The sequence below is a fragment of the Desmodus rotundus genome, chromosome X, assembly GCF_022682495.2.
Source record: "Desmodus rotundus isolate HL8 chromosome X, HLdesRot8A.1, whole genome shotgun sequence".
Taxonomy (NCBI): domain Eukaryota; kingdom Metazoa; phylum Chordata; class Mammalia; order Chiroptera; family Phyllostomidae; genus Desmodus; species Desmodus rotundus.
The window spans coordinates 92794123-93082480 of record NC_071400.1 but is presented as its reverse complement, the minus strand read 5'-3'; the positions used below and the strand labels follow the sequence as shown (position 1 = coordinate 93082480).

Below are 288358 nucleotides of genomic sequence, written 5' to 3'. Positions count from 1 at the left end.
GGGGTCCTGAGTTTGTGTCATGGATGGTTGCCAGCAGGACAGGATGTGCCTATGAAACCAGCCCTCCCTGAAAGCCTCAGACCTTGACACTCAAATGGGTTTTCCCTGGGCACGCATCCCTGTCATTTGCTGCCAGAGAGAAAGCACATCCTGTGCAGCCCTGGACACAACTTTCACCAGACCTCCCTGGACTCCCTGATGCGTATCTTCTTCCTGCTGCTTCTGTTCTATATGTACTCTTTATTGTAACAAACTTTATTCATTAGTATAATTTGTCGTCAAGCCTTGTAAGTCCTCCTAGCAAAATCACCGGAACTGGGTGGTTGTGGGAGTATCAAAGTAAGGGAATGTATGATTGACTGGAGGGGAAAAACACAAGGAAATCAACAGCTTCCATTACAAAAACCCACTATTGCTCTGGCTGGTGTAGCTCACTGGATTGATCATGGGCCTGTGAACCAGAGGGTTGCCAGTTCGATTCCAGGTCAGGGCACATGCCTGGCCTGTGGGTGTGGTCCCCAGTTGGGGGCATGTGAGGCAACCACACATTGATGTTTATCTCCCGCTCTTTCTTCTTCCCTCTCCCTCTCTCGAGAAATAAATAAATCAATCTTTAAAAAACCCCACTATTAATTGATAAAACTGGTATATATGCCTCCTGAATTTATTCTATGCATGTATCAGTTACCCAATTTATCTTGGACACTTTTGCATACCAGTGTATACAGATTTATTGCATTCTTAGTAATTGCTGCACAATATTTCAAATAAACCATAATGTGTTCAACCAATTTCCTATGAACTACTATCTGGGTTGATCCTAATTTTTCTTTCTCTCCTGAAAATAATGCTACTGTGAAATCCTTGTGTACCTGTGGCAAGCAGTTCAGTAGGATAATGTCCTAGCAGTTAAATAACTGGGCCAAAAGAGATATCAGCATAAAGTTTTAGTAACATGTAATTAGAAAGAGGCAAAGTCCTTTAAGACACCAATACTGGAATGTATGGTATACCTACCACCTTTCTCACTGTCACAGTGGGAAGCATCAAACTGTGCATCATCATTCGGAATATGGACTCGAGCAACCACGAGATGATTCTGCTCATCAGATGTGTGAGTCCCCAGCACCAGCCAATGAAGGGCATAATCCTTTCCTTCCGGTCTGTTTGGAAAAGAAAGTAAGTCACACTAATCCTACAAGAAATCAGTTGCTAAGAAATTCAGTCCATTGCTGATCCCTGTATTCATAAATCATGATATGGCCTAAAAAATATCTTCCAGTTTAATACACTACATGTTTCTGATTTCCCAATAAGAAACAAGGTAGAATGGAAAGACTAAGGCACTGAGTCAGAAAAACTGTGTTTAAATCCTGGCTCAAACTAAAATTATCTACATACAATTTCTTCAATCACAACTTCCCTGTGGGCCTTCACTTAAAAAACAGGTTATAAATACAAATGGCATGATGTGACAACCCCCGATTTATGTTTATGGTGCTTAAAGTTCACAAAATGGGCGTTCTCAATTTTACGGGATGTGTGTCTGTCTGTCTGTCTTTGTTACCTACTTCTATGGAAACTGACTTTGAGGCTGCAGAACCCCTTGACACCCTGGTGCAAGCAGTAATTTTGCATCTGTGTCTATTTACAAATGCTTTCCCCTCTGTGTTATCTAGAATAGCAATTTTCTCCTGTGCCCCATGGTTCCACCTCAGTAAGGAGGGCAAAGAAGTAGGGCCTGGGCCCCAACACTACACAAATTAGGCTATTTATCCGTTTTTCAATTTCAGTTGTACAAAGGATTCAGTAATTTATTTTTTTTTAAAGGGTTTGAGGATTAATTCTAGGCATGTAATTTAGTAATAACTAAAAAACACAAGATGAAATTTTACCAAGATTTAGCTTAAGGTTTAAAAAGAAAAAACAATACACAAAAAACTCCAAGAACAGAGTAAGGCCACCATGGCCAAGTAAATAGCACCTTGTTGGAAAAAAAGATATGAGTCTTAGTTAATGTATGTTCAGTAGCCAAGAATATAATGTGGTTATCAAAAAAGGGTAATTAATTCCATCTTAGATGAACTTATATGGGGACAGGGAGGCAAGGCACATGGGCACTCGCCCACTTATTTTTAACCGGAAAACTACGCTTAGAAAATTAAGCTCTAGGCAATGTACTTCAGGAGGACTTAGACAAAATGAAACCTTCACAGGGAAAAGCGGCTCAACATGAAAGGGAACTTAAACATATTTCATGAGAGAACCATTTGAAAAGGAATAGGAATGCTTGAGAGAAAGGAGGCACCACAAAGCAATGTTAGGGCTGACATAAAAGGAAGGAAGTGACTTGTTTTTTATAGGTTTAAGCAGAGAAAACTAAGACCAACACATAAAAGTCACATTGCAGGAGCACACGCCCAACACGGACTGGAGGATCTGAAAAATTCCTCTCGACTCTAAAGCTCAGTGATTCTGGTTTCCTTAATCATACTAGGATTTTTGTTTTTACTACAAATCCTTTCATCTCCATCATTAAAATAGAAGCCTATTTTCCTGAATCAATCAATAGTATACTATTTTCCTCCAATACTGGATACACCTAAGGTTACAGAAGACTGATGATAAAAGACCTTGTCCATTTTCATTGCCAAAATCCATTGACCACTTTGACTCCACGACTAAGAAAACTACCCAACAAAAATCATAGATTATCACAAGGTTACTCACAGCAGCACTGTCTGAAGCAGCAAGACTGAAAACAACCTAAATATCCATTAATAGGGAACTGGTGACATAAATTATAGTATACCCACAAATGGAATTCTATGGAGCCTTTAAAACACATGAGCATATCTAAGCATGCCGAGAGGAAAAAGCCTCCAATATAAACTCTTAATTGAAGAGTCAACTGAACAACTTAATACCAGAAAAAAAAGATGGAGGGAAGATATATGTATGTACTTCATGCTGGCAGGATGCTTAAGAAATTGTAAACAATGGGTAAGAGAACTAGGAAAATAGGGAATGGGGAAGGAGGGCATTTTTCACTCTATGCACTTTAGTACCATCTGAATTTGAATGACTAGAAAGCTTTTCAGGTAGAGAGTAAGATAGTCGCAAATGTTTAAAAAGTTATTTAATAGTGGCCTGGGTGGTGTGGCTCAGTGGATTGAGCACCAGCCTGGGAACCAGAAGGTTGGCAGTCCCGGATTGGGGATATATGAGAGGCAACTGTTTCTCTCCCTATCTCCTTCCCTTCTTTCTGAAAATAAATAAATAAAATCTTTAAAAAAGTTATTTAATGAGAGATACAAAATAATGACCAACTAGCTTTAAAAAATTTAATAAAAGATTTTAAAAAGCCAAATCAATTACCCAGCTCAATTTAATGACAACAGCTCAGAAAGTGCAAATAATCATTCAGAAGCATGTTGAATGTAGGCAGAATGTCTTATGAGGTTGAGTAGGAAGTAGTTCCTCAAAGACCCAGGCAATTAAGAGCAGCCAACATTTCTACTGCTCTGCATAGTGACAAAACACAATCACACTCCCTTCATACCCCAAACAGAACCCTGCAAAGCACACACAGCCATCCTCACCATCCAAGAATGCAGGCTGGCTGACATTTTCTTACATTCCCAGAGGCAGTGCACGTCCCACAACCAGATCCCACTTCTTTGTATGCAAAGAACACCCTGGAGTACATTAATTTAAAGTATTTTCTGCTAAATTCTTAAGTATTCATATAAAAGCAATGTCTGGGCTGAGAACATATAATCTTTTTAAAAATCTTTGCACAGGACACATTATAGGTAACATTTATAAAAGACTGCAGTAAAGCAGCTTTCACTGAACTCCAAATGGAGAAACAGAGTTATTCCATTCTACCTAACAAACTATTTTGGAATAGAAAGGAGTGGGAGAATCAGTATCAGTCACTACTCACTGTATACTTACTCTGCATCAGCACCTTAACACGCATGATCCTATTTAATCCCCTCAAACGTAGGCAGCCAGCACTGTCAGCACCTTCATTTACAGACCAGATAACTAGGGCATAGAGACTAACCAACTTACCCCAATTCACAAAGCTACTAAGAAGCAGGGGACAGGATCCAAACTCAGGTTTGAATCCTTAAAGCCCCACCTCTTTTTCTACTTTCCCTGTGGGTCAAAAAGATATGAGAGAATGTAAACTAAGGTGTTAAAATTTTAAATCTGCTTAACAGGAAGGCACAAAAAGTCAAACGCACATGAATACCTTTAAGTAGTTGATGATCAAAGTTATTTTAAGGTCAGTGCTTAGAAATCTCCATTAGTTTTTGGCTACTCTTCCTACATCGATATATTTACGTTGAGATTTTTGGGAACCCCAATGGAAGCCCCTATGTGTATGGAAATCAGTGTTCTCATGTGGAGTATCTGGCCATTATATGAGTAATTTTATGTAAAATTTACTTACCCTTATTTTTATAACATCACAAAATCTCGTTCTAGATTAGAGTTTGATTAATCCTCATTAAATTATAGGCTCACAATATCGAAGGTTAATACACTTCTAAGTACACTTCTAAGTACACGTCCAAGTTCCTACTAGAAAAAGTCCAAGTATATGAGAAAGGTACTCTAATGCAGGGATTGCCTAAACTCTGGGGCTACCTGTTTGGGTTTGAAACCCCCTCTATCACTTGTCACCTGTGTGATCTTGGGCATTTTACTTAACATCTCAGTCCCCAACTCCACATCGATAAAAAAAAAGGATAAAAAAGTAATCAAAGTACTTGTTTTGAATATTAAAGCAAGTAATAGTACATAAAACTCCATAGATGTGCCAGGCCCTGTTGTAAGAGCTCAGTAAATGTCAGCAATTATTGCCAGAGGAATTTTAGAAATAGCTGAAAAGAACACTCTTATGAAGACAAACAGCAACCTCAAAGTGTGTTCTATATTCTAGGTCAATAACACTTTTTCTTCAGTGAACTGTTGCTAAATTCTTTTCCCTTTTGCCAATTAAACTGTATTCATGTTGGGGGCTGGTTACAAGGGTGTGTGGACTTCGTAAAAATTCATCAAGCCATATGCTTATGATTTGTGCACTTTTCTGTACATATGCTATTTGCCAAAAAAGCTGAAAGGAAATCCATTCGTCTGGGCTTGAAGAGATGCTGTTCTATATTTAAGCCCAAGAAATGTCAAATATATCTAGTTCTTCCTACAAATATTGCTAATCTCACGAGAGGTTCTTTCTCCCATTTCAAGGCCATACTTACACCTCACAAATCATTCCATAAATCACTTACTTTAGTTCTGAAAATAAGTCACCTGCCCCCTCATCCAAGGGCTAAGTTGATCACATGCTTACGTTCTATGTACAAAATGCCAAAGAAGAAAATTCAGGACAACAGTTAAGTTTGTGCAAAATAAGTTGCCAGGAACCCTTACTTAGTCACTTCAGGAAGCCACTGAACAGTAAGACTCGGCCACTGAAGAGCATGGGTCATAACCAGGTCATACAGAAACGGTGTGTTCTTCTTCCAGATTTTATATTCTTCATTGATGACACGCTCCTCCACAGTATCTTCAAACACTGAAATTTGGAGAAATTAAGTGGCTGAGAACAATCGAAGTCAGAATTTGGACATGTACCGGAGGTCACCTCGAGATAGCCACACCTAATCTACTCTTACCTTTACCTCTGATTTGGACACGAACAACTAACTGCTCTTCCAGAGCATGCAGAGGAAGGTGATTTTGTGCACTTTGAGATCAATACCACGGGCATATACAGAATTGGGTAATTAATTACACGAACACCAATACTGTTTTGCCGGTTACAGCTGTTCGCACCTGTTCTAAGATGACGACCTGTCTGTAGAGGGGCCCCACGACCCACCAAGGGAGGCGAATCCACGTGTAGCAGAAAGCCATCGACGTGCTCCCCGCATCCCCCAGTGAGAGGCCTCCACTGCCAAGAAGCCAGCGTAGGCAGCTATAAGCTGGCGGGTTCTAGAATACCCCGGACAAGGGCCGCGACCCCGAGGCGGTCGGCGCGCGCGTGCGCGCGCCTGAAGGGAGCCGCCGTGCCCGCTTTCCGGCGGCGAAGGCCGCCTCCGCTCGGGGCCGAGGGCGCCTAAGGGAGCGCAGCCGCCGGAGGGAGGGGGGGCGGGAGGGGAAAGGGGGGCTCAACCCGCGGCCCCGCGCCCGGTTCCGGAAGTGCTTGGAGCCCTGAGCGCCTCAGCCGCGTCCCGCGTAGGCCCCTCAAGGCGCGCGCCCAGCCTCGCGCCCGGCCCCGCCCCCTGCCCCGCACGCCAATTCGCGCCTTTCTCCGGCGCGTGCCGCGGCCTCGCGCGCCCGCCGCCCCCCGCGGCCCCGGCGCGCGCCGCTCCGCAGGGCCTCTTACTCTCTTTACTCGCCATCTTGCGTCGGGTCGTTCGCCCCTCGCCGCCTCCTGACTCCCCTCGCTAGTCAAGAGCAGTCCAGCCGCAGGCGCTCCTGCCTTTCCCAGGCGCGCCACACGCTTCTAGTTCTCGAAGCCTGAGCCCCGTCTAATGGCCTAGGTGCTCCCCAGACGCCGCGTCCTTCTCGCCCGCCTCCTCCCCGATCGCGGGTACCGACGACTGAGACGCTCTTCTCTCTCTCTCCAAACTTGGAACGAGACTTTTCAACCCGCGCCTCCCAGCCCGCCCAGGCAGCTGAGCGCAGGCGCACCCGCTCTGGGAAAAGTGAGAGGCGGTGGAGGGACGGGTCTGGGAGCCGACGGCAACGTAGTCTCGACCAATGACGTGCGGCAGGCAGGTTTCACGGGGCGTTCGTAGGCGGGCTTCTGGGTGTGGGCGGGGCGTTCTACGGCAGGAAGTTGGCGAGGCGCAGGCGCGAGGACTCGCCCGACGCTCCCAGGGCTGGGCGCGAGGGCGGATGGGGGTGCGCGGGGGTGAGCGGGGGTGGGGCGAATGGTGGCGCGGCTTGCTTGCTGCGCCCGGGCCGAGATCCCCCGGAGGCGAGCCCTGGGGCCGCGGGGCGTGGTTGCTTGCAGCGGCTGGGGGTTGGGGGATGGGAAGGGGACAGTGAGACTCCGCCGCTTAGCCAAGCGAAATGTCCGAGAAAAGAAAATGGTTCTGGTCTGGACAGATTATTGTGCCCTCAAAGTCTACACGATAACCACGGGCATGCAATTTTGTGCACCCCGTAAGGTTTCTCTCTGCGGGACTGGCCTTTCCTGGGACTCAGTCGAGCTGAAGTGGGGTTGGTCGGAGGCAAAGAGGTCCTTTTGCAGAGGCCCTGGGCGTTTTCTGACTGCAGAAGACTACCGATCTCTCTGTTAGGCGAAACCTGCGGCCTGTGCTGGCACAGGCCGTCAACTCCCCGGAGCTGACTTAAATTACATTTTCGTGTGTTCATGCATTTGGGTCCTTAAGATGATGATTTGTGGTCTCTCTTACTCAGGAGATTTTGTCTCTGCACTGGCATTCTTGTCTCTGTCCCAACCCGGCCCCCTGCTGAGTCATTCTTATCAACTACGGGGGGCTCAGCGGGAACCCACCCCAAGCTGGCGATGCTGGGGAGAGCTGCTCTAAGCTAACCAGGGCTGGCTTGCTGAGCCTTGCTCTGCCCGGGAACTTGATAGCCCCTGAGGAGAGCGTTGGGGTGAGGAGAAAGCGGGCTGCAAGGCCAAAAGGGCCAGGAGCAGAGGGGATGGGGTGGGGGACGTGGTCGAGGTGCCACGTGCAAAGACAACCTCAACCTCAGTCTACATCCAGACTCCGATAGAGGCTCTCCCTGCAAAAGCGCCCCGTGGAACACTTAATGCTTTTAATATTTTCCAAGTGTCTTCGTGCAAGTGACCACGGTGATTCTCAAACGAAATCGTGCAGTTGCCGCTGTGATGTCCACTTTTCTGATTGGGAAACATACCCAGATATTACCCTATTCGGTGGCAGAACCACTCATATTACTTTATATAGAAATTTACCGCATGGTGACCCTGGTTTTCTATACCATACAATTCATTTTAATGCTCTCCCTGCCTTCCTGTGGGGCCCAGTATTGTTAGAGACCAAAGCTGAGGAGGGGCGGAGCTGGAGAGGGAAGAGAGTTGAAAGGGTGTTTAAACTAGTCAGCCCTCATGTTCTAGGACACTAGTTAGCAAACATTTTTCTAAAAGGAGCCAGATCAGAAACATTTCACGCTTTGGAGGGCAAGTACTCAACTCTGGCTCTTTATAGTGAGAAAGCAGCCCTATACAATATGAATGAACCTGGCTGTGTTCCAGCAAAACGTTACAGAAACTGAAATTTGAACTTCATATAATTTTCGCATATCACAAAATATTCTTTTGAATTTTTTCAACCCCTTGAAAATGGAAAAATCATTCTTGGATCACGGGCCATACAAAACAGATAGAGGGTTGGATTTAGCCAGAGATCTCAGTTTGCCCACCTTGTTCTGGAATAATTGTGTATCACAGCTCTGATTCAATGGTAACCTCCTCATGTGCACAGCAGAAGAGGGTTTGGCAGATGTTATCCAGTCTTCCTTCAATATAGAGGGTCCAGCAGAAGTAAAACAACTGAGTGTGGTTGGTAGGGTACGTGAATGTATCGCATGAGATTTGAACATTTCACCTAAAATGTTATATGGTGTGCTTGAGTGTGATATGTTACAGAATTACATGCTTATGATTTTGTAATAAAAGATTTTTATGTCATAAAAGAGGGGCATTATTTGTGCTGGACCCCTTATTTTTACTTATTTCTGTTGGGTAGGCATGATTTCCAAAAACTATTAAATGTTTAAAGGATTGAAAGAAATCTTCCCAGATGATACGGCTTTAAAATCTTTAACTCTCCACCTCACTGAGGGTAAGAGAAGGGAGGATGGAGCAGATATTTGGGAGTTTCTGAAAATATTCAGGCACTATCATACACTTAATCTGAAAGTATCATGGATAGCATGGAATCACCGACTTTGGGTTTTGTTTTTGTTGTCATTAAATTGAATCTGTCGATTCTGTTTCTCTAAAATTTTTTGGTTTTTTTCCGGTCAGGTACTTTTTTTGCACCAAAAATGTAACACCAGTTTTCTCTCTTGAATTGCTTAACTGTTCAGTTTTGTTTTTGCCTTTTGTTCCAACTTCTTAGCTCCGGTCCTAATCTTTTCTCCCAGTTTCTCTGATTGTCTTTTTGTCTCTTGTAATTCAGCCTATGCTACTGCTTGAATAAGGCACCAATAGGTTCACACAGAAGGTGTAGGCTGCTTTAACTGAGAGAGGCCCTGTTTAGGTATCTCTTTAAGACCACTTACCTCAAAGTTACTGTAGTGTTAACCACCATTTCCCCATGCTGCTGGCGTTTTACAGACGAGTATACTTGTATTTAAACCATATAAACTGAAGCAAGTTACACCAAACAGTACTGACCTTAAATACATGAGATGCGCTCTGGTATTTTATTTCAATTTTAAAAATATGCAAAGGACCCTCTACATCGATTTGTGATCGCACTTAGTCACAACTTGAAGTTTGAAAAAAACGGGGACATTCAGATTGTTTTTTAATCCTCACCTGAGGATGTTTTTGATTTTAGAGAAAGGAAGGGAGAGAGAGAAAGAGAGACATCAGTGTGAGGGAGAAACATTGATTGGTTACCTCCCGTATGTGCCCTGACCTGGGATTGAAATTGAACCTGCAGCAGTAACTGAGGTTCTGTGCATCTGCACCCTGACCAGGGATCAAACCAGCATGCAACCTTTTCGTGTACAGGATGTTGCTCCAACCAACTGAGCTACCCAGCCAGAGCTAAGATATTTTTGAAACCTCTAGCCAGTCCCTTGAGCACCCTTTACAAAATAGCAATTCGCCCTTGTCCGCCCCCACAGGTATTCACTCACTGCCCCCTTTACTCCGTGTTCTTTTTTCTCATAGCACGTATCACCACTGACCCATTCGTTCATAGGCTTTTTCCTCTAAGGCAGATTATGAGCTGATGTCAGGATCTTTTTGTTGTATCCCCAGAACCTGGGCCAGAACTTACCAGATGAGGAAGTTCAGGCATAGAGTAGTGAAGTTTCTTGTCAAGATCACATAGCTCCTGTGTTGGAGTTGGAATTTGAAATCAATTGGTCTCAGGCTAAGACAGCAAAAGTGATTGTATGTGATAGAATAAATTGTTTACCAAAAGGAATGAGAGAGGGGACTAATTTCCAGACATGGCTGCTGGGTGATTCTGTGTTCATTAGCAATGCTGTCTCTCTAGTTTTCGGTGGAAATCTCAATCATTCCAAAAAAATATTTGGAATATGCACATGTGACAAGCAGTGTTCTGGGAACTGGAGATACCTGGAATGAACAAGACATATGGAGCACCTGCTCTTTTATACATTTCTTTATTGTTCGTTTTTCTTATTACAAAGCCAAGCTTGTTACAGAAAATCTTAAAATTACACAAAAATAAGAGGAGCATAAAGAATACCAATTTTGTTTCTGGCTATATCATTTTCATCCAAATCATTAGGAGTGGAAGAAAATACACAAAAATATTAATAGCCATTGTCTCTTGGTTGCTGGTATTATGGATGATGGTTTTTATTCTTCATATATTGCTCTATTTAAAATTTTTCTCCAATGGACAGGCATTACTCTTATAGCCAGAAAAAAAGGCCCACATATTTTAGGGAAAAATCCATATGTAGAAGGAATGGTAGAAGAGTAATGCAGACAAATGAGAAGAGTTGTTTTAGTGTGATAGGATTCTAAGTAATTTCTTTTAAAATATTTTTTAATGCAATTGTACGATGGGACCACAAGGAAAATTAGTTTTTAAAAATAGGTTACACACTGTGCTTGCTTGAACTTGTACTTTCATTTGCTTTTGTGATATTTCATTAGGCAAAGTGAAGTAATTGTTTTATACTTATCAATGAGTTAATATTTTACTTTTGTGGGGTGTCCCTGTGCATTTCTGAAAGGCCAGCTTACCCCATTGTGCTAGCTATTAATGTTAAGCAGCTTGGGCTTCTCTTTGGTGACAATGAGTAAAGGAAATGACCTAGACCAGAATCCCTGGGGCTTAGACTTAGAATCACTGGGGCATAGTGAATAAATATTTGTCAAATGAAAAATATTGAATAAGAAACTCCTCCTGGCCTTGTCCCAGTCCATAAGTAGTGATGAGAAGCCTTCACGTGTAGAACCTACTTTTAGAAACATTGCTCTGAGCTTTCCACCCCAAGCACATTGTTCTTTTATTCAAAGTTTTAATATACAATGCATTGTAATTAACAACTGAAGTGAAGACCTCAGCCGCAGTTTATTGTGGTGAATATCTGTTGTGATTGCTGCCCATCCTCCGTTCTTTTTTCTCTGGGAGACAGCATGCTAGATTTCTTTTGGGTGAGCTCTTCAAATTTCTTACAGTTTGGTAGGACTGCCCCTCAGGATATGCTGCTCTCCCCCAGCAAAAGGTTAGGCACTTAACCGCAGTGGGGCAAGTCAGCTAAGCCCTTTCTGGAATGTGGATTCCATAGATTCCTGCTGCATGTTGCCTCCATTGGTTTCCGTTCTCTAGAACTCTGGAATGGCTCTAGTTCTCACTCTTTCCAAATCTGCTCCTTTGATTCTGTGAGTTCCTCATATCCTTCCATATATTCCCTTTATGCCTAAGTTAGCTTGAGTCCATTTGTTGCTCACTACCAAAGAATATCTCATGTTCTTCCCCTTCCCCTTTCCCCCTCCAAGTCCTGAATTCAACCACAGATTCTCCTGAGGGCCATGACCTAGTAGTTGGAAAGGAAATAGATGTTACTAAAAAGTTGCCAAATTTTGTTTGCAATTGTATACAAGCTACAGGAAAACAAAGCCATGCAAAATGTTTCCAGGAGAGCGGATTCACTAGAGAACGTGGGGTACGTGGGTATTAGAAGACTGAAAGAGGGGACAATGAGGTAGACCGGATATTTGTCACTGCTTTCTGTACCCCTAAGGCTGATATTAGTAACTATGGGAAGCAGCTAACACACTTAGGGCTGAGGCAATAAAAGGAAAGAAATGAGGTTCCTGGAACCTGGGTGCTTGGAGGAGAGTTCCTACACTGGCAGGCACACGGACTTCTGGTGGAGGACTCCACACAGCCCCTGCTCCGACCACGACCACCACCGGGGAAGGGTTAGGGTTAGCATGGCTGGCGGGAGGTAGTGACTCTGTGTGGACCTGGTGGTGTAGTGAAGCTGGGGAGGTTGAAAGAAGTTGGAGGCTGAAGTCAGGGGGTGGTGGGGCAGGGGTGGAGGGAAGTAAGGCTGTTGGTGGAAGCTGACAACCAGAAGTCCCTTCTCCTGCGTTATAATTTCCCATGAGAACCTCCCGTTGACAGAATCCACCAGGAAGGCAAGTGGCTTCAGAGTTTGGTAAAAGCAATTCACAGAGTCTCAGCCCTGGCATCACAGAGCAGAGCACAAAAGGGTTACCTTAGAGTTAAGAGATGACAGGTAAATAACCATGACAAAAGCATGCTTTGCTTTTAAAAGGATCAGTAATGGTTTTGAAAATAGGAGAATTCCCTGGTAAATTGGAAATTTTCGATATTATCTGTGACCGAATGTAAATTACACCATTATTGTACTTTATGCTGAAAGACCTGAGGCCACAACTTTCAAACCTGTAACATGTTCTCTGGCCCATAGTGATGGCATATGTATGTATCAGTTAGAAAATTTGTCTCCTAATACATATTTATGAGGTGCAGGAGGTACAGCAAGATTATTTTGTTTGATTAAAAATGATGTCAGGTCCAGCTCAATGGTTCTCAACCACGGGCGACTTTTCCTCTCAGGGGACATTTGGCAAGGTTGGGAAACATTTTGGATTGTCACAACTGAGGGAGGGGAATGCCACTGGCATCAGTGGGTGGAGGTCAGGGATGCTTCTAAACATCCTACAGTGCATAGGACAGCCCCCGCCACAAACAGTAATCCCCAAATATCAATAGTGCTTTGGTTGGAAACTCTAGTCTAGCTAAATGACTATATGTATGTGGAAGCTTTAGCTCCTTCTTCATATCCGTAATCTTTTTGGTAGCATTTTCTCTCTCTTTCTCTCTCATACCGGGAATACAGTGATATCCATACCTTATTTCTCTTCCTAGATAGAAAGCTCCTTTTTACAGATAGGATATATGCCTGATTCATCTTGGTATAACCAGCAACCAGACTTCCTTATGTCTTGTGACTATTTAACACATATTTGTTGAATTATTACAGGGGAAAAAAATCATGACACTCTGTAATTGTAGAAATGGAAAGGTGTCCACGATATATTTAACTAGGGGAAAAGCAGGTTATAAAATAGCATGTGGGGTCTATAGATTTAGTGCAGTCCCCATCACATTCTTAGCTAGCTTCTCTGCAGAAACCGATAAGCTGATCCCAATCTTGAACAAAATTGGGGGATTCACACCATAGAACTCTCAGAACGAAGTATAGGAGTAAATGTTAGTAACCTTGGGTTACTATGGCAATGATTTGTTCGACATGACGCCAAAAGCACAAGTGACAAAAAGGATAACTGGACTTCATCGAAATGAAAACTGTGCTGCTAATAATACCATCAAGAACATGAAATGAGAACCCGCAGAAGAGGAGAAAAATTTTGGAAATCATATATCTGATAGGGAATTTGTATTTAGAATATATAAAGAACTCTTACAACAATAATAAGAGACAAATGACCCAATTTAAAAATGGGCAAAGGATCTGAACAGACATTTCTTCAATGGAAATATACAAATGACTAATGTAGGGGAGGAAAAACATTTTCCCTCTCCCCTTCCAAATTCTTGGCTGGGGGCCCTGTAACAAAAGACAGATTAACAGGGGGAAAGCATACAAATTTATTTAATATAAGTTTACATGACACAGGAGCCTTTATAAGGAAGTGAAGACCTGAACAAGCAGTTAAACCTGAGTGCTTTTATGCTAAGTTTGATAAAGAGTAGGCAGTCATAGAAAAATGTAATAAAGACAAAAAGGGAATGAGCTAAGAATAGTAAACAGGGGTAGTGTGTCCTGAACCCTGTGACCCACAAGCACATTAAGAGGGAAGTGCAAATAACTACAAGACACCACTTCATAACCACAAGATGGGCTATAATAAAAAGACATAATAAGAAAGTGTTGGCAAGGATATGGAGAAACTGGACACCTCAAACATTGGTGGTTGGGATGTAAAATGGTGCAGCCACTTTGGAAAACACTTTGGCAGTTCCTCAAAAAAAAATTAAACAGATATATCACAGGACCCCACAATTCCACTCCTGTATGTGCACAAGAGAAATGAAAACACTTGTACAGGAAAAAAGCTGTACAGGAATGTCCATAGCAGCATTAGTCATGATAGCCAAAAAGTGGAAATAACCAATTGATGAGTGGGTAAATTGGGGTCTATCCACACAGTGGAATATTATTTGGTAATAGAAAGAAATGAAGTGCTCATACACACTACAACATGGATGAACCTTGAAAATATTATGCTGAATAAAAGAAGCCAAACATAAAAAGCCACATATTGTATGATTTGATTTGTTTTATGTGAAATGTTCAGCATAAACTGAAATGTTCAGAATCCAGTGTTGGGAGGTTTGGGAAAAAATGGGGAGTGACTGCTAATGGGTCCATGTTTCTTTTAGGGAGGATGAACTGTTCTAAGATTAGATTGTGGTGATAGTTGCACAAGCCTGTGAATATACTAAAACTTAGTCAATTGTATATTTTTAATAGACAAATTGTACAGAATGTGAATTGTATCTCAAAGCTATTTTTAAAAAAGCAAAGAAAAAGCAACACTAAGTGTATTTGCTCCCTAGACTGTATCGAGCTAAGATAAATGTAGACTTTTTGCTGCACAGCTTGTACCTCGTTTTCAAAAACATTCTTTGTGAAACCCCTGATTGATAAGTTGCAGCTACAGTAGGGGAATGTGACTTGGCACGTACTGTTAGAGACAATGCACCAACCATAGTGTGCATGTTGGTGCTGAATCCAAGGGGTGGGTTCTCTGACTTCAAGTGCTGTGCACTGGGTTCAACCCAAAACTTACAACTGAGCATGCTCCCTGTGGTGCAGGAGCACTGAAGCTGCTCCTGACCTCTTGTCCAGACCCCAGGAGGCAGCTGCGATTTGGAACTGTGCATTAGGTACTGCATATCTTTTAAAGTTAAGTAAATGATCGTGTGTGTGAGTGTGTGTGGTGAGGAGGGGAATACCACACTGTGTACTGTGACCTTACATTTAGCTATATTAGTAAGTGATTTAGCTATATTTGGGTGACAGGATTCTGGATGATCTTTTCTTCCTTTAAAAAATTTTGGTTTTCAATGATAGTTTACATTCAATATGATTTTGTATTAGTTTCAGGTGTATAGCATGGTGGTTAGACATACTTTACAAAGTGATCCCCTGATATTTCAAGCACCCAGCTGGCGCCATAAATATGGCGTTATTGACTATATTTCCTATGCTGTACTTTACATCCCAATGACTATTCTGTGACTACCAATCTGTACTTCTCAATCCCTTCACCTTTTCCACCCAGTTCTCCAACCCCCTCTTCCCTCTGGCAGCCATCAGTATGTTCTCTGTATGGATCTGTTTCTGTTTTGTTTGTTCGTTTACAGTGTTCTTTACATTCCACATATCAGTGAAATCATATGGTATTTGTCTTTCTTGGACTGGCATATCGCTTAGCATAATACTCTCTAGGTCCATTGGATGATCTATTTTTAAATACTTCTCTGTGTTTTCTGATTGTTTTAATCTGTAAGATTTTATTTTATTTCTTTTTAAATAAAATGTTCTGAAAAACCAAAAGTCTTTGCATTCCTGGGCTAAATTGTACTTGGTCATGGTGAATAATTCTATTAGTGTGTCAAATTATGTTTATTATTATTTTATTTACAGGTTTTCATCTAGCGCCTTGCTTTTCTGTTCTCTCTCTTCCACTATATTCTTTAAGATTGGATTGCAGGGCAGGGTTGTATTGTTCTTATAAAATGAATTAGAGTGTTTTCCGTGTTTTTGTATAATCTGGAACTGATAGTTGACTATTGGAATAATCTGTTACAGATTATTGGTTTATTATAAAAAGAGAAAACTCAGGAACAGTGAGATGGAATAAATGCATAGGGCAAGGTGTGGGGAAAGGGGCCTGGAGCTTCCATGCCGTCTCCCAAAGGGAAACCTTCCCAGCATTTCTACCTGTTCACCAACCCAGAGGCTCTCTGACTTTTTGGGGGTGGGGTTGAACTGCTACATTAATGTTGTCTTCAGGAAAAGTAAATCTTTACAAAGAGTTTAATCTTTTTCTTTTCCACACCAGGAGTGTCAGCGGTGAGGCCAAAACCTTGGGCAGAAGGGTCAGTGGCTGCCCTGTTCCCCACGGTTTGTGCATCCAGCGGAGAGGGTGCTTGGGCAAGGCTGCTGAATTCTGGCGTCGACTGCTCCAGGGAGGCCCCATCCACCGCCACTGGTCTCCAGTTTTATTGTGCAACGGTGAGAATTGCGTGGCGTGATAAAAGGAGAGATGGGGAATACACTTTTGGGATCCGGCACTAAGCAGGCTGAGCTTAGGTGCCAGCTGTGTAGGGCAGTGCTGGAAAGGGCCACCTGTCTGGCACCCAGAACCAGGCGCCCCAGTGGGAAGTTTTGCCTCAGTTTAGTGGGTGCCGTACACTCCCCCTATCCATACTCGGGGAGCCACAGGTTCCAGCTTATGTGTTGCTGGCTGTCACTGAGAGCGCCTGGAATCATTCATCAAATCATCCTGGTTGTCTGTCCTCCCTTTGAAACCATTATGTCGTGTTGTCCTTTGTTTAAACAGGGAGTGTCTCGCAAATGTGGGTGGTTCAAAAAATACTGAGATTCAGGAATAATATGATTACGCTATCAGACCTTCTCAAAAAGATTTTCCGTAGTAGTCTTTAGATAATTCAAAATGCATGTACGTGCGCTATATGTTACTTTTTCTAGCCGTCAGGTTACTAAAGATTTCTGAAATATCCCTTTTATAAACTGAGCCACTTCCCGTCGTACACAGACTAGTTTCCATCTGTAGCCACAGGAGGGCGCACAAATACGTTCATCAAGAGAAGTTTGGGACGGTCCTTCCTTGGGTTTGAGAAGAAAACGCATGAGCAGTATTGTGCTCTTGTTACCGTAGAGCAGTGCCGTCTCATAGAACTTGGTGCGACGGTGGAAGTGTTCTGTACCAATGCCGTCCACCTAGGTAGCCACAAGTGGATGTTGAACCCTGGAAATGTGGCTAATGTCACTGAGGAAATTAATTTTCAATTTTAATTTAATTATAAATTTCAATAGCCACATGTGGCTGGTGGCTGCCATACTGGACTGGGCACTAGAATATAGGAATATAGGTTTTTCTGAATGGCTTTATGACGTTGGCATTTAAGCAACTTTGAATCTTGCAACAATAACTTAAGAGATAAAGGAAACTAACATTACTATTGGCCAGCTACTTTGCCAGGTATAGTTATATATTCATTGCACATGACCCTCACTGGCACCTGAGAAATGGATATTAGCGTGTCTATTTTGTGAATGAAGAAGCAGACTCCAGAGCACTGAAGAAACTATTGGCCCAACGTCATCGAGATAGATGTTGAGTAAGATACACTCATGTAACATTTTTTGAGAACCTACAATATGCTAATATATATATATATATCTAGGCATTGGATGGAGCAAAAAGGAAAAAGGACTCATGGGCACGGAAAACAGTGTGGTGATTGCTGGGGGAGGGAGGTGTAAGGGGGATAAATGGTAGTCAAAAGTACAATAAAATAAAATTAAAAATATATATCTAGGCACTCTTATAGCTGCTGGAAATCTGTAATGGGAACCAATGCCTGATATGGTGGCCTTTCAAGTAAATGCAATCATTCTGTTGTATATAGCATTTTCTGATTCATCTGAGGGTGATCATACATTTGCACATATCATCTTCTCAGAGGTGAAAGGAACCTCCAGGCTAACTCTGAGCATAATTTCTGCTGTATGGTATGACATTCTCTATCACTGTGAGCTCCGATCCAGGGAGGGGGATAACTGGGTTCCAATTCTGTCACTACTAGGCCTGTGACCTTAAGTATTGTAGATGGTTTGCCCTTCTAGAACTAGAATCTCATTGCTCAAACGATGCTTTCAGTCTAGGAGATCTCCAAGGGCTATTTCATATTTCACTGATTCTGATACTCACATTTTTCAGATTTTTAACTTCAGCTTTCTTCTGATGGTCAATGACATTTCAGAGTACAGTTGGAAGCATTTTTCTTCGTTTTTAAAATATATTTTATTGATTATGCTATTACAGTTGTCCCTTTTTTTTCTCCCCTTTATTCCCTCCTGCCCTGTACTCCTCTCCCACCAGCATTCTCCCCCCTTAGTTCATGTCCATGGGTCGGACACACAAGTTCTTTGGCTTCTCCATTTCCTGTACTATTCTTAACCTCCCCCTCTCTGTTTTCTACTTACCATTTATGCTTCTTATTCCCTGTACCTTTCCCCCCATTCTCCCCACTCCCTCTCCACACTGCTAACCCTCCATGTGATGTGCATTTCTGTGAACCTGTTCCTGTTCTAGTTTGCTTAGTTTGTTTTGTTTTTATTTTTGTTATTTTAGGTTCAATTGTTGGTTGTTGTTAGTTTGTTGTCATTTTACTGTTCATAGTTTTGATCATCTTCTTTGTCTTAGGTAAGTCCCTTTAACATTTCATGTAATAAGGGCTTGGTGATGATGAACTCCTTTAATTGGACCTTATCTGGGAAGCACTTTTTCTGCCCTTCCATTCTAAATGACAGCTTGGCTGGATAGAGTCATCTTGGATGGAGGTCCTTGCCTTTCATGACTTCAAATACTTCTTTCCAGCCCCTTCTGGCCTGCAAGGTTTCTTTTGAGAAATCAGCTGATAGTCTTATGGGGACTCCTTTGTAGGTAACTGTCTCCTTTTCTCTTGCTGCTTTTCAGATGTTCTCATCTTTTATCTTGGCTAATGTAATTATGATGTGCCTTGGTGTGTTCCTCTTTGGGTCCAACTTCTTTCGGACTCTCTGAGCTTCCTGGACTTCCTGGAAGTCTATTTCCTTTGCCAAATTAGGGAAATTCTCCTTTATTATTTTTCCAAATAAGTTTTCCATTTCTTGATCTTCCTCTTCTCCTTCTGGCACCCCTATGATTCAGATGTTGGAATGTTTAAAGTTGGTCCTGGAGGTTCCTAAGCCTCTCCTCATTTTTTTTTGAATTCTTATTTCTTCATTCTGTTCTGTTTCAATGTTTATTTCTTCCTTCTGGTCCAAATTGTTGATTTGAATCCTGGTTTCCCTCCCATCACTGTTGGTTCCTTGTACATTTTTGTTTATTTCACTTAGCACAGCCTTCATTTTTTCCTCCATTTTGTGACCATACTCAACCATTTCTGTGAGTATCCTGATTACCAGTGTTTTGAACTCTGCATCTGATAGGTTGGCTTAGTTCTCTTCATTGCTTAGTTCTTTTTTTGGAGCTTTGATCTGTTCTTTCATTTGGGCCTTTCTTTCTTTCTTTTTTGTCTCTGCATGCCTATTATGTTGTAAGGGGCAGATCCATAGGTATTCACTGGGGTGGGGCAACCCATGTCACAGCGTTGTGGCACTGAATGTGGGGGAGGGGCCCGAGAGGGAACAGTGCCACTTGCTGGGCTCTCAGCGGGCTTTCAGTTACTTCCTCCACTACCCACAAGCAAATTGGGTCCTTCTGGTGCTGATTCCAGGGTGGGTGGGTTTGTGTACGTTCCAGGAACCTGTGGGTCTCTGCAGTGATCTCTCCTGTGAGGCTGGGAGTTTCTCCCACTGCCTCAACCCCCACAGGTGTTTTCAGTCAGTGGTTTTGAGGCTTTATTTCCCTGCTCTGGAACCCTGGGTTGCACAGTCTGTCTCGCTCCCTAGTTGTTCCTCTTGGTTTATCCACACACCAATGTGGGATCACCTGCTCCACCAGCCGCTGCCTTGCCATGAGTCGTCTCCACCCCAGCTGCCGGTCTCTGCCCCTCCTACCAGTCTGGTGGAATGTTTCTTCTTTAACTCCTTGATTGTCAGAGTTCCATACAGTTTGATTTTCTGGCAGTTCTGGTTGTTTATTGTTTTTAAATTTGTTGTTGTCCTTCTTTTGGTTGTGCAAGGAGGCAAAGTGTATCTATCTACGCCTCCATCTTGGCTGGAAGTCCTCTTAGTTTTTCATATATAAAATAATGGTGTATCTTATAATCATGCTCCTTAGTCTAGATAAAGTATGTACTGTTTAACTTTAGACTATCAGTGAAAATATTTATATTTATATCTGTTTTAATATACACTTTGAAGTCCCCTCAGAGGCAAAGACAATGACCTTCTATAGTGAATCTAAATGCACTTTAGAATATTAAATAGAATATGTCATAATTGGTGCTTCCTTAAGTGGCCAAGTCATGGCATACTCAAAAACACACAAACTCAAAAATCTCTGATATGTAAAATTGTGGATCAGCAGGATTAGTCTTAGGCAAAGTTGGAGGGTCCATGCGGTTTTGTTTGTCTTGAGAGTTTCCCATCCATTTTCTTATTTCTGTTCTTCAGGTTCTCAATGCTTTTTAAGCATCATCTCCTCTGTGATGCCCTTTATCCTTTCTCCCCTCCCTAATCCCCATCTCTATCAGCTACACTTGAGATAAATTAATTATGGGCATGTTTTTTCATGATGATTTATGACCAAGGAAATCATGTGGTACCGGTGGTATGTTGATATATGGTTAACAGCTGGCTCTCTGGGGATGGAGATGGAGGAAGGCCTGATTTATAGCAGTTGCCAATTTCTGTGGTATAAATGCTCCCATGGTGGCTGATTTTAAACTACCAATATGACATCAACCACTTTGTAAAATTCCTGAAAATTTGACAGCTCACAGGCCAATGTAACCCTGCTCAGGTCTCCCACAATCTTGTGTGGTCCCTGACTGCCTCTAGGATAAAAGCCAACTTCTCCAGCTTGATATTTAAGGGCAGGGGATGACCCAAGTATCATGGGGTGCAATGCTTATGCAGTTTGTGTGCCCTCTTTAAGAATAATCATGCCCACTTAATAATACATTAGGTACAAAAATAATGATTATTTGGAATGAGAAAAGAAATCTTAACAATTCTGGCTGGTATGGCTCAGTGGGTTGGATGTTGGCCTGCGGGGGGGTGGGGGGGGAAGTGTCCGAGGTTTGATTCCCAGTCAGGGCACGTGTTTGGGTTGTAGGTTTGGTCATTGGTCTGGGTGCATATGAGAGGCAACTGATGGATCTTTCTCTCCCTCTCTTTCTTTCTCTTTCTTTCCTTCTCTCCCTTCCCTTCTCTCTAAATTATATATAAATAAAATCTTTAAACAAAGAAATCATAACAAATTATAAATGTTAAAAAGCTGACCAATACCAGAAACAGAAAATTTGGAAAACAAAAACCTCACATAATGTGATTGGAAGAACTTTCCATAGACTTACTTCTGGCTCTGTGTGCTTTCAACCTTGTTTTCTGTCCACTACCCACATACTTCTGGTGTCAGATGTCCTAAGACATGATCATATTGCCATATTCCTGCTGGCAGTGGGCCAAAGGCACATTCCTGGGAGCCATTGCTACTTGGGATCTCTGTCAGTGACTTAACCATTCATGGTAGTGATTATAAACCATGTAGGGATATCTGAATCCTAGTGAAATGCATCTCCAATTCACCCTCCCCTTAGCTGGTCCCCCCAAATGCCTATGGCCACTCCAGTACCAGTGAGCATGAGAAGTATATCAGTCAGGGTTCATCAGAGAAGCAGAACTGCCATGTGTGGTGTAGAGTAAGGGACTCAATATAGGGTTAGATCTTTGGCAGCTGTGGGCGCTGGTGAACAAGTCTGTGGGCTGTTGCCTCTGTGTCTGTTGTTGAGCAGGATTTGCTATAGGTCATCTGGGCCAGCATTTGGGAAGGCGAGCTGGATGTGGGAGATCTGGTGGCAGCTGTAGGAGCTGTGGGCCTGAGTGATGCCCAGTGCCATCCAAGCGGGGGGTCAGATCAGTGACACTACTATGTACAAGTTGCCACAGTGCTTGGTACCCTGGACTAACCTTCAGAACTTCAAAACTAGGACTGTTGGTTCATATCTGCCTGCCATGGAATGTCTCCAGTGGCCCACACTAACCTAGAACCACACAGAAAAAGAACATAGTTCTAGCTGAGCTAAGTTGATGCAGGACAAAACCACTACAGGAAGTGGGAGGAAGGGGACAATGGAATGAAAAGAGATGATGGCAGCTTAAGCATTTTTCTTTTGGAAATTTAAACATATGGCCATGTAAATATGTTGCTAGGACCTTTCCTTAAGCTTCATTAATTTCATGATAAATCCATCGTGTTAGTCAATAGCATCAAGTTCCATCCCTCCTCTCAAGTTTATCTGATTTTTCCCTCCGCCATTGTGTGTCTATGTCTGTCTTTCTCTTTTTCACACACACACACACACACACACACACACACACACACACACACACACACACACACAAATACTTACTGACCTCTATATACCAGACTTGTTCTCAAAGGCCCTGGGGGTCCAGAAGTGAACAAAACTGACAAAAATCCCTCTTCAATAGAGCCTGCATTCTAGTGGGGGTGGAGTACGTAAAACAAAGAAACACATTTGTAACGGTTATAAGTGCTCCGGATGTAAGTAAAGCACAGAAGGGAGCTAGGGAGTGGGAGGGCACATGCAGGAATTTTGGAGGTGGTCAGAGGTCTCACTGAGGTCACTGAGCACTAACCTGCAGGAGGCCAGGGAAGGAGCCACAAAGCTGTCTGGAACACAATGTCCAAGGCCAGGGAATTAATTGGCACAAAGTCCTCCAGCCAGGTGGGTCGAGCTTGCTTTGTTCTAGCAGAACAGCTCAGTAATCTACGGTAAATGGTGGGAGAAAAAGGCACAAAGGTGGGTGGAGGCTTCACTTGGAGACCAGACAAGTGACATGATGGGGGACAGAGATGGCCTTAGGAGGTTCAGTTAAGAGACCTGCACAGTAATCCTGACCTAAATAAACCCTATGCTCCATGCACCAGTGACATTTTACCCAACACACCCTTTCCCATTTGCTTTGCTTTTGTTGTTTTTATCCTCATCCACCCAAATTGCGCTTCCTCCTTCCTCTTCTCATTTAGATTAAATTTGATGTAAGATTTGACTTCAATTTTGTTGTTCAAATTTGATAACATAATTTTCAACTTGCAACAACATTGCCTCCTGAACCTGATAAGAGGCGGCAGATAAATTGCTTATGTCACAAGGTGTTTTAAAAGGGACTAATATCTCCTTATCAGGGGCTAGACTAGCATTTGCCTGCCCCTGAGTGTTCTTACATTTTGTGCCCTAAGCACCTTGCTTACCTCATTTTAGTCCTGGCCCTATAAGCCCCCACAATGATATTACAAAAGCAGTAATTAGTAACTTCACAGTGCAGAAACCTGGCAGACACCAGGCCCCACCTTAACTACTTTTCCAAGTTCGCCTCACTAGGAGTGGGAAAAGCTGACTTCATGGTCCTCCTAATATGGTACCCTGAGAAGCACCCAAGATCTTGTGTGGTATCCCCATCCACAAATGGCAAAACTCAATCTAATCATTAGAAAACATCAGACAAACCCAGACTGATGGACCTTCCATAATGTAACTGGCCTGTACTTCTCACAACTGTCAATGTCAATCAGGAAAGGCAAAGAAGGCTGAGGAACTGTTTCAGATGAAAAACCACTGGAGAGACATGACAGCTAAATGCTGTGTGTAGTGTTCTGGGTTTGGGTCCTGAACCGGAAAAAATGCTAGAAAGGACATTATTGGGACAGTGGGAAAAATTTGAATATGAACCGTAGGTTGGATAATAGTATTATATCAACATTAGATTTCCTGACTCTTGTGATTGAACTGTGGTTATGTAAAATAATGTTTTTATTCTTGGGAAATATATTCTGAAGTATTTAGGTGGTGGTAAAGAGGTATGCTAAACTTACTCTCTAAAAAATAGATAAAATCTTAAAAAAATAAACTTACTCTCATAAGGTTCAAAACTATATCTGCATCTCTCTCTCTCTTCCTCTCTCTCTATCTAGCAATCAAGAGAATGATAAAGCAAATGTAAAATGTTAACAATTGGTGAATTGGGTGAAGGGGTTATGTGGAATTATTTTGTGTTATTTTTGCAACTTTTCTATAAGTTTGAAATTATTTCACAATAAAACATTTTTTTAAAAGGCAGCTACAATTTTAGACTTCTAGGTGAAGGGAGTGCAGATTGGAATCATTCCTCATAGCAGGCATCTTCCTGCAACAACAGGGAGGGTAAATCATTAACTTTCGAGGCTTTGAGCTCACAGTCCATTTGCATCTTAACTCCACTAGTTCTGTTAGAGTGGGCAATTAATAAAGTACAAATAGTTATGAGTTAAAATGACTAACCTGTTTATCTTTAATTGCTTGAACACATAGAAATGCACAAGGAAAATTACTTTATAAAAATAGTGTGTTATTAAAAAGCAAAGTGCTGTGCCAGGTGGGTACTGGAAATATCAGGGGAACACTTTGTAAAGTGCGCGATTGTCTAATCACTAAGCCGTACACCTGAAAGCAGTACAAAATAATATTGAAAGTAAACTATAATTTTTAAAAGTAAATAAATAAAGTTAAAATAAATGCAAAAATAAAAAAGAGAGGTGCCTCCATATACAGGCATTTTATATACCGTCCATACAGCACTGCATAGAATTTAGTATAGCGTTTTCTTTATTTTCGATAGTGCTTTCAGTGTTCATTCCAAGCTTTTTAAAAAAATTTATTTTTTAAACTGGATTTATTGGGGTGACATTTGTTCACAAAACCATACAGGTTTCAAGTGTACAACTCAACAAAACACCATTTGCACATCATGTGCTCATCACCCCAAGCAAAGTCTCTTTCCATCCTCATTTCCTCCCCTTTGCCCACCTCCACATACCCCCACCCCCCTTTCCCTCTGGCTATCACCACACTGCTGTCTGTGTCTGTGTGTTATATGTACATGTTTTTTGCTTAATCCCTTCACCTTCTTTCATCTGGTCCCCCAACCTCCCTCCCCTCTGACAGCTGTCAGTCTGTTCCAGTATCCACGCCTCTGTTTCTATTGTGTTCATCAAGTTGATGTTGTTCATTAGATTCCACATATAAGTGAGATCATATGGTATTTGTCTTTCTCTGACTGGTTTATTTCACTTAGCATAATATTCTCCAGGTCCATCCATGCTTTATAATTTAGCTGTAAATCCAGTTTGTTGCCAGGAGCAGGTGAATACAGCCTCCGCCTACTCCGCAGCCATCTTGGAATCCTTAGCCTAGGGTTTTGGATACAATAATAGTCTGTCAATTCTCAACCTTGGTTGCATATTGGAATAAAAATTCTGGGGAATTTTTACAATGCTGATCTCACCCCAAATTTTGACATAATTGGTCGATGGTACAGTCTGAGATGTTTAAAAGAATCCCAGATGAAGAACTGATCTAGAGTCCTTTTCTTTTCAGATTAATCATAGTAACATCTTAACAGATGCTACAGAGCAGAGGTGACTCAGCCTGGGAAGGCAGTGTCCTGGGACCGGGACATGGACAGTAGAAATCATCTTTCTTTCCTCTCAGCTCCCATAGAACTTTCCTTTCAGGTCACTTCATATTTTTTACCTCGAATTATGTTTATTTTTATTCATATTTTCTTCCCCGCTAGACTTCAGACTCCTGGAGTACAGGATTCATGGGAAAATGACTGTATTATTGTTAAGTTGAGATAACACGACCATTGTGCTGTGCTCTTAGAAGGCCAGAGACTGGCCTTTAGTCCTTTCCCTAGTGCTTACTAGCAGATGGTATTGTTCACATTCGTGTTGAAGAAATGCTAAAATATTTGGAATCTAGTACAGTCTCGCCCAGTAAAACCATATGTGTAGAAAAAGGACTGGAAGGGAACAAACCAAATGTTAACAGTGGTTGCCTCTGGTATGTATGATTATAAATGACTCCTTTCCCCCCCCTGTATTTTACATGCATATATACTAATTTGAAAGCTATGAAGAAAAGAAATTAAACACATCAAATATTAATTAATCAATGAATTCATCATGATTATTTAAAAAAACACTAAAAATTAATTGATCTCCTTTGGTAACTATTAGAAAATCAAATGAAAGGAAAAAACAATAATTTATCTAGCTTTCCGCAATGAACTTCACCTCAGAATACTGCATTTTGTCTATCCATTCACTGGTTGGTGGATATTTGGGTTATTTCCAATTTTTGACTATTATGAATAATGCTGCTATGAACTTTTGAATATAAGTCTTGGTATAGACATATTTTCATTTCTCTTGGGTACACACCTAGGAACAGAATTGCTAGCTCATATGGCAAGTTTATGTTTAACTTTTTAATAAACTGCCAAAGTGTTTTGCAAAGCACCTGCACCATTTTACTTTCCCACCAGCAATCTATGAGGGTTCCAGTTTCTTCACGTTCTGGCCAACACTTTTTAATTTTAACTTAATTTAATTTCATTTTAAAGATTTTATTTATTTTTATTTCTTATTTTTTAATATATTTTATTGATTATACTATTACAGTTGTCCCATTTTTTTCTCCCCTTTATTCCCTTCCACCCTGTACCCCGCTCCCACCAGCATTCCCCCATATTAGTTCATGTCCATGGGTCGTACATATAAGTTCTTTGGCTTCTCCATTTCCCATAGTATCCTTAACATCCCTCTGTCTATTTTGTACCTATCATTTATGCTTCTTATTTCCTGTACCTTTTCCTCCATTCTCCCCTCCTCCCCACTGATAACCCTCCATGTGATCTCCATTTCTTTGAATCTGTTCCTGTTCTAGTTGTTTGCTTAGTTCATTTTGTTTTTGTTTTTGTGGTTTTGGGTTTGGTTGTTGATAGTTGTGAGTTTGTTGTCATTTTACTGTTCATGGTTTTGATCTTCTTTTTCTTAGACAAGTCTTTAACATTTCATATAATAATGGCTTGGTGTTGACGAACTCCTTTAACTCTCCCTTATCTGGAAAGCACTTTATCTGCCTTTCCATTCTAAACGAAAACTTTGCTGGATAGAGTCATCTTGGATGTAGGTCCTTGCTTTTCATTATAGCCATTCTTATGGGTGTGAAGTGCTTTGTGCATTTGCTTAATGGTGTTGAGCATCTTTTCATGTGCTTATTGGTCATTCATTTATCTCCTTTGGTGCAATGTCCATTGAGATCTTCTGACCATTTTTTGATTGGGTTATTTGACTTACTGTTGAGCTGTAGGAATTTTGTATTCTAGATACGAAATTCTTTATCTGATATATTATCTAGTAGCATTTTCTCCCAATCTTGTGGCTTGTTCCTGACTGTGTGTCTTGCATATAGGCAATGCTCCATAAGAATATATTAAATTAGTGATTTAGCTAACTAGGCCTATTCCCCCAGGATGGTCCATTTCCAGGCTGTGCCTTTGTTTTGCTTCTGACTTTACTACAATTTTATTTAGGATTTAGTATGTGTATTCATAAGTGACGTTGGCTGGTAATTTTCATTTTTCAGGCCTGCATCAACCAGGAACAGTTAGGAGACAGAAACTACATCATATATTTAGACAAAAGACAAATACTGCATGATCTCACCCATGAAATCTAAAATAGTCAAAAACACGTAGAAGCAGAGAATGGAATGGTGATTGCCAGCGGCTGTAGGGAGGGGGAGCAGGGGGAGGTGTTGGTCAAAGGGCACAAAGTTTCAGTTACACAAAATGAGTAAGTTCTGGAGGAAAATAAAGGTCACCTGGAAAAGGGCTCTCTTTGCGTATGAAATCCAAAATGAGTTGTATTATATAATTGTGCAAAAGAAAACTTTTATACAATGAATTTTCTTGAGAAATTGCAATTATCCCTTTAGCTTCAAGATAACCTGGGGAAATCATTATTAAAGGGACATCTTATAATTCTGAATTGAGTTCTAAAATAAATAACAGATTATAATATAAAAAGAATTTTATATAAAGAATCATTAACTACGAAAGAATAAAAAGAACTGTAAGATGTCATGGCTGAGTGAACAAAAGGAAGAGGTTGGAATTATTAAAACTTAGAAACTTAGATGAGAGGACTGGGACCTAGACCTCAGGGGAGGGGTGCTGCTACCTGGGGCTGCTATCTTTGGGGTTGAGGTGCGGTCACAGTGAAGCTGGAATGTTGGAAAAGCTGCCAGCTGGATTTAGATGCTGCTGTGGGAAGGAACTGCTGCTGTCAAGGTGTAGGAATCCGACAGCATGGACTCTTCTTATTTCTCCCTCTGGCTCCCCCTACTGGCAGAGATGTGGTTTGCAGCATTCCATCAGAGTATACGTTTACTGATTTTTAAAGAGAGAGAGAGAGAGCGAAACACTGATGTGAAAGAGAAACATCAATCAGGTAGTTGCCTTGCCTCCCGAATGTGCCCTGACCAACTGGAGATTGAACCTGAAACTAGGTGTGTGCCCTCACCAGGAATCTAACCCATGGCCTTTCGGTTTGTAGATGACGCCCAACCAACTTAGCCACACCAGCCAGGGCTTGGAGCCATTCTTGATTCTACCTTCTATATCTAATCCAATCAGCAATTTCTTTTAAAATATTTTATTTTATTATTTTATTGATTTTAGAGAGAGAGGAAGGAAGAAAGGGAGAAACATTGATATGTTGGTCCACTTATTTATGCATTTATTTATTTTAAAATTTTAAAATCCTCATGTGAGGATATGTTTATTGATGAGAGAGAGAAAGGGGGGGAGAGAGAGAGAGAGAGAGAGGGACTTGAATGAGGAACATCAATTGGTTGCCCCGACTGAGGGTCAAACCCATAACCTAAGTATGTGCCCTGACCTGGAATTGAACCGACAACCTGTTGGTGTATGGGACAACACTGGGACAATCAACTGAGCCACCAGCCATGGCATTTATGCATTTATTGGTTGATTCTTGTATGTGGATTCTTGTATGTTGGTTGATTGGTTGATTCTTGTACCTGGGATTGAAACCACAACCTTGGTATATGAGGAGGATGCTCTAACCACCTGAGCTACCTGGCTAGGGGAAAAATATTTTGTTTTAAAAAGATTTTATTTATTATTTATTTTTAGAGAGAGGGGAAGGGAGGGAGAGAAACACCAATGTGTGGTTGCCTCTCACATGCTCCCTACTGGGGACCTGGCCTGCAATTCAGGTATCATGTGCCCTGACTGGGAATCAAACCAGCGATCCTAGATTCTCAGGCTGGCACTCAACCACTGAGCTACAGCAACCAGGGAAGAAAAACCATTTTAAATGAGTAAACATTTTGTGAGCCATCAATCATCCAATTATAACTGCCTGAATATAACTTTTTTTCCATTTTAGGTGAATTAGAATGATGTGTTTTCCCAAATCTGATGGCACTTATGTAATACAACAGTTCATGTAGATTTTAAATACCATCTTTCATTTAAGTCCTTCACAATAATTTCTTTAAATCTAAATCAAAAATGGCAATATATTTTTTCTTTCTAGAATACTATTTACATTTCTTTTGCCATTTTGATCTAGGGAATATTTAATGTTTTTTATTACTAATGAAACAAGTGAGTCTATTAATATTTGGTGAGAGTAGATTTTTTAAAGCAATTTCTTTGGTTCTAACTCCAAAATATATCTTTAGATCCCTCTAGTTCTTTCCATATTCATGGCCATTAGCCCAGTTCCAACCTCCATTATCCCCCACCTAACTAGAACCACAGTTTCCTACATGGTCTTCCCACTGTCACCCTTAACCATTCCAACTCATTTCTAAGAAACCATCAAGAGATATTTGATTATTTCCCTTTCTTAATTAACTCTTCAATACCTTCTCATTGTATCTTGAATAAAACCCAACTCCTTACCGTAGTCTGTAAGATTGTATGTAATTGGATTCCTGACTACCTCTCAGGCAAATTTTATGCAATTCAGGCATCATGTGCCACTATGTCCCAAGAACATTCTGGTTTTCTTTCAGTTTATTGAACTTGCCAATTTTTGCTTCACCTCAGGGCCTTTAAACTTATTAGTCACTTTCTGCCTCCCCACATCCCAAACCCATCCTTCCTTCTCTTTGAGTCTCAGCTTAAATGTCATTTTCCCAGGGAAACCTTTGCCAACCACCCAGTCTAAGGCAGCCCTCTCTCTATTGTTTTCTAATCTAATGTAGCATTCTGCTTTCTTCCTAGTGCTTAACTCACTATGTAAACTTTCTCTTCATTTATTTACTTGGTTTTTCAGTGTCCTTTGCTAAAATGTACTAGTCCAAAATACTAGTACCAATTGTATCTTTTTCACTGTCCTGTCCCTAGTAAATAAGATAGCACCTGTTTCGTAGCAGATACTGAAGATTTATGGAAAGAAGACCAAAATGGAGGTTTTTTCCCCTCCATCTAGTAGGCTGGGAATTGAGCGAGGAGAATGAGGGAGACTGTTTAAGGTGGCTGAGACAATGGTCAGCCTGTCTTTCTCATCCAGCCACGGGCAAGGCCCAAGTCCTGTAGATGGAGAATGGGTCAACTTGGGCTCACACACTTTCAGTTCTTTATTCCCTTGAGGGGGAAGAGGAAAGAGTTGTGAGAGGATGCTGACCAGAATATGCAAGTTTCCTTGTCTGTCAAATGAATAAAAGGAACATGAAGATTATAAAATATTTAGGAGACATGTGGAACTGTAGAGGAGCATGGGTGGGGTTGGGGGAGCTACCTAACTGACTACTGTGGTAGTGCTGGCGAGATGATTGTGGTTTGGACTGCGGTGGTAGCAGTACAGATGTGAGAAGTGATTGTGTCTGAGCTATACGAGAAAGATCTTGTAATGACGTATTATACTTGTTGCTACTTCACTTTAGTTTTGTTCTATGAACTGAGGAATCCCATCCACCCTGCCCTGACACTCTATTTACATTCTGTGATGTTTGTATATCCATGGGACTCTTCAGCAAGTTTCTTAAGATCTCCAAAGTTTAGGGTACTTATCGGTAAATTGCAACAATATTGTGGTGTGAATTCCCCAGTGATGCTGATAGAGTCTTTGCTTGAACAGACTTTAGACAGGTTCCTGAGCCTTCTCCTAGGCCCATCTGTGCATTTCCTTGTAAAACCCAGGATTAGCAAGAACCTTGCTAAGTTATTTTAACTAGAACCTCCCATCCTCCACATTGGATCCCTCTCAATATCTAATCAGGTTCCCATCCTTCACCATCCCCTAGGTAGATATCTGATCACCCTGGCTTGTCTTCAGCAAGGAATCCCATTAGGTCAGTTTAACCAGAATCCTCTTTACTCCTGAGTGTCCTCTTAGTAATTTTCCATCCACTGTCCCCAGGCCTGCTCTTTGGCTATAGATTCCCACTTGCCCATGCTATATTCAGAATTGAGCCCCATTCTATATTGAGGTCTCCTTTCTCTATTGCAGTAGTCTTAAATAAAATCTACTTTTGCCACTTTTACTGCTATTCGGCTCTGATTGTTCTTTAACAATGCCAACGGGTAGTATGAGGGGAAGTTTAGGCCTCCCACCAATCACCCTCAAATGGGTAGGCCCATTACTAGATATGAACAACTGACATCTTCTCAGTGTCTGTAAGTTGCTGTGGAAACACAGATTCAAAGAGATAGCTATTTCTAGATTCTTTCCTTTATAGGAATTTGTAAGCAACCATTATGTGGATTATAATAACAAAGTCATTTTGAGAAGTCAGCTACCCCAGTGCTGTGAAAGGCACTGAGAAATGTGACTTTCCAACTCTTCAATTTTATTAATTATTGAAGAAATAATTAACATAGAAATCAGAATTCATTTCTCACCCAAATTAACAAAGTTGAAAAACAAAATAAAATCAACAACAGAACTCCATGGGGCCTTTGAGGCTTTGGTGAAATGGATATTCAGATAGTGTTGATGGGTATGTAAATTGGTATGAAATCCTTTGCCAGAGTTGTTAATATGTATAGGTTCTAAAAGATATTCATACCCTCTGATCCCATTACTTAATGTGAATATTCTAAGGGAATAATAAAAAGAGCTTTGTGCTCATGGCCATTAGCATATACAGCATATACCTAATTGCCCAACAACAGTTAAGAAATTGTGGTTCAGCCCTGGCATGGTAGCTCAGTTGGTTAGAGCATCCTCCTAATATGCCAAGGTTGCGGGTTCAATCACCATTCAGGGCACATATAAGAATGAGCCAATGAATGCAAAAATAAGTGGAACAACAAATTGATGTTTCTCCCTTCCTCTCTCTCAAATCAATAAAAAATAAAATAAAATGTATCACCATGATCTTATTATTTTAAAAAAGAAAGAAATCGTGGTTCATTCACTGGATGAACTATCATCCAGCTATTAAAGTTGGAAGTTTTTAAGAGTAAAAAAATGAAAAAACATACTTTCAAAATACAATTTAAGAAGCACAGTGCAAAATTGTCCATATAGAATTATCATGTTATAGAAAAGAAATCTGTGCAGAGAAAAAGATTGGAAATGAAGATCCTTTTAAAAAGGTTATAATGGTTATATTTAGATAGTACAACTATGGGTGACATGTTTCTCTTTTTTATCTTTCTGATTTTCGTTAATGAGTATGTATTAAGAGAAACTACTGGTTTTAGGTCTAGCATGGTATCATTCACATATCTGGAGTGGGTGCTGGTGTTGGCTGGGGCAATGAGGGTGACCGATCATCTGCCTCCAACAGGCTAGTGGACTTGTTCACATAGTGATTGGCTGCATGGTTCCCAGGAAGAGCTCCAAAGTACAAACATTTTCCAAGGCTCATATTTGTTATTGTCCCATTTTCCAAAGCAAGTCACATGGCCAAGCCCAGAGTCAGAGTGGGAGGGGACTACGTAAGGCATAGATGCAGAGAAGAGAATGACGGCAACCATTTTGCTAACAGTAATCTATCACAGTAATCATTAACTTTAATAGCCACTATGAATCTGGATGATCTAGGCTAGGACATAAATATAAATGACTAGAGCATGGCTTATGATTCCCTGTGAGAAAAAGTTCAGAGTCCTCATCTCTGACATATGAGTACCCGCTCCAGTTATCTCACTCTACCCTTCCCCCCACCTTAATACCAGGCAACTGAGCTTTTTATAGTTATCTGAACACACCTTACTATTTCTCACCTTATATCATTGCTTCTGCTGCTTCAAGTGGAATGTAGTCACCCACTCTGAGTCCCACACACTAATCTACCATTGATTTTTTAAACATCTTTCAAGACAGGAAAGGGTGTACATCCTTGAGAAAGCCTGTCCTGCCTGTTGGGTAGAATCAAACATTTCCTTCTTTGGAACCTGTAGAACCACATACAGATTTCTAATTTTGCACCTATATAACTTTAGCATTAATTTGTTTAAATGCCAGAGGTGTTTTTTTGTTTGTTTGTTTTTTAGACTCTAAGATCCTCAAAGGTAAGAACTGTATCTTTCTTATATTTATACAAGGTCTGTCCAGAATGTATCCAGCCATGTAATATGGAAAATGGAGACATTTATTAAGGAAGATATAAGAACATTGTACACAAGACAATGACACCTCAGTCCTCTTCAAAGCACGCACCTTGGGACCTCACACAGTTCTCCCAGTTGCCATCAGCTGCTCCATCATATTTTCCTGAATCTCATCGACAGTCTGAAATCTCTTCCCTTTCAAAGGTGATTTTAGTTTTGGGAAAAGCCAGAAGTCACAGGACACCAAATCTGGGCTGTAGGGGGCTGAGTCACCTGGGGGATGTCATGTTTCACCAAAAAACTGTGCACGAGATGTGATGCATGAGCGGGTGCACTGTCATGATGAAGCTGCCAATCACCAGTTGCCCACAGCTGTGGCCTTCTGAGTCCTCTCAATAGTTTCCATGGAGGAATGTTCAAGCTTAACACAAAATTTGATGCAGATTTGTTGCTCTACTCACTGAGTCATTTTGAATGTGATGGCCACACAATACGCATGCTCATGCAATGGCGTCTATACCCTGACTAGTACAGTGAAGTCATCACTGTTCACGCATGTGCATTCCAGTCCACTCTCCTTGGCTGCCAGGTTACATCGATGTTGCACAAAATGTTCTTGTTATATTAACAATGGCTGGACTTTTTCTGGACAAACCTTGTGTCTCTAGAGTCTCTTAGCTGACAATTATTGGATGATGGGTGTTTGGGTAAATTTTTTAATGTACATTTTAAAAGACATACACATGGCCAATAAGTAGATAAAAAGGTGCTCAACATCACTGATCAACAAGGAAATGCAAATCAAAACCACAATGCAATATCACCTCACACTTGTCAGAATGACTATCATCAAAAGGACAAGAGATAGCAGTGTTGGCGAGGATGTGGAGAGAAGGGAGCCCTTGTACACTGTTGGAAATACAAATTGGTGCAGCTACCATAGCTGCTATGGAAAATACTATGGAGATTATTCAAGAAATTAAAAACAGAACTGCCCTTGATCTAGCAATCCCATTTCTGGGTATTTATCCAAAGGAAATAAAAACAAGATATAGAAGAGATATCTGTGCCCACATGTTCATTGCGGCATTATTCACAATAGAGAAGGTTTGGAAACAACCTAAGTTTCCATCAGCGAATGAATGGATAAAGAAGGTTTGGTAAATACATGCAGTGGAATATTATTCACCCACGAGAAAGAAGGAAATCCTGCCATTTGTGACAACATAGGACTTAGGAGCATTATACTAAGTGAAGTAAGCCAGACAGAGAGACAAATACTTTATGGTATCACACATGTGGAATGTAAAAAGAAAAAGTCAAAGTCATACAAACATAGAGTAAACAGGTGGTTGCCAGGAGCTTGGGGTGGGGGAAATAGGGAGAGGTTGGTAAAGGGTACAAAAAGAAAAAATGTACATTTTAAGATCACTAGTAAAATCAGGCGTTTTTCATATACATATCACTTGCACATTTTTCCTCATGAGATAATTTAATTACCGGTAAAATTTGTCATGTACATATTTACATTTTTCTCATGGAATAAAAGTTTACTTTTATTTAAGTGAGTTATATACAATTGTAGGATTGAATATATTAAGAGACTGACAAACATGCTTTCAAATCATACATACTTTGTTTTATTTACTTTGTCAAACAATAAGCTTGAAATTCTGAAAACTTCATAGCAAACTTTATGGGGAAAATCTGATATTACTTATACTGAAAGCAGAAATACATAGTTCTGTAGTCCTAACAAAAACAAAATAGCTTGACATGAGATACTAAATATAAAAAAATTAGGTGAAAAAATTAAAACTCTATTTTCTTTAGAGTGGGTACCTGTTAAGAGTTATAACAACACTTAAATTCAGAAAATCAGTCATCTCAAAAAGTTTTAACAGGTTAAATATTTTTCATACTTCTGTTCCTGAAAGCAATGAAAAGGAGAAACTCAGGCAACAGGGTGTTACTATTTACTAGTTATAATTTCTATTTTTTAAAAGATTTTATTTATTTATTTTTAGAGACAGGGAAGGGAAGGAGAGAGAGAGGGGGAGAAACATCAATGTGTGGATGCCTCTCGCACAGCCCCCACTGAGGACCTAACCTCACACCCCCCGCCCCCCACTGAGGACCTGGCCCCGCAACCCAGGCCTGTGCCCTGACCAGGAATTGAACCAGTCACCTTTTGGTTCACATCCTGTGCTCAATTCACTGAGCTACACCAGCCAGTGCTATAATTTCTTTTTTTTTTTCCCTCCTTTATCTCTTTTATTTAAAACTTCCACATTTTATACCCATGGTGAAAAAGCATATTAACTCACGGTTAGGGTGATGATTTTTTATGTAACTACAGGTAGAGTTCCACCTTAGTTTCTTTCTTTTTTTTTCCTCTTAAATGTTTATTTTTATTTATTTATTTTAAAAATTTATTTATTTATTTTTATTCAATTACAATTGTCTGCATTTTCTCCCCATCCCTCCTATTTTTAATACCCTGAGTTAACTTCTCTCCTCCTCTTTGCCTCTCCCTCTCCTTCTCCCTCTCCCTCTTTCTCTCTGCATTTCAGCTTGTGGTTGGTTTTGCAAGGCTAACATTTTCTTTGGGGACAGTTTTTGAAACATAAAACAGAAGAATTTGGTCAGTAACTTCCTTATTCCATAGAACATTTAAGAACCTTTTAAAAAGTCATTTAAATTGGACAGAGAAGGTAAAGCAAAGTGATGATTTGTTAGGAAGTTGTTTGTTATATTGTTTCTTTCTTTGCTTTTAATAGCTAGACCCACACTAATGGTTTCCAGCATCTTTAGAACACCTGCAGGTGTTCTTTTTTAAAATATCCTTTTGTAACAGAACAAGTTATAGACTTGTCAATTTCTGATTTGTATCATCCGGTTTTTATGCTGTGCACTCTCATCAGAAAGTTAACTGCTCAGACAGCCTTCTCCTCGCCTCTGTTACCACCAGTCTGTCCCTGCGTTCGGAGTTTCAGTCGCTAGATCCCAAAAGGAGGTAAGAGCTTCTATTTTCATTCTTGTTGCTAGAGGGACAGGGAGTGGAAGGAAGAATTTTGATGGATTTGTCCAAACCCAGTGGGTAGCTGGCTTTTTGGAGACTAGGAAGCAGGGCAGCTTCATGAGCGAGTGACCTGTATAGTTAGTTGCATAGGGCTCTGTGCTTAGTTTAATGCTCTGCTGTTACTCTCTAGAAATTCTTCATAATTTCTAAACAAGGGGTCCTGTATTTTCACTTTGTACTCTGTCCCACAAATTATATAGGCAGACCTGCTGGGGCTGGGAACCTTCCCCTTCTCTGACAGGGAGGCCACAGGAATACTTGAAGACAGATCATGTATCTTAGGAGTCACTGTGAGGTTCCCTGAAGCTGAGATTGGCAAGGAATAAGTGGATCTACCAGAAACCCCGGCTGCTTTCATAGAGGCATAGGAGCTTGGATAGTAACTGTTGTAGATGAAAAGAAGCCCTTTCCCTAATGTCCTGGATTTCATAAGCTCCAGAGTTCCTCTGAGATAAAGGAGGGTCTCCCTCCAAAGAGATAAATTACACCTGTATAGTGGGTTGAATGTGGTCCCCCCAAAAGATGTGTCTTCCTGGAACTTTAAAATGTAACCTTAGCCCTGGCTGGTGTGGCTCAGTGGATTGAGTGCCAGAGTATGAAGCAAAGGGTTGCAGGTTTGATTCCCAGTCAGGGCACATGCCTGGGTTGTGGGCCAGGTTCCCAGTAGGGGGTACATGAGAGGCAAGCACACACTGATGTTTCTCTTCCTCTCTTTCTCCCTCCCTTCCCCCTCTCTAAAAATAAATAAATAAAATCTTTAAAAAAATGTAACCTTATTTGGATTAAGGGCCTTTTGAGATGTAATTAAGGTAAGGATCTCAAAATGAGATCATTCTGGATTATGGTAGGTTCTAAATCCAATGACAGGTCTGCTTATAAAAGATGGAAAAGGAGAAGGTATACAGACAGATACAGAGAAAGGCATATGAAGTTGCAGGTAGAGATTGGAGTGATGCATCTTTAAGTCAAGGAATGCCAAGGATTGCCTGCATCCAGCAGAAGCTAGGAGAGAGGGACCTACCCTGATAACATGTTGATTTTGGACCTCAGGCCTCTAGGACTATTAGAGAATAAGTTTCTGTTGTTTTGAGCTGCCACATTTTTTTCAATTATACTTTACTTTCAATGTTATTATTTTTATTTATTTTTTCTCTCATTGATTCTAGACAGAGGGGAAGGGAGGGAGAAAGTGTGAGAGAGAATCACTGGTGTGAGAGAGAAACACCGATCGGAATCTTGCATGCCCCGAATGGGAACTGAACCTGCAACCCAAGTATATGCCCTGACTGGGAGTTGAAACTGTGACCATTTGGCTTGCGGGACAATGCCCAACTGAGTCATACCAAGTAAGGCTACTTTCAATGTTATTTTGTAATGGTTTCAAGTATACAGCATAGTGGTTAGACAATCATGTACTTTATAGAGTGTTCCCTGATATTTCCAGTACCCACCTGGCACTGTACATAGTTATTGCACTATTACTAACTATATTCCCTGTGCTGTACTTGACATCCCTATGACTATTTTGTAACTACCAATTTGTACTTCTCAATCCCTTCACCTCTTTCACCCAGTCTCCCAATTCCCTCCCCTATGGCAGCCATCAGTTCACTCAGTGTCTGTGAGTTTGTTTCAGTTTTGTTTGTTCATTTATGTTGTTTTCTAGATTCCACAAATAAGTGAAATAATACGGTATTTATCTTTCTGTGGCTGACTTATTGCACTTAGCACAATACCCTCTAGGTCCATCTATGCTGTTGCAAAAGGTAAGATTTCCTTCTTTTTAATGATTGAGTAGTATTCCATTGTGTAAATGCACCATAACGTTTTATCCACTGCTTGTCTATTGATGGGCATTTGGGTTGCTTCCATATCTTGGCTGTTTAAATAACTCTGCAATGAACATAGGGGTGCATATATTGTTTTGAATTAGTGTTCTATTGGATAAACTCCAAGACGTGGAATAGCTGGGTCATAAGGCAGTTCCATTTTTAATTTTTTGAGGAACCTATGTTTTCCATAGTAAGCCACCACATTTTTGATAATTTGTTATGACAGCCCCAGGAAAACAAGATAGCCTGTGACATCAAAGTGTTTGGCTATTGAGATTTAATTTGATTTTGAGGGGGAAAATATTACTTGCATCACAGTTTGTTTTAGCAGGAAAATAAAAGCTTTCCCAGAATCCTCCCAGGAGACTGCTTCCTTCCATCTCATTGGCCAGTGTTGGGCCACATGGCCACCTTTACATGCAAGGGGCCCTTGGGAAATGGATATTGAGTAAAGGGAGCAAAATAACCAAGGTTGGATTGCTGCCCTAAATAAAATGGGAGTTCTTTTAACAAACAGAAGGTTCATAGGTTTGGAGGACAAATGGGCAGCTAAAGGACATTATCTGCCATAATGTAGTATTTGTATAGTTAAAAATATGTAATGGTAAATTACATTTGAATATCAACACAGACAAGATTATGATTATTCTTCACCCCTAGCTACTAAAATGAGATCCTTGGGCTAACAGAAAAGGCAGCACCTGGGAGCTGATTAGAAATGTAGAAACTTGGACTCCATCCCAGACCTAATGAATTAAAATCTGCATTTTTAACAAGATCTCCAGTTGATTCCTATGCACATGAAGATTTGAGAAGTATTGGTTTAGGTGATTCAGTATAATATGACTAAACTATTGAAGATAAAGCAAGTTGCTATTGTGAGACAAGAACAAATTGGCATCAATATGCAAGAAAATACCAAGTCCAAACATAAGAACAGTAGGCAAAAATCAGAAACCTTTGAAATGTTGTAATGTGAGTGTAATGCAATATACACACAGGAAGAAAAAAGATTTTTTTTGGTCAATTTCAAGTGGAGTGAAACATACCAGATGACCTTTGTAAGACACCCTACCATCACATTTATGATAAATTTCAGTAATATTGAAATCCTTAAAGCACATAAAAGTACCAATTAATAAGTCTTCACCAGCAAACAAGGAATGATCAAGCATTCGAACTGATTAATCCTTACGTCCAAAGACAGATCTGGTATCACTAGTGATATCCAACATTAAAATTAGATGAATTGCTGTAAACCTACCTCAGAAATCCAATACTTACTTTCTGTAAGATTTTGATTCTTTATTGAAACACTTTGTAATGGATGGAAAACAACTTTTCTTTTTACCCTTTAATGAGACCCTACGGTTTATTTTATGCTAACCATTCTAAAAGCCTTTTAAGAACAATTAATATATGTGTGTGTTTGTATATATATTATATATATATACATATACACACATGCCTTTGAAATGTAATGTGGGCATATATGCAGACATCAGACATACACACATATCTATGTGTTACATATGCTTGTTGCTTCAGCCTCGTTTTGAGGGAACAGAGATACTTACGATTTGCAATGTTGCCTTAGGCTAGGGTTCATTTAAAAGCAAATACATTGGTTTTTAAAAACATAATTTATTTATAATAGACCATAGCCTCCAGTTGTTGTGCCTGTGCCAAAACTGTTTATTTAGCATGCATTCATAAACCCCAGCATTGGAAATAAAATAGTACAGTCAGCATTTTACTTTGGGGATGTCATACCAATTTATTTGAGCAAGGGAATTTGCTTTTTAACAGTGGAATGTATCAGTATAAAAATATTAGCTAAATATACTACTTGAATTGATCTATTTTATCACAGAGCTCTTTCAGGTACCAAACTTGGATAACTGCTTCTTTTAAGGGGGATAAAACAGACTGTAAAAAAAGGGCAGGCAGATTGAAGACATTAAAATCAGACGGTTCACAAAAGAAGTTACAGGAATGCCCAATGAACCCATGAAAAGGTGCTCAACATGATTGATTATCACAGAAGTGGAATTGAAACCCAACTGAGGTAGCACTACAGTGACTGAAATTAAAAAGACTGATGACACCAACTATTGGCAAGGATGTGGAGCAACTGGAAGTTTTTTGAATTGCCAGTAGGAATATAAAATGATATAACAACTTTGCAACCTTTTTGTCAGTTCCTTATAAAGTTAAACATACTCTAGGACCCAAGAATCCCACTATTAGGCATTTTTCTCATGAGTCAGGAAAACATTTGTCCTCCAAAACATTATTTTAAAATGTTTGTTAGCAACTTTATTTATAAAACCCCCAACCTGGAAACAATTCAAATATCTATCAGCAGAATGGATTATCAAATAGTGGTATATTTATACAGTGGAATACTACTGAGTAATAAAAAGGAAGTAAGTAAATAGGACATGGGTAGCAACACAGATGAATCTCAAAAACATTATGTTGAATGAAAGACATCATTCTGTTGGATCCTATGTAAATGAAATTCTAGAGCAAGCAAAACTAACGTGTGGTGATAAAAATCAAACTGATTGGAGGGAATTGGGGATTGGATGGGAATTGGCTATAAAGAGGCACAAGAAGACTTTCAGGGAAGAAGGATATATTCTGTCTTGATTAAGGTGGTGGCTACATGAGTGTATAATTGTCAAAACCCATTGAACTGTATACTTAATGTCTATGTGTTTATTTCATGCCAATTACATTTAAATTAAAAAAATAAGAGTCCCTCCTACTTCCACTCCATCCAAGAAAATGTCTGCCCAAACAACCTATAGTGCAAAAGATTCTCTTTTAGGCTAAGGCCTCCTAGGTCATACTTTGCCAATCCATACTGCAGCTCTAAGCTGGTTCCTCTGCATGAGTTGCCTATCACAGGTGGCAAACACAAGGCCCATGGGCCGAATCCGGCCCTCCACCTTGTTTTATCAGGCCCGGCACCTTGTTTCTACCCGGCGGCAGTGCTGAGCTCCTTGCCCCTAGTTAAGGAGTAGTTACATATATACAGTCCTAAGATGATATTCGGCCCTTTGAAAGCAACTGCGAGGCTGATGTGGCCCCCAGTGAAAATGAGTTTGACACCTCTGGATCTGAACCTGATGATCCTGGTGTTTTTTTTAATTTATTTTTATTTTTTTAAATTTTTATTGTTATTTAATTACAGTTGTATGCCTTTTCCTGGTGTTTTAACTCCAATGTCACTTTGGTGTTTCAGTAAAGGCTGCTTATCCTACATCAAGTTTTATTTTTATTTCCTGTTTTATCTTTTCCTTCATCCTTTGACTACAAGCAATTGTTGGTAGGGCTCAATATATATGAAAAAAAAAGAAAAAATATTGTCTCTTTTGAGTATTATTCCCTCTCTGTTTTTTAAAAAAGACAGTTTAATGGTGTGTTTGGCTTTTCTAACTGCCAAATCTGATGCAATGTAATTACTTAATTAGATTAGATTACTATTTCTATTAAACTCAAATAATGATTAAATTGGAAAATTTATGGCAACAGCTCACAGGTAAAATCAGCCGAAAACAAGCAGTGCTTGTCTTAACTCACCCTTTGTGTATCCTGCATCCGTCACCAGGAGGTCTACAAGGCTGAGCTGACAGATGAATGGCCCGTTAATGGAATACATCTAGGTCACAGTTAAACTCACATATGAAGCCAGACATGGGCAGCGACAGTTCCAAAGCTCTCTTTCTGCACTGCCATATGGCAGGAACTCAGGTGGTGCCCTCAAGTGTGCTCTCTCTCTCTGATGCTCAGTCTCCCCAGTATACAACCTACCTCCAGCTCCAGAGTTTACAGCATCTCCAAATGACGACTTAAAAAACCTTCTTAAATTGAGGTATAACATATAAACAGTTGTGGCAGCTAGTCTTCATGCTCTGGTATTCCCCTCCCGCATTGAATCTGGCTGGTCTATGAGTTGAGTTAAACAATAGAATGTGTCATAAAAGGCCCAGGGCCAGTTCTGGGTCCAGCTTTAGAAGCATTTACATTTTCTTTTCTCTTGGAGCACTTGTTTTTAAACACTTGTCGGTTTAGATCCTCCAAGAAGCAAACACTGAAACCAAGTTATATATGCAAGAGACTTATTAGGAGACATGCTAGTGAAGGATGAAGGGAGGGAGAGCAGGAGTACCCTGAAAAAGTCATCAGATAGTGTTGCTGGTCTGACACTCTCTAACTCAGCAAGTTTAATAAATCCAGGTTTGTGTGATTAAGGGGCGGCCCTGGTGGTCTCTGTACACTTTGTATTACTGTATAGAAAGTGAAGAGTGGGAGAAAAAGACAAAACCAGAACATCCCCAAATACAACTTGAAGCAAGATTCTATTAGTGTATACTTATTGGAATTAGTCATAAACAGAACTATCTACCATTCTTGGTTTGAGAACAGGCCTCCTCCTGCATTTATAGTCAATGCCAAACCATGGTTAAATAGTGGAAACTGCTGGAGAAGGGGAAGTTGGAGGAAGTATTGAGTCCCAAGTGGCTGCAGTCTCTCTTCAAACAAATTACCCCCTACTTGCCCAAAATCATGTGATGATATTTTTTGGTCCTATCTCTCTGCAGTATTTGACAATTTGATCACTGCAGCCTCCTTAAAATTCTTCTGTAGACCTTTATAATACTGTGCTTTCTGGATTATCTTTTGTCCTCTCTGATAATTCCTTCTCAGTTCTAGATGGGCAGGGAGCTGAAGTGAGATAAGGAATAAGAAATGACCACTGAGTTGGTAGTTACGATGTCATCCACACTTTTAGTAAAAGCAGTGCAGTGGAGGAGACAGAAGACAGGTCCCGAGGGACGGGGAAAGAGTAGTAAGTGACTGTGGGTCTCTATTTCACAAAGCTTGGAGGTTGCTATTGTTTTTGTTTGTTTGGGTTTTTTGTTTGCTTTTTGGTCTCTTCTCTATTTAAAAAAAATTATTTATTTATTTTTAGAGAGAGGGGAAGGGAAGGAGAAACAGAGGGAGAGAAACACCAATGTGTGGTTGCCTTTCGCGCATCCCCCACTGGGGACTTGGCCTGCAACCGAAACATGGGCCCTGACTGGGAATTGAACCAGTGACCCTTTGATTCAAAGACTGGTGCTCAATCCACTGAGCCAAACCAGCCAGGGTCTTCTCTACTTTATTATGCAGTTCTCCAACAGTAGCTATTCCTGGAGCTGCTGGGTTGGAGAGATGGCAAGGACCCTCTCTGTCCTCCAAGAGCAGGTTTCTGATTGTGACCAGAAACCACATACAGTAGGAATCACAGGAAATGATGAATACCACATGAGCATCCAGGTTACCTGGAGAGATTTGTTTTAAATTCAAGAGGGTTGAACATATTTATGTAGGAAGAGAAAAGATATACATATGGTAATCAACCAATGAATGTGTAAATAAGTGGAACAACACATCAGTGCCTCTCTTCTCCTCTCCTCTCCCCCTTCCCTCCTCCTTTCCTTTCCTCCCTTCTCTCTAAAATCAATAAAACATAAAGTAAGTTAAAAAAATGGAAGTCCCTTGTCACTGGAGCACGTTGCTAGGGAACGAAGGTGCCTGTGTTGGTGGGCGAGCATGTTAGCTGCTTGGAAGGTTATCACTCCAGGGACTGAGGCAGGAACACATGTCCCTTCTCTTCCGGAGACTGCTGCCCTGTGTAGCACCGCTGCCCACTGAAGCATTACCTCACGCAGACTGAATAGTCCTCAGGAACACTCAGTGTTTGTTGTCTCAATGTCCTCTTGCCATAGCTGCTTCTCCACATGCTCTGACCGATAGGCCCCCAGCTGAGCTGGGGACTGCTTCTCAGTGACAGTGGAGATGATGACATCCTGACACAACTTACTTCATCTTTATGCTGAGACAACTTCACTTCTAAAAACAAACTTTTTGTCTTTGTCATAAATAAGTGGGTTTGAAATATATCAAATCAATACACCACAATGGTATTAGGATTGCCTTGGTTTCAGAGATGGGCAGGCTGAGGTTTGAGGAGGGAGAAAAAAGAAGCAAGAGAGAAGCCAGTGGGATTTTCAGGACCTAGAAGTGTATGCAGAGAAAACATTCTGGAGGGCTATTTATTTAGGCAGAGCCGGGGAGCTTCATGAACACAGTGGTTGTCTTGTTTGAGTCTCTTGACCCTGTCCAGGCAATGAGAAAACCCATTTCTACTTTGTGACTCTGCACCTGTTACGTTTATTTACTAGGGCATGTTTTCTTAAAATATGGTCAGATTCTCTGGCGGGCCTGATTCTGCCCTCTTTAAACACAAACACCACAGAAAACAGTATGGAATTTCCTCAGAAAACTAAAAATGGAACTGCCCATAGACCCGGCAATTCCACTGCTGGGATTATACCCTAAGAATCCTGAAACACCAATCCAAAAGAACCTATGCACCCCAGTGTTCATAGCAGCACAATTCACAATAGCCAAGTGCTGGAAGCAACCTACGTGCCCATCAGTAAATGAATGGATCAAAAAACTCTGGTACATTTACACAATGGAATACTGTGCATCAGAAAGAAAGAAGAAACTCCTACCCTTTGCAACAGCATGGATGGAACTGGGGAGCATTATGCTAATAAGTGAAGTAAACCAGGCAGTGAAAGACAAATGCCATAGGATCTCACCTATAAGTGGAACCTAATCAATAACAGCAAAAAAAAAACAAGTGAGCAAAATACAACCAGAGACATTGAAATTAAGAACAAACTGACAGTAACCAGAGGGGTGGTGGGGGGTAATGGGGGGAAAAGGGGGGAGGGTTGTCAAGCAACATGTATAAAGGACACATGGACAAAGCCAAAGAGGGGTAGGAACGAGGGTGGGAGGTATGGATGGGAGGGTAGGGGGGGAATGATGGGGGGAAAATGGAGACAACTGTACTTGAATAGCAATAAACAAAGAGAAGAAACCCAAACACAATAGGTTATGTTTTACACAATTAGTTTTAAAAAACCAATATTCCAAGGGGAAGGAGCTGGCACAGTTGAAAAGGCTACAGTCATATGTGAGAGAATATTGTTGCTACTGTTATATGGAGGATGCTTGTAAGTTTTCAGATTATGGCTTTAAAAAAATTTTTTTTAATGTTATTCAATTACAGTTGTCTGCCTTTTCTTCCCATCCCTCCACCCCACCCCAGCCAAACCCCCACTTCCCCACCTCCACCCTCCCCCTTGATTTTGTCCATGTGTCCTTTATAGTAGTTCCTGTAATCCCCTCTCCCCATTGTCCCCTCCCCACTCACCCCTGGCTATTGTTAGATTGTTCTTAACTTCAATGGCTTTTTAAAAAGATGTCTGTTTCTCTTATTGAGAAAAATTATTCAAAACATAAAAACAAGGCAAAAGGGTGACCGAATGCCCTTTTGATACGGTGTTGCAGCACTGTGCAACAGGTCTGCCCAAGGATTATTTCATTCTCTGGACTCTGGATCTTTGATAGACACACTACTTTCTATTGATTAGGGTTCATACTCTGTAAACTTACATGTTAACTTGTGTATTTTTGTTCAACAGAGATGTCTAATAGAAACGCTACCTCCAACGGTTATAGTTTTATTGGCCTGTAGTATAGTAACAGCTTTTTGGTAAGTTAACAAACTTATGTCAGCATGTTTTTCCTGTTTCAATAGGTAAAAGCTTTCTTTATTATAAATGAAGTAAAATTGTTATACACATTCATTTTATATTAGGGGATGCACAGGGTTAGGATGAAGATCTGGGGTCTAGCTGTTCCTCTGAAAGAACTTTCAGCCACTCTGCTTTGGGCTCCACCCTGCATCCCACCTTCAGAGGGCCTTCCCTCAAGTTCCTGAGCTTTTCTGGGGGATCTGTGACAGGGATCATCTTACTTTTCACTGGATTTCTACCTCAGAGGCACTTGCTGTTTCTGCTTCATTATATCATATACCATGGGACCATCTACCTTCCAGCTTTCAAACTTTTGTTGTCATATCTTATCTGCTATCATCTTCTCTAGGGCTTTCTGTTTCCTTACAAGCCTGTGCCTTTAAAATTCTCCTTTCACTCTTTCCAATGTTGTTTCAAAAGGGACTATATACTATATATATATATATATATATATATGAGGTCAATCTACCTTGTTAATGTAAAATAGCATGTTACTCTAAAATGTACCCCCAAAATACAGCAGTCGTTTCTTTTCCCATCATGTGAAGGAACTCAATGAAGGCTGAGAGAGGGTTAAAAAGTCCTGGGGATTCAGTCACTTGTACCTCAGTCTGGCCTTCTCTAAAAAGTCCAATATCTTATTTTGAACATTAGAAATTATAGTATTTTGGATCTCTAATAATAAGTTCAAAATATCCAGTGTATTCAATGCATCACTGAATTGCAGTTCAGAAATCAGCAAACACTGGAATATGCAGAAGTAGTGTTTACAGGCACAATCAGTGGCATGCTTATATGAGCATCATTCTTCTTGATAGTTAATACGCTCCAGTATGGAAAAGCCATCTTGTATATGCTGCCTATTTCTTTTCACAGCATAGTGAAAAAACAGGCACCAGTGGTGGCAGTTTAGTCAGATTATTTCCACATTGAATGAAGAAGCAGGTTGCTGATCTCTGGCTGTCCTGAGTGAATAAAGAAGTGTGAAAAAGTGTCATTTTATTCACACACCATATCTGTTCTCTCTTATCATCCCCCTCTGTATCATTCATTCAACCGCTGCTTGATACAATTTCCTGGTTTTCCTTTGGAAGACCAGCCCCTCTTGTATCTCAGATTCTGTGCTTTGGTGAGATTTGAATTCATCCCCAGTTCCAGAGATGGATGGTGTAACTCAAGTGTGGCTAGTCAAAGCATAGCATTCCCTTGGCAAAAGAAGCTGATTCACGGATGGGCATGTGACCCAATTAGACTTAGCCAAGGAGAGTTAAGTAGATGTTAGCTGGGGCTATTGGAAGAATGGCCAGTGGGATTTCAAGCTGAGAGCATGTGCAAGTAGAGCATCTGGGAGACTCTCTATGGAGCTTGAAAATGAAGCTAAAAGAGGAGAAGGCAGAGAGGAAAACTGGAGACAAAACAGTTTGTGATGATATTGCTTGAGTGCTTGAATTAATTTACATGAGACAATAAACGATCAATGGCTTAAGGCAGTTTCAACTGTTTTTCTGTCACTTGTCACCAATCTGAGTCACCTAGCAAAGTCCTGCATTGCTGCATGCATAGTTGGTGCTTCAGCAGCCCTGGCTTCCACAATATCTTTACCTAAATGAAAAATTGCTGTGTAACACGGGTATTGAGAGATAAAAGAAAACACCAAGCACATTTCACTCATATATGATCATTTTATATGCCAAGAAGAAATTTATTGTAGCTGTAATGTGAAATATCTATTCACATAAACACCATAATAAGTGCTTGTTGATATAGAATCCCATTGATATTAGGGGACGTACAGCAACAGCATTTGATCAGAGAATTTTGGCAACTGGCCGTTCCATTTTCCTCCTTAGCATAACATTTCCATTAACTTTGTGAGTGGTTTTACAAACTTCTTGGCAGTAGTACAAGTTGAACCTTTAGCATCCTGGAAAGCACAATTTTTAGCTTATTCTGGAAGTTCTGTTGGTTTACCAGAAAGGTCATTGTGCTTTGTTTGTGAGCAGTATTCAAAGGCTTCAGTGGCTTCCTGCCACCATTTGACAGTTTCAGAGTAGGCAAAGCAGGGGATCTAGAGACAAAATCTAATTTGTATATAATTATTGTATTTTTTATTCCTATTCTTTTTTGTCTGCCCATCGCACTTAAGAGATTCTCCTGCCCAGCAATACAAAGTCAGCTCTATTTGCACACAGACTTCGTATGCACTTGTGCATTTATGAATTCATTCTGCAGTGCAGTATTTAGATAACTTTTTCTCAACTGCTTTCATACTTCAATGGACCGCTGACCCAGTTTTACAAATTGGGAATATGAGGAAGCACTTTGGGTACAACAAAAGTGAAAATTAGACAAATGTAAGTAATAATGTACAAGGACATAAAAATACATTAGCTGAGATCAAATGCACCCTAGCAACTGAATGTTAGCTGAAAGAAACTGATCAATTGAGTCTTTATGGGGAATGCACAAACTTTAGGAATGTAATGATAATTGAAGTTTTTGTGAAAATCATAATTTATTTTACATTTCAAATTTATTGAATGTATGTGGACACAATTGTTTTATGTTTCTTCTTGAGACTCCTGATCTGTATATCCCTTCTGAGGACTCCAGGCATTACCAGTGATCTGAGGACTGCACTCAGCCAACACTTCTCAGAGGATACTTGTTGGAAGGTAACCAAGAAAGCCTTGACAGTAGGAAGGAGAACCATTGGCATCAACAGTATGATTTACCAAAATATCAGTAGTATGGGGCTTTTAAGATCTTCTCTCTTACTAACTTTCAAATATACAATGCAGTATTGTTAACTATAGTCACCAGGCTGTACATTATATCCCAGAACTTACTTATCTTACAGCTGAAAATTTATACCCTCTGACCGACAACTCTCCATGTCCCCCACCCCTCAGCCTCTGGCAACCACCATTCTACTCTGTGTTTCTATGAGCTCAGTGTTTTTAGATTCTGTATATAAGTGAGATCATAGAGTATTTGTCTTTCTGTGTCTGATTTACTTATGGATGGCCTCAGCATCCATCCATATTGTAGCATATGTCACGATTTCCTTAATTTGTATAGGTGAATAATATTTTATTGTATGTATATACAACAGTTAGTTTATCCATTTATCTGTTGATGAAAATTTGGGCCAAATAATTATATTATTAAAAATTTAGTTATTTTACATATTTATACTCTACCTCCTTCTTATGTAAATTGATTTGAGGGAAAATGTTCATTTATTTAAAAGAAACAAAGAAAAATAAAACAACAAAACCCACTTAGAGTTTGCCTTACTGATTTACTAAATATGTTTTGGGTGTGTGGTTTGAAAGTTGCTAAAAAGTAAGTTTTAAATTAATTTCATTAAATTAAAGTTAAATCAATGATTTTCTGGGTTCAGGAAATTCTTCTGTGATGAATTATAGATACAAATATTCATATATGTATAAATGTATCTATAGTAAAGAATCTTTATGTGTCTTCTGTGCTTTAAGTCAGCTAGATCAGGGATCCCCAACCCCTGGACTACGGACCAGTACTGGTCAGGTCTGTGGCCTGTCAGGAACCTAGAAACCAGGTTGCACAGCAGGAGGTGAGTGGCAGGCAAGGTAGTGAAGCCTCATTGGTATTTACAGCCATACTCCATCGCTGGCATTACCACCTGAGCTCCGCCTCCTGTCAGATCAGTGGCATTAGATTCTCATAGCAGCACAAACTCTACTGTGAACTGTGCATGAGAGGGATCTAGGTTGCACACTCCTTATGAGATTCGAATGCCTGATGAACTGAGGTGGAGCTGAGGCGGTGATGCTCGTGCTGGGGAGCGGCCGCAAATACATCCGTGTATTTGCAGAGAGGTTTGACTGCACAAAGACCACAATAAATCAATTGCTTGTAGACTCATATCAAAACCCTATGAGTGAGTGGCAAGGAACCATTAAACTGCATCCAGTGGCAGGCTATAAAGCCATCCCCCACCGCCGTCCATGGAAAAATTGTCTTCCATGAATGAAACCAGTCCCCCAAAAGGCTGGGGACTGCTGAACCAGATACATGAAAATCAAAGATGACTCAACAAAGAAATAGAGGTAATTAACAAAATGATTCATAATGAAATTTACTTTTAAGCCTGTCCTGTATCTTTAAATTTCAGTTATCATTGTGAAAATGTGGTTTATACCGTTTCAGAAACCTATCTGAAACATGCCCACTGTGTCAAGCAAGACCCCACTGAACCATTAAAATGCTTTCCTCTACAGGGTGGGAAAGTCAGGAAGCCTGAGAAAAGTCTGGAGACCTGCCCTCTCCACCTGGACACCCAGATGGCACTGCCTCATGTGGTCCTACTCTCAGGAATCACTGGCTTCTGCTGAGGACTCTGATCCAGGGTAAGAAAGAGGCAGGGGGAGGCAAAATTTAAAAGGCCACCATTTGAGAAGGCTCAGTTTCACTGTTCTCCCTACCTAGTCTTTATGTTTGTTTTTAGCTGAAGTAGTCCAAGGTGATCATGGCATTTGCGTGATGTAATGAAGCAGCCAAGAGAGTCAACACCCCCGGGTGATGCATTGCTTGTTTGTATCAGTGTGGATTGGTATAGGCTGGGAGTTAAATTCCTAGCATAACTTAGGTACAGGAGAGGAATTAGATTGTTGTCCTACCCACAACACACCGTTCTTTCTTTGCTCTGACAAGGAAATAATGGAGAGATGATAGGGACATGCTATGTATTTTAAAAACATTAAAAAAATTGAGGCATAATTCACATGCCATAAAATTAACCCCTTTAAATTATATAATTCAGTGGGGTTTAGCATATTCACAAGGTTGTGCAGACATCCCTATTAATTCTAGGACATTTTCATCATGTCCCCAAAGAAACCCTGTACCCACTGGCAATCACTCTCCATTGTCCTCCAATCTGTGCCCACCCAGCCCTAGGTAACCACTTTTGTCTGTCTAGCTTTGCCTGTTGTGGTCATTTCATAGAAATAGAATCATATAATACGTGGTCCTTTGTGTCCAGACTGTTTCACTTAGCATAATGTTTTCCATGTTTGTCCATGTTGTAGCATATACCATTACTTCACTCCTTTTTTAAAATCAAGTAATATTTCATTGTATGGATAGGCCACATTTTATTTATCCATGCATCAGTTGGTGGACATTTGAGTTGTTCCACTTTATGGATAAATGAATCATACTGCTATGAACATATGTGTACAAGTTTTGTGTGGACATGTGTTTTCATTTCTAATTGCTGGGTCACATGGCAACTCTGCTTAATCTGTTGAGGAACTCAGACTGCTTTCCTAAGCAGCTTCACCATTTTATATTCCCAACAGCACTGTGTGAGGGTCCGATTTTCTCTGCATCCTCGCCAATACTTGTTATTATCTCTCTTTTTGCTTATAGTCATCCCAATGGGTCACGCTATATATTTGATGAACTCTCATACACTTGCCTAAATACGTATTTCAAGCCAGTTATCATCTCTGGGGACGTAACAAGCTTATAAAAGTTTTCTAATAGTGCTTTTAAATCCTCATTGTGCACTAAAGCCTTTTTCTGTCAGTGCAAGTACAGCACTCTGGTTCTAAAATGGAAATAATTACAGAGGTGATAAACTCTTCAATTTTTTAAATCCTGTGTTGTTATTTTCATCGTTACTGAGTTGGCGTGTATAGTAATATGGAAACTGTTTGCAAACACATATTTCCTCAAGAGGTTCTGAAGCTAAAAAAAGAAAAAAGTCCAGCTTATTAGTGGGTGCTCCTGTTCCTGGCTCCCATTTCAGTTAAGGGGTGGAGTTTTGTGAGGATAATCTGCCACATGTGAAATAAACATCCTTTTTCAAATGAACATACTCTTCTAATTTCTTTCAGTACAAAAGGAAGGCAGGCATTGTCGGCCAGATGTGCTGAACTTTCTCGTGAGGTCACATTCCTGAAAAAAAAAAACTTGAGTACTTGCCAGGTATGTCACTATTTTCAAAGAGAAAGGCATGACCTAATGTTGTTATTTTGTTTAATATTTCTGTCTAATGTTAAGGTTTGAAAACACTTAGATGTAGGAGTCCAGGTGAGAGCTTGCACATTGGAATTAAAAATGGGACTGCTAAGGGGTGTTCATAAAGATTGTATTTTATTTTAATATAAAATAAATAGCCCTGGCTGGTGTGGCTGCTCAGTAGTGGATTGAATGTCATCCTGCAAACTGAAAGGTCATGGCTTCGATTCCCAGTCAGGCCACATGCCTGGGTTGCAGGCCAGGACCCAGTTGGGGCCCATGCAAAAGGCAACCAACTGATGTCTTTTTCACATATCAATGTTTCTCTCCCTCTCTGCCCCTCTCTCTAGAAATACATAAATAAAAATCTTTAAATATTTTATGTTGGAAAACTTCAAACATAAAAAATTAGATTGATATAATTCTCCCCTTGTTCCCATCACTCAGCTAAAATAGTTGTCAACATTTTACAATTCTTGTTTCAAACTAATCCCTCCCTGCTTTTTTCTTTTGTGCCTGAGTTCTTTAATGCAAACTCAAGATAATATGTCATTTTGTCTGTAGATAATACAGAATGCATCTGTAAGTGTTGTTTTTCATAAACACTATGTCATTATGTCATTATCACATTTTAAAAATAAATATCACTTAACACCATCTAATACAGTCCATATTCAAATTTCCCTTTTGGTTGACTGAGTTTGTTTTTAAGGTTTTTTATTATGGGAAATTCAGACAAACACAACATAAAAAATAATAAAAATGAGCCCTCTCATGTATCTATCACCCACTTTCAACAATTATCAACTAACAGTTGTTTCATCTATAATCTCACATGCTCCCCCATCGTAGTTTCATTTTTCTTTCCAATATATTTCTTTTTGTATTGTGGTAACATTCATCTAACATAAAATTCACCACTTCCACCATTTAAAAGTGTACAATTAAGTGGCATTTAGTAATTCACATTCTTGTGCAATGATCAACATTACCTAATTTCAGAAGGGCTTTATCAGTGCAGAAGGAAACCCCATGCCCCTTAAGCAGTCACTCCCCGTTCCCCCTTCCTTCCAGTCCTAGTAAACACTAATTTTCTTTCACTTTCTAGAATATGCATATTCTAGGTATTTCATATAAATGTATATCCCTTGTAATTTTATTTTAAATTTTTTTATTGTTGTTCAATTACAGTTGTCCCCATTTTCCCCCCATTACTCTCCCCTGCCCTACCCACCCTCACCTTCCACTTTCAATCCTCCCCCACCATTGTCTTTGTCCATGGGTCCTTTATAAATGTTCCTTGACTTGACCCTTCCACACCTTTCCCCCGTTGTCCCTCACCCCACTCTGGTCACTGTCAGTTTGTTCCTTATTTCCATGTCTCTGGTTATATTTTGCTCACTTGTTTGTTTTGTTGATTAGGTTCCACTTATAGGTGAGATGATACGGTATTTGTCTTTCACCACCTGGCTTATTTCACTTAGCATAATGCTCTCCAGTTCCATCCAAGCTGTCGCGAAGGGTAGGAGTTCCTTTTTTCTTTTTGCCACATAGCATTCCACTGTGTAAATGTACCACAGTTCTTGTAACCACTCATTTACTAATGGGCACTTAGGCCATTTCCAGCACTTGGCTATTATAAATTGTGCTGCTATGAACATTGGGGTGCATAGGTTGTCTTGAATTGGTGATTCAGGATTCTTAGGGTATTGTCTTAGCAGTGGGATCACTGGATTGAAAGGCAATTCCATCTTTAGTTTTTTGAGGAAATTCCATACTATTTTCCACAGTGGCTGCCCCAGTCTGCATTCCCACCAACAGTGTACCAGGGTTCCCTTTTCTCCACTACCTCATCAGCACTTGTTGTTTGTTGATTTGTTTGTGATCGCTGTTTTGACTGGTGCGAAGTGGTATCTCATTGTGGTTTTAATTTGCATTTCTCTGAGGGCTAGTGATGCTGAGCATCCTTATATATGTCTCTGGGCCTTCTGTATGTCCTCCTTGGAAAAGTGTCTGTTTAAGTCCTTTGCCCACTTCAATTTTTATTTTATTTTTATTTTTATTTTTTTTCAATTTTTAAATTATTTTCTTGTTGTTCAGTTACAGTTGTCTGCATTTTCTCCCCACCCCTCTACCCGACCCCAGCCAAACCCACCTCCCTCCCCCGCCTCCACCCTCCCCCTTGGTTTAGTCCATGTGTCCTTTATAGTAGTTTCTGAAAACCCTTCTCTCCACTATCCATTTCCCCCCTCCCCTCTGGTTACTGTTAGATTGTTCTTAACTTCAATGTCTCTGGTTATTTGTTTGTCTTCCTGATGTGGAGCAGTGTGAGTTCTTTATATATTTTGGAGATGAAACCTTTCTCCATGGTATCATTGGCAAATATATTTTCCCATACAGTTGGTTCCCTTTTCATTTAGCTGATGTTTTCTTTAGCCGCGTAGAAGCTTTTTAGTTTGATGAAGTTCCATTGGTTTATTCTTTCCTTTATGTCCCTTTGCTGTAGGGGACATATCAGTGAAAATATTGCTGTGTGGAATATCTGAAATTTTCCTGCCTATGTTCTCCTCTAGGACTTTTATGGTGTCACGACTTGTATTTAAGTCTTTTATCCATCTTGAGTTTATTTTTGTGTATGGTGTAAGTTGGTGGTCGTGTTTCATTTTTTTGCATGTAGCTGTCCATATCTCCCAACACCATTTGTTGAAGAGGCTACTTTTACTCCATTTTATGCTACTGCCCCCTTTGTCGAATATTAATTGACCGTAGAGACTTGGGTTTATTTCTGGGCTCTCTATTCTGTTCCATTGGTCTATGTATCTGTTCTTATGCCAGTACCAGACTGTTTTGATTACAGTGGCATTTATAATATAGTTTGATATCAGGTATTGTGATCCCTCCTACTTTGTTCTTCTTTCACAAAATTGCTGAGGCTATTCAGGGTCATTTATGGCTCCATATAAATTTTTGAAATGTTTGTTGTATATCTGCGAAATATGTCATGGGTACTTTAATAGGGATTGCGTTGAATCTACAAATTGCTTTGGGTAGTATGGACATTTTGATGATGTCAATTCTTCCAATCAATGAACATGGTACATGTTTCCATTTACTTGTGTCTTCCTTAATTTCTTTCTTTACTGTTGTGTAGTTTTCTGAGTACAGGTCTTTAGCCTCCTTGGTTAGGTTTATTCCTAGGTACTTTATTTTTCTTGTTGCTATAGCAAATGGGGTTTTTTCTATATCTCTTGTAAGTTGAAATGAATCTGAAACACAATATAATTTCACTCATAAATACTTTACACTATGTCTTTATAAGGACGCTTCCTTTACACTTAACCAGAAGAGTGTTATCACAATAATTACTATCATGGAATATCTAGCCAGTGTTCAAACTTCCATTTGCATCATAAGTGCCATACATTTGTTTTAGTTTGTTTGAATGAGGACCCAAATAAGATCCACAGATTATGATTAAATTATTGCACCAAAAACCTCTTTCCATTGTAAAGATTCCTTGTCATTATCTTCTCTTCTTCCTTGGAATTTATTTGTTGAAGAAAAATTGTCTTGGAAACAGTCCCTCTGTCTGGTTTTGGCTGCTTGCTTCTCTGTGGTGGTGTCTAAAATGTTCTTCTGTCTTCTGCATTTCCTGCCCATTAATAGTTCTGTCTGCAGTTACACTGTCCTATATTGTGGCCACTGGCCATATGTGGTTGTTGAGCACTTGAGATGTGACTAATGGCAAAAACTCTCTCCTTGACTAAACTTGAGTCAATGTCCTCTGACTCTGAACCTTTCTGACTAGGTTCTGGCACTGTGCTTTGTCGTTGACTTGCTTAATTCCGTTATAGCAAGAATCCTTCTGCGTTAGTTTAGTGAAAATCTCCCACTCTTAATATCTGATCAAATTCCTCATCCCCTACCCTCAATGTCTTCTCCTCCTCCTGGCCTACCTTCAGCTGAGTTAATCCTAGAAAACTCCCTCTAGCCTTGATGTTTCATCTTAGTATTTTTTCATCCACCGATCCCCACTCTGCTCCTTGGGTATAAATCTCCACTTCTCCTTGTATTTGCAGTTGAGCCCAACCTGTCTCCCCTACTGCAAAACCCCAGAGTAGTAGTAATCCCTCTTGAATAAAGTCTACCTTACCATCTTTAACAAGTATATGAATAATTATTTTCTTTAATACTAGCTGAACTTGGGATGTGCTGTAAATATAAAATATGTACGAGATTTCTAAGACTTAGTACGAAAAGGAATGCAAACTATCCTATTTATAATTTTTCATGTTGACATGATAATATTTTAGATATATTGGGTAAATGTTAGTAAAATTGATTTCATATATTTATATTTAGTTGCTTTTACTGTGGCAAATAGAAGATACATAATTATATACTGCCTTGCTTGGACAGTGCTGATTGAGAGACTCGATAAAATTGAGGTTTGCTTTTTTGGCAATTGCACTTCACAGGTAGCATTGTATATGACTAGTCAGAAGCACATAATGTCTGACTCTTTGTTTTGGAAAAGAGTTTACTTATTTATTCTTAGGAAGAGGGGAAGGGAGGGAGAAAGAGAGGGAGAGAAACATCGATGTGAGAAAGAAACATCCATTGGTTGCCTCTTAGAGGCGCCCTGACCTGGGGATGGAACCTGAAACCCAGGCATGTGCCCTGACCAGGAATTGAACCAGCAACCATTCGCTTTGCAGGGTGATACCTAACCAACTGAACCACAGTAGCCAGGGCTATCTGACTCTCTTTGTATATTAGCAGCCATTGATGATCAATGTTTGGATTTATTTGTTCATTAGGGGCTGCAAAATGGTGATATTTTAATTCTGTCATTCCTATCATAATTCTATTTCATCTACTATTTGCTTCACTGGTGGTACAGCTTGATAAGGAAGGCAAGATCAATGTTTGATTTTTTCTCTTTATTAATTCTCAAAATTATAAGTTGGCTCACAAGCTATTGATAGACTTTAAAAATATTTGAGAGTGCTTATTTGTATGTGCTTGTCAGAATGATTTACAAAGCTTACATAGGAATGAAGATGCAGGTTTGTAAGCAAATTGGATACTATCTGCTCGAAAACTGAGATAATAAATGGCTCATAGTCTTTAAGAATGTCAAGGTCATGAGACAAAGAAAGACTGAGGAACTGCTTCAGATGAAAGGAGGGTAAAGAGAAGTGACAAATACATCTGTTCTTGAACTGGATCTGGATGAGGAAAAAAGTTTTTTCCTCCTTTTACTCTAAAGAATATTAATGGGACAATTAGTGACAATTGAATAAAATTTGTAGATTAGATGATAGTTACTTTCCTGATTTTGAAAATTATATACAGTGGTTATATAAGAGAATATCCTAAGTTTTAGTAAATGTACACTGAAATATTCAAGGGTAAAGGGATATTATGCTTACAACTTATTCATAAGAAAAATATATATAGGTAGAGAGTTGAGGGGAGGGGATATGGAGAAAGAGAGGAAGCAAACATGGAAACCTTTGGGTAGTCTAGGTGAAATGTATATAGGAATTCTTTGTACTAGGTTTGCTATTTTCTGTGAATCCAAAATTACTGGAATAAGTTAATAAACTAAAATAATGCTTGTGAATTTTAAAAACCCTGTCTGTTCTCATTATAAGGTTATAAATACAGGGTCCGGCAGAAGTAAAGCCTGCTTGAATGTGGTTGGTAGAGTAATAATATGGGTGTAATAATTTATAGTTTTAATTTGAACATTTTACCTAAAGCGTCATCTCATATGCTTGAGTGTGATATTGTTATGTTACAGAATTACATGCTTATGATTTGGTAATAAAAGACTATTAAAAAGGAGGTGTTATTTGTGCTGGACACTGTAGATAAGCATCAATTTGAACTTAAAACCAGTGCACTTTGCAAATTTGAGATTGAGTCTATGAAGAACAAGACCATAGTTGGGAACCAGTTCTGTGAAGAGTTATGTGGTGGTTTAAAATGTGTCCATAAATTCTTTAATATTCCTTTCAAGAACTGGAGGTCAAATCTCCTCCTCTTGAGTGTGAGTTGGGCTTAGTGACTTGCTCCTAACAAATAGAATGCGGCAGAAGTGGTGCGTCTCTTCTAAGACTCCATCATAAAAGACATAGTGTGTTTGTGGAAGCACTGTCTTGGATCACCAGTTCTGGGGAAAGTTAGCTACCTTGGCCAGAAGCCACTCAGGCAGCCTTGTGAGAAGCCTACATAAGGAGGACCTGGGGCCTTTTGTCAACAGCCCTGTGAATGTGCCATCTTGGAAATCTAGTGAGTAGCTGGACTCCTAGAAAAGAGAATAAAAGAAATGAGTGAAAATATAAAATAAGACATGAAGTTGAGATAAAATCACATCACGAAAGTAGGTTTAAACTAGGAGGAGATCTAGTGTCAAAGGCAAACATAAGCCTCTCATGAGAGATTTTGAAAGGATACTCTGCCCTTGTGTTTCTAGTACTTCTCAGGTAATTCTGATTCCTCCTTTAATTTAATCAATCATTTATTGAGCACCAGATGAGTAAGACGTTCTCCTTTTTCTCAAAATACTAGCTGGAAACATCCTTGACTGTGAAAAAAGTTTTTTCATGTGATTGTCCTTCTTTTGTGTCTATGGTTCTATATTTGAGAAGCAATTTTATTATTTAAAATTTATCTCCAACTCCAGGAATTTGTGGCAGAGTGGGCAAATAACTGCAGCCTTCCTAGCGCCCAGAGATTTGCACCATGCCAAGGCTCAAGCAGGTGAAACCACAACACATCAACCTGGAGAAAGACCGGGGAGAGCAAGAGCCACAGCAGCAAGCCCCAGAGTTTACAGATGTAGCCCCAGCAGCACCCATGGCAGGGGAGCTGGGTACTCCAATGAACCATGGTGGGACTGGCGATGACATGATTGGGGACCAAGTGATGGTAAAGAGGCCTCGTTGGGCGGGGACTTACATCTGTGAGAAATGCTGTGCAGAGTTCTTTAGCTTCTCTGAGTTCTTAGAACATAAGAAAAATTGCACTGAACATCTACCTGTCTTCATCGTGAAGGACAGTGAAGGACTGGTGCCTTTGGAAGACTTCTCTGGGGCTGTGCTGAGCTACCAGCCACAGAGTTCAAGCAGTAAGGACAGTCACAGGGAGGATGGTGGTAGCTCAGGGGGCATGAAGGACAAGCCAGGGATGAAGAAGGAGACTACCCTGCCCTCCCTACCCCAAGACTTAAGCTATTTACCCAAAGGCAAAGTGACCAGCACTAATGTGACTCTTCATGCACTGTGGGGCACCAAGGTGGCAGTGCATCAGCGGAGTGCGGATGCGCTGCCTGCCTCCCTGCCTGGTGCCAACAGCATCCCATCGGTCCTGGAGCAGATCTTCTGTCTGCAGCAGCAGCAGCTACAGCAGATCCAGCTCATCGAGCAGATCCGTATCCAGATGAACACATGGGCCACCCGTGTCGCCCACTCTGGTGCGGCCGGAGCTGACAACCTTAACACCTTAGGCAACCGTGTGTCCCAGCCGGTTTCTGCAGCAGTGGCTTCGCTGAGTCAGAAAGCTGGAAGACAAGGTCTGCCTCTGGACGCCTTGAAACAAGCCAGGCTACCTCACACAAACATCCTTTCTACCACCAGCTCTGTGTTCCCAGGACTGATGTCCTCTACCTTGAGGCCGGATGGGTCGAGGGTGCTCCCAAGCCACCTTCCAGGTGCTTTGCTACCTGAGACCCCGAGCTCTGTGCTCTTCCAGAGCCCTTGCTCCACTGTGCCATTAGATCTGTCCAAGAAAGGGAAAGAGAAGCCACCCAATGTGTCCCCGGTGGATGTCAAATCCAAAAATCTGGCTGCCTTCTATAAGCATGTGTGTAAGTACTGTAGCAAGGTTTTTGGGACTGATAGCTCCTTGCAGATCCACCTCTGTTCCCATACTGGAAAGAGACCCTTTGTATGTTCTATCTGTGGTCACTGGTTCACCACTGAAGGCAAACTCAAGGTGCACTTTTATCAACATCTCCAGGTGAAGGCAAACCCCCAGCCGTTTGCTGAGTTCCACAACAGAATGGCGACGGGCAGTGGTGCTCACTATGCATGCTCTGTACCTGTCCCTGTAGATGCATCTAGTTTCTCTTTAGGCAGCAGACCTGTCCTGGTACAAGGGACCCTCAGTGTAGGGCTACCTCAGAATCTCTCTTTGGGGACTAACCCCAAGGACCTAAAGAGTGGCCCACTGGCCAAAGACCAGCATCTCAGACCTTCTCCAGAAAGTGAGGATGGATCCATATACTCTGGGGTGGGGCCAAACCATAATTCCCTGAGGGCTGGTGGTTTCCAAGGGAGAGGGAGATGTGAGCCGGGGTCACAGACCCTGAAGTTGCAGCAGCTGGTGAAGAACATTGACAAGGCCACTACTGACCCCAATGAATGTCTCATTTGCCACCGTGCCTTAAGCTGCCAGAGCTCCCTCCAAATGCATTATCGCACCCACATTGGTGAGAAGCCATTCCAGTGTAGGATCTGTGACCGAGCCTTCTCCACCAAAGGCAGCCTGAAGACACACTTAGGGGCTCACGGAACCAACACATCTGTAAAGACGCAGTATTCGTGCCCCATCTGCCAGAAGAAGTTCACCAATGCCATTATGCTGCAGCAGCACATCCGGATGCACATGGGTGGTCAGATTCCCAACACGCCCCTGCTGGAGAATCCCTGTGACTTCTCGGGCCCCGAGCTGACGGTGGTCAGTGAGAGTAGCAGCACGAGCGCAGTCTGTCGCAATGACGTCGAAAGCATTAATGTAGACGAAGTTGGCTCCCAGGATGCCCCCAGGAGCTCCTCGAAGGTCCCTGTGCCTCTTCCCAGCATCCACTTGGCATCACCTACACTAGGATTCACCATGATGACCCCTTTTGTTGCCCCAGGAAAGGTGAGCCCTGCTCCTGTGGTCCTCCAGCGGCAGAGAAGCAGAGGAAAGGGTTCAGTGGAAAGTGGTGGCTTGATCAACAACTCGTTGTCCTCAGTGATGGGAGACCTGGAGTATAAGAGCCAAAGTCCAGGCATTCTGGAGACTGCATCTTCTCAGGATAGTCCAGCAGAAAGCATCAAGTTCAAGTCTCCTGATGCTGGTGGCAAAACAGAGAGGTTGGAGAGCAGCCTCACTGAGATGGAAGGTTGTAAAAGTCTTCCATTTGCCCGAGCCCAACCAGCCTATGTCAAAGTTGAAGTTAGTGGTGCATTTGGATCCTCAACTATGTCCCCAGGCATGACACCTTTGTTAATGGCCCAACCAGGCCAACAGGGCAAGCAATACGGCTGCACGTGGTACAGGGGGCACCACTCGTCAGCCAGCAGTCTTCAGATTCGTGAGCAGACCCACACTGGGAAGAAGCCTTTCGTGTGTAACATATGTGGACAAGCTTTCACCACCAAAGGCAAGTTGGAAGTCCACTATATGACTCATGTTGCTAACAATAGCTCTGCACACTGTGGGAGGAAGCTGGCAATTGAGAACACCACAGATCTGTTAGGAACAGATGGAAAGAAGCTCCCTGAGATGTTTCCCCAGGAAATCATGGCCCCTTCAGTGAGCATGGGTCCTGTTATGGGGAACCAGTACTCTAACGTGCCCAATGATGGTCTGGCCATGAAGACCAACAAGATCTCAGTGATCAAGACTGTAGGCGTTTCTACTCCCTCAGCTTCTCTGGGGGCCAGCTCCCTTGTCGATAACACCACTGTCTCCAAGATAGATTCACAGCATTCCGAAACACCAGTTCCCTCGCTTACTGGAGAAAAACAAGATAGTGGTCAGCTAAGCTAAAGGAGAGCCCATTCAGAAGGAGAAATGCAGAGTGACTGCTCTAGTACTGGACATTTTTTGAACCCATCTCCTCCTGCTTGTTTTTTTGCTGGTGTGCAAATGATGTTTACAGTTGTGACCACAATACACTGGTGTTTTGTTTTGTTTTGTTTTTTGAGAAGAAGTGGGTCTTGCAAAGTAGCTTTGTTACTTTTGACAAATCTATACATAAAACCTTTGTACAAGTTGAAGAAACTCACGGAAGGATGTGTTTCTTATTAGAGGTTCACATACTAATTTTAATAAAAATTTCCTTGGTGTAACTTATACCAAGTAATTATGAAGACCCCCTCTGCCCCACAACATGAGTATTGCATAAAGGCTACGAAGTTGGAGCAGGCAAGTCCTGTGTATGAAAATTTTAATTTCTCTACTTCATTTATTTTTGACTTTTATAGCCTTAATCTCTCTTTTCCTATTTTATGACCACCGAATTGTTCCTAGTCCCTGTCTTAAACCTAAGAGTTGATGTATTGGTGGGAGCAGTTGGACGTTTAACATGTTTTTGCTATTTTAATAACTGTGCGTGTGTGTAATATTAAGCAAATGATGACATATTGCTCTAATGGCTTAATGAAGGAGAAGAAGAAGAGGGAAAGACTCTAATGCCCTGGTGGAGGAGTCTTTCCCACTCCATGTGGAAATGTAGATCAAGGCTGTGCTCAAAAGTTTGTTTCCGAGTTATTGCACCTGACTTTTGTATCAAAAAAATTTTTTTCCCCAAGTTGTGCCTTTCCTTCTAGAATTGTAAGTGAACACAGTAATAGTACCTGTTCACACTGTGAAGTGGATATTGTTACAGAGGATACATCAGAGTAACAATATACAATAAATAAATAAATAAATACATACATAAATAAATAAAATTTATCTCCAGAGAAATTTTTTTTTCGGATTGCTGCTTTTAATGCATAAAGGTTTGCTTAAAAATCAACAACAACAAAACCACAACTCTAGTCACATAGCCAGTTGGCATGGTTTCTTTTTCTTTTAAAAAAATTTTATTTTTTAATTTTTATTCTGTTACAATTGTCTGCATTTTCTCCCCATCCCTCCACCCCATCCCAGCCAGTCCCACCTCCCTCCCCCACCTCTACCCTCCCCCTTGATTTTGTCCTTGTGTCCTTTATAGTAGCTCCTAAAGACCCCTCTCTTCACTATCCCCTCCCCTCTCCCCTCTGGCTATTGTTAGATTGTTCTTAACTTCAATGTCTCTGGTTATATTTTGTTTGCTTTTTTCTTCTGTTGATTATGTTCCAGTTAAAGGTGAGATCATATGGTATTTGTCCCTCACTGCCTGGCTTATTTCACTTAGCATAATGCTCTCCAGTTCCATCCATGCCATTGCAAAGGGTATAAGCTCCTTCTTTCTCTCTGTTGCATAGAATTCCATTGTGTAAATGTACCATAATTTTTGGATCCACTCATTTGCTGATGGGCACTTAGGTTGCTTCCAGTACTTGGCTATTGTAAATTGTGCTGCTATGAACATTGGGGTGCATAGGTTCTTTTGGATTGGTGTTTCAGGGTTCTTAGGGTATAATCCCAGCAGCGGAATTGCTGGTCAAAGGGCAGTTCCATTTTTAGTTTTCTGGATAAATTCCATACTGTTTTCCACAGTGGCTGCCCCAGTCTGCATTCCCACCAACAATGTACTAGGGTTCCCTTTTCTCTGCATCCTCTCCAACATTTGTTTGTGGATTTGTTTATGTTGGCCACTCTGACTGGTGTAAGATGGTACCTCACTGTGGTTTTAATTTGCATCTCTCTCATGGCTAGTGATGCTGAGCATCTTTTCATATGTCTTCTCCAGAGAAAATGTACACACCTGGGAGAGAAGTGCTATGTGCCTGAGAGTAACAGTTCACAGAACATACTGCTGTGGATGTAAATCAGTTAACTGGAATTGTGATTTATGTACCTGTACTCTTGTATAGGTTGCCATACCTCCAAAGAAGTGATAATACGTATTTCTGGCCTTGCAAGGTTGAGACTCAGATCCTAGATGACCCAGTAGCCACATCAACTTGGTCAAAGTGGAAAAGGGCAAAAAACAAAAATGAGGAATGAGCCCACAACCCACGTTCACCATAAAAGGATTCCGTTTGCAGTGCTGGGAAAGTAGCCTTTGTTTATTGAGTGTGAGACTATATATACTCTACTGAAATCACTTAAGTATTTACAGATCAACTTGTGCCACTCATGCTTTTTCTATGAGATGTGAGTCATATTACCCTCTGATGTAAAATCCTGGCTCAGGTTGGGTTCTCTGGGAGCAGAAATTGAAGTGGGGATTTATGTGTAAGTGCTGTGTTGAGGGACAGGTCTCAGGCAAAGGGAAGTGACAGACATCCAGTGGAGCTGAAGAAGGAGCTAAGTAAGGATGTAGTCTCAGCTGGAGCCTCAGCCTGATCCCACAGGGCTCTCTGGAGCAAGATTTGTACGGTAGAGCAAAGGATGACTTTTTCTACTTATTGTCAGCAAGCCATTGGCTATGGGCTGCTCTGTGGGGGGTTTGGAGGTATAACCTCGCTGAAGTGGCTCCAGGTTGGCTGAGAGGAAGTCTTTAAAGAAAGGAGCAGCTGTGAGCCATTAGCAGACAACACTCACTGATGGATGTGTTGCTTCATGACAGGAATCTTGGCAGTGAACTAACAGTGTCTACGATAGGTCTGAAATTTTTACGTGGTAATTATGTCAGAATCTGGATAGATGTTCCCCAGACCCATTTCTCCTTTCTGGATATAAAGCTTGACTACATTGCCCAGACTCCCTTGCAGTTTGGTACGACCACATGACTCAGCTCTAACCAATAGAAATTGGGAGAAGTGATATGTACCACTTCTGGCTCTGGCCCATAAACCCCCCTGTGAAAGCAGTTTTCCATGCACCCTTTCTTGCCAGCTCTGCTGAGCTCCCTTTTTATTTTTATGACTCTCAGGTGCAGAGCATCTAGTGGAGGACTTTGAGGTACCAGGGGATGGAGGAGCTCCTAGGTATTATCTCTGAATGAACAACCCCCTCCACGACCCTTGTTGGACTGTGCCATGAGCAAGAAACAAATCATTCTATGATTTCAGTAGTTAGCCTACTCTGACTCATTTAGTGAACCTCACATTTTTCAGAAACATGAATAGCTCCTGAAAATTTGATTTTCAGAATTTTATCAGTTTAATAAATAATTCTTGCTCAAATTTGTGATGACTGAGGTGCTGAATAACTAAAGATTTTTTTTTCTTATTCCCTAAAACAGAAAAAAGCTCTTAAGTATGGATGATTTTATGGGTGACTTAAAAAAGCACCATGAAAATATATGGCTAGGGTAATTATTATCCAAAATACTGTTCTGGGAAACAAAGCAGGAAGCTGCGTTCCCAAGGTTAGACAGCTTGCTATTGTTAACAAGTAGTGAGAATTGTTGGCTCCAGTTTGTCTGACATAACTGTTGGACTTTCCCAGTGCACAGAAAGCTTTTAACATTTCTGGTCAGCCATTTCCAGGGCTACCAAAGGTTTCATTCCATGGAGAGAGGTCAGCTGTTTGATAACTTACATAAGAGACCAGCAGGGCCACTGAGAACAAGCTGTTTGTTGCTTGAGAACAGCCACCTTGTCTATTTATCAAGCTTTTGCTTCAGGGGATGGAGTTGGTATAGGAAGGAAGAGGATACATTCTCTCCTTCCTTCACCCCCCCCCACATGGGTGGATACAGTATATGATTTCACCAATGTTCAAAACTGGTTTTATAGGAGACAGTAACTCTTGCCCCAGGCTGCTGTCCCTCACCCATCTCTTTCTTGCCACCAAGTCTCTGGGGCTCCTCCCTCTCCAGTGATCCTACCTCTTGGTGGTGTCCTTTGCCTCGGCAGTTCCACACATTCGTCAACATCCATCTTGGGCCCCCTTCACCAAACCTTTCTGGTTGAGCTTTGGCTCACGATTTTTTTCTCTTCTGTCTTCTCTAAATTCCCACAGCACTTAGTCCAGGTTACACAATTTAGCACTTAATTATATACCATCTTTTATTGTTTGTTTTTGTTTGTTGTGTTAGTTCTGTCTTTTCCAGTGAGGCTGCAGACTCCTTGAAAGCATCACATCTGTTAGAATGGTGGGCCATTCTTAGGGAAGCCTGAGTACAGTTGGGAAGGTAGGAAGAGAATAAACATGATCTCTTGGCTTCCAGTTTTCCTGAGAAGGTGTTGCAGTTGTGAAAAATACAATGGTGGTAAGATTTTGAAATGGAAATTCCCCAGCTAAGTTAGTCTTTACCGCTCCTAACTTACCTATCCTTCCTGTATGCTTGGCCCAAGCCTACTGCTGTCTTAATTCTCTCCTGGTATGTCTGAAGCAAAATGTCATGTAAGGAAAACTTAGTGAAGAGACAAAAACTTACTGCTTTTGGAGTGGATTCTGTCCTCTATTTTATTTCTTTAGATCCCTAAAGGGAAATATTACTTTGGCTATCATTTATAAATTTACATAATTTTCTTTCTCTTCTTATGGTATCTCCTCTCTCGACCATCTGCTGATGTCTTTTCTTTTCCTGTCCTTGGTCCTTATTTTAGTTGACCAAAATATGAAAGTATATATATATAATGGATGCTATTTCTTGAGATGTTGTTTGTTTTCTGTTTTTAATTAAAGCAAAACTATTTGGGATGAAAGTTTTACATATCTCTTAAATCAAATTCTGAAACATGGTTTTTATTAGTGCATAACCCTGGACATTTTTTTCTTTGGATTAGTGTTTCCCAGTGAGGCTTCATGCATACACATGTGCGGGTCTTCCCGGGGCCTTTTATACTCCTATTACTCTAGTATTTAACGAATGTCATTCTTTTTCAAGGCTCAACTCCAGGTTTGAGCCATCCCTCAGGAAGTGGCCTAACCCTGTTGCCAACCTGCACACTATGGGGAGACACTGGGACCCCATTCGTATGGAGATCTAGATCTTCCAGCTTTGCTGGAGTTAAGCAGTACTGCGGTGGAAAAAGGGAAGCCTAATTTCCCATGCGTCGTTTCTTTTCTGGGAAGGGCACGGCGTGCGTTTGGCAAAACACCTGCTCCGGCATCCTAGAGAGAACACACCACAGTCTTCCCTGTCTCCTGAAAAGCGCCATTCTCCATGTTGGTCCCCTTCCAAGCAACCAGGGCGGGGAGCCAGGGATGCCCCTCCTGCGCCGGGTGGGCGCGGAACGGCGCGGCCCCCCTGCCCTCTCGGGCGGGGCAGTGGGGCGGGGCAGGTGACCCTGCGCAGGGCTGGAGGAGCGCTGGAGGCGCGCTGGAGTTAGTGACCAGGTGAGGCGCGGGCGGGGCAGCGGGGCGGGGCTGGGGTGCGATCCCAGGCTTCGATTGGTTCTTGCCGCGCCTGTCTCCATGTGCCTCGCCGCAGAGGCACAACATTCAAGTCCGGGGGCGGGGCCGGCGGGCTCCGGGAGGAAGCGGCCCCGCGGCAGTTGCGGGGCGTGGGGGCGTGGGGGCGGTGGCGGTGGCGGCGGTGGCAGCGGCGGCAGCCAAGGCCGTGGCTCAGGCGGTGAAGGCTGTGCTGAAGGCTGCGACTCCCCAACCGGGGACAGTGCTCCACTGGGCCTCTTTCCAGGCCCCATGGAGGCGGCGGCGGGCGCGGGCTGCGGCCCCGGGTCGCCGCTACTGCTGAGTGACGGTGAGCAGCAGTGCTATTCCGAGCTCTTCGCGCGCTGCGCCGGCGCTGCCAGCGGGGGCCCCGGGTCCGGGCCCCCTGAGGCCGCCAGGGCCGCCCCGGGAGCAGCCACCGCAGCCGCGGGCCCGGTGACTGACCTGTTTCGGGCGTCGCAGCTGCCTGCCGAGACGCTGCACCAGGTAGGTCGTCGTGCCCCCGCCCCTGCGGGTCTGTGGGATACATCTCTATGGGGGCAAGGGGCGAGGTGGGACGACAAGGCTACCCACAGGGACCCGGAGGCCTCTGCCAAGTCGCAGAGAAGGGGCTTCGCAGCCGGGAATGGCGGCGACGCCCTTGTCCCCCGGGGGACACCAGCCTCTTTTGCAGCTCGGCAGTGCTGGGTGCGCTTCCCGTCTTCCTCCCCTGAGATGGACTGGTACTCCCTTCCCTCCTCTGGCCATTTCTGGGGCTCCGCAGCCGCTCAGACCCAAAGTTTGCCTTGTTCTGGAAGTGGTGTTTGTTTTGGCTGGTGTCTGGTTTAACCTCTGTTCGCTGCTCCTGCCCTTCCCTCTCCTGAGTGGGTGGGAAGAAGTGGGCGCTGGGGTGCCTTACTGGGATTTGAACTTGAATAATGTGTGTTGTATGTGTGTATAGGGCCGGGGCCCCAGGACTAAATGTTGTCCGCTCTGTATACATATCTACTATATATATTGCCCACTAACATAGTTCTGAATGTTAGTTTTAAACTGGAAAGCCGTATTGACAAGTTGCAGAGTCGGGACACACAGCTGCAAGAGGACGTCCGGCGGGGCAGAGCCAAGTCTCCTGTTTAGGGCTAGAGGTGGACCCCAGAGGTCCGCTGTCAGAGACAGCTGTATTGCCCATAGTATCATTACTTGGACTTGAAAATAATATTGGAAAGTAACGTGTGTTGAAGCTACCTGTCTCCTTTCGGCTGCTCCAAACCTGGAAAAGGAGGAGGGGTTGATCCACAGCAGATACTGTTTTTCTCTTGTGCTTTCCTTGAAGCTTGGAGAAAGACTGCTTGATAAGCACTTTGTCTTTTGCTGTTACCAGCACTTAAATGGTGATGAGATTCTTAATATCAGGCCCAAAACGTGAAATGAAGCTTATTCTTAAAAGCAACAGCCAGTATGAAATTTAACATCAATTGAATATTTAGAGTGGGGAGTGGTACTTTAAAATCTACTTCCAAAGGTGCACTGAGTGTTTTATGGTTCACGTGCAATATCATTGCTTGTGGATATTTTTTAAAATGTTGCTGGAGCATGCATATGCTTGCCTGTGAGCATAAGTTTAGCACTCTGTAATCTTTCTTTTTTTTTTTTTTTTTTTTTTTTTTTTTTTTTTTTTTTTTTTAAATATATTTATTGATTATGCTATTACAGTTGTCCCATTTCCCCCCCCCACTCCACTCCATCCTGCCCACCCCCCTCCCTCCCACATTCCCCCCCCATAGTTCATGTCCATGGGTCATACTTATAAGTTCTTTGGCTTCTACATTTCCTACACTATTTTTACCCTCCCCCTGCCTATTTTCCACCTATCATCTATGCTACTTATTCTCTGTACCTTTACCCCCCTCTCCCCCTCCCACTCCCTTATTGACAACCCTCATGTTCTAGTTGTTTGCCTAGTTTGCTCTCGTTTTTGTTTTATGTGTGGTCGTTAATAACTGTGAGTTTGCTGTCATTTTTACTGTTCCTATTTTTGATCTTTTTCTTAGGTAACTCCCTTTAACATTTCATATAATAAGGGCTTGGTGATGATGAGCCTCTTCAACTTGACCTTATCTGAGAAGCACTTTATCCTCCCTTCCATTCTAAATGATAGCTTTGCTGGATACAGTAATCTTGGACGTAGGTCCTTGCGTTTAATCTTGGGTAATGTAATTATGATGTGTCTTGTTGTGTTCCTCCTTGGGTCCAGCTTCTTTGGGACTCTCTGAGCTTCCTGGACTTCCCGGAAGTCTATTTCCTTTGCCAGATTGGGGAAGTTCTCCATTATTTGTTCAAATAAGTTTTCAATTTTTTGTTCTTCCTCTTCTCCTTCTGGCACCCCTATAATTCGGATGTTGGAACGTTTCAAGGTGTCCTGGAGGTTCCTAAGCCTCTCCTCATTTTTCCAAGTTCTTGTTTCTTCATTCTTTTCTGGTTGAATGTTTGTTTCTTCCTTCTGGTCCATACCATTGATTTGAGTCCCAGTTTCCTTCTCATCACTATTGGTTCCCTGTACATTTTCCTTTGTTTCTCTTAGCATAGGCTTCATTTTTTCATCTGTTTTTCGAATAGATTCAACCAAGTCTGTGAGCATATTGATAACCAGTGCTTTGAACTGTGCATCCGATAGGTTGGCTATCTCTTCGTCGCTTAGTTGTATTTTTTCTGGAGCTTTGAAGTGTTCTGTCATTTGGGCCATTTTTTTTGTTTGTTTGTCTTGGCGCGTCTGTTACTTTAAGGGGCGGAGCCTTAGGTGTTCACCGGGGCGGGGTAATGCTGGTCGCTGCGCTGTGATGCTGTACGTGGGGGCGGGGCCGAGAGGGAGCAATGGCGCCCGCTTCACTCTCCTCTGGATTTCAGTCTTTCACTCCGCTACCCACAATCAAACTGGGCCCCTCTGGTGCTGGTTCCCGAGTAAGTGGGCCTGTGCACACTCTAGGCCCCTGTGGGTCTCTTCAACAACCTCTCCTGTGAGGCTGGGAGTCTCTCCTGCCGCCCCAACCCCCAGGGGCGCTTTCAATCAGAGGTTTGAGGCTTTACTTCCCCGAGCTGGAGCCCTGGGTTGCGCAGCGGTCTGCTTCTCTGCCCGCCGTTCGTCCGGTTTATCTGTGGGCGAATGTGGGGCTGCGGTGTGCTATCCGCCACTCTGCCTGCCCCACTCTCCGCCACTCTGAGTCCGGCCCTCTGGGTTTATCTGTGCAAATGTGGGACCGCAGGGTCTGCTAGTGCTCAGACTGCCTGCGCCATTTGTCCCACACTCCGCCAGTCTCAGTCCCGCCACAGCCACGCGAGTCCTCTCCACCCCGGTGCCGTCTCCGCCCCTCCTACCAGTCTGGATGAATGATTATTTTCTGTTTCCTTGGTGTTGGTCCCCCTTGCTGTTCGATTTTCTGTCAGTTCTGGTTGTGCGAGGAGGCGCAGTGTGTCTACCTACGCCGCCATCTTGGTTCTCTGCACTCTGTAATCTTTCACCTTTTGGAATTCAGGATTTCTGAAAATATAATTAGCATTCACGGAATTTAGCATGGCTGATTGTCCTTTAAGAAGTCCTTGATATGTAGGCAGTTCTGCTACTGCTGCTGAGCAGTTGAGCTGGACGGAGTAGAGAAAAATCGGTGCACTAAAACACAAACCATGGTTACTACATCAGGCCCTCCGAAAATACTCTAGCATATTAAATTTATTAAATGCTGTCACTGCCTCTCAACTGAAAAGGAATAAATGAGGCCACATAGCAAGTGACAGCTGGGAACCTATTAAGGCTTATTTTGTTGTCAGTAATACGTGGAATGTGATAAGAAGCGCGTATATTAAATCTGAATATATTGGGTAATGACTCCTTAGGAGTCGGGGGGGCGGGGGCGGCTTTCCTGGTGTCAGAACCCATGCTTCCTTGAGGTATAGATAATTTAAAAAGAAACCAAGGCACAGTGCCTTTCCATGAATGAGATTCTGTTTTTCATGTTCAGTGGAAACCTGCTTGCAAGAAGACTGGCAAAAGGGGACCTCCCTAGAAGATGGCTTGTAGTAAATCTCAGAGCTTTAAGCTCCCCCTTTCAGCCCAGCAAAACACACCCTTCCCCATTAACTTAACACAATTGCAGTAATCCAATATTCTTCTTACAGGTGAAAATTAATAGGAAAGGCATCCTGGACAGGGAAATGTAATCAGAAGAGATTCAAACAAAGCCAGCAGCTGGCAGCCACTTAATTTTTACCAGTCTCTTTGGTGGTGTGTGGCGTGTCTGAGTGTGTGTGTGTGTGTGTGCATGCGTGCACACACATTTCCTTCACCTTGATTTGCACTCTCTCTATGAGTGTATTAGCCATTCTTTAAAACAAGTGCAGACTTTTTTAGCCTTTTCCTGTTAAACAGGAACCTATAAGTTCAGGATTAAGTGGCCCAACAGGTAAAACTGCTCAAATCATGGAGGCACTAACCAGCTCTGGTAGTTTCTATGGTAACAGCCAGATGTTCTTAATAAGCATACAATTAAGATTACGATAATGTTGTAGGATGGGTGAAAATCCTATCTGGGTTAAATATTCTATAAAAATACTTAATTTTATCTCCTCCTTGGAATAAAAATAAACCACTACCCCTGTTACTTGGTAATGGGAGTCAATTATCTTAGGGATTTTTTCAGTTGAAATATAAAAAATATATTTACTAAATATATACACATATTTTAGCCCTGGCTGGTGTGGCTGAGCGGATTGAGTGCTGGCCTGCGAAGCAAAGGGTCGCCCGTTCGATTCCCAGTCAGGGCACACGCCCGAGTTGTGGGCAGGTCCCTGGTGGGAGGGCACATGAGAGGCAACCACACGTTAATGTTTCTTTCCCTCTCTTTCTCCCTCCCTTCTCCTCTCTAACAATAAATAAGTAAAATCTTAAAAAAGTAAATATATACATGTATTTTAATAAACTATTTTTCAGAGCTTTTGAGGTTCACAGCAAAATTGAGAGGAAAGTACAGAGTTCCCATGTACCCCCTGCCTCTACACCTTCACAGCTGTCCCCATGATCAGCATCCCCCACCAAGGTGATAGCATTTGTTACAATTAATGAACCTACATGGGCACATCATAATCACCCAGAGCTCATGGTTTACAGTATGGTTCACTCTTGGTGATGTACTTCACTCTTGGTGATGTACAATCTATGAATTTGGATGAATGTATAATGACATGTATCCATCATTGTAATATCATGCAGAGTATTTTCACTGCCCTAAAAATCTTGTGCGCTGCACTTCTGTGCTTCATCCCTTCCTCTTACCCCCAAACCTTGGCAGGCGACTGATCTTTTTACTTTCTCCGTAAGTTTGCCTGTTTCAGATTCTCATATACTTGGAATCACACAGTATGAAATCTTTTCAGATTGGCTGCTTTCATTTAGTCATATGCATTTAAGATTCTTCTATGTCCATTCATAGCCTAATGGCTCATTTCTTTTTAGTGCAGAATAATATTCCATTGTCTGGATGGACCACAGTTAATTTATCCATTCACCAACTGGAGGACATCTTGGTTGCTTTTCAGTTTTGGCAATTATGGGTAAAATTACTCTAAACATCTGTGTGCACTTAGGTTTTCAACTCCTTTGGGTAAATAGCAAGGATCGAGATTGCTAAATAATATCATAAAATTATGTTTAGTTTTGTAAGAAGCTGCCAAACTGTCTCCCAAAATGGATGTACCATTTTGCAATCCCCCCAGCAGTGAATGAGAGTTCCTGCTGTTCCACATCCTTGTCGGCATTTGGTGGTGTCAGTGTTCCAGATTTTGGCTATTTTAATAGGTATGTAGTCAGTGGCATCTCTCTGTTCTTTTAATTTGCAATTCCCTAATGACATATGATTTTGAGCTTCTTTTCATGTGCTTGTATACCATCTTGAATAATTTTAAAGCATCATAATAGCCTATTTTAAAAGGCCTTTTAGACTCTATAAGAGTATTTCTCTTCATGTGTTGATTTATTTTAAAAGCAGGATTTTAGTATTAGGTAGAAAAATAGTAGAATGAAACACTTAAATTAGAAAAGGAAAATAATCGATGTCTGAGAAACATAAATAATTTTTGTTTAATACTTTAAGGTAAAGAACTAGAAATATTAGAGTGATGGGTTTCCCACTTTGGGAAGTATGTCATTGGTATTCAAAGGTTAGCGTTTTACTAGAAGGCATAGGGTATTGTGGGAATCAGGTTTGGGTTTGAAGGGTATTTGAGGCATTTCCGTTTCTATTTGTATCAGACAGACACTATTCTAGCTGCTAAGTTTATAGCAATGAATCAAACATAAGTCCCTGTCCTCATGGAGAGTACATTCAATGTCAGTGTTTTTATTCTTCAGAGTTTGAGTAAGAAAAGATTGGAAATATAACATCTAGAAATAAAATGTCTACCTTAAACTGGTAAGTTTTTTGTTTGATATAATGAATTAACAAATTGTATAGACTTCTTTATATCTGTCTTTTATCTGTATCTTAGTCTTTGGGAATGCTGTGCATATTTCAAGTTGTCATTATAATTGTTGTTATTTTTATTGATAGGTAACTTTTGAAATAGTGTCTTTATTTTTCATTGATATAATTGACACATATATTAGTTTCAGGTGTGCAACATAATGATTTGATATTTGTATATGTTGTGAAATGATCACCATAATAAGTCTAGTTAACATCCATCGCCATTGAAGTTAAGAACAATCTAACAATAGCCAGGGCGGGGGTGGGGGTGGGGGTGGCGGGGACAGTGGGAAGAGGGGATTACAGGAACTAATATAAAGGACACGTGGACAAAACCAGGGGGGAGGGTGGACGTGGGGGAGGGAGGTGGGTTCACCTGGGGTGGGATGGAGGGATGGGGAGAAAAGGCATACAACTGTAATTGAATAACAATAAAAATTAACAACAAACAAACAAACAAACAAAAAACATCCATCGCCACACAGAAATTTTTTTCTTGTGATGAGATTATTATGGTTTACTCTCTTTGCAACTTTCAGGCACACAATACAGTATTATTAACTATAGTCACCATGCTTTACATTACATCCCCATAACTTACTTATTTTATAACTGGCATTTTGTACCTTTTTGACCCCCTTTACCCATTCGCCCTGCTCCAGCAACCACCAATTTGTTCTCTCTATCAGTTGGGGATGGTTGGTTGGCTGGTTGACTGGTTTTTAGACTCCACATATAAATGAGATCATACGGTTTTTATCTTTCTGTGTCTGACTTGATGGTTAACTCTTAGACACTAAGGGGAATAGTTATGAAACTCTGTTGATTTCGTATTATCAGGGGAAATCACTGAATGGGAGAAAAGCCAATAAGTAATGTCTGATTGTTTAAGCAGCTTCGATTGAGATGAAGTAAAACAAAGCTGTGAGAAGTATGGAATATTCTAAAAATTCCTGCAATTCCTCTCCTTTGGGAAGAACTCATATTGAAAGGGTTTCTTGCAATTCTTTGAAGCAACCAACTGTTCAGTCACTAAAGAAAACTATAGGCAAAAGACAATATTCTTGTGAAATTTTTCCTGTTGTAGATTATTAGCCAGAACTATTTTTTAAAAAATGCAAATGAAACAGTTTTTTAATTTTTGCATCTTTATATCATATCACTTTGTGGCTTATACTTTAGGGAGTTAGAGGCTAGCATACTACAACAGTAGCTAGGAATACATGCTGTTTGAGATAGTGTTGGGGTTTTTTTTTGGTAAAGAGATTGAATGCTAACAGATATAGTAAGTTCCAGTGCCAAGCCATTGTCTGATTAAAAGGAGGGCATTTGCATAATTGTTACCTGTTGACTCTATTTTTATAAAAAAATACATTTCAGGTGTGCAGAACTGAAGCCTTACCCAATAAATAACGGTATATGCACCACTCAGGCATAAGAAGTAAAACAGCCCAGTTAGTGCGAAAGTTTCCTGTGACCCCTTTTTTGGTCCCATTTTCTTCCACCCCTATGCTAGAGATTACTGCTGTCCTGAATTCGGTGTGCATGATTTGAAAAAATTTCATTATTATATGTACATGTGTATATATTTGTGTGTATGTACATTGTGTGTATGTATATATACATGTATATGTAAAAAATTTTAATTCTTAGTGCATATATGTGTGTCACTAAAACAGTATGTTGTTTTGTATGGCTTTTCAACTTAAAATGAGGAGTATCATACTGTTCGTAACCTGCAAGTTGCTTTTCCTCTCATTATGTTTTCGAGATTCATCCTTGTTGACACATGTAGCTCTAGTTCATTTACTGTATGTTGCTGTGTATAATGCACACTCACGTTTTTGGCCCAAACTTTCAGGAAAAAAAATCTTTTAATTTTTTAATTCTATTTATTTATTTATTTATATTTAGAAACAAAACCACTGATCGTATTCCAGGGTATTATTTTGCATACACATATCGTTATTGTTTTCTAGAGTTACACTTCTAATACATAAGCATAAACAAAAGAATTAAAAACATTTACATAGATACGGAATTAGTACTACCCGTGTATAATGTGCATCCTTATTTTTCCCTCAGAAGTTTGGGCAAAAAAGTACACATTATACATGGCAAAATATGGTGTTTACTTTTTTTTTAAATTATTTTATTGTTGTTCAATTACAGTTGTCTGCATTTTTACCCCACCACTGCCCCCCAACCCAGCCAAAGCCACCTCCCTGCCTTGCTTCCACCCTCCCCCTTGGTTTTGTCCATGTGTCCTTTATAGTAGTTCCTGAAAACCCTTCCCCGCAATGTCCCTTTCCCTGTCTCCTCTGGTTATTGTTAGATTGTTCTTAATTTCAATGTCTCTGGTTATATTTTGTTTGCTTTTTTCTTTTGTTGATTATGTTCCAGTTAAAGGTGAGATCATATGGTATTTGTCCCTCACCGCCTGGCTTATTTCGCTTAGCATAATGCTCTCCAGTTCCATCCATGCTGTTGCAAAGGGTAGGAGCTCCTTTTTTCTCTCTGCTGCATAGAATTCCATTGTGTAAATGTACCATAATTTTTGGATCCACTCGTTCGCTGATGGGCACTTAGGTTGCTTCCAGTACTTGGCTATTGTAAATTGTGCTGCTATGAACATTGGGGTGCACAGGTTCTTTTGGATTGGTGTTTCAGGGTTCTTAGGATATAATCCCAGCAGCGGAATTGCCCGGTCAAAAGGCAGTTCCATTTTTAGTTTTCTGGATAAATTCCATACTGTTTTCCACAGTGGCTGCCCCAGTCTGCATTCCCACCAATAGTGCACTAGAGTTCCCTTTTCTCCACATCCTCTTCAGCACTTGTTTGCTGATTTGTTTATGATGGCCACTCTCACCAGTGTGAAGTGGTATCTCATTGTGGTTTTAATTTGCATTTCTCTGACGGCTAGTGATACTGAGCATCTTTTCATATGACTCTCATATAGATATGAGAATTTTTATATAGATATGGAATTACTACTACCCATGTATAATGTGCATCCTTATATTCCCTCAAAAATTTGGGCAAAAATTGTGCATTATACATGGCAAAATATGGTATGTTTCCTTTTTAAAAAATTAATTGATATTTGAGGGATTGGGGGAGAGAGAGGGAGGGGGAGGGAGAGAGAGAAACATTGATTTGTTGTTCTACTTATTTATGAATTTATTGGTTGATTCTTCTATGTACTAGGGATCGAGCCTGCAACCTTGGTGTGTTGGGATGACATTGTAACCAACTGAACTACCTGGCCAGGGCCTTATGTTTCCTTTTTAAAAATCATCATTACCTACACTTACAATGACTCGTCATTATGGTGCTGTAGAGACCTTTATGCCTAAGGAAAGTAGGTGGCATTTTTCTTTATATAGAATGTCACATGACTGGGGGACTGTTCTAAACATGTACGGATATTAAAAATGCCTTCATAGATAGCAAATTGCACATTGATATGTTTGAGAGTGTTAGAGGACCTTTGATTAGGCTTTCATAGGGTTATTATTTTCTCATCTTTTTAAAAATGGAAAATCTCAAAACAAACAAGTGGATAGGAAAACATTAAACTCCTCTGCACTTGCCACCCAGACTCAACAACTATTAATACGTGATCAATTCCTTTCCATTTCCATTCCCACCTTTGTTCCCTTCCCTTTCTGTTATCCTGAAGAACATCTCAGAGATATGATTCATAGGTTTTGTATTTAAGGAAGAAATCTGGGAATGGTTAGAGATGGGAACATGCAGGGATTTAATATGGACAGAAAACGTACCGTGGTTTATGGTCAAACGGCAAAACTGAGTGATGCTTCCATGCAATCAAGCCATTGGCACTCTTTAAGATAACAGTGTTTGAGAACTGATTTAGAATAATTAGGGAAACCAACAGGGAGATTGAAAAAGTAACAAAGCGAAGACTAGAAATACAAGATGGATTTGTACATTGTCCTAGTTTCATACTTATAACTAGGGACAGCCCTACTTTAAGGGTATAGAAAATTGGTTTTGAGGAAATCTTGAGTTATTTCATTAATTATTGGCAACTTTTGAAAGAGGGTTTGGTTCCCTTCCAAGTATTTTGGAACTTTCCATTAGTTTTGTAAAGGCTGGTATCTAGTATTTCGTATTTATATCATTATGTTCCCTGGTACATGTTTATTGGTGGGCAGCTGTCTTAGTCTGTTTGGGCTGCTATAACTAATTGCTACAGACTGGTAGCTTATAGACAACAGATATTTATTGCTCACAGTTCTGGAGGCTGGAAGTCCAAGATCAAGGCACTGACAGATTTGGGGTCTGGTGAGGGCCCCCTTCTTGGTTTATAGCTGGTACCTTTGCTCTCTGTCCTCACGTGGTAGAAAGGGCTAGAGAGCTTTCTGGCGTCTTATAACGGCACTAATCCCATTCATCAGGGCTCTACCATCCTGGCCTAAGCATTTCCCAAAGGCCCCTCCTTCTCATACAATTATATCGGGCATTAGGATTTCAACATAGGAATTTTGCAGGGAACAAAGGCATTCAGACTGCAGCAGCAACCAACAAACCTGGATTGCTCAGAACTGAGGGTTTCCTGGGATGCTGGGATTTCAGTTTTCAAACCAGGATAGACCTAGGTCAGCTAGGATTGTTGGTCACCCCCTCTATTGGTTACTGCATTAGATATCTATTGCTTTATAATGAATTTCCATAAATTTAAATTGCAGCTTAGAACAACACATATTATCTCATTGTTTCTGTGGGTTAGGAGTCCTGACATGGCTTAAATGGGTCTTCAGATCAGAGTTTTACCAGGCTGAATTGAAGGAGTTGGCTGAGCGGCATTCCTTTTTGGAGCTTGGAGACCTCTTCCGAGCTCATTTAATTGTCAGTAGAATTCAGTTTCTTGTGATTTTTAAGACTAAAACCCTCAGCTTCTAGAGGCCACTTGCCACATGGCCCTCTCCGTAGGTAGTTCATAACATGGCTGTTTGCCCCCCTAAGGTCAGCAGGAGATTCTCTCCAGTTGGCCTAGATGAGTGACATCCTATCACCTTTGCTGTATTCTCTTGGTTAGAAGCAAGTCACAGATTCTGTCTGTACTCCAGGGGAGACGATTTTGTAAAAGCACAGACACCAGGAGGTGAGAATTATTTGAGGTGAGGAGCACCTTAAGGTCTTTCCACCACAGTTGCCTTTTAGAGTTTTCTGAAGCAGAAAATTATTCTGATTAGCTTTTTGTGGCCAGAATATATTTTTGCTTCACCACTCATTTCAAATATCTTTATCTTCTTAAAAACATTCTCATGCATAATTCATTTTCTTATGCCAAGTAGAACAGGCAAATATATGACTTCTAAGGTATTACTTTCAATTTTAATGTTCTTTTTAAAGATGTTACTTATTTATTTTTAGAGAGAGGGGAAAGCAGGGAGAAAGGGAGGGAGAGAAACGTCAATGTGGGGTTGCCTCTCATGCTCCCCCTACTAGAGACCTGGCCCGCAACCCAGGCATGTGCCCTGACTAGGAATTGAACCGGCGACCCTTTGGTTTACAGGCTGGCACTCAATCCACTGAGCAACACCAGCTAGGGCTCAGTTTTAGTCTTTAGGCAGTTTTTTTTTCCTGTCAACTAGTAGGAGGAAGGAAAAAAGTACAAAAGCAGATATGAATGCCCTGCATGCCCACTCCTGCACCGAATACTGTAAAGAGGGGTCCAGTTCAGGAGTCTGTGACTTTAGATGTGGGGGAAATACATCTTCCTTTATACTAACCCCTAAATGAAATCAAGCATTTGTTTCTATTATGGATGTAGGCAACAAACCACGGTAGTATTAGCATGACCTCTGACTTTATCACCTGTAGAAATAGGATATTTTCAAAATCATACTACAATTGTCTCAGATATGTCAATGACAATTTACAATAGTTTAGACACATTGGCTGATTGTATTCATCGTGTTAATAAAGAAACAAATGTGTTACTACCATAAACTTGTTTTTTAAACTATTTTGAAAGCTGCATTTCAATATATTTCTTTTATAATCCTGTGTATTTTAAATGTTTAATTCTATGCATTTAAAAACAGTATTCTGAGAAGAGGTCCATGTAGACTGCCGAACAGGGCCACAGCACAAAAATGGTTAAGAAGTCCTGCTGGGAAGAGTTGCAAGGTGTCAGGACTAGAAATTTCAGTTCTTAAGGAGTCATTTTTTCCAAAGTCAGAATGACGGTGGCAGTGCTGGCCAGCCCCAGGGCAGGATTGTCCTGTCCTCTGTGGTTCCTCCCCCTCCAGTCCATCTTGCAAGGGGGAAGGAGGCCCAGAGTGAATGAGTACTCAGCTGCCTCCTCCAGGACTTCACCCTGTGGTTTCTGCAGTCCTGGCTCTGAGCTCTCTCTGCTCCAGACCTTTATATCTAGCCCTTTCTATCTCCGTCTCACTCCAGAGAGTCCCTCTGGAGCAGGTGCTCTCTGGCTGTTGGGCCTCTTTTATTTGCCACTATTATTTCTACTTATAAGACTGGCTAGAGCTAGACCATAGACTTGAAGGAAAAAGTGATTTTAACTGGCTGGAGAAATCCAGCTGTCTTTATAAGTTAATTTATGACCCGAAGTGGCTATTAACATTAGGCTAGTAGCAAATGTTTGTTTTGACTTAATTCATTTATAACACTTTGCCATTGGTTTGCAGAAAAATATCTTTTGTTCAGCCTCCTGAGGGTAATTACATGGTTTACCTGTGTTAATTTCCTGACTAATTGAAGTAAACTCCATAAATGCCAGCAATTAATTGTTTTTGTTTTTTTTAAAGCAGGCTTTCTTAAATGTGTAGTGTTTGTCTCTGATGCCTTCAAAAGAACATATTTAATACAACATTCTTTTTGTTTGTCCCTTAATTCAGGGTCAGCCTTGTGAAAAACAGATGATTATATGTGAACAGCTTTTTGTCCCTGGAGATGTTTGGTGTGCTTGCTTTTTGAAGCTTTTTTTTTTCCCTTTAGGATCTCTTTCAAATTAAAAATGTTTCAACTCCTCTCCTTGATGTACACTCTGGTACCTTTATAGTCCTGTTACTGTTTGGCAATGGTAGTAAAGCACATGCACTTTGACATGTAGATGTTTTAGATTCTTTTAATTTGTTCATTGTTCTGGATGAAGGGTTCTCCACCTCAGCACTATTGACACTTTGATCTGGGTCATTCTTTGTTGTGGGGTCTGTCCTGTGCATTGTAGGGTGTCTAGCAGCGTCCCTGGTCTCTACCCACTAGATGCAAGTATCTGTCCCTCCCACAGATGTTATAACCAAAAATGTTTTCAGACATCGCCAAGTGTCCCCCAGGGCAAAAACTACTCTGGTTTAGCAGCTATCATTTATTTACTGACTACCATGTACTTGGCCTTGGTCTCTTAATTTAACTTTTAGAAAGTTCATTTTATTTAATTCTGACAACCAAAACACTAGATAGTAATTATTATCTCCTGTTTGAAGAAAATGAAATGGAGGTGCAGAGGTTCAGTGACTTCACTAAGGTTACAGAGATAAGTGACTTCTGACAATACTTTTCATAATCATTTGGGTGGAAATTCAGTCTTTGTTGAAGAGACAGACTGAAAAAGAAAGGGAGGTTTCCTGATGTTGTCTTAATGGGAGAGGCTATTGTTTTCATAGCAGTTCTGTGTAAATGTTGGGATTCTTCCTTAAAGAGTGATTCTGGGGTGGGGCGTGTCTGAGTGAGGGTTTTGGGACATTTCTAAGGAGCTTCTGTGCTATGGTGAAGCAGAATATGGGACAGTCTAAGGTCATAGATGATCAGACCTTGAAGCAAAGGAAGCCATCAGAAGTTGGAGTAAGGCTATGGATCATTCAGGGCTCTGCAGGAAATAGCATGCCCAGAGGGTTTTACTGAAAGCAGAGCTGTTGAGACATGGAAAGACTAGCAGCAGCAGGAAGGCAGTACCGTCCCTAGCTCTGAAGTGGCTAGGGGAGGGAATGTTGTTGCCAGAGCTGTCAACGATTGTTCCTCAGTAGACACAGTAGTCTAGAAGCACTCAGCCATTGCCAGAGTTGTGACCAGGGAGGGGATGGTGCGCTGAAGGGCAGATATCCCACTCCGTCCCCTTCCCTCTGATGTGCTACAGTGCCTCTCACTGTTTTCACCCAACTGGAAGTCAGGGGCAAGGGTGCCTGGATTTTGAAGCTTACCGAGGTCAGCCTCCTGGAAGAGGGGATGAGTAATTGCTGGGAGTGGCTCTGGGGGACAAATAGAATAAAGGCCACATAGGCTACAACCGTGACTGGGAAAATGGCTGGTGTGGGGTGAGAGGGAAGTCCATTTTGTGCCAAGCAGGGTCTGGGTGTATGACCTCCAGGAGGGATAGGAGAGAGCTGGACAGGAATGACTAGCGCATCTGAGCTGCTTTTCACCCTTATCCAGGGAAGCCTTGAGGGCTATGGGATTGTCTCTCTCATTTGGATATGGAGGGTTGCTTTTTGATCAGAGTGGGGCATTTCATGAGTTTCGATGCTTGTTCTTGTTCAGGGCACTGGGGAAAATGTAGCAGTGGAGTGGCCATCCTAAAGATTCTGCCAGGAGTAAGCTGCACATGGTGGCAAAGGTGACCCTAGGACGGGAGATGAATTAGTTCAGGGGAGTAGAAAGCATATATAACATTTGGGGGTATGGCTTTGCATTAGCTTGGCTTTTTTATTTTCCCAAAGGATAGCGTTCCTGTACATGTATGTGTATCCACGTAGGATTTCTTTTTATGTTGCTCAGACTCACTAAGGCCCTACTCAGCAAACCAAGGCCTTAGAAAAACTTAGGCTTCTTCTCATATACTGTAAAGACAAATGCAAAGAAACAGCTTTGTTCTCTTTTGCATTCTTCATGGGCTAACGTATGTTCTGGAAAATTTGTTGCCATGGCAATGGGATATTATCTATCTCTGTAGGGTACTATGTAAAAATAGCCCTTTGTGTTCGAGGGTGATGTTGGTGACAGGTGGTTGGATGAATGTATAGCAGGGTGCTTTGTCAGCATTCTGTTATTTAAAGTTGTGAAATCAAAATGAGTGTTTATTTTTTTGTCTCAAAATGTAATTTTATCTGGAATAGGCCAGTAGTGCGCTCTGTTTAATTATGAATTATAAACCTTCCTTTGAAGGTGTAGTAAATATGATTATGATTAGTGGATTTTCTGCTCTTTCTATCAGTGCTATAGAGTGTGTAACACAACATTGGGTTGGGGGCAAGTAGTATGATTCTTTAATTCTCAAACAAATGGTTCTTCCTAAGAGCCTTGTACTTTCAGCCAAGAAGTAGCAAGTGGTTAGGTGGACTAGAGGAGTTCTGAGCTGTTTATCAAATATTAAATTCTTACAATTTCTTAGATGGAACATATCCTTGGCGAAAGTCAGTTCTCCTGCTGGTTTTAGCATTGGCCTCACACATGTAGTCAAGGATGGAATCTTGACCCTAATCCTAATTTTTCCTTTGAAAAATCCTTTGGGCACTTTCTTAGAGCAGTAACTCTCAAACATTTTGTCATACTCTCACCTGTCTTCTAGAAATTTGTCTTACATGGAAATAACAGCTTCCTGGTGCTGAACTGACATAAAATTTACTCTAGTTTTGAGATTTTTAGACTTTCTTGAGAAAATACCGTGGCTGGTCATTTTAGACCTAAAAGTAATCCCTCTAATTCTGATATACATTGTGCCACTGCAGAAATGGAATCATAGCCTCTGTCTTTTCTCTTGGAGTCAGTATGAATATCTTTTTTGCTAGTAATATCAGAAATATTTACTGAGTGGCTTGCTGGGTATCCACTACTACTCTTTGAACTTTTTGTGTACTCGCGAACTGAATTCCAATAAACATTCTTAATGATTTTCTCACTGTTTTCCAGATGAGGCCTACTGATTAATATGCCTTTCTTTTTTGGGTAACTATCATGGAGTTTTAAGACTTGGTTGCTCCTTCTTGCTTTTCTAGTTGTTGAAGAGTTTCTGATACTGAAAGCATTATTTTATCCAGGAATGGAAAAATACAGGGTGTGGGCCATCTCCATCCTGTTCCCTATTTTGGGGGACAGGGTATGGCCTGTGAGCTAAGAATGGTTTTTACATTTTTAAGTGGTTGGCAAAAAATAAAAGGAATGTTTCATGACGTGAAAATTATATGAAATTCAAATTTCAGTTTCCATAAACAAAGTGTTATTGGCGCACAGCCACACTTGTGTTTACATATTGTCTGGCTGCTTTCACACTGTAGCAGGCCGAGTTGAGTAGTTCTAACAGAGACTGTGTAGCCCACAGAACCTAAAGTATTTCCAGAGAAAGTTTGCCAACCCCTACCATATAATCTACATCTGGAATGGGAGACTGTACTGAATAATAAAAGCAGATTGGATTTATGTACAGGTTCATACATATTTGAATTCTCTTTTGGTAGGTATTATATTTTCCTTTCTTCCACTAAATGTTACTGTTTTTATAATCTTAGTTTTGTGTATTATGGCAGATCTCAAGTATACTCGACTTTAGCTATCTTTCTATACTGAGATTCATTTTTATCATAACACATACTCATAACTTCTCAAAAGAGGGAGAGTAATGACTTTTATCATTTTACTAGTTAATGTGTTTCCTTTGCTAGGTCAGTAATTATATTTCTCCCAGTTCTATTTACGTTTAACTATATTAGGTCCTACTTTTTGGGCTTTCAACTAATACGTAAACATTAATACTTTAATAATCCTAACTAAGACACCTGTACTGATTTTTCTATTTTAATTTAATAAATTCAGTTTATGATAAATATTATATTTTCTACATTCATCCTATTGGATATAATATACTCAAAACAATCAACTTTAGAACATTCATACAATTATTTTTTTTAAATATGTTTTCTTGACTTCTGGCCAAGATGGAGATGTAGGTAGATACACTTTGCCTTCTCACACAACCAAAAGAAGGACAACAAATTTAAAAACAAAAAAACAACCAGAACTGCCAGAAAATCGAATTGTATGGAAGTCTGACAATGAAGGAGTTAAAGCAGAAACATTCATCCAGACTGGTAGGAGAGGCAGAGATGGGCAGCTGGGGTGGAAAGGATGCACGGCAAGGTGGTGGCTGGAGGACTGGGCAGTCCCACACTTGCATGCAGATAAACTGGGAGGAATGACTGGAGAGAGAGATAGACTGCGCAACCCAGGGTTCCAGTGTGGGAAAAGAAAGCCTTAAAACCTCTAACTGTAAAAACCTGTGGTGGTTGTGGTGGCACAGAGAGCTCCCAGCCTCACAGAAGAATCCGCTGGAGAGACCCACAGGGTCTTAGAATGTACACAAAACCAGCCATGCAGGAATCAGCACCAGAAGGGTCCAATTTGCTTGTGGGTAGTGGGAGAAGTGACTGAAAGCTGGCCAAGAGCTGAGCAAGCAGCACTGTTCCCTCTCTGACTTCTCCCCCACATGCAGAGCCACAACTCAGTGAGGTGGGTTGCCCCACCCTGGTGAATACCTAAGGCTCTGCCACTTACAATGTAACAGATACTCCAAGACAAAGAAATATGGCCCAAATGAAAGAACAGATCAAAACTCCAGAAAAAGAACTAAACGATGAAGAGATAGATAACCTATCAGATGCAGAGTTCAAACCACTGGTAATCAGGATGCTCACAGTAATGATTGAGTGTGGTCACACAATAGAGGAAAAAGTAAACGCTATGCAAAGTGCAATAAAGAAAAATATACAGGGAATCAACAGTGAAGGGAAGGAAACTGGGACTCAAATCAATGATCTGGAGAAGAAGGAAGAAATAAACATTCAACCAGAGCAGAATGAAGAAACAAGAATTCCAAAAAAAAAAATGAGAGGCTGAGGAACTTCCAGGACATCTTTAAACGTTCCAACATCTGAATCATAGGGATGCCAGAAGGAGAAGAGGAAGAGCAAGAAACTGAAAACTTGTTTGAGAAAATAATGAAGGAGAACTTCCCCAATCTGGCAAAGCAAATAGACTTCCAGGAAGTTCAGGAAGCTCAGAGAGTCCCAAAGAAGCTGGACCCAAGGAGGAACACACCAAGGCACATCATCATTACATTCCCCAAGATGAAACAGAAGGAGAGAATCTTAGAAGCAGCAAGAGAAAAGGAGACAGTTACCTACAAAGGAGTCCCCATAAGACTGTCAGCTGATTTCTCCAAAGAGACCATACAGGCAAGAAGGGGCTGGCAAGAAGTATTCCAAGTCATGAAAGGCAAGGGCCTACATCCAAGATTACTGTGTCCAGCAAAGCTATCATTTAGAATGGAAGGGAAGATCAAGTGCTTCTCAGATAAGGTCAAGTTAAAGGAGTTCATCATCGCCAAGCCCTTATTATATGAAATGTTAAAGGGACTTATCTAAGAAATAGAAGATCAAAACTATGAACTGTAAAGTACCAAACAAATACAAATTTATCAACAATTGAATCTAAAAAACAAACTAAGCAAACATGAAGTACAGAGACAGAATCATGGATACAGAGAGTGTTTTCATGCTTATCAGATGGGAGGGGGTTGTGAGGGAATGGGTAAAGAGATGAGGGGATTAAACTGTATAAATAGGTAGTTACAGAATAGCCATGGGGATGTAAAGTACAGTATAGGAAATGGAGAAGCCAAAGAACTTACATGCAGGATCCATGGACATGAACAATGGTAGGGGGGATTGCCTGAGGGGATGGGGGATGCTGCGTGGAGGGGGGCAAAGGGGAAAAGTCAGGACAACTGTAATAGTATAATCAATAAAACATAACTTAAAAAATAATATATTCTGATCATTTGGTTAAAATATTGTCTAAGTCTGAAGTGTTTCTAGATCTGAAATATAAGAGTGATTGATACTGTGAAGCCTCTTAATTAGTCTTTAGATTGACAAATTGTGATTGGAAAGGTTTTGAAAACTGTCAGTTGACATATATGTAACATGAAATGTAAACTGTTTTAACTTTTCTTTCTTGAGTCATTTTCAACCAGTGAAATGTTTATGCATGATTTAGCCATGTGACTTATTTCCTTATGCAGGCATTTTTTCCTTAAATTTTTTGTTGTAGTAGGATATATATAATATTCACCATTTTTACCATTTTTAAATGTACAATTCAGTGACATTCAATACATTTACAGCGCTGTGCAGCCATCACCACTATGGATTTCCAGGATTTTTTAATCATCCCACACAGAAACTCTGTACCCACTAAACAGTAATTCTACATTCTCCCTCCCCCAGTTCCTGGTAACCTCATTTTATGTGCCATCACAATATTGTAGAATAAACTCTAGTTTCCTGCGTTATCTAGTATAAGGTCACTCAGCTTTTTCTCCCATGTCAGGACTATGATAAAAATATTATTTTCCATACACTACAGAGCAATTTCTGTTATTATGGCATAAACTATTATATAATCACTGTAAATCCTGGTAAAGGAAGCAGTTTTATTCTGAAAGGTGACAGAAAGAATCATTAATTTGGTAATTATTACCTCTGGGGGTGGGGTATTTTGGACAGGAGAATGGTAAGGAGAGGTGGAATTAGTCTTCTAGTGTGGCAGACCAGAGCTTAAATTCCCTGTTACATTTTCCATCGTGGCTGTGTAACCAGCTGTATAGTCATTCACATCATCCGTGCTTTTGTATATGGGTTGATGGATATAGATACATATAAATTGCACTAAATTCTAGCAGTGTTAGAGGCCTGGGGTTCATAAAGGCACTTTCTCACTGAAGTGTTTCTGTGTCCTTATTTGCTGGTCTGTAAAGTGAACATAACAGAAGTAACTTCTCTTTAAAGAGGACTTTGGGACAAAAGTGTAAAAACACTTTGCAGAGTAGAAAGGGCTCCTTATTTTTAGTAACGTTTCTCAGTGTTCTTCGGGGGCTTACCCACTCCCAGTCATTCATGTAACTATGTTAGGAATGTTAATTAGGACTAACTTTAACAACACCTACATGACTATAGATAGCATGGCCATACATCTTCATTTTCTGGAACTACAGAAACAAATATAGATTTTAAAATACTGAAATAATAAAATTGCCTGAATGACCCACCTAGTCCTTTGCTGTGTGGTACTGGGTGTGTCTGTTTTATTTCCTTGGTAAGTTTGACAAGACCTTGAGACTGTTAGCACATTCCTTGGTTCAGGTGGGTGGTAGCTGGAAGACAGACTGTAGGCTTATTCTGTCTTGCTCTTGAGAAATTAGCATATTGATAGATTGCATAACCCATTGATGATTAGGTATCTTCCAAACAGGTTACAGTATTTCTCGGGTTTACACAATTGGGGAGGATTCCTAGAGGCAAGAGGTCATTTATCTAGAGAGTCAGCAGTTACTTTAGGGTCCTACTCCAGGCTTTCTGCTGTTGGGAGACCTTATTTGAGTGAGGTAGCCTTTTACCATTAGTGCCCCTGGGGTTTAATGATTCTTGCTGGGATAAGTTGGCTAGAAGTCAGGTGCTGCATTTCTTGCTGCAACTAATTTCTGTCGGAGAATTAAGGATGGTGACTCTCAGGTCTGAGCCAGCTAGAAGGACCCTTGTTCATTTTTCAACTCTTGTCTGGACAATGGCCACGCAACCTCACAGTTCCTTTTCCGGTGGTACCAAAGCTTATGCAAGAGGCAGTGACTATTGTTTTTGTTCTCCATTGCTGTCTGAAAACCCATCCCAGGACTTAGTGGCGTATAGTAACAATTCTCATAGTTTTGTGGTCAGGGATTTCAAAAGGTCTCAGCTAGGCTGTATGCTCTAGATGGTGTTAGTTGGATGGCTGGGACTGGGGGTTCCACTTCCAAGATGACTTCTTTACTCTTAGGAATGGGTGCTCAGTGTTTGTGGCCAGTCTCTCCATGTGGTATCTCATGTTCTGGGGCCTCTTCACACAGCTTAGGCCTCTCACATCATGGTGATTCCTGGGTAGTTGGGCCTCTTAGAGGGTAGTGACAAAATGAAAACCTCTGTGTTAAATTCAGTTAAATGTTGGTGAATATATTTGGCATTGAGATTGTGGCATTTATCATTTTATTTTGTCATATTTATAGCCCAGTCAGGGTAGAACCTTGAAGGAAAGGAGAAGCACTTTATTTCTTCTGCCCTTTGTGTGGCTGTTCAAATAGCAGAAAGTTAATTTCTTGGCTTGATCTGGATTACTGAGCACCATCTTTCAGAAATGGTTTCCTAATGTTCTCCTGGCCATCTGGCATGAACACAGAAGACCTTTTACTCAATAAAAGTAAGCTGATAATAATAGCAAGTTGAAACATCTTGATAATAAATATATTTGCACAGCTTTTCTAATCCCAGGTTATTGAAACTCTGTCAGCCTTGGCTGGTATCCATGCTCTTTCTGTGCCCTTGTGTTTTTCTTTTCTTTTCTTTTTTTCCTGTCTTGAGCCACTCCTGCTGAGTGAGCTGTAGAGCACTAGAAGGAGGAGCAGCATCTCTGGGATGTGGAGTGGGTGAGGATAAGGCTTGGGTTCAATTGCAGTAATCCTAAATTTTTGGTAGAAGAGGGGCATGGCATCCTCATCCCTGTTTTACACAAGGAAGAAGAGGTATCAAAAGATAAAATGCTTTTCTTACTGGCAGCATCTGATTCTCTACTCTTTCACCCTAATATCAATGCATAACACAAAACAGATGTGCCTTGGACAAGAGAAAAATATGGAGCTGGATCTTTTTATGGGTTGACTTATTTGTAGCTCTGGATCTTTAAAGTGGGAAAAAGCAATGCTGATTCTAACTAGAAATTGATGGCCATTTAATAGCATGTGTAAAGGAAAGGTGAGAAACTGAGTGGCTCCCAGCTTCTAACACTGTATCTTCTATGGCATAAATTAGTAAATGGTCAGTTTTTAATTCAATAAAGGGAAATTTCTGATAAGCTTTGCCTAACTTGATAGTGCCGTTTATATTACAAACAAAATGCTAAATTTACCAAGCATTGCAAACACCTCTTAGTCAGGCTTTTGAATGCCCATAAGCAGTTCCTTAGAATTATTTTGAATGCTCAAATTACAGTTTTCCTTTGTATACCATATCTGTATTGCCTAGCACTGCAAGATTCATTATAGGGTGTAAAATATGTGGGAAGATTTAAACTAATTCTCTTAAATGTTTCATGGGATAAGAAGATCCAATGGGAGCTGAATGTTTTCAATTAGGGCGTTTCCATGGATACCATTAAAGGTGCCAAAATTCATAGCCACGGGAGATTTTACTTGCTTCAATATTGATTAAGAAATCTGAGAACAATCTTAAGAAATGTAGGAGGTAGGCAAAGGATAAATTCTGTGGGTAGTATAAATTTTGCTTTCTCTCCCATGGTTAAGGGCTAGTCCAGATAAAATTTCAGGGAATCAGCCAAGTCGAACAACGGAATTTATGTCAAGAGCATGTCCAGAATAAAAGTGAACATGGGTTACTTACTTCTTTTATCCCAAGTGTAGATGCCATTCATTTATTTGTTTGTTTATGTTCCCTTTCTTATGTGCTGGATACAAGACATTGGCAGTATTGAAAAAACACAAAAGTCACAACCCCTTATATTTATGTCGTTTATAAAGAAAACATTCTAAAAAAGAGAACAAAAGAAAACATTCTAAATGGTGTCTGCAGACTTCTGAAAACTTGCATCCCTGTGGGAAGGATTCACATCTTAGGTTATTACTCATTTTAAAACACGATTCTTTACCTGGTTTCTCAGATCTCCAAGGGATCTGTGAATAAAATTCAAGGTGACCCTGATCTTGGATGGAGAAAAAAGTACATCTTTATTTTAACTAACAACGAATGTTTAGCATTTCATCAGTTAATGAATGCAAGCAACTAATCACACCACTATTAGCCTCCCACTGATTTATTGACTTTGTCATCAATAAATCAGTTTCACACTGCATCACAGCTGTTGCAGATATTTTGAAAAATCATTTATGCTAATCACTACTTCAAAATTTTGGCAGTTATTAGGGTTTCCACTAGTTCTTCATCCTCAATGCCATAATAAGTATATATACAGGGTGGGGCAAAAGTCGGCTTACGGTTGCGAGTACTCAAAACACAGAGTTTATTCCTGTATTATTATTTATTAATTATTACATTATTTTCCATATGAACAACTGTAAATCAACTTTTGCCCTACCCTGTATTACATATCACAAATTAATGGAACACCTGAATTAATTAATTGGCTTCCTTTGTAATCCTGTTTTATTTTTTGCACTTAAAATCATCATTCGTAAAAGGGATCCCTAAAGCTTCATCAGGCTGCCAAAGGGTCCATGACACCAAAAATAAGGAACCTTTTTCCTGATGGAGTGAAGATTATAAGAATTATCATATCTTAATGATCAGATTACAATTTAAGAAAGCAGTGTCCTATTTAAGTGCCTTTTATGGAAAATCTTTAAAAAGAAAGGTTAAAAGGTAATTCTTTTCTGTTGACTCATGTGTGGGCCCTACAAAGTACTTTGCAGTCATCTTTGACTTTCATTTGAGATTTGTCTTCTGGGGATAAGTTATTACCATGGGTGGCCTTTCAAGAAGGAAAGGTTTTCGAGAGTCTTTGATGGGCTGCATTCAGTAGATCACTGTTAAATCCATGGGAGGAGAGAACAGTTTCCCATTCACTTTCTTGGAGATTGTGGTGTAGGGGTCATACTCTCCCAGAAGTTTCTCCATACAGTGTCTCTTGCTTCCTCCTTTCCTGTGCCACAGTCCTCTGTGGGGCAGAGGTGGGAGCTTGGATGCTCCATGGGAACTGGGAGTCTGGCTTTTTCTCATGGGGCTGTTCTCTCACCTTGGTGGAGAGTGATCAGAGCTTTAGCGATGAAACCATTTGATTTCATGGTTAGGACTATGAATGCAGAAAACACGGGCAAAATGACTAGAAGGAAGTTTTAATAAAATGCCATAATTGGCTTCTCCTCCAAGATACTATTTTGAAAAAGGTGGCAGAGTGAGTTTGCTGTGATGTGAAGCATCATTCTGGTCTGTTCCTTGATCATGGCCAGCTCCTGGTTCATTTATTGTAGTATTTATCAGTAGTCACACCTTTTTATGGCCAAATAATATTCTATTTTATGGTAGATATTTGGATTGTTTCCACTTTTTGGTTATTATGAATAATGCTGCTATGAACATTCATGCATAAGTTTGAATGTGGACGTATGGCTATTTGTTTGCTTTTCATATTTATTTTTTAAAAAAATTCAGAATGGACCAGAAAGATTAATCAATGCTACAGGTACTAGACAAAGGCCAGGAAGTAGCTAGAAAAGTATGCCTTAGAGAAATTAGGAAGCCTTATTACGTTGTTAAAAGTTGTACCTAACATAAATAGCTAACTTAGTCTTCCATTGATCTAGCTTCCATTGTTCTACCTCTGAAAATGTGGCACAGCTGGCTTCCTTGCTAGGCTTCAGTTGAAGGATCCCATGTACACACAGGCTGGTGCAGGAGTACTCAGCTAACGAGAAGTATCTCATCCCCATATGGTCTTATTCCAGGTCTGTGACTGACTACCTTCATTGTTGTGCGTGAATGGTTTCACCCCTTGAAAATATGACCACTTCAGCACAAAACAATTTTAAGTCTTTATAATGATCAATAAATCGTCTTTCTCCCTTTTATGTGCAGCTGAAAAAAATACTGATAGGCTAGGGACACATCATTATGAACTTTGTACTGTTAGATTTATCAATCATTAAATGATTGTTAGCTAATAGTCAATAAATTTACAGATTAAGGAAATTATATATAGAATACTACGAATACACAGTAAAAGTCTGAAGTTTATATGAACATGTTTTAAATTCTCTTGGCTATATACTTTAGAGTGGAATCAAATATATTAAAAATAATTGAAATTAAAAATTAAATTTTACAGAATCTCGGATGCACTTTTAGAAACTGTTCATTTCCATAGAGCGCTGTTTGCAGACCGCTGTTAAAGTGGAGAGAATATTGATTTTTTGTGTGTGTGTTTGTGTTGGGTAGATATGGATTGAATCTTGGTAAGCTGTGGTATGAGTTTTGTGAAGTTACCTGTGAATATTATTTTTCATGATTAAAATGTTCATACCTGTGGATGTTTTAGGGATCGATAGACTGCACAGTTGCTGACAGATATTCATTCACTGTCCCTTTCTTGATATCATCTTTGACCATGGATTTGCTTTGGCCAGTGGCCTGTGATGGCAGGTGATGTGGACCTTCTTCAAGGCAGAGGCTCTATGAGCTAGCAGGTGGTTTGCCATGTCTCTTTTCTTTTCTGCCGTGACTGGTGGTGTTCCAGATAGGCACTGCTCCATCAACTTGGGCATCAGAATGAAAATGATATTGGGCAGAGCTGCAGTACTCAACAGACTTTGTAGCCTGAGCAAAGAAAAATGTCAGTTTAAGCCATTACGATTTGGTGACTGTTTGATTCTAAATTAGCACAGTGGTCCTGAAGTGGAGGTGATTTTTGCACTCCCGGCCCAGAGACATTTGGTAGTGTCTGGACATATTTTTTGTTTATCACAAGTGGAGAAGGTGCTGTTAGCACACAGTGGGTAGATGCTGCTGAACGTTCTACAAAGTACAGGACAGCCCCCACAACAAAGAATTATCTGGCCCAAGACCTCAGTAGTTCCTATGTTGAGAAGTCCCGATTTAGTGTATCTTAGTTTACCCTGGTTAATGAAAGGTTATTGAGAAAGGTTATTCATGGAATAAATTATATAAAAACACTTAGCAGACAGGGTTGGCCCCCTTGTTTTTGTATTTATGTGGCAGACCTTGGCAACAGCTGAGGTCTTCCCTTGTGTCCATGGGAAAAGGAGTCTTTTCCAAATTTTCTAGGGTTCAGTACTTCAGTTTAGTTGTTCTGTTTATAAATTGCCTCAATTTTAGCAGAATCATTTACCCCTTAAAAAAGGGAAGGGACTAACAGTAAATGCTTATTTAGTACCAGGCTCTTTATATATCTATCTTAAATACTCTATAATTTTGATAGTCCCAATCTCTATTTTGCTTTAGATGAAGAAATTAAGGCATTGGAGTTAAGTAATTTGACCAAGAACACACAGCTTGTAGGTGGCGGGCCTAGGATTTGACCCAAATATGTTTTCCTGCAGAACCCTGTTGTTTCCACACTATTACACTACCCTTTAGCATTGGTTTCAACATAAAGACAGGCAGGCAGTGCCCGAGAGGTAACAATTATGTTGTATTGTTATCTATTGCTGCATAAAAAATCACCTCAAAACTTAGCACTTTAAAACAACAAACATTTATTCTCTTGCACAGTTTCTGAGAATCAGGAATCGGGGAGAAGCTAAGCTGGGTGGTTCTGTCTCACGTTCTCTCTTAAAGTTGCAGTCCAGTTGTCATCCAGGACTGCAGTCATCCAAATTGTCTAATTGGAAATGGAAGATCTGCCTCCAGGATGGCTCACTTACGTAGCTGTTGGCAGGAGGACTCAGTGCCTCACCACATGGGCCTCTACTTGAGTATCTTTATGACGTGGCAGCTCGCCTCCCCCAGAGTGAGGGATCTGAGAGAGAGAACGTGACAGAAGCCACATATCTTTTATGTCCCTGTCTCAGAAGTCACATATCACTTCTGCCATAATCTCTTGGTCACACAGACAACCCTGGTACAATGTGGGAAAGGGTTATACAAGGGTATCATGAACACTAGGAGGTGGAGATTATGGGGGCCATCTTGGAGGATGGCTACCACATGTGTTGTATCCTTATTTCTCATAGTTGCAAAATTACAAATTGCATTTCCTTTTCATATTCTAAAATTCCAAACCAGGATTTTACTCTTTAAAATGCCCAAATCATTCACAATGTAAATGAGAATATAAATTTGCTTTTGTAAACATTTAGTGAATTGACAAAATCAAATACTTAATATAAAAGCTATTTGCACATACTTCATTTGTGAGATTTGTATTTTAATGGGCTGAAATAGCAGAGGCCTCTTGAGTACTGAGAAGTTTGGACTGCAGGTGTTTTCTTTTTTTCCTGGAAAATCTCCCTGTACCAAACACTGAATTCTTCATTTTCCAAAGCCCTTCCAACTTCTTTACATTTTTATTGCTGATTCGATGTGCTTGAATGACAGCCAAAGTATAAGATAAACGGTAGATGCAAAGACTGGGTGGTTTCCATGGAGACTTATTGCAGGAGCCCTTTTTCTTCATCCAGCAATTGCTAGGAAACATCCCCTTCCATTTAATGTTTGGTGCCCATCAATCTGAGTAGCTCTTGGAAAGGGGATTTGTTTAAACAAATTCAGAACTGAGTTTTTATATGTCTTTAACTTTGAATTAAGTTTTCCTGAAATTGAGGATATTAACAGGTCTTCTTACTGAAAAAGTTTAACTATACTTTTGTTTATTACACTTGGTTTGAGCTTTGGGGAATAAAAGAAGGGCCTTGACTGGGTGCAGAGGTATATGGATTTACTCTTTCTAATCGTGCAACCATGAAATCAAAAACGTTTACACCTCAGGAATCAACTCATCACTTTAACCACTGTTGATTGCATTGGCTTAGAGCTTTTTGCTTCCTTTAAGTATTTCCCTTTTTCTTTCAAAATTGTGTTCAGTTGGATGTAACCAATTCTACATGGAGGCTGACACACTCACTTTCATTCTGGACTCCTACTATCTTAATGTCAAGCTTCATTTACACAGTAATAGCTTTTCTTGACTTTATCTGTTGACTTGACATCCTATACATCATATTTCCTTTCTTAGACACAGGAAGATTGAAAAAAATCAGGATTTAAAGTAAATTTACAAAATTTCCATTATGAAAGAGGCAGCTTTAATTTTAATTTTTACCGTAGCCAGAATAGGTGTCCACCTGATGGGCAGACCTGCCTTCTCATAGCACACTGCTCAGGGTAGGTGCCCTGGTCAGTCAAGGTCAAGCTGGTCACCAGTACTACTTTTGGTTTTATCTGTGTACAGAGGATCCTATCATAACTAATAGAGGTTATACTAAAAACAATGTATAGGTTCACAGTTGTCTGTATGGGTGGTGACATGGGGGTAGAGTAGTTGTCTAATATTTGAAAGCTGGGAAACTGGAGGGTTTTGTTTTTTTTTTAAGTTTTAAGGTATCCATTATCAGTTTAAAGTTTTTTGGTCATTACACATGCATGACTGATGCTATTTTCTGATCCTGAGGTTTTGAGGGCAATCATTTTAAAAGGGGGACAGAATGAGAAAAAAAATTAATTATGAAAATCTATTTGAAAGACTGATTATGTTGTGATTTGTTAAAAGACTTTTTACACAATTTATATGTTGTATTTTTGCCTTTGGGACTAGCATTCTTAAGAGCTGATTTTTACCTTGAACTTTCTAATGCGTGTCAGCTGTGTCATCTCATGAGCATGTTTTCATCTGTGCATCATGTTATATTGGGACTTGGATGGAATGTAAATCTTTTATTGGCCTCAATCTGAGTATAATCCTCTGCATGGCTTTGGTAGAAAATCAATTTCCTCTGCTCTGTCAAGATTTTTCAGGTCAGTGCTGTTTTGGAAGTTTCCCAATTCTCTTAGACTAAAATCTATTTTGTTTCTGTGCTACATATTGGTATCCTTTAGCAGGGGACTGGGACCTAGAAGGTGAGAAAACAACCTGATAAAATATCCATGATTTTTTCTTCTGTTTCAATTAACTTGTTGATACACTGCACTTTTGAAGAACTAAAAAGAGTTTACGTTCTTTCAAAGGCATCATTTGGAAAGCGATTAAGTGATCTCTGTAGGAGAGGCCCTATACTTGACTTTAATGAGTTCCACTTGGTCACCTGCTCACTAGGCTACTAGAATTGAATAGGAAAGAGAAGAACTTGTCATGCCACACTTAGTCCGTTTCACTTGTATGGGCTATTGGGGTTGGAAGTAGGGAGACCAATTTAGACTTTCTCAGATTTAGCTCTGAAAATCTTACATCCTGGGACCCACCTTAGTCCCAGGCAAACAGGATGCTTGGTCACCCTAGCAGTGAAAAGCATGGGGTTGGATGGTTCGGACCTGGTGAGTACCCTGATAGATATTTTAAGGAGGGATTTGTTATAGACTCATAGCATCTTGTTGCCCAATGATGCTAATGGGTAAGTGATTCTACTTTGATTTGACTGAAAAACAATGCAATGAGAAGAGATGGACGTTCTTGTACCTTCTACATATTCTACATAACCTAAGAGAATGCGTTCAGTGGATGTTTTGGTAAAAAAAAAATTATTGCTATTTATGTTTCTCTTTTTCCTGGACAATGCAGGATCTTTATTTAAGTCCACTTATCCCTTCTCCCAACTTAATTGTTTTTGTCTTATATTTTAGTACTGTAAAATTCTACAAGATGTTATTTTATGCAGACATTATTTATTTAGATCAGAGTTTAGTAAACTTGTTCTATAGAGGGTAAGATGGTAAATATTTTAACCTCTGTGGGCCATGTGTTCTCTGTCACAACTACTCAGCTCCACTGTTGTAACACCAAAACAGCCATTGGTAATATGTAAATGATTGTATATGCCCATATTTCAGTAAAACTTTATTTACAAAAACAGGCAGCAGGCCAAATTTGGCTTGCAGGACTTAGTTAGCCAACTCCTAATTTAGATTTATCTACATATTTACTACTTTATTTTCCCTTCATTTCTTGTTACATCTCTGAGGTTCTACCTTGGTTCATTTTCAAGGCAAGGATGTCTGCTCTATCTCAGTTTTTTTTTGACATTGTGCCAGAAGTTCTAGCTAGTGCAATAATTCAATAAAAGGCATACATTTCAGAAAGGAAAAAATAATACTGCCCCTCTTTGAGATGATAAGATTGCCTGTGTATAAATTTCAAGGCATGTACAAAGCAACTCCTAGAACTAATAAGTGACTTCATCAAGGTTGCAGGATACAAGATAAGCACACAGAAATCAACTGTATTTCTATATACTAGCAATGAATACGTGGACACTGAAATTAGAATGACATTTACTATTACTCAAAAAAATAGGTGTAAATCTAACAAAGCATGTCACAAGACCTGTGTACTGGAAACTACACAATGCTGATGAAAGAAATCAAAGAAGAGCTAAATAAATGGAGAGATATACCACGTTAATGGATTAGAAGACACAACGGCCCTGGCTGGTGTGGCTCAGTGGATAGAGTGCCGGACTGTCAACCAAAGTATCACCAGTTCAATTCCCAGTCAGGGCACATGTCTGGGTTGTGGGCCAGGTCTCAGGTAGGGGGTGTTCAAGAGGTAACCACACATCGATGCTTCTCTCCTCTCCCTTCCTTCTGTTCTCTAAAAATAAATAAATAAAAATCGTCAAAAAAAACACAAAAAACCACAACATAGAGAAGATGTCAGTTTTCCCCAAATTGATATGCAGGTTTAATATAATTCCTACAAAAATCCCAGCAAGATTTTTTTGTAGATAAAGATAAGATTATTCTAAAATTTATATGGAACTAGACTAGCTAAAACAGTTTTGAAAATGAATAAAGAAAGAATTCTTTTGCCCAATTTCAAGACTTATATAACTGTAGTAATTAAGACTGTGGTATTAGTGGAGGGATAGATATACAGATCAGTATAACAGCACAAAGAACCTAGAAATAGACCCATAGAAATATGCCCAATTGATTTTTGACAAAATTGCAAAAACCATTAAACAGACGAGGAAAGATAGCCTTTTCAACCCAGGATTCTGGATCAGTTGAACATAAGTAGGCAAATAAATAAATAAATAATATAAAGAGCCTGGACCTAAATTTTATACCTTACATAAAAAATAACTGAAAATGGATCACAAGCTTGAATGTAAAACATAAAACTATACCCTGGCCAGGTGGCTCAGGTGCTTGGAGCATTGTCCTGTACATGAAAAGGTGGTGGGTTCAGTTCCAGTCAGGGTACATGCCTAGGTTGCTTGTTTGATCCCTGTCAGTTGGGGAGCTATGGAAGGCTGCCAATCAACGTCTCTCCATCTCCCTCTCCCACCTCCCCCCTCTGAGATTAAAGATATGTCCTTGGGTAAGGATTAAAAAATAAAACTAAAATTTTCAAAAATAAAAAAATAGAAAATCATTGGTACCTAGGATCAGACACAGTTCTTAGACTTGACACCAAAAGTATGATCCATAAACAGAAAAATAATTAAATGAATTTTATCAAAATTAAAAACTCTTACTCTGAGACAGATCTTGTTAAGAGACAAGCTGCAGAATTGGAGAAAATATTTGCAAACCACGTATCTGGCAAAAAACTGTCTGCAGTATGTAAAAAAACCCCAAATAATTGAATAAGAAATTGGGCAGAAGACATGAGACATTTCAGTGAAGAGAATATGCAAATGACAAACACATGAAAAGATATTCATCATTAGCCATTAGGGAAATGCAAAGTAAAGCCAAATGAGATAACACTACATACCTATCAGAATAGCTAAAATAAAAAATAGTGACATCACCAGATGCTGCAGAAGAACGGGATGTATACATTGCCGATGGGAGTGTAAGATGATATAGCCCTCCGGAAAAGTTTGACAGTTTGTTAAAAACACTAAATATGCAACTACCATATGTGACCCAGCAATTTCACTCTTGGGCATTTATCCTAGAGAAATGAAGATTTATCTTCGTACAAAAAACAGTACATGAATGTTTATAGCAGCTTTATTCATAATAACCCACAAATGGAAAAGATATCGATGTTTTCCAGTGGGTGAATGGTTAAACAAACTGGTTCATCCATACCATGGAATACTATTCATCAATAAAAAGAAATGAACTATCAATGCAAACAACCACCTGAATTAATCTCCAGGGAATTACACTGAGTAAAAAAAGCCAATCCTGGGTGGTTACACACTATATGATTCCATTTGTAGAATGTTCTTTAAATGACAAAGTTATGGATAGGGAGAACAGATTAGTAGTTTCCAGAGGTTGAGGAGGCAGGGGCAGGAGGGAAGTGATTGGCTATAAAAAGGCAGCATGAAGGATCCTTGTGGTGATCGAAATGTTCTCTGTCTTGACTGTATCAAAGTCAGTGTCCTTGTGATACTGCACAATAGTTTTGCAAGATGTTGTCACTGGGAGAAACTCGGTGAAAGTTACACAGGCTCTCTGTATCATTTTGTACAACTGCATGTGAATCTACAATGAACTCAAAATAAAGTTTAATTGAAAAATATTTAAGGAAAACAGGATGTAAAGAGATCAGAGTCAGAAGAATCATAAACATCGAATACTAAATAAGGTAGAGCTTTTATATTTGGTGGTGTTCTGAGGTCCTGGGCCAGTTTTGTTCTGAAATGGAGCTATGTGGGTCCATGAGAGTCCCTGTATGAAGGTGTAAAATTGACTTTTCCCCTCAAATTCTAATTTGGGATGCTATTCACTGTGTGCCCTTTGAGTGCCTTTTGCCTCTGGCTTTCTGTTAGACACAAACAAGTTTCTTAATTTCAGTTCCAAGGTAATTTTTAAGCACCATTAACTTTTATGATCTTGTTTTTGCAGTGGGTCCTGACCTAAGGGCCACAGTATCTGGACACTGACTTATTTTTCCTGAGTGATTTCTCTGTTTGTCTATGTGATAAAGATTTCTAGTTGTCCCCAGATATTTATCCCCTTCTCTTTCACGGTAGAAATTCCAGTGTGAGCTGGGCTCACCGCCTCCCAGAGTAAAGGTTGCACTGCTCACAATTCATTGTAGCTAAGTGTGGCTATGTGACCAACTATGAACGTTCTATTTTGATTAAGCCACTAATTAAATGGAGCTCTAAATTTGCTTTAACAAACACTTAGTAAACAGGTAATATCAAATACTTTTTATAAATGCACTGTGCAATGGGTTGACTTGTGCCCGCCCCCAAAGATATATTAAAGTCCTAACCTTCAGTACCTTAGAATGTGACCTTATTTGGAGATGGGGTCTTTGCAGATGTAATCAATTAATATGAGGTTACAATGGAGTAGAGTGGGCCCCTAATCCAGTATGAGTGGTGTCCTTAAGAAGATGGTCATTTGAAGGCACACAGGGATAATGCTATATGAAGATTGGAGTGATGCATTTACATGCCAAGGAACCCCTGGGGCTAATGGAGGCTGGGAGAGAGTCATGAAACAGATTTCCCTTCAGAGTCCTTGAGAGGAACCAACTCTGCTGTACCAAGATTTTGGACTTCCAGCCTCCAGAACTATGAGACAATAAATTTCTGTTGTTTTAAGCCACTCAGTTTGTGCTACTTTGTCACAGCAGCCTTAGGTAGACCAGTGCACTGTATTTTAAATCTCTTTTTGAAGTATTTAAAAAATGGGCCAGGCATGAAGAAGCTTTTGAATTTGAGCCCTGAGACAGTTGGGCTGAATATGCTTTCTTTTCCTGGAAAATCTCACTGTACCAAACACAGACATTCCTTATTGCACCAAAGTCCTTCCAACTTCCGTATGTTTTTTTTTTTTTTTTTTCTGATTTGATGTAGTTGAATGCCAGCCAAAGTATAAGGTAAATGGTAGATTCGAGGACTGGGTGGTTTCCATGGAGATTTCTTAGAGGAGCCCTTCCTTTTTCAGTTCAACAGTTGTCAGGGAAACATCTCGTTTCAATTGGTGGGATCTGCCAATTTGAGTGGCTTTTGGAAGAGGATATGGTTAAACCTCTTTAAGATACTAATAACAAATTCGGAGCAGAGCTTTTATAGATTGCTTTAAAGTTATAGTAGGCTTTTCTGTAATTTAGGGATATTAACCAGTCCTCTGCCCGAAGTGATCTAACTACCCATTTGTTCACTGACAGAAAATGTTGATTTTGAGCTTCGGAGAAAAACTGAGGTTCAAAGAAGGCCCAAAGCTAGAGAGCTGGTGTCAGATGCCTCACAACTCTAGTCAGTGATCTTCAGCATGACCTATATAGTGTGAGAGATTGAAGAAGCCTGCTGCAATATTATGATTTATAAGAAAAAAATGTACTTGGCCATTCAGATGACCATATTTCTCACATATATTTGGTTTTTGTCCACAGTTCCTGCCTCACAGATCCAAAACGCTTGGAATTTCCCAAGTGTTGGGAGTAATAAAGGTGTCTTTTGTTACGTTAATGAGGTGACTTTTGGAAAGGACCTCAGGATGGGGGCTGATTGCCAGGGGAGCCAAACATGATTAAGAGGTTGAAAGTTTCAGTCCCAGTCCTCTAACCACTGAGTAGGGGAAAGGAGCTGGAGGTGGAGTTCCATATCAATGGCTAATGAATTAATCGATCATGCCTGTGTGATGCAGCCTCCATAAAAAAGCAAAAGGACTGGGTTTGGACAGCTTCCCGGTTGGCGAACCTGGAGGTTCTGGGAGAGTGGTGCAGCGGGCATAGAAGCTCCGTGCCCTGTTCCCACATCTTGCCCTCTCACCTCTTCCCTCTGGCTGTTCCTCAGTCCTGTCCTTTTGTTACAGAACAGGCAGGGGGTGGTTCACGATAAATTATTACAGAAAGGATCCCCCCTTTCTGTCTCTGGAGGTTCCCCCCCCACACCTACTAGGTTCGAAATGCCCGCCGCTAGAGGAAAAACGTCTCTTAATGCCAGAGACTGGTGAAAAGGAAAGAAATTATTTATTTAAAAGTTACACAGACTTAGAGTAATGACTTAATGTCTTCATTAAGATACTAAAGTCCTCTAGAATACCCACAGATGCACAGTCCTTCCCTCTCCCTCTGCCCAGTCCGGGGTACCGTATCTCAGGAAAAGAAGTAGAAGTCCGTGATTCAGGCTCCCGGCACCATCAGCTGTGTGGCTGCTGCAATCTCCAGTTAATCCAAAGCCATGTGGCACCTTCTCATGGCCCACCAGCAAGAGTCCTTCCTCCCCTTTCTTCCCGGCAAAGTCTCTCCTGCTGCCTAAGCAGCGTGGCAAAAAGAAGTACTTCAAAACCACGTGGTTCTCTTCTATTCACTTCAGAACCGCCTGGCCCTCTCTCCTTTCCTCCAGAACCACGTGGTCCTCCCTCTCTATGGCTGCCGCGCCTAAGTTTAAATCCCAGCGCCCATCTTCCTTTGCAGCCCCATTTCCGACTCCTCCTACAATCAGTTACACCTGCCAGCATCCCCATATTCTTCCAGCTTTACTGGGCTGCCATACTAAGTCCGGGCAGGTGTGGCCCCATGGCATGGAGCCAATCATCTCCAAGCTCTTACGCAGGCCCTGTAACCAGGGGGAGTTGCCTCCCAGCTACATCTTAGGTGGAATTCGCTCCCATCCCCCTGGCTCAAAGCTTGGGCACAGCTATTTAACATATCTATGAAACCAGTTAAAGGTTATAGATATGTTAAATGACCATGCCAGGGGCAAGATGCAAAGCTGTTGCTACCCAAAACAGCTCTGAATGGCCCTGCTCCATGTGTCCCATCCCCCCTGGCTCAGGCTTGTGGGGGTGAGGATATCCTATATATATTTTTCTAATATTTCCTGGACACCTTGAGTTCTGGACCCCATTACAAATCCCTTCTTGGGGCCCTCCTCTTGGCTGCACCCTGCTTCGCTTTGATAATAAACCGATGACCTGGTAAGTAAAAAGTTTCTCTGACTTCCTTGATCCGCTCTAGAAGATTAATTGAACCTGAGGAGGAGGTTGGTCATAAGCACAGGTAACAGCCTGGGCTTGCAAGTGGTGTCTCAAGTGGGGGCAGGACATTCTTGTAGGGCTGAGTCCTCAACCTGTGGAATCCGATGCTATCTCTGGGCAGATAGTGTCAGAGTTGAGTTGAATTCTCAATCACCTTGCTTGTTGTTGTGTGGGAATGCCCTCCCCCCTTGAAATTGGGTCTCAGAACACTTTTTACCTGTTCTGTACAAAACTGTTTACAGGCTAGAGAGTTGGCTGACTCAGCACTGTATATTTATTGCGTCTAGTTATTCTAGTTAGCTATTGTTGAATCAGTGGCTGGCATTTGTTTATGGTTAATGGAAATGGTGGAAAGCACAGATTCTATATATAAGCAGTTCTAATAAAGGGGAGTCCCTAAGGTTATCTTTATTGTGACCAGTTTCCCCACTCTACTCTTTACCAAACAGGTATGGTACATTGCAAAATTCCCCCAATACTGTGCAATTCCTCCCCTCAAGAGGTGGTGTCTGTGTCTCCATCCTTAGAGCCTTGGCTGGCCTTGTGGCATGGTTTGATCATAGCATACAACCTAATACAAGTTTTGAGCCTAGGCCTGAAGAAGCATTTCAGCTTTAGTTCTTGCTGCTTTGTGAACTCTGCCACCACTTGAAAAAGCTCAGGCTCACCTGCTGGAGTACGAGAGACCTTCTCCGTGTATAAGAGAATGGAGGCACCTTTTTGACCCAAGAGCTGATTGTGGAAGCCTAAGTGAGCCCCATTTGAGATCAGTGGAGTCTGGTCCAGGTCAATGTAATTACCCAGCTAGCACAGCCCAAATCGCTGAACCCCAGAATTATGAACTAAATAAAAGGTACTAAAGTTTTGGGGTGGTTTCTTATACAGCAATAGATAATTTGACACAGCCAAGTTTGGATGTTCTGGATCAGTCAAGGCTCACCTTTGACCTGTCCTCTATAACATCCAGGATTCTTAGTAACATGATCCCATTAACAGAAATTACCTATGGGTTATTTAAGCAGGAAAGGAATTTATTGGCAGGATATTGCCTAGCTCACTCTTTCTCTGGGAAAGCTGGGGGAAAAGCTTGAAAAATGTACAGTACTACCAAAGCTACAGCCATATTATACCATGGAGTTGATCTGGTGAGGAGGCTGGCACTGTATAGCTCCTGAATAGTGGGGTGCCTCCAGCTGCACCACACATTGCTTGCACTGGGTGTTGGGTGTGGGCTGGGCACCTCTGCCATCCCTGGGAACTAGTGTTGCTGCTGTTTTCAGAAAACAATGATTGACTTTTCCTGCTGCTTCACATCACTCGTTACTCATTCAAATAACTGTGCTGTGTATCTGGCCAAGCTTAGGTCCTGTGCCCATACCCTGATTGAGAAGAAATCAGAAAAGTGAGTGATATTTTAAGCTTCTTTAGCTGAGGAAAGGTGGAAATTTTCATAAACATTGGCAGAAGGTTTTGATGCTGTGTAGCCGAAAGAAAAATGGCAAGTGTTCATTAGTTTTTCTTCTGGACTCTGGTAGGCTCATTTGGTTACTGCACAGTTATGATGAAGCCAGCATTGTGATTTGTTCTTTGGTTCTGTTAAGAGAAAATATGTAGTTCTGAGGTTGTACCCTTTACACGTGTACTGCTCCCTCTCACACATGTGTGCCCATGGCCATTTGGAAAGCCAGGAAATAGTGAGGCCTAATTCGTGTGTGTCTCTGGCTGTCAAGGTACAAAAAGCAATGTCTTTCAGTTGGTAGGCCCAAAGGAACTCCATTCACTGCAATAGCATGCCACCTAAGAGAATCGAATGAATGGTACGGTAGCGTAGTGAACATAAGGGATTGCCTATTTGCACAGTGAACTTGGTTCATGTGACATTCATGAATATAAATTGTTGGGCAGCAAGGTCTTTCAATTCAGGTGGTTTCTCATTTTCCAGATTCTAATAACCCTTACAAACCCTAAAGTGCCTATCTGCAAAGGCATTCATGTAGGATTAGTTTAAGTATTTAGAAATGATACCTAGAAGAGAGAAACAGTGCCTGGAGAGTGTGTTGTAGGTGTTTGAGAAATGTTGATCCTTTTTCTCAAACTTCCTAGATACACACACTCCAATAACATTGTCTTATCTCAGGCTGCTCTAACAAAATACCATAAACTGAGTGGCTTATAAACAACAGAAATGTATTTCTCACAGTTCTAGAAGCCAGAAGTCCAAGGTCAGGGTGCCACCACAGTTGGGTTCTGCTGATGGTCCTCTTCTTGGTCGCAGACTGCGAACTTCTTGCTGTGCCCTCACGTGGTGGGGGCAGAGAGAGAAAGAAGCTCTCTTGTGAATTTATAAAGGTACAAATCCCATTCATGAGGGCTCCACCCTTATGACCTCATCTAATCCTAATCACTTCCCAAAGGCCCTGTCTCCTAATAGCATCACATTGTGGGTAGGTTGAGTTTCAACATATGAATTTGGGGTGGTGGAACAGGACACAAACATTCAGGCCATAACAGATTATAAACCGTTTGATGGCAGGGGCTGTTCTTTGTCAGATATCTCTAAGTTGGCAAATCTCTAGGCATGGCTTGTGCGAGTGGACTGTATTCAGGATAGAGTGTCTTGGGACAAATCAGGACCTAGGTCTCAGCTCATCCATTGTGGACAGGCCCCCATTGTGAGATGGGTGGATTATATCAGATTAGACAATGCAAAGTCTATCCAGGCTAATGGAACAGTGTCTACAGGTGATTCAAGGTAGGAGATAGGAGATCTATCCACCTGGGTCCTAGAGATGTCCCTCTTGGCAAGCACAGCTCAGCTGTAGGAGAAAATTCAGGGGGTTAGTATCAGGGAGGTGTCAGTGGGTACCTGGGGGTGAGGTGCAGGACAAGGACAGACAGGTGAGAGCAAGGCCAGGTCTCAAACGATGGGTGTCCATTAAGATAGAGAGAGAACAGGATGGACATTTGTAGCTGGGGCTTAGAAAGGGGATTTGGTCATAGAAAGAGATCAGTCTGGTCAATATAATATGGTCATTAGGTCACGGTAGCACCAATAGCAGGATGGGCTTGGGGCTTGATTCTGGCTGGTTGGCAAAGCCCCTTAAATCCTTCTGCATTTGCCATGATGATGCAGGGGACTGAGTGTGCTGGTTGTCATGAGGTCCTGTAGTGGGGAGAATAGTCCTGAACAGGGAGGGGCCTGTCTGCAGCTTCAGTGACTTGAAGTAGCCCACTCTGAGGGGTTCAGTCTCCTTAGAGGAGGGAGGCTGCCAGAATGTCATGGAGGTGAGAGGAACACTTGTTATTTCAACAATTGGATAGGGTCTTCACTAGGAATTTGACAAAGAAATCCAGTTAATGAAATCAGAGCACATACCCCATCAAAACTCTTTTTTTCCTATGAGTTGAAGTATGCTGGAGGGTTCCAATCTGTGATTTAGGCTGGAGAGTGAGAACTCCGGTGTGATCTGAGACTGACCTTTTATTTGTTCCCTCTGAAAGTATTTCTAGGATCTGTGTATAACATGCAGTGCTCCACTTGCATGAGATGTCCTGGCTCGCTCTACTCCTCTCACTAAGGCACTGGTTCCTTATAGAAAGAAATGTGTATAGGAGTGTATGTACTCATGCACCCATGTGTGTATATAAAATAAAAGATATAAAATATAGAATGGACTGAAATCAACAAACTTATAAAAATACCAAATAACCCCAACCTGTAGTTTCATTTTTGAAAAGCACTAAAAGTGTCAACAAATTGTCTAAAAAGCGAATCCTTTGGCTGCTGAGGTAAGTCTGAGTTGCCAGAACCAGTAAAAGCTTTATGTAATAATCCTGGCAGTGCATTTGTGTTCATCTGAGATTTCCCTGCCTCCAGCTGTACAAAATTCTGTGATATGCAGAGCCTAGAAACCTGGGCCAGAATCCTAAAAGGAATTTTCTATTGTAATCTGAGCTGTAATTGCATTTTAATTCAGTTCTGGTGTTATGGCCAGTTTGAGTGTGTTTCCTTCATCTCATCTCATTCTTGGCATTTCAGTCAGTGCCTTGCACACAGTTGGCCCTCAGTAGGCCCTCAGTAAATGCTCTTACTGTGGCTTCTACTGTTCTTTGTCCCTAAACTGTTCTCCTACATCACAGTGACTGTTTTCTCATGATGGGGAGGATGCTCCCTTTGTCCTCAGTGGTACAGCCCCATCTTCCCCTTTCCTCACCCTTGAGTTGTTACAGCCCTCTTTCTTTCCAGGCAGGTGCCAGCCCTGATGAACTCCTGACCTTCAGATGCATGCTGTGCCTGTGCAGTTGGCTGGGCAGCTGTGGGATTGGGTTGCTAAAGAAGGCCTAGTTTACAAACATCGTAATAAGAAAGTGTCATCAAATGCCATCACTACCTGTAACCCTTTGTCATTTCAGAAAACAGACTAGGAGTATGATAGAAATCGTAGAATCACTCTGACAAACCTATATATGCTAGTCCATTGTGCAAAAAGCAAAGCAGCTAGTCTGAGTTTAAATTCTTTGAATTTAAGAACCATGTTAATTTCATATTCAACTCCTTAACATAGTTCTGTGTTTTAATACAAAAATGTTCCCCTTCCCACACATACAGAAAAAAAAAACTGAGTACATTTAAAGTTCAGGGAGGATATGTTTTAGTTTTCTTTGGCTTTGGTTGGAATCAGGTGCTTATGAAGTGACTTACCTGAACTCACATGAGGCTCTTCCTATTCTGGGATCAGGTATTGTCTCTGATCCTTTAAAGCTCAAAAAATTCTTTTGAATAGGTCGATATATTCACAAAAGTCACAATGCAAAGGTATAAAACAACATGCATAGGGGTTCTCTTAGTGCAGTGAAGAGTTAAAACTCAGAAGACATTTAATCCAGAAGGTCTTCCTAGTGGAAATCAATGGGACGGGTGCTGTGGGGAAAGCAAGGGTGATTTAAAAAAGCAGGACTTGCTGTCAAGAGACTTACATACAGCCTTGTAGGGGGATGTAGCAGGTATACTGGGAACTATAATACAAAGCAGAAGTGGTAAGTGCCAGAGGGAGAGGTTCAAACCATAGTTATAGCTTTCACCCAATAGAATTCCTTTTTATAGAATTTTTGGATCTAGAAAAAGCTTTGTGTTCTATCTAGTCTGACTGTTTTCATTCTAATATATGAGCCTTGAGACCAAGGGAGGCCTGGTGCCTTCCCCACAGTCACTCAGCCAAACAACGCTGCCTTTGACAAAGATAACCAGTTTTTCTAGAGCAAGATGCTGCCTTGTTCCGTGTTGGCAACTTAGAGGAAAGAGCATTGTGTTTGTGTGTAAAGTCTGGGCTCGGTAAGTGAAGACCACTGCAGTTTTTTTAGCTGGAAGCTTTGTTTTGAAATTGCACATAGGCCAGGTGGGAAAGGAATGGGTTTGGGGTCCATCTATATTTCTTGCTAACATGGGGTTAGGCTTTGTCTTTTCACAATTTTTTTTTTAAATTTACTTTTAAATATATAATCCATTCACACGATTCAAAATTCAAAAGGTACAAAATGAAATGCAGTGAACTTTTCCCTCCTCCAGTGCCTTCGCTAACCTGCGCCCTTTCCTGGAGGCAGCTGGCGTTCAGGTTTGTTAGCTTCAACTTCCAGAGAAAGTGTGTGAAATATATAAGTAACTGCATCTCTAATCATCCCTGTTTAAAAAATGATACCATACTTAATATTGTGCACCATGCTTTTTTCTTATCAACAGTTTAACCTGATGACCTGTCTATATCATTACTCAAAGAACTTCATTTCTTTTTAGTTGGTGGTTTTTGTGGCCAATAACTGAATCCACTCTAGATGGTTAAGCCAAAAAGGGATTAGGGTTTTAGGTAACTCATGGAATTGTTTGGACAGCTGGAGGAAAAGGCCCATATCCGTTTCCAGAAACAAAACTCGAAGCTATCTGTAGTACTAGCATGAAGTGGAAGCCCCCCGTGCTCCTGCCTGCACTGAGAAGCAGACAGCAGGCATATGACTTGACTGCAACTGCTTTCACTGCCATCCTGATCCAGGAAGGCGGACTTGCAGCTACCGCAGCTTCCTGCCTGCAAAAATGGAAGCTTCTTTCCTTACATTTCTCACTTCTAAAGCAAAATCTTGTTGGCTCTGTCTCATCAGTAGAGATTGGTCACAGCTTGCAGTTTAGCTGCAAAGGAGCCTAGGAATTTGATTCTTGGCTTTCAAGCTGAGAAATTCTCCAAATAGAGAAAGGCTTTTCAAAAGATGATGGACAATTACAGATATGACAAATGTCCACTAGAGCTACCTAGAATTGTATTGTGTGGATGAAGCACAATTGATTAATATTTTATATGATGGACCTCCAGGTGTTTTCCAATCTGTATCTTAGATAATATGTATTGAATGACCTTGTACAATTATGTCATTTTGCATGTCTAAAATGGAATGTAAGTTCCTAGAGATAGAATTTCTAGATTAAGAGGTTGATTGTGATTTTATGGATATTGCCAAGTAGTCTCTGCATGCTACACTGATATGTGCTTCCACTAGCAATGTACAACTTCCTGATTTTTTTCCCAGAGTTTTTTCCCTGTTCAGATTCCATCTGAACCACAGTGGCAAGCTGGTGCTACAGGAGTGAGTTTGGGTCCTTGGGCTAAGAATGCTGACAAATCAGAGCTGGGCCATAGCCTCTGTCAATATTGCCTGTTTTTAGCATCTGGGCTGGATCTGGCCTCTATTTTATTATAGGCTCTCTAACCCTAAATTAAATGGCATCTTGGTGATGGGGTCTGAAAGATAATGTAGCTTCCAAAATTGACTTGCAACTTGGGAATAGCTTACATGTCAGGGGATCTTGGATCGTTGTGTGTTCACAAATGCAGAAGGATGTTTTCAAAGAATTGTTATGAAGATTTATAACACCTGCTCCCTTTAAAGATAAAAAGCAAATAAGTGTAATAAGCCAGCCAGCCAAAGACAAATGCTGCATGATATGTCAGTTATATGTGGAATAAAAAAAAAATTCGAACTTCTAGAAACAGGATAGAATGGTGGTTGCCAGGGGAGAGGGTAGTAAAAGGGTACAATCTATCAGTTTTAAGGTGAATAAGTTGTGGGGATCTAATGTATAACATGGTGACTATAGTTGATAATACTGTATTATATCACTGAAATTTGCTAAGAGAGTAGAACATAAGTGTTCTCACCAAAAAAAGAAAAGCACAACAACAGCAGCAAACTCTAACACAGAACCCTACAAAAAGGTAAATGTATGAGGTGATGAATGTGTTAACTGAATGGTGGGAATCCTCTCACAGTGTTTACATAGAGCAAGTGATTACTTTGAACACTTTAAATATATGACGATTTTATTTTTCAATTACAGCATCAAGCTGAAAAAAAGCAAAACTTTTTTAGCATCTGAGTTATTATATAGATTTTGTTCATATCTGAAATGTGGCATCCAATTGCTCCAACTGGTTGCTGTGGAATTTATAGTATTGTAGGAAGCCCTTGTTCAAAAGTTTCTGAAAATTTTAAATATATAAATGGGTAGAAAACGGGGGGGGCAAATATACATGTGTTCTTTTCTTCTAATGGGAGTATTCACTCTTTAAGTTGTCATTTACTTAGTGTAGCTGATTATTTCAAGAAAGTACCCTTTCTGCACAGCTGCTGTGGGTATCTGCAAGGATAAAGTATAGGTCAGGGAGGCAGTGTGTTGCTATGCAGGGGCTGGTAGCTCCCCCTGTAAAGAGCCTGGTAGTAAATATTATAGGCTTTGTAGGCCAAGAGGCAAAATTGAGTGTGTTAAATAAATATTTATATAACAAGAGAGAAAAATAAACCTCCACACACTTTGAATTGACAAAATTCAAAATATAATAACAATAATAATTGAGTACAATATTTTTTTCATAATACAGGTCTGCTACCAGGAAGCATAGGCTTCTTAGTTTTGTTATAATATTTTACCTAATGACGTTCGAAGTTAGTGTTCCCTATCATCAGATTGATTGCAAATGTCCATCTGTAAAAACCATTCTCAGCTCATGGGCTATACAAAACCAGGCAGTGGGCCAGATTTGGTCCATGCACAGTAGTTTTCCAACTCCTGATGTAATGGAAAGACTATAAGCCTTGGACCCAGGCACATATAGGTTTGAGTACTTGCTGTGAACTTGTGACCTTGAACATATCACTTAACTTTGAGTTATGGCATTTATTGGTGTATAAACTAGAGGTAATGACACCTACCTTATGGAATAAATATCATCCCCATCTCTCTTGTGCTTTTGCCGTAGGATTCCAGTTCTATATATGCTAATGTAATTTAGCTAAACTGACTTAGAATTCATATTTAACAGATTCAAAAGCCAATTTTTTTAGGGGATAGAATATTCATGTGGTGTCCAAGTATTATGTGAAGCATGTTTTTGCAGTGGAGAGATTTGGCAGTCAATGCTTTAGCCAAATGGCCAAGCTTGGCCATCAGTGGATGTGCCCCTCACTGATGTGTACTTCTTACGATATCACAGAAATGTTTGACTTGCATGTTACCACAAAGCAACAGAAAAATCCAAAATGTGGAGTGTTCTGCAGGACAACTGGCCTGAACTCTTGAAAGGATTCAGTGTCATGAAGAACCGAGGGGAATTGGTCTAGATTAGGGGAAGACTGAGGAGACATGACATAAAAAAAAATGTAATGTATAAACATTGCCTTGGATTGGAAAAAGAAAATCCAGTTCTATAGTCCATTTTTAGGATAACTGAGGAAATGAATAGATTATATGTTGTATGATAATATTAATGTTGATTTGCTGAGGTGTGGTGATCATGGTGTAGCAGAATGTCCCTGTTCTTGGGAGTTAAATAATAAAGTATTTGGAGGTGGGGGAGGAGAGAGAGGGAAGTTCTTTTACTCAGTGCTGCTCATTTCCTATCATAGCACTGAGCACAATGCTTCCAATGGGAGGTGCCCAAATCATTTCCAATTAATACTTTCAGGTATTGGTAGCCTTCTCTGTCTGAAATCATGTCTAAGTACTGAATGTCTCTGTTCTCTCTTTAACAGTATTGTGGTTTGGTTTAGGCATATACTATGGTACCTAGTATTGGGTAATTGGATATGGGGGTTCATATTTTCTTGGGTAGCTCACCCAGGTCCCTCTGGACTGAAAGTTCCTCTTTATTTTTAGAACACAAGAGACCTCTCCAGAAGGTATCCAGCTATGCAATATGAAAAATAGACATTTATTGAAGATACAAAATACAAGAAACATTGTACATAGGACAATGATGCCTCAGTCCCCTTCAAAGTAGGCACCTTGGGACCTCACACAGTTCTCCCAATCGCCATCAGCTGCGCTGTCGTATTTTCCTGAATTTCACTGATGGTCTGAAATTTCTTCCTTTTCAAAGGTGATTTTAGTTTTGGGAAAAGCTTGAAATTGCAGGGCACCAAATCTGGGCTGTAGGGGGGCTGAGTCACCTGGGTGATTTGATGTTTTGCCAGACAACTCTGCAGGAGACGTGATGCAAGGATGGGCGTGTTGTTATGATAAGGCTGCCAATCACCAGTGGCCCATAGCTGCAGCCTTCTGAATCATTCAAATAGTTTCTGCAGAGGAATGTTCAAGGTTAATGCAAAATTTGATGCAGATTCGTTGCTCTACTTGCTAAGTGATATGAATGTGATGGCCACACAGTACACATACTCAATGGCATCTGCCACCCCCACTGACTAGTACAGTGAAGTCATCATTGTTCATGCATGCACATTCCAGTCCACTCTCCTTGACTGCCAGGTTACATTGATGTTGTACAAAATGTTCTTATATTAACAATGGCTGGACTTTTTTTTTGACAGACCTTGCTGAGGTACGACTTGTAAGCATGTACTTCAAATTCAAATTCTCTTTTATATTTCTGCTGTTGAGGGTGTCTACTTGGGGGACTGGCTGACATCCCCTGGTGTTATGGTGAGTAGAAGGAGGTGGGGAGGAAGAAGTCTGCTGTGCATCTCTGGAATGCTCACTGGCTGGAGCACCAATTAAGTGTTCTGGGCAACCAAAAGTTAAGTGTAGCAGAGGCCTTTCTTCATGCTTTGACCCTAACCAGTCCCTTCAAGGTGGTGAGAAAGGGGGCAACAGAGAAGTTAATATTTTGTTATATTCTTTTAAAGAAATTTTTATTGTTATTCAATTACAGTTGTTTGCCTTTTCTCCCCATCCCTCCACCCCACCCCAGCCAAACCCACCTCCCTCCCCCACCTCTACCCCCCCCTTGATTTTGTCCATGTGTCCTTTATAGTAGTTCCTGTAATCCCCTCTCCCCACTGTCCCCTCCCCTATGGTAAGTGAAATATTTTGTTATATTCTTGCAGGAACTCTTATGGCTATGTAGTGTGAGATGACTAAGGCCAATTTAGCAGCCACTTGTAAAAGTAATTACAAGATGAGAGAAAGAACAATTTTGCTACTACAGGCTGTGAAAACTAATTAATTCAACAAACATTCATTGAACAAGTGAATATATAGCAAGCACCATAAAGTATGAGTCTTGAGGGATACAAATGATAAAAATACACTCTTTAAAAAATTTTATTGTTTATTCTATTACAGTTGTCCCAATTTTCTCCCTTTGACCCCCCCCATTCTGCCTCTTTAGCCCACAGTCAATCCCGTCTCCATGTCCACGTCCATGCATCATTCATACATGTTCTTTCCCTAGTCCCTTCCCCTTCCTTCCACCGTTTCCCCTCCCTCCTTCCCTCCTATAGCCATCAGTCTGTTCCACGTTTCCATGTGTCTGGTTCCATTTTTCTCATAAGTTTAGATAAAAATATGCTCTTGCTTTGTGTTGGGCATTTAGGAGGTATGGGAAGGAGATAGGGTACAGTGGAGACAGTGACCAAAATGCCAGTTTTGCTATATTACAAGGCCAGTGATATGATAGAGAGCTAGTGAAAAGGATTTTAGGAATGCAGAAGACATGCCATATGGAATTGACTAAAGTTTCAAAGGTAAGATTGGTCTTGAGGTGATTTGAAGGACGAGCCTGGCCAATAAAAAAAGTTGGGAGACATCCAGCTTGCAGGCAGGGGACACACCAGGTGTCCAGAAACCTGAATGGCTCTCGTGTTTTGAGAGCTGTTGGGCATCTGGAGTGGCTGAACCCTTAGATGCAAGGTGGGGAGGAAACAGACAGGGGGTTGTTGGAAAGGTAGTTTGGGCCAGATGGGAGGGCCTCAAAAGCCATGGTGAGGAGTCTAGGTTTTACAGGAAAGGAAACAAGGAGCCCTGGAAGCCGCTTTGAGCTGGGGAGTGATCTCGTTAGAAGACATCATGGAGAAAGTGTAGAGGATGGTATATGACATTGCATGAGTCTTGGGACAGCTCTTGAAGCAGTCAATGTGTGACCAAAGAATCTGAACTTGTTCAGTTGCAGTGGAGAGAGAATAGAACAGGTGTCCATTGGTGAATTCTTCCAACCCCTCCCACCAAGACTGTCTTTTAGATTTTATTTATTTATTTTTAGAGAGAGGGGAAAGGAGGGAGAGAAACATCATTGTGAGAGAAAAACATTGATCAACTCTTACGTCCCCTACTGGGGACCTGGCACGCAACCCAGGCATGTGCCCTGACTGGGAGTCAAACCAGCGACCCTTTGGTTCGCAGGCCAGCACTCAGTCCACTGAGCCACACCAGCTAGGGCTCACCAAGGCTTTTTAAATTTTAAAATCTTTCTAAGAAAGTCTTTAAAAAATAATTGAAAGAGAAAAACTTATTCAGACCTTTGAACAGTTCTGAAAATTTACTACATTTCAGCCAGGAAAGAAAGTATATCAGGCAAACTGGAATGGGCGTGGACTGATTACTCAGCACAGTCACTTAATCTTTCAGAATTAGGTAGGAGGGAAGCTATTTTAGTGGCCTTCAATCTCCTTCCAGAACTTTGTCCAAGATCTTCTCAAATGGGCGGTGAATTTTTCTGATTCATATCCAGCACCCCAACAGTTTAGCGTACATCTGTAAGCTGTAAGGAAGTCGATTTCATCCATTTCTTTTTTTTCATCTCTTGCCTTCCACCTGAGAAAACAAACACCAGTCTATAGGTTCTCCGCTGTATTAGAAATTTGCACAGCGTGTAATCTAAGACGGATCCAGCTGAGTGTTACAGGTTTGGAGTTTAGACTAAAAAGAGGCATAATATTTTCATTTTTTCTTTATTTTGAGAAAAGCTTGGCAACCTGGACTGTTGGAAGGAGCAGTTATACAAAATATCTCCTGCTAACCCAGTATCTGGTATAAAGCACCACCTTATTTTCTTTAGACTACATTAAAACATTTTTACCCACAAATTAGAGCTTTTCTGTGGAGTATTTAGACTTAAAACATTTTGAACCTTGATAAACAAACCATCAAACAAAAAACCCTTACAGAATTAACCTGCTTTTGGGATTGAGAAGTCTCCAGCTTATGAAGCTCCACATGTAAGTTCCAAAGGCTTATAATTACTTTATCATTCTTGTGGCTCAAATATTCCAAAAAGTTCTTGGCATGTCTCCTGGTGTACAAAGTGACCCATGGGCTCACTTCACTTATGTTCTTATTATATCAGGATTCCACTTACTCTGTGTTGGCTACAAAGCAGTGATTCTAGTGATATATAGGACCAAAGGATGGACTCCAACGTAAATAACGTGGTTTACTAATGTCAGATTCAGGCGTTACTCTCAAAGTCCCATAGTGAATGTTTCAACAGCAATTTGTTACCTTTAGTGAAGAGCTTTTCAGTTCTATGTGGTACTTATGGTAAAGAAATAATTGAGAGTTAATCATACTAAATTAACACTCGCTGAAATATACTTAAGTTGTTCACATACCAAGGATTACAATTTCTTAATACTAGGAATTATTCTGTGAGACAACTACATTGATGCTGGAATTATATTAATGTAGTTGGTATTTTTTTTTCTATTTGCAGGCAAGCCTATACTTGAAGATGTGTAATTTATTAACAATAAGAGATTGTATTGTAAAACTCAGTTACTTTTTATTTGTGAGGGTTTGTTCATTCACTTGAATGAGAATTTTTTGACTGATTTGTGGGTGCCTATCCTTGTGCTCAGAGATGGATGGAAGTTACTCCTTGTCCTTAGAGAGAAGACATTTTAATGGGAGGCAGAAATAAACATGTATTTGTAACATAACATCATAAGTGTTGAAGTAGACGTTAACAGCTTGAACATGGATAATTTCAAACATATACAAAAGTACAGAGGAGGAGAATGAACCTGCATGAACCCATCAGCCAACTCCAACAGTTCTCCACTCTTGGTTGGGCTTGTTTCGCCTGTACTTTCCACTTAACTTCCGTTCCCCCTTTTGTTTGAAAGCAAGTCTAAGACAGTGTATCATCTGAGGGATGTTTTTGGATATTTGAATCGTCAGAGAATACACTGGGAAAATAAACCATATGTGGGGACTTGGGAAGGAGCAACAGAGAAGTGATATTGGAGTTAAATCTAGCGGGGAGGGAGGAGATTCCAGTTCCAGGTAAATGGGATGGAACCCAACAATTATTAACTATTGCTAAGCATTGTATTAGGTTCACTTAGTATATTATTTATTTTTTTCCCTCACAGTAGTCTTATGAGGGAGAGAATATTTCTACTTTATGTATGAAGAAATTAGGTTTCAGGCATTTTCAATTAACTTGCCAAAGTCATAAAATTAAGTAGTTTCTTCATTGAAAACCAATTGACTTTAAGGCTCTGTAGTTTCCCATCTCCTTCAGCATGTGCAGTAGATACAGAGATGTAGAAGGCAAGATGTGTTTGGGCAGTGGGAGAAACTGAAGGCAGCTACAGCACTGTGTGCGTGTGTTTATGTGTCCAGGGATTAAACTAGAAAAGCTGCTCAGGGCTAGGTTGTGAAGGGGCTTGAATACCATACTAAGGAGATAGGATTTTGTCCTGACAGTGGTAGGGAAACCAGGCTGAGATGTCTTTAGGCATCTAAATGAAAAAAGGGTACAAGATAGTATGTGGTATTCCATTTGTATAAAGTATTGAACAAACAACAGGAAAAACACAGATGTGTAATACATATATGCATAGAACATTTCTGAAAGAATATATAGTGTTTTCCTCTGGGGCATAGAAAGTGGGGGGTGCCTTTTAGTTCTTCAATTCACTTACTATTATTTGAACTTTTGAATATCTATTACTTTGAAATAACATTTAAGGAGTCATTGAGTGTTTAATTTTTTTTTAATTTTAAACCACCAATAGGATATATGTTAAAGGTCTGCAAATGGAAGATTGCAGTATCTTGAAAATATCTGTGTGTATAGTACTTTTTAGTTTCTCCAAAGTGAGCACTCAAGATGTAATTTTAATGCTTAGAAAATCATTTTGCCTGAGAACTTTAAAAATAATCGCTTTTAATTCCAACCAACTGGAATCATCCACAGGTAGTGGTAATGACTAATCTGTTCTCTTTTTGCACCACTGACTTCCTAGACTTTGTACATCAGAATCCACCCTCTGACAAAGTCACTCTCTTTTGTAAGAAGAGTAGCAGCCAGCCATCTTTTGTCACCTTTATTTTTATTGTTGAAATAGGAGGAGTGATGAGTAGGTAGAATTTAATTATCTGAGTTGAAAACCTCCCTGTAAACCGGAAAAAGAAGAAAACAGTATGTACGTACAGGTTCTTCATGGACTTTTGGTTAGCTACACTGAAATCCTTGAGATTTCATAATATATCTTGTCTCATTTTCCTGTTATGAAATGGGTTTTTTTCAGCATCATTTTTCTTGTCTCTTTTCAGATCACAGAACTGTGTGGTGCCAAGCGGGTTGGTTATTTTGGTCCAACTCAGTTTTATATTGCCTTGAAATTAATTGCTGCAGCACAGTCTGGCCTCCCTGTGCGGATAGAGAGTATTAAATGTGGTGAGTAGTTCCCTGTTATACATTTTATTATCTGTGGTGGGTTACTTATTTCTGAGAACCATTTTTAGCAGGCTTAAGGCCTGTTCTATAAGCATTTATGGAATTTTTCCTTGCCTTTTCCAACTCTCCTGTAAATTAACTTAAGAAAATTTAGCAGCTATCTTTTCTTTTTCTTATATGATTTATTTTTTAATTTTTTTTATGGATGTATATTTAAAAATTTTTTTTATTGTTATTCCGTTACAATTGTCTGCATTTTCTCCCCATCCCTCCACCCCACCTCAGCCAATCCCACCTCCCTCCCCCACCTCCACCCTCCCCCTTGATTTTGTCCTTGTGTCCTTTATAGTAAGCAGCTATCTTAGTTTCTTTTTTTTTAAGTGGGGAAAAATTTCGGAGAGTGACCTGAGATTAGTTCCTTTTAACTGACTTGCCATAAAAATAGATTTTGTTCTTTAGTAGGAAGAGATTGGGATAGGAATTCTAGAGCCTGTGGCAAAAGAATAACATTCGGTTTAATTTTCCACTTCAGGAATCTATAATGTCATTTAAGGCTCTGTTTGGGATAAGGGAATAAGTAACTGGAAGAGTCTGGGTGGAACTGCTCCCTTTCTCTACTTTCCCTTCTCCCTTCCAGTCATATCAGCTCTGATCATCCTTTAATTCCTCAATTCCTGAAGCACTATCCTGATGATTAGTAAGTACTTTGGGGGTACCAAAATTTTGGCAGAATAAAATTATTTTCTCAAAGCTTTTTCTTAAAAGATTTTTATTTATTTATTTATTTATTTATTTATTTTTAGAGAGGTGAAGGGGGGAGGAGAAAGAGAGGGAAACATCAATGTGTGGGTTGCCTTTTGTGTGCCCCCGACTGGGGACCTGGGGACTGGGCGTGTACCCTGACTGGGAATCCAATCGGCAGCACTTTGGTTTGTAGGCCGGCACTCAGTTCACTGAGCCACACCAGCCAGGGCTCAAAGCTTTGATTTAACATTTTCTTATCTTGCCATCCTTGCCCCCAGCCCACCATATACTTGAGCACTTTCCACAACTTGAACAAAAAACAAAGCCCCAGACTCTTGGCATCATTTATACTGCCTCAGTATTGGTTTTACCAATCTCTGTGCAGAAGGTGAACACTCAAAAGATGTGCTGAGGTCCCCTGTTAATTTATTTTGATACAAATAACTTTCATATGTCTACACAGCTATGCAGGAACTTTCTCCTTTTCCTCATATTGAGATAAAAACCACTCAGCTGTTCACACCAGCCCTGTGAAGCTCCTAGTAGACTTGGAAGTGGGCTCAGGATTTATGGTTAGTCCATGGCAACTTTGTAGGACAACTCCAAATAGATGAGAAGATCCTGATCGCTTGGACTATGGAAAACAAAGCCCGTTTACCCTAACCATCAGGGGGCTCTGATCATTCTGCTAATCTTTATCAGAGGCTTAGTGTATGGCAGGCACTGTTTCATTTAGTCTTCCCAAGTCCTAAATTAGGTATTTGTGTCAGTTTTCATTGCCTAGGGTAAGCTGTGATAACAAACACCACCGAAATCTCAGTGCCTTAACAAAACAAAGGTTCACTTCCCGCTTTGTAGTGGACCCCGAGGGCAGCTGCCTTCCATGTTGTGGCTCTGTGATCCTGGCTCCTTTATGTTGTGGCACCTCCAAACACAGCACCTGCTTCCATAATTGCCATAACAAAGAAGTAGTTTCTCACCCTAGTAGTTTAATGTGTTGGCCTGGATGTGACTCATGTATTACTGTTGCTCACAATGCGTTGGCTAGAACTTGTCACATGATTTATTGTATTGAAGAGCTGACTGGAGGGGATGTAATTCTCTCATGTGCCTACAAAAAGAAGCAGCTGTGGGTAAACACTGGCAGTCTCTAATGTGGGACTATTATTATCCCTATCCTACAGATGTGGGAACTGAAGTTTAGGGCTGTTGAGTAACTTGCCTAAGGATGAAAGGTTAGTAGAGTTTGGAGCCAAGAGCTGAGCCTCCATTTCTGATGCTTTTCATTGTTATTCAAAGTAGCTTCTTCTTGATTATTCTTTCTGTATAAGGTGCTTCTTTATAAGGTGCTTGACTATAATCTGTAATCCTGGAATATTATCCAAATGGGGAAAAACTATGACCCAAAAGGCATCCCTTGGTATTCCATAATTTGGTTCCTTGAAACAGGTTTCTCGATGGAGTATTATTTCAGTGGCACATTTGGTGGTTATTGCTATAAGACATAACAGTCACTGCTGTTAGTCACTTGCTCTAATTAAACTTACATCACATTGAATTTGGACTTGTGGTGGGCATCGATAGTTTCCATTCCATTGTAAATGGTCATTAAGGTTTATTGTAGTACCTTCCAACTTTATCTTCTGGAAAAGTTAGAATTGCTTTGCTGCATGCAAGAATAAACTTCTGACACTTTTGTTCCTTATTCTAACTTAGACTGAAGTCTTTTACCTGATTTGTGCCCAAATCTACAGTTCAATTTCCCAGGGCGTGAGGGCTGTCTTAAGTCAATTTCCCATGGGGGAAGGGTTGTCTAAGTTATCACTTGTATATAGGATTAACACTTTTTCCCAGATATAAGATGTTCTCAATTGTGTTTTATAAATCCTGTTGCCTTTTACCTCTCAGGGTTTAAGTATACTCCAAGTCAATTCTGAATTTTTTTTCATTCATTTAAAGATGTATTAAATAAGTTATTTGTAGCCGGCATATAAGTAAGAATGAGGGCGAGATTGGGCCAAACTTTGAGCTTCCACTTACAATTTTTCAATTTGTTGCTTGGAATCCATTAGCTTAATGTGTAATGACACAAACCGTAAAGGCCAAAGAGAAGGCTCTGTGGGAACCTAATCTGAAAGGCTGTGATAGCCCCATCACACCCAGGGAGTTTTGAGTCCATCCTTACTTCTGTGAGTCCCACACTTCTTACATGAATGACATGTGCCTGGCCTCCTCTCTTCTCCATTCTCTTCCCCCGCACAGAAGTAACAGTGGTCTTTTCAAAGTACCCATCAGATCATCCCTCCTCCTCCTCAAACCCTCTAGTGGTTTGCTGTTGTACATAGTTCCAAATTCAGTGTCCCTACACTGATCTATAACCCTGCATAATGTAGCGTCTGCATACTTCTCCATTCTCATCTGAAACTTCTACCCCGTGCTTACAATCTGTTCCCTAGCCTCACTTGCCTTCTAGTAGTTTCTAAGCCATCTCTTTCCTGCTGTAGGAAACACCATGTTATCGGGAGGCTTTGGGTTTCTAGTGGTCTGTTCTTCCCCCTTCTCCTTCCCATGGCTGGTTTCTTCTCATCCTTCAGGATTCAGGCACTGTACCCTTCCTCTTACCTAAAGTAGGTTCTGTCATATTAATAGATGAGTGAAAAGAACCAGCATATAGTAAAGCTGGTTCAAGAAAGTATAAGTGAGTCAGAAATATTTGCAGTCATGGAAAGAGAGAGTGCTGGAATAATATTGCTAAATTATATATAAAATTGATTAATGCCCTATAGGGCAATAAAACTGAAACTTGATTATTATACTCTTTTTCTAAGAGGAATTACATTTGCATTGCTATTAGACAAGAATTGCTTGCTAACAGTTTTCTACAAGTTAATCTCTACCCTTCCAGAATTGTAAAATGCCTAATCAAGAGTAAATAGTAAGTCAAAACAAAAGTACAAATCTCTAGGGGGTTAGGTAATCGCTGGATGGACCTGTTAGGTAATGCTTCTGTGTAACAGTTTCCTCCCTACTTTATTCTCTTTCAACATCTGCTCCTTCATAGCACTTTTATTAGAGTTTGTAAATACTCCTTTGCAAGTTTGACTTTTTTTGTCCATCTTCCTCACTAGTCTAGAGCTTACTAAGGAGGAAAGGAGGAGGATCTGGTAATGTTGCACTGTGGGCCATTGTGGGCACTCAGGGCATATTCATTGAATGAATGAATGAAGAGGTGAATACTTATGCATGGGGAGTGAGTCTTAATCATATGTCACTCTTCAAGTTCCGATTCACCTGGAGCTCCTGATGGATTCTTATAGAAGTCATGTTTCTCAGGCCCTGCCTGGTTCCCAACCTCATCTGCACTTGATAATCACCTAGATAGTGATTTTCAACTGGTATGCTGCAAGAATTTTTAAACCACACAATACCTGACTATTTAGTCAGGGACACTGACCTCTTTTCTCTCAGATTGTCCCAAAAAACCCAGCCCTGACTTGTGTGGCTCAGTGGGTTGGGCATTGTCTCACAAACCGAAAGGTCTCTGGTTGATTCCCTGTCAGGACATATGCCTGGGTTATGGGCCAGGTCCCCAGTTGGGGGTGTGCAAGAGGCAACCAATCATTGTTTCTCTCACACATTGATGCTTCTCTCCCTCTCTTTCTCCTTCCCTTCTCCTCTCTCTAAAAAAAATAAATAAAAGTCTTTTAAAAATGACAACACCACCCTGGCTGGTGTGGCTCAGTGGACTGAGTGTCAGCCTGCAAACCGAAAGGTTGTGGGTTCAATTCCCAGTCCGGGCACATGCCTGGGTTGTGGGCCAGGTCCCCAGTTGGGGTATGTGAGAGGCAACCACACATTGATGTTTCTCTCCCTCTCTTTCTCCCTCCCTTCCCCTCCCTCTAAAAATTAATAAATAAAATCTTTAAAAGAAAAAAGAAAAAAATGACAACAGCTTACACAACAATAGCCATCCAGTGTGACTGAATCAAAATTATACCTATTTTTTTTGTCAGTTCAACAAAAAATATATTTTTTGGCGTGCTGCAGAATTTTAGTAATTAGTTTGTGTACCACGAGATGAAAAGGGTTGAAAATTGCTGACTTAGAGATCTTTAAATGCAAAATAAAAAAATAGAGGTACTTGGGGCCACCCCTAGAAATTCTAATTTACTCTATTTAGTTTGGGATATGGCCTGAACATCAGGAATTTTAAGAGCCTCCCAGGTGATTCTTATGTGCAGCCAGTGTTCAGAGTGACTTCTAATGAAAGCCAAGTGGACCATTTTCAAGAGCTTTTCTTCAGCTACGAGTACATATTTGATTATACCAGAACCTGAACCCGGGGTATAGTAAGAGGTGCCTAGGGTGCATAATTTAAGGGGGCACTCACTCTCAGGGCCCTGCAAGTGTTAATTTCATGGCCCTGAGAGTGAGTGCCTCCTTAAATATTGGCACTAGGCATCTCTAGCCTCATCTAGTCAGAGCTGGGTTAAACAACCATGGTTATCTGTTGAACACCAATAAAATACTGGTCAGGGAGCTCACAAATGCTGACCATTTACTTATTCCCCTCCCCGCCCCCTGCCCAAGTACTCAGAGGTAGAGTCATCCTGTCATGGGCAAATCAGGGCACAAATTACTAATGTGATCTTGTTCCATCTTTTCAGATCCTTTTGCAGACTGAGCTGAAACAAATACCTTTCTGAGAAGACACCACAGGATTAGCTTATATTTGATTTACTTTTCCCTTGCCTTTTTTCTTATGAAGTCCATTCCTGCCTTGAGTGCTGGAAAGTTGCCGAGGTTGGGAAACACTAAAACAGTAAAAATGGCAGCCATCCTCTCTTTAGGAGAGTCTTGGTTTAATTTTCCAGATTGGTTATTCTATTTATGTCTCTTGGGCCCTGGGCTGATTGATCACGCAGGGATTTGTCATATTGCCTACTTCTTTGAATCAAATGTGGACATAGCAACTAAAAATAAACATGATGTGGATATTAGAGAACCAGGAACCTTCTTTGCCTGGGGAGCCAGGATACTTGCTTGCTGTTGTAAGATGTTTTCTGGCTTTAGCACAGCATCAATCATTGGAAGTGCAGCTGTGTTTTGGGAATAGAGAGCTCATGGAAGTGCAAAGGCACACTGATGAGAATTATCCTGAATGATGGATACAGATGCAAATCATAATGCATAGCTCACCACATTATCCCCATTTTTGGAGTTCTTTGTGTTGTGTGATTTGCTGTGCTGAGAATTAAAGTGTGCCAAAGCATCATTTCTGTTTTCAGAATAATTTTGTCAGATTTAAAAGATAAGCAAATATACCATACTGTTGCAGTTCAGTTCTTCGTATTGTTGTGAGTATGGCTAATGGTTTTGACAGTAGGATCTGGCAGAACATTGGACTAATTGCTTTAACTTGATACCATTTTCCTTATTCCCGTATGAAAAGTGAAGATTGAATGTGAAAATTCGTTAAGGAATGACATAGGGTGAGAGACTGTCCTACCCAGGAAGTTAACTGTAGGAGTGAAGGACCTTTCTGTAGGACAGTAGGACAGTAGCACTGGGCACTGGTTGAGAGCCAGCTCTGCCACAGATGAGCTTTGTGATCTTGGGGCTGTTACTTAGCTCCTTTATGTTTATTTCCATGTCTGTCAATGAGAGCTAATGAAATTCTTACCTTGTCGACTTGTGAGAATTAAATGAGTTAATATTTGCAGGTCTTAATACAGTGTCTGGCATATAATAAGTGCTATATAAGTTTTCCCTGCTACCATTTGTCATTTATATAATATCACATCCTTTTTCTTGGTGCTGGACTAAAAGCTGAAGTGGGAGATAAGTCCAAACCCTGAATTAGGTCTGCAAAGATTTGATGGCATTGAAAAATGTTAAGCCAGAATGATTTGGTAAAACTGCAGCATTTTTCTATCTTGACATTATTATAGGAGTCCTTATTGTGTTGAAATAAAAAATTTATCTATATTTAGTGTTCTGGAATTTTTCCTCAAAAGTGATTCATCGTTTGGCCAGTGAGTTCCTCTTTCCTCAGTTCTAAAATAAAGTCTCACTTGAGCTTCTCTGATTCTGGTCCTAAAGAATTGCCGCTGCCTCGCTTTATGATATCAAAGACCGACAGTGAGGTACGATTTGGGAACTCGGCTGAGCTGCATGGAACCAAGGTTCAAATTCCATATTTAATCTCGGAAAAAAATACCTTCAAAAGAATGGATGATGAGGATAAACAGGTAAGCTGTCTGATCAGGCACGTCCATTTGATTCTGACCATGAAACCTCACTTAGCAGTGCCTCATATCTGCTGTCAAGCTTCCAGCAAACCTCACCATCTGGGATACAATTAGACTTGGAAGTGAGCCAGTGAGGTTTCCTTGTAGTAAGAAATAGAGGCCAATGCATGGGCCCTTTAGAGCCTACTTTAATGTAGAATTGTATCCAAAGTAAGGCCACTGATTTAGTACACTTACTTGATTTCTCTAATCAGAATTTCCTAATGAGTTCTTTGAAATGTAACATCTAGGAGTTTTTATTAGGTCCTCTTCTCCAAAAAAAAAGTCTGGAGGAAAGATTTTTCTGGTTAAATATGTTTGGAGAATGCTGCTTCATATCCTATTCTTGGGGGAAGAGTAAATCCTCAGTCTTGGAGACTCACTGCACACTAACATATTGAATGCTCTGAGAAGTCCTACAATAAAGGGACTTGGGGATCTGTATTCACCGAACTTATTTCACCAGGGAGTCTTTTCTTGAGGGAGTATGTTTGGAATGCTATCTTGTGAACTCTGCCATTATACATTTAGCAAGTTAGGAACAAGAACAGGGACGGTGGGCTTTTAAAATTAGACCACTAATTGTTAATAGTCAGGTGGTGATTGGTAGGGACAAAAATTTAAAATTCCATAAGAGTGAGCCTATCAAGAAGAAGTAAATAGTCTTACACAGTAGTAAACCCTGAGGTCATCAAGGTACAGCTCATAGTTTTAATAAAGTTATTGAATCATGCAGACAAGTCAAATTATATTCAATATAATATCTTCTATAAGGCAAAGAAATGTTATATTTTAGGAAGATGAATCAAAATGTTTTTTCAGTGCAGTGAAATTAAAGAATTAAGTTGGAAAACTAATTTATATGGCTCATCCTGATAAGGCTGGATATATGAGGTCTGGTTGAACTTTTATATTTATAGTTTTATGCCCATCCTCTGGCTGTGTGACTAAGAATACATCCTTTTCAGGCTGGATTTATATGCTCAGCCCACCCCATCTATGGGTGTGAGCTCAAGTTCAAAGCAAAGACTGTTTTATTTTTCTTGAAGAAGAGTATTAATCATTATCTGAGATTGCATTTTTTAGACTAATAGCAACTATATAGTATCTTTGTTGATAAAAAGTGCCATTTCTTTGTACTTGGATACTCTGAAGTTACTACTCTGTTGGAGGCATTAAAAAAATGCAGAGGAGCAAACCCAGTAGCAGAGTAAGGTTGCTTATCTTGCCTACGGTCCACCATCAGGTTTACATTTGAATTGAGATTTGAATTGAAATGTGTTTAAGGCTCCATCCTACTTATTACGAGTGGGCTAGTGGAGTGGTTCACCCATAATGAACTATTTTGCCATCTCTCAATGTAAAAATGAAAAGCTGGAATTTTACTTGGCATAGTAAGCTCTTAGGGATATTTAGCATTAAGCATTTTAAGTATTTTTTAATATCCACACTTACTGGAAGACTTGATGAGTATAAATCCCGGAAATAGGGGCCTTTATTAATGAATGAAAGAATCTGTCCAGAAAGAGATCAAAATTGGGGAGTATGAGTGTTATTTCGTGCGATCAGTGTCTTTTATTTTCCAAAGGAAAATATTATTGGAATAACTGAAAGTGTTCCAGGGTTGTTTTAATAATTTAGGTACCTGAGCACTGGTGCGATTTTATCCTCTGGGAGACTTTTGAATCCCCAGACACTGATTTTTAACCTACACAAATTTTTGAGGAATATTTCCTCTTATGTGTTAAATCAGCTGGTTCACCAACAGTAGAATTGCATTATAGTTCATAACTGCAGCTCAGAGCGCCGGGTTTCTCGAGTGATTGTCTCTGAACTCTGCTCTGGTTCTTTGAAGCAGGAAACACAGTCTCCCACGATGTCACCTCTCGCCTCCCCTCCTTCTTCCCCGCCTCATTACCAGAGGGTGCCCTTGAGCCATGGCTACAGCAAACTGCGGAGCAGCACGGAGCAGATGCATCCAGGTAAGAGGTGATCTGTGGGCCAGCTGTCCCAGGCAGGGTCTTAGAGACACCTTAATCTATGAGGCAGTGATGCTGCCAGCTGCTGAATCTCTGGACTTAATTACCTCTGTCTTTGGAAACACAGCTCAATTTAATTTTATTCTCTCAAGCAAGGTTTACAAAAATAAAATGAAAATAGTAGTACCTTGTTTTCCATCCTACAAACTAGTTCTTCTTTAGACTTGTAAACAATTAGGTGATTTAATCCTTCATGTACAGATTTCATCACAGAGAAAAGTGGTATATTAAGGGGTTGTGTTGTTCTGGAATTGTTATTTTCTGCAAACATACAAAACATATTTATAAAATAACTGTTTTTATGGAACTTAAAAATATAACTGCAAACACAAAAGAGTTGATTCAACTGTTAAAAACTGATCACATAAATGGAAATATTTAGCTCTTGTGTTTGGGAATAAGAATAAGGGAGATGCTAGGGAAGGCATTTTGCTGAGGAGTGTGTAAAGTGCCAGTTGTGGGGTTGGTTGCCTGCTTGGTCACATTCATGCTGTGCTGGCCATGTTAGTGGTTAAAATATGTTAGTTGGTTCTGAGGATGACTTGCAGAGTTTGCGGCCTAGGCTGCAGTGCTAAAACTCCATAAATTCACTGCAGCATCTTGTCCTCCTGGGGCTCAGGCTGCTAGTTTTAAGATATGACCAATTAAAGGTATTCTAGAATTGGATATCCATAACCCCCATTTTTCCTTTGTGGACTGTGGCTGAAAGTGACCCAGTTTCTGTAGATTTTGCTGCATTGAAAATAGTGGTGACTTCTAGAGGGACACAGATATAAAATGTGTGCTAGCCTAGACAAGAGAGAGGCTGTAATCTTGCAGAGAGAAAAGCAGATATCGCATAATGGAAAAATCTTTTGATTGGAATCAGAAGGGGTGGGTTTATGTGACTAGCTATGTGACTTCCGGCAAGCCATTTAACAGCTCTGAACCATAATTGCCTCTCTTTTAAAATGGAGTAATAGTATCCTGTAGAGATGTTGTGAGGGTCAGTGAGAATATGAGTATGAAATCTAATTGGAAATTAAGTCCTTCGCAAATGCAAGATGATATTGTAACAAGAAATTACTCTCTTAAATCTGATGTCTGCAACCAAATGGGGCTGAGAATTCATTGTCCTCTTATAGTCCCTCCTGTTTGATTTCTGTGATTTTTGGAAGTGGTTTTTAAAAAAATTCCTAATCTTATTTGAGCTTGAAAGTTGGAGTCCTTTGCCTAGTGTGGTGCCTGTTTTTTGTTTTTTGGTTTTTAATTCATAGGTGAGTCATTTTTGTTCTACTGAGTCAGCGTATCACCAAGTTCTACCCTATCTTTTTGATATGCCTTAAACAACTTGTTTATACTACCTCTGTCGCATGCCCCATTCTCTCCTCGTCCCATTCAAATTGGGCATCTGTTCCCCCAGTGGCAAGGAAACAGCCTGTTTCTCTCCATCATTCTTAACTCTTAGCAGCATCTATCAAGGTTGTTCATGCGTTTATGCTTTCTTATCCCCCCTTTAAAAAAAGTGAGGTAAAATTTACAAATAATAAAATGCACCCATTTGAAATCCACAATTTGAATTTTAACAAATGGATATACCCATGTAGACACTATTTTGAACAAGAGTAGAACATTTCCATCACCCCAGCGATGCCCCTTTCTAATCACTCCCTGCTCCCCAATATAAGCACCGTTCTGACTTTTACCACTATCGATTAAGTTTTGCGCCTTCTAGAGCTTCATATAAATGGAATCATACTGAATGACTACTCTTATTTGTCTGCTGTCTTTCCCTCAGCATAGTGGTTGAGATTCATCCATGTTATTGTGTTTTAGTAGTTTGTTCCTCTTTATTACTCAGTAGTGTTCCATTCTATGAATGAATCAGTTTGATTAGCCATTCTCCTATTGATGGGCATTTGAGTTATTTCCAGTGTTTGTTATGAACAAGGATACTGTGAACATTTGTGTTGAGGTTTTTTGTGACATAAGGTTATAATTTCCCTGGTACCCAGGAGTGGAATTGTTGAGCTTAGGGTAGGTATATGAGAAAGTGCCAAAGAGTTTTCCAAAGGAACTGTATACTCCCACCAGCAATGTATGAGAGTTCATGCTCCTTGAGAGCATTTGGTACTGTCAGTGGTCTCTTTTTTTTCCAGTGTTTTCCAGTTTAGCCATTCTGTTAGATGTGAAGTGACATCTTTTTGTGGTCACTCTTTCATTCCTGAAACATTGTTGTCTGAGTTTCTGTTACCCCTTCCTGATTTTGTTCCTACATCATGATCCTTCCACTGATGAGCTACTCTTCCAGAGAGTTCTCCTCTGTACAGCATACCCATAGAGAGGAGTCTGAGTGAACAGTCTCCTGTTTCTCAAGGAGTTGAGTTTCCTGGGTCTGGCCATGGATTAAGAGGCTATTAGGTCCCTGTAGCTGGGAACAAGGACATTCATAAATAAAATGTTTACAGGTATTTCCATTTAGACTTATCCATCTACCTAAATCAAAGGAAGGGAGGGTTTTTCTATATACAACTTGGGTCTAAAGATTTTTGCTTCTAATTGATACTATTCATACCAAACTTTGTCAGTTCCTGTTTATATAATGTCTGGATTTTCCCACAAAGGATTGTCTTTAATTTGCTTTCTTTTCTGTCATGTATCTTTAGGTGAACAAGTAAGAGAAGACTACATGTCTTCCTTCTCTCTCTCTCAACACATTTTCAGAACTCAGTTTCCCTTCAGGCTTCCATGTTTTTCCCCCTATTTGTTTCTTAACTCACCTCTGTTGCCTCCACAATGCCATCAACCCATCTGAGGGACTCAGGATTCTTTTTTCTATTTCTGTACTCCATCTTCCCTTTGGTCTAGATGGATTCTTCCCTTGAGTATTATGAAGTGTCCTTCTGTATCTCTTTTTATGGCCCTTGTTTTGAAGTCTGTTTTGTCTGATACGAGTATTGCTACCTTGGCTTTTTTTTCCTGTCCATTTGTTTGGAATATTTTTTTCCACCCCTTCACTTTCAGTCTGTGTAGGTCTTTTGTTGTGATGTGGGTCTCTTGTAGGCAGCATATGTGCGGGTCATGATTTCTTACCCATGCAGCTACTCTATGTCTTTTAATTGGAGCATTTAATCCATTTACATTTAAGATTATTATTGATAGGTATTCATTGCTATTTTACCCCATTTGTACCTATGTTCCTCTCTCTCTTTTTCTTCCTCTTCTTAAAGCAGTGCTTTTAGCGTATCTCGCAATGCTGGTTTGGTGGAGGTATATTCTTTCAGTCTTCTTTGTCCAGTAAGCTCCTTACTTCGCCTTCCATTTTAATTGAGAGCCTTGCTGGATAGAGTAGTTTTGGTTGCAGGCCTTTGTTTTTCATTACTTGGAATATTTCTTGTCATTCTCTTCTGGCTTGGAGTGTTTCCATTGAGAAGTCAGCTGCTAGCCTTATTGGGGCTCCCTTGTATGTTACTTCCTGTTTCTCCCTTGCTGCCTTTAAGATCCTCTCTTTGTCTTGGAATTTTGCCATTTTAATAATGATGCGTCTCGCAGTGGGCCTCTTTGGGTTCCTCTTGATTGGGACCCTCTCTGCTTCCTGGACTTGTGTGGCTTTTTCTCTCATCAAATTAGGGAAGTTTTCCATCATTACTTTTTCAAATAGGTTTTTTATCACTTGCTCCTCTTCTTCTGGTGTCCCTATTATACGGATATTATTATGTTTTTTGTTGTCCTGCATTTCCCTTAACCCCTCTTTGTTCTTTTTGAGTCTTTTTTCCTTTTCTTGCTCTTTCTGGGAGTTTTTTCCTACTTTGTTCTTCAGCTTGCTGATTCAGTCCTCTGCTTCTTCTGACCTGCTTTTGATTCCTTCTACTGTGTTCTTCAACTCAGAAATTGTATTCTTCACTTCCTCTTGGCTCTTGTTGATAGTTTCTATGTCCTTTTTCATGCTGATATAGTTTGCAGTGAGTTCATCATAGTTTCCTTGTAGTTTTTGGTAATTCTCAGTGAGCTCATTGAGCTTCCTTATAACCATTGCTTTGATCTCAGTCTCTGATAGTTGACTTGCCTCTATTTCATTTAGTATTTTTGCTGAGACTTCCTCCTTTCCTTTCAATTGGAGGTTGTTTCTTTGTCTTCTCATTGTTTGTGAGACTCTTCTTGTTTGTGTCTACTTCTTAAATTGATCTGTTTTGACTCCCTGAGTTTGTGGTGTGAACTTCTATGGTAGGAGACCTGTGAGGTTCAGTGATGCAGTCTCCTTGATCTCCTGAACTTGATGCTCTTGGGATGCCCTTTATGCTGTGTATGTTGGCTCTCTGGATGTAATTGTGTTTCTGTTGTTGTTGGGTCATTCTTTGGTGGGTCCTGCCCTCCAGCTGGTTTACTGAGGGTCACTCCACCCAGCACACCTTGTATGCTGTTGTGCAGGTACAGTCAGATTGTGCTGAAGCTGGTTTCTTCTGTCTGTCCAAGGTTATATGTCTTCTCTCTTCTATTGTTCAGTTGTTTGTTTTGGGTGATTTCACCACAATTTAGTTGTAATTTCAGATTGGTCCTGGGAGGAGGTTAGTGTGGCTTCCATTCACTCCTCCGCCATTTTGTGCCATTCTCTTCTCTTTGGTATAGACAGTAACATATCTAAAACCTGTTAAACCTTAGCAACTCTAGTACTAAGCATTCTAGACTTATTTTTAGTTTCTGCCTTTTCAGAAAGGAGTTTTGCTACTGGGATAATTTTCTTGTAATATATTTTTCTGGGGTTACTTCCATGTTTGATATTCTGCTGTAATTCCTGGCTGGTGGGCATGTGTTGAGTGTGATTTAAATCAGACTGAGCACCATCAGACCAGTTTATAATTGAGCCTCTCTTCATCTTCTCTCCCACATTTCTGCCAGTCTCATCTGCTGGATGTAGCTGTAGCTAATGTTCATTGCATATGACTTATGTGCCAGGCATTGTGCTGAGGTCTTTATGTGCATTATTTTCTTCTTAATCATATTCCTCAGAGGCAGACAATGCTATCCATATTTAAAAAGAAGAACGTTTAAATTACAGAAATATATGCATGTAGTTAAATAATACTTAGATGCCTATAGTAAATACAACTGTTCGTCTCAGTGAACCTGTTTCTGGTCTCCGGAGGCAACTACTTTCAGCTCTCTTACTTGTTTCCTCTGATATCTAATGTCTTATTTCAAAATCACTATGTCTGTTCAGCTTTTTCTTATACATCTTATTCTAATGTATCAATTCTAGGTATCTACTCACTTAAGAGCATGGATCGTGATGTTCATCTCCTGGCCCTAAAGGTAGAGTTGATGGGCCTACATTTCTAATTTCTGTCCATTTCTAACTTGCATGACTATGGGTATTTCACTTTTCTGGGCCTCAGTTTCCTTAATCTATAAGATGGAATAATCTCTGCCTCAGAGGTTTGCTTTGTGGATCAAATGAAAAATGTAAACATCTGTGCCTACCACAGTTCCTGGCACATTGTAGATGCCCAGATGTTCTCTACTATTTTCTTTTGTGTTTTTAGAATCTGGTATTCACTTTATTTGTGAAATTCTTAAGTATTCTTAAAAGCCACCTTCTGGCCATCATTCACTGGGTTGACTGCAGATATAGAGTCTTTATTGTGAAGTTACTCATGTCACACTGTTGTAGTTTGACATTGAATCTCACAGTGATGAAATCTTCAGGGTTTGTTTCGTATTCCTATTCTTGGAGAAAGATGGTACTTCTAGTTCTTTATTAAACCTCTTGTAAAGGGGGATCTAAGAATTAATTTTTTTTGCACTGAGTTGCATGTCTTGTGTTTTATTTGGGAGGAAGGAGAGTAGAAGCAATAAGTAACACCTACCTTGTTAACTCCTGAGTTCAGATACAGTTGCAGAATGAGACCAATGATGGCCTGAATATCAGCTGTGTTACTGATAAAGCTGATTGAAGTATGTCTTAGATTTATGATTGCATGAGCTTCAGATATTCACCTTGCCTGTCATAGGCAGGTGTGGCCAACCCAGGCTTCCCACAGGAGTAGAAAGAAAAAATCTGCCCTTGAGACCAGGCCTCTCCAAAAATGATCCCCCACATGGCCGAGTCATTGTTCAAGCTTTACCTATGAGATAGGTCTGTCTTTTTCAAAGAAAGAAAGCTTTTGTAGGTGAGGGACTACATCCATGGGCCTAATGGCCTCCCCCACACGTTTCCCTTCTAGGCAGTAGAAGCTCCATTCCTCTGAAGGGAACCACAGGCATGTGGGATCAGGGAAAGCTTCCCAGGGAAAGCTTATGCCCACTAGTATCCCAACCATAATGCAGTTTACTGTCACTCAAACCTTCTAGCATTGAGTTTAATTTGGTGTTTTATCAAAGTGAAATGATCTTAAAAGTCTTTCTCTGAAGACAACACCTGCATACCAGCTGAGATTTATTTTTAAGTTTTGGATTGTGTGTTCTCTGTATATATTTCTTTCCCATTTTTATATTTTTAATCATTCTTAGCAGAGTCTGAAAATCCACTAAATGATTTGCCAGGCAGTGATTTTGATACTTTACTATGTTATAATCTTGTGTTTCAGTTTCTTGGATGAAATACAATAAGCAGATGTGAGCCCAAGAGTTGTTTGTTATTCTTGATGTGCTATTGTTATATACTTTCTTTGTTTTCAAAAGATCACACAATGCTAAAGGTGATGCACTAACAAGGCTGCTCTGCTCTCTCTACCTAATTTTATTTATAAGGAAGCTACAGAAAGAAAGTATTTTACTTCTTTGCATACTTCCAAAATCTCAAACTGTTATCCCACACAGATCAGAAATGGCTTCATCTTGAGTGATAATTTCTCCTTTCTCTTGGAGCTGGGTACTACCTGGCTATGTTGAAATGTTTTTGTGCCCTACTGGCAAGGTCATTAAGCGTTCTGGAAATAAAAGGAATAAAAAAAGTTTTGGTTCATTTTTGTGGTTCTTAAAGGTAACCATTATTTTTAGTTTGGTTATCAAAAGATAAAATAATACATATAAAATACATTTGTTGCTTTCTGTATTTTTCTCTATTTGGTTTTACATACTTTCCAAAAACGAAAAGAAGACAGTGCCATTTAGTTTTCAAAAATAAAAAAAAATAATAATAATGTTGAGTCTTAGTGTTCAGAATGCATATTCATTTTCTTCTTTGGGGGGGTGGGTGATGAACGGAAGATATTTTTTAATTTTTATTTTTTAAAATATATTTATTGATTATGCTATTACAGTTGTCCCATTTCCCCCCCTTCACTCCACTCCATCCTGCCCACCCCCTCCCTCCCACATTCCCCCACTATAGTTCATGTCCATGGGTCATACTTATAAGTTCTTTGGCTTCTACATTTCCTACACTATTCTTACCCTCCCCCTGTCTATTTTCCACCTATCATCTATGCTACTTATTCTCTGTACCTTTCCCCCCTCTCTCCCCCTCCCACTCCCCTATTGATAACCCTCCATGTGATCTCCATTTCTGTGGTTCTGTTCCTGTTCTAGTTGTTTGCTTAGTTTGCTTTTGTTTTTATTATAGGTGTGGTTCTTAATAACTGTGAGTTTGCTGTCATTTTTTCTGTTCATAGTTTTCATCTTCTTTTTCTTAGATAAGTCCCTTTAACATTTCATATAATAATGGCTTGGTGATGATGAACTCCTTGAACTTGACCTTATCTGAGAAGCACTTTATCTGCCCTTTCATTCTAAATGATAGCTTTGCTGGATACAGTAATCTTGGATGTATTGTAGGTCCTTGCCTTTCATGACTTGGAATACTTTTTGCCAGCCCCTTCTTGCCTGTAAGGTCTCTTTGGAGAAATCAGCTGACAGTCTATGGGAACTCTTTTGTAGGTAACTGTGTTCTTTTCTCTTGCTGCTTCTAAGATTCTCTCCTTCTGTGTAATCTTAGGTAATGTAATGATGATGTGCCTTGGTGTGTTCCTCCTTGGGTCCAGCTTCTTTGGGACTCTCTGAGCTTCCTGAACTTCCTGGAAGTCTATTTCCTTTGCCAGACTGGGCAAGTTCTCCTTCATTATTTGTTCCAATAAGTTTTCAATTTTTTGTTTTTCCTCTTCTCCTTCTGGCACCCCTATAATTCGGATGTTGGAATGTTTCAAGATGTCCTGGAGGTTCCTAAGCCTCTCCTCATTTTTCCGAATTCTTGTTTCTTCATTCTTTTCTGGTTGGTTGGTTGTTTCTTCCTTCTGGTGCACACCATTGATTTGAGTCCCAGTTTCCTTCGTCTCACTATTGGTTCCCTGTACATTTTCCTTTGTCTCTCTTAGCATAGCCTTCATTTTTTCATCTAGTTTTCGACAAAATTCAACCAATTCTGTGAGCGTCTTAATAACCAGTGTTTTGAACTGTGCATCTGATAGGTTGGCTATCTCTTCATTGCTTAGTTGTATTTTTTCTGGAGCTTTGATCTGTTGTTTCATTTGGGCCATTTTTTTTTGTCTTGGCGCACCTGTTAGGTAAAGGGGTGGAGCCTTAGGTGTTTCCCGGGGCGGGGTACCGCTGGTCACTGCTGTGATGCTGTATGTGGGGGAGGGGCCGAGAGGGAGCAATGGCGCTTGCTCCACTCTCTGCTGGGTTTCAGTCACTCCCTCTGCTACCCACAATCAAATTGGGCCCCTCTGGTGCTGATTCCCGAGTGGGTGGGCTTGTGCACATTCTAGGCCCCTGTGGGTTTCTCCAACGAACTCCCCTGTGAGGCTGGGAGTCTCTCCTGCTGCCACCTCAACCCCCACAGGTGTTTTCAGTCAGAGGTTTGAGACTTTATTTCCCTGTGCTGGAGCCCTGGGTTGCGCAGTCTGCTTTGCTCCCCCCCCGCCATTCCTTCCGGTTTATCTATGCATGAATGTGGGGCCACAGGGTCTGCCAGCCACCACCTTGTGGGGTCTGCCAGTTGCATCCTGGCCTGCCCTGTTCCACAATCCGCCACCTTGCTGGGTCCGCCAGCTGCCACCTTGCCACGAGTCCTCTCCGCCCTGGCTGCCCCTCTCCGCCCCTCCTACCGGTCTGGATGAATGTTTGTTCTTTATCTCCTTGGTTGTTGGACTTCCATACAGTTCGATTTTCTGTCAGTTCTGGTTGTTTTTTGTTTTTAAATTGTTTTTGTCCTTCTTTTGGTTGTGCGAGGAGGCAGAGTCTACCTACGCCTCCATCTTGGCCGCAAGCCGAATGGAAGACTTTTAAACAGGAGGGTATATATAGAATGTACCTTATGTTACGAATTTGAACACTTATAACAAGGCACTTTTCTAACTACTGTCATTGTTTTCTATCCCAATTTAGATTCTCACCGTTTCACCTTTACAATTTATTCCTGACCTTAACCTGATGTAAATATTTCCTGCCTTATTATAAATTGGTTGGATATCTTTAGATTGTTCAGTTAAATTGTACCCAGGGGTATCAAGGTTTGTTTGTCCTAGGTGGCCCTATGCACATAAACTCTAATTCCTTTGCTAATTCTGCCCTTAAGAGCAGACACTGTATCAGTTGGAATGTGAAGTAATAATTTTTGGGTGGAATCATTGTGTGCCATGCTGACTTTCCCTCCTGTTTCAGCTCCTTATGAAGCTAGACAGCCCCTTGTCCAGCCTGAGGGATCCTCATCAGGGAACCAAGGAGCCAAGCCCCCTCGGCGTCAGGCTTCCCTTATCCGGGTAAGTGGTATTGTGGGGTTATACTAATGGGAGACTTTGGGGACCTGGCTTTTCGATGGGCCCCCCCCCTTTTTTTTCCAAGGAAGATAGAAAACTGCCCTTTTTGTGCAAATATTGCACTTCTTTTTTTTTTGTCTGTTTTCTTAAATCTTCTCTACTATGTATGTTTCTCAGTGTCTGTAGACTAACCCAGGCTGGTTCTTAGGCTTTGGTATATCTAAAATGCCCTTCCAACTTTATCTACTTAATTATTAGGTACCTTCTTCAAGAGAGCTTTACTTTTTCCAAAACAGCATATCATACCTCTGATGCCGATCCTGGCCAGCAGAATCCTGTGTTGTGGCAGTAATAGACAAATTCACACAGACTACAGAAATCCTCTGGAGAAAAACGGACAGTATGGCCACTCTCTAAGTGAGAGAGTGGGTGAGAGGACTAGAGAAAGCCCAAGAGAGCCTGACCCCTGCCTGGACAGGCTTTTATTGCTTTTCTGGGTACATTAAATCGAGGATGGTCCTTACTTACTATGCACAGGTTCGCTGTAGGGCTGTAGGTGATTACCTTTTACAGAGAACAAAGGAGAGAATGCTGCTAATTACTTCAAAGATAAGGATGTTACAGCTCAAGGGGGAATGTGGTTGAACTGGTTACACTCCATACTTGGGAGGTTTAGCACAGACTTTAAGAAGTTAAAGATACTCAGTAAACATTTGCTGCCTCAATTCAGGGTGAGGGAGTTATAGCAAAAGCAAGTCTCATAGCAGCCTAGGTACAATGTAGGCCTGATTCCCCACTGGAGAACCTGTCCGTGGGCATGGGTCCTGCCTGCCAGACCTTGCTCCCACTGGCTTTTCCGAGTGGGACCTGGGCTACATTTCCCACACATGGAACAGTTCCCTATATACCTCTGCCTTATTTATTGTTTATTATCACTCATCTAGTGCATAGTTAGCTGTTGCCCGTTTGTTTGGTGCTTCTGATTACATTGCAACCTTTTGGAAGGCAGACGTAGTTTTTCTGTATTCTCCTTTATTGCCTAGTTCAATGCTGTTCAGAGAACAATTATTTTACAAGTGGCAGCAACTGCTTTTCCTCATATGTAAAGATACAAAAGAAATACTGTGGCAGAGGCACAAATGATATTTCAGTTTTTCCTGACTACACCATTGCTTAGAACATTTCAGCTTCCATTTCTACATTATTTTCCTTTGGATAAAGAGGTCTTACATTTCCCCCCCCTGTATTTGCCACTATTTTCTTGTGTAGTATCTCTGAGTCTTGTGCTGAGGAAGTCATGGTCTCAAAAAAAGTGTGTGTGTGTGCATGTGTGTCTACATGAGAGAAGTTATGAAAAAACTTGGTTCACTGTTTGACCCTAAAGACAACAGGAAGTAGGGTGGTTTGTATAACACTTCAACTGTCCAAATTGGGAAGAGGATCATTTATGCGCAGGCAGTTCTGCTCAAAATAGGGTGGTGTCAGATAACTCCCATAAGGAAGTGGGCTGGTGTCTGGACCAGAATAGACAAAGGCTAAGGAAGATCATGGTGTTTACTGAATATCACTGGGAATGGGTACTGTGGTATGCATGATACAGAACTTTATCTTCTAAGGTGGTGGTACTTTGTATACAAAGGACTTTCTTAAGGAATAATTTAACCATATGTTGGGTATTTATATTTAATGGTTCTTGCCAGCTATAATATCTAGGTACTGTTATATCTGTTAGTATAGATGAGTTAACTGGCTGAGAGAGGTTAAGACCTAAGGTTTTATTTATAACTCCTAAGTGGCAGAACCAGAGTTTGAACCCAGGCCTGCCCAATGTCAAAACTTGCATTTTAAAATACTTGGCTATGCATTAGAGGCCCATGTTACAAGGAGGCTAGGTTCTAAAGTTGCTGCATAAACAAACATTGGCAGTAGTAAAAAAATATTCCTGAAAATCCCTTATTGGTACCACACTGCAGAGCCAAGATGCCATTCTCTCCTAGGTCCCATAGAGCTCACTTTTACTCTTGAGTTAGAACAGATAGCTGTTTCTTCAGATAAGTCCCAGATGTAGCAGTTGTATTTAAAGGTCCTGTGGTACAAAAATATGTGTCTTTAAGCACAAGAATCACACCCACCACGGTGGAGTGATGGTTACATTAGAAAAGCTATCAGAGGGACTGGGGTTTATCTAAAAAATTCTCAGGGTGTGGCTGTGCATGTTTATGCAGAGTATATTCTAGTGCCATGGAGGCCAAATTCTGAATGGTTAGAATGGTGGTCAAATAGGCAGTAAATCATGAACTTTGCAATGGTTGCATGGGGCTTACTGGCCCTTTGTACCTGGCCCCCTGGGTGGGATGGCCATGGGCTCTCACTTGGATTGGTGTCCTGTGACTCCTCTTTGAATCTCTAGGTATATCTTTTGCTGATAAACATGCTTCTTGGGTATTTCATTCAACCGATGTTTACTAAACATGTATTACATACTAGGTACTATGTTGAGAATACAAACATAAGTTATAATACTCCCATTCCCTGCCCTCATGAAGCTTATAGAATATTGAGGGATATAGCCATTAATCAAACCATCACAGTGTGAAGTGAATGGAAATTACAGTGTGCTTGATGATTAAAAATGGTGGGAGCGGGGATGGTTTTGACCTAGCCTTGGCAGGCAGGGAGTGACATTTGAGTTGAAATGAGAAGGATTCATAGGTGTTAACCAGGTGAAGGAGTGGGATTGGAGGAAATAGGCAAGAAGATAGAGGGGACTGCACACAAAGATATTTTCTTTGTGCTTGGCATTTTATACACATCATCTCGTTCACTTCTGACAGCTATTTTATGAGGGAATTTCTGTTGTTATCCCATTTTTCAGATGCTAAAACCTGAAGTTTAAAAGACTTATTTAATTTGTCCAAGGTTACAGCTAGGAAGTGGTAGGACTGGAGTTCAAACACTGGACATGATTCCTTATTCTCTGGCTCAGGAACCATATGGAAGATGATGTCATCTGTTAAGCTAAGAAGCCCTGGATGAAAAACTGGTGTTGGGAGTATTGGGGAAAGATTATAAGTTCAGCGTTGGATGTTAGAATTTGAGCTTTTGATATAGTCAAGAGGAGGTGTCAGAGATGGTAGGATATATGAGTCTGGAGTTTTGGGGAGAGCCAGGCTGGACATAAGGATTTGGCAGTGATTAGAAGGACTTACAGTATACTGCAGAAAAAATCAGACAGGTGCTCATCCAGGTCCAACCACACTCTGTGACCTTGGGGCAAGTTGTTCTCTTTTCTGTAATATGAATGACTTGGAATGGATTTCACAGTTCATTGTAATAATCTGCAACAGTCTGATTCCCTTAATGTTTATTTGGCATCAGTGAAGTTCCCCCCCTCCTGTTTGGAGCATTGCCTTCTGTTTCAGATGAGAGCAAGGGGCCTTATTTTGGGACAGCAGTATGTGGTTTTCATGGCTGATATGTTTTTCTTTCTTTAGTTCTTAGGTTTCCTTCTTATGTCTGTCAAGTTGGTTTGGCAGGACTCCATGTCCAGAAAGCAAAATGCCAACCTGAATTAGTCATGTAGGTGAGGGGATCTGAAGTGAAGGTTCTTGGTGGAAGGGGATTAATACGGATTCAGCATGGTGCTAGACTAGACCACGCTAACTTAATTCCCCTCATGTTGCCATGTTAATGTGCTGATGGCAGCCTTGCTGTCTTCTAGCTTCCTCTGTGGCCTTGTATTCAAGCCCTTCCTGCCTGATTGGGAGGAGGTGGCCTCTGGGTGCTGGGGAGGCTTTTAGGGACTCTGGGCCAGCTTTGTTGCAGCTCAAAGGCTTGGCATTTTAGAGGTACTTATGCCAAAATCAACACTCAAATTTTGGGTCTTTTTGGTTAATGTTTTAGGAATTTAAATTTTTTCGTTAAGATGGTAGATGGTTGACAGTGGTTCGCAAATAAATGGTATGTCTCCTGCTTCATCTATCATCGTGTGTTTATAGGTCATTTTATGGTTTCCTTTTCACAAGTTATTCTAAGTATCTAGACTATGTAGGCATTTGTGATTTTGCTGGTACAGGATTTAGAAATGCCCCTTTTGCTCCCATTATACTCCACTGCTTCTGTTTTTGCCATTGTTGCCAGAAACTGCCTAGTGTTAAGTCCTTGTCTTATTAACCCCTTGTCAGCTTTTGACACTGATTCATCATTTGGTGTCCATGATGTCATCCTATCCTGATTTTCCTCTCGCTTTTATGACTACCTATTCTTGATCTTTTTCAGTTCTTCTTCTTCTACCTGCCTCATACATGTTGATGAGTCCTAGATCTAATTCTCACTCTATTACTCCTTAGCTATGTGGAGGCTGATGACCACATATATTTTTCTGCTAGTCATCTTCACTCAAGAGTCCCACTGTCACTTTAAACATCTTTCCCAGAAAACTAGTTTTCATCCTTGCGTTCCTGGCTCCATCCACTCATTGGCACATGCCAGAATGCTGGTCACTGTCTCTGATTCCTCTCTCACCCATTTCCCCGATTCAGTTACCAAGTCTTGGCCATTTTACTTTCTAAATATCTCTCACCTGCCCATTCTTCTGCACTTCCCCCGTTAAGGCCATCTTCTGTCACCAAATCTGTTACATCAGCCTCTCTTTCTTCTTGCTTCCACTGTTGCCTTATTTAAATCCGTTATCCTCACTGTGGATGAAAATAATTTGAAAAATACAAATACATTCCTCCTACTCCCTTGATTGAAACCTCTCATACAATACCCGCTGCTCTCAACACATCATCCACCTTCCTGTACATGGTTCTGGGGCCTGGTGTGTGGCCCCTGCTGCTGTTCTCTTCAGTCACAACAGCCTGCTGCTTCTCTCCCTCTGTCCTCTGGCCATGCAGAGATGCTGACCATTTCCCATATGGTCCATGTTCTGTGTGGGAACCTTACTCTTCATCCTTGCTTTGCCTTCTTTGTTTTCTCCTTTGTCTCAGTTCATCTATGTGTTTTTCCCCATTGATAACACAAAGTGCGAGCATTTTCTAATATTTCTTATATATGTGAAGTTTCCATTTTTTCATTCATTTTTTTAAATTGTTGAAGTACAGTTGTCCATTTCCCCGCCATCACTTTCCCCTGCCCCATCCACCCCCACCTCCCACCCTCAATCCTAAGCCCCTTTGGCTTTGTCCATGTGTCCTTTATACATGTCCCTTCACGACCCTTCCCCTATTTTTCTCCATTATCCCCCCCCCCCCCTCTGGTTACTGTCAGTTTGTTCTTTATTTCCATGTCTCTGGTTCTATTTTGCTCGCTTGTCTGTTCTGTTGATTAGGTTCCAGTTATAGGTGAGATCATATGATATTTGTCTTTTACCTCCTAAATGCTCTCCAGTTCCATCCATGCTGTTGTGAAGGGTAGGAGCTCCTTCTTTCCTTCTGCTGCATGATATTCCCTTGTGTAAGTGTACCACAGTTTTTTGATCCACTCATTTACTGATGGGCACTTAGGTTGCTTCCAGCACTTGGCTATTGTAAATTGTGCTGCTAAACTTTTTAAGAACACTGTAGCTGTAACATATAGAGATTTTTTTTTCCATTTATTTGTAGGTAGTTGTCCAGATCTGCCAACACCATTTGTTGAAGAGGCTATTTTTACTCCATTTTATGCTTCTACCCCCTTTGTTGAATATTAATTCACCATAGAGACATGGGCTCTCTATTCTGTTCCATTGATCTATGTGTTCTTATGCCAGTACCAGACTGTTTTGATTGCAGTGGCCTTGTAATATAGTTTGATGTCAGGTATTGTGATCCCTCCTGCTTTGTTCTTCTTTTTCAAAATTGCTACAGCTATTCGGGGTCGTTTGTGTTTCCATATAAATGTTTGAAATGCTTGTTCTGCATCTGTGAAATATGTCATTGGTATATTTATAGGGATTGCGTTGTGTCTATAATTTGCTTTGGGTAGTATGGACATTTTCATGATGTTAATTCTTCCAATCCATGAGGATGGTACATGCTTCCATTTGTTTGTGTCTTCCTTAATTTCTTTCTTCAGTGTTGTGTAGTTTTCTGAGTACAGGTCTTTTACCTCCTCGGTTAGGTTTATTCCTAGGTACTTTATTTTTCTTGTTGCTATAGCAAATGGGATTTTTAAAGAAAGATTTAATTATTTATTTTTAGAGAGAGGGAAAGGGAAGGAGAAAGGAAGAGAGAGAAACATCAATGTGTGGTTGCCTCTCATTTGCCCCCTACTGGGAACCTGGCCCGCAACCCAGGCATGTACCCTGACTGGGAATCAACCAGTGACCCTTTGGTTCACAGGCCTGCACTCAATCCACTGAGCCACACCAGCCAGTGCGCAAATGGGATTTTAAAAAATATGGAACGCTTCACGAATTTGCATGTCATCCTTGTGCAGGGTCCATGCTAACCTCTGTATCGTTCCAATTTTAGTATATGTGCCGACAAAGTGAGCACCCATTTTTTTCATTCTTAAAAATGGTTCATTCCTCATCTCACTTATATGAGAAGCTCGGCCAGAGGGAGGGGCATCCAATCTTTATGGGTTTCCCATCCCAGAGGCATTTGGTATTGTCTGTTTCTTTTGTATTGTGCCAGGAATGTTTTATACATATATAAGCAAATATAGTATCCTTATACAATCCTAATATATGTGGTATATTTTTACTTGACTTTAGGGAGACAGGTTTGGCAAATGAGATCCTTCTAGCCAGATCTCATTAGGAAAAAAAAACTATTTTCAACCAAAACACTCTCGCTTTTAAAACCCTACACATACATACTATGAGGTTTTCTTCTCTTTTTGGGGTGACAAACTTAACAGTCTTTGCGATAAATTTTCAATACTCACTGTTCTTGTTACTTCAAACACAAAATAATGACAAACAATATTTAGAGAACTTTAACACCCTGTCATTCTAGTGGGGGGTTTGGGCTATGTTTTTGGTGGAAGTTTTCTAATAAACAGGGGATGGTTTTTAGACATTGCTAGTCAGGCACCATATTAATCCAAAAGTCTGTAACTTTAAAAACATTTATCTACCTTGGTTGTTTCCTTTTCCCCCTCATTCTTTTTGTTTGTCTGTTTTTTTTTTTTTTTTTTTTAAGTTCGGTTGTTAATAGCTGTGAGTTAGTTGTCATTTAGCTGTTCATATTTTTGATCATCTTTTTCTTAAATAAGTCCCTTTAACATTTCATATAATAAGGGCTGGGTGGTGATAAACTCCCTTAACGACCTTATGGGGGAAGAACTTTTATCTGCCCTTCTATTCTAAATGATAACTTTGCTGGACACAGTAATCTTGGATTAGGTCCTTGCCTTTCATGACTTGAAATACTTCTTTCCAGCCCCTTCTTGCCTGTAAGATTTCTTTTGAGAAATCAGCTGATAGTCTAATGGGAACTCCTTTGTAGGTAACTGTGTCCTTTTCTCTTGCTGCTTTTCAGAGTCTCTCCTATCTTTCATCTTGGCTAGTGTAATGATGATGTGCTTTGGTGTGTTCCTCCTTGGGTCCAGCTTCTTTGGGACTCTCTGAGCTTCCTGGACTTCCTGGAAGTCTATTTCCTTTGCCAGATTGGGGAAGTTCTCCTTCTTTATCTTTTCAAATAAGTTTTCCATTTCTTGGTCTTCCTCTTCTCCTTCTGGCACCCATATGATTTGGATGTTGGAACATTTAAAGTTGTCCCAGAGGTTCCTAAGCCTCTCCTCATTTTTTTGAATTTTTGTTTCTTCATTTTGTTCTGGTTGAATATTTCTTTCTTCCTTCTGCTCCAAACTGTTGATTTGAGTCCCAGTTTCCTTCCTGTCACTGTTGGTTCCCTGTACATTTTCCTTTATTTCACTTTGCATAGCCTTCAGTTTTTCCTCTGATTTGTGACCATGTTCAACCAATTCTGTGAGCATCCTGATTACCAATGTTTTGAACTGTGCATCTGATAGGTTGGCTATCTCTTTGTCACTTAGTTGTGTTTTTTCTGGAGTTTTGATCTGTCCTTTCATTTGGGCCATTTTTTTTGTCTCTGTGCACTCATTCTTGTTCAGTCTGAATTTCTTGCTGTGGCTCTCACCCTGCTGCAGACTTAACCATAGGTACTTGTGGCCAGAAGTAGATTACCTCTGGTCCTTGAATCCTTTTGGAATGGTTCTATTGGGTTGGCCAAAAAGTCCATTATGTTTTTTCTGTAAAATGAAAGACACACTTAAAAAAATACATAATCTTTATTATATTTTTCCATTACCACTTAGTCATCTTATACTCCCCTCCCCCCAGCAAATACCACCCTACTGTCCATGTCCATGAGTCCTTTTTCTTTTTTGCTCAATCCCTGTACCCCGCTCTTTTCACCAATAACTTTATTGATTTGTATATTTTGAGTATGTTGGCTGTCTCCCCACCATTGTCTTCTAGTGGGTAAAGACCAGAGGTTCTGTTAAACATCTTCCAATGCATAAGACATTCCCACAGCAAAAAATTATTTGGGCAAAATGTTGGTAGTACCAAGAAACTTCGGAAACCACTTTTGACACATTTGATCAGTCACAGTACCTTCTCCATACACTGCACAAATTGTTTTGCATTTCAGGTGTGTTTTTACCTTTCTTGAAAGTATAAAGCATAATATGCCAAAAGTGTTGTGTATCTTCTTGCATCTTTTGACAAGTGTTTTTTAAATGCATGCTGATATGACAGCTGTCACAATACAATCTAACAAAATTGTTTTGAATGAAATTAAAGACAACTGAGCACTACTGGAGCCATCGTATGGAAAAAACAGAACAGAGTTTTGGGCCATTCCAATAAATACCAAAGTATGTGTGTAAAGGATGGTGAGAGAAGGAATACCCTGAGGCTCTGTTGGAGTGGTGTAAAGATAAGTCCAGAGAGAATTGACAGTTTTCATAGGTAAATTATTCATCCTAAGAGTTTCAATGGGAACAGGAAAAGTATTGGGTTGGCCAAAAGTTCCTTCTGTTTTTTCCATAAGATGGCTCTAGTAGAGCTTAGTTGTCTTTAACTTCATTTGAAACAGTTTTGTTAGATTGTATTGTGACAGCTGTCATATCAGCATGTGTTTAAAAAAAAACTTACTAAAACTGGTGAATTTTTGTGTAGCTGTTTTAATATTGAAGACAGAAGAAAATAGAAACATTTTTGGCATATTATGCTTTATTATTTCAAGAAAAGTAAAAACACAACTAAAATGCAAAAATGAAAGAGATTTATACAATGTATGGAGAAGGTGCTGTGACTGATTGAATGTGTCAAGAGAGGTTTGCGAAGTCTCTTGCTGGAGATTTCTCACTGGACGATGCTCCACGGTCAGGTAGACCAGTTGAAGTTGATAGCAATCAAATTGAGACAATAGTCAACATATACCAAGCAGGAGATTGCTGACATAAACTGTCCAAATAAATAAAGTTATTGGTGAAAATGAAAAATGTGTCTTTTATTTTACAGAAAAACTAAACAGACTTTTGGGCTAACCCTGTAGTTGTTCTAGGAGGTTGACTCTGCACCAAGAGAACTTTTTTAATGGTGTGGACGATATTTTATGGGTAGGCTGGACCAGGATGCTGGGAGGATGAGGAGAGTAGAGACTGTGCCTGACAGATTGGGGTATGCTTATGTGAGGTGGCTTAGAGTTGAGTACTGAGAGAGTTGGTCTATTTGGAGAAGAAAGAAGCAGGTAAACAAGTGGGGTGTAGTAGATAATGTCTCAGGTACTCTGGTTCTCTTGTCTAATACTCAGTCCAGAGAAGTGATCCACAGGGAGGTTGTGCCCACGGGGGCTCTTTCAGGGTCCAGAGATTCTCTATTGAAGCATAATTTGGCCTGTGTGTGTGTGTGTGTGTGTGTGTGTGTGTGTGTTTTAATTTCTGTAGAGCCTCAGGCATCTTTCCTTCCTTATTTTAGATTCTTTCCTTTCTCTTTTCTGAGACCTCTGATATGCCCCCTGTGAAGTGCCCATGTCTACTGCAGCATAACATCACTTGCACATTTAGTTCTTGCCCTTTTCCTCTACTCCTCATATTGTGCTCAAACCTCGGGCTGATGAGCCACTGTAGACACACACAAGTGATCTCATGGGGGCAGGAGCTAAAAACCCACCCAGTGATGCTCTCCCTCTTCACATGGCCACAGCAAAAGTGCACTAAGTCTTCGGTTGCTTGTTTCAGATTACACAGTAAACACCACACTGTTATTTTTTGGATCATGGGTTGTGAGTTTTCAAATACTCTTGTTTAGAGCAGTTACAAATTTGAAAAATATATTTCAGAAATTCAAAACATACAAAAGGAGTAGAGTGAAGTGTCCCTTGTGTCCTCTCACCTAGACATCAATTCCCCCATCCCAGAGGCAAATGATAGAATTGATTTCTTTTGTGTCATTCCAGGAATAACTTAAGCATATACATGTGAATACAGGTATTCTTAACATGTAATTATATATAATATATAGTTCGACTTTTTTACACATATTATAGCATATTATACATCTGTTGTGAACTATGTATTTTTTTTTACCTAATAATCAACTTTAATAACATTCTATAGCAGTATATAAAGTACTTCTCCATCTTTTTGTTTTTTTTTCAAATGCATAGTATTTCATCATATGCATCTTCCATCAATCATTTAACCAGCCTCTTGATCAAAATCTAGAACTTGCAGCCACAACATTGCTTTGCATGTATATTTATAGCATTAGTTCCCAGAAATGGAATAATTGGGTGAAATGTCTACACAGTTGTAATTTTTAAAAAAGATTTTGTTTATTTATTTTTAGAGAGAGGGGAAGGTAGGGAGAAAGAGAGGGAGAGAAACATCAATCGGTTGCCTCTCACATGTGCCCCGACCAGGTACTAAACCTGCAACCCAGGCATGTGCCCTGACTGGGAACTGAACCAGCGACCTTTTGCCCTGTGGGACAACACACAGCCCACTGAGCCACACCAGTTAGGGCTACACATTTTAAATTTTTGATAGAGATTTTAGAATTGGAGACTGTATCAATTTACACACTCGCCAACAATGTATGAAAATATTTATTTTCCCACACCCATGCAAATACAATGTGGTAAAAAAATCTTATGGATCTTTGCAATCCAATAGGTGAAAAATGATATCTCAGTGTAGTTTTAATTAGTTCTCTTTATTAATGAAGTGGGATATCTTAAATTTATGAGTCATTTGTATTTCCTTTTTTGTGAATTGCTTCTTCATATCCTATTTTTTTTTCTTTTGGGTTATCGTTTCCTTATTGGTTTCTCATTTCTACCAGTCTGAAACCAGAAGCTGGTGTCTCTGTTCTTTTGGACAAGTGAGAGGCTGCAGTATATGTGGAAAACTGCTCTTTGCATGGTTGAGAGGAGGTCCTGGGTACCTAAGGGCCTGGAAGCAGGGTAGGGACCCAGTTTGTTTTCAGTTCTGGAGTGTCCAGGCTGCCTGCAACAGGGGATTTCCTGTTTATACCTTCATGACAGTAAAGTGTATTACTTAGTTTATGCGTAGGGATTAGAGCTAGGAAAATCTTCTGTTGTTAGGGATAGTAAATATCTACACAGTGTGTCTGTGCACTGACCTGTCATCATTGCTTAGTCAGCTGAGTGTTCTCCCTCTGAGTGAAATAGGAGGAAGAAAGGGAGAGGGAGGAGGAGGGACAGGGAGGGAGAGAGTATATGTGTGTTTGCCTTTGTGTGTAACAGGAAGAACTGGTTTGATAAATTTTTTTTAGGAATGCATGTTCCTTGTTCTTTATGTGACATCCTGTTTTACCAGATTCATTCCCCATTTGATGTTAAATCCTCACTGGAGTTTTACTGTCTCCTAGGAGATAAAAGATTGCTGTGTCCTCAGTGAGTTCATCGCCAACTCTACCTCGGACTGATTTTCATAGCGACAAGCCCCCTTCCTACTCACCTACTTACAATTATTTTTCAGATTTGCTAGTCCTTATTTTTGAAACATTTAACTTCAATCGATACTGAAATTTACTTTTCTCAGCCTAAACCTTTTTTTAGCTCTTACTGTATTCCTCGGGTGCTTATCATATACCCATACTTCTTAATAATTAAAGTGATGTTAATTGCTTGGTTGTTGTTTTTTGTTGTTGTTGTTGTTGTTTTTTTTACTGGGATGTACTTCTATGTGAAGGATAAAAATGTTTTGTGCTGCAGGATGAGAATGGCAAAAAGATACTGGATCACTGAAAGGTGACTCCAGAATATAAGAAGAGGATGCCTGGGATAGAAATTGAAAGATGTTTTTGGAAAAAAGTCATTGCCTCAATAGATATTAGGACTGATTTTGTGCCTTAAGGCCTTGCAAAATCCATGCTTGAGTGCAGGGGTCTCCAACCTCCAGGGCCATGGACTGTTACTAGTCATTAGCCTGTTAGGAACCAGGCTGCACAGCAGTAGGTGAGCACCAGGTGGGTGAACGAGGGAGCAAAGCTTCATCTGTATTTACAGCCATTCCCCGTCACTGGCATTACCACCTGAGCTCTGCCTCCTGTCAGATCAGTGGCATTTGATTCTCATAGGAGCACAAACCCTACAGTGAACTGCGCATGTGAGGACCGCTGCTTTAGGGAGTGGAGTGGGGTCAGGGTCAAAATGGTAGGCTGGTCCACATTAGAAGTCTAGCATCCCTGCAACAGGTTGGTTACACTATTGATGAAAGCAAATAAGCACATCTTATTTGTGGGGTCAGCGTTGCTTTTCCCTGCAAGGCGTGAACATTGCATTAAAGGCTTATGGTGTCCAGAACTTCCCTGGTAATAGCTATGGCCCACATTGATTTGGTAAATTTAGCCTCTCAGATGTAGTTGAAGACACCAGATTGAAGTCTTGATCTCAGACAGTACTTTTTAAAGCTGGAAAGGAGAGTGTTATTTGTTTCTAGCATATCCCCCAGGACCTTTTGGTCTCAGTTAATAATACTAGGCTATGAATATGGAAGGTTCCTTTACAATAGTACCACATCAGCCCCAATATAGGCCCATCAGTATTGTCCATGACCTCCGGTGAGCAGGTGGTGTCATACCCCCAATTGCCTACCCCAGCAAGTGTCACTACTGACCCAGTGTTTATTTGGCCCAGAGCTGTCCTGGTCCATTAGTGTTTGTGTGTCATTTCAGGCCTCCCAACAGTCTTGGAAGGTAGACTACTTAGAACATTACATCCTGTACTCATCTATTGGGTCAGCCACGACCACAGGGTTACCCTGGAACTACAAATATGGTGCCTACTCTCAGGGAACTTGCAGTGGAGGGGAGATGGATGTGAATCAAATGATCCCACCCCTGTATATATAATGGAAAACTGACAATTTCCCTAAAGACAAGGGAATACTTCGGTAGCATATAACAGAGAAATCTAACCTAGGGCTAGAAAGTGAGGGAAGGCTTCCACAAAGAAGTGAGGGATGACTAGGAATTAACCAGGCAAAGGAAGGGTGGTTCTGGGAGGTGAGGAAAAGAGTGTCTCATGTGGTGGTAAGACATGTCTAGAGCCTAGACAAAGGGCATGTGTTGGTCAGGATTTTTCATTGTGGACAACAGATTCTGCTCTGGCTAGGTTAAGCAAATCGGGATTTAGATAGGGAAATAGGATGTGGGCAGCCTACCAAGTTTTTGGAAGGGTTGAAGATTCAGACTATTCTAAGCTTGCAAGAATAATTCCCCAAACCACACAGCAGGACTGGATGGCTAAGGAAGCCTTGCTTCTGCCACAGTCAGAAAGCTACAGAAGTGGGCAGTTGCTACCATTGCTACATCATGCATGACCTTGACCAGCAGAATAAAGGCTTTGTTCCCTGCCTCTTTCACCATGTAACTCACTTCTAAATTAGTCTTCTGTAGGAGTATTTGTTTAGTGGAACATAAGTCCTGTCTGGAATTCTGGCAGCAAAGCTTTTGGAATGGTGTAGTTTTACCTGTCCAGCCTCTGCTTTGCAGGGAGTTATGCTAAGAGAGGCAGAGTGGGTGTTGAGTGAGCAAGAGTACCACGTGTAGATAGCATGGAGAGGAGACAGCCAAAGAACTAAAAGGCCCGTGTGTTAGATCCTGGAGTGGTAGAGAGATGGGGCTGGAGAGGTGTGCAGAGCCCTCTGGGCCATGGCACCACCTCTCAGGTGAGGGGGTGGATGGCTCAGGAGTTAGGTAACTGGCTCAAGTCTCATGGTAAGTAAGTGACCATCCCAGATTTGAACCCAGTCTGTCTGCCTCCAGAACTGGCATTTTTTGCACCTCTAATTTGTAGCCACACCCTCTATAAAGCATTCCTTGAATTCAGCCCAAGTTCTTGGCACATCTGTTTCCCATCTGACCCCAGGCTGTTGAATGTAAGGGGAGGACATAGGGGGGTAGAGACCAGCAGCCTTGGTGAAAATGGCAAGGGTTGGGCTGGGGACATTAGTGCATTGGTACTAGAAGTCTATGTCCTCACCGGTCTCCTCTTACTGCTTATTTCTCATTTTATGCTCTAAGTAGACAACAAAACCCTGACAATTAATTTTAAAGGAAAAATGCCCTTCTGGAGCAGCAGATCTTTGCTTCTGACGGAAGAATTGGACACAATGATTACTCATAAGCATTCCTTATGTTAATCAAATTAGCGCTAGTGCCACATACTAAAATAACAGTGAAATGATTGAATGCCTGTATGGTATAGCTATCTACAGGATCCTTTTCTGATGTGAAAACATGCCAGATGGGCAAAAATTATGTGAGAAATAAGACAGTGCTCTGCATACTTTAATAGTTCACTGGCCAAAATCTACACCTAAACTAGATAATGGGGAGGGAGGTGTAAGTATAGCATATTCATATCCCAAGCTGAGATCCTCAATCTGCAAAATTGCCACAATGGTTTTAGGCATTGCAGTGAGATTGTTCTGAAAAGGAAACGGCACCATTGTTGCAGGAGGATGGGTGGATGGGTGGATGGATGGATGGGAGGGAGAGAACCATAGAGATTGATGATTAAGAGTAGTATTGGACCCCCACTCATGTTCTGGTTCTACCATTTACTAGGTATATGGTCTTGGTAAGCCACTTACCTTAATGCTCAGTTTCCCGTTCTGTAAAATGTGAATAGTGGGACCCACTTCACAGAATTGTTTTGAAGATGAAAATAGGTCACATATATTAGGCTCTTACAGTGTCTGGCACTAAGCAGAGTAGTGAATATGTGTTACCTACCATTCTCCTATGACTGTGATGGTCATTTAAAAAATTTTGTTTATCTTAAGTAGCTACTGTGTGTTGCCTAATAGACTCAGAGAGAACCTCTTCTGAGTTGTTGAAAATAGATCCCTAAGTGAGTCTGGCAATATGTGGTTAAAGACACCTTTGTGCATTTGTTTCCAGGGAAAAACTGATAAGCTTAAATTGATCTGTTAGGATTTAATTCAAATGAACTTTTCTACAAGAAAGAGAAGGAGAAAGAAAGAAAGAGAAATTACTTATTGCAACTTCCTGTGAATCTATACTTATTTCAAAATAAAAACTAAAAAATATGTAAAGTTCTCTAACTTCATAGGTAAGGGAGAGGGCCCAGCCTTTACTGTTGGGTGACATTATTTGATAGGTGCATGTGAAGTTCAGCTCTAGGCATTATAGGAGAGCCCAGGTTAACATTTCTGTATCTGGACCAGAATTGGCAATTTGTCCAATCATTTATTTGTTTACTCATTCAACAAATATTTATTGGGTGTTTCTTATTTGATAGGCACTGAGGATATAACAGTGATCAGAATGGACAAAATGTCCTGCCCTTGTGGATATTATACTACAGTGAGAGTGGGGTGGGAGACGGACGATAAACAAGATTTATAGAGTATAATATAGTATGGTTTAATGTGAAAACAAAATAGCTGAGCTCCATCTCCTTTTCTAGCTCCATTTAGCTTCATTTCCCCATTTAGCAGTTTTCCCACAGTTTTCCTCCAGCCCTCTTTTTTTCTTCACTGTGTACCTCCTCCCTGGAATCTCTTACCCACCCTGAAAGATAAATTCCTGTTAATCAAACACAGGAAGACTGCTGCAAAGATGCATCCCTGTGCTGTCTCCGTAGATAGTCTTCATGGACAACCAAATTATAATTAGAAAATTATTTGGGCTTAAAATCATCTAATGTCATTAGGTGGTCAAATTGCAAAATGAAGATGGCTTCATGCTTCCATCTTCAATGCAGGAATGGCTGTGGTTGGGACTGCACAGGTCTGTCTTTATCTTGGGCCTTGTTTGAAGGATAGGTTAGTTAGGGTAACAACTGCTATAACAAATATGCCCCACTTCTTAATGACTTCAGACAATAGGTGTATTTCTCCGTCATCTAACAGTTTGGCAGATAGCTTTTTTCCATATGGTGATTCAGGCTCCAGGGCTCCTCCTGTCCCATGGCTGTGCCATCCCCTATTCAAGTGGCCAATGGGTAAGAAGAGCATAGAGGAGTGCCATACAGTGCTAGCCCAGCCTGGGAGTGGTGCAAGTCACTTTTGCTCACATTACATTGGCCAGAACTCAGTCACATGGCTGCACCTAACTAACTGCAAGGGGGCCTAGAAAATCATTCCTGGGTGGGTAACCACTCGATAGCTTTTGCTATTCCAGATGATTTGTTTACTAAGGCACCTACAAGACATTGTTGAAAGATCATCACACCCTTGGGTGAAATGGCTGGACTCACAGGCAGCAATTATAAGATGCTTCCAGGGTGGGATTATATTCTAAACAGAAATGTTCTATGGTTGAAACAATATACAGACCCTTCTGAAGTTCCCCTTGACAACGCTTCCTTGCAATTCATATTATTCAACTATGCTTGATTTTTAAGATACTTCAGGGGTAAATGTCACCTTTTGGGATCTTATAAATACTATTATTTTTAATGAGTCTTTTGAAGTCTCTTTCATTATAAACAGCCTGTTTCCCCCAGAGATAATAACTTGCAGTGCCAAACATTTGCATTTCACTTGAAACAAAACCAAGGGTTTGAATGTTTTAAATATAAGCAAATCTAATTCTCCTGTGTCTACAGAAATTGTATAATGAACCATATGTATGTGACTTAACCAGACAAATGTGGATGATTTCTCTCTCTCCTTTTATTTTTTCTTAAAAATGCTGGCAGAGCTTAAAATTGGCACCAAGCAGCAAATATCTCCACCCAGCCAAGCAAACCACTGGAGCTGGAGTTGAAATGGGGGAGGTCTCTTAGGGCACATGCAAAAGTGGAGCTTTTCCTGGTTCTGGTTTCTTCTTGGAAGCCAAAGGCTCCACAGCCCACCCACCCCTGTTTCTCAATGCCTTCCTTCAATCTTTGCAATTAGGCATTCTGACTTAGGTGACTGACTTTACCTGAAAAGTTGGGTTGATTGTTGTGGTTCACTTTTGCATTCCTTTGGAGGAGATGGATCTGTGTCTCTGGGTCCTGCAAGGAGATGGCTCCCTAGCTGCTGATAGAAAAGTCCTGAGCTGCCACCTGACTACTATAATAAGTCTTTCTCTGGTGGTGGCCTTATGACCTTTTTGTCTTACTTTTGTCATAACCCTCCTTACCCTGGGATCACTTTGACCTTGGGCTGCGGTTACTGATACGGCCTTCAATGTTCTTCTTACCTTTAGTCTTTCCCCCTCCATTCTCCTCACTGAAATGTTTTTTCCTGTAACTCAAATCTGATGATTTCAGCATCTTATTTAATACTTAGCTGTGGCTCCCTATTTTCTAGATACAGTCTAAACCTCTTAACGTGGTACACTTGGGTCTTCGTGATCTGGGACTTGCTTTCTGTTTGGACCATCTTGAGGCAATTACACTAACATCTTCTCTGCAGTGGCAGCTGAGCTTATTTATATGTAGCCCAACTGAACTACTTTTAGGAGATGGCTATTTTCTCTTATTTTGGGGGTGTTTTTGCAAATGTTCCTTTTGCTTGCCTTGCCGTACATAGTCTATAGCATTGCTTCTCAAACTTGAGTGTGCTTTCAATCACCTGAAGGGCTTGTTAAACCACAGCTTCCTGGGTTCTACTCCCATACTTTATGATTCACTAGGTATGGGATAGGACCTGGGGTTCTGTATTTCTAACAAGTCCCCAGGTGATGCTGATGTGGGTAGTCTGGGGGCCACACTTTGAGTAGCAAAGCTCTAGCGTACCCTGTGTTACCATAGCATGTACTTCACTGTTTTGAGATTGCCTGTACATCTCCCTAAGTGGGCTCTAGGCTTCTTGGGAAAAAGAATCTGTTTGCCCATCGGTGTATTCCTAGTAACTAGTGTCTGGGATATTGTTGGTGTTCAATAAGTATCTGTGAATGAATGAATGAGTGGGTCACTGTTTGTGCAGCAGAGTTCAGATCATTTTGCTTTTTGTAGTGGATCAGCTTTCTTTTGGAATATTTCAGTTTTAAGGGTATGTGGAATGTGATCTACCCCTTCCATATGCACTTACCTGTCCCTGAAATACTCACTTAATGGATTTGGAACTTGAGAACTCCCCATAGCCATTAGACCATTGGTGAACTACAGGAAAGCAGTTAGGGACTTATTTTGATAGATCTCAAACTTAAGATTATGAACTGGACTCATAAGTTTTCTTTCATTAAGCACAACATGGAGTAGCATTTCTACCTCTCTTTCAATATAAGAAATACCCCTGAACTTACTAGAGCCTGTCAAAAAGTGGGCCTCATACTAATTTTTAGCATCTGCGATGTGCCTTCCAGGGACTGCATCTGGAGTAAAGGAGTATATGATATGGTTCTAGCCCTCCAGGTTGAAACTTGAGTGACGAAAACCAAGAACAATAAATGTTCAAAACTGTAATACTATAAGTATAATAAGGATTCATATTTTTATGATGCTTAAATCACTTGGTTTATTAAATCAGTTAAATACATTCTGTGAAAAGCAGGGAGAAAGAGAAGGGGATAGGTTAACATGTTTAGTGAAAGCCACTAGAAGGGCTGCGTGATGTACAGGTTACACAATGTTCACATGCCCTCTTTTGTTGTTGTAAGACCTTTTTGGTTTTAGGGAACAGGAGCTATTCTTGCCAGCTTAAGTTTTCTCACAAAGGAGGAGGGGTTAGGATTCATATTGGAATCTAAGAAATGAGAGACAAGGAGTGGCCCCGTGGTCCTGAGGAGCAGGAGTTCTTGGTTGTTCATGCTTGGTCTGCCATGAACAGGCCCTTGCCCTAGTTGTCTTGAGTTGGCTTCGCTGTCCACTTGCTTGGCTGCCAGCAACCATCCCCAGCCCCTACTCTTTCTAGTACTTCTCTACCTCACAGGTTCTGCTCATGCTGGACTCTGGCTACCTCATGGCTTTGAGTCCCACATGGCCCTTACATCTTCAGAAGGTGCAGCTGTTCAGGGTCTGCTCTCCCTGCTTCTTGGTCTTCATATTTCTTATCTACATGCCAAAGAATGACTACCTAGCCCACACTGTTCTTATTAGAGGCAAGCTTTCTATGCCGGAGCATCCCAGAAGCCAGCAACCGGTGCCCCCTCCATTTGGACTGAGGTGAGACCCAGGGATGAAGTGGTCATGCAGTACACATGTGGCTGCCAGGCCCACCATTACAGCAGAGCTGGGGGATTGCAGTGCCCTTTGCAGTGGCTGTGGGCCTGGCAAGTACATCAGAGAACCTTTGAGACAGAGGGACTTGATGGGTAGGATCTGAGGAGGCTGAATCAGAGGAAGGGTGTCCTAGGACATAGACACAAATCTGAAACATGAAAGAGTGAGCAATCTGAAGCCTGCTGAGAGTGAGCTATGAGGAAGCTACATTATAAGGGCCCTAAAGGCCAGGTGGAAAAGGTGGATTTTGAAAAATGAGGCAATTGATCATCCTGTAAGTTTTTAAACAGAGGAATTAACCACTTTCTTCTGTCCATTCCTGATGTCAGAATAGACTCAAGACCTGCTAATAGACCACTGATGCCACTCAGGAGTGAGGTTCCGTGAGAGAGGAAGTAGAATGAGCAGTGGTCCTGGAATTGGAAAAAGGCTGACACTAACAACAGCAACTGAATATAGCAGCTTCAGTTCCTGGAGGGAAGGAATATATTCCAGGGCAGTAGTAGCTTCCATGTAAGAACCAGGGAACACAGCAGCCATACACACCACAGAGATATTGGCACCTTCGTTCTCAGGACAGCAGTGAGACTGAGCTTTCCACTTGTGTCCCGCTGGCTTTGTGAACCATCTCTGCCTGCTTAATTGTTTACTCGTAGGTGGCCGTTCTTTTCTCTCCTGCCTCCATGCCTAGATTTTTCTGTTTCTTTACTGCAGCTGTTTCTGTCAGTGCTGACCTGGAGGGCAGTGCTCCTGTAGCTCTACACGTTACCATCTGGCCAGGAACCCAGTCCAGCACACACTGATGGCCTCAACCTTGGGTTCTGCCTGCAGAACGCGCTCAGCCATCTGGGCTCATTCAGAAATTGCTGCCTGGACCATTTCAGTTTGGCTCTGGAACTTGGGTGGGATCGTTTTGGAAAGTTGTGTGGTTCATTGGGTTCTCAGACTGATTTTTGGTCTTCCTTGCTTTCTTTCTTTATATTGTTTGTTTCTTACCAGAGTGAATAGGGGCTTTCTGAAAACAACTCAGATGGAAGCAACCCAGTTAAAAAAAAAAAAAAAAGAACCTGATACGCCAGAGCCTAGCTTTGAACAACAGATAAATAAGAGGGCAGTTATTTGCTGATTGCAGGGGTTCACTTAAGGGTATGGACTAGTCACTCAAATTCTCTAAGCCTCAGTTTACTCATTTGGGAAAAGGATATGGTACCTACTGTTTCTACCTCTCAAATGTTTTGAGATGCTAGATGACATAGGGATCTGTGAAATGCTTTGTAAATTTTAAAGCTCTCTGAATTTAACGTATTAACTTAATGTGGATAGTGGCTTCCAGGGCATTTAAAAATGGTTTGATTTACATTTAGTAGAAACTCACCTAGTATGAAAACTTTAAAGATAACATCTCAAGATTATAGCACAGCTCAAAGTTTTATAGTCTCATTTCTTCTCTGAATGTCGTCAGAGGAGAGCCAGGTGTTTCTGGGAACAATTACTTCCTGGAATGGGGTGTGCATTTTGAGGGGAGCAGGGTGGAGATGGTCTGCTTTCTTTTCTAGGGATAGTAGGTAGAATGCCCTCCTAATGATTAATTCCTTGATAGTGTGCTCATAAGTGGCATCCTGATACCTTATTAGCAGTAATGCCTCTTCCTTTCTTTCCTACTCTCCTTTTGTCCTAGTGGCTTACCCTCCTTGTGTTGACCTCTTGGTTTTGTGAAGGTGTCTCTTTGCAGTAGCACCTTAGCCTTAGAGTAGATGGGAGGGATGGAGCAGAGTCCTGGGCCCCTCCTCCTAGAATCACAATTTTTGCTTCTTTTCCCACAGTGTAGCCAAGCTTTGTTTTCTTCTGCACCATTTCTCTGGTTTTCTGCATCCTTAAAGCCTCAACTTTGGCTTGCACGCCCCCTAGTGGCATGTCTGATGCACCCCTGTTACCCCATTTGTTGTTATACCATCGCTCTTCCCGGACCTAGCTCCATTACTAAATATTAACCCCAGTTCACAAATGCAGAGTGAGGGGTTGGGTGATCCTGACTTGCCTCTTGAGTGGGACTTGGGAGGTGGGATTTGAATTAGAACTTTTGACTCCCAGATTTATACAATGGGAATGTCTCAGGAAAAAATGATACAGTTATATCTTATCTAGACTATTTTATGGTTTAAAAAGAATCGATTATTTTATTATCTACTCAGCTATCGAAAGGATCAAAATATGAATATTTGAAGATAAGAATAATCATCTTTCTACCCTTCCTTCATTACATTGGAAACTTTTTCATCACTCACTGAGTGTTCAGTCTTTCATGCTCAGTCAGTCCTCTTACAACTTTGGGGAATACAAAAAAGTACAAAGCACCATGTTGACCCTTCAGAAGTTACCTTCTAGTTACAAGGCATTTAAATTATTCCCTCGAGGAAAAATAAGTATAATGCATGATACTTTTATGGGTGTTTAATATTTGTACTTCATCTCACTAAAGAGAGATTCTCTAAGCATTTGCTTATTTATTTTTGAAGTCTTTTTCAGTGGAGAGAGAACTGCAAGATAACAACAGTAATTACCCAGATGAACCGTGGAGGATAACAGAAGAGCAGCGCGAGTACTATGTCAATCAGTTCCGATCCCTTCAGCCAGACCCGGGTTCCTTCATTTCAGGTAATGAAGGCTGACAGGTGAGAATGTGGGTCCCAGATCATTGTCTCATATAAATAACAGTGCACGTCTTGAGAAATAGTTCACACAAAATGCATATGACAACCTTCTGTGACTTCAATTTGTTTCCCTCTAAGATCAAATTTCTTATCAACTACAACCCATGCAGAAAAAGACTTGGGAATGAATTGTTTCAGTTTCAAAGGGGTTAAATAGGAATTTGGGGGAACCTAGTCTAGACCCTGTGATTTATGAGCTGGGGCAGTTCTTGACATGATAAAGTGTGACACCAAGGTGACATCTTTAATTGGTTACTAATTACATTGGAGTTAGAGAAAGATGTGGTATAGCCTTCTAGAGCTAGCATCACAGTCTCCTTACATTATATTAATATATGCCTTAGAAGTTCAAATTCATGCTCGTTTTCTTTGGCTCAACACTTTCTCCTCTGGTTTTTCTGAGAGAAATTAAGATATGGGAGGAAAATTGGCCAGAGTTTTTATGTCCACATGTCAGTTCTTCTGGGTTGTCTTCAGAAATATGTATTCTTATTGAGTTCTTATATAAAATTCAAGCTGAGAGGAATTGATTTAATTCCGGTGCACCTACATTTTTATTGAGCTGAAGACTAAACAAACAGTGAAATCGTAGATTCTGGAAGAAAAATTCATAAAACTTTTTTTGTACTTCAGTTTTGAAGAATAACAATATGCCCTTGATAAATGTAACCTAACATTGAAGTGAGGACTAAGACTAATTTTCTTTTGTGAAATAAGGTGTGTAATTGAAATATACTTGTGTAAATGCAGCCGTCATTTTCTGATTCGTGGTAATTGCCTTATTGAAGGCAGAATATTGTAGATACAACAAATTAAAATGCTAACAACATGATTTTAAAGAAATAAGCAGGAACACAGATTGCATGTACTGACTGCTCGCCAACCTTACCCACTGCTTCGGTGAGTTTCTTCACAATGTATACGGATGATTAGACAAATACAAATAGGTGACTGTTAGGAACGCTTTTACTTTCTTTTAACTTCTTTATTTTGCAGAATTTCAAATATAGATATGGCTAGAGTGGTTAGTGTAACAAACCCCTATCACATAGCCCCAACGATTTTGTTTTATCTATATCCTCTCTCACCCCAGATGATTTTGTAGCAATTACCAGATCATTTCATTTGAAAATATGGGGTAGGAAAAAGTAAGTTTACAATTGTGAGTACACAAAACAGAGTTTATTGTCGCATTCTTTATTACTGTATTTTTTTAAGGATGTATCTCTAAAGAAAAGGCCTTTTTAAAAAACATAACCATAATTCATTGACACATGTTAAAAAATGAATTCCTTAATATTTATTATTAAGTCTTCATTGTTCAGAGGTCCCTGATCATCTCACAAATGCTTTTTAAAACAACTGAGTTTGACCAAGGCCAGGAGGGGTTCATATACTGTAATTAGGTGATATCTCTTTTTAAAAACATCTTTATTTTTTTAAATATATTTTATTGATTATGCTATTATAGTTGTCCCATTTTACCCCCTTTTTTCCCCTCTGCCCTGCATATCCCCTCCCACCCACACTCCCCCCCTATAGTTCATGTCCATGGGTCGTACATATAAGTTCTTTGACTTTCCCATTTCCCATACTATTCTTACCCTCCCCCTGTCTATTTTCTACCTACCATTTATGCTACTTATTCCCTGTACCTCTTCCCCGCTCTCTCCCCCTCCCCATGATAACCCTCCATGTGATCTCCATTTCTGTGGTTCTGTTCCTATTCTAGTTGTTTGCTGAGTTTGTTTTTGTTTTTTTTAGGTTGGGTTATTAACGGCTGTGAGTTTGTTGTCATTTTACTGTTCGTATTTTTTATCTTTTTCTTTTTTTTAGATAAGTCTCTTTAACATTTCACATAATAAGGGCTTGGTGATGATGAACTCCTTTAACTTGACCTTATCTGGGAAGCACTTTATCTGCCCTCCCATTCTATATGATAGCTTTGCTAGTAGAGTCATCTTGGATGTAGGTCCTTGCCTTTCATGACTTGAAATACTTCTTTCCAGCCCCTTCTTGCCTGTAAGGTTTCTTTTGAGAAATCAGCTGATAATCTAATGGGAACTCCTTTGGAGGTAACTGTGTCCTTTTCTCTTGCTGCTTCTAAGATTCTCTCCTTATCTTTAATCTTGGGTAATGTAATTATGATGTGCCTTGGTGTGTTCCTCCTTGGGTCCAACTTCTTTAGGACTCTCTGAGTTTCCTGGACTTCCTGAAAGTGTATTTCCTTTGCCAGATTGGCGAAGTTCTTCTTTATTTTTTCAAATAAGTTCTCAATTTCTTGGTCTTCCTCCTCTTCTTCTGGAACCCCTATGATTCAGATGTTGGGACGTTTAAAGATGTCCTGGAGGTTCCTAAGGCTCTCCTCATTGTTTTGAATTCTTGTTTCATCATTTTGTTCTGGTTGAATGTTTCTTTCTTCCTTCTGCTGCAAACCGTTGATTTGAGTCCTGGTTTCCTTCCCATCACTGTTGGTTCCCTATAGATTTTTCTTTATTTCACATAATGTGACCTTCATTGCTGTCTGGGTCTTTTTTATGCTGTTGAAGCACCCAGTGAGTTCCTAGAGCATCCTGATAACCAGTGTTTGTTTTGAACTGTGTATCTAATAGGTTGGTTCATTGCTTAGTTGTATTATTTTCTGGAGCTTTGATCTGTTCTTTCATTTGGGCCATTTTTTTTTTTGTCTCGGCACACCTGTTACATAGTAAGGGGCAGAGCCTTAGGTGTTGTTCACCAGGGCGAGGCAACCACATCACTGCATTGTGGCACTGAATGTGGGGGAGGGGTCCAAGAGGGAATAGTGCCACTTGCTGGGCTCTCTGCTAGTTTTCAGTCACTTCTCCTGCTACCCACAAGCAAATTGGGACCTTATGGTGCAGATTCCCAGGTGGGTGGGCTTGTGTATGTTCTAGGACCCTGTTGGTCTCTCCAGTGAATTCTGTGAGGCTGGGAGTTTCTCCTGCTGCCGCTTCAACCCCCACAGGTGTTTTCAATCAGAGGTTTGAGACTATTTCCTCGAGCTGGAACCCTGGGTTGTACGGTCTGCCTCACTCCCTAGCTGTTCCTCATGGTTTATCTGCACATGATTTTGGGACCTGGGTCCTCCAGCCGCTGCCTTGCAGGGAGTCCTCTCTGCCTGGCTGCCTGTCTCCACCCCTCCTACCACTCTGGATGACTGTTTCTTCTTTAACTCCTTGGTTGTCAGACTTCCATACCATTCAATTTTCTGTTAGTTCTGATTGTTTTTTTGTTTTTAAATTTGTTGTTGTCATTTTTGTTGTGTGAGGAGGCACAGTGTGTCTACCTATGCCTCCATCTTGGCCAGAAGCCTAAAAACATCTTTATCTAGATATTCACATACCATAAAATTCACCCATTTAAAGTGTACAACTCAGTAGCTTTAGTATACACTGTATTCACAGATTATTTTCAGAATCTAAATTTAGAAGGCTTTCGTTACCCTCCTCCATAAACCACCTACTTATTAGCAATTATTCCGCGTTTCTGTTCTTCCCACCTCCCAGCCATAAGTAACTACTAAGCTATTTTCTTTCTATATACATTTGCTTCTTCTGGGCTTTTCTTTCTTTCTTTTTTTAAAGATTTTATTTATTTTCAGAGAGAGGGGAAGGGAGGGAGAAAGAGGGAGAGAAACATCAATGTGTGGTTGCCTCTCGCCTGCCCTTTCCTGGGGACCTGGCCTGCAACCCAGGCATGTGCCCTGACTGGGAATCAAACCAGTGATCTTTTGGTCTGCAGGCCATGCTCAATCCACTGAGCTATACCAGCCAGGGCCCTATTCTGGGCTTTTCATATAAATGAAACAATCTACATGGTCTTTTGTGTTTGACCTCTTTTGCTTAGCATAATATTTTTAAGGTTCATCCATGTTGTAGTATGTAGTCAGAACTTCATTCCTTTTTACGTCTGCATAATTCCAATGTATGGGTAAACCATATTTTATTTATCTATTCACCAGTTAATAGGTATTTGGGTTTTCACCAATACCTATTTTGGCTATTCATAATACTGCTATGAACATTTGTATACAAGAGTTTGTGTAGATGTATGTTCTTATTTATCTTGGATATATACCTAGGAATGGAAATTCTGAATCATACAGTAATTCTATGTTTAACCACTTGAGTAACTGTCAGATTGTTTTCCAAAGTGGTTGCACCTTTTTACGTTGCCACCAGCATTGTACGAGTGTTCCAGTTATTCCACATCCTCGCCAACATTTGTTATTACCTGTATTTTGATTATAGCCATCCTAGGTGTGAAGTGGTATCTCTTTGTGGTTATGATTAGCATTTCCCAGATAAATAATGATATTGAGCATCCTTTCACATTCTTATTGGCTATTTGTATATCTTCTTTAGAGGAATGCTTATTCAAGTCCTTTGTCATTTATTTTTTGAGAGGTAAGAGTTCTTTATGTATTCTAGATACATGTTCCTTATCAAGTATATGATTTGCAAATACTTTTTCCCAATCTATGGCTGTTTATTTTCTAATGATTTCTTTTGAAGTGTAAAACTTTTAAATTTTCATGATGTCTAGTTTATGTATTTTTTCTTGTTTGTGCTTTTGGTGTCATATCTAAGAAATCATTGCCCAATCCAAGGGCATGGAATTTTATGTCTATGTTGTCCTCTAAGAAGGAATATATATTACATGCATCTCTTGCATTTAGGTCTTTGATTTATTTTGAGTTAATTTTTCTATACAGTATGAGGCAGGGGTTCAAATTTATTCATCCAGTTGTTTCACAACCAATTAATTGTTTTAGCGTTTCTATCAAAATTCATTTGACTGCCAATGTGAGGATTTATTTCTGGATGTTAATTCTGTTCCACTGACCTATATGTCTAGCCCAATGCCAGTGCCATACTGCCTGGATTATTGTAAGTTTTGAAATTAGAGAGTGGGAGTTCTTCAACTTTGTTCTTTTCCATTTCATTTGTTTTGATTTCAATTTTTAGAGATTTTGTTTTTAAATTTTAATTTTATGTAAAATATTTATATGATTCTTCCCTGGCTGGTGTGGCTCAGTTGGTTGGAATGTCATCCTGTACACCAAAAGGTTGTGGGCTCGATTCCCAGTCAGGGCACATGCCTAGGTTATGGGTTTGATTCCCTGGTCTCAGGGCAGATATGGGAGGCAGCTGATCAATGTCTCTCCCTCTTGTTTCTTTCTCTTTCTCCTCCTTCCCTCCCTCCCCCTCTCTTCCTCTTTCTCTAAAAGCATGAAAAAATGTCTTTGGGTTAGGATTTAAAAATAAATAAAATATTTACATGGTTCTAAAGTCAAGTCTACAGAACAGTCTAAAAGAAGTGTAGCTTCTATCCCTATCCTACCTTGTTCTTTCCTTGCCCCATAGGTAGCCAACATTTTTATGTTTGTTTTTAAAAATATAAGGAAATACATGTATGTGCATATCTATGTATACATGTATGTATATTCTTATCTCCATCTTTCCTTAGATAAATGGTAGCAAACCGCTTATACTTTTTTCTACCTTGCTTTTTTTACTTAACAGTGTATTCTGGTGATTATGACATAGTCTCATGTTGAGATATTTCCCAGTCCCTTTTATAGCTGTGTACTACTAAATTGTGTGAATGTGCAATCATTCATTTAGCCTGTCCACTGTTAGGGTTATACGTAGTCTTTTGCTACAAATATTTCTGTTGTTAATAGCGTTCATCATGTCTTTATATATATATATATATTTTTTTTACTTTAAAAAAATTTTTTTATTGTTATTCAATTACAGTTGTGTGCCTTTTCTCCCCATCCCTCCACCCCACCCCAGCCGAACCCCCCTCCCTCCCCCACCTCCACCCTCCCCCTTGATTTGGTCCATGTGTCCTTTATAGTAGTTCCTGTAATCCCCTCTCCTCACTGTCCCCTCCCCACTCCCCCCTGGCTATTGTTAGATTGCTCTTAACTTGTCAGTCTATCTTTGGATTATGTGATTTTGCTAGATATTGCATAACACCCCTTCATTGGCATTCTACCATTTTGTCATCCCACCAGTATCATATGGGGTGCCTGTTTCCCTATTCTTATTATCAGCACATGTTAACTTTTGTATTTTTCCCCATTTGATAGGCAATAAATTGTATCTTTGTGTGGTTTTAACATACAGATCTTTTATAAACATGGTTGAACCTTTTTAAATATGATTGAGTGAGTTGCATCTACTTCTGTGAACTCTCATAGATCCACCTATTTTTATGTTGGATTACTTGTCTTTATTTTGAAAAGACATATATATTTGGTGTGCTACCATTATATATCCCTGATATATCAATGCTCTGTGTAACTGTAGTTTACTGGGCTGAGAGATTTCTTGTAACAACAAGTCTGAATCCATGTTTTAATGTTTGACTGCTGAGAGCTCTTAAGCTTCCCTTCTCCCTTGTGTGCTCCCCAGCAAGGTATGAAAATGGCTGGAGAAAACAAGGAAAGGAGTCTGGCTTGGAGTGTCTACAGTGGTTGGGGGTAGAGCTTCAGTGAGGGTTTCAGCTCATGGTTTGAACTTTCATCAGCACCAAAGGACAGAGCACTGGTGCTTTCTCATTAGCTTCCCCTTTTGGCAGGGGGTAGCCAGGGCACGGCTGGACTTGTTACCATTCGGCTTCCCTATAGGCTACACCTAAACCCTCTGGGACACCAGGGTACAACATTCTCAACTGTCTGAAGGCTAGGCTAGGTCTTTAGCTGTGGCTTTGGGTGTAATGTGAATTGAAGAAAGGGTATCAAGGAGGGGAGGAAAGAATGACATGAGGGGACATTGTTTAGCTGGTAAATGGGCTTTGAAGACATTTCTGACAAATATTTGACAAGGTAGTTGCATTGATGGCCAACAGTCATATGTCAGCATTATTTCCAGGATGCCTTTGGGGAAAAGGCTCATTGGTATATAGGGCCCTGTGCCTTTGATCCTTAATAATCTATCTGAGGAAAATAAGCCTGCTTTAGGGTCCATTTTAATCCATTGTTTTGAGGCCAATGAGAAGACTAATAATTGCCATAGAATGACTTTTGACATAATCGGCTTAAAATAGAGCTTGGTGCTTTGATTCAACTATTCTTTGTCTTAGAATTGAGGCTTTTGAATTGTGAAACTATTTTGAGAGCTGAAAGCCTAAAAATTTCAATTTCAATAATGGTTGGGTCCAACATTTTAAGTATAGTTAGGACTTAAGTGCAGCTCTGTAACATGTAAAATTGAATGACTACCTGGTATAAATTGATACTGATCAATTTACAATGAATAAAGAAAATAACAAGGGTTCCTGTATAAGTTTCTTAAAGGCCCATCAAAGAACTTTATCTCACTAAAACTCTTTCTCAAGAGACCTGTCTTAATGTCTGTGTGATGAGATTAATGGTGTTAATTTTCTTCTTTTTTTCTGTTTTCTACCATGATTCTGTGTTACTTTCTAATTAAAAGTACTTGACAGGTTTTTACTTTAGTAATTTTGAAATTTGTCTTTTGAATTTTTAGTAAAATTTGCACATTTTCAGTAAAAATGAAACAGGAACTCATAATTTGCATGTCATAACAAGTATTACATCATTGCTTCTTTTGCCCTATTCTAATTTACATATTCTTTTTAAAAGCTGTTCACACTTTGTTTTTTAGCCACATGATTTGTAGTTCCTTTAATGTTGTGTTTGTGGTTATATGGTAGGGATTGTTGAAAGGAAAAATGGTGATTCATTGACATTAAATATAAAAGCTGCTCTAGATACTAATTAATGATTTATTTAAACAATGGCTGTTGACAGGTTCAGTGGCCAAGAACTTCTTCACCAAATCAAAGCTTTCCATTCCAGAACTCTCCTATATATGGTAAGTACAATTAATGCCACATTGTATGATACAGTCATCCATATTCATTCTTTAGTTCCTACTGTTGCATTTCAAAAGTTTTATTTTTTGAATGATATTTTAAAGAATTTTACTTATTTTTAGAGAGAGGGGAAGGGAGGGAGAAACAGAGGGAGAAAAACATCAATGTGCCAGACAAACATCAATCAGATGCCTCTTGCACACCCCTAACCAGGGACCGCAACCCAGGCATGTGCCCTCACCGGGAAGTGAACCACAGGCCTGTGCTCAGTTCACTGAGCCACACTAGCCAGGGCTAATGTTTGTTTGTTTGTTTGTTTAACAAAGTAAGAGAGTGAATAGAATTTAGAATTTTGTTGCTGTGAAAATTAAGTTATTGTATGAAAAGCCTAATGAACAGTGTCTGGCACATACTGCACACTCTATGTATTAGTTATTATTTACTTTTAAATATTTTATTTACTTATTTATTTTTAGAGAGCGGGAGAAGGGAAGGAGAAAGGGAGAAAAACATCAATTGGATCTGGCCTGCAGCCCAGGCATATGTCCTGACTGGGAATCGAACCGGTGACCTTTGGTTCACAGGCCAGCGCTCAATCCACTGAGCCACATCGGCCAGGGCCATATTAGCTATTATTGAAAAAGTAATTTCCTAGTTATTTTCCTCATCAAGATCCCTTTTCAGTCTAAGCAATAATGTGTGTGGGCATATGAGAATTTCCATCTTGTGTATTTTATTTTCAGATTTTTCTACTTGGTGTGATGCAAGTAACCAGAGGACCCTGAAAAGCTATTCTTTATAGTATTTTATGAAGCCAGGTGAATAGAAGGTCCACAAATGTTTTGGAACTAAGTTAAATTTAACTATTCTAGCTGTGTGTGAGATTCCTAAATTTGGCTGGTGTTTATCAGCTGAGCCCTAATTTAGACTTGCAGCTATGGCATGTATTGCACCTTGCTGCCGAGCTGGCCGCAGCCCTGGCTCCAAACAGGCTGTGCCAGGAAGGTCCAGATGGCTCCATTTGCATTTATGAAAATGCTTGGTGCCTCTGTAAACTCCTGGCTGCATGTGGGCTGTTCTTCCTCACAACTGGGCCAGAGGCTGCACAGCTATAAATATATAATTAAAACATTGCAATATTTATGTAAACTTTTTTCGTGAGGATTTATAAAAAATTATGATAGCATTTAAAATTGCTTATCATGTTTTCTGCATTTTATTGGAAAACTATTGCAATAATCCTTGTGCATGCCAGTGTACCTGGGATCCTGAGCTAGATTTATTCATTAGCAATATATTCTATCATAATTTTTACAAGAAGCCATATTTTCGATTTTAAAGCTAGGGAATAAACAAATTATCATTTTCAGAATACAATCTGCTTAGGCAGAATTCCTGGTCTTACCATAATGGCGTAAGGCTTCCTATCTTTTTGTGGAGACATATACATGAAAGCTGAATGGTATTGTCTCCATCCAGTGTGGGCAGCAGTCCCTGTAAATCCTCAGCCTGAGGAGCTACTATTTCAGGGCTGGTGCATCTTAAATATTTGAGAGGAAGGAGGGTGTGAATGGAGCTTACCTTCGATATTCTCTCTTTCAAATAGTAACACCTTCCTAGTACATCTTTATATGTCTTATCTCTCTACTTGTCCTAACACACGTATACTTGTCTCTGTATACCTTAGAGGCTGGTTGAGTTTAGAGGGTCTTAGTTACTTTGGCAAATAGGTTTCTTTTGTGCTGAGTAAATAGGTCTGTGCTTTCAGTGGAAAACAATGACTGAGGCGAAGATAAGCCTTTTCAAGACTATCCCTTTCTTCTTTTCTGTCTTATCTGGTTCCAGCCTCCCTTAGTTGGTAGTTTTATCTGAAAACATCCAACCAGTATTTATTGAGCTTATATTTTTCCAGGAGGGGATTCTCAAGCAAATTTTTGATATAACAGTTTTGTGACTTGAAAAGTTCAAGGTTTTTCCTTAAAGCTTAAAAATGAAGTGTGCATTCCTAAGCTCTAGTAACTGTACAGTGGCTGGGACAAATGTAAAAGGTCTGGTGCCAGCCCACCCTCTGACTGTTTTGAGCACCAAGTCAGGAGCTCTTCACACCACACATTCACCAAAAGGCTGTCAACTGTGGAATTCTGGGCATCACTTTACGTTTTGTGGCATGGTTGCTTGTCTTGTGCACTCTGGGTTATAAAACAGACTTACCAGAGAACCTGAAGAATTTAAAGTTTTATTTATAAAGTGCCACTGATACCAGTGCTGTCAATCATACTAGTTCTTCCTCTAAGTGGTCCCCTGAGATCGCATAAGGGTTTTGGAACTCACCAGGCTCACCACCAGAGAGCCTGGAAATTGTGTTTGCATGTTTGAAGCTGAGTAAATTTTCCTCTACGCCTGGTATTAGGTACTCATGACATCTGTTATGTTTAGGGAACTTAGTGATGCTGACTGCGATGGAGCCCTGACCCTGCCTGAGTTCTGTGCTGCATTTCATCTCATTGTGGCCCGGAAGAACGGCTATCCACTGCCTGAGACCCTCCCTCCAACTCTGCAGCCGGAATACTTGCAAGCAGGTAAGGCCTCATTATCAATTCTAACCCTCAGACATTTTCCATTCAGACCTTACAAGAAATTTTTGTTTCTTTAATGGCATCCAGACACTTTAGGGCGGCAGTCCCCAACCTTTTTGGCACCACAGACTGGTTTCATGGAAGCAGGGGGTGGTGGGGAGGTAGGATGACAAGAGACAGAGCTCAGGTGAGCCTCACTCCCCAACTGTGGATGTGGAGGGAGACAGGAGGAGGAGCTCGGGTGAACTTTGCTTGTGGCCCAGTTTTTAATAGGCCACAGACTGGTACCGGTCTGTGGCCCAGGGATTGGGGACCCCTGCTTGAGGGAGTCCTTTGTATCTACAGTTATTGTCCTTTAACCAATATTAGATGTTCATATCTTATAATGTGAGTAATAGGGATGATCTGGGTGTGAGCCATTTGTTATTTTCATTCTAGTACTCTCTGCATGGATTTGAACCAGTCACTTACCCTTTCATGAAAATTGTGGTGTAGGCAACTACTAAATTTCCCAGCTTATACAGAATGAAGAGGACGATCTTCCTGTACAGCCAAGTGCTGACTTGGCATCTTTAGGCACATCCCAGTGTCCCCAAGTGGCTCTGGGCAATGAAATGAAATAGAACTGTTATACATAATGAAAAAGTTTTTAAAAAACCTACATGCAGTGAAATCTGCAAAGAGCTGTAATTTTAAATATATACTTGATGAATTTTTACATATGTGTGCACCCATATAACTACAATCAGATAAAGATATAGAATATTCTAGCACACCAGAAAATGGGAATAGAAGCCAACTCTCTTTGTCTGTCTTAATAATAAAACAGTTAACCCCACAAACCCTTTGGATAGGAAAAAATCGTGGTGTATCCGAAACATATCAATTCCTTCAGAAGATTGGACAAATTAACAGTTTCTCTTGCCCTTTTCAGAGTCAGTGGGCAGTGATCTGATTTCTGTTACTCAGAGAAGTATAGCTTCCATTGAAAGGGTGCAGAAACATCTGGTGCTTTCAACAACCTTTCTCACTTTTTAGGCAAGCAAGGTCTCTTAAAAACACGAGAGCTTAGTCATGGGTGATTATCAGCAAGACAGAGCAGTGTCAAAAGTAAATGTGATTAGTCATCAACAGAGTTTAAGTTTTGTGGTTAGATCTGGAAAAGGCCTTAGGTTATCTTTCCTTGTCCCATCCTCATAACTACACCAGTTGCTAAGTGGCCAGTGACTCGTGTAAGGCTGCATTAATAGGGTGCATGACCTTAGAGAAGAGTTCCTTAAATGTTTGAGCTGAGACAGAAAGGGCTGAGACAGAAAGGGTGAGCTAAGGGCTATGTAGGTGAAGGAGGGGGAAGAGCGGGCTCTGGCAGAGGGGACAGCAGGTATGTTGCAGAAGCCCTGAGAGGGGGCTTGTAGCATGGGAGGTGTGTAAAGTTCAGGCCATAGTGGCTGGAGCACAAACAGCAGGGCTAGAGGGGATGGGGATGAGATTAAATCATGGGCAAAGATGTTGACCTGTTTCAAGCAGGAACTTACACAATCAGATTTGTTGTTTGAAACGATCCTGCTGGTTGCTGACCACAGAGCAATTTTTGAGGAGCAAGGGTGGAAACCGGAAGACCAGGTTATGGCAGTAGTCCAGTCAGGAGTTGTGGGGAGGCTGGCACTGGGGAGGTGCCAGTGGAGATACAGAGATGAGGACATGACGGAGGGAGATTTAGCAGTTAATTTATGGCATTTGTAGTTTTTGAAAGTATTAGCTTTTTACCTAGAAAGACCCCCTCTTGACAGGGCATTAGTCATGCAATTCTAGTGAGCTCACTGATAAACTAGAAAGAAAAGTCTTATCTCAGTTAAAACTGCTCTTGGGATTGGATTGAGAAATAGTACTTGGAAAAGTGTTTTGTTGGTTTTACCAAGAAAAGAGTGAGACCATCTGCTATAGTCAGAAAAATCACCAGGGCCCACGGTTGCCTGATCTGACATCAATGAAGTTCAGACCAGAGTAACCAAATGAGCAATTTAAGCTACTTGTACTCAACTGTCTATGGTAGCCATTGCTCACTGGCCAGTACTTTACTGTGGAGGGAAGTTGGTATTTCAAACCCTGGTGAAGATGGGAGGGTGAGAAAGGATTAGCATTGATGCCAATTCATTTTAAACACTTCATGCAAAAAAATATTTTAAACATGGTGAGATTTCCTGGACCCAATTCTGATGTGTATGTGTGGATGCTTCCCCATACCAGCAAGCAATTCTTGTGTCTGAGAACTCTACTCAATTCTGACACTATCTACCCGGAGATAGAATCAGGTTCCACAGGTAAAGTGCTCTGCCCCACATGAGATGCCAGTCATGACTCCAGGCTGTTACCTGTGCTTCTGAGGGACTAGCTATAAATCAGGCTTCCAGGACCCCGTTCTCGAGTTTGATTAATTTGCTAAAATTTCTTGTAACATTCAGGAAAACCTGTTTACTCACTAGAATACCAATTTATTACAAGGGATAGTAAGGATACGAATAAACAGGCCGATAAAGAGATGCAAAGGGCAAGGTCCTAAACAAAGGAGCTTTTGTCTTCTTGGAGCTTGGGGCCCAGCATGGCAGCACATGGAAACAGTCTGGTTCCCTAACGAGGAAGCTTTCTAAAAACAAAACAAAACAAAAAACAGACCTACTAGCTATCCTTTTGGGTTTTTATGAAGACTTCATTAAATAATCATGATTGACAAAGTCATTGGCCATTCAACCTCACCTCTGTCCCTCCTGGGAAATAAGGGGCTGGAGCTGAAAGTTCCAGTCCTCTAACCACGTGGCCACCTGGCGAACACCCTTTGGTGGGTTTCAAAAGTCACCTCATTAACATAACAAGAGACACCATTGTTGCTCTCATTACTTAGGAAATTCCTAGGAGTGTGGGAGCTCTGTGCCAGAAATAGGGATGAAGATCAAATACATATTTCTTATTATAAATCATAATATCAACATAGCATTAAAATTTTGATTTCTTAATAGCTGGTCTTGGACAAATTTGATTCGTAACTTCTGTTTATTTGTCTACCCCAGTCTGCTTTTCCTCTTTGGAATATTGACAAATTTTCTAGTTGTTGAAACATTTCTTTCTTAATTACTTTGTGACAAAGTGATGAGCAATCCACTTCTAATAGAGTGTTAATTATCAGCTTACTTAGTAGCATCAGTTTTCCTCATGCTAATCCAGTCAGTCTCCCAACTAACAGCCCCTGTGTTAGAAATTTATAACATGATACTTATTTCTTCTCTTCTGAATCAGTAAGAACCTGTGTGCTTTTGTTATTCTTTCTAACCAAAAGAAAGGAATTTTATAGTTTTCTTGGGCACATATTATAAGATCTCATCTATTTCCAAAGAGAATAGCCAAAGTGTAGTATTTCCTTAGTTAATGTTTCTGCTATCACCATAGTTACTACTAAAACATTATGCTAATACCATAGTTAAGACTTAAGTATAGTGATAGTGATGGTTAATGTGGAAAACGACTACGTTACAACACTAAATACCAAAAGTATGGACCTTCTAGCAGGACTGCTGGCAATTTAAGTCCCTGCTCAGCCATTTACCAACTATATGACCTTGAATAAGTTGCTTAATTCCCTGGTTCCTCAGTTTCATCCCCTTTAAATGGGGGTGATAGGAGTTCCAGGTTGAACATATAGAGAACTTAAAATACTACATCAGCATGATGAGTGCCATAACTAGTACACTGGAGCTAGCTGATTTTGTTGTTATATAGGAGACAATGCCTGCTATGACAACATGTATTCTTTCTGTTTCTTCTCAGCCTTTCCTAAGACCAAGTGGGAGTGTACGTTATTTGATTCTTATTCTGACTCCATGCCAGCAAACCAACAACCCCGTGACTTAAATTGGATGGAGGTAAAAGATCTTCATATGTTAATGAGTTAAGGGTGTGTTAGAATTAAATCCATTAGCCTATGTGTTTTACAAACTCTGGAAAATCCACTGTTATAACATTTTCTCTTCATAGTTAATACTTACTTTGGGGATCATCCTTTCAAATGTAGATACCAGATATATCTATAATTATGTTTTTTCTTTTCTCCCTAAAACTAGATTTGGTAAAATAAGCATAGTAGTCTTGACTTTCTAGAGGTGAAATTGAGGTGCAGCCAAACTAGGCCAGAAAAATGCTAGCCAAGTAAGTTACTTTAACCAAGCTTTAATTCTGAAGTAAACACTGTAAAGTTGTATTTTTAGTAGCTGAGTATTAAGAAAATATAATGAACCAGAACAGTTTTGAGATGAGGTTTGAGAACTATAACGGAGAGCCACAAACCACATTTAAAGCTGCCTTCTCCCTCAGGGTTTTTAGCTTTTGGACCAGATGAAGACTGATTTGGATGATCCTCAAGAGAAACCCAGAGGCTTCCCACCATGATGGGCCACTGATGTAGGGGTTTGGCCACATGCTTAGTGGTCCTTCAGTATACATCAATAAATAGGAGTTGTTATGGTTATTGTTAATGTCAGCACTATCATCAGTCATCATCATGATTGTAGTGATTTCAGCTTATGATATCTGCTGTTCTTGTCCTAAAAAATCTGGAAATGTTTAATAAATGGAGGTTTATTCACAGACTCCTATTACAGTTCTCTGACCCTAGTTAAAACCATTACAAGATGGTGGAACTCAAAGGCAGTATACAAGAACATGTCTTTCATTTCTTGTCACTGTGTGTGATTATTCTTTCCAACGGGGCTCCCATGCCTATAGTCTGTGTTTTAGATGACATCCTCTGCTCCTCTATGAGCAAATCAAGCCTGCTTTTATAGTGCTCTCTCTGTTAACAGCTTTCTTGGCCTCTCTGCTCCTCTTTCTCTGAGTCGTAGCCTCCATGCTATTTTTCTCAACAGATTTCTACTCGTGGGAAAAAGATGTAATGAAAGGTGATTTCAGGAGGAATGATAGATGTGCTTTTGAAGAGTTTGGGCCTTTTAAGTTTCTTTTTCTGAATATTGCATGTGATGGAGAAACATGTAACAATAGCCACTTTTGATGGACCTCAGTGTACTCTGGGGTTGCTGGCAGTGCCTGGAGAGGCTTGTCTGTCAGGCCAGGACACATAACCTCTGCAGCTCTCTGATGCAATTGCCCTGGTTTTTCTTTGTTTGTTTTTTCCGAGTCCCCCTGCTTGTGTAAAATTATGAGGGTTAGGTGACTTATTAAAAGTGTCATACATTTTTATCCTCTCTAGATAAATGATTTGTTCCAGCTTGCCATGGTATCAGATGGTCTTTACCCTTCCAACAAAGACAGATAATGCTAGTTTCTGGAGAAATTAATTGCTGACTTACACAGAGATAGATGTTATGTGCAGCTAAGTTTTATATATGTTCATATCTTTAAACTGGCTCCTTTGAGAGGGCAGTTTAAAAGCTACTTAGAATGCTCAGTTACAGAAACAATATCAAAGGAATGGTGGAGTGAGTTACAATTTCCCACCGTTAACAATTTTCCATTGTTACACAGACAGGAAAGCAAAAGAACAACAAAAAACTCTTTCCCAAGAAAACTGTTATTTTCAGGGGTGAGGTGCTTCATCTTAGATAGTGATGTAATAAATAAAATTCAGGGGTAAACTAATAAGGTTAATTAATGGTTTGGTCATTGGAGCAGTATAGGTCAGATTTTAATAGCTATGATTAAATATTTCACGTTCTTCTAAACTAATTCATTGTTCTCTCTACAACTGTTTAATCTTTCATGAATGCATGCATGAAGTTGAAATAGATGTCGGTACCAGCCCTGTGAGGGATGACTCCGTATAGGTATTGGTGTTATGAATGAAGCTGTAGCTGATTCAGGTCATGAGAAGTTTGCTCAGCAGTACATCTTCTTCTAAAGACAGCAGAGCTGTAACCATGTCCGGTCAAGAATTAAAGATCAGAATTTCAGGTGTACTCCTCTTATGCAAAGTTTCTTAGATTACTGGATTTCTTTCTTTTGTAAACAGCTTTACTGAGATATAATTCACATACCATACTCATTTAAACTATACAATTTGATGGTTTTTAGTACAGTAACAGCTGTGCAACCATCACTGTAGTCTAATTTTAGAGCATTTGGATCACCTCAAAAAGAAAGCCTGTAGTCAGTAACAGTCAGTCATTCACTATCCTCTGGTAATCACTAGTCTTTTCTCTGTCTCAAAATTTGCCTATTCTGGACATTTCATATAAATACGATCATATAATATGTGGTCCTTTGTGACGAGCTTCTTTCACTTAGTATAATGTATTAAAAGTTCATTCATGTTGTATCGGTACCTTATTCCTCTTTGTTGCTGAATAGCATTCCATTGTATGGATATGCCACATTTTGTCTCTCCATTCTTCAGATGATGGACATTTGGGTTGTTTCTACTTTGGGGCTATTAGAAAAAATTACTGTTACAGACATTTGTGTACAAGTTTTTGAGTGAACATGTTTTCAGTTCTCTTGGGTACATACCTAGCTGTGGAATTGTTGGATCATATTATAACTTGTGTTTAACTTTTTGAGGAACTAACAAACTGCTGTGCAGAGCAGCTGCACCATTTTATATTCCTATGCCAGCAATGTAAGAAGGTTCCAATTACCCCACGTCCTTCGTAACACTTGTTATTGTCTTTTTTTAGTTTAGTTATCGTAGTGGGAGTGGAGTGGTAGTTCATGATTTTGGTTTTAATTTTCTAATGACTAATGACGTTGAGCATCTTTTTGTGTACTTAACTGTATTTTGCTGTGTATAATGCACACCCACATTTTTGGCGCAAACTTTCAGGAAAAAAATGCTTTAATTTTAAATTGTTACTTATTTACTTATATTTAGAAACTTGTTTTTTGTATTATAAAGGAATTTTAGCATTTATTTTTGAACATATTACAGTACAAGAAAATTTATGTACGGTATCAAAAATAGTGTTACTTTGCATATGGATATCATTATTGCTTTCTAGAGTTACACTTTTAATGTATAAGCATAAATAAAAGAATGAAAAACATTTCTATAGCTACAAAATTAGTACTACCCATGTATAATATGCATCCTTATTTTTCCCTCAAAAATTTGGGCAAAAAAGTGTGCATTATACACGGCAAAATACAGTATTACCCATCTGTATATCTTTTTTGGTGAAATGTCTGTTCAAATCCTTTGTTTATGAATTGGGTTGTTTGTTTTTTGAGTAATAAGTGTTCTTTGTATATTCTGGATATGAGTTCCTTACTAGGTATACAATTTGCAAGTATTTGCTCTTTCTTTGGTTTTTCTTTTTCCTTTCTTGATAGCATCCTTTGCAACACAAATGTTTATTTTGATGAAATTCAGTTTATCTATGTTTTCCTTTTTTGTTGTTTGTGCTTTTGGTGTCATATCCAAGAAACTGTTGTCTAATATAAGATCATGAAGATTTACTCCTTTGTTTTTTTTTAAGAGTTTTATAGTTTTAGGTCTTACATTTAGGTTTGTGATCCATTTTGAGTTAATTTTTGTGTATGCTGTGAGGGAGAGGTCTAACTTCATTTTTTTGTGTATGGGTATTTAATTAATCCCAGTATCATTTATTGAAAAAACAATCTTCCCCCGTTGGATTGTTTTGCACCTTTGCTGAAGATCCCTTGGTCATAAATGTAAAGGATTTATTTATGTATTTTCAATTCTATCCCATCAATATGTCATTATGCTAGTCATACAGTCTTTTTTTTGTTTTTCTTCACTTTTTTATTGTTGTTCAAGTACAGTTGTCTCCATTCTCCACAACCCCCCCCCACTCCCCCACCCAGCCATCACAGTCTTGATTACTGTAACTTTGTGATAAGTTTTGAAATTGAGAAGTTGAGTCTTTCAACTTTGTTCTTCTTGTTCAAGAATATTTTCACTATTCTGGATTTCTTGCATTCCCATATGAAATTTAGGACCATCTGGCCAAATTCTGCAGAAAAGTGAGAAGGATTGCATTCAATCTGTAGATGAATTTGGAGAGTATTGCCATCTTACCAATATTAAGTCTTCTGACTCATGAGCACGGGATCTTTCCATTTATGTAGATTTAAAAAATTTCAACTCTTTTTTGGTTTTCTTTTATCTGCATTTTCTACTCCTAAGCCATCTGCTTCTACTGAGGATCTGGTTTATAATCTAGGTGCAAGAATAAAGTGAAAGGGACTGTTAAGATACACTCTTTGTTCCATTGGAGATAGTAGACTTTGGATAGGAAATTACATCTGGGCGCTTCATTGCAATGCCAAGAATGTCCTGCCTGAGGATTAAATCATAGGTCATATTACCACCAAGCACTACTATTATTCTTAAATCTATCAGAAGTCTTAGAGTGCTTGTAATTGAGACTTTATAAGAAATAAATTTATAGCCCTGGCTGATGTGGCTCAGTGGCTGGAGTGCCAGCCTGCAAACCAGAGGGTTGCTGGTTCAATTCCCAGTCAGGGCACATGCTGGGGTTGCAGGCCAGGTCCCCAGTAGGGGGCTCACGAGAGGCAACCACACATGAATGTTTCCCTCCCTCTCTTTCTCCCTCCCTTCCTCTCTGTCTAAAAATAAAAAAAATAAAATCTTTAAAAAACCCCACATTCTCTAAAAAAAATGTAATGAATATATAGTAATAGATTTTTTTTATTCAGTTACAATTGTCTGCATTTTCTCCCCATCCCTCCACCCCACCCCAGCCAATCCCACCTCCCTCCCCCACCTCTACCCTCCGCCTTGATTTTGTCCTTGTGTCCTTTATAGTAGCTCCTGTAGACCCCTCTCCCCACTATCCCCTCCCCACTCCCCTCTGGCTATAGTAATAGATTTTAAACAGAATTTTAAATTAATCAATACTTGATTAATTTGAGTATTCATCTTATTAGTATAAGCGAAGACTTTTCCCATAAGTGAGTTAGGAGGAAATTTTGTTCTGCTCATCAGTAAAATTACCTTATTCCAGGATAAGGAGGTTATTTGAATCACAGTAGAACACCCTCTGGTTAACAGATTCTAGCAAATACTTACCTTATTGGGCCACTTGTCAGAACCTCTCTCTGACTGTGAAAAAGTACCTAGAATTCAGGTTTGTTCTTGACTGAATAGGGAAATGCTACAAGATGAGATTCTCTGGCTGGATCCCATACTGGATTCAGATTTAATACGTGATCTATACATATGCCGGCCTTAATCTGAATTGTTATTTTTTCCCTGTATGCATTTAAATATTTCAATACAAATTAACTTATCTCCCACTAGGCACCTAAAAATAAAATAAAATAAAATAGTATTCAATGTCAGGGCTTACTGAAGACAGAAATATTGACAAGATGTATAGCTTTTAAAACATTTTCATCATATGTGCAAATCACTTAATTTCTATCCAATCTGTATAATTAATTTTCTTTCCTTTTTCAAGAAGTTATCTATTAACGACATGACTGACTTTCCTGTTCCTATCCAAGATATGACTGGTGATGACAAACAAGGTAAGGAAAGAATGAGTTTCTTCCTTTAGGGATATTCTGACTATGTTTTTCTTAATCCACTTCTCTTGGAATAGTTGGCTTCTAGAGCATATAAGGGCAGTTACCAGTATAGGAACACATTTGGATGGATTATGTAGTTCAAATTATTGTCCCCAAACTAGTTCATAAAGTGGTAACAAGAGCTTGAGTGTCCAAAGCCCCCCTACCCCAGCTCATTGGCCCCTTACTCCTGGCCCTCAGGTCTAGCATATTTTGGCAGATGTGATCCCAGAACATCAGTGTAAATATACATTTGTGCACAGGTTTTGTCCATGAGGAAATTATTTTCTGGAGAGACTTTTTGTTCCTGGGCTTTATTCTCTGTGACTATGGGTGTAGGGCTGTGATGTGGAGCCCAGCAACAATTTGCCTATCTTATGGCACAGGTGAGAAGCAGTGTAGCACAGTGTTCCATGTTACAGCTATCACCAAGCACAGAGATGAGTTGGCCTGGGAATATCGAGAAGAGCAGGAGGAACCCTCCGCCTGACTCCATATTTCTATATAATGCTTGATAAGCTACCACGTCCTTCCTCATACACTGTCTCATCAGTCCTCACAAAACTGAATGGAGACTGACATGTTCATCCCTTAAAATTTAGAGATGGGTAAACTGAAGTTCAGGCAGTATGAATCATTTCCTTAGTAAGAAAAAGAGAGGGGATATGAACCAATATTTTCTAAATCTTAAGCCAGTATTCCTTCTATTGTCTGATACTGATTTACTGCCCATGCATGAGAGGCTTATCTGAAGAGACTAAAAATCAGTGAAACTATTTCAAGTTTCAATGTAGAGACCTGCCATTGACACAGCTTTGTATGGGAGTTAAACATGAAAAATAAGTTTTCCCTTAGTAAACAATAGTTGCATGCTATCTATTTTAATATTTGCTTGGGAGAGGTAGAACTGGACATTGTCTACAGTAGCAGGTACTCTGATCACTCTTTATTAATTAATGGGTCTTAGCTTTGGCTGCACATTGGAATAACCAAGTGAGCTCTAAGAATACTGAAGCCTGGGTTTCACTCCAAGAGAGATTATGAGGTCATTGATCTGGACATCAGGAATGAAGGGGAAATCCTGGTACTTTCTGATAACACTCCTCCTGGCCACTAGAGGCACACTCTCTGGAAAGTTAAACATACTGCCTTGTTCTCTTGGGAGAACCTATTTCTATACTTTAAGAGTTCTTTTTTTTTTTTTTTTAAAGATCTTATTTACTTATTTTTAGAGAGGGGGAGGGAGAGAGAAAGAGAGGGAGAGAAACATCCATGTGTGGTTGCCTCTTGCGTGTCCCCCAGCGGGGACCTGGCCTGCAACCCAGGCATGTACCCTGACTGGGAATCGAACCAGTGACCCTTTGGTTCACAGGCCGGTGCTCAATCCGCTGAGCCACATCAGTCAGGGCTTCATACTTTAAGAGTACTTTATTGTTTTGTTAAGTTGTATAGTGATTATAGAAGTTTGTAACAATGTTTTCATAAGTGATTAGTAGAGATTCTTTGTTTTAATGTGCCAGAGAAATAAAATGTTAATAGTTTTTTTTCTTTTCCTCTCCTTTCTCTCTGTTCTTTTAAAACAAAACATCACCAGCTTTGAAAAGTACTACGGATGAAGCCTTACCAAAGGACACATCTGAGAATCCAGGTAGGAGAAAACCATTTTAACATATTTATGTAATTATTTCTAATAAAAAAAGCAATAGTTTTAGTGAGTAGAAGATTGGTATATTTGTGATAGTATGCATGTTTTTCTCAAAATATTTGTCTTGTGTTTTATTACGAAGAAACCTTTTTGCTTTTTTTTTAACCCCTTCTTTTCAGATATAGGAAGAGGGTGATTTCTTCTTAAAGTTCTGAATTTAGGTTTCATTGAAAGGATCACTGTTTGAATTTAGTCTCATTGTTACTAAGTATAAAGTTGAGAAGGCTTGGAGTTGAGAAGATTTCAGCAAGCCATTGTGATTTCTGTATAGAAGAAGGGATCGATGGGGTAGATCAGTTGGAGGCCCAGAGTTGAAATCTTTCCATTTCCAAAGCGAAAATCTCCATATTTTCATTATACTTCACCACGAGGAAAGCAAGTAAATGTTCTTATACATGGAGTGGATTCCAAGGAGAAAAATAGAAGTTGTGTTTGCCCTGTTCTTGGAGAATTGGAAGTGTAACTGTGAACCACAGAGATGGCTGGGCCTGTGTCCTCAGCTGTCTCAATGGACCCACCATTGAACCAAGGTGAACTTGGTTAAAAAACAAACTGGCTAGGGAAGGTGTTAATATTTGGAGCTCTGATTATGAGGACATGAAAGAAATTGGTGTTTCTTTTTTATCTCTTAATATTTAATAAGTAAATCATGTTTGTTTTGGTTAGCTATCATCCCGGGATTATTTGTTTAAAGTTGGAACAAAGGGGTCAATATAACATTGAGGCTTATGTAATAGTACAATATATCCCAAACACAAAGTTCATTCAAGGTTTAAAAGAGAAGAATAGAGGGAGAGGGGTTGAAGTAGGAGGATTGGCCGGGGGGGAGAGCACGAAAGAGCATATGAGTGAGAATCTATGATGGATTTTACATATGAGGCGTAAGAATCAGTATTTTTAGGCAGCCCCAGGTGATTGTGTTGTGTAGTTTATTTTGGTAACAGCTACCTGTAGAAGGCCATGTTAAGAAATAGAAAATTAAGATCAACCATGATTCCAAAAGTGGTAGGAATTCTCAAACCGGGTTTTGGCTTTGGAACTGATTGGGATTCCTTCATCATGGGGGAAATGTTCTGTTTGTGTAGGAGAAATGCCTGAGGTAGGTTTTTTTAACCTTATGTTACGATATTAGCAAAAGCTATTTAAATGTAATAGTAAGTTAAATTGCTGCTTCTCCAGCAGCCTTTGAGGAAAAAATTTCCTGTTTTTTTTCATGAGCATCACATGTTCTCTGGAGTGAGCTTCAGATGTTGTTAACATTCCTTCATTGAATAGGATGTGGTGTCACCAGATAAAGCCTCTCAGGGTGTGCCACAGTGTGTGAAGTACATCTAAATTTGTTTCACATTCTGCCTGGGAGTATGCTATGTGGTTCCTGATTCATTTTCCCACTGCTGCCCTGTTCTGCAGTGGATATGAGGGACTTGGATTCCCAGTGGGGAGACACTGGAGTTTCAAGGTGGTGGTTTGTAATTCTGATGCCATGTGGTGCCATGTGGACCTCAGTAAAACTTAAGGCTTGCCTTCATATCCCATTTCTGTTTCCTGGAAAGATGACATGCCTGGAATATTCTAGGAAGTTGGCATTCTTCTTCCCTTTCCCAGCTAAATGAGAAGTGATGATCTGCCCATTGGTATCTGCCTGGATTTCAACACAACGAGCCCTCACCATTTTTGCAGATATTCACATGGTCCAAATGCTGAGCCTGACTTTCAGAGGCTCAGAGACTGACGGGAGACTTAACCAGAATAGTGAGCTCCAGCTTTTTCTTTTCAGAAACCTCTGGAGACTTACCAGGACCCGCCTGTGATATGTTTTTGCAGGTGGAAGGAGAGACATCTCCCCACCCTGCTCTTCCCCAGTGGGTGGCGATAGTAATAATAGTAATGGTGATGAAGAAGATGATGTGGCAGGTTAAAGATGGAGTGGGACTTTATAATAATCAGTGAATGGGAGTATCCCTTTTATATATTTTTAATGCCCTTACCCTTTTAATCGCTGGGAGTATATATATTAGTGGAGTCTAATAGATTTCTTAGCTAATAGTACATTCCAACTAATTCAACAGAACATACTGCACAGTGGTGATCTTTTTCTTGATGTCTTAGTCATGCTTAGTGGATTAGGCCTTTTCATCCTTATACTGTAGTCTTCAGCTATTGGTCATTCTAGCAGGTGTCCTGATTGCCAGCTATCACCCCATGGTTTTATGGGATAGAGCAGTTCTTTCCTTCCATTACCCTCTCCCACCAGCCTCTCCTTTGCTGTCCTAGCAGGAACTAAATTTAGAAGCCAGAATTCTAAGCTTGAGAAACTAGAAGCACTCTATAACAGTAGTATTTTGCAATTCTAAAATACACTTAGTTGTTAAAGTACCTTCACTGTATTGTCTCTACCTGAGGCATGGCTACATTTTTATTTTCCTCATCCTGTAGGTGAGGAAACTGAGGTTTAGAGAGCTAACAGTTAGTAAATGTAGTGGCCAGGAGGAGCACCTAGGCCTCATGACTCCCCGCCTGGTCTCCACCACTCATCTGTACCCCTCACTCCATCTGTCTATCTATCACTGGCACAGTTTACCCCACCTTCCACACCCATTCCTACCCCTGCAAAAACATAAAGATAATGGCAATTGACAAAGGAATTAACGGTCACCATGGTCTGGTTCGTTAACAGTATTTTAACATGGCTGAGACTGCTACCTACATATTTATGGAAAGCAGTGGGGTCTGAGGGAGAACAGAGCCACAGGAGCTGGCTTTGGGTCAGCCTGCTCAAGAGGGCGGCCCCCAGATCTTTGGTGAGTCTGCTCACATTGTCCATCCAGCACCAAGGCAGCCAGCTTGGCTGGAAGAGAGGCTCGCCTTGGGCCACTTTCTTTCGCTGCCTGAGGTGGGTGGGGGGAGTTAGTTTTCTGGGATAATGGGCAAGACAGGGATCAACTCCTCAGGCTGCCCAGGTTTTTCAGAGGTTTGAGTTGAAAGATTCCTGCATTCTTACTACAATAAGCTAAAATGTATAGGTTTGGAGAAATACATCTCTTCTGCAGCTGACTCTGTGGAAGGGGATGTATGTTGCTTGTTTGCTTTGTGCCTTGTTAGCACTTCAGCTCCCCTTCCTGCCCTGCTTATCTAACTGAAATATTTTAATGGTCCTTGTAAGACCAGGCTGCCTCATACCAAGGAGGGTTTTATCTTTGGAGCATTGTGAAACAGCAGGGGATGATGCAGTGAGACATTTTCTTTCTGGAAGGATTTGTGCAAACAATATATAAACTATATTCTTGTTCCTAGTTAGTAGCACTTTTTCTAAGAGTTTTTATGACATTTTATGATGAAAAATTTGCAGTGTTTGCAAAATCTTAGCATAGCTAGTGGTTTTTAAAGTTGTCTTCCGTAGAGGATTGAAAACATCAAAAGAAGATTAATGCTTTGGTAAATGTTTCTAATTACTCCCAAGAAGTTGGGATGGGAAAGTAGGCGTTAGTTTATGATTGAAATTTGATAAGAAAAAGTTGTGTGGTTAACAAAGTATTTTACTGATTTCATGCAATAGTATTCTCTGTATAATTTGGTCATAGAGACATGGGCCACAAGAATATTTTCTTTTAGGAAAAGCTGCATAGCTCATTGCAATTTACTCATGGGAGCTTTGATTTCTTCTGGTCATACTGCTCTGGTAGTGTATTTTAAGAAAACCTTAACACATATAGCCTAATAGATTTCTTTCTAGCCGTCAGAGGAGACTGGTTCCAAATCTATTACTAGGCTGTTATGATAGATCAACAAATCCTGAAGTCTGAACCCATCATTATATAACTAGATAACCCCTTAAGAAGGTTGTCTTTTTAGACTGGAATTTCTTTGTTAGTCAACTTTGATTCGAGAATGGCTTCTTAGATAGTGTTCTGGTGAAAGGAAAATATGTTGGTTTTTATTTCCTTTTAATTGTGCCTTTAGCTTTAGAAATAAATTTCTGAAATAATGATACTGTGCAAGAGGTCATGTTCTCCACATGGATACCTGTACCTCACGTTGACCTATTGATGTGTTCTGTACTAGTCCAGGTACTCTATATAAACCTGTTTAACTGCAAAAATGAAACTCAGGCAAACAACAATTAATCTTCATTTCAGCCACTCCTAAGGAGTCCAACAGTCTCAAAGCAAGACCAAGATCCAGGTAGCGTTTGTTTAATTTCTACTTTAATACCCCTTGTGCTCTGTCCCAGACTAGAAATAGACCCCTCTAACCCAAAGCCCAACCCACAATCTCCTTTTCCTTTTGATGTGGAGCTTAGAATGTGGATGAGTTCACTGTCACGAGGGACCTGACTAGAGCATGCAGTGCTACTGGGAGACTCTTAGTTTCTGTGTTTATTAGTGCTGGAAGATGGTGGCTGCTGCGCTCTGGTCACCTGACGTGAAGAAGCAGCTTGTGTGATATGCCCATGTTGTTGCAGGATGATAATAAGTAAGGAGAAGTAGCCTTGGAAAGAAGGAAATATGGTTAAAAGGTAACTAACACTGAAATTTACTATCACAACAAGGTAAATACCCAAAAGTAAGAAGTCTGCGGTCAAATCTAGAGTTGGGAAATAAAATACTTATGGTGATTCTAATGAGGCAGGAAGTTTCAGGTAAGCAGTACTTATGGTCTTTTTCATCCTATCTTAGAGCCTCTTCTTGGCTTTACGGTTTTTCGGTTTTTCAGTCTCTAGAGGATAGCAGAAGAGGGAGAGACGGGCAAGCAGAGCTGTGGCTGACATCAGACAACAGAAGGGAGGAGTGAGGACAACAAACACAGAAACACTAATAGAAACAATAGAACATGAAAAGGGGAAGATGGTATTGGGACCCCTATTCACCAGTAGACTGCGGTGTAAGATAAGACAGTACATGTGTCTTTTCTCAGTTTTCCTTTGGCTCTCAGTGACTTTTTTCCTCCTTTGGCTACTAGACATATTCCTGAAAAAGTGAATTTAAATCTGATCATATTTTGAAACACTGATATTTAAGGAAATCTTGTTTTTCTTGTAAATCAGAGGTACTCCATAGTGTATCTTTTATGTCTGGACTTTCCAAATTGGGGTTTTGTTTCCTTGTTCACAGAAGGTAAAGCTATCGATATTCATATTTTTAAAAACAATAGATACACTAATTCATTTTGGTAGGAAAAAAAGGCATAGTCATTATTTCTCTGTATGGGTACCACATTTACTCATCCCTTTTTTTAAAAAGGATGAATGGATATTTTACAAATTAGTCTGTACTGGCTTTAAGATGTAGAGATAGTAACATTTGTCTACCCTTGTAGTAGGACAAACCTTTGAATTGCAGAAATTTGCATATGTGTTCTATGTTAACTGTAAATTGAACCTCACAGATTTCACTTCAGCTGACTTCCTCTCTTGCAAAGCAAGTGAAACTACCAAATCTCATAATCACATAATCTATTATTAATTTCACTGGCTAAATTTTATATATTATTCTTTTAGGAATTGGTCTGCTAGTCTAATTTGGATGTTTTTATTTCACTATTCCCAACTGGGTCTTCACTGAGACCAAGAGAATCAAATCATCATTATCCTCCTTTTTAGAATAACAAACCTTTGTAGAAATAAAAGGGAAAGAGGGGAAATCACCATTCTAACACTACTACATTCATCATTGATTCCCTGCACATTTATATTTTAATTGGTTGCAGCCACAGTTTTTCAGCATCACTTATTTGATATTCAGTCAACTTTCCCTAACAAAATATAAATACACTGGGTATATATGGAAATAAAATGGAATGACTTATGTGGCAGAGAAAATTCTTTTAATTTCTAGCTAAGATCTCTAACTTCCTTTTTATATCAAGAATTACCATTTGAAAACTTTGTTGTCCTTTCAGATCAATTCCCTCTTATTGTATTTGAAAGTATTAGAACGTTCCTCCTGCTAGTTCCTGCATGCCTTTGCCTTGTCTGTCTTGCCAGTTGTGTTACAGGGACCACACCAGAGCACGTCACACACCATTATGGTGGCTTTATTAAAGACTGAAACATTGTATGACAAACAGAACACCCCTACTACCATCAAGAAACCTTGAAGAACTCAATCAGGAAAATTAAAACTTGCTGTGTGAAAACCAGCTTTACCAAGAACTGAAGTTACATAATAGAAATGGATAGATTCTCATTTCATAAGTGCTGCTCTAAATAGCTAAATACTAAGAACAGTTTTCTGAGGTTAATTTATCTCTCGGACATATCTCTGACTCAAAGGTCATTTTCTTTGACATTCAGTTGGCTGAGATGCTGAATAGAATAGATATACGCATTCACTTCTTAGAAAAATCATATTGGAAATTCATCCACAAACCTATTACCAAGCAATAGAATTATGTACTGAATGGAAATAATTTAGAAAATAAATAGTCTCTAATAAATAGTGTAGCCACTACCACCAAAAGGTTTTTTTCCCTAATTCAGGCAGTGTGAGAACATTTTTAAAATGGAATTTGGAAACAGACATGGACTACAGTTGGGATGAAACCCATGCAACTTGCTAGCTGTGTGACCCTTGGCAAATTATTTAGTTCATTTTTCTTTAAATGTCATTATTGGAGTTACAGTCTCAGAAGCTGCCTAGGTAGCTGCTGTCTTGTCACAGATTGAAGGAGGAAGTTAAGAGGAAGCTTTTGCTTTGAAAGTTTCCCAAAACCCGTATTTCTCATGGTAAGAAAAACTAGACCCCTCAGCCTGATTGGTGTGTGCTTTCCTTTCCTGAATTTCATTTGTAGCATATTCCCTTGAATATTTTATTCTTATTCTCAACTTATCTGGCCCAATTCTTTATGTACCTGTCATTTACATTTGCATATAAACAGGAGAAAAGTTCTGTAATCAGTTAATATCATGAAGCCCTTCTGCTAAAATATGGAAGTACGTAAGTGGAAGGGTTTATGTGCTATTCTTATTAATAATCCCAGTTGAAATGGATTTCAATTCACAAAAAATGTTCCTTTTCAGGAAATTTAGGTCTAAGGTATAATAAGAGCAAAGAAGTTAAAAAAGATTCTGATTCACGATTGGGGTTTGGGCATTATGGCAGATAGGGGCATCCAGGGGATGGTGGAATTCATGGTTGCTTTGCGAGCTTGTCAGTCTTTGCAGTCACTTTGACTTTTGTGGGTATTTCTATTTCAACCCAACTTCAGAGAATAAAGCTTTGCTGTCTCCTTTCTGACCTTCCCTTATTTTGCTGCAGATCTTACTCTAGCACCTCCATAGAAGAGGCCATGAAAAGGGGCGAGGACCCTCCCACCCCACCACCGCGGCCACAGAAAACCCATTCCAGAGCCTCCTCCTTGGATCTGAATAAAGTCTTCCAGCCCAGTGTGCCAGGTGAAGTGCCCCTTTGTATCCCGGCCCTTCCCTTTCCTGTTGGAGTTAGTGGATGGGCATCTGCCACAGAGGCCTTTGTGAGCCAGGGAATGAGCAGACCTGGCTGTGTCCCATCAGGAAGGTCTATACATTGCTGTAAGATTCTTGGGAGGGAAAGCAATTCTAGGCAGATAGATATCACATGTGTCTGGAGCCTTGCCCACACTTGCTTGGGATCAAGAATTACAAAATTCTGTACCAAGAGGATAAAAATGCTTCAACTCCAGACAGCCTACTGAGTGCGTGGCTGGAGTCTTGTTATCTGTATCCTGGTAATTTGTATATAAGATTCGTGTCTGTCATTTCCTCAGATGCTTATGTGGTTCTTCTGTGAAAGATCTGGGTGAGCAATGCCTGGCCAGAATCTTCTGTATTTTGTCCCTGTGGTGAAGGTCCTGTGTCCTCTTAGGTTTAATGCTAAGGGGACTCTGCTTTCTAAATCTGACTGATGGTTAGGTGGTTGGTGGTGGGGTCTAGGGCAGGGATTCCTTCAGTTTCACTGCTCTGGGACTTTCTTGAGCCACTGGCTGTAGAGCTGGGTTTGGAGGGGAGGTGTTTGTGGGGCCTGCCTGCTCTCCTGACTCCCTGTGAAGTGGGAGCCTAGGGAACCTATGGAACAGCAGATGAGAACCATGCCATTGCTTTAGTGAAGGTACTAGGATGCAGCCCCATCCCAAGTGTTATTTTGGGAGCAGCAAGGGCCTTTCCACTGCCTAATGTAGGCAAGCTATAAATACAATGATTTCCTGAACCTTTTAATGTCTATGTGCATTTTAAATCAAGGGAACCTCAGATGCTAGTGATTTTCAGATTATTATCTTTTCTACTAAAGCAAGAAAAGACTCCTTGGCTCACACATTAGCATGACCTCTGTGTCCCGACAGAGCTCAGCATGTTTTATTTGTTCTAATAAAGTGCTCTCTTCACAGTAAAGTTATAGAATGTTTTTTAATATACTAGGATCTGGAGCTCTCTGTGAAACTTGATTCTATGCCATGAGTTCATCAGATAAAAATTTGCCTTGAATTTCCCCCCAATACTTTGATCCAAATTCTGGCATAATTTCATAGTAACTGGTATTTGGGGTGGGAGTAGCCATGGATGATGATGCTATAAAAATTTTACATGGCTGGTGGATTATGACCTAGAAGATTTTTGTATTGATGCAAGAAGATTAAAACAATCTGGGCAGCTGTCTCAATATGTTTTCTTTGCAAGGAGAGAGGCTGGAAACACGCAAACATCTCTCAGTCTGTGTAACCCCAGAAGGAGTGCCAGGTGTTTGGAGAATGGATGTGCTGTGGCTTTTATGACATTGTACTCTAGAGAGGAAGAGACAAGACTGGACTCAGAGTCTCTCTCAGCTGCTTATTAACGATACGATTTTCAGCAAGTGGGTTAATCTTTCTGCATCTCCAATTCCTAATCTGTAAAATAGGGCCAATATTCCACGGAATTGTAGGGTTTTGGTGAGATAATAAATATTATCCAAATAGCACGGTGTTTGGCCCATAGGCACTCATTGCACAGCAGACTGATGAGGGAAAGGAGTCTGAGGATAAAGCCCCCTGACTTTCTTGATCCCCCAGTGGTACACTTCTGTGATTTGTCCCCCACCATCCTTGGAGCACTCACAAAGGGACCGAGCCCCAGTTGCCAGCTATAGTACTCCGCTCATTGACACACTGCTTCTTGGCTTTCTTCCCTCCTACTCTGTCTCACTTTCCTCACACCCAAGTAAACTACCAGTTCCCAAGTCCTAGTCTTAGGGGCTGCTTTTGGGAGAACCTGAGTTAAGACAGCTTCTTTTTATATCTCCAATGTTGCTATGACCTCAAGAGGAAAAGCATTTTGGTTTGATAAATGCCAGAGAACAGCTAGATGGGTAACATCTACATTCACAGCCTACTTCCTTTGTCTTTTCAGTGCTGGTTTACCTAAGTGACATTTTAATGAGCAGTTTAAATTGATCACCTGAAGAAGAGAGCAGTTGGTACCATTGCATCTACTTAATTTGATTCCATGTTGGTTAATTCTCATCGGAAATTACAAGGAACTAAATTATGTAGAATTTTAGTGTGTTACATTTTGCTAGAAATTACTTAGTAAATTCTGACAAACTATGAAAGCATGAAGTAGAGTATAAATCTATCAGAATAGTGCACCTAGTGAGAACCATGATGCCCATGTAGTAACCCCTAGTTGCACTTGTGTTTATATGTTACTTTTGATCAACTAGGTCACACTATGCTTGCTGTCCTGTATCTTGAACTTTACCATTAACATCTTTCTACTTCATAATAGAGAGCTTCATCATTTCTTTTAATGCCTGTGTGATACATACGTACCAGAATTGATGGTGCATCGATGGAGTATTTCTTTCACCCGGCCTTCCTCTCCTTCTCCTTGTCTCTTCCCCACTCTTTTTTTTCTTATGCTCACACACTACTCCCTCCTGCATGCTCTGCTTGATCCTTTTTCACGGAGCCACTCTTTCTCCCTTTTTCATCCTCCTCTGTGCTCATTCTTGCTCCTCATCTTTCCTGTCCCTCTTCTCCCCTTCCTTCTCTGTTTCTCCCTCATCTCCCTTCCTCCTTCCCCCCTTCATGCTCATGAGCCTCTCTTTCCAACACTACTCCACTCACCTCACTTTGTCCCAGGTCATAAACAAGGGAGAGGTTTTTAAGGACTTTGTATGCATATATTTGTTTCCTCACATACTTCTTTTCTTGGGCTGAATCCTACAAGTTGGAGTTGCTGTGACATAGGCCATAGACAGACACTTCAAGCATAGATATATGTTGCTAAACTGTGCTGTAGAAAACACACCCTTGCCAGCACTGGTTAATATTCATCTTTTTTGATTGTTACCAATATGATAGGCAAAAGTTTGCATTTTATTGATTCCTAGTGAGACTAAACAGCTTTTCATATCATTATTTGTTATTAATATTCTTCTCTTTGTGAATTGCCTGCTCAGAAGGCTCACTCAGCTTCTGTTGCTACATCTTTTTGCCTAACCATAGGGACCACGTGTCTCCTTTTCACTTTTCCAATGAGGTTCTGGACCTGTCTTCTTTGAAGCAGTTGGGAATGTGAGGGTGGCCCTAGGGGCAGCTAATCTAACCTGCTACTTCACTGGGTCCATGTCCTTCCAGCCCCCAGTACCCCATCTTTCTGCCAACTTTATCACTTAAGACAGACTCTACTAGGGCCACCTTGTTTGTAATAGTAGGAGAGTCAGGAAAGGTAAAGGAAAGAAGGGTAGAAAATGTACAGAAACAGCCCTGCCTGGCTGGTGGCGCTCAGTGTATTGAGTGCCAGCCTGAGAACTGAAAGGTCGCCTGTTCATTTCCCAGCCAGGGCACATGCCTGGGTTCTGGGCCAGGTCCCCAGTTGCGGGTGTGCAAGAGGCAACCAATCTGTGTTTTTCTCACACATCAATGTTTCTCTTCCTCTGTTTCTCCTTTCCTTCCCTTCTCTCTAAAAAATAAATAAATAAAATCTTAAAAAAAAAAAAAAAAAGAGAATGTACAGGAACAAGATCTGGGCCTGAGTTGAAAGGGAACGATAAAGTGAAGCTAATGTTTTGAAAAATGAGAATCACAGGATTGTGAAAAACAATCAGAGAGGCCTAAAGTGTAGTGATAGTTTGCAGAAGAAATAGAATGGAGAGAAGATGCCAAGGTGCAAGAATGAAAGAGGAAAATGCAGAAAATTATCAGATGGCAGTTACAGGGAGTAATGATGTTCACACAAACAAGAAGCAAATAGGAGCCCTGGCTCTTATGACTCAGTGCATTGAGCGCTGGCCTGCAGACTAAGAGGTCACTGCTTTGATTCCCAGTCAGGGCACATGCCTGGGTTGTGGGCCAGGTCCCTGGTAGGGGGCATATGAGAGGCAACCACACATTAATGTTTCTCTCCCTCTCTTTCTCCCTCTCTTCCCCTCCGTCTACAAATAAATAAATTAATTAATTAAAAAAAATAAATAGGATAAAAGACTGTAGGGACCAAAGAGAGGTGAGCCCACAGACTGTATGTAGGCTTTGGATTTGATTTAAGGAAATAGTTGAGAAGTGGGTGGCATTAATGCCTTCAAATTTATGAAGATTGATAACATGCTATGGAGAAAATTAACAAAGGGCTGATTTAGAGTATAAGACTATAAAAATGAATAAGGTCAACTTTGGCAGAGTAGGACAATTGGCTTTAACTTTGATATCTGTAGAGAGTGTGAACATAATGATTTACTGGAATCCAGGCTATCCCAGGACTCTATATGGGTAGGTGCTGGCATTTCACCCAAAGCATGCGTTTTCCTAGGGAGAAGTTAATATAATGTGATCACTGCATGTAAAAGGGAGATCACCTTTGTAATAGGGAATCCAGGTCATGCAGTCATCCTCTCTTAGCCCCACACAACTGCTGTGTTTGAGAAAAAAGTGTGCAATATAGCCTAAGTCAGTAATGAGACAAGTGTGCAAAATCTAGAGGCAGTCAGATCTGGGACTTGCTCAGTGATGTTTAGATTTTATAGCTCTATACTTAATAGCTATAAAACATTTTATTATGGAAATTCTTAAGAAAAATCACACTGTGAGGACAATACTTTTTAGACCCTAACCTACTTTTTCTCATTGAAATAGTTGTTTTCATAAGGTAATTTTTTTCCTTAAAAGGATTTTTTCTGTTCCACTGTGTGGGGTGGGAACTTTCCTCTGTCCACTCTTGACATTGCCCCACTCATCCCATGCCATGCCTCAGTTTTTCAGCCCAAGTTTTCCATGGTGATGGTCAACCACCTAAGCCCTGTTCCAGTCATTGAGCATCCCCTGGGCAGAGGAGGCAGACATTGTGGGGAGGGAAGATACCCATCTTTTGAAAGCTTCACACCAGGAACCCTAATCACTTCCACTCAAATCTAATGGGGGAAACCAAGTTCCATGCATATAGCCAGCTGCCAGGCAACTGGGAAATGTACTCCCTGGCAGAGCAACCAGTTCCCACTGATGCCCCTCTAACTATAAGAGAGGACAGTGGACACCTTTTTCCACCACATCCCATATGGCCTAATATATTGAGATCCACATGTTAAAACGTGTGTGATGGCTGAACAAAACACATCCATGGGTAGTATCTGCCCATAGATAGCTAATATCTTGTCTCAGCTTTCGACATGTTGATAATAAAAATTCATTCTATGGTTATGAAATTATGGTATATCTATATCATGGAATCTTATGAAGCCATAGAAAAAGAATAAGGTATGTTTACTAGGTGGAGAGCTATCTGATAAATTAAGTGAACAAGGCAAGCTGCAGAATATGTATGATCTTAAATGTATAGACAGTTTCTGGAAGAACAGTTAAGAAACTAGTACCACTGGTTACCTCTGAGGAAAAGAATAGGATGATTGGGGACAGGGGTGAGAGAGAAACGTACTTTTCATTGAATATCATTTGTATCTTTTAAATTTTGCCTCATGTACAGATACTGTCTATTACAAAAAACTTACTTTTCACTCTATAGCTGCAATGGACAGATGGTACCTGAGGGCACCAGAGGTGTTTTTCCTGGCTGAGTTTACCTATCTCAAACTCGCCCACCATTCTTTATCCAGGGTGTCTGTATGACCAGTCTGCTCTTACCTCCTAGATTGCAACTGACATGACAGAAGCCTTCCAGAGCATTCTTTAAGGCTCTGATATGTTCTCTGGGTCCTTCTTCAGTGTCCCTCCGATACTGAGGGATTGTGAGAAAGCCTCCATTGTGAGATGCACAGATGGCAAAGTGTTGTGATAAGGGCTCTGTCTTAACTTGGAAGAGGGGTGTGTTTATTGAGTGGCGAGCTGAGAGGAGTCTGTCCTGGGTTTTCTACAAACTAATATTCCTTTCTGCAACTTGAGAAAATAGGTAAACTCCTTGGAATAAGAGATGTGCTCAAGACCAAATTTAACTTTCATGTTCTCTGAAGAATGAATTTGGCCACATAGATGGCTTTGGCCTTATAGATGTTCCATATTGTATCGTTCCTGTGAGAGCTACTTCTTCTCTTTTAAAATCTAGTAGGATTATGAGATTCCTGCCCTATCCCAAAACTTTTGGGTTCTTGCAGTACACAGCCAGCCAAGGGTATAACCTACATACTATAAAGTTCACCCTATTAAAGCATACAGTTCAGTGGCTTTTAGCATATTCATAGCATGCAATAATCAGCATTATCCAATTTCAGAACATTTTTTATCATCCCCTCAAAAGACTCCATACCATTAGCGGTCACTCTCATTCCCCTTTCCTCCCCCCACCCCCAGCTATTTACAACCACTAACCTACTTTGTTTCTATGAATTTTCCTGTTCCAAACATTCTGTATTAATGGAATCATACAATATATGGTCTTTTGTAACTGCCTTCTAGCACTTAGTGTAATGTTTGCAAGGTTTATCCATGTTGTAGCATGTGTCAGTACTTAATTTCTTTTCTTTTAAAGATTTTATTTATTTATTTTTAGAGAGGGGAAGGGAGGGAGGAAGAGAGGGAGAGAAACATCAATGTGTGGTTGCCTCTTGCACACCCCAACTGGGGACCTGGCCCACAACCCAGGCATGTGCCCTGACTGGGAATGGGTGACCCTTTGGTTTACAGGCTGGCACTCAGTCCACTGAGGCACACCAGCCAGGGCAGTACTTAATTTCTTTTATGGACGTATAATATTTCTTTGTATAAATATGACACATCTCATTTATTCGTTTATCAGTTGATGGACATTTCAGTTGTTTTACTTTTTGACTACTATGAATAATGCCACTACAAACATCCATGCACATACAAGTTTTTGTGTAAACATGCTCTCCTTTCTCTTGGGTGTATACTAGAGTACCTGGGTGTGGAATTTCTAGGTCATATGGTAACACTGTGTTGGACATTTTGAGGAACTACTGAACTGTTTTCTAAAATAGCTGCATGAATTTGCCATCTTAATAGCAATGTATGATGATTACTATTTTTCATATCCTTGAAACACTTATTATTGACTTTTTTTATCTCTGCCATCTTAGTAGATATAAAGTGGTATCTTATCATGATTTTGATTTGCAGTTTCTGATGACTACTGACGTTGAACATCTTTTCATGTGCTTCTTGGCCATGTTTATGTCATCTTTGGAGACATGTCTTTTTAAAATCTTTGCCCCATTCTTAAATTGGGTTGTCTTTTTATTGTTGAATTGTAAGGGTTCTTTATACATTCTGAATACAAGTCCCGTTACAGATATAAGATTTACAGATATTTTCTCTCGTTTTGCGGGTTGACCTTTCAAGCTTTTTGATGGTGTTCTTTGAAGTGCAAATGTTTTTAATTTCGATGAAGTCCAGTTTATCCATTTTGGCTGCCACTGCAGTCATTTGTCTTTGAAGGGCCGAGGAATGCCTTCTAGCTTTCTAGACCTGAATCCTTGCTTGCTTGCAGGCCTGATTTTGTTTGTGGTAGGGATCGATTGTTAGAAGTAACACTCAGAATTCATAGTGACAGAGCATGGAGGTTTCCGTTGAGCTTCTCAGTAGTTGATAGATAAAAGGTGTTGGCTGCAGTATAGTGTTTGTCATGAGATTTGAAGTCTAAAAGTTCATCGTGCACATATAGAGAAGTATATTTGGGCTGTTGTGCTAGATGAACATTTTCAGAGGTAAAAGCACATTCCAGGTATTTCCAGGCTTGCCTGTGCCAGTATACCACGTGCTCATCTAGATATTTGCCAGTCTCAGTCTTTGGAAGGTGTGGTTGCAATGTGCTGTCTGTCCTTGGCTTCTTTTGCCTTTTCCTGTTTCTTTCTTTATAGGTGTTTTTCCCTGATGATAAGTTATGGGAAAGGTTCTATACTAGCACAGTGCTGTGATTTATGCCTCTAGAAGCCAAAAGCCCAGAGTTTTACAAAGGCTTGCCAAGGCTGGGGTGCAGCCGTTCCTGCCATTGGGTAGGGTGCATGCTATTTTATATCTACCCTCCAGTTTTACAGCTGTCCCTGGCTGGCTGAGTCCTTTAACAGGGGGTACTTGGGGAGGAACAGGACTCCACTCTCTGGAGGATGTAGTGGGAAGTATTAGTAAAACCTTTATTTTTAAAGTGCTTATAAAGCTCATTTGAATAATAGACAAATACATTCTGGTGTGTAAAATTTAAACACTACAGGTCTGTCCCTACCCTTATTTCTACCAAGCCCAGTGAACTCACCAGGGAATGTATTCCTGAGACATTTTCTAGTGCGTTTGTGAATGTATATATGTACATGTGATATCAGTTTCATGTTGTTTAAAATAACTGGAATCACATTGTGCATGTTTCTCCCATGCTTCTTCATAGGACATTATTTCTTAGGGTTTGGCTGGGGTGGGGTGGAGGGATGGGGAGAAAAGGCAGACAACTGTAACTGAATAACAATAAAAATTTAAAAAAAGGAATTATGTCCATGTCAACACTGATAATTTTGTAATTCTTTTGTATAAAAAAACTGTATTATGTGGAGATCACATGAAGGGTTATCAGTAGGGAGGGGAGGGGTTGGGGGAGAATGGGGAAAAGGTACAGAGAAGAAGAAGCATAAATGGTAGGTACAAAATAGACAGGGGGAGATTAAGAACAGTATGGGAAATGGAGAAGCCAAAGAACTTATATGTACGACCCATGGGCATGAACTAAGGGGGACAGAATGTGGGTGGGAGGGGGAGTTCAGGGCAGAGGGGAATAAAGGGAGGAAAATGAGACAACTGTAATAGCATAATCAATAAAATATATTTTAAAAATTGTATTATGGAAAAATTTCAAGTGTATGTAAAAGAGAAGCTCCGTCCCCAGATTATTTTGAAGCGAATTCTAGATATTGTTATAATTTCATACATAAATACTTTATATGTATCTGTAATGGATAAGGCCATTAAAAAAAACTACTAACTTTTTATTACATGTACAGAACTAACAATAATCCCTTAATACCATCTAATATCTAGCCAGTGTTCAGATTTCCGGAATTGTTTCAAGTATGTTTTTTTATAGTGGCTTGTTCAAATGAGGATCCAAACAAGGGCTACATGCACATTGTGTTTATTTTAACTTCTGTTAAGTCTCTTTTAATATATAGAGTCCTTCTTCAATCCTCTCACTTAATATTCATTCATTCATAGGAAAATTATCCACCCTGTAGACATTTCCACATTCCATATTTGGCTGGTTGTCTGTTCTATCTCCTGTATTTCCTTTAAGCCAGTAGGTATATCTAGGTTTGATTAGAATCAGATTCTATTTTTGGCAAGAATACCTCCTAGTGATGCTGCGTACTTCCTGCCGCATCCCATTAGGAGGTCCCTGAAGTCTAATGCCGCTGTTGTGTGATGTTTGCTTGATCAGTGTGTTCACATATTATTAGCCTGATTCATCCATTATGATAAAGGTCCCCAGCAGCCTTTCAAATAATGGTTTAGTCAGGTATTGATCGTTGCCTACATCCAGCAGTGTGTTGGTAAATGTTTAACAACTGGCCATTTGCCAACTTTTATGGTATAAACACTGCTGTCACAGCCAATTTCACTCTTACTGATGTGTCGCTGAATGTGGGGTTGGAACAGATGTGCACAGTTGGCTCTTACAAGCTGGTTTGAACTGTTTCCAGCAAACCACGGCTCAGATCCATTACTTACTTCATTGAAGTTGCAAAATGGTGATACTCTATTTTATTACTTTTACCTTTATTAATTTGAACCATAGTTTATTTAACCATTTTTCTTTTCTTTATTGTACTTTTTTCCCATTACTATTTAGTTCCCTTATACCCCCTCCCCACAATCACCATACTGTTGTCCATGTCCATGAGTCCTTTTTGCTCAATCCCTCCCCCCCTTAGCTGTCATCCTGCTCTCTATCTATGAGTCTATCTCTATTTTGCTTGTTAGTTCAGTTTGCTCATTAGACTCCACATATGAATGAAATCATGGTATTTGTCTTTCTTTGACAGACTTATTTCACTTAGCATAATGTTCTCCACATCCATCCATGGTGTTGCAAAGGGTAAAACTTTCTTCTTTTTCATGGCCAAGTAGTATACCATTCTGTAAACATCCCATGGTTGTTTTTCCACTCATGTACTGATGGACACTTGGACTGCTTCCGTATCTTGGCGATTGTAAATAATGGTACAATAAATGTAGGGGTGCTTATGTTCTTTCGAATTAGTGTTTTGGGTTCCTTCAGATATATTCCCAGAAGTGGGATTCCTAGGTCAAAAAGCAGATCCACTTTTAATTTTTTGAGCTGTCTCCATACTGCTTTCCACAGTGGCTGCACCAGTCTGCATTCCCACCAACAGTGCAAAGGAGTTCTGTTTTCTCCACATCCTCACCAGCACTTTTTGTTTGTTGATTTATTGATGATGCTATTCTGACAGGTGTGAGATGATACATCACATTGTAGTTTTAATTTTCATTTCTCTGATGATTACTGACATTGAACATCTTTTCATATGTCTGATGGCCACCTGTATGTCCTCTTTGGAGAAGTGTCTATTCAGGTCCCTTGCCCATTTTTTAAATTGCGTTGTTTGTTTTTTTGGTGTTGAGTTTTGTAAGTTCTTTATAAATTTTGGATATTAACCCCTTATTAGATGTATCAGCCAATATATTCTCCCAGTCAGTGGGTTGTCTTTTTATTTTTTTGATGTTCTCCTTTGCTGTGCAAAAACTTTTTAGCTTGATTTAGTCCCATTTATTTATTTATTTATTTTTGTTTCCCTTGCCTAGGGAGATATCTGATAAAATATTGCTATGAGCTATATCTAAGATTTTGCTGCCTATGTTTTCTTTTAGGATTCTTATGGTTTCAGGTCTAACATTTATGTCTTTAAACCATTTTGAATTTATTTTTGTGTGTGGTGTAAGAAGGTGGTCTAGTTTAACTTTTCTGCACATATCTGTATAATTTTCCCGACACCATTTATTGAATAGACTATCTTTAGCCCATTGTATGTGCTTGCCTCCTTTGTCAAATATTGACTATAAAGGTGTGGGTTTATTCCTGGACACTCTATTCTATTCCACTGATCTATGTGCCTGTTTTTTATGCCAGTACAATGCTGTTTTGATTAGTATGGCCTTATAGTATAGTTTGATATTAGGTAACATGAGTCCTCCAACTTTGTTTTTCTTTCTCAAGATCACTGTTGCTATGTGGGGCCTTTTGTGGTTCCATATAAATTTTTGAAATATTTGTACTATTTAAGTGAAAATGTCATTGGAATCTTGATAGGAATTTCATTGACTCTATAGATTGCTTTGGGTAGTATGGACATTTTAATTATGTTAATTCTTCTTATCCATGAACATAGTATGTGCTTCCACTTATTTGTATCTTCTTCAATATCTTCAGTGTCTTACAATTTTGTTTTTTTTAAAGATTTAATTTATTTTTATAGACAGAGGGGAAGGGAGGGATAAAGACAGGGAAAGAAATATCAATGTGTGGTTGCTTTTTGTATGCCCCCTACTGGGGACCTGGCCCACAATCCAGGCATGTGCCCTGACTGGGAATTGAACCAGCAACCCTTCCATTCACAGGACTGCACTCAATCCACTAAGCTATGCCAGCCAGGGCTTATAATTTTCCAAGTACATGTCTTTTACATCCTTGTTTAGGTTTATTCCTAGGTATTTTATTCTTTTTGAAGAAATTGTAAATTGGATTGTTTTCTTAATTTCTGTTTCTATTAGTTTGTTATTGCCCATATAAAAATGCAAATGATTTCTGGATATTAATTTAGTATCCTGCTGCTTTGCTGAATTCATTTATCAGTTATAGTAGTTTCTTGGTGATATCTTTGGGATTCTCTATGTACAGTTTCATGTCAGCTGCAAATAATGACAGTTTTACTTCTTCCTTTCCAATTTGGATGCCTTTTATTTCTTCTTCTTGTCTGATTGCTGTAGCTAGGATTTCCAGTACTATGTTGCATAAGAGAGGTGAAAACGGACAGCTTTGTCTTGTTTCTGATCTTAACGGGAATGCTTGTAGTTTTTGCCCCTTGAGTATGATGCTGGCAGTGGATTTGTCATATATGGCCTTTATTATGTTTAGGTATGTTCCCTCTATTCCCACATTGGTGAGAATTTTTATCATAAATGGGTGCTGGATTTTATCAAATGCTTTTTCTGCATGTATTTATATGATCATGTGGTTTTTATCCTTTATTTTGTTTATATGATGAATCACATTTATTGATTTTGAATATTGTACCATCCTTGCATTCCCAGAAAAATTCCCGCTTGATCATAGTGTATGATGTTTTTGATGTGCTGCTGTATTCAGTCTGCTAATATTTTGTTGAGGATTTTAGCGTCCATGTTCGTCAGAGACATTGGCCTATAATTTTCTTTTTTTGTGGTGTCTTTTTCTGGTTCTGGAATTAGGAAAATGGTGGCCTCATAAAATGACTTTGGGTATTTTATGATACCCTTCCCTCCTCTTGAATTTTCTTTTTTTTTAATTTTATTTTTTTTATTGTTGTTCAAGTACAGTTGTCTCCATTTTTTTTTTTTTTGAAAAACTTTGAGAAGGAGAGGTGTTAGTTCTTTTCAGAATGTTTGGTAAAATTCACCTATGAAGCCAGTCTAGGGATTTTGTTTGTTGGGAATTTTTTAATTACTATTTCCATTTCATTAGGTATAATCTGTCTATTCAGATTCTCTGATTCTTCCTGATTTAGTTTTGGAAGACTGTATCTTTCTAGGAATTTATCTGTTTTGTCCAGGTTATCCAGGTCATTGGCTTATAGTTCATAATATTTTTTTACATTTCTTTGGTGTCAGTTGTTATTCCTTATCTTTCATTTTTGACTTTATTTATTTGGGTCCTCTCTCTTTGTTTCTTTGATGAGTCTGGTTAAAGGTTTCTTAATCTTGTTTATCTTTTCTAAGAACCAGCTCTTGGATTAATTGATGTATTTTTTTTAATCATTTTTTAAGACTCTATTTTGTTTATTTCTGCTCTGATCTTTATTATTTCCTTCCTTCTATTCAGTTTGGTCTTTGTTTGGTATTCTTTCTCAAGTTCCTTTAAGTGTGAAGTTAGATTGTTTACTTGAGCTTTTTCTTGTTTTCTGAGATAGGCCAGTAATGCTATGAATTTCCCTTTTAGAACTGCTTTCCCAGTGTCCCACAGATTTTGGATTGTTGTGTTCTCATTTCCATTTGTTTGAAGATATCTTTTGATTTCATCCTTGATCTCTTTGTTGACCCATTCATTGTTTAATAACATATTACTGAGCTTCCATGTCTTTGTGTGTTTTTCAGTGTTCTTGTGACTGATTTCTAGTTTCATAGAATTGTGGTCAGAGAAGATGTTTGATGTGATTTCAGTCTTCTTAAATTTATTAACAATTGGTTTATGCAGCCCTGGCTTGTGTGGCTCAGTGGACTGATTGCCGCCCTGTGAACCAAGGGGTTGCTGGTTCGAAGTCAGTCAGGGCATACGCCTGGGTTGTTGGCCAGGTCCCCAGTGGGAGGTGCACGAGACACAACCACAATGATGTTTCTCTCCCTCTCTTTCTCCCTCCCTTCCCCTCTCTTTAAAAATGAGTAGATAAAATCATTTTAAAAAAGACTTGTTGTATGTCTTAACATGTGGCATATCCTAGAAAACATTCCATGTGTATTTGAAAAGTACGTATATGCTGCTGCTTTGGGTTGAAATGCTCTGAAGATACCAATTAAATTTATTTGATCTAATGTGTCATTTAAGGCCACTTTCTCCTTGCTGATTTTCTGTCTGGAAGATCTATCTATTGAAGTCAAAGGAGTGTTAAAATCCTTGACTGTGACTATATTTCTGTTGATCTCTCCCTTGATGTCCATTAACATTTGCTTTACATATTTAGGGGCTCGTATGTTGGGTGAGTAAATATTTACTAGGGGTATATCCTCTTGTTGAATTGTTCCCTTTATCATTATGTAGTGTTCTCCTTTGTCTCTTAGTATAGCCTTGGTTTTAAAGTCTGTTTTGTCAGATGTAAGTATTGCTACCTAGCTTTTTTTCTCTTTTCATTTTCATGAAATATCTTTTCCCATCCCTTTACTTCCAGTCTGTGTGTATCTTTTGAACTGCAGTGGATCTCTTGCAGGCATCATATATGGGTCTTGTTTTTTCTTATTCTTTCAGCTACCCTATGTCTTTTGGTAGGAGCATTTAAATGATTTACATTGAAGGTGATTATTGATAGATATGTATTTAATGCCATTTAATTGTTAGATTATTCTCCTCCTCCTCCTCCTCCTTTCTCATCTCCCTTCCTCCCTCCTCCTCCCTTCTCTTCCTTTCTTCTTCTCCTTCTTCTTCTTCTTCTTCTTCTCCTTACTTCCTTCTTCTTCTTTCTTCTTCTGTTAACAAACTCCTACATCTTTTTCTTGCCTAGGAAACTTCATATTTGTCCTTCAATTTTAAATGATAGCCTTGCTGGATAAAATAGCCTTGGCTGTCTGTCCTTGCATTTCATCGCCTTGAATATTTCACGCCACTCCCTTCTGGACCAAAATGTTTCTGTTGAGAGATCAGATGATAGTCTAATTGGTGCTCCCTTGTAGGTAACTACCTGCTTTCCTCTTGCAGCTTTTAGGCTTCTCTCCTTATCCATAGCCTTGCTATTTTAATTATGATAAGTCTTGGTATAGGCCTCTTTGCATCCAACTTGTTTGGGACGCTGAGCTTCTTGGATTTGTATGTCTTTTATCTTCACCAGAGTAGGGAAATTTCCAGTCATTATTTCTTCAAATAAGTTCTCAATCCCTTGCTCCCTCTCTTCTCCTTCTGGTATTCCCATGATGTGGATGTTGTTATGCTTCATGTTGTTCCAAAGGTTTCTTAAGCTTTCCTCAGTTTTTAAAAAATTCTTTCCTATCAGCAAATGAGTGGATCCAAAAACTATGGTACATTTACACAATGGAATTCTATGCAGCAGAGAGAAAGAAGGAGCTTATACCCTTTGCGACAGCTTGGATGGAACTGGACAGCATTATGCTAAGTGAAACAAGCCAACCAGTGAGGGACAAATACTATATGATCTCACCTTTAACTGGAACATAATCAACAAAAAAAAAAAGCAAACAAAATATAACCAGAGTCATTGAAGTTAAGAACAATCTAACAATAGCCAGAGGGGAAGGGGGATGGGACAGTGGGGAGAAGGGTTTTCAGGAACTATATATATAAAGGACACATGGGTAGAAGCAAGGGAGGGAGGTGGGTTTGGATGGGGTCAGGGGGAGGGGTGGGGAGAAAATGCAGACAACTGTAATCGAACAACAATAAAATAATTAAAAAAATTCTTTTTTCCTTCTACTGCTCTGCCTAGGTGTTTTTTTCTACCTTGTCTTCCAAATCACCGATTCAGTCCTCTGCTTCATCTAACCTGTTTATTCCTTCTAGTATATTACTTATTTCAGATATTGTATTCTTTATTTCTGACTGGTCCTTTTTAATGGTTTCTGTGCCTTTTTTTCATGCTGTTAAGTATCCTTATAGTCATTACTCTAAAGTCTCTATCTGAAAAATTGCCTGCCTCTATTTCATCTAGTTCTTTTGGAGAATTCTCTTGTTTTTTCATTTGGGGCCTGTTTTTTCTGTCTTCCCATTTTGGCTGCCTCTGTCTTTGTTTCTAAGTATTTGGTTGATTCTCAAGACTCTGGTGCAGACCTAAGTCAAACCCTGCCTGTGATTGGCTCTGGGCAACCTGTTTGCAGCTATCAGTGATCCACTGTATGTGGTTCCCTCTGTTGGGCCTGGGTATATGCAGAAAGAACCAGGCTGCACTCCAAGGCTGGCTTTCATCAGCACCAGGTCCAGGGGAGGTTCAAGTAAAGTCTCAGAGCTCCCAGTGATCTGCCACTGCTGGCAGGCTTTCTGTAGGGTTAATCAATGAATTTCTTCCCGCTGTACTCCTCCACAGCAGAGCTTAAGCACCATGGGTGGGGGCGGGGGTGGGTGGGCAGGGTAATCCTGTGGGCAGAACTGTGGCTTCCCCTCAGGCTGATGCCACTTGGAGAGGAGTGCCCTATCTGAGAGAGATGGCTTCTGTAGTATGGGGAATGACTGAGCCCAGGGATACTGGCAGCTATTTCTTCAGTTCTCTTCTCAGAGCCACCAGCCCCAGACTTTCCTCAAGTGTTTCTAGTCCATTCTGCCCCCACCTCTGCCAGAGCCCAGATAAGTGGCTGCAAACAGAATTTTGTGCATTGACCCTTCAAGAGGCTTATGGATCTTCAGCTGTCTCTCCCTAGCAAACAGCTTTTCACAGCTGGATGTTATCTGTGTTCCTTTCCTGCTCTGGTACTGTAGTCTGGGGAGCCCAACTTCGGGTTTAGATCCCACACTTCTCAGGGGGAAACCCCAAGCTGCTGAAATATCCCTCCAGAACTTTAGTTGCACTCTGTGGGATCCCAGCCAGCCCTCTTGCACCTCTGCACGCTCTACCAGTTACGTTGTGGTGGTTTCTTCTGTCTGTCCTTGGTTGTAAGGCTTCTGTCCAGTTAATGTTCAGGTTGATTTTTCAATAATTTAGCTGTAATTCCAGTTTGGTTCTGGAAGGAGGTTAGTGTAGCTTTCACTTACTCCTCCACCATCTGGGTCCTTAACCATTTTCTTTTTATTGTTGGACATTTAGCTTATGACTGTTATGTCACTTGTGAGCTGAAGAATATAATGAAACAATATAATTCTCAATACTTCACCACATTTTTATATGCATTCGAGTTTATAGAATCATATGAAAACTTAAATAGACTTCAGTAATGATGACCAGGAAAAATGTTTTATTTATTTAACGAGTGTTTACTGAGCAGTTACTGTGTGCTTGCTACTGTGCAGAATTCTAAGAGAAATATGGATGTGGCCCCACATTCTTCCAGTCAGTATTACTGTTAACATGTGAGAAGGGTGCTGAGGTCTGGGTGGTTTCTAACTAGGACAAGCTGTGGATGTGTTGGTGGGGAGGATACACAGGTTGTTGAGCTAACCTTTGAAGGATGGATATAACTTTTGGAGTCAAATTTTGTTGATTGTTCTCTGATAACTGCTGTGGTTCACTTCTTATTATCAATTACCCTGGAGGCTACTACAGCAATCTTCTGTCTGGTTTGATTGCTTTGTTCTTTTATAGAGCAACAGGATTAATGTTCTTTCTTTCTTTTAAAAAAGATTTTATTTATTTTTATTTACTTTTTAAATATATTTTATTGATTATGCTATTACAGTTATCCCATTTCCCCCCCTTCACTCTCCTCTTCCCTGCACACCCCTCCCACCCACATTCCCCCCTATAGTTCATGTCCATGGGTCATACATGTAAGTTCTTTGGCTTCTACATTTCCTACACTATTCTTACCCTCCTCCTGTCTATTTTCCACCTATCATTTATGCTACTTATTCTATGGACCTTCCCCCCCCCCTTCCCACTCCCCTGTTGACAACCCTCTATGTGATCTCCATTTCTGTGATTCTGTTTCTGTTCTAGTTGTTTGCTTAGTTCGCTTTTGTTTTTGTTATAGGTGTGGTTGTTAATAACTGTGAGTTTGCTGTCATTTTACTGTTCATATTTTTTATCTTCTTTTTCTTAGATAAATAACATTTCATATATTAAGGGCTTGGTGATGATGAACTCCTTTAACTTGACCTTATCTGAGAAGCACTTTATCTGCCCTTCCACTCTAAATGATAGCTTTGCTGGATACAGTAATCTTGGATGTAGGTCCTTGCCTTTCATGACTTGGAATACTTCTTGCCAGCCCCTTCTTGCCTGTAAGGTCTCTTTTGAGAAATCAGGTGACAGTCTTATGGGAACTCCTTTCTAGGTAACTGTCTCCTTTTCTCTTGCTGCTTCTAAGATTCTCTCCTTTGTAATCTTGGCTAATGTAATTATGATGTACCTTGGTGTGTTCCTCCTTGGGTCCAACTTCTTTGGGACTCTCTGAACTTCCCGGACTTCCTGGAAGTCTATTTGTTTTGCCAGATTTTGGAAGTTCTCCTTCATTATTTGTTCAAATAAGTTTTCAATTTCTTGTTCTTCCTCTTCTCCTTCTGATACCTCTATAATTTGGATGGTGGAATGTTTAAAGATGTTCTGGAGGTCCTAAAGCCTCTCCTCATTTTTTCGAATTCTTATTTCTTCATTCTTTTCTGGTTGGATGTTTCTTTCTTCCTTCTGGTCCATACTGTTGATTTGAGTTCCAGTGTCCTTCCCATCACTATTGGTTCCCTGTACATTTTCCTTTGTTTCTTTTAGCATAGCCTTCATTTTTTCATCTAATTTGTGACCATATTCAACCAATTCTGTGAGCGTCCTGATTACCAGTGTTTTGAACTGTGCATCTGATAAGTTGGCTATCTCTTTGTTGCTTAGTTGTATTTTTTCTAGAGCTTTGATCTGCTCTTTCATTTGGGCCATTTTTTTTTGTCTTGGCATGCCTGTTACATAAAGGGGTGGAGCCTTAGGTATTCCCCTGGGTGGGGCAACCCAGGTTCCTGTGCTGTGACACTGTGTGTGGGGAAGGGGTCCGAGAGGGAACAATGGCACTTGCTCTGCTCTTTGCCGGCTTTCAGTCACCTCTCCCGCTGCCCACAAGCTAAGTTGGCCCTTCTGGTGCTGATTACTGTGTGGGTGGGTTTGTGTATGTTCTGGGACCCTGTGGGTCTCCCCAACGAACTCTCCTGTGAGGCTGGGAGTTTCTCCCACTGCTGCCTCAACCCCCAATTGGTTTTCAATTAGTGGTTTGAGGCTTTATTTCCCTGTGCTGGAGCCCTGGGGTTGTGTGGTCTGTTTTGCTCCCCGTTTGTTCCTCCCAGTTTATCTGCATGCAAATGTGGGACCACTAGGTCTGCCAGCCACCACCTAGTGGGATCCGCCAGCTGCGGTCTTGCCCACCCCCGTCCTCCAGCCACCGCCTTGATGTGAGTCCTCTCTGCCCTGCTGCGCATCTCCACCCCTCCTAACAGGCTGGATGAATGTGTCTTATTTAACTCCTTGGTTGTTGGACTTCCATGCAGTTCAATTTTCTGTAAATTCTGGTTGTTTTTTGTTTTTAAATTGTTGTTGTCCTTCTTTTGTTTGTGCAAGAAGGCACAGTGTATCTACCTATGCCTACATCTTGGCCGGAAGAGGATTAATTTTCTTAAGCACAAGTATGATGTCATCTCTCTACTCTAAACCCCTCTGGAGCTTTTATGTGAATACCAAATTTCTTTATCTTGACAACTGTACCTGAAGCCATGAGAATACATGAGTTCAGTAAGGGGCACAGTACCATAGCCTGAGAACAGGGAGTATATATTTCAGGAATAAGTGGAGACCAAAGTCTAAAGCCTGCTGATTAGGCAAAAAGAATGGAGAGTAGGGGAGGAGTTTGTAAACTGCGTCCCTAGGAAGTCTTAGAACAGTTTATTGCACTGGTAGGGTTAATCCAGGTCTCAAAAGTTTGTGGAGAGATTGAGAAATTGGTGTGGAGTAGTTGTCATCACAAACTCATTTTGAAATGCTTAAGACTGAAAATTGGTCTGACTATGTCACATTTTAAAAATTCATGATAGAAATGAGACAGTTTCGAGATAGCAGAATCTTTTTCCAGATTGCCTGGCAGCCTTCCTTCCCTTCCCTTCAAAACACACATACACACACACAGCTAGTGATTTTTAACTGTAAGGAGTTTAATAATAAAATGATGAGGAGATTTATATTTATATAAATGTAACATGAAAAATGAAACTTGACTTTCACAGGGTTAAATCTCATGAGTTTTTGTGACTTAACTGTGCATGTCTCTATCTGGGACCTAGTTAATCCTTATCATATATCCCATGGTGCAGGAAGAATTATTTGTAAACCCTGGTAAATAAATTCAAGATCATAGAGTGTTATTGTCGAAAGACAATTTAAATGTCATCTTGGCCAATTCTCATGTGTTACAGTCAAGTTGAGTGAGATCCAGAGAATTTAATTGCTTTGTTCTCCATCAGAATCCTGTGAAGATGGGAAATCATTGTTCAGATCTTTGTTGCAGCAGATTTGGTATCAGAGAAGGCAATCTATATTAATTTAACTTGGGGGGCACACATTATTTTTCGATAGGTAATAACACTAATATATAAATGTAAAATATTAAGGGCCCTGACAGATGTGGCTCAGTTGATTGGAGCATCATCCTGTAAACTGAAAGGTCGTGGATTCAATTCCCAGTTAGTGCACATATCTAGGTTGCAGGTTCTGTCCCCGGTTGGGGTGCACAAGGGAGGTAACCAATCAATGTTTCTCCCACACTTATGTTTCTCTTTCTTTTTCTCTATGTCTCCCTTCTTCTCTCTCTGGAGTAAATAAATATATCCTTGGGTAAGAATTTAAAAAAGGTATATTAAAGAATAAATACAGTGCCCTCTTTATGTAAGTAACTAATATTGTTTTCCTGTGTTCTCTCCCACATGATTTAGTTGGGCAGATTTTCCTGAAGTACTCAGGGAGACAGGAAAGAAAGTCTTGCCTTCATAAATACTTAGAAATTTTAGGAGTATATCTGTTTCTTTTTTTAATGATAAAAATTGTTATTAAAAAATTTAAATATATATAAAAAATAAAAGAAATAGTATGCCCTACCCTTGGCTTCAACAATGATCAACTATGGCCCATCTTCCTTCATGTGTATTTTCCTTCCCATATGATTAGTTATACTTTTCTTCTACCCTTAGCTTTTTTGAAAATTACATTTTATTGATTTTGCTATTACAGTTGTCCTAATTTTCCCCCCTTTGCCACCTCCACCCAGTACTCCATCAGGAAATTCCCCCACCATTGTTCATACCCATGGGTCACATGTATAACTTCTTTGGTTCCTCCATTTCCTATACTGTATTTTACATCCTTATGGCTATTCTGTAACTACCTATTTGTACTTCTTAATCCCTTCCTCTTCATCCATTCCCCCACACACCCTACCATCTGGCCCTATCCAAGATGCCCTATCAAAATGCCCTATCCCTGGGTGGTGTGGCTCAGTGGATTGAGCACCGGCCTGTGAACCAAAGGGTCACCAGTTCTATTCCCAGTTGCTGGTTTGAAGTCAGTCAGGGCACATGCCTGGGTTGCTGGCCAGGTCCCCAGTAGGGGGAGTGTGAGAGGCAACCACACATTGATGTTTCTCTCCCTGTCTTTTTCCCTCCCTTCCCCTCTCTCTAAAAATAAATGAATAAAATATTTTTTTAAATACTCCATATATCCATGATTCTGTCTCTGTACATGTTTGCTTAGCTTGTTTTTTAGATTCAGTTGTTGATAGACATGTATTTATTGCCATTTTATTGTTCATAGTTTTGATCTTCTTTTTCTTAAATAAACCCCTTTAACATTTCATATAATAATGGTTTGGTGATGATGAACTCCTTTAGTTTTTTCTTGTCTGGGAAGCTCTTTGTCTGCCTTTTGATTGTAAACAATAGCTTTGCTGGGTAGAGCAATGTTGTCTAGGTCCTTGCTTTTCATGACTTTGAATATTTCTCGCCAATCCCTTCTAGCCTGCAAAGTTTCTTTTGAGAAATCAGCTGACAGTCTTAGGGGAACTTCCCTGTAGGTAACTAACTGCTTTTCTCTTGCTCCTTTTAAAATTCTCTGTTTATATTTAACCTTTGGCCTTTTAATTATGTATCTTGAAGTGGGCCTCTTTGCATCCATCTTATATGGGACTCTCTGTGCTTCCTGGACTTGCATGTGTATTTCTTTCACCAAATTAGGGAAGTTTTCATTATTTTTTCAAATAGATTTCCAATATCTTGCTCTTTTTCTTCTTCTGGAACCTCTATGATGTGAATGTTGGACCTCTTGAAGTTGTCCCAGAGGTTGCTTACACTGTCCTCACTTTTTTGGATTCTTTTTTCTTCTTGTTTTCTGATTGGTTGTTTTTTGCTTCCTTATGTTTCAAATTATTGATTTGATTTTTGGCTTTATCCATTCTACTGTTGTTTCCATGTAAATTGTTCTTCATTTCAGTTAGTATATTCTTTGTTTCTGACTGGATCTTTTTATGCTTTTTAGGTTCTCACTAAGTTCCTGGAGCATCCTTATAACCAGTGTCCTTTACCACATATGTGATTTGCAAATATGTTTTCCCAGTTTGTGACTTGTCTTTTTCTTTTCTTTTTTTTTAATTTTAATTTTTTATTGTTATTCAATTACAGTTGTGTGCCTTTTCTCCTATAAAGGACACATGGACAAAATCTTTTTATTTTCTTAATGGTGTGTTTTGAAGCACAAAATGTTGAATGTTGATGAAGTATAATTTACCATTTTTTTTTCTGTTTGGATCATGCTTTTGGCATCTTATCTAACAAATCTTTGCCTAACCTGAAGGTCTTGAAAACTTTCTCCTATTCTAAAAGTATTATAATTTTACTCTTACATTCATGTCTTTAATCCATTTTGATTTAATTCTTATATATATAGTGTGCAGTAAGGGTCTGAGTTCACCTCTTTGTTCGTGGATATCCGGTTGTCTCAGCACTACTTGTTGAAAAATAGTCTTCTTTCCTACTGAATTGCCTTGACACCTTTGTTGAAACTCACTTGACTATGAATAAAGGGTTTATTTCTGCAGTCCATTCTGTTCTGTTGAAATGTATGTTCTTACAACAGTACTACATGGAATGTTTTTTAAAGCAAGGGAGTCATATATACTCTTGTAAAGACATGATCACATGACTCAGATGTCTAAATACATGTTACAGTGGCACATTTTAGATAGTGTCTAGCATCTTATTTATCTGAGTTTGTGAGGCAAGCAGATTCAGAATCATTTTAGTTCCTTAAGGTTGCAGTACTTTCATGTTTTGCAGCCTTCTGACATGCTTATTCCCTGGGTATAGAATAACTCCTGTCCAGCTTCTTGTTCTCCATCTCAGTTCCCTTTTCTGCTCTTTACTACTACCTGTCCACTAGGTTCAAAATGTTATATTGATTGCTGCCTGATCGTAATAGCCTTGTGACCTTTGTAATGTCATTTTACTTTTCTGGGCCTTAATTTTCTCATTTGTAAAATGAAAGAATTGAATTATTAAATTTTTATCTTATTACTTTTCCAATCTCAGTCATTGATATTTGAATATTTCCAAGGCATGTGTAAGTTCTTCTCTTTTAATTGGTGAAAAATTGTTCTGTTTAATAGAGAATTGAATGAGCTTGTATTTTGGGGGTAAGCAGGGGGTAACCAAGCTATCGAGACATGTATTGTTGGAAAGGTAGTCCTGGCAAACATTTTATCATGTACATAGGTGTGTATGACAGATGAAACCATCATAGGCATAGGCTCTCACATGCTTTTGTGATTATAAAGGAGAGAAAGAGTGATTTCTGTTACAAAGAAATAGCCATTTTTATGAATTTGCCAAGAAGAGGAATGGTCCTTACTGATGAAATCCTTGAAGCTTTGCATATGGCTAACTCTCTACTTGATTGATACTTAAAAGTGTAGGTCCCACTGGCAGGCTTCTTTCAACATTTTCCATCCTTTAAATGTTTTTTTTCCCTTTGGCATTTGAATGCTTTTATTTTCTTCATAAAATATTCCAAGTTTGGGAGGGTGGGGGCCTTTTTCCACAGTTGAAGTTATTCCAAGTTTCACTCCCCTGAAGAACTGGCTTTCTGTTCCTTGAAGCTTTCAATTGCCACATCTGCTGCTTTATTTCCACTCAGTAAGTTAGAACATGTTTTCATTTAGTCATTGATTTGGGGCTTTGTAAAAATCTGAAGGAAATTAGTAAGTAGACCATAATATCTATGAATAATATTTTGCATGGAAATTTCTAAGCATAATGAAGTAAGAGGATAAATATCTTTAGAGGTTAGAGTTTTGGATGAAGAGAGCAAGAAACTGAGATTTAGCAAATCAGTGTCAGAAAATGCACATCTTTCAACAGGTTTAATAAACACTGGAAATTATTACTGTTTTCTGAATTCAGAATTAAATGGCAGTTTCTTTCCTGAACTTTTAAACTCTTATTTCAGGATATGGGTATGTATTATTTTTTCCATGATTACACTTATAAAATTTTTGATTTGACAAAGCCTTGCTGATATCTGGTGTCTCACCTCATTAACTGTAAGATGTCATGAATAAAGCTGCAATTGCTTCATGAGTGTGGTGGCTTTTAATGTCTGCAGAAAAAGTGTTCTTCTCCCCTCTCTTCTTTACTTCTGTGCCCTTAACAGGAAAGCAGTTGTTACTATGAACAGGTACATTGTCATCTTTTGCGTGTGTATACTAGATTATTCAGCCAAAGTATTTTTTCAGTTTCACTTGGCATTAAAGTACATTTTATTTTCTTTTTTCTTTTTTCAAAAAAACATTGATCAGAGCATGCTGGATAAAATATTTGAATCTAATTTAAGGTCATGAATGGACTAAAAATATTATAAGAAGAGATTTTTTTACTGAATTCAATTCCAGTTATTGACACACCGTGAATACTTACTAAACACAAGGCAGTGTGTTTACGTGCTATGGGAGAAAAAAAGATGAATTAGATATAAAATTGGTAGACTGAAGCTAGATTAATATTTCCTACCATTAAAGGAAATGAACACAGAATATAAATACATGGAAGAGATTTTTCAGCAGCATCCAAACAAGGAAAGACACATGAGCTGACACATGAGCTAATGTCATTTTTACTTTGGAAAGATAGGCAACTAAGGAAAAACCTGAGGCTTTGGGTACACTGTCAACTACTTGTCTCCCTTCAGAAGCCATGTGAGTGAGTGGGTGAATCTTAAGATTTCTTACTGCTACTCCAAATCTGGAGTGAAATGAAGTGAGTGGGTACTGTCAGTTTTCCCTTCTCTTGACTGAGAGTCAGTAAACATGACTTCTGGAAGGAGAGGGTAGAGGCTGAAAATGAATAGTCATAGCTGCTATCATGACAGGTGGGGTGGGGGAAGGTCCAAAACTTCATGCTGAACTGATAGGACAAACTGAAGTCTGAGAAGTCCCTCCAAGGCCATTGATATACCTAAAGACTTGGAAGAATACACTCTGCTACAGGACCTTTTATGTTATTTTGGTATTTCCTTTATATTTCAAAATAACATATTTGTAGAACATCTTGTTGACATTTCAGTGTTAGTCATCATCTATTGTCTTCCCTCCCCAAGCACCTTTCCCCTCTTCTGCTCTCTCAGTATAGTTATATTATAATTTTGGTTAGATTAATAATTAGTGTTTATATTATTATGGCTGTATAAGCCATATGGTAAATTATTTACTTTGCTTCTTGCGCAGTGTTTTTGTTTGCCTTGGAGTGAGTAATCAGCTTGTTTTTTTTAATGTACTTGAGCCTGAATCAACTGTAGACTGTCTCAATTTTTCAAAGTTCTTATGAAATTCTGACATATCAGGTATTAGTTTCATCTTTTCGAAGAAATCTGAAGTGATTGTTTTTCTATGCGTGTTACGTAGTTTTTATCATGGCATCTCCCTACAGTGTTATCCAAGGATTCCCTCCCTCTTTCTCCCATGTTGGATCTCATTTACCCATGTCATGTTCTTTCTTGCTTTATTCTCTTGTTTTGGTAGAGAACATTCTTGAGTAGCTTTCTTGGAAAGGATGCATGGAGTTTAATTTGAGACCCTGAATGTCTAAAAAAGATCTTTAATTGAACCATCATGCAGGCTGCTGGTTTGGGTATACAATTATGGTAGAAATAAGTTTTCTTTAGAATTTTTATGGCATTACTGTAATGAATTCTAGCTTCCACTGGTACATTGAGAAGTCTAAAAGCATATGGGCTCCTGATCATTTGTATGAGCAGCTTGCCCTCCTCTTCCACCCTCTGCTGGAAATTTGTGGAATCTTCTAACTCCAGTATTTTAAAATTTCATGTTGATGTGCCCTGCCATAGATCTATTATTTTTTCCATTGTCCTGGGTACTCAGTGGACTCTTACTTAGAAACTCATATTCTTCATTTCTGGGAAATTTTTTTGAACTAGTTAATGGATTTCTTCCTGCTATTTTTTCTATTTCTCTTTGTGGAATTTTTATTTGGATATTACTCTACTTACTTAAGCTTTCCCTTTCTGCTATCATGTTTTTAATTCCCAAGTGCTCTTTTTAATGTTTGAATGTTCTTTTTTCAGTAGTACCCCATTATTTCATCTTTGCAAATAACATCTATCTATCAAGGAGTCGTTCCCTGATGACTCTATTTAAAATTTCATCCCTAACTCCGACCCTATTATCTGTCTTCTCAGTAGAATATAAGTTTCATGAGGGTAGAGATTTTCTTCCTGTTTTTTTCCCATTGGTATTTTTACCAGCACCCAGAAACAGTGTCTAGCACATAGTAAATTTTTAAATATTTCTGGAATAAACTGAATGATCATTCTGACAGTAGTGATAATATACATTTAAAGTTTCTGTGAGGTTATTTTTCCTATTTTTATTGCTCTATCTGAGGTTAGAAACTTCTCTGTAGGTATGTGGGGATACTCCCTCATATGCTTATGTTTAAGAAGGGGGTGCTAAAAAGTTGACTGGAATAAAAAAATAAATGAATGGGACTACACTGTGGGCTTCAGGGTAGTATGATCTTGCTCGGCCATCTCGTTTGCGATCTCTTGATGTTAGTATCTAGATCTTCCTTCTTGGTTGGTCCAGTTCACTGGAGCGCATTCTTCTACTCTCTGGATGTAACAGTCTGGAAGCAGAGAGGAAGAAGGCTGGAAGAATCTTAGCACCCAGAATACATACGTTTACTAATTCTCTTGTTTTTGATATAACCCTTATGCCTTCATCTGGGTCTGGTGTTCTTCCTGGAGAAGAAAAATATTTCTAGTTTTTTACTACCGTGAGAAACATGCTGAAACTGTGCAGAATGTGGGATAAAAATCTTAGGATCTAACTGATCCTAAACTGTTTCAATCAGTTTTTTAAAAAACATGAAGATGGAGCATAATTCTATAGCTCTTCTTTTGTTAGTCCAGGTATTTGTTGATCACTTACTATATTCTGAGGAACCTAGGTGAGGTAGGAAAGGGCCACTACAAGCAGAAGAACCACAGGAGCAGGGATCCTGAAGCCAAAAACAGCATGAGGCATAGCTGGAATGAGATCTTGAAGGGGCCTGTCAAGGTATGCCCTTCTCCCAAAGGATAGGAAGTATGATTCACTATCAGTAAATTTACTTTTTAATTGTTCCCTTCATTTTATCCGTACTTCCAGAGGAGTTCAATGTTACCAGTTTTTGAGAATTGGTGGCCTTCTGTGTTACAAATTGGTTACTCTCTGCTTTCTCTCCTGCTGATTCAGTCACTCAACTATCTTTCCAGTTCCAAATTTAAAAAGTTTAAACAAGAGAATTTAAATAGTTTCTTCACTGTTGTATTAATGAGGTAAGAGTGAGATTAGTTGCAAATATTCAAACTACTATCTATACTGAATGTCCTATAGGACATTTAACAAAAGCTCAGGACACCAGAAACTAGGAATCCTACACAGTATGAAGTCAATATTTTAGATTAAATTGGTTCCAGTTTGATAATGCCTTCAGATTTCTGGCAGAAGTAATAGAGGAGGAACCCATTTTCTACCCAAGCCCCAAAATATTACAACAGATAAAGTTCTAAGGAATGTGTTCAGAATCACAGGTTGCCACACACTCCAGGAAATGTAACACAATGAGAGAGAGCTATCAGAAGCAACAAAATGGTAAGACATTCAAAGCCCTCAGATTTTGAAATTATCAGACACAGAATGTTATATAAATATGTTTAATATGTTGGAAGAAAAGAATATGAAGAAAGTAAATAGCCAAGAAATTGTGAAAATGAAAAAAGCCACTATATATGGTAATATAATAAAGATAAAATTTTTAAAAAAGCCATTTTGAAAAAAGACCAAATGGAACTTCTACAAGTGAAAAATTTAGTAATTGAAATAAAAGATGGGATTAATAGGACACTAAGTACAGTTAAAGAGGGAAATGGTTAATTGGACAATAGATCTTAGAAAATGATCCAGAATGCAGTGCAGTTACACAAAGAGCTCCAGAAGGAGAGGTGAGAGAAAATGGTGAGAAGACAATATTTAAAGAATCATTGAGAATTTCTTAAAGTTAATAGGATGACTTGTGGTTCTAAAATTCCAATGAAGCCCCACAGGTGATGAAAGAAAAACAGAATGAAGAACTATACATGCAGACATAGGGTAAAGTTTGGTATTGCAAAATATCAAAAACAAAGAGATCTTAAAAGCAACCAGAGAGAAGACAGATTACCAGCCCCCCCAGACACTGATTCTATTGACACCTGACTTCTCGATAGTAGTGATGGAGCCTGGAAGACAGTTAAATGTTACTATCAATGTTCTGGAAAAAGGTAGCTATCAATGTAGAATTCTGCTCCCAATAAAATTATCTTTCAAGAATGAGGGTAAAATAAAAACTTTCCAGTTAAATAAACTGATTACGCTTGTTACTAATAGGCTCTCAATAAAGGAAATTCTAAAGGATTAACATCAGACAGAGGGTAACACCATAAAGAAATTGAAATGGAAATTAGGAAAATTTTAAAACTGAATCACATCACATATCAAAACCTATGAGATTCTATTAAAGAGATACCTGGAAGAAAATTTATAACCCTAAATGACCCCTTATGTTAGAAAAGGAGAAAAGCTGGAAATTAATGAGCTAAGTAACCAATTTAAGCCAGAAAAAGAACATTAAGATAATCCCAAAGAAAATAAATGGAAGGAGATGAGCAGGCATTAATGAAACAGAGAGCCAAGCATACAATACACAGGCTCAAAAACATTAAAAGCTGTCAGCTCTTTATTTCAATGTCTGGTTATATTTTGCTTATTAGTTTTGTTGATTAGGGTCCAGTTATAGGGCCAATCATACAGTATTTGTCTTTTACCACCTGGCTTATTTCACTTAGCATAATGCTCTCCAGTTCCATCCATGCTGTTGCAAAGGGTAGGAGCTCCTTCTTTCTTTCTGTTGCATAGTATTCCATAGTGTAAATGTACCACATTTTTATGATCCACTCATTTACTGATGGGCACTTAGGTTGCTTCCAGCACTTGGCTATTGTAAATTTTGCTGCTATGAACATCAAGGTGCATAGGTTCTTTTGAATTGGTCTTTCGGGATTCTTAAAGCATAATCCCAGCAGTGGATCACTGGATCGAAAGGCATTTCCATCTTTAGTTTTTTGAGGAAACTCCATACTGTTTTCTACAGTGTCTGTACCAGTCTACATTCCCACCAATGGTGTACTAGGGTTCCCTTTTCTCCACAACCTCACCAGAACTAGCTGTTTCTTGATTTTTTATGATAGCCATTCTGACTGGTGTGAAGTGGTATCTCATTGTGGTTTTAACTTGCATCTCTCTGCTGGCTAGTGATGCTGAGCATCCTTTCATATGTCTCTGTGCTGTCTGTATGTCCTCCTTGGAGAAGTGTCTGTTCAAGTCCATTGCCCATTTTTTAATTGGATTTTTTGTCTTCCAATAACCAGAGGGAGGGGAGGGGGTAATGGGAGAAAGAAGGGGAAGGGTCATCAAGGAGCATGTATAAAGGACCAATGGAGAAAGGCAAAGGGGGGAAGGATTGAGGGTGGGAGGTGGGGGGGTGGGGCAGGGGAGAGTGATGGTGGTAAAATGGAGACAACTCTACTTGAACAACAATAAAAAAGTATAAAAAAGAAAAAAAATTAAAAGTTGGTTCTTTGAAAAGAGTAATAAAACTGACAAATGTCCAGCAAAATTAATGAGGAAAAACTAGAGCGATGACACAAATAGAATTAGAAATAAGAAAATAAAATTACATATGCAGAAATTGAGATGATAAGAGGGTGTTAATGAACAACTTTATGGCAATAAAAGTGAAAATTTAGGCAAAATGAATAAATACATAGGAAATTATTTATCAAAACTAACTTAAGAATTAGAAAGTTTGAATAATACTGCAACAAAGTGAAATCATTAAAAGTTTGTTTCAAAGAAAACTTCAGGCCCAAATGCTTTTCTGCTGACATCCAACAACAGAAATTTCCAATCTTATACAACCTATTCCAGAGTATAGATGGGGAACATTCTCCAGCCAAATCCAAGTATAACAGAGGACCAGATGAGAAAGGAAACTCCCTTGTCAAGCTTACAAATATAGTTGCAAAAATCCTGAATAATATCTTTGCCAACTAAATCTATCAGTTGAGATAGTCCTAGGTCTTCAAGGGTGGGTTAATATTAAAAAAATTCATAATATAATTTATCATGTCAACAACTTGTAAGGAAAAAAATTATACCATCATCTCAGTGGATGGAGATGCAGCTTTGGTTAAAACTCAACAGGTTATCATGAAAAAAAATCTCAAAATAAAGATAGATAGGAATTTTTAAAGCCCATTAAAGGATATCTACAACAACCCTAAAGGAAACACCACATTTAATAATGAAATAGTGAAAGCCTTACCTTTGAGATCAGGAAGACAAGAATGCCTTTATCACAGGGGTATCAAACTCATTTTCACTGGGGGAGCCACATCAGCCTCACTGTTGCCTTCAAAGGACTGAAATAATTTTAGGACTGTAAAAATGTAATTATTCTTTAACTGTTAAGGAATTGAAATTACATTCGGCCCTTCGAAGGCTACTGCAAGGCTGATGTGGCCCCCTGTTAAAAGGAGTTTGACACCCCTGCCTTATCACCATTGTAATTCAACTTTACGTAGATGTTCTAGCCAGGTAAGTAAAATAAAAAACCAAAAATAAATAAAGTTACTGAAAAGAGGAAACAAAACTGTGACTATGTGTAGATGATATAATTTTATTCACATGTATATTTAGAAACAGACCCTCACATCATCTTTTACCAAGATAGGGTATTTGATTTTTAAAGTTAAATAATGGTAAAAATGCAGTTAGACATGAATCTGGATGCGGATCCTGTTTCTAGTAACTCTCAGGGCAGTAGGCAGGGACAGCCGGTCACATGATTGTTTCTTCTCTCTCAGAGATGACAGTCTTTTGTTGCCTGATTTCTGAGTGTCTCGAAAACTGTTTTTTTATGTTTTGTTTTAGGGTCTTAAACTGTTGTTTCTTATTAAAAAACATAAGTTGATTTTTGGCTCTTTCAAAAGGGAGAGTAAATCTGGTCTCTGTTACCCCATTTTGAGTGGAAGCAGAAGTCGATTTCATTAAATGGCATTATTTCTTAGTCTTCTTTTGTTAATAAAAGGTTATTTTAACAAATACTTTATTCTGGTACAAGGCTTTTTCCTTATAAACAGGTAATAGATTTTTTTGTTTGAATTTTCATTTTGTTTTTAAAGTAACTGGTAATGTAAAGGCCCAGTCCCTGAGGACACATAGCACAGGGGCACTGATGAGGATATTCCTGAGGCTTTTGTAATTCTCTGTTGCTTTGTGCTTTGTTATTGAAGGCTGTTTAAGGTCTCATCACCTCTGGAGTTTTGACCAACTGATGTATTTCATAAATTTTAATGAAAGACAGATTGAAACAAACCATTGATGGGCCCACGGTTGTACCACATTTGTGCACTGGCTCGGAATGAAAATCTCTGTGAAATTACCGAGTTATGTTTGTGGAAAGCCCTGAACTCCATCTTCTAGCTTGTCTGATCTAGCTAGGTCAAATCAAAAGTGATTTGCAAAAATTTCTGTGTTCATGGCACATTGCTATGATTTATCTGTAAGGCACAGAAAATTATCTAAATATTAGCACACATTACAGATTTGCAAATAAACTATGTATAGTTATATTGAGCATACTGCGCTTTTCTAAGGAGTTTGTAAAAAATGTGGTTTAACTTGCCGGTATGTGATAATAAACTTATTTCTTTGTGATTATGAGCATTGTGATTCAATAGCAGATGTTTATTTTCATTAAGCTACAATTCAGACAGTTTTGGCTTAACTAAAATTTCCTTTATATCTCGTAAAATTAAAAAAAAATTAGACTGAAAGTTTCTTTCAAAAGACCCTTCATATGGGCCAGCCAGGTTATTTTAGAAACAGATTAAATTATTCATGATAATTAGGATTAGGGATACAAAAGAAAATTGAGATCTTTGAGGAATCCCTAAATATAATTTTAGTCTATCACTTTCAGCCTCTCCTACTGCTGCTGCTGGACCTACTCACTCACAGGGTAGTGTTGCTGCTTCTTTGGGATTCTGGCTCTCAGTTTCTGCAGCCTACTTGCTAAACCAATGAGCAGTGTAATGGCCCAGAGCTAGGGAGAAGAAATGACCTAAATTATTTGAAACTAAAAAATTAATAGCAGAATACTGAGTGATCCACTGTTTTTCCTCTGCTGGGTTCTAGTCTTTTGATCAGAAGGCATCTTTTTCTTACCATTTTACACCTTAATCACAACAGCCTACATAAATATTTCCTATATAAATACTTGGATTTTGGGTAGCATGCAAATGGAAAGGATTAGAAAAAGCATGTACTCTTTAAAAAATATATTAAGCCTTCAGATGGATTTTCATTTTTATCCTCATCCAAGGAAATTTTTTCATTGCTTTTTGAGAGGGAGGGCGGGAGACACAGAGAGAAACAGACGGACAGAGAAACATTGATCAGCCACCCCCTTGTTCATGCCTGGATTGGGGATTGAACCCTCAACCTTGGTATGTGCCCTGACTGGGAATTGAACCTGCGATCTTTGGTCTGTGGGATGATGTACCAACAACTGAGCCGCAGTGGCCAGGGCAAGCCTCCAGATGGATTTTAAAAACTTAAACATGTTGAATGCTATTGCTATTTCTAGTTAACAACTAGAAGGGTGTTTTGTTTTTGGTGGTTCTTAACAGTATATGTTTTTCTTTTCAGCCACTAAGTCAGGATTGTTACCCCCGCCGCCTGCGCTTCCTCCAAGGCCTTGTCCATCACAGGTAAGAGACATGTTGATTTCTGTTAACTGTTGGGTAGTAGAGAAGTTGTCTTACCAGTGTCCTTCCTTTGCAGTGTTGGGTCAGCACAGAACTGGCTAGTCAGGTTTCCAAGAGAGCAGAAAGTAGTCCAATTTCTTCTTATCCATCCAGTTCCCTAAACTCATGTGGAAAAGGGAAAGTTCCTCAGTAAGCAACCAAGCAAATGTGTACTAGTTTATACTTGGCTGTAGAGGGTATCCATCTCCTGCAGGTCTCTCCCCTCCCCATCGTTGGAGTCAGAGTGTCTCTGTGTACAGGAAGATAGTGATCCATTGCACTGACAATTGAGGCTTTCACCATGTCCCCTTAAGAAGCACCTAGATGAGATGAGGCTCTGGATTTGCACCAACAGTAAACCTGGACTTTGTCACAGCAAAATTAGTGGGCATTCTGCCAGCTGCTGCTTTCAAACCGGGGCTTGGGAGCCACCTGGATGAATGAGTGGAAGACCTGTCTGAAAGGGCCTTTGTGCCCAGCCTCCTTATCTTTCTCCTGCTGTGAAAGAGCCAATAGTTACTTCCTGGTTGTGAAATGTACTGCTGCTATCAGCAGTCCTCATCTGAGCTGCTTTAGGTGGGCTTCCTGCCTGCTTTGGGGTTTAAGTAATGGAGGATCTGATGGGAACTGGGAATTCTCAAGTCTCTGTTAATGTATGAGACTGCTTCTTTGTCTACCAGATTTCCCATCACAGTGCAAACAGTGAGCCCAGTGCTCAACCCAAACCTTCAACTCAGCTGCCTAACTATGGAGATCTTAGACTACAGAAACAGGTGTGTAAGATATGCAGGCAGAAAGCCCCACGCCACTTCTCTCCCCTCACTCTCCACCTTTCATTCACTGTAAGTGGGGCACACACATTCAAAAGAGGAGGTCCTGTGTAATAAACACACTGTTGTCTTTAGTCTTTGTGCAGGATTAAATTCTGAATATTGGCCCCAAGGAAAATTCACCTAACCACCTGTATGAGGCACCTGAGTATTCTCTTTCCCAAACTACTTGTGATAAAAGTCTTTTGGGAGACATTACTAGGGCTCTGTGGTAAGACACATTTGCAGGCTGTTGGGAGATTCCTGCTCTGGGAGATTCCCAGTGCATATGAGCCTATGAAAAGCTTTGAAGTTCTACAGTAAAGAAACCTGGTCAATTTTGTTAAAGCTGGCAATTTCCTAGCTTGTGTGACCATTCATCTCTTTATTTATAAAATACCTATTAATATCCGGAAGGCTTAGTGTTTAGGAAACATTATTATACACCAGTCTTAAGGTATTGGTAAGAACATTTCCAAACCTCTTTCATCTGTCACCTCATCTCTATATTATGTGATTAAAGTTAAATTTTTATATCTTATGCCAATAGTTTTTTCTAGAAGAGCTGAAAGTGAAAAAGAAAGTTTACTGCACATTAGCTTGGGATTTCAAATTGTTGTTTTCAGTGTGTTGTGTTTTCTTCCTCACTTTTCTATTCCTTCTTGCTTTCTCTCTTATGAGGTCACTTTTACCATTAAACACTCTAAATTCTTCTGCGAGGTTAATTTTTTAAATGTTCCTTTGTATATGTGGACAATCGTCCTGACTTTGGGAAAAATTGTACATACTAGGAACTACAGGGTGGGGCAAAAGTAGTTTACAGTTGTTTGTATGGAAAATAATATAGTAACTAAGAAATAGTAATACATGAAAAAACTCTGTTTTGTGTACTCACAACTGTAAACTTCTTTTGCCCTACCCTGTACTTAATTACAGAGGTTTCTTTTATGGGGCTTAAACTGTAGTACCTAGGGTAGAAACCAGGAAGCCTGGTATAACTAAAATCATTATATTTATTAGTAATTCTAAGAAGAGATTAACAGAAAATGTGTTTGGATTATTCTTGGATTAAAAATTTCCATGTTATTTAACTTGCAAAATGGGGAAAACTAGATTATAATAAACAAGAAAAGATTTTATTCTCCAGAAAGGAACACTTTTTAAAACTATGTGTCCAATCAGTGATGTACTTGCAGGTTTTAAGTATATAAGAGGAAAGAGTTTGTGTGTTTGTAGCTACGCACACAAAGGTATATTTTGATTATTTCTACATATACCAAAAGTGTATCTCTACTGTTACCAAGTGAGAGAGATGTGGTATAAGTTTTCAGCATAAAACACCATTTATCTGGCCTCTACTTATACCAAGCACCACTGGGATATGAACATCTGGATTAAGTTATACAAATGGGGCCCTGGCGTTAGGAGAAGGAATACATTCAAAGAAACAGATCTTTTTCTTTTTCATACTGTAGGTAAGATCAAGAAGGACTCAGTAACTGTACGAAGAATCAAATGGTTGGGGTCCCACGTTTTCCTGTGGACAGGCTAGAGAGCAGGGCATGGTATTTTGGCTTAGCTCAGAAGAGGTGGCACACTTGAACAAAAAAAGACTGATTCATAGCATAAATGACTAAAAGGTAATTAAGGTTAACTGTTTTGTAGGGAGCAGTATTAAAATGAGAGTTAGTTGAAAACTAACTGTGACTCACTGTGTGCGTATAAACTGAGTGAAAAGCATGCCATCTACAGAGTTGGTGCTTGTCATGTAGGTCGGTTCTCTGCTAAGGGCCCATTTGGTACGTCAGTAGGTAAATCCCTTTAATAGTGTTGATCTCGTGCCAGATTTCTTATGGCAATTGTGATAGAGCTGCAGCTTCAGTGTAATTATCTTTACTAAAGAAAAGATTTTTTTGATACAAAGCATAATCTTTTCAATTTTATATTAGTACCGTATTTGATCAATTGGGGCTCCCTGTAGGCTAATGTACTCAGAATTTTCCTATTTATGCCACCAGTGTCTCACAGTATGATGGCAGCTGTTCCTCACCAGCAGTCTGATGAGTACTAAAGTAGCGCTATAAGATGAAAGCACTGTGGAAGAAGGATTTTATCAATACTTTTAAGCTTAGAGAGACAGAGGAGGACTTTGTGGAATGGCTGAGATGACCAATGAAATGAGTTTTAAAGAAAGAAGGGAACTTTTCTTTTTAGATGACTGACACATTCAGAGCCTCACTGTAGAGAAAAAGTAAATGCAAAGAAACAGGCATGTAAAGAGGTCTCCATGTGTTCCAAGAACTTCCCAGAATTTGAAAGCTGTGAGATTTTAGGGGAGAGATATTTAGTATTTGGAGGTGGCAGTGAAAAAAACCAAATGGCCTGCTCACCGCAGTCCTACTGGTACCAGAGCTGTGGGAGAGCAAGGGCCTCCTGACGAGAGTTCTGTCTGGGGAACAGCCCCTGAAGACCGAGCACAGGGTGTCAGCCCAGGGGTACTCACCCTTGTGCACACTGGACTCATCTGGGGGCTTTAAGCCTACTGAGGTCTGGGTCCCACCCCCAGAGATATTGGTGTGGGATGAGGCCCAGGAACTGGGAGCTCTAAGATGCTCCCCAAGTGATTCTGAAATGCAGCCAGGATTGAGAAGCACTGAATTAAGGGAAGAGGAAGGATTGCTCAGTAAAGAAGCTGAGAATATAGGGGATTTGTTGATGCTGTGCCGTGAGTTCTTCAAGGGCACAGTGGAAAGTTTTCTTGAGCTGGGAGGGTGGGAAGTGGGAGGTCAGGTTAAAGGTTGTACTCAGATCCCATGGGGACAAGAACCTAGATCCCGACAATGGCCTGGGAATCTTAGGCTTCTTGTGATGACTGACGTCAACAGTCTCAGAGGGCACTATGGGAAGGTCTTGCTGGAAGGACTAGTCACTTTGTGCCATAGGTCCTGTGTGTACTGTTGTGAAGGACTAGCCATGAACACAGATGGCTAATCTCTCATCTGACTGGCATGTGCCTAGAACCACGTCCTTAGGGCACTACTGAACACCACAGGAATATGCTGGGCATGGTGCTTAAGTTCAAAGCCAGATTTCTTAGATAAAACTTTTTATAAAATATTGTCTTCATTTCATTTAGAAGGAAAGACTGAGGCTCATGTAAACTCATATGGCCATTTGTAGGCCCTGAACTTCTGAAATATTTGATAATCTGTGCTTTAAAAAAATACCCTGTCCTTGTAAATTAATATCCTATCACTTCAAGTATTCTTTCCATAACTTAATATACAGCTGATGATATAAAATAGTAAATTCCCCTGGGAGAAATTAAAAGTTTTAGAGCTTTTCCTTTTTTTTGACATTACTCATGATTATGTTAAGTCTCTTACTATGGTTATCTAATACATATGTAAGATGTAAATTTGATTAAAGTTATAGCATGCATGCTGAATCCATTTTAACAATACCAAATTCACTTTTAAGAGAGTAAAATGAAGTATCTCAATTGGCAATTTTCCAACATCTAGAAAACAGGAAACAACATTCTTTAAACAACGTGGAAATGTCATTTCTTCTAAAATTTCATAGTGTTTTTCTTTATCAGATAAAACTCAGTGGGCATACATCAAATACTGTGGGACCTTTTGCTATGATATATTCAAGTGGCCCTATGTAATGTACATTAGTTACCAAGTTACTTTTAATACATTGGCTATATAGATAAAGTGTATTTGGGAGCTTTCTAAAGTATATACAACATCCTGATTTTCATGCATCAAAATATAAATTTAGTGTATGTCAAGAGGTATTTCTCTATGTATTCATGTACTAGAAACTCAGTAATTACTCTGAAGAGAATTTGCAAACATACATCACCTAAGATACCACCTTCATTTTCTTCCAAAGTATTACTCTGTTCTGTCTTGCAGTGCATGCTCTGGATTAGCTGAAAATCACACTATGTTAATGAATATTTCAGTGATTAAGGAAAGAAGATCTAGGCCCAGGATTATCTTCATCTGATGGTGAAAGAACATACTGAAAGCTGTACAACACTGGGTGAATGTGTCTGTCTGTGGTCTTATTCTTAGCCCTATGGCTGTGTAGCTCTATGGCTTTGTGGAAAGTAAGGCGATTGGTCTCACAGACTCACTGCCTTTTCTATAGAATGAGAAAATCAGACTAGATGGATCCTTCTAGTGCTTAAGGTCTCTGATTCTGTTTTTTTTATTCTGTCCAAGAAAAATGTTGTTGCAAATATTGACGAAACATCATAAAACACACTTAGGGGACAAGGTGGCTTAGAATAATTTCTCCCTGCTCTCCCCTGCTAAGTACAACTGAAAACCCTGGACATAATATAACAAAATGAGGACTTTGAAAGATGTAGAGAGGAAAGTGGAATGGCTAGGGTCGTAGGACTTGAGGAATGACATGGCAGTGAACTCCCTGAAATTTTTTAAGTCTCCCATGTATCCTGAACTGGGCACTATAGAGGCCTACAACCTGGAACCAGCCACAGATATAGACAAAAGCCCCATGATAAGTCTACTGTCTAGTGTAGCCAAAGGACTGGGAAAGGGGCAGCCAAGCTGGGTATAAATCTTCTTGACAACACCTGCCCTACCCAAGCCAATTACCATGGATTACCCCTCCCTCTGATGTCAACAGAGACTGACTAGGGAGTCTTGTATTTTGTCCCTCACCTGGTGGCAACCAGCCCAGGGTGGTGCTTTCCTACCTAGCAGAAATGGCTTCAACAGGGACCAAAGAGGAAATCAATCTAGTCTCCTAACCCCAGCCTGATGGCAGTAGGGAGCCTGGGGAGGCACTTTATATACCTACAGACAGTCTCACTGGAGACTGAGACTTTCCCAGGTAAGCAAAAACTCAAGGAGGTTGTCACTAGTAGACCTGCCCTATAGGAAATGCTAAAGGGAGTCTTCCAGGCTGAAATGAAAGGACACTAGACAGTACCTTGGAGCATACAAAAAAAAAAAGAATGGTAAAGGTAGCTAGCTACATTGGTAAATATAAAAGCCAGTAGTGTTGCAGTATTGATTTGTAACTCCTCTTTTATTTCTATATGATTTAAAAGGGAAATGTTTATAATAATAATTATATATCTGTAAATGGGCACATGTATAAATATGCAATTTGTGACAATAATAATATAAAGGGACAGTGGGGCTGTGAAGGAGCAGATTTTTTGTATATTACTGAAACTAAGTCAGTATTAATTCAGTCTTGATTCTTAAATAGTTAACATGTTAACTGTAATCCCCAGGGTAACCACTAAGGAAAAAACTGAAAAATATGCAGAAAAAAAGGAGAAGGTAATAAAAATGGTACACCAGAAAAAAAAGCAATCACAAAAGAAGACAGTGATGGAGGAATTGAGGAACAAAACAGGCATAAGACATAGAAAATAAATAGTAAATCTTTCCTTATTAGTACTAGTTTAAATGGATTACATCTCTAGGTAAAGTGCAGAAACAGAATGGATTAAAAAATATCCAACTAGATGCTGTCTACTCACTTTAGATCCAATGATGCAGATAGGTTGAAAGTAAAGGGATGGAAAAAGATACCCCATGCAAATAGTAACTAAAAGAGAGCTGGAGTGCTTATACTAACATCAGAAAAAGTAGACTTTTAAGGCAAAAATTATTATAAGAGACAGGACATTATATATTGATGAGGGTCAATCTTTTAAGAAGATAAACTCATAAACATATACATACCTAACAATAGTGCCAAAAAATATGTGAAGCAAAACCTAACAGAATTGAAGGGAGTAATGGTTCTACAATAAGAGAGACTTCAGTATCTCATTTTCAGTAATGGGTAGAACAACTAGACAGAAGACCAGTAAGGAAGTAGAGGACTTGAACAACACCATAAATCAACTAGCTTAAGACGTATCTATAGAACATTCCACCCAACAGCAGCAGAATGTACATTTTTCTCTAGTATACATTGAATGTTCTCCAGGATAGACCATATGTTAGGCCACAAACATGTCTTAATAAATTTAAAAAGATCAAAATCATACAAAGTATTTTGTCTGACCACAATGGAATAAACCAGAAATCAATAGCAGAAGTAAAACTGGAAGAGTCACTAATATGTGGAAATTAGACAACATACTCTTAAAAAATTAATAAGTCAAAGAAGAAATTATACGTGAAATAGAAAATACCTTGAGACAAATGAGAATAAAACATAGCAAAACTTGTGGAATGCAGTGATAGGAAATTTGTAGTTGTAAACACTTACACTAAGAAAGTAGGGAGGTGGGTTCAGATGGGGCGGGGTGGAGGGATGGGGAGAAAATGCAGACAACTTTAATTGAATAACAATAAAAATTTAAAAAAATAAATAAGGGAAATAAAAAAGAAAGAAGGCATTGAAGGCATTACCCTAAGTAAAGGAAATCAGACAGAGAAAGACATATACTGAATGATTTCACTTATATGTGTAATCTAAAAAATAAAAAAAAACCAAACTCATAATAAAAATCAGTTTTGTGGTTACCAGAGGCAAGTGGGTAAGGGGTAGAAGAATTGGATGAAGACGGTCAAAAGCTACTAACTCTCAGTAGAAGATAAGTAAATACTGGGGATGTAATGTACAGTGTGATGACTATAGTTAACACTATTGTATGGTATATTTGAAAGTTGCTAGGAGAGTAGATCCTTCCTAAAAGTTCTCATCACAAGGAAAAAATTTTATTAACTACCAGTATATGAGCAGAATGGATCTTAACTAAACATTATGGTGGTCATTCATAATATGTGTATGTCAAGCCATTATGTAGTACACCTTAAACTTATACAGAACTGTATGTCAGTTATATTTTAATAAAACTAGAGAAAGGGGGAACCAAAATCAATAAGCTAACTTTACATTGTAAGAAACTAGCAAAAGAAGAGTGTGCTAAATGCAAAGCTAGGTGAAAGAAGGAAATCTTAAAGAATAGAGTGGAGATAAATGAAATAGAGAATAGAGAAAACAATGGAGAAATCATTGAAAATAAAAGTTAGTGTTTTGGAAAGATCAACAAAATCGACAAACCTTTAGCTAGGTGGACCAAGAATGTGTTTAAGCTTGTGTTGTCCTCTGGTCAAAATACAAGGCCATATTTTACATTAAAATCAGGTTTTAATAAATTTATCTCACTGTAGATAACATTATTTTGAGTTTATCAAGGTTAAATACTCCAGTAAAATGATTCTGTTTTGTGTAAGGTATTTTTTCCTGTATTGACTTCGACAGTACATTTTACTCTATGTTCCCTAGTTTAGAATGGGTTCATAGATTATTCAAAGAGCTAATCATAGCTCCAGGTTGGTGTAGCATGAAGAAACAGTTGTGGTTTAGACCAACATCTGTTGATTAAATCTCGAGAGTCCTGCAAGTCCTCTTATACAAATTTATTAAAGGAAGTTGAAAACTAATCTCAAACATTGGCATAGAAAGAGAAATTCAAAGGGCAAAGGAAATGGCTGTAATGATAAGTTCAAGGAGAAGCAAGAGTGAGAAATAGTGATGAAATACTGGCATTGAGATAGGTGAGAAAAGATTTAAGTCTAAACTCCTCCTTTTTAAAGGCACACTCAAAGTTTGCCAACTATCAACAAATGCCATTAGACTTTATCCTAATAACTAGTTTTAAAGAAATGAAGAGTTGTATGGTGACATTTTAGTATTATCAGTATACCCAGGAGTAGAATTTCTGGTTAAGGCTTTGTATACGCACCTAATAGAATATTAGACATCTATTAAAGTGATTACATGGAAGGTATTGCAAAAGAGGGGTAACAGCTAAACACAGACATGTTTCTTGATTGTACTGCATAAAAGTACCTAGTAAACCTTTGACACTAAGGTTTTCTGCTCTCTCAGGATAATCTCGAAGGTCCATGGAATATAGTGATTGAGCCCTTTGCTGTGGTTGGATTTTGAATCACTTTCCCAGTGTTACTAGCCAGTGTTCCCTTCCCAGTGGGTCTCTGAGGTGAAATTTCCACTAACTCTTAGCAGTGTAAAGGGATCACTTAAGTAATTCATTTACACTTTACCTACCTTTATGTAAGTGCGTTGTCTATTTTGGGGAGACTCTATGGAAGTAGTATGTGTGCGAATTGAGGTGTCCATGAAGGTTTCCAGACACTCTGATCCTAAATGTCAGTGTCTACTGTTAAGCATTTGGAAGTAGTAGACTACTAAGTAATTGGTAGATGTTTAAATAGATGTTTTGGTGGGGAAATTAGGCAGTTTTTCTTTTAAAGATCTCCTCTTACAATTAAGGATTGTAGAAAAGGAAAAAATGTTCTCTGATATGACAATTAGACTGAAAAGTCATTCACAGCTTTATCAGAATAAAATGACCATTGCAAGCTACTTTTGGAGATCATGGTTTCAGAACTTGTGATAAGACATATGATAATGCATAATCATATAGTTAGGATGACTCTAGCAATTGTGAGGTTCAAATAAATAGCTTATTGATATATATCATGTGGTATTTTGGGGTTTTTTGTGAATCTGAGTTCTGTGGATAGTAAACTCTTATTGCTCCTTCTCTTAAATGGTAATTTTGCTGTATACGGAAACCAAGGGGAAGGGAGGAGGCAGGGGAGGGAGGTAAGTTTGGCTGGGGTGGGGTGGAGGGGTGGGGAGAATATGCAGACAACTGTAATTGAACAACAATGAAAAAAATAAAAATAAACCAGAATTCTAATTTGAAGCTTATTTCCCCTCAGCATTTTGAATATATTACCTCCTCTTCTGGCATTTTATTGCTGCTGCCGTTGAGAATTCTGTCAATCTATTTTTGGTTTGTTTGGAGTTTTGTTTTCTCTAGGGTGGCTTTTAAAATTTTATCATTATTTTCCGTGTTCTGTTTCAATTTCACTGTGATGTGTCTAGGCATAGATTTGAACTTATTTATTCCAAGATGACACTTGGTGTGCATTTTCCATCTGGAAAATCATGTCTTTAATTTTAGAACACTCTTAACCATATCTCTATTTATTTCTTCTAGTTTCTTCTCAAATTCCAAATAGCTATGTTTCTATACCTGTCAACAAATCTTTTATTTTAGTAATGGCTCTTTTATCTTTTTATGTTGTGATCTGTCTAGGCTGGCTCTGGATGAAATCTCTGTCTTCCAAATTAATAACTCTTTTTATATAACTGTGTATGAGTCCAGGTTTTATAATCTATTTTTAAATATTAATATGTTCTTGTTTCACTTTTCCCAATTTCTGTTACATATTTATCTCTTCCTTTTTTAGGATGTGTTCCCTAATCTTAACTTTGGGAGGATTCTAAACATAGTTTTTAAAAGTTACTTTAAATTTGTTCTATGTTTATTTTTGTCAGGGTTAAATTCATTTTATTTATTTATTTATTGGCTGTTTTTAGTGTTGAGGTTTTTTCTTCATGTTTTCTGGAAATTTGTTTAGCAGTCTTCTTTTGAATTGGAGTTTAAATTTCATTCTCAGTTCTCCGAGTGCCTGTCTTTCTAGCAGTTCAAGGGAGTCTGCACCAGCCACACCCCGCATACCTGCATCATGAGCCTCCAGTGTAGGCCCAATTGTTATACTTGAGGTTCAGCACTTCCATCTGGTTCACATGTCAGGGATCATGAAGATGGCACCTGATATGGCTTGGCCCAAGACCAGGCTGCAGTGTTACATCTGCTTCCACTTCCTTTCATAAGCAGACAGCCTTAAGCACCTTCACAGACTCCATCCCGGTTTTGCGACTTTACAGGTAGTGAAGTGCCACCTTAGCCTTTGGCTTCACCTCATGCGAGGCATTTAAATCCCTGTTACTCTGTTCTGTATCAGCTCCCAGATGCCTCTACCTGCTTCTGAACTGTCAGCCTGGCCTATACTTTGTGATTTGGCCCCACAGGGATCTTTATCTGCTTCCAAGTGTGTCTAAGTCGTTTTAATTTTAACACTTTTGGTGACAGAACTGTAGGAGCCCACATCTGTCATTGCATATCATTTTATAGAAGAGGAAGTTGAGGTTCAAAAGTAGAAGTGAGCTACTTGGAACCTCACAGCTAGTAAGTGACAGAGCTAGTTCTTGTAGACAAGGAAAGCTCAGAATGGTTTCTGTGGAAGTGCTAGAAACTTAATGATAAGCATTTAGGGAGAGAGAGAGAAAATAATTTATTGTGTGCCACAAAAATTAAGTATAGATCTGCTAAGCAAAAGTTAATAAGAATTACTAGTCTCTGTGCCCATCAGTAATTTTCTAAATATGAAGTATTCCGTTACATTAAGCTAAAATGCTTATTTTAAAGTGCCTTCCCCAGTGCACACTTACATTCATCTAGGCCAAAAGAGCTTTCACATTTTGATCAGTGGGTCATGTTTGGTGTAGCACAAGGCCAAGTATAACCCCTATCCTGCCTTCTAAAATGGAACAAAAAGGCAGAACTTCCACATCGTAAATAATTAATTTCAAAACTGATTTTAGAAGTATACAAACCATAGAGGCATTATGACTCTCATTTATTTTATTAATTTACCAAGCTCTTAAGTACAGTGCTTATGCGCCAGATGCTCTTCTTCCAAGTGTTTTACACATATTAATTCATTTAATCCTAGCAACCATATGCAATAAATTCTGTCACTATCCTCATTTTGCAGATAAGTAAACTAAGGCACAGAGAACTTTAGGAATTTTCCCAAGGTCCCTCACAGCAAGTAAGAGTTAAACCTGCGATTCTAACCCCACAGTGCAGGCTCCTCCTACTGTGCTGTGTTATACAACCATATCTCAGAATTATTTTCTTAACCTCTCCTTAACAACTGAGTTGACACTTTATCAGGGATACATTTTATGTTATGAAACCTCTTAAATCAGCTTTCCCCCCCACCACTGATAGCTTGTTTTCTTTCTTAGTTACCCCCTCCTTTTTATTTGTGCTCATGACATTATTATGTAAAACTTACTTTGGTAACATCATTGCTTTGGAAGATGCTGTAAGTTCATCTAATAATTTATCAGGTGTTAATGGGATGCACTTACAATAAGCACACACTTTGCTTAGAACTGCAGGAGCACAGAGGTATGCTCCTTATACTGTAGCTCCTTTAGCTTTCCTCACCCTCATGCCTAATGCCATCCATTCTTAGTTTCTCATGGTGTGCATATATCACTGTGTCATTTTCTCTGTGTCTCATTTAAACCCATTTCCTCATACAGTCACACCTCAGTACTTGGTGGCTTCAGAACTCGTCAAACCCTGTACTCATCACATTTTGACCAAAAAAAAAATGTTTCAGCATTTAGTACTTGCTCAGGACTCGTTGCACTTGCTAGAGCTTGTATGATTCACAACACTGCCCTCCAAGAGAAATGCTTCATTGTTCAGTACTCATCAGTTCTGGCACTTGTTATGAGTTCCGGAATGCATTATTGACAAGTACCAAGGTACCATTGTACTTTATTGTTAAGAGTTGTAGGCAATAGCTGGTTACTATGTCTCCTGTAACTAACAAACTTGCCCAGTTTTCCCCCTAGGAGTCAGCTATGGTTGGTTTCTAGGTTCCTGAACTAAGAGAATCCTTGTTTGTCTTCTCTGATCCACCCCCCCCCCCCCATCATACAGTGACAGAAACCAAGAAGCACTCCTAAGTGTCAGGGGAGGAGCAAGTACAGAAGTGAGGCAGGATGAGAAGTCACTCAAATGTGCTATGGTGTTAATGAGAAAAGACAATGGAAGACAACCAGAGGTCAGGCCCAAGGGAGGCAGTCTGACAGAGTAGTTAAAAACATGGGCTCGGGGTTCAACTCCTATCTCTGTCTCTTACTGTCTGTGTGTGTTTGGGCAACTGACTTAGCTTCTCTGTGTCTCAATTTTATCATCTGGAAAGTGAGGATAATGGTAATGTCTACTGTCATAGGGTTCTCATTATGCTCAAATGAGTTAATATCCATAAGGCACTTAGAACAGTGCCTGGCATATGGTCAGCCCTCAAAGACAATTAGCTGTTAGTAATTATTATCACTCCAGGCCCAGTGAAACAGCGGCAGGGTCTAGTTGGAAAACACAGAAGAACAGACTCAGGATAGTGAGAAGTTAGTGACCATGAGCCCAGAATGATTGCTAGACTAAAACTACTTACTGAACAACTTAGTAGAATGACATTCTTTCCCACTTCTATGACCTTTCATAGGCTTGCCCTCTGCCTATATCAGGGGTCAGCAAACTACAATCTGTAGGCCACATCTACATCATCCCCTCCTTCCGAAAATAGTGGAACTGAGGAGATAAATCCATGGAAAGACAAATTGGTCACTCCATCAGCCTTTTAACCCACTGTCTGCTGACTCAAGGACTATAATTGATTCCTGGGTTTGTAGTTTAGGGCTTTGCCTTGAGGACCTTTATCTGACCAAGCTGTTCTGCCTTTCAGACTTTACGAGCAAAACCTTGAGCAAATATCCTTTATTCAACTGGCAGCCTCAAAAGCTTGCTGTGGGGCGGCCCTTCCCGACTCTGTGTTTCACAAAGCACAATTAGAAGAAACCAGACTAAGGCCTCACCTTCAAGGTGAGGAAGAGGGAAATACGCCTGTTAGGGATAACAGGATAAAGTATTTCTCTCCTCCAGACTCTCTCCTGAGGACCCTGCTCTGCTCAGCAGGATCTGTAGGTATCACCAACCGGTGTGCTGATAAACCTTTGCCCCAATTTTTAGCCTTTGCTGATGTCTGTGTTGTAAATCCTCCCACTGTGACTGATTGCAGGTGGAGTTGAGAAGCAATGTGCACCACCATCATTGGCTCATTGGTACCAACGTGCTCTGGCTTTTTATTTATATTTATTTTATTTTATTATTATTATTCTTAGTCTTGGGCACTGTTTCAGCCCAATCCCAGAATGTGCTGTTAGAAATGGGCCATATTTTTGAAGTCGCTAGAGATGAATCTTCCCTCTTGTTTACATTTAACTTGTACCACTAGGTGGCACTTTAAGGACATTACAGGAAATTGGCTCTGCTACATTTTTTTTTTAACTTTATATTGAGGTATAATTTGCATATTGAAAAATGCACATTGAACATGCAACTCAGTGAATTTTCACAGGCAGAACACGTGTGTAATCAGCACTGCAATGAAGAAACAGAATGTTACTAGAACCCCAGAAAGTTCTTCTTATGCTATTTTCCAGGTTCTATCCCTTTTTCTTAGGGTTGCCAATATTCTGACTTCTAACAGCATAGATTAGTTTTATTGGTTTTCTACCTTATATAAATGGAACCATGCAGTATATATTCTTGTGTCTGGTTTCTTTTGCTTAAATGCTGTTTGTGTGATTCATTCATATTGTGTGTAATTGTAGATCATTGCTGTATAGTATTCCATTGTGTATGCAAAGATATCACTGTTTTCTACTGTTGATGGGCATTTGAGTAGTTTTCAAATTTTGACAATTGTAAATGATGCTTCTATGCATAATACATGTATAAGTTTTTCAGTAGATGTAGGTTTTCATCTCTTTGGGTATATACCTAGGAATAGAATTTCTGGGTCATAGAGTAAGCATCTGTTCAGGTTTATGGAATACCACCAAACAGTTTTATAAAGTGTTTGTAGTGATTCATACCCCATGAACAGTGTTCCTAGTTCAGTTCCACATCCTCATCAATACTGAATTTCTTTCATGTTCCCTGGGTCCTAACTCTTACATGATTTTTATAGCTCCCTCTGTAGCCAGTTATTTCTAATTGAATTGTTTGTAAAGCTACCTTCTTCTGATGGCATAGCTTATGCAGGAAGGATGGTGTCAATCCAAAAGGGGACTTTTATCAGTCTAAATATGAGCTATCAGTAGTTAGAAAAGATGTTACTCAAACATTTCATTACTAATGTAGAGCAATGGAACTGGGTAGGGAGTTCAAAATTGTAAGTGTGGTAAAATATCAGGTGAAGTTATGACTTTGAGGCACTTTAAGATTTTTATATACTTTAGGTATTGTTGCCAGGCCTATATATGTCTAACATCTGGGACTAGCAAAGAAAAGATTTCTAAAGGTCCCATAACCAGATGCCTTTGAACCGTGATGGTGGTGGGTGCCTGTTTTAGTAAGAGTCTGTGTGGTGTGGTACAAGACATGCAGATGGCACCTTTCTTTAGCCTTACCCAATGGGGAACATGAGTCTCAAGAGAATCCTGCCACAGATCACCTTTTCTGTGAGGTCCATGTTGTTGGCTCTGCAGGTGGCATTATAATATGGCCTTAGCTATGTGATAAGTAGACCGTGGGGCTGAGACTTCACTCAGGTCTCTGTTCCATTGCTCGAAATTGGAACTAGAAGAACAAAACCCTAGTTATGCTCATAATACTTGTCTTTTAGATCAAAATACAGTGCCAAGAGTCCTATAGTTGTAACAATAAGTCTGTTCCATGGATGTTGTTCATAATCCATTGGGTTCCAGGAATTCCCAAGGGATTACGATGTGTCACTACTATATCCAAGGATTAGTTGCCCATTATAGTTACTGATTATTCATGTCCATCAGAATTGTCCCTGAGCCTCTCTGTCAGTGTTCCCTTGGGTGTCTCCAATGTCGGACTGGCCAGCTGTAGGAAGGTCACCAGAGACATTCACTGCCTGAGATGTCTGTGCTGAGGCAGCCATGATGAAACCTGAAAAGTCTGAAAGGACTTTTATTTTTGAAAGTTTCTTCCCTCTAATACAGATAGCAATAATATTTGGTGCCAGAAATTTGGATTATGGGTAGCCTGCTTTAGTGGATCTGCTTGTAATCTAAACTGGAGTCCACTTGATCAGTTTAGGTTTTCATCTTCTGACAAGAGGGGAGAAGTCCCTTATGTTGAATTAGCTGCTACTTGCAATAGCAGATCCTATACCTGGGAAACCAATTGTAATTTTACTGCTGATTATGATATTAACTGCCATTATTGAACAGTTACTATATAATCATGCATCACACTCTAGACATATCTTTCACTTAATCTTTACAGTCCTAAGAGTTTAGGTGGATTATCCCCTTTCACAAAGAAATTGTGGCTCAGAGAGGTTAAGCACTTGCCCAGGCTATACACTAGGCAAGTGCAAAGCCTGGGTTTGATTTCAAAGCCTATGCCCTGTAACTGCTATGCTCCGTGGCTCCAGTTACTGTGGGATGAATTCTTGACTTGTCCACTGGAATATGAAACAGTGTTGGGTTCATCACTAGCTCATTGCACACATTGATCAGGAGACCTGCTATTTGCTGGCATTCAGCTTAGGCATCAGGAAAATGATAATGACACAAGACATAGACGCTACCCTCTAGGTGTTGCTTATACTTCTGCTCCATATTTCTGTCTGTTAAAAGGCGACTTTGGTCATGGGTTTTAGTAATTGTTCTTACAGAGAATTCAGTCCTTTGGACTGGTTGGGGAAATGATGGGGTTTGCTGTGGCCAGTGTGATGCTGGTCATTGGTTTTGCATCTTCTGTGCCTGGGTTTGACCATGTAGTTTTCTGGTATGCCCTTACCTAGCAGAGATGGGGGGCAGGTGAAAGTTAGGCACCAGGTGACATTTAGAATACCAATAAGTTGGTGGAGATGGCCTAGAGACTGTAGCAGGATTGTCTGCTCATCTGCCTAGAATTCAGCCACTGCCTTTGTGATTCCCAGCCTTCGGATCTGCCTGGATTCCTGGGTGATAAATAGAGCTTGAGTTTCTTTTTCTAATCTGTCGGTAGCATGGAGATTATGAGTTTTTAAGATGTCACCAGTTATCCACACGTTAGCAATTAGTTCAGCAATTAAAGTACTTATTTTTGAAATGATATTTGACTCTTTTTGTTGCAGATTTGACTTTTAAGCAAGTCTTATTGCTGAAGATTTTGCTTGGCTTCAATTATTTATTTATTTATGGGACTATATTGCAAACACTCCTTATTCGCTCCATGGTTAAGTAGAAAAGAAAACAATTAAGAATCCTAGTTAGTTTTTGCTGGAGAACTTGTAGTCTTTTCCAGAGTAGGACCTTGGATACTTGGTTTTATCATCTCTTAAATGAAGAGTTTGGACCATCAGTGGTTCCCAGTTGGTCTGGGCTGGCTTCATAAAAATCACCCAGGGAGCTTGTTAAAATAGAAGTTTCTAATGCTTCACCCTTAGGATATTATAATTAGGGAAGTCTAGGACAGTATCTAAACATCTGTAATTTATAAAAATTTCCTAGATAATTGTCCTTTGCAGCTATATTTGGGATCCACTAGGCTAGATGGTCTAGAACAGACAGAATTGAGTTGGGAAGAAACTTCTGGTATGTTTGAAGATTCAGGTAAAAAAAATGTGCCTGGAGTGGGTTCAATATGGGCAAACTAACACAGTTGTGATGCAGAGGTAAATTGGAGCCAGATGATGGAAGGTCTTTCATTGGCTGAGGGATTGTGTTGTATGCCTTAGGCCTTAGAGACCCATTGAGGGTCTTTGAGAAAAAGTATTTTGATGAGTAGGTGCTTTACTTTCCAGACTAGTTCCTCAGTGGTGTGCGGGGAGGTTTGGACTGGGAGGAAAAACTGAAGACTGGAAAAGACCCACTGAAGTTTCTGCAGCGGCCCAGTCAGGAGGTGTGATGAGCATCTGGGCTCAGATGGGCGCTATGGGACCTCCGTAAAGCTGGCCTGCCTGGATCTGAGGCATGTTGTTTTTAAGCTACTTACAAAAATCCATAATTTATCAGTGTTGTGTTCATCTGCTTTAAGTATTATAATGAATAATTTTTATTGTTTGTGTCCAGAAGGTTTTAAAAGAGCCCAGTAAATAAATTCATGCAGAATATTTGGCAGCAGGAACAACAGCTGCTACTGCAGGGAAGGAGGGAGGGCAGGAGGAGGGAAGGGAGCCCATTTTTGCCAGGCAGAAACCCCATCATCACCCTGCCTGCCTCGTGCTCTTGGCCAATGCGAGAGGAGGAGGTGTATACAGCAGGGGCCCCTGGAGTGGTATCTGCTAACCATTGTGGAGAATGCTCCTCCTGAAGGACTGGGTGTGGAACATGTCATTTGGCATTCAAGTCAAATGCAGTATTTTTTTTCCTTTGTTCCTCTAAAACCCAGCCTGTGGTTCAGTGTTCCCCAGAACATTACTTCTAGTGGATTTTAATAGGTGCAGGAGAATAAGGAGTGGAAGCTAAATAAATTTGGGAACTGCTGGGTTAAGCAAAGTGAGTGGCTTCCTTGACCTCACAGTATTTCAGAGTGTGTGATATGCAATGTGCTTTGTGAATTTGTAAGAGGGACATAGATTATGTGGTGTTTCTTAAGCTTATTTGTAATTATTTTTCCCTCTAGACCAGGGGCTGGCAAACTATGAAGCACCTGCCAATCTATCCCACCACCTGTTTTTGTAAATAAAGTTTATCAGAGCATAGCCACACCAATTCATAATATTGTCTATGCTGGTTTAGAACTTAGCAGCAGGGCTGCAAAATTGCAATGGAGATCTGGAGACTCAGAGATCAAATGGCCTGGACAACTGAAAATATATAATATCTGGCTCTTTTTATAAAAAGGTTGCCAGTCCCTTCTCTAGGCAATTTATGGAACTGGTGTTGCTCTAGCACTGCTTTGTGATGAATCTGCTTAATGTTCTCAGTTACATGCTGCCACACTTTTTTCTCTTGCTTTAAACTATTTTCTCTTGTAACTATTTACCCATCCTTTAAGATCAATACCTGGATTCCATGTGCCATTGTTCTTTTCTTTCACTTACCACGTTCCACCAATTACCAAGGATGTATCCATTCTCCAGTGGAAATAGCTCTCAAATCTGCCTATCCCCACTCCCACTGGACTGGTTTAAATGACCATCATTGCTTATATTTTCTTCCTTTGCCTTCTAATTGAGTTTCCTTCCCCTAGTATGGGTTGCTTCTACTCTATTTGCCTGCATGGCTCTCAGAATAAGTTCCAAATCCTGAACAGGGATGTGTCAGTCTAGTTAAGAAAACAGAAACCACCCTACACATTTCACACTGGAAGAGATTTCATTCAAGGAATTTGATACCTAAACAAAAAGAGTTAGATGTCCTAGAGGAACAAAGATGAGAGAAGGCCACTACTATTAGTTTGTCACAGCTTTTTAAAAGTTAAGACATCTTAAGAACTGAGGGAACAGCTGAAGATGCTCAGACTGCCTGCAGCACACACCTAAGTAATGATTTGCAGGGAAATGCTTGAGGCCTTTGTAAGACCTTCTGACTGCTGAAACCCATGCTTTTCTGTCTACCACTGCTAGAAGAGCAATAACACAGCTTTTATTTTACCTTCTTAGTTTCATGTGTGTGACTCTCAGTAGCAACAAGGAACTCTGTTGAAAAGAGATTCCATAAATGTAGTTTCCAGGCTTCTACCCTCTGCAGTGTAGGGAAGAAGCAGGGAATGGTGCTGAGTGGCTTATAGACAACCCAGGGCAATGATCTGTGAGACCACGTATGATCCACTCCACTGCCATTGTCCAGCTTCAGTTCTCCCATTCTTCTCTACTGTTCACCCTTATTCTACCCTACTAGACCCCAAATTCCAGACTAGAGTGGTTTTTCACAGGCTTAAAACAGTTAACAATTATTATCTCAGTGTCTGTGGGTTAGAGATTCTGGAGCAACTAATCTGGGTGGTTCTGGCTCAGGCTTTCATTATGCCACAGTCAAGATGTCACCCAGGGCAGTGATTATCTGAAGGCTTGACTAAGGCCTTCAGATAATCACATGGAGGGTCCTATTGTAAGATGATTCCTCCACATGGCTGTTGGCTGGAGGCCTCACTTCCTTGCAACATGGGCTCCTTATTAGGACTGCTTGAGTGTCCTCACAGCATGGCAGCTGACTTCCCCTCGAACATGTGATCTGAAAGAGAGAGACCAAGGAGGAGCATACTAGAGTGCTTTAACTCCCTTTGTCTGGTTTCTCAGGTCCAGAACCTGAGATAAGGATTTTTGAAAGTGACACATAAGATGTGTGAAATATAATTGAATACCTGAATAAACCCTTCTTCTGGTAGAGAATCAAAATGCCTAGCATCCTGGGGCCTATGTCCATTTCTGGGAAGCCAAGTGAGCAGGAGCCATGTTGTCCCATCAACCATGGCAATGGGCAAAGTCCCAGAATAAGCCTTCACGTCCGGAGTGGTGGCACCTCCAAATCCAAGTAATCTATTCAGGCTTTTAGTTAGAAAATTAGAATGAAAATATATTTCTCATTTGTGAGTAGGGGAGTATTAATATTAAAATATTATATATATATATTATATATATATATGTTTTTAAACAGAACCTTAGGTCAAGTTTCAGTGAGCTCTTGACTAAAAGTACATTTTTCTGGCTGGCCACATCCTGGCCGGGCGCATGCTATTACACAAGAGTCATGAGGGAAGGACTGTTATTTGCAATATGAATTGTAATCTAAACATTTTGTTTCTTGCACAAGATTCAAGCATTGGATTTCAGTTCAGACAACCAAAACTTTTGGACAAGGGCATATTGTGCATATTGATAGTGGAGTTCTTTCCCCCTTTCCCCTTTGTAATACACGGAATTAAAAGGGAGCCACTGAAGCTTCCCTGCTTTCATGGGTTATCATTTTCCTGAAATTGTTAACTTGGAAAAGTCTGAACAAAAGCAAAGAAATCTCCCTGGTTTGTTCTGCTTTCCAGTTTCCAAGTCTAGTGTAAGCCTCATACTATTTTCATGAAAGAAAGTAAAATAGTTTATTGGGAAGAAAGGCTTTTGCATGTCTAAATCTCATCTTTACTTTTTTTTTTAAACCACAGGCTAGTTTTCTTTCCCTATCTCTTTTCCTGGGATAATTTCTGGCTCTGGTGAGGCTCTGCCTTTCCAAGCCCTTCCTGATTCCTGTGTTCCAGGCCCCTCACAAGATTCACTCCTCTGTATGTTCAACAGATGGACCCATTTAGAATCAGTTATGGAACAGTAGAAAGGGGTGGGGAAGTCTTGAGTTTCTTTGTGAGGAGATTGATGGTTATATACAGCCTGACATAACACTGGGGAATTGTTTGTTACTTGTCATAGAGCTAGAAAACTCAGGCCTCTGGATGCCATTTCAGGAAGGTAAATTTGTAAATGAAAAAAGAAATTCAGTTATGTCTCACAACTGCTTCCTCATCCTTCCCATCACCAGCCCATTGTTGTTTGTGTTTTTAGAGACACTTAAGAGAAAGCAAAGGCAATGATAAAGACAGTACTACTTGTGGTGTGCTCAGAAAGGTCGTTTTTTGTTTTTTTTTTAGAAGAGGGTCCAATTTATCATATCCTTCAATATTTTTACAAGAAGGAGGCTTCATTCATCTCTCCAGGAAAGGGAGCCTCAGAGAAAATGCTTTTTTCTGTGTCTGCCTGGTGGTAGGAGGGAGCCGATCAATTGGAAAGGTGGGGTGGCTAAGCCTGGCTGGTGTAATATGCTGTGCATGCCTGTGGTCCCTGCAGGGGGCTGTGCACATAGACTTGGGGCCAGAATATACCATTTTTTGCCATGTATTATGTGCACTTTTTTTTTGTCAGATAATTTGAGGGGAAAATAAGGATACACACTATACATGGGTATAATGATTACATACCATGGGTATAATAATCCCATGTATAATGTGCACAAAAACTTGGGTGCACATTACATGGCAAAATATGGTATATGTTCCAAGCAATAGACTTTTTCAGGTAGAAGTCAAGAAAGGACATTGGATCCAATTTGCAATTCTTTAGCACAGTTCATGGGAAGTCCTGCATTTGGGGACTCATTGGGCCCTCTTTCAGCCATTAATAAAGCCGACAGTAGGCTGGCAGATCTTGAAGATACCATTTTTCAGAACCCTCAGGGAAGGGGGGTGAGCGCCTGCATCCCCCAGACTCCTGACAGTGAATGGCTCCTGGATGGCTTTGCTGGGGTGTTTCCTACACTCTTCAAACTCAGTATGCCCCCAAAGTGAGCTACCCTCACACCTGTTTGTCCTTTGGTTTCCATCTTGGGGATTGGCCTCCATGCTCTTGGGGTATCCCAGGCTGACATTCTGGGTGTTAGAGCATAGGAGGCCTCCTTTCTCACCACCCCCCGCAGTGCCCCTTTGGTTGGCTGCATCCTGCTTATCACCCAGATCTCAGCTGGGATATCACCTTCGCCCGAGTCTTTGCTGATCCACCATTGTCCTAATTCTACCAAAGTATGTTTGCTCGATCATTTCTTTGCCTCTCCCACGAGACTTAAGCTCCTTGTAAGCAAGGTCTGGGGCTTTTTCATCCTTGTATTGTATAACAGTGCTAACATAGGGCCTGCCTATAGTAGCTGTTACGTAAATATCTTTTGGCTCAGGAAATATAGAGCATAGTGGTTACAAACCCAGCTTTAAGACCTGAGGCCTAGGTTCATACCATTCTATTTGTGATCTTGGGTGAATTCCTCATTGATTCTCAATTTCTTTACTAATATTACGGAGATAATAACTACTCCCTGGGCTGTGATGATAAAATGATATAATCTATGCAAAGCACCTAGAGTAACATGACACATAGTAAGTGTTTTGTGTTTTGCAGTATTTATTAATAACAGCCATAATGCATTTATCTGTAATGGAAAGGAAAAGGCTATAAGAAAAAGTAGGAACTAGAAATTGCACATGTTAAGAACCTGTAAAACGGGTTTAGAACAAGTGGGAGTTGTTTGGGAACCAAGATTTCTAGCTAGGGTGGTGAAAATGTAGGAGCAGATGGGATTACTCTGGGAAAGAATGAACAGGGAGGGAAAAATGGGGCAGGAAACTGAAGACAAAACCTTCAAACATCTACATCTGAGAGATAAGAGGAGTCAAAAGAACAGAAATATAAGATTATAGTAGGAGATCACAGCTCATCAGATGCCAGGGACTGGTGTTTAAAAAGGTAGTCAAGGGCACCATGCTGAACAGAAGGTCTAGAGAAGACTAGAAGAGGCAGCTGGATCCTGGTAAATGGAAGAACAGTATTGCCTTTGGGGCCAACCTTTTCAGTGGAGTCAGGAAGAGGGGATATTCAGAAGATGCTGGGTTAGGGATAAAGTGGGCACACTAAGACTGGCTCTTGTTCTTCAGTGTGTTTCTGCAACACAGATTAGTTTGTGGGTAGAGGACTGATGTCAGTTTAATGTGGGCATCGTGGTTCACATTGAGGGTCCCCCCCAGAATGTTAATATTTTGCATTACTGGCTGATAGCAGCTGAAGGCAAAGTGCTCTAGCACAGCTGAATGTGGCAGGCTGGGGCTTAGGGAATGGGAAGACATGGCACCCAGTCTCCCTGGGTCTTATTTGGCTGATTGGTGACTGCTCTGTCTGGAAGGACTTTGGGGCCAGTCTTTGTACATTCATTGACTGATTTTGTATCACTTAGTTGGGGGAACCCCTTTGTTTAGTCTTTCTGTCATGCTTACCCTCCTGCTACCTTATTTAAGGTAAAGAGTAATACCTACTAGAGTGTTTCTTTTTCTATTTTGTTTTTTGCTTTGGGTAGCATGGACATTTTATTTGTTTATTTATTTTAATTTTTAATTTAATCTTTATTATATTTTTTCCATTACCATTTTGTCCCCTTATACCCCCTACCCCAGCAATCACCACACTGTTGTTCATGTCTATGAGTCCTTCCTCCTTTTTGCTTAATCTTCCCACCCCCTCTCCTCCCCTTGCACCAGCTGTCATCTGCTCTCCCCATTCTCCTTGTTAGTTCAGTATGTTCATTAGATTCCATATATAAGTGAAATGATACGGTATTTGTCTTTCTCTGACTGGCTTATTTCACTTAGCATAATGCTCTCCAGGTCCATCCATGCTGTTGCAAAGGGTAACATTTTCTTCTTTTTTTATGGCCCATTAGTATTCTATTGTGTAAATGTCCCATAGTTGTTTTGTCCACTCACCTACTGATGGACACTTAGGGTGCTTCTATATCTTAGTGATTGTAAATAACGCTACAGTGAACTTAGGGGTGCTTATGTTCTTTCAAATTAGTGTTTTGGGTTCCTTCAGATGTATTCCCAGAAGTGGTATCGCTGGGTCAAAAAGCAGATCCATTTTTAATTTTTGAGGTATCTCCATACTGCTTTCTATAGTGGCTGCACCAATCTGCATTCCCACCAACAGTACAAAAGAGTTTCCCTTTCTCCACATCCTTGCTGACACTTGTTTGTTGATTTATTGATGATGGCCATTCTGACAGGTGTGAGGTGATATCTCATTGTGGTTTTCATTTGTTTTTCTCTGATGATTCGTGATGTTGAGTATCTTTTCATATGTCTGTTGGCGATCTGTATGTCCTCCTTGGAGAAATGTCTATTAGGCCCCTTGCCCATTTTTTAATTGGTTTGTTTGTTTTTTTGGTGTTAAGTTTTGTAAGTTCTTTATAAATTTTGGATATTAACCCCTTGTCAGATGTATCAGCTTTTTTAGTGTTAAGTTTTGTAAGTTCTTTATAAATTTTGGATATTAACCCCTTGTCAGATGTATCAGCAAATATATTCTCCCAGTCAATGGGTTGTCTTTTTATTTTGTTGATGGTTTCCTTTGCTGTGCAAAACCTTTTTAATTTCATGTAGTTCCATTTTCTTATTTTTTATTTTGTTTCTCTTGCCTGGGGAGATATATCTGATAAAATATTCATATGAGCAATGTTTGAGATTTTGCTGCATGCGTTTTCTAGGATTTTTATAGTTTTGGGTATAACATTTGAGTCTTTGATCCATTTTGAATTTATTCTTGTGTGTGGTGTAAGAAGGTTATCTAATTTCATTTTTTGGCTCATATCTGTCCAATTTTCCCACCACTGTTTATTGAATAGGCTATCTGTAGCCCATTTTATGTGCTTGCTTCCTCTGTTGAATATTAATCGACTATAAAGATGTGGGTTTATTTCTGGGCTCTCTATTCTGTTCCATTGATCTATGTGCCTGTTTTTATGCCACTAGCATGCTGTTTTGATTACTATGTCCTTATAGTACAGTTTGATGAGGTACCATGAGTCCTCCAGCTTTGTTGTTCTTTCTCAGGCTTGCTGTTTCTATGTGGGGCCTTTTGTGGTTCCATATACATTTTTGAAATATTTGTTATAGATCTGTTAAATACGCCATTGGAATCTTCATTGAAATTGTGTTGAATCTGTAGATTGCTTTGGGTAGCATGGACATTTTAATGTTAATTCTTTCTATCCATGAACATGGTATGTGCTTCCACATATTTGTATCTTTTCTAATTTCTTTCTTCAGTGTCTCATAATTTTCTGAGTACAGGTCTTTTACATCTTTTCTTACATTTATTCCTATGTACTTTATTCTTTTTGAAGCAATTGTGAATGGGATTGTTTTCTTGATTTCCCTTTCTGTTTTTTGTTATTGCCCATATAAAAATACAATGGATTTCTGGATATTAATTTAGTATCCTGCTACTTTGCTGAATTCATTTATCAGTTCTAGTAGTTTCTTGGTGATATCTTTGGGATTCTCTATGTACAGTATCATGTCATCTGCAAATAAAGACAGTTTTACTTCTTCCTTTCCAATTTGGATGTCTTGTATTTCTTCTTCTTGTCTGATTGCTGTAGCTAGGATTTCTAGTACTATGTGGAATAAGAGAGGTAAAACAGGCTTCTCTGTCTTGTTTCTGATCTTAAGGGGAAGGCGTGTAGTTTTTGCCCATTGAGTATGATGCTGGCAGTGGGTTTGTCATATACAGTCTTAATCATGTTTAGGTATGTTCCCTCTATTCCCGCATTGGTGAGAATTTTTATCATAAATGGGTGCTGGATTTTATCAAATGCTTTTTCTGCATGTATTTATATGATCATATGGTTTTTATCCTTCATTTTGTTTATGTGGTGTATCACATTTATTGATTTACAAATGTGGCACCAACCTTGCATTCCCAGAATAAATCCCACTTGATCATGGTGTATGATCTTTTTGATACATTGCTGTATTTGGTTTGGTAATATTTTGTTGAGGATTTTAGCATCCATGTTCATCAGGGATATTGGCCTATAATTTTCTTTTTTGGTGGTGTCTTTTTCTGGTTTTGGAATTAAGATAATGCTGGCCTTGTACAATGTGTTTGGGAGCCTTCCCTCATGAATGTTATGAAATAGTTTGAGGAGAGGTGTTAGTTCTTCTCAGAATGTTTGGTAAAATTCACCTATGAATCCATCTGGTCTAGGGATTTTGTTTGTTGGGAGTTTTTTGAGTACTGCTTCCATTTCATTAGGTGTAATCTGTCTATTCAGATTCTCTGATTCTTCCTGATTTAGTTTTGGAAGACTGTATCTTTCTAGGAATTTATCTGTTTTGTCCAGGTTATCCAGTTTGTTGGCTTATAGTTCATAATATTTTTTTTTTACATTTCTTTGGTGTCAGTTGTTATTCCTTGTCTTACATTTCTGACTTTATTTGGGTCCTCTTTCTTTGTTTTTTTGATGAGTCTAGTTAAAGGTTTCTCAATCTTGTTTATCTTTTCTAAGAACCAGCTCTTGGATTAATTGATATTTTTTTAAAATCATTTTTCAAGACTCTATTTTGTTTATTTCTGCTCTGATCTTTATTATTTCCTTCCTTCTATTCAGTTTGGGCTTTGTTTGGTATTCTTTCTCAAGTTCCTTTAAGTGTGAAGTTAGATTGTTTACTTGAGCTTTTTATTGTTTCTGAGACAGGCCAGTAATGCTATGAATTTCCCTTTTAGAACTGCTTTCCCAGTGTCCCACAGATTTTGGATTGTTGTGTTCTCATTTCCATTTGTTTGAAGATATCTTTTGATTTCATCCTTGATCTCTTTGTTGACCCATTCATTGTTTAATAACATATTACTGAGCTTCCATGTCTTTGTGTGTTTTTCAGTGTTTTTGTGATTGATTTCTAGTTTCATAGCATTGTGGTCAGAGAAGATGTTTGATATAATTTCAATCTTCTTAAATTTATTGAGATGTGTTTTGTGTCCTAGCATGTGGTCTATCCTAGAAAACGTTCCTTGTGTACTTGAAAAGTATGTATATTCTGCTGCTTTGGGATGAAATGCTCTGAAGTAGCAATTAAATCCATGTGATCTAGTGTGTCATTTAAAGCTGCTGTCTCCTTGTTGATTTTCTGTCTGGAAGATCTATCCATTGAAGTCAAAGAGATACTAAAATCCCCGACTATGACTGTACTTTTGTCGATCTCTCTTTATTACTGTTGGGGGAGAGAGACCTGAGTCAGGAGGCCTCCCTTCCCCATCTCATTTTTTGTCTTACCATAAGAGATGAATTCAAATGAGAGACATATAGTGGAAATGAGATAGCAAGTTTATTTATGTAACACATGTGAGCACAAAGCCGCAAGGAGGTACCCAGCTAGTCTAAATGCTCCACATATAGTGAAAATAAAGTTGTAAGTTTGTTAGTAAGTTAGTGAGTTTGTTGTATACAATTGAGCCGACACTACAAGTGGGTACTTAGTTAATCTAAGTATGTCAGTTATTGAGGTTCATGGGTTATATACCTGAGCTGGCTTCTAGGTTCCACTCCTTTCCATTGGGAATAACGTACAGCTACAAAGGCTTTCTTTCTTAGTTAGTAAAGGCTCTTTGTCTTAGTGAAATTGTTATAGAGGCCCCCTTTCCAAGCATAGGCCCCCCTTTCCAAGCATAGGCTCTTTCTCCTGTGCAATTCCTGCTTGTGATGTTCAGTAAGATTGTTACAGAAGCCCCTTTTCTCAGCACAGTGTCAAGGACTCTCCTGTCCTCATGTGTTGTTTTGCTTGTAATGGTCTGTACACCTGACAATCTTATCAAACCAAGCTCAGGACTGCTGAGTTAATTGGTGAGACCTGTTTCCCTTTTGCTTCTAGCCTCTTGTGTTAAGTTCTTTGTTAGACTGTGATGGCAGGGGCTCTGCTTTATTTCCCCTCTGGCCACTCATTCCTAGCTGCAACCTAATACCTTTATGTCCATCAAGATTTGCTTCACACGTGTAGGTGCTCCTATGTTGGATGAGTAAGTATTTACTATGGTTATATCCTCTTGTTGGATTGTCCCCTTTATCATTATGTAGTGTTCTTCTTTGTGTCTTATTATAGCCTTGGTTTTAAAGTCTATTTTGTCAAATATAAGTACTGCTATCCCAGCTTTTTGTTTCTTCCATTTGCATGAAATATCTTCTCCCATCCCTTTCCTTTGAGTCTGTGTGTATCTTTCAAACCGCGGTGGGTCTCTTGCAGGCAGTAAATATATGGGTCTTGTTTTCCTATCCATTCAGCTACCCTATGTCTTTTGGTTGGAGCATTTAAACCATGTACATTTACAATGATATTGATAGATACATATTTAATGCTTTTTTTATTGTTACATTATTTTCCTCTGTTCTTTTCCTTTCTCTTTTTCTTCTCCTCCTCCTTCTCGTCCTCCTCTCCCTCCTCCCCCCTTTAACATTTGTTGCAGTACTGGTTTGGGGTTAACACTTCTATATCTTTTTCTTGCCTTATTTCTCTTTCGATTTTAAATGATAGCCTTGTGGGTAAAGTAGCATTGGTTGTAAGTCCTTGCTTTTCATCACCTTGAATATTTTACACCACTCCCTTCTGGCCGGAAATGTTTCTGTTGAGAGATCAGATGACAATCTAATGTTCTCCCTTATAGGTAACTACCTGCTTTTGTCTATTGGTTTTTAAGATTCTCTTCTTGTCTTTAAGCCTTGTCATTTTGATTATGATGTATCTTGGTACAGGACTCTTTGGGTTCAACTTGTTTGGTACCCTGAGCTTCCTGGATTTGTGTGTCTTTTTCCTTCTCCAGATTTGGGAAATTTTCGATCATTATTTCTTCTAATAGGTTCTTGATCCCCTGCTCCTTCTCTTCTCCTTCTGCTATTCCCATGCTGTGGATGTTGTTACACTTCATTTTGTCCAAAGTGTCTCTTAAGGTCTCCTCATTTTTAAAAAATTCTTTTTTCTTTTTGCTGCTCTGCCTGGGTGTTTTTTTTTCTACCTTCTCTTCCAAATCACTGGTTTGATCCTCTGCTTCATCTAACATACTGTTTATTCCTTCCAATGTATTATTTATTTCAGATATTGCATTCTTTATTTGTGACTGGTCCTTTTTTAAGCTTTCCTTGTCTTTTTTTCATGCTGTTGAGTATCCTTATAATCATTACTCTAAACTCTATCTGATAAGTAGCTTGCCTCCATTTCATCTAGTTCTTCTGGAGAACTTTCTTCTTCTTTCATTTGGGTTCTGTTTCTTTGTCTTCCCATTTTGACTACTACTTTGTATTTTTCCAGTAGTTGTTAATCTAATCAGGTGTTAAGCTGATTAGCTGTTAAGTTGATCAAGCTGTAATCGGCAGCCTGGCTTAAACACCACAGGATGGGGCTATTACTTCCCCTAAGGCTGGTGCCATTCAGAGAGGAGTGCTCTGTTGAGAGTAATGGCTCCTGCAGTTTGGGGAATGACTCAGCACAGGGATCCTGGCAGCTGTTTGTTCCTTCAGTTCTCCCCAGATCCCCCAACCCCAGAGTCTCCTCAAGCGTCTCTAGTACACTCTGCCCTTCCTCTGCCAGAGCCCAGGCTAAGTGGCTGCAAACAAAATGTTGTCTGTTGGCCTTTTAAAAGGCTCTCTGCATCTCCAGCTGCCTCTCCCTGGCCAACAGAACCCCCTGCTACTTTTCATAGGTGGATGTTATCTGGATTCCTTTCCTGCTCTAGTACTGTAGGCTGGCAAGCCCATCTTGGGGTTCAGGCCCCACACTTCTCAGGGGGGTCCCCCCAGCTGCTGAAATACCCTCCAGAACTTCAGCTGCCACCTGTTGGGAGTCCTGCCAGCCCTCTCATGCCTTCTCTGCATTCCCTACCAGTCCCTGGTGAAGTGGTTTCATCTGTCTGTCTGTGGTTGTACGGCTTCTCTCCAACTAGTGTTCGTTTGGTTATTCAGGATGATTTCTCCACAGCTGAGCTGTAATTCCAAATTGGTCTTGGGAGGAGGTTAGTGTAGCTTCCACTTATTCCTCCACCATCTTGGATCTCAATCTAGAGTGTTTCTTTATTAAGAATTTAATATATTTTAAAAATTTCAGTGTTTTCTGTTTGATTATTGTTTTTGTTAGTGCTCAGGTTAAAATTTTAATTTTCCCAACCCTGTTTTTCCCATAAGCTTTGTTATTTTTAGTTTGAGTTTGTGAATTGTTATTTTTTAGCAATGTATATGTCCACTTAAAGAAGACATCCCTATGACTCCTTTTCCTGAGGTTCAACAATGCTGGAAGAGGGATGGGAGGGAAGAACAGGGTCTATGGAAGGTTTTTCCAAGGATCAGTAGACCTGCCCATACTTGACTGCAACTTAGTGTAAATCAGTTTCCTCATAGTGACTGTTTCCCTAAGTGCTCTTCATTATATATTTCGGTGGCTATGGTTTTGCATTTTTATCTTCTCATTGATCTTTTGCTGCAGTCTGAGCAAGGGTCCGAGGCTGAGCTACACCCCCAACTGAGCAGAGCCCCCTCCCAAGCTGCAGAGAGTAGTCCAACAAAGAAGGTAAGGCCAGCACAAGGGTGCTGCTGTGGTGGCATTGTGAGCCCTCTCTTGGGCTTCCTGCCTCTGTTAGCACATCTACCATTTTAAGGTTTTCATGTCCTGATGTGAATGTTAATGACCCAGATTTCCTAGAATTTGGGTTCTTTGTGAAGAATTCCTGAGCTGCACGTTGATGTCGCTGGCAGCTTGTACTTTCCTCTTCAACCCCCCAGCTAAATACAGTGGCTTTGCTGTTAGCAAGACAAAGAGGTGAGGTGGGGAGGGACAGATGCCTTTAGCAGAACCTTGCACACTGCTCAGCCTCTAGGAGCACCTTTTGGGGGTGTGGTAGTCTTCCCACCTTTGTCTTTGTGCTGTGGTCTCTTCTGCATCTCAGCTTCTTCACCTCAGCCCATTCACATTACTGAGTCCCAGATCATTTGCTCACTTAGCATTACTCATCCATTGTGCTATCCTTTTATCTTCTCACCCTCCTCTTGTCCTTCCCCATTTTCTCAGGCCCTTCTCTCAAGAAAGAGAGTGGGCCCTGGCTCAGGAACACAGGTGAAGCAGGTGCCTTCAAGGAAGCAGGCCAACTGTCTTCTTCTAGGAGACATCATGTAGTAACTGGGGGTAGGAAAATGGTGAACATAGGACTGAGACTGTTACAAACTTTAAAACTTAGAACATATTCCAAAAAGCCCCAAAGTGAGGCAAGAGCAAATTTTGTCTTCAGTAGAAAGGGCTCTGTGCTTTGAGATGCAAACAGCATTTACAATAGTAAGGAACGGAGGATGGATGGGTCCCTGGAATCTGATTCCTATGTCCTTCCAGGTGACAAAAAAGAAGTAATAGTCTGCAAGCATAAAAAAAAAAAAAAAAAACAAGGAGGAAAGAAAGGCTACTGGAATCTGATGCCTATATCCGTCCTGCTCTTGCTGAGCAGTGAATCAGCCACATATGCTCCGGTGTGGACTTCCAGTAGAGCACATGCCTGACCTTAGAGGAACATAGGGGTATTGGCATGATGGGGGAAGCATCTACATTTTTAACATTTGGGGGTTTTCGTTTTGTTTTTAATCTATAGGACGTACCATATTCTCAGCCTCCATCAAAGCCCATCCGTAGGAAATTACGACCTGAAAATCAAGCTACAGAAAATCAAGAGCCTTCTGCCACTGTTGGCGGGCCAGCGTCTACAGCAACTGTGAAACCCCATCCAACAGTCCAAAAGTAAGTAGAAGAGATGAGTGAGAGCAGTGTCAGAAACTTCCTTTTAAATCTTTATATATATGTACATGTAGATATGTATACATTTATACTCATACCATAAAAAGGTATGATTTTATGGATGCAGTCTTACCTTACTCATCTCTGTGATGGGATTACCATTTTCCAGTCACACAGAAACAAGCTTCTAAGCCATAGGTCCTATCCTGACCCAAGGGGCAAGCGAAGACAAGGCTGTGGTGTATTTCGATTTGATTTGATTTCTTTCCCTTCCTCCCCCTTCTTCCACTCCTTATGCTGGCTCACATTTTCCCATGAAGAAGACTGGTCTAACTGTCAGTTTTCCCTCTTTGCCTGTCTTATCTTATGTTTCCCCATGGAAAATAGCTCTAGCTTCATGACCCTTGTATCCAACTTTCAGTAGATGTGGGATATGATTTCTTCTTAAAAATTGTCTTAAAATTTATTTTTAATTACAATTGACATACACTGTTATATTTGTTTCAGATGTACAACACAGTGATTCAACATTTATATTTCTTACAACTAAGTCTAAGTAACCATCTTTCACTATACATAGTTTATTATGGTGTTATTGACTCTTTTCCCTATCTGTACATTACATCCCCATGATCTTTTTAATCCCCGTAAAGTTTCTGTTGTTGATCATCTCAGGACAGAATCATCAACTGCAGTGTCTCCATAGCCAGCTGTAACAGACATTGGAGGGTAGGTGGGTACTGAGGGAACAATGCTTTGGAGAAATAATCCTTTCTCAAAGGCTCTGGCTTAAGAGCTAGCACTTGCCTCAGTTTCCCTGTTGTGGAATTGAGCAAGGTGTTGAGGGCAGAAACCTGTTGCTGTGTATGACTTCAAGTGAGCCCTACTGGTCACCAATGTAAATGCTCGAGATCCATCATGAAACTGCTCTAGAGACCTTGCAGGTCTCAGCGACTGCTGTGGATTTTCTCTTGCTTTCACTGTTATGGAAAGAAAAGCAACAGGTATTTTCTTTTTAAAATTTTTCAATTAGAGTTTACATTGCACATCATTTTGTACTAGTTTCAGGTATACAGCATAGTGGTCAATCATATACATTATAAAGTGTCCCCTCCTTCCCATATTTCAGTACCCACCTGGCACCATATATAGTTATTACAGTATTATTGACTGTGTTCTCTGTGCTGCACTTCACATCCCCATGACTATTTTGTAACTAAGTAAAGCAACAGGTTTTTTGGGTGTAACTTGCCTTTGAAGCCAAAGCCCTATTCTAAATCTCTGTAGCATTCTTTTTCAGAGGATGGTTTTTGTTTTTGTTTTTCCAAATGGATAGTGCCCTGCTGCCATCAGTGCTTAAAGGAAGTATATTTTGTCTATATACGTCACTGAGAGCTTTCATCTTCCAGCCACCCCAAGCCTAGGGCATGGATCTCTATCAGGGACAAACATGGCTAAACTTTCTTTCATGTAATTCCCCCGCTTTCCACTTTAATCTCTGCTTCACATTAATGATAGTCAGTCAGTGGTGGCTACAACATCCTCCAGAGGGGATTGGCAGGGCAGTTGGGAGTGTTCACAAAGAGATCTTTTTCATTTTCTTACCTTTATTTGTTATTTTTTAAACAGCTTTATGGAGATATAATTCACATAGCATACAATTCACCCTTTTCAGTGTACAATTTAGTGGTTTTTAGTATATTCGCAAAGTCGTGCATCACTATGATCTAATTTTTTAACATTTTCATCACCCCCCCAAAGAAATTCTGTGTCCATTAGCAGTCATTTTCCATTCTCCCCTCTCCTAAGCCCCAGGCAGCTACTAATCTACTTTCTGTCTTTATAGATTTCCCTGTTCTGGGCATTTTATGTGAATGGAATCATACATGTAGTCTTTTGTGAGTCGCTTCTTTTATTTAGCATAATATCTTCAGGGTTCATCCATGTTGTAGCATCATGAATCAGAACTTAATTCTTTTTTATTGCTGAATAATTTCCCATTGTGTTGATGGACCACATTTTATTCATCCATCTATCCATCAGTTTATGGCCATTTGGGTTGTTTCTATTTTTCAGATTTTAAGAATAATGCTGCTATACTATTTGTTTACAAGTTTTTATGGGGACTTATGTTCTCATTTGTCTTGAGCATATACCTAGGGATAGATTTGCTGGATCTTATAGTAAGTCTATGTTTTACAGTTTGAGGAATGGCCAAACTCTGTTCCACAATGGCTACAGTGTTGTACAATCCTGCCAGTAATGTATGAGAGTTCCAGTTTCTTCTCTTCTTTGCCAATGCTTGTTATTATGGTTCTTTTAAAATTGTAGCCATCCTAGTGGGTGTGAAGTGATATCTTATTGTGGTTTTCATTGCATTTTCCTAATGACTAATTATGTCCAGCATTTTTTCATGTGCTTATTGGCCATTTATCTTATTTGAAGAAATGTCTACTCAGGCTCTTTGCCCATTCTTACATTGGATTATTTATCTTTATTTTTGACTTAGAGTTCTTTATATATTCTGAATACAGGTACCTTATCAGATATCTAATTTGCAAATATTTCCTCCAATTCTGTGGGTTGTCTTTTCACTTTCTTGATGGTATTATTTGCAGCACAAAGGTTTTGAATTTTGATGAAGCCCAATTTTTCCATTTTTTTCTCTTGTCACTTGTACTTTTGGTATCACCTCTAGGAAACCATTGCCTAGCCCAGGTTCATGAAGATTTGTTCCTGTGTTTGCATCTAAAAGTTTTATAGTTTCAGGTTCTAGACTGAAGCCTATGATCAACTTTGAGTTCATTTTTGAGTATAGAATGAGGAAGGGGTCCAACTTTATTCTTGTGCATGTGGATATTCAGTTGTCCCAGCACCATTCGTTGAAAGGAGATATTTTATCTGCTTGTTCAGTGACTGTCCCTTACCACGATACTCTGTCATTGGTTAGGTAACCACGTGGTGTCAGGCTGAGAGATAGCACCCACCAGCAACACAAATAGTGCTGTAAATGGCAGGGAGTTAAGCTTTGGGGTCAGGGACCTTCATGCAACCAATTTTAGTTCCCAGACCAGTTTATTTTGGAGTGATAAGAAGTGACTTAGCATTCATAATTTTTTAAGCCTCGAGGAGAGATACAGCCGGGCACATGGTGGTTAGTCTATATGTGGTCCTTTCTCAACCAGGATTCTGGGAAAGAATTAAGCTCTGATGCCCTTAGACATCCATTGTCTATAGTAAGTAGACCTCATATTCATCTAGATTGGTCTTTACTGTGTATCCTCTTTAGGTAAATTGAGAAAAGTCACAAATCATTTTCTTAATTCTGTAACAGAACATTCGTTAAGAAAGGCTAAAAAATAGGTTAATTGCAAAATCCTCATCAGCTCTTCAGGAAATGAACATCAGAACTGGCCTATTATAAGAAAGAAATTCTCATTTACATATCATCTTTGCCTACTCTATTTAAGGCAAAGGAACTGAGTCCAAGTTATAAATCATATCATAAACAGATCTCAGATTGTGTAATCATTAATACCTGCCCTTAAGGTCAAAAGTGGAGTTTTTCTCTAAAATAATTCGGCTTAATTGGTTTCCCCCCACATCTCGTGTATCTGCTTAGCATGGAGTTTGGAAAATAGAATGGTTGGAGCAGTTTGGAGATATGTGATGTTGAGTGACAGCACTATGACTAAACTTACGCTAGCCTCCGTGGCTTCTGCTCATCTCTTTAACCCCAGGAGGTGTCCTGTACCACTTAAGCGCATGTCCAGCAGCCAGTGTGGCAGTGTCAGCATGCCTACATAATGTTCTCAATGTGGTATAATATCAAAACCAGAAAATGGGCATTAGGACACTGTATGTGTATACAGTTGACGCTTGAACAATGTGGGGTTTAGGGTCATTGACCCCCCCCATAAAGTAAAAAATCCATGTACAAATTTTTACTATCCAAAAACTTGGTGTCTGCAGGGGATTGGTTCCAGTACCCCCACACTATCCCCTGCAGATACCAAAATCCATGGATGTCCAAGTGCCCTATAGAAAAATTGGTCAGTCAGTGCATCCACTCAGTCTTTCAAATCTGTGGACTCCCAACCATGGATGGAAAACAGTGCAGGTATTTATCGAAAAAAATCTGCATATAAATGGGCGTGTGCAGTTCAAACCTGTGTTACTCAAGGGTCAACAGTAGTTCATTGCTATTTTATCCCATGTGTAGAGTCTTTTAACCAGCACTGTAATCAAGATATAGGAGTTACACCTATTTTCTCTTCTCAGCCATTTCTTTCCCCTGGCAACCACTAACCTGTTTTCTATTTCTGTAGTTTTGTCATTTTGATAATGTCATATAAACACAGTCATACAGCATGTGTCTTTTTGCACTTGGCATAATACCCTTGACATCCATTCAAGTTGTTATATGTATCTCAATTAGTACTGCTAAGCAGTATTCTATGGCATAGATGGCCTGCAATCTGTTTAGTCATTCACCTGTTGAGAGACATTTTGGTTGTGTCTAGTTGTTGAGTATTACAAATAAAGCTGCTGTGAGCATCTGTGGAATGGTTCTTGTGTGTACATAAGTTTTCATTTCTCTGGGATAAATGTTCAGGAGTGTCATTGTTGGGTTGTGTGCTATATGTAGGTTTGTTTTTTAAAGAAACTGCCAAGTTGTTTTCCAAAATGGCTGTACCATTTTATCTTCCCACCAACAGTATATGAGACATTCAGTTCCTCCACATCCTCACCAGCATTTGGTATTGTCACAATTTTTTTGTTTTAGCTATTCTAATAGGTGTGTAGTGCTATTCCATCATGGTCTTAATTTGCATTTTCCTAATGGCTAGTGATATTGAACATCTTTTCATGTGTGTATTTGCCATCATATATCCTCTTGGGTGATAGGTCTCTTCCTGCCCTTTGCCTCTTTTCTGATTGAATTGTTCTTTTTACTGTTGAGTCTGAGAGTTCTTTATATATTCTAAATACAATTTGGTGAAAGTTGACATCTTGACTATGTCGAGTCTTCCGATTCAGGAACATGATCTGTTTCTCCATTTATTTAGGTCTTACTCTATTTCTTTTATCAGTGTTGCATAGTGTTCAGCATGTAAGTTCTGTACATGTTTTGCTATATCTAAGGATTTCAGTTTGAGTCTTTGTACGTGATATTGTATTTTTTTATTTTGATTTTCAAGTGTTCATTGTTAGTATATTGAAACACTTTTGATTTTTGTATGCTAATCTTCTATCCTGTAAATTCACTTTTATTCATGCTGAAATCACTTAGTAGTTGCAGGAGATTTTGTAGATTCCTTGGGATTTTCTACATAGACTATCATGTCATCTGCAAATATAGACAAGTTCATTTCTTTTCAAGATGTGCACCCTTTATTTCCTTTTCTTGCATTATTATGCTGCCTAAGACTTCCAGTATTGTGTTGAAAATAGTGATGAGAGTAGAAATTCTCATCTTCTTCCTAATCTTTGTGGGGGGAACATTCAGATTTTCATTAAGTATGACATTAACTGTATTTTTTTGGTAGAAATTCTTTATGAAGTTGAGCAGGTTCACCTCTATTCATAGTTTTCTGAGAGGTTTGTTTTTTTAATCATGAATAGGTGTTGAGTTTTATCATGTGCCTTTACTACATCAATTTATATGGTCATGTGATTTTTGTTCTTTCACCTATTAGAATGGTGGATTACATTGATTGATTTTTGAATATTGAGTCAATCTTGCATTCTTGGGATAAACTCCTTTTGGCCACGGTATATAATTCTTTTTATATATTGCTGAATGCTGTTTGCTAATATTTGGTTAAAGATTTTATATCTATAATCAGGAGGGATATTGTGTCTGATTTCTGTCTCACAAGGCTGCCCTTTTCCAAGTTCTTTGATTAGAGAGAGAGAGAGAGAGAGAGAGAGAAAGAGCAGGATTTGGCGGGGGGGCAGTTATTTTTGATCTGCCCTCATTGACATTTATGGATTGCCAACATCTTCACTATCCAGTCTGTGACCTATGCAGCAAAAAAGAACACCTGGGGAATTCCCTGTTATATGTTTCCCTGGGTACTGAGTTCCCTAGCTAGTTTACCTTCTCCATTAAACTTTTTTGGAGTCATCTTATGTTTTATGCGTTATATCCAGAGTTTAACTGTATGTACTTCTTGGAAGGAATAGAGAGATGTGTCTTCTCCATCTTGTCCTGAAACCATCCAGTCTATATATTTAAAAAAGTAGATTTTGAAGCCCCTTTCCTATATATGAGTGAAAATTACCCAATGAACAAAACAAACAAGCAAGCAAAATAAAACCAGAGACATGGAAATAAGGAACAAACTGACAGTGACCAGAGGGGAGGGGGGAGGGAGGTAACAGGGGGACGAAGGGGAAGGGTCTTCAAGGAACAAGTGTAAAGGACCCATGGACAAGGACAAATGGGGGAAGGATTAAGGTTGGGAGGTGGGGGGGGTGGGTAGGGCAGGGGGGCAGTAATGGGAGAAAATGGGGACAACTGTAATTGAACAATTAAGAAAAAGACTGAAATGCAGGAGAAAGAAGTTATTTTCAGCTCGGAGGACCCATGAAGGTGTCATAGAAGAGGTAGCATTTTTCATTCAAGAAAGAGTAAGACTGGATGAGCTAAAGCAGAGGTTTTTGACTTGAAAATCAGCAGGAAGCAGTAGAAAAAGTTAATTCATTAATAAAATAGCTAACAGTTTTGTGTGAGAAAAAGAAAAATTAATCTTCAAATTTGTTGGGGAAGAGAGTATGTATGCCTCCTACAGAATAGCAGAATGGCTGGCATAGAGAATATTCTCAGTGAATATTAATCAGATTGCTACAGTGGTCACAATGCATTTCAGTTTAGTTGCTCTGGACTAGAACCCATGTCTCAGTGATTACAAATATGTTTGTTTTTCTCAGGGAACTTAAATTGCTATTTCACTCTGAGAATTTAGTGTTTCTTGCTATGGGATATAAAGCTGTAGGTTATACAACTGTGTTGATTTATTATCCCAACTGTGGACAGTTTTGAGGGAGAAAGAGAGTGCTAAGAATAATTAGGGCGAGACAAGCAGTGTAAGCAGAGCCTGTAATGGGAAAAGTGGGACATATGGTCACCCTATTTATACCTGTTCTATGAATTTACTGTTGACTTAACTTGGGAATACGGGTATTGAAACGTATCTGTGCATTTCTCAAGTGCTACAACTGTATATGCTGGTGTATGCATATGCACGTGCTCCCTCGTGCTCGGGCGTTTATCCCTAATAATGAAGGAATAAAGGAGAGTTATATAGGCTGGCTAAATTAATGTAGGATCTTTGCTAAAGACAATGGTTTTGTTTTACCTTCATACTTGTCCACCAGGGTCACATGCAGGTCTTTTCAATCCCATTAAAGCCTACACAAAAAGGACATTCCAGTTAATATGGTTTGTCCAGAAGAAATAATTATTAAAATATCTTGGAATAAATAGAACACAAAGTGTTTGAAAAGGCCATATTCACAGCTTTTCTTCAAGTTATAAAATGGGTACTTTAGGTGTAAATAATGCATCCTGACAAACTTGTTTAATTTGTGTGTACCTGCCTGCTTGTGAATATATGATTTTATTTTTGGAGCCCTGTGACATTTAGCCCCTTGTTAGTTTAGCACTTCTCATGAATCAGATTGTTCTGACAAGAGTCCAGGGTCCAGACCTCAAAGTTCTATTTCACTGAACTTTTTGTACTTTCTGTAGACAATCTTCCAAACAAAAGAAGGCTATTCAAACTGCTATCCGCAAAAATAAAGAGGCAAATGCAGTGCTGGCCCGGTTGAACAGTGAACTCCAGCAGCAGCTCAAGGTAAGAGGCTTCCTTATTTTGGATTACTAGGCTTTTCATCTAGTTGTTTTGTTTTGTTTTGAACATTAGGTGACTGTCTGGTTCCATTTCTGTTGGTAAGACTTGCCTCTTTGTTCTCAAACTTCTTTTGGAAGGCAGAGAATTGCTGTATTTAAGATTCATGGGTTGGTTCTTGTATGTTTAGAGGAAGACTAGTAACTCTAATATCTAGGCTGCATATTGTGTGTTAGTTAAAAGGAAAGATAATCTATTTTAAGGGCTGTTTGGAGCATTCTATATTGTCTGAAGCTTCTGGGTAAACCCTTACTTACTTAAGTCTGCCCTGAAGGATGCTATACTTATATCAGTGGAAGAGGGTGGCCCTGGTACTATCAAAGGCCAGCCCCTCCCCTGGTACCTTGGAAATGGTTCCACATCACCTTGTCGAGGACATCACCCCTGTTCTTATCACCTATGTCTCTTCATCATTAATCTCTGTATTACTTTTGCAGGGCTGCCATGACAAAGTACATCAAAGTGGGTGGTTTAAAATAACAAATCTAGTCTCATAGCTCTGGAGGCTAAAAGTCTGAAACCTAGGTGTCAGCACAGCCAAGCTCTCTCTCTCTCTCTCTGAAGGCTCTAGGGGAGAACCCTGCCTTTCTTCTTCCAGTTTCTGGTGGTGGCTGGCAATGCCTGGGGTTCCTTGGCTCGTAGATGCATCACTGTGATATCTGTCTCCACTCTCACATGGCCACCTCCCTGTGTGTCTTCACATGTTCTCTCTGTAAGTGTCTGTGCCTGTGCCCAAATTTCCCGTGTTTATAAGGACATCAGTCATGTGGGATCAGGCCCGCCTGATCCCTTTTTAACTTGTAGATGCATCACTGTGATTTCTGTTTCCACTCTCACATGGCCACTTCTCTGTGTCTCTTTCTGTCCCAGTTTCTCTTCTTACTATGTCCTTTTCTTGTAAGGACATTGGTCATTGGATTAAGGCCCGACCCAATCTAGCATAACCTCATTTGAACTAAATTATATCCTCACAGTTCCACCTCCTGTGTCCCCTGATCCTCTGCTGGCTTATTCCCATCCACACATGAACATGCTCCAGTTTTGTCTATCGTCTTGACCCCACATTCTTCAGCTGCTGCTGGTCTCTCTGGCCTCCTTCACAGCCATGTTTCTGAGGAGTTCTTTCCATTTACTATCTCTGCTTCCTCACCAACAGTTTTCTCTCCCTCCACTTTATTGTGACTTCTTTCCTCCACTCACACTCCTCTTAACACCCAAATCCAAAGGGCCTGTCTTAATATTACTTGAATTTTCAGACTACACAATTGCTGTTCCCTCCTCTAAAGGCACTTTTCTAACTGGGTTTTGGGATACCAAACCTGGCTCATTTTTTTCTACTTCACTGATGCTTCCTCTTCAGCATTCTCTGCTGCCTCTTCCTTCTTTGATTTCTCCTTTTTTAGCTCCCCCGCCCTGATATTTTATTATGCACATTTTCAAGTATACAAGAAAGTTGAAAGAATCATACAGTAAATACTTTTATAGCCACTACTTTGGTTCTGCAATTAATATATGCCTATATTTGTTTTTCTCACATATCCATTCCTTTATCTATCCCTGAAGACATCTGTGTATGTGCCTTAAATACTTAACATGCATATCATAAACTGCAGTTCAATATTTTTACAGACTTGTTATGATATAAATTTTACATATAGCGAATGCACAAATCTTAAGGGTACGTTTGCTCAGTTTTTAACAAATACATACACTTATGGAACTCACACCCCTAACAAGATACTACCATCATCCCAGGAAACTCCCTCTTGCTCCTTCCTGGTCAATTCCTATCCCACTCTTGCCAAAGTAACCACTATTCTAAATTTTTATGCCACAGTGTTGCCTAGCCTATAGATTTATAGAAATGGTGTTTATACTACTGTATAAAACTGCATTCTGGAATCGGTCTTTGTGTACAAATACATTCTCTTTTTTAAAGTATTTTTTATTGATTATGCTATTACAGTTTTTGCAACTTTCCCCCCTTTGTCCCCCCTCCTCCCTGCACACCCAACCCTCCAGCATTACCCCGCCTTAGTTCGTGTCCATGCGTTGTACATATAAAATTCTTTGAGTTCTTTTGTTTTGTATACCATTTTTATCTTTCCCCATCTATTTTATGTCTACTAATTATGCTTCTTCCTTGTGCCTTTTCCTCCCTCTTCCTTCCTTCCTTCCCCATGCCACTGAAATCCCTCCATGTGATGTCCATTTTTCTGTTCTGTTCCTGTTCTAGTTGTTTGCTTAGTTTTTGTTTTTGTTGTTTTTCTTTTCTTTTAGGTTCATTTGTTGATAGTGAGTTTGTTGTCATTTTATTGTTCATATTTTTGATCATCTTTTTCTTAGATAAGTCCCTTTAACATTTCATATAATAATGGCTTGGTGATGATGAACTCCTTGAACTTGACCTTATCAGGGAACCACTTTATCTGCCCTTCCACTCTAAATGATAGCTTCACTAGATAGAGCAATCTTGGATGTAGGTCCTTGCTTTTCATCACTTGAAATACTTCTTTCCAGCCCCTTCTTGCCTGCAAGGTTGCTTTTGAGAAATCAGCTGATAGTCTTATGGGAATACCTTTGTAGGTGACTCTTTCCTTTTCTCTTGCTGCTTTTAAGATTCTGTCCTTATCTTTCATCTTGGTAATGTAATTATGATGTGCCTTGGTGTGTGCTTCCTTGGGTCCAGGTTTTTTGGGAGTCTCTGAGCTTCCTGGACTTCCTGGAAGTCTATTTGCTTTGCCAGATTGAGGAAGTTCTCCTTCATTATTTGTTCAAATAAGTTTTCAATTTCTTGCTCTTCCTCTTCTCCTTCTGGCACCTCTATGATTGGATGTTGGAACATTTAAAGTTGTCCCAGAGGTTCCTAAGCCTCTCCTGGTTTTTTTGAATTCTTGTTTCTTCATTCTGTTCTGGTTGAATGTTTGCTTCTTCCTTCTGGTCCAAACCATTGATTAGAGTCCTGGTTTCCTTCCCTTCACTGTTGGTTTCCTGTATATTCTTCTTTATTTCACTGTTTATGGCCTTAACTTTTTCCTCTATTTTGTGACCATACTCAACCATTACTGTGAGCATCCTGGTTACCAGTGTTTTGAACTCTGCATCTGATAGTTCAGCTATCTCTTCATTGCTTAGTTCTATTTTTGGAGCTTTGATCTGTTCTTTCATTTGGGCCATATTTTTTTGTCTTGGCCCACCTGATATGTAGTAAGGGATGGAGCCTTAGGTACTTGCCAGGGTGGTACAACCCATGTCACTGCATTGTGGTGCTGTATGTGGGGGAGGGGTCTGAGAGGGAACAATGTGGCTTGCTCAGCTCTCAGCTGGCTTTCAATCACTTCCCCTGCTTCCCACAAAGAAATTGGGCCCTTGTGGTGCTGATTCCCAAGTGAGTGGGTTTCTGTACATTCTAGGACCCTGTGGATCTCTCCAATGAACTCTCCTGTGAGCTAGAGAGTTTCTCCCACCACCACAACTCCCAGAGGCTTTATAGTTAGAGGCTTTGAGGTTTTATTTCCCTGTGCTGGAACTCTGGGTTGCATGGTGTGTCTTGCTCCCAATTCTTCCTCCTGGTTTATTTGCACATAAATGTGGGACCACCTGGTATGCCAGTGACTGCATCGCCCGCCCTGGTTTTCCAGTCAGTGCCTTGCCACTTGTCCTCTCCACCCCAGCTGCCCATCTCCACCCCTCCTACCAGTCTTGGTGAATGTTTCTTTAACTCCTTGGTTGTCAGATTTCCATACAGTTCAATTTTCTGGCAGTTCTGGGTTGGATTTTTTTTTTGATTTTAATTTTTTGCTGTTCTTCTTTTCATTGTGCAAGGAGCAAAGTGTATCGACCTATGCCTCCATCTTGACCAAAAGTCGCTTTTCATCACTTTGAAAATTTCTTGCTAATCTCTTTGGTCTGCATAGTTTCTGTTGAGAAATTAACTGACAGTCTTATGGAGCTCACTTACAGGTAACAAACTGCTTTTCTCTTGCTTCTTTTAAGATTCCCTGTCTTTAACCTTTTGTATTTTAATTATGATGTGTCTTGGTGTGGGCCTCTTTGGATTCATCTTATTTAGGACTGTCTGTGCTTCCTACTTGGATGTCTATTTCCTTCACCAGGTTATGGTCGTTTTCTGTCATTTTTTTCAATAGGTTTCAATTTCTTGCTTAATATCTTTAGCTGCTCTGATGTTGGGTACATATATATGTATGATGGTTATATTTTCTTGATGAATTAACCTTTTAACATTATACAATGACCTTCCTGGTCTTGTTACAGTTTTTAGCATAAAGTGTATTTGGTCTAATGTAAGTACAGCTGCCCCTGCTCTCTTTTGGTGTCTACATCATGGAGTATCTGTCTCATCCCTTCACTTTGAGTTTATTTGTGTAACCTTGAAGCTGGAGCGAGTCTGTTGGGTTACTTTGGTGTCCTTGTCAAAGTGTAATGAACATATAAGTGTAAATTTATTTCTGGTTTCTTATTCTGTTACATCAATTTATTTCTTGATCCTTATACCTGTACTACACATTCTTAATTAGTGTTGCTTTATAGTAAGTCTTGAAATCAGTTAGTATAAATTTTTCAATCTGATCTTTTACAAGATTATTCTGGGACCTTTGTTTCATGTAAATTTTAGAATAGGTATGTCATTTTCTACAAAATAGCCAACTAGGATTATGATTCAGTTTGCATTGAATCAATAGATCACTTTAAGGACAATTGACATATAAACAATGTTGAGTTTGCCAGTCTGTGAGCATAGTACTTCTTTCCAGTTACTTAGATCTTGTAAAATTCCTCTCAGTGGTTCTGAGTGTACAAAGCTATTGCATATCTTTTGTTAAATTCCCAAGGTTTGTGTTGTTGAATTTTAGATTATCAACTGTGATAATGTATTTTTGTGATATTCAATGTTTTTGAAAATTGAGTTGTATTTTAAGATTTTATTCTCTGAGTTTATGAATAAAGGTTACAGAATACAAGGTAAACACAAAAAGCAATCATTTTCCTGAAAATAAATAATGAATAAATTATAACTGACATTTGAAAAACAATACTATTCACAATAGCTTGCCCACAACCCCAAATGAATACTTAGGTATATTGCCCTGGCTAGGGTAGCTCAGTGGATTGAACGTGGCCCTGCAAACCAAAGGGTCATCAGTTTGATTCCCAGTCAGGGCACATGCCTGGGTTGTGGCCTAGGTCCCCTATAGGGCGTGCATGAGAGGCAACTACACATTGATGTTATTCTCCCTCTCTTTCTCCTTCCTTTCCCCTCTCTAAAAATAAATAAATAAAATCTTTTAAAAAATACTTAGGTATAAAGTTACCAAAACACACAGGATCTGCCCTGACTGGTGTGGCTCAGTTAGTTGGGGCATCATCCCATTACTAAAGAGTTGCGGGATTTATTCCCAGTCAGGGCACATACCTACATTGTGAGTTTGATCCTTGGTCTGGGTGTGTATGATCCCCATGCTTGGCACATGTGATCTGTGGTCCGGGCGTGTATGGGAAGCAACTGATCGATGTTTCTCTCCATTCCTGTCTCCCTTCCTCTCTCTCTGAAAGCAGTAAAAAAATGTCTTCCAGTGAGAATTAAAAAAAAACCTGTATCTGTATACTGAAGAGTGTAAAGTGCTGTTAAAAGAAATTCAAGAAGACCAAAGTAAATGGAGAGACATATGCTGTTTGTGGATTGTAAGACTCAACATAGTAGTGATGTCACTTTTTCCCAAGTGATCTATAGATTTATTGTAATGCCAATCAAAGTACTAGCAGGATATTTTTGTAGGTATAGACCAGTTACTCCTATAATTTGTGTGTAAGGACCTAGGAACTAGAATAATTAAAAGAAATTTGAAAAAGAAGAACAAAGTTGGAAGAATTACTTTAATATCAAGATTTAGTAATCAAGATACCATGGTATTGGAGAGATCGATGCATAGATCAATGGAATGGGATAGACAATATTGAAGTAGATCACATGAATACATCAATTAAATCTTTGACAAAGGTGCAAAATCAATTCATGGAGAAAGGATAGTCTTTTCAACAAATTGTTTTGTAGTAATTGGTCATTCATATGTAAAAAAGAAAAAAGACCTTGATTTAAACCTCACATCTTATAGAAAGATTAACTCAAAAGGGTCCTAGATGCAAATGTAAAACATAAAGATATAAAACTTTTAGGAGAAATATAGGAAAAAAATCTTTATGACCTGGGGTTAGAAGTGATGCCAAAAGCACTATATATAACAGAAAAACTCAATAAATCAGACTTCATCAAACTCAGAAATTTTTGCTCTGCCCAAAACACTGTCAAGAGATTTAAGAGACAAGCTATATACTGGGAGAGAATATTTGCAACTCACATATTTGACAAAGGACTTGTATCTAGATTATATAAAGAACTCTTAAAACTGAAGAATTCTCAAAACTCTAACAACTCAAAAATGGTCAAAGGACTTGAACAGATACTTCACCAGAGAGCATATAAGCATGGCAAATAAACATGTGAGAAAATATTCAATATCATTAGCCAGTGGGAAAATTAAAATTAAAACCATGATTACATACCACTATACACATATTATAATTGCTAAAACAGAAAATAGTGGTAACACCATGTGCTGGAAACTGAAACTCATGCATTGGTTATAGGAATGCAAATTGGTACCCCATTCTGAAAAATCATTTTGCAGTTTCTTATGATGTTATACATACACTTACCAGTCCCACTCTGAATATCTGCCTTAGTGAGATGAAAGCTTATGTTTACTCAGAAATCTATACACAAATGTTCATAGCAGTTTTATGTGATAGCAAAAACTGGAAATAATCCAAATGTCCTTCAAAGAATGAATACATAAATTATGGTACATTCACACAGTACAGTGGCATAGTACTTAGCAATAAAAAGGAATGATAGACACAACTTGGATGAACTTCAAGGCATTGTGCTGAGTTAGACAGGTCAGTGTCAAAAGGTTATGTACTACATGATTCCTTTTATTAGACATTCATGGAAAGACCAGTGGTTGTCAGGGGTTATGCATGAGGTAAGCGTTTGTAATATCAATGAGTAGTATCAGAGTTTTTGCTTGTTGGAAATGTAATGTACCCTCTTTGTGGTGGTAGTTACACAAATCATACACGTGTTAAAATTTATAGAACTGTTCACTAAAATAGTGAATAAAATGTTTATTCTCTACCATATAAGAATAAAAAGTAAAATTCTTTTTAATGTTAAACATCATTCTGTTTTATGAATATCTGTCTGTGACCTTGTTTTTGTTTTGTATTTTGTTTGGTTTTGGTGCTTGTCCCCTCTCAATGTGATGCACTAGTCTGTAGGAGCTTTTGGAGGTCAGGTGGTCAGTGGAGTTGTAGCTCAGGTCCATCTCAATAGTAGATCCAGTGGATCCCTGAATCCACTCTGTGGCCATTTGTCCAGTTCCATAATGCATAAGTGGGAGAGACATACTCAGCAATTGGTAGAATCCCATATTTATTTTCTATATTTGCTAATTCATTTGCTGTTCATCAGTTTACCTTTCAGCTTACAAATTTTATTGCCATCACCTCTTCCCTTTTGTTTATTCTGTCCTTCTGTGTCTATATCTTAATTTTTTGTTGTTGTTTTAGTAGAATTCCAGTAGGGAATGAGTATGGTACGTGTGTTCAATTCCATCTTTACCCACACACTCTATCTGTATTCTTTTTCTAGATGATGTGATATAGTCCAAAGGCTTTGAAGACCATCTATAACATGGTGATCATTAGTTTATTTCTAAGCCCTACTTTGCTTTCCTCTGAGTTCTAGACATGAATTTACAACTGCTTCCTGAAATTTTCTCTTAATGTATCTAATATACACAACTCAGATGCTTAATTACTTCATTTGAAATGCTAATTTCTCATCCAACCTTCTTGTTCTCAATTAATACCACTGCCAGCACCTACTTGTTCAACTCAAAATCCCTTCCTTCTCTCCTACATCAAACTTTATCAACAGGTTTTATCAGTCTAGACTCAAAATATATCTGCAATCCAACCACTTCTCTCCAATTTTATGGCTGCTACCCTGATCCAAGGCCTTTCCATTTCTCACCTGGGTCCATACAGTAGCCTTCCAGCTACTGCCTGCTTCTATTCTTACCCTGCTACACAGTAGCCAGAGTGAAAAACTTGAATTCCAAAGTAGGCCACATGCCTTCCCTGATACAAAGTCCTCAATGCCATCCCCCCACACTGAATGGTTTCCGCATTCCTTATTCTGCCCACAAGGCCCCTGCATAACTCTGATTCTACCTCTTGCCAATATCTCCTTGATACTTTTGCTCTGGCCATGTAGACCTTTTTGTTCATCAAACACACCAAGCTTGTTCCCTCCCTCAGGGTCTTTGCAGTTGCCTTTTGGTCTCCGTGAATATCCTTCCGCCATATCTTCGCATGACTCACCCCTTACTTCATTCATGTCTTTGCTCAAGTAGCATCAACTCTGAGAAGCCTTCCCTGACCACCCTTTCTACCTTTCTCCCAGATTCCCCATTAGTCTCTATTACGTCATCTTATTTGTGTGTTATTTTTTAACTGTATGTTTCTTTAGCCATTTGCATATAAGCCCTAAGAGGGCATTGGTCTGATCTGTCTTGTTCTTTGCTGGTATGATCACATCTAGAGCAGAATCTGGCCTGTAGTAGATAGAGCTCAAGGACTGTTGGATGGGTGGGTAGGAGGGCAGATGAATAAATGAGTTCCGTCTGTGCTGACTCTTATTAGCATGTTGGTTTTTGTGGGGCTTCTCAGAATTGAGCTTTTACACAGAATCTTTCCCACTTTGATTGTACCTAAGAATACCTTTCTCCTCACTAATAAATCTGTTTTACAGCTGAAAATTTGATTTCCCAAGTAGCATATTGCTAATCCTTTCTTGCCTTTTATCCAGAAGTCACACCTTAAGCCATATTTTGTGCAGGAGCCTAGATGAGACTTTGGTAGAAGACTGACCAGTGTACTTTTTCATCTCTCAGACCTGACTGAGTATGGCGCTGGATTAGAATCAAGGGAGATTGGACTGGAAATTGAGTCCATGATGGTTTTTGCTTTTCTACTTGCTCCTAATCAGTCTTTTAATTTTTAACATCATTTTCTGGTAGCCACTGATCCCTTAAAACTGAAGGTAGAGATTGAGGCAATGGTAGGGTGGGATGTGTCAGTTTCATTTCATCATCTTCAGAAAGGAGTTGAGAGATTACAAAATGTGAAGCTTCCTTTGTCTAGTCACCAGCTATAAACATGATACCTTTCAGTCTACCCGTTGTTGAATCATATGGTACTTAAGTGTTAATGGTTTAGTTACGTTTCTGTTTTAATATCTGATGAAGTAAGGATGAACCCAGGAAATGACTCCTTTGCTTTTTTGTTTCTCTTTTCTCTGTTTTATACAACTCAGGAAGTTCATCAAGAACGAATTGCATTGGAAAACCAATTGGAACAACTTCGTCCAGTCACCGTGTTGTGACGCCTAAGACCCAAGTAACAGTGGGTGACCTTTTGTGCCAAGATCTTTCCTTCAACTATTTCAATCCAACTACATGTCATAGATGTCTGTGTCAAAAGCTGTGAGCAGTGGATTAGAATCCATGCCACCTTTTCTCTCATACTTGTATGTTTTACTGGATGGAAAAATACAACTGATTATCACACTTGAAATTGTAATTATCAGTGGAATTTCTCTCCAATTCTTCAATATTTCCTCAAGGTGTTAGATGTTGCTCCTTACCAAAAATCAATCTTCTAGCAAATAATTTAGAGCATTATTTATTTAAAGAATTTATGATTTATCCAAAACCTCATACACCAGTATGTTCAGGATGCTTGTTTTATTTTTGTTATGTATATCGTGTACAGTATGTTGCTTTCTTGAATAATTGAAATTGGAACTGGATAGTTTTTGGCCTGATAATATAAAAACAAAAACTAAAATAAAACAAAAGCATCAGATTTAGACTGGCTTTGTGCCCTCCACCACCATTTACCAAAAATTGCTTCTGTAGTGCCATTTTGATATTATATTTAGCTATAAATAATACATGGCTATTGTATTCTACTGAATGTCCAAGACTTACTGGATCTTCACACCTCTGTAAAGTAGAAGTTCTGTCAGTGATCTCTTTAACTTGGCCCAGCTAGGTCATCAACCCAGATAACTCAATTCTTTCATGTACATTTTTTGGTAAGAACAATGTGCTTTAACTGCCTTGCCTGATCAAATTAAATAAATAGTTGCCATATCTCTACTTTTATCCTCTATGGGATAACATATCTGTAAATGCATGACTTTAGAAACTACCCATCAAATATGAAAGGCTCATGAGACTATTTGGATTGATAAACATTTGTTGTTTGAACCCAGGTATTCAAACTGGGGAAGAGGAGGGGAAATGGTTGTTACCAACCATTCAATAATCTCTGGTAATTATTTTTGTCTTTGTTATATTATCTTGGGCTGTGAGTGTATTGGGTATGAAATAATAATGAAAGAAAGGCAATTCTGACACAGGGTATATAACTATTTGGTTCTATGTTAAGTGTACCCTTGGGAAGCGATTGGTTTATGTGCCACCCAGAGGACCCCAGCTGACTCCAGTGTAAGTGATGTAAAACAAGTGAGCTCAAATTGCAGAAGCCAGTATCCTATAGAAATTTGGATAGCTGCTGCTTCACCTGAAAGCTCATGTTGAAAATGGGAATTGACCAACCCTCACAGGGATCAGGGCATGCCAGCATTAACATTACTTTGAGAGACTGATGGCAAGAAATGCTGTCTCTTATGCATTTTGCTATTTTACACTTTCTAGGGTAGAGGGGTGGGACATGTCTAGAGCCCTTTTTGAAATGGTTTGGATAGGTTTGTAGCACATGAGATTAAATCTTTGATTTCAACAAAGTTGACAGCTTTTAGAAAAGTAGGCATTTATTAAATGCTTCCTCATTCCATTGGCAAGCTTTATCAGTAGCTTAATGGCCGAAAAGAAAGGCTCAAACAGATGATGTTTTTCCAAAGAAAAACAAATTGTTGATTCTGTTCTGTGAATATTAAAGGCTTTTGAATTGGCTTGATTTTGAAAATCAGAAATCTTGAACTCTTTCTCCGTTCATACCTTCTTCCTTCCCCTTTGGCTGCCTTTTTTTCTTGTCCCTGTAGGAAGGGTTCAGAATCAGTTTAAACCCTTCCTAAGATCATGAATGGGTCAGTGTAAAGTTAACCTCTTTTCCCATATTCTGAGATCTGGGAGCTGCAACCAATTTTATCAACAGTGTCCTTGTTGCACACATTTCACAGCATGCTTGCCTTTTGTTACATTCAATCCTGGAAAGGCTAGCATGTGTACTTTCCCCCATAATCTCCCAGTACATATACACTCACTCGAGATAGCACTTCATATCCATTAAGCAGACATATAAACTAAGCAATATTACTATATGTTATGTATTTTAAAAATATTGACATTTCCCCCATCAAACCAATGCCAGAGTAAGTCAAATTAGGTTGGGATTTTGTTTAGTTGGTTCAATTTTTATTCAAGGAAAAAATCTTGCATCAGACAATCAAAGCTCCATGAGTTGCATAGTGTTACCATGAGTTGCATTATTTTCAGATAGGCATTGCATTAAAGCACATACCAATAATGTCTATACCCAGCCTTCTTGACTGGACTTCTAGTTACCACAATTTATTAGTTGTTTAGAGGTGGATTTAAAAAAAAAACCCTAAATACAAAAATATAGATGTACATACACTTACACACATTATTATTACCTAACTAGTGCTTATCCTCTCTCCTTTTCTCTGTTTTCTTAGGATGTGCACTTTCAGTTTAGGATTATAACTCCTGATAATGCTTCTGTGAGCCTTTAATGTAATTTGTAGGAGGGCTGGGCCATTGAAATTACCATTATATCTCTTCTAGAAAACTACTCCAAAATTAGACCTGCTTGCTGGGCAGAGTTCTGTGGACAGAAGGCCAATGTTGCCCCCATCCATAGTGATTTAACCTTGTTGTTAAGTGGTCTTCCTCCACAGGGGTCTTGTAGTCCCAAGGATGAAAGTACAGTAAGAGTTGATAGTGTCTCTTGTATGTGGCATTATTGTTTTTGCCACCTTCCTAGTCAGTAGAAATGGAGCAAATCCAAAAGGTACATATCTGGAATGGAGGTATGTGGTGTCATCAATGCAGATACTTGCTTTAGTTGGAAGGATTTAACTGCTTTATTAATACTAGAGAAGTGCTTTGGGCCTGATTGGAAGAGGAGAAAGCTTAGCTGGAAGCTATGCCCATTTTACTCTCATTGGAGAATAGGATGTCCAAGCTGAGAAGACCTGTACCCATCTCTTGCTGTTTAATTATGGGGAAACCAAGGCCTGGAGAAACCACAGGTCCTAGCCCAAGAATCCATAGGAAGAAGTAATTAGTGGCAGAGTTTGGATGCCAGGCTGATTTCATGGATTCTAGGTTAACTCCTTGAGCCTCTTAGCAAATAGATTAGAAGGGTTTCTTCTATGTTAAATTTTATTTACTTAATTAATCTGTCTGAAATTATGAAAACAGGTTTTAATGACTATTAGATCTAGATATTTCTTGTGGATTGAAGCAAGAAATAAAATCTGAAGGGAGAGAATATGGGTTGAACTATTTGTTCTTCTGAACACCTAACCTTTCATGATGCAATAAGTTACTCTGAGTTTCTTGGCAGAACTTTTGAGAGCTGTTGCTTTGAATGGATTCCATTCCTGTATTCCTTATGGGAGTTTGTTTTTAAAATAGACTAGAAATGAACTCAATATGTAGTAAGTTAGTTTTCTTCAGTGTATCTTTGGTTGCTTGGGTTGCAAATGTTCAATTTCAGCATACTTTACGGTGAGTAATCAAAAACATGAGTTTTCCTTTGATTTCCTACCAATGTCTGAACTCTCATAAAGCATCCTTCTCTTCATATATGACTTGATTCTATAGTGTTTCTAAATGATATTGTCTAGTTCTTAAATGATCTCACACCCATGGTGATAATAGATGTATATTCAGAAGATCAAAAAGAAAATAATCTGAAATGGATGGGTTCTTTGTGATTAAGACAAGCTTTTACAAATTTCTTCTAAGCAGTAGTTTGAAATATCTCAATTATAGTATAACACCTTTGAGCTAAAAACATTTGCTCAGTACAAACTAGAATCATACCTCCTGGCTAGATATCGCCAAGGGAATGTGATTTTAAATATATAGAAAAAGAATTTCAGATATCTTAGCAACCAGGTCTTCCCATATTGACAAGTAGGACTCAGATGTAGCTTGAAAATTATGAATATGAACAAAGTGAAATATATCATTTAAGAGGCCTTTTTCTACTCCAGTTAAATATAACACTGGTAACTTTGGTTTCTCTTTCCAAATAAGTTTATTCTGTTTTAAGTGTACGCTTTTAAAACTATGATCAAAGGATCACTTGAATTAACGCTTTAGTTATTGGTGTTCTATTAGGGCTTTTTTTGCTTCATGACTCAGTGCAGGAAGAAGTAGGGATTTCAGTTTTTGGAGTTCTGAGCTGGCATATCTTGTTTCTCCTTTGGCTCAGGCTGAGAGAGACTGCCCACCAATGCCAACAGATCAGTCATTGATGGATATTTGAGTGTGAGTCTTACTATATGAACCACCCTGCTTTGCTTGTTTTTATTAAGAAATGCATCTAGTTATGTGACTCTCCCAAGAGCAATTGTAAGAACAGCAGACATGGAGGGCCAGACGTTAAAAGCAGTACAGGCAGATTCTAAAAGCTGCTTACCTTCTCAAAAGTAGGCTTCCAGAAGCTGCCTTACAAGCATGCCCTGAACAGCCAGTCTGTGAATGTGAGCAAGACATTCCAGGTAGGTAGTTACTTTTAGGCTTCTGTAGCTATTTTCTTCATTGACTAACACGCATGATGTTAATGGAACCTTTTCTAAAAGGCATTGTAGGGTTTCAATTGAGAGGACTTGTTCTAGTTATAGAAGCGTTGCTCTGCTCTCAACAATTGGGGGTGTTTATTTTTCGTGTTTTTGGAGTTCTCCTATCTTGCTCTACACAAAGTTCATGGCTGTGTGAGGTTGAAGAAAGTGGATTTATACCACTGAAGACCAGAGGACACTGGCTTGATTTGGAATTTGGCTACTACAATAAGGAAAACTTCAGGTAGCAGTTCCATTGTAAAGCTCCTTCAGGGAGCTCTGCCCTGGCGATGGAACAGTTGATGCAATAACGCATTGTATGATGATTGGGTCAACTGAATTGTGTTTGTTTTGTTTTAAGGCAACTTGTGGGAGGGCTTCAACTGCACACACGTTGGGAACTGAGTATACCTTTTCCTTTAGCACTGCTATTCTTTTGTTTCTTCAGCACAAATATGTTCAAGTGAACCACAGGTGGGAAAGCCATTTTAGTTTTTGTAAAAGTGGGCCAGGAGAAATAATGAGCTGATGGTCTATTTTAATCTTGAAAGTAAAAATGTATATTTTTTCATGACAGGTACATTGAACAGTAAAACAAGTAACCGTAAAGTATATACTTGATGCCTTCTGTCTTTTCATGATTATATGCTAATAATTTGTATTAATATTTTATTCAGAGTCTCATTCATTTGCTAAGTATAGAGAACATCATGTATATTGATCTTAAATATAAATAAATATAATGTATCCTATACTTGGATTGTAACTTGTAGAATCAAGCTAACCTTATTGCCTCTTTTTCATACTTGTTGGAAAGTCTGTGAAGAACATAGTAGGTTAAACATCTCCAAATTTGGAAAATGTACATGATGTGTAACTAAAGTGATATGTTAAAAATAAATGTATGATAACTAACTGTGGATTTTATGGAGTTTTTTTCCGAGGGGGTACCAAATTACTTTTATTTGAAGGAATGGTAGAAATGGAGGACATAAATGGATGATTTGGTACAAGTTACAGAAAAGGTAAAGGTCACTCCGACATGCATGTACTACTCTGGTGACAGGGAAGTCCCCCCTGTGACCGTGGGAAGGCAGCCTGAGGCTGAGCTCTCCTCACTGTCTCCCAGGGTGTGCTTGTCAAAGAGATGCTCTACCATGGCAGACTCAGGAGCCCCCAACGTGCACAAGTTGTTTGTGTGGTCACCCAATTCTTTGATGGATTTCACCTGCTCATCCAGGTAGTGAGTCTCAATGAAGTCACACAAATGAGGGTCTTTTTCAGTGGCCAGTTTGTGTAAGTCCAGTAGTGACTGATTCCAAGTGTAATGCACACTGCCATTGCATTCAGCCCATTCTCCTAGTCATCACGGTCTGGTTTCTTGATATCCTTAGATTTGACCACCTTATTGGTTGTTCAGCTTCATCAGTTTCTCAGTATATTCCCTCTCCTCATGAAATTGGTGAAGAAAATACTTGGCAAAGTTCTTCAAAGCCCCATCATCGCTGTCAAAGTAGTAAGACATGAACAGGTACACATAGGAAGCATAGAGCTCCAGGTTGATCTTGTGGTTGATGGCAGCCTCTGAGTCCTGGTGGCAGTTCTGGTGCACCTGTGAGGTGGACATGGTCATCATGATGGGTGGCTGAGGACAGGTGGCCTGGTGGTGCTGGAGCAGTGGTGGGGGCATTGGGACGGTCTGAGGGTACTGTGAGGAGGTGGCAGAAGAATGGATCTGTGTGGCTGCCTGGGATGGGGGTCAAGCACCAGGTCCCATTCAAGCACTGTTGAAGCAGGAAACCACAGCAACTCTCACTGAAGACTGTCACTTTTATGGAGTCTTTTTTTATTGGAATTTTTAAAATTATATTTTATGGATTATGCTATTACAGTTGTCCCAATTTTTCCCCCTGTGACCACCTCCACCCAGTGCCCCCAGTCCCTCAGGCAATCCCTCCACCATTGTTCATGTCCATGGATCATATGTGTAAGTTCTTCGGCTCCTCCATTTCCTATACTGTACTTTACATCCCCATGGCTGTTCTGTGACTACCTATTTGTACTTCTTAATCCCCTCCACTCTTCACCCATTCTCCCACACCACCTCCCATCTGGCAACTATCAAGATGCTCTCTGTATCCATGATTCTGTCACTGTTCTTATTTGCTTAGTTTGTTTTTTAGATTCAGTTGTTGATAGATATGTATTTATTGCCATTTTATTCCTCATAGTTTTGATCTTTTTCTTAAATAAGTCTGTTTAACATTTCATATAATAATGATTTGGTGATGGTGAACTCCTTTAGTTTTTTCTTGTCTGAGAAGGTCTTCATCTGCCCTTTGATTGTAAATGATACCTTTGCTATGTAGAGCAATCTTGCGTGTAGGTCCCTGCTTTTCATGACTTTGAGTACTTCTTGCCACTCCCTTCTAGCCTGCAAAGTTTCTTTTGAGAGATTAGTTGACAGCCTTATGGGAACTCTCCTGTAGGTAACTAACTGCTTTTCTCTTGCTGCTTTTAAGATGCTCTCTTTTTCTTTAACCTTCGGTATTTGTAATTTTTATGTGCTTGTGCAAGGAGGCGAGCCGTGTTTACCTATGCCACCATCTTGACCAGATGTCAGGAGTCTTGATGTCAGTATATTTGTGGTCCACATTTTGGTCTCATACATTTAATGCAAGTGATGTGAAAAGGAGTTGGAGGCCTTCCCAGTTAAATTAAAGTTGAGATGTAGTTATTTTCACCTCCTGGTGATGTGAGCTAGGTCCTTAAATACCTGTACACGGTAAACACTAGGCATTCATGGGAAATCATGGCTAATTTACAGTGTATTTTAAAGACCCCACTGAGTTGAAAACTTGACTTAATGTAGGGTCAGGTTATTTGCTTCATCTTGTTAGTGTTCTTTAAAAAAAATGTTATTGAATGTATTGGGGTGACATTGATTATAATTTCTTTTAACAGAAGTGACATGCATCCCTTCTCTGCATATTTTACTTCTGAAACTCAGTCATATGACAACAGTTAACCCCGAAGAAGACCTGGAAATGTAGTTTAGATGAACTCTGGAGGAAAAAAGTTGTGAGTACAGAGTCTACCAGAAGACACAAGGCCAGTTTGCTCTGAGAACACACAGGAGGGGCATTTAATTTTAGACTGTGGGGATCCAGGAAGGCTTCATAGGAGAGTCTTAAAAGGGGATAGGCATTTACTAAGAGGAGGAGGGTGTTCTAAGCAGAGGATGCTGTGTATGCTAAGGCAAGGCAGGGTTAGACTGTGGTGTGTTCTGGGAACTACAAAAGATTCTCCTGTGGACAGAATGGGCGGATGTGGAGTGTAGAGTGAAATTGGCAACAGTTGTACACAAGGGTGGATGGAAAGGCCTTGCATGTCATGAGAAGGCATAAAGCACCCTGAAATTAAAGCCCTCTTTGAGATTTAAGCACAAATTCATGAAGTTACTTACTTCATTCATCTTCAAGGAATTATTTGTGTTCTCCCAATTTTTTCCTCCCCCTAGAAAGAAAATGCTTCACTGGGAGACTGTAGACTAGTGTTTCTAACATGAATTGAGCCTGTCTGGTTGGTTTGTTACACATCTTCTGGTGTGTGCTTGGAGAGAGGCCCAATGCCCAGAGCACAAGGGACAAAACTCTGGTAGGCAGGGGTCCTGTTAGATGAAGTGAGACGCTTTCCATCCTCCGCTCTTTTGTTTTAGGGGAGATATTGGGGTCCCAAGATGACCAAGAGGTACAGAGATCCTTTTTTGGCATGGAGGCTTATCGAAGTACAGAGTTTGGAAATTAAGTTGAAATATCCAATTCCTTTTGAACAAGAGCCAGTTGAGGTTATTTAACAATTCTGAAATATCCTCAAGCCTGGGGGTGAAAATGCTCCCAGTTTAGCCTCTGCGTGGCAAACTCCAACTTCAAAGAGTCATATTGTTTTTCAAGTATGAGGTATTCTGGAAGTGTGAACATTTGCAGGCATCTGAGTGAGTTTCCCCTCACTGCATTTTTCTTCCAAGCATGGACTAAAAAGGATTTTTATTGTTGTAACCCAGATATATCTTCTTTTATTTACCCCGAAATCCTCTTAACCAATTTGGCATAGAAACTTGTAAAATTTTAAAGATTCACCTGTGAGTAAAAGCAGGTCCTCAAATGACATCATTTCATTATAATTTTTTTGAGATGCTGTAGGAACTTAACTCTTGTTTACATTGATTGGCCTGTGGTAAAATTTGTTTCATTATACGTTGTTTCACTCAGTCACAGAACCTATTGACAGTGTTACATGAAGACTTACTCTATCTCTAGCATCATAAGCAAAAGCAACATAAGCAAGAAGACAGATACTATATGTATGCATGTGTGTACATATGTAATATTTGTCTTTTGCTGATATTGCTCATGCTTATGTTGTAAGTATACATAGGGCAAAAGTAAGTTTACAGTTGTATGAAAATAATATTTAATGATACAAGAATAAACTGTGCTTCACATACTCACAACTGTAAACCTGCTTTTGCCCCACTGTGTACATATAAAAATTATTTACATACATATATTTAAAACAATAGTCACAGTAATTGTTTAGAACATAGTTTAGGACATAGACCAACAGAATTTTGTTGAGGGAGGAACATTTTATCATCAACCAATATTTAAACAATTTTAGAATCGCTGATGTGTGGTGATAATAAGAGCAGACTGAGTTTTAGTCAGTTTTATTGTTTTTAAATTTTTCTATAGAGAATACAGCCATTATTCTTGTGCCCGGGATTGACCACTCCTATCCTTGGTGCAGAGCACATGTCTCCACTTCTGTGTTAGACTTAATCAAAGCTACAAGGCTGAAGGAAAGCCAAGGGGAAGAAAGATAATGCTTGGGGAATTAAATTCAGATACAGAGAATCATGATGCAGGGCCTTTGAAATGCAAATGAAATTGGCCTGAACCTCAGCCCATGTGTGGTGAGAGCCTGCATCTCAGTCTTTCTGAGAGGCAGAGGTAATGGTGGAAGAACTGATGTTTTTATCCTAGTCATTTCTGGCTCTGGTATGCTTTCTAGGAATTAGTTTGATAAATGGACCATCTATTTCCTCCCCAACATTATTTACAGGAGGTATTTGTGTGTATGTGTATGGAGAAGGCAGTGGAATGGGAAAGGGACAGAATACCCAGAATACTCAGTGAGAGGGAGCTTGTAAATAGTTTATCTCCAGGGTCAGCACATCACACAGCTCCGGGGGACATTGTTCATGTGTTCTGTGCAAAAGATGCCACTTGGGGTTTGTTATACCTCTGTCCTGTTTACAGGTTTATGCTGCACAGTCCACTCTCTCTCTCAGAGTGTTCCTCCTTTGCCTCTTTATAGATCTGCTGCTGTTCTTCTGCTGGCTGGGAGAAGGGGGCAGGTGGGAACCTTGGCAATCCTGCCAATGTTTGTAACCCAGTGCCCATACCCCCACTGCAGACCTCTCTTCTACCCTTCCTGTTTCTACTCTATGTCTAGGCCAGTAGTTCTCAACTGGGTGCAATTCTACCCCTGTCCCCAGGGACTATTTGGCAATGTTTACAAACATTTTCAGTTGTCACAGCCTGCAGGGACATCTAGTGGGTGGAGGCCAGGGATGCTGCTAAATGTCCTACAGTACACAGGACAGCCCTCCCAAAAAGAATGATCTCACCCCAAGTTTCAGTAGTGTTGAGGTGCAGAAATACACTCTAAAGGAGCCTCTCAGTTGTCCCTCCATTTCTCCTCAATTATCCAGAGCAATGTAGCCTTCTCCTCCCCACTACCAGACACACCCCTTCACAGGATCAAAGCCACATCAACAGACTCTGCTAAATAAGCCCACTAATTCAAATTCCTCCAAGGTTCAAGCAACAGTAAATGTGTGAAACTAGTGAAGAGTAAGAAAAGTGGTACTGGGTCATATGCCTCAGTGATAGGGAACAATACATGGGGACGATGACAAATTGGAGCCTCCACACCCTGTCTATAAAGGCAGTCATAGATTATTGCCATACAGGCTCCTGTGTTGCTAAATTTCTCATCTTCCTCATCCCCTCACAGCAAGTCCCTTTGGTGTTACTTTTTCATTGAGTTATCTGTACCAATTTTAAGTATTCGTACCAATTTTGTGTTTGTCCCAATGAATAGTCAAGATAACCTTGAAGAAGGACAAAACTGGAGAACTTACATGACTAGATTTCAAGACATATTATAAAGTCACAGTAATTAAAAGTGTTGTATTATAAATATTACACAAATAGATCAATGTACAGAATGGAGAGTCCCCAAACACATCCCACACTTATAGGTTCCCTTGATTTACAATAAAGATGGCATCATAATTCATTAGGGGAAAAGATAGTCTTTTAAGTAAGTGGTGATGGAACCATTGGATATCCACATGGAAAAAAATGAACCTGGATCCCTACCATGCACAAAAATTAATTCAATATGAGTCATGGACGTAAATATGAAAGGTAAAACAATAAAGCTTCTGGAACAAAACATCAGATAATATCTTCATGAATTTTGTAATGAGTTTTTTAAACAGGATATAGAAAGCACTAACCATAAAAGATTGATAAATTGGATTTCATTAAGAACTTCTGTTTATCAAAATTCACAACTAAGAGAGTTTTGGCAAGCTGTAGAACAGTAGAACTTATTTGCAATACATCTGTCAAAGGATACTTGCCTGTATTTTGATATGTTGGAAACTATTTCCAATTTAAAACATTGAGGGGGAAAAATCACTGAGCAGACTACCGTTATGCAGGCCAAACAAAACATGTCTGTGAGCCAGCTCAGGCCCACGCATTGCCAGTTTGCGATCTCACCTTTAGCAGCATAGAAGAATCATAGAAGCTTTAACATTTCCATGTTTTCTCATTCTCTCCTTGCCATCCTTTGTAAGGGGAAGAAACAATGTAGAGATCTATTTCTCAATAATGAGAATTTTTCCCTTGGGTGGCAGAGTGGCTGGTTATAGTGAATTTAGGTTTTAAACAGCACTTTCTTCTCCACTCTGATGGGTGCAATAATTAAATAAATTATTTTAAAATATGATTTGATCAAGTTTTCTTTTATTGATTCCCACTGTGTGTTCAGCCTGCTGGGCCCTGTGAAGACTCCTTTCATTCTATTCTCTGACTCTAGAATTTCTCAGCATCCCTGGAAGTCAGCTTCAAGCTGCAGTGAGGCAGACGATATGGAGAAACAGAGTTTAAACTTCTAACATTTTGAGCTCATTAATATCCAACTTTCTTACTTTCTCCTTCCCCAACTCTGCTTTCGTTCTCCTTGTCTTCTCGCAAGCACTGCTCTTCCTTAATTCTTTGATGGTCCAGTTGGAGGCAGTGGGATGAGATAGGGGAATAATTTCCTTTTGCCACTTCTTCTAACCCCACTGTTAAGATGAATAAGAAGAGGCGGCCTAAGGGATGGCACTCCAGCAGCATAGCATAGTGGTTAAAAACATGAGATCTGGAGTTTGACTAACCGGATTCAAATCCTGGCTTCATCTCTTAGTAGCTACATGATCTTAGGTAAGTTACTTGCTTCTCTGTGCCTCATTTCCTCATCCATAAGTTACATTATGGATGTAGGAAGCCTGTAAGTTAATGGTGCCTGTATGTTAATATAAATACAAAGCACTTAGAACAGTGTTTAGTAAGTGCTATACATGTTGGCTAAATTAAAAATTGATGTATGGTTGGTTGTCAGCCCTTGGCACTATGTCCAGCATAGGGAAGTAGAAGATACAGGGATCTCCATGTCAGAGATCATTTCAGAGACCAGCAGCTCACCCCTGACTAAAGACAGACAAATAACTTGGCCAAAATGCTCTTTCTACCTTCCTTGAACTGGCTAAAATGTGAGCACTGGATGGTTTGATAACATTCTTCTGTGGAGTCTGGTAATGGCTGAACTCCAAAGCCACACAGAAGATGATTAAGATCATTCTGTGCGGTATGCTGTCTCCTAACATTTGAAACTAGAGTTATTATGTAGATGAGGAAATTTTTAACCCTGAGAAGGGAAGTAACTTGCCAAGGACATGACAACATGATAGAAAAAAGCTTAGGTTGCCTTGAACCGACTGTTGGTAGAAATGTGGATATTAAAGACTATTGGTGATGACTCAGAGAGATTAAGGACAATTATAGAGAAATCCTAAATCATCTCAGTGAAAGCCTAAGTACCGTAAAGAGACTTAGTAGACATCTGGACTTGGAGGCTATGAGGAATGGGTACATGTGGGATGGACGGGAATCATGGAGCTCATCTGAGGATGGATTGTGGTAAGCAGAATTTTGGTCCCCATGATCTTAGCACTGTGGTGTTACTCCTGTGATAATAGTATGTTACATAGCAAAAGGGACTTTGCAGATGTAATTATGTTTATTAATCAACTGACTTGAAAATATGGAGGTTATCCAGCATTATCTAGTAGGCCCAAAGTAATCACATAAGCCCTTAAAGGCAGCAGAGGAAGGCAGAAAGATGTGAATAGGAAGTCTTGCAGGTGGAGGGGTCAATGTAATGAGGAATGCAGGTGTCCGTGACATGCTGAGAGAGGCTCCTAGCTGACAGCCAACAAGCAAACAAGGACCTGAGTCCTGTTATCACAAGGAACTGACTTCCACCAACAACTTGAATGTGCATGAAAGCAGCTTATTTCCCAGAGCCTCCAAAAATGAATATAGATCTGCCAATACCTTGCTTTTGTTTGTGAGAAACTATAAGCAGATTCAGTTAAGCCATGCTATATCCAGATTCCTGACCTTTAGAAGTGTGAGATAATAAATTTATATTGTTTCAAACCACTATATTTGTGGCAATTTGTTCTGGCAGCAATAGAAAACAAATACAAAGTCCTTATTTAACTTCCAACATTATGGTGTCTACCAGGAATTTCCTGGGATTGGATAGGAAAGAGGCCAAAAGGTAAAAGGCTCTTTGTGACCTCTCTGAGCATTCATGTTTTTTAATGACATACTATCTTTTGAGAAAAAAATTTTAAAGTTCATACAGGTACAACAGGTGCCTCTAGTTAGTTTCTAGAGGAGATTCTGTTCTTTTCCTGTGTCAGTCCTGCAGGGTTGCTATTTACTCCCCAGTTCATGAGCCTGGCCATAAAAGCAGCACTTCTGAGCACAATTGCAGATACAAGCTGTAACAGTGAAGTTAGTAAGGGGATCGGCAGACAGCCTGGACTGTGGGGTGGGAATTAGGAGTCCCTGGAGACTCTCAGGTCCTTCAGAGGATAACCCTGAGGTCAAGGACTAGCAGCTGGGCCCCAGATGTCCACAACGGGGAACAGAAAGAGGAAGAGCAAGAGGTCTGTAATCAGAAGGCCTATGTTTAAGGCCTGGCTGCCACTTCCAGGCTGTAGCTAGGTGGAAACCACTCCTCTTAACTTCTCTTTGGCTTCCTACAATAAAGTGGGGACAAGAAGATTGACCTTGAGGAACAGTAACCCCAATTAAATAACACGATACATGTGGAAGCATTTTGTCAGCTGTACAGTGTCACATAAGTCAATTGAGACTTTTTATACCTGACACAAAACTTAAATCAACAGATATGGATTGAGTTCATCATACACAATGTCTTGGAGAATACAAAGGAGATCCTACCTTGGTTCCTGCTGAATGGCAGGTGGAGCAGCCAACATGGGACCCCCAGAAGCACATCTCAAGTATCCCAAAGGATTTCTTCTTCTTTTATGACTTCAATGGGGAAGGAGCAGGAAGTGGCATGCTGCCTTCCTACTTCTCTTTCATTTCCATCCTAGGTGGTTTTCTAGGGAGATGGAGTTGAGGAGGCTGAGGGAAAACTACATTGAAGGATTTGTGTGTGGCATTGTGTTGGAAGATCTGGACAACTACATGCAAAAAAAGAAAATGAAACTCAATCACCAACTTATACCATACACAAAAATAAATTCAAGGGGGATAAAAAAAAACTTAAATATAAGTCATGACACCATAAAAGTCCTAGAGGAGAACAGAGGCAGGAAAATCTCAGATATTCCACACAGCAATATTTTCACCAATATGTCCCCTAGAGCAGGGGACATAAAGGAAAGAATAAACAAATGGGACTTCATCAAAATAAAAAGCTTCTGCATGGCTAAAGAAAACAGCATTAAAATGAAAAGAGAACTAACCATATGGGAAAACATATTTGCAAATGATACCTCAGACAAGGATTTGATTGTTGAATGACTTTAAGGTAAACTGCTTTGCTGCGGGAACATGCAGGAACGTGTGTATAGGTACGCATGTGCATGTGTGTATGAATATAGTGCTGGAATGGCAAGAGACCCCAATAGCATATATGGAAACACTAAAATTAATTGAAGTGAGATTAGGACTAAAAAGAAAGATCCATTTTGTTGGTCAGGTTCCTTCTGACTATGGAATCTCAACTGTCTGTGGACTGCAGATAAGACCTGAACAGAATGTACCTGTGTTCTATCCTGCTCTGGACTCTGTTTCTGGGAAGTCTGGAATAGTTAAATTCTGTAAGTGGTTAGATTCACAGGTCTTGGTTTTTATAACAGTGGGAATGGTGTATGTCTGGTTTTTGCAGGAAAGTGGAAGAGGAGAGTTTTCCAAAGATATGCTGCCTGTAACAGATTATGGGAGTATCTGGAATCACTCAAGGAAATTTCCAGAAACCTGCTAGCTTCAAGGCACCAAATGTAAATAAAAGGAAAAAAAGAAAAGCATTTGACAAACATTACATCCCTAGTAGGACTTCTTAATAGGGGAATTTATTATCACACAAAATAAAATGTCCCAAGGAAGAGTTGTTTTATGGCAGATCAATTAAATGACAACCCGTCCAGAACCCAGGTTCCTTCTATGTTTTTGCTCTGCTATCTTTACAAGTTTTTTATTCCTTATACTTGTCTCTTCCTGGTCACATGTTGGCTTTAGCAGTTCCAACCACTTTATTCTTAATAACAGGTTGGAAAAAGCTATTTTGTCTCATGTGTCTATTTTCCTTAGATTTTTAAAAAATTGAAATGAAATTCAGCCCTAGCTGGTGTGGCTCAATGGATTGAGTGCCAGCCTGTGAGCCAAAACGTTGCCAGTTCAATTCCCAGTCAAAGCACATGCCTGGGTTGTAGGCCAGGTTCCCAGTACGGGGTGTGTGAGAGGCAACCAATCAACGTAGTTCTCGCACATTGATGTTTCTCTCTCTCTCTTTCTCCCTTCCTTCCCCTCTCTCTAAAAATTAATAAATAAAATTTAAAAAATAGTGAAATAAAATTCAAATAACATAAAATGAACCATTTTAAAGTGAACAATTCGGTGGCAGTACATTCACAGTGTTGTACAACCACCACCTCTATCTAGCTACAAAATGTTTTCATCAACCCAAAAATTCAATGGGATTTAATTGAGCAATCATTACCCATCTCCCCTTCCCCAGTCCCAGGCATCCCTGATCTGCTTTCTGTCTCTATGGATTTGCCTCTTTTGGACATTTTATGTAAATTGAATCACACAACATGTGACCTTTTGTGTCAGGCTTCTTTCACTTAGCATGATGTTTACAAGTTTCATCTACATGGACACATGTATCAGAACTTCATTCCTTTTTATGGCTGAATAATATTCCTTTGTATGTATATACTCTGATTTGTTTGTGTAGTTTTGTATTGATGGACATTTGGTTTGTTTCCACTTTTGGGCTATTATCAATAACACTGATATAAATATTTGGGTACAAGCCTTTATATGCACAAATGTTTGTAAGTTTTAGAGGATAGATATCTAGGAATAGCATTGCTGGGTGATGGTAATTCTATTTAACTTTTTAATAAACTTCCAGACTGTTTTACACATCAGCTGCACCATTTTACATTTCCATCGCAGTGTATGAGGGTCTCAGTTTCTCTACATTCTTACCAACACTTATTTTCCCTAGTTTTGGAAAATCCTAGTGGATGTGAAGTGGTACCTTATTGTGCTTTTGATTTGCATTTCCCTAATGACTAATTATGTTGAGCATCTTTTTATGTGCTTGTTGGTCATTTCATGTCTATTTTTAAGCTTCCCTCTAGAAATCACAAGATGGGCCAAGGAGAAATTCTTCTCCCCTTCCCTACATGCTATTTGTGGAGCTTTTGTATCTGGTACTCTAAATTTGGTTGCAGATGTAAAACAAATGCCAAGTGAATGAATAGACATAAAAAGTCATTGCCCTCCCATTTCTGCTGTTATTCAGTTTGGTTCAGGTAATGGATAGGCATGGGATTCAGTGGAGGCCAAACTATTTAGACACTGGTTAGCTTAATATATAAACACTAATGATGAACTCAGGGAGGAAAAATGATATGAATAACAGGGCTGGTTTAGCTTCACACTTTTGTAACTTTAAAAAGTACTGTCATGCCTTTTGACCTAATAATTGTACTCTGGAATATATATAAGCAGATAACCAAAATGAGGGAAAAAATTGTATGGAGATAGTCATAGCCTAGGAAACTAAATTGTTGTAATCCCATTCTTTTTACCAATGATTGGTTTAGGGTGGACATGTGGCCAGTTCTGGCCAATGGGATGTCAAGAGAGGTTTTCTAGGGAGACTTCTGGGAAAGGTTTCCTCACACATCAAAAATATACTTTTGGAATATATGTGTGTGGGGATGTGATGATTGGAACTGCTTCAACACCTTGTGACCAGGAAGAGACCAGTCTGAGGACAAACCCAATATGTTAAGGATGGCAAGCAAAAAGATGGAAGGAATGTGGATCCTAAATGAAATCATTGAGCTATTAATTAGCCTTCTTTGAAACCATACTACCTTTGAACTTATTATTATATGAGATAGTAAGCCTCCCTATATGTAAGCCAGTTTGACTCACTTGTGAATGAAAAGCTTCCTGAGACAGACAGCAACTGGATGGCTCTTCTCTCTCTAGTTTTCTTCCAGGAATTTAAAGCTTAGGATATAATAGCTGACTTCCTGATTTCCACCTAAGTTTTCACTTGTTTGAGTAAGTATCTAGATGTGGTGT

The 288358-nt window shown here is 39.8% G+C and overlaps 3 protein-coding genes, 1 non-coding gene and 1 pseudogene across 6 annotated transcripts in view; 2 read left to right on the top strand and 3 right to left on the bottom strand.

Annotated features, from left to right (window-relative positions):
- Positions 1 to 6722, bottom strand: part of RBBP7 (RB binding protein 7, chromatin remodeling factor) — a 20737-nt gene extending 14015 nt beyond the window's left edge. Inside the window, exons 1-3 of the mRNA XM_053917372.2 lie at positions 6404 to 6722; positions 5446 to 5590; positions 1018 to 1163 (exon numbers count right to left, since the gene is read on the bottom strand). Of these exons, the coding sequence (XP_053773347.1) occupies positions 1018 to 1163; positions 5446 to 5590; positions 6404 to 6419 (307 nt within the window). The 5' untranslated portion in view covers positions 6420 to 6722. The remainder of the gene's footprint in view (positions 1 to 1017; positions 1164 to 5445; positions 5591 to 6403) is intronic.
- Positions 6723 to 52133: 45411 nt separating this feature from the next.
- On the top strand, positions 52134 to 62120 carry LOC112313295 (sal-like protein 4). Its single transcript, XM_045203281.2, has 2 exons — positions 52134 to 52208; positions 58936 to 62120. The coding sequence occupies exon 2, from the start codon at positions 58995 to 58997 to the stop codon at positions 62067 to 62069; it is 3075 nt and encodes a 1024-aa protein (XP_045059216.2). The 5' UTR covers positions 52134 to 52208; positions 58936 to 58994; the 3' UTR covers positions 62070 to 62120.
- A 5416-nt stretch (positions 62121 to 67536) lies between these two features.
- On the top strand, positions 67537 to 276215 carry REPS2 (RALBP1 associated Eps domain containing 2). 2 transcript variants are annotated; one of them, XM_024569913.3, is made up of 18 exons: positions 67537 to 67946; positions 118460 to 118583; positions 125430 to 125578; positions 127476 to 127599; positions 137233 to 137330; positions 159454 to 159592; positions 167456 to 167519; positions 169957 to 170099; positions 173916 to 174010; positions 179540 to 179609; positions 181243 to 181296; positions 185490 to 185535; positions 188610 to 188746; positions 221707 to 221768; positions 252102 to 252185; positions 253252 to 253397; positions 261151 to 261256; positions 270771 to 276215. In XM_024569913.3, the coding sequence occupies exons 1-18, from the start codon at positions 67713 to 67715 to the stop codon at positions 270837 to 270839; spliced, it is 1944 nt and encodes a 647-aa protein (XP_024425681.2). In that variant the 5' UTR covers positions 67537 to 67712; the 3' UTR covers positions 270840 to 276215. The 2 variants fall into 2 exon arrangements, with proteins under 2 accessions (XP_024425681.2, XP_024425680.2); XM_024569912.3 differs by having other exon boundaries at positions 127473 to 127599.
- Positions 143703 to 143806, bottom strand: LOC112313416 (U6 spliceosomal RNA). The gene has a single exon (XR_002975690.1). It is a non-coding gene; the product is annotated as a U6 spliceosomal RNA (small nuclear RNA).
- A 136-nt stretch (positions 276216 to 276351) lies between the features above and the next one.
- Positions 276352 to 276936, bottom strand: LOC112313294 (ferritin heavy chain pseudogene; annotated as a pseudogene). The gene has a single exon (XR_008425974.1). The product of XR_008425974.1 is annotated as a ferritin heavy chain pseudogene (transcript).
- Between the last annotated feature and the right edge of the window lie 11422 nt (positions 276937 to 288358).

Bases quoted from the DNA above. Each gene is read 5' to 3' on its own strand.
- LOC112313295 (XM_045203281.2), top strand. From the start codon at position 58,995: ATGCCAAGGCTCAAGCAGGTGAAACCACAACACATCAACCTGGAGAAA.
- REPS2 (XM_024569912.3), top strand. From the start codon at position 67,713: ATGGAGGCGGCGGCGGGCGCGGGCTGCGGCCCCGGGTCGCCGCTACTG. The intron at 167,520-169,956 runs GTAAGTACAATT...TGTTATGTTTAG, and splicing joins CCAGAACTCTCCTATATATG to GGAACTTAGTGATGCTGACT. The intron at 221,769-252,101 runs GTAAGAGACATG...CTTTTGCTGCAG, and splicing joins CAAGGCCTTGTCCATCACAG to TCTGAGCAAGGGTCCGAGGC.